This window comes from Indicator indicator, chromosome 20 (genome assembly GCF_027791375.1).
Source record: "Indicator indicator isolate 239-I01 chromosome 20, UM_Iind_1.1, whole genome shotgun sequence".
Lineage (NCBI taxonomy): Eukaryota > Metazoa > Chordata > Aves > Piciformes > Indicatoridae > Indicator > Indicator indicator.
Window position 1 is genome coordinate 18,802,008 of NC_072029.1, and position 288,358 is coordinate 19,090,365.

General features: G+C 43.6%; 1 protein-coding gene across 2 annotated transcripts; it reads right to left on the reverse strand.

Moving 5' to 3' along the window:
• Nucleotides 1-33,029: 33,029 nt before the first annotated feature.
• Nucleotides 33,030-180,007, reverse strand: CRHR2 (corticotropin releasing hormone receptor 2). 2 transcript variants are annotated; one of them, XM_054390035.1, is made up of 13 exons: nucleotides 179,942-180,007; nucleotides 170,720-170,813; nucleotides 135,239-135,358; nucleotides 99,172-99,257; nucleotides 92,652-92,758; nucleotides 75,025-75,142; nucleotides 70,201-70,354; nucleotides 68,980-69,040; nucleotides 61,176-61,248; nucleotides 48,529-48,614; nucleotides 46,917-47,052; nucleotides 45,184-45,225; nucleotides 33,030-33,170 (listed from the first exon to the last, which is right to left on the reverse strand). In XM_054390035.1, the coding sequence occupies exons 1-13, from the start codon at nucleotides 180,005-180,007 to the stop codon at nucleotides 33,030-33,032; spliced, it is 1,284 nt and encodes a 427-aa protein (XP_054246010.1). The 2 variants fall into 2 exon arrangements, with proteins under 2 accessions (XP_054246010.1, XP_054246011.1); XM_054390036.1 differs by lacking the exons at nucleotides 170,720-170,813; nucleotides 179,942-180,007 and adding an exon at nucleotides 135,501-135,618.
• Nucleotides 180,008-288,358: the final 108,351 nt, after the last annotated feature.

The window sequence follows — 288,358 nt, forward strand, 5'->3', positions numbered from 1 at the left end:
AAAGATATTGAACAGGATGGGGCCCAGCATTGATCCCTGGGGGGCACCACTAGTGACAGGCTGCCAGCTGGATGTGGCACCATTCACCACCACTCTCTGGGCTCGGCCCTCCAGCCAGTTCCTAACCCAGCACAGAGTGCTGCTGTCCAAGCCACAGGCTGACAGCTTGGCCAGGAGTTTGCTGTGGGGGACAGTGTCAAAGGCCTTGCTGAAGTCCAGGTAGACTACATCCACAGCCTTTCCCACGTCCACCAGGCGGTCACCTGATCATAGAAGGAGATCAGGTTGGTGAGGCAGGACCTGCCCTTCCTAAATCCATGTTGGCTGGGCCTGATTCCTTGGCTATCCTTCAGGTATGCAGTGATTGCCCCCAAGACAATCTGCTCCATGATTTTCCCTGGCACTGAGGTCAGGCTGACAGGCCTGGAGTTCCCAGGTTCTTCTGTCTGTCCCTTCTTGTGGATGAGTGTCACATTGGCCAGTTTCCAGTCTTCTGGGACCTCTCCAGTGAGCCAGGACTGGTGGAAAATGATGGACAGAGGCTTGGCCAGCTCATCTGCCAGCTCTTTCAGCACCCTAGGATGAATCCCATCAGGTCCCATGGACTTGTGAATATCCAAGTGACTCAACAAGTCTCGAACTAATTCCACATGGATTTCAGGAGTACAGCACTGCTCCTTGACCCCATCTACCAGTTCAGGAGGCCAGTTATCCTGAAGTCCTCCTGCCTTACTGTTGAAAATGGAGGCAAAGAAAGTATTTAGAATCTCAGCCTTCTCCTCATCCTTAGTCACAATGTTACCCTCCACGTCCAATAAAGAGTGGAGGCTCCTCCTGCCCCTCTTTTTAGCATTAATATATTTATAAAAATGCTTTTTGTTGTCTTTCACAGAAGCGGCCAGTTTAATTTCTAACTGTGCTTTTGCCTCTCTAATTTTTCTTCTACATGATCTAACAACATCCTTAAACATATCACTAGTTGCCTCCCCCCCTTTCCAAAGGCGATAAACCCTCTTTTTTTCCCTTAAATCCTTCAGGAGCTCCTTGCTCATCCTGGCTGGTCGTCTTCCCCGCCGGCTCGTCTTACGGCATGTGGGAACTGCCAGTTCCTGTGCCTTTAGGAGCTCCTGTTTGAAGTAGGTCCAACCATCCTGGACCCCTTTGTTCTTAAGGGCTGTTACCCAGGGAACTTTCTGAATAAGTTGCCTGAACAACCTGAAGTTTGCCCTCCGAAAGTCCAAAGTGAGGGTTCTGTTACTGCTCCTCCCTATTTCCCTGCATATTGAAAACTCCACTATCTCATGGTCGCTGCACCCTAGACAGCCTCCAACCATCACATCTCCCACCAGCCCTTCTCTATTTGAGAACAGCAGATCAAGCAGAGCCTTGCCCCTGGTAGGTTCACCTAAGAGCTGCATCAGGAAGTTGTCATCCATGCACTCTAGGAACCTTCTGGACTGTCTCCTCTCTGCTGAATTAAGTTCCCAGCAGATGTCTGGTAGGTTAAAGTCCCCCACAAGGACAAGGTCTGATGATCTTGAGACAGCTTCCAGCTGCTTATAGAATATCTCATCAGCCTCCTCGTCCTGGTTGGGTGGTCTATAACAGACTCCAACCAGGATGTCAGTTTTGTGTGGCCTCCCTCTGATTTTAACCCATAAGCATTCAATCCTTTCATCTGCAACTTCAAGTTCTGAGGCATCAAAAGATTCCCTAATATACAGGGCCACCCCTCCTCCTCTTCTCCCTTGCCTGTCTCTCCTAAAGAGCTTATAACCCCCCAGTGCAGTACTCCAATTGTGAGAATTGTCCCACCACGTTTCTGTAATGGCAACTACATCATAGTTCTCCTGGTGAACCAAGAGTTCCAGTTCCTCTTGTTTGTTGCCCATACTGCGTGCATTGGTGTACATGTACTTCAGCTGGGCTGCTGATTTCACCAGTTTGTGTGGTCCTCCCTCCTTTCCAGGGAGACTGGTTTCCACACCCACCCCCTTCAGACCTAGTTTAAAGCCCTCCCAATGAGTCCTGCCAACCCCAGTGCCAGCACCCTCTTACCCTTTCTAGATAAATTCAACCCATCTTGGTCCAGCAGGTCAGGTGCAGTAAGAGTTGCCCTGTGATCAAAGAAGCCAAAATTCCTCTGCTGGCACCATCTCCTAAGCCAGCTGTTGATGGTGTGGGTTTTCCTGTTCCTCTCAGTATACACCACTGCTGCTGAGGGAACTGAGCAGAACACCACTTGAGCTCCTGCCCCGTCAATTGATTTCCCAAGGGCCTTAATTTCCTTTTTAATCTTCCTGGTGCTGCTCTTTTCAATTTCTTCACTTCCAGCCTGGATTACCAGCAATGGGTAATAGAGGGCTGGATTAGTTTAGGTAACCTCTGGGTGATGTCCTTCACCCGGGCCCCAGGTAGGCAGCACACCTCCCTATGGGATGGGTCAGGACGGCATATGGGTCCCTCTGTTCCCCTCAAGAGAGAGTCTCCAATAACTATAGCCTTTCTCTTTTTCTTTGTAGCACTGGTCCTTAAGGTTTGGGGGGGCTGCTTCGTCTTTGGTATCTCCTTGATCGGTTCCTCTACAATACTCTCATCCACATTGCCCTCAGCCTGCAGAGTCTCATAGTTATTGCTCAAGGGCAGCGGGGGAGGGGAAGAGGGTCGGGGTGCATTCCCTTTGCTTCCTCTGACAGGGACCCGTATCCACCCTCCACTGCTCCCCTCAACTGGAGAGGGTTTCAAAGCCTGTTCCCACATATCCAACTCCATTTCACATTCTCATATGGTCCTGAGCCTTGCTACCTCTGCTTTCAGCTCAGCCACTTCATCCTTCAGCTCAGCTACCAAACTTAAGAGACAATTCACCTGGTCACACCTGACACAGGTGTCTCCTTCACCCTCCACACCAAGTGCCAGGCTTGAACACTCACTGCAGCCAGAAGCCTGAACACCAGCATGCTTGTAGAGAGACTCAGTCTGAGAACCTACTGCATGTTTAACACCCTTTGTCCGCGTTGCTACCATGGTAGGTACCTGCAGACAAGAGATCTTAAGATCAGAGATTTTATTGAGGGTTTTTTTTGTTTTGTTTTTTGTTTTTTTGGTTTTTTTTTCCCTCTGCCCTGTCAGCTGACCTGGCACGTGCAAGCAGGCAAGAAGCCTATAGCTCACCAGCCAAAATGGCGTCGGGCGCTCAGCCCCGCCGGGTTTTAAACATTCCCGCGGCTGACGTCACAATCCCGAGCAGGCACGCGAGAGGACGACCGCTGGTTGTCGCTCTCTGCCAGGGTCCTTCCGACCCGCAAACCCCGAAAAGAAACGAAAAGAGAGAGATCCCAAAGCAGGCACAGCGGACCCGATGTCGATCCCGATCAGCTCACCAGCCAAAATGGCTGTTTCTCCAGGGCTTCTTCTGTGCGGTGGGAGAAGTCCTCTCCCTGCCTGTGTAGGTGAACTACCATGATTAGGAAGAAGCACTTTACTATGACGGTGGTAGAACCCTGGAGACATTCAAAGTCAGGCTTGATGGGACTCTGAGCAGCCTGATCCAGTTGGGGATGTTCCTACTTACTGCAGGGTGGTTGGACTGGGTGACATCTACAGGTCCCTTCCAACCCAGTGCATTCTATGATTCTAAACAAGGATTGTGTCCCTGGAGAGCAAAATGCTGTTGGCAAGTCTGTGGATGGCTCCCTTGATGAAGGCAATGGATGGTGCTTACTAACAGGATAAGCATCATAAAAGAAACCTTTGAAGAGACAGAGCTTAGTTGTTCTGCTGTTGAATTCAATGAGATCTGGCTTCTGCTGGAGTGTAGCTAGGCTCTCCCCATTGATCTTGGAGTACATATTGAGACAGGAGACAGACTCTGATCTTCCATTTCCCTAAATCTGCTTAGATCAGAGCTCTTCTGCCATGGTAATTTCTGTGGGTGTCTGTGTTGTGCTTCAAGCATAGCCTCCATTTCCACAAGTGTCTGCCCTGCAAAGCACCAATTCCATTCTGAGTTCTGTGCCCAGCATGGTACCAGGAGCTTATGGGGCATCCTTCTTGGGTAAGAGTCTATCCAGTTCCAGCAATACAGACATTTTTCTTCCCACCTGAACCAGGGACAAACTCCTGGATGCAGCACAGCCTGAGCTGAACCTGTTTGTGGTTGTGCCGTCCTTGCAATGGGAGCTGGTTCAGTACCAATTTGATTGATCAGCTCATACATGACAGCAGCCCTGGAGGGCAAGATCCTGCTGTGATACAAACCAGAGCTGTTGCACGTGGAGGAGCCCTTGGGCATCCCAGTAGTGTGCATATTACTGGAGTCTGGAAAAGCATCCCTATGGGTTTGCCTTCTTCGCAGTCTTCCTTAGGCAGCTTTATAGGCAGTACTAAAGTGGTGGTGCTACAAACCACTGCAGTCTTCAGCTAGCTTTGAATCCTCTTTGAGCCCTTGCTGGGATGCCCTACTCTTGCTGCTCCCTAGCAGAGGACTAGGTAGTGAACACCAGTTTCACCAGTGAGGAAACCAAAGCCTAGAACATTTTTCTCCATGTTCTAAAACACTAACACACTGCTGGAAATGAAACCCAACCTTCCATCCACATTTACAGGAGTATGTAGGGGGGAGGACAGGACACCTCGGCCTGTAGTGCTGTGATTCCCTCTAAGAATGATTTTGAAAGAGTTAGCTTATGTTGCTGCTGGTGACCAACTCTTTCTGAAAGGCTAAACAGAAATCAGTGACTCATTCTGGCCAGGAGCATCCCTCCTGGGTTAACTCTTGTGTTACCTTGGCATAATCCTGCCCAGGAAACATTGCCACTACATTTCTTTTGACTCCAGGTTTTTGCATGAAGATGGCTTTACAGAAATGAGCCAAACTATTTAAATCTTTCTTGTATGAAATAAATTGCTGTCATTATTCTGGTTGTCTGACACCTGCTTACAAACCTCCAGTGATGGAGAAGCTCCAACCTCCTCAGTCAATAAATCTCAGTGCTTCTTTCAGGAGGAAGCAGAATTTGTCCTACAGTCTTTCCAAGGCCATCTCAGCCTGTCCACTGAAGGAGGCTTCTTTCAAAATGAATCCTGTACTTCTGGTGCCATGGTGTGGTTAGCCATGCAGTGCAGCCCTTTTTGGTTTTTTTTGGTTATTGTTCCTGATGAGTACAACCTCACCAGCCTCTGGAGCACCTCATGGTGTGTGATTTTAGTTTGGAGGGGTTGGAAGCATCACAATGGGTAGTGTTCTTTGCACAAAGCAGTTGGTCACCAATGGATCAGGGGCTGGGCAATGAAAGTCAATTACAAAGCAAGCAGGCTGCAGTCAGGTACCAGAGAATTTGCTTGGTAATGAGCTCCTGAAGTCTCTCTTTGTGAGGGCTGCTGGGCTGTGTGTGCTTAGCAGAGCGTGTTGCAGTGTGCTTTTGCAGAGTGGAAACACAATGTCTCTGAAACAAATGTGGCTGTTTATCCAACAACAATCCACAGAGGTGGCACAATCCCAGCTTGTAAACTACTTCCAAGTTTTGCCTCCGTGTTTCCCCTTGCTGCCTTAGCTCCTCCTTCCAGGTCTGCTGCATCTTGCTTCAGAGCAGATCTTGATAACTTTGCTCATGCTGAACAGAACATTGCAGCAGAGATCATCTGAGCCAACCTCAGACTTTTGAGGCAGTCTTACTGCCTAGAGGAATCACACACAGTAGTAAAATAAAGCAAATATATAGGGAGCAAGTGTCCATCCTAGCAAAGCTGAGTTAATCACTGTAGACTCCTTTGTCATCAGTGTTCATTTGGTCTATTTTGGTTCACATCTGAACTGTGCCTCAGGACCCACTGACAAAACTGTCTAGATTTCTGCTGACTTCAGAAGGTCTGAAGATAGTTAACTCAGATGGAGACAGCTTCGTGCCAGATACTTAATTCTGACAGTATATTCCCCCCCCTCCAGCTATCCCAGCCTTTGTGCACTGGACATTCTGGACAGAAGCCTCACAGGTCTTCCACTTTCAACTTTTTCAAGTCACATTTAGCCATGTTTGCAACAACTGCCTCATTTCTTATCTGACCCACAGTAATTGTGGGAGTGTGGGAGGAGGGTATGATCTTGCCAGCTCTTTTCCTGCACTGCTTCGGACTGCATTCATGTATCAACACTCTGCACAAAAGCCATGTCCCATGTAATGAATAGTTTTGCAAGCTGACAGGGAGAAAAATGCTAACAATTAGTAGGCTGGCAATAGAGGGAGGGATGTAAGGTGCTAATCTTTTCAGAGGAGCTATTCTGATGATCTGCATTTGTTTGGTGATGACCAAGAAATGTAAAGCTTTACCACATCCTTTTCTTTGTCTGTCTGTCAGGAGGATGTGTAATCAACAAGGAGACCTTAATAGCAAATGGCCTTGCGAAACACATTTCCACAGTACTAGAGATAATAAATTCAGAAGCTCCTCAGTATGTGACATCTCAGCTCTTCTGAGTTGTTTCACTCCATCACAGAATCACAGAATGCAACAAGTTGGAAGGCACCCTCCTAGGTCATCCTGTCCAACCCCCCTGCAGTCAGCAGGGACATCTCCAGCTAGATCAGGTGGCTCAGTTGAAGGTGACAAGGGGCATCCCCAGAACTGCTGAGCACCCTGCCCAGCAGCCAGGCCCAGCTGTGCAGTGGTGTGGGAAGACTGAAGTGCTGGGTCCTAATTGCCAGAGAGTGAGCAAGCAGTGGGGCCAGGTACACACAGTGTCTCATAGTAAACACAAACAGGCTGCTCCAGGTCCAGCAGCCTTCTCTCTGAATTATGCTCTGATACTCTTCACTCTTAGCTTTATTCAGCAATGCAGAGAACAAAGTCACTTGATCAGTGTCGACACCAGAGTGTAGCCAGCAGGAATCCATTATTTTCTTTGCCACTGATTGGAGATTAGCATTAATTGATGGTCATTAGCTGAGAAGTGCCTCTAATCAGTCAGCTTTTTATCAAACCATTAACCATCCATTCTAGAAATTACAGTCACTCACTCTGCCTTGCCATCACCCAGGGCAGTTGCATACACCAGAGAAAGAAGTGACCTTCAGTCCATCTCAAACCCATGCTTTTAGCCATCCTTTTTTCTCTAACCCTCCACTGGACTCCACGGGCTCAGTGTCAGGAGTTCATGTAAGGATGTGACAAAAGCCTCCTTTGGAATTGTCTCCTTGGAATACCTAAGAGTGATGCTTAAATTCAACAATTAATCATCTGAAAATTTAGCAGATGGATTCATAACTAGCATTAGGAAATTACAGTATGAGTTCCATATAAATACCCCCAAAGTGGACCTTTCCCAAGGGGCCTCTCTCCCAGGGGCCTCCTCCCCCAGATCCCCCTGGCAGAAAGCAGAGAGTTAAGAAGCAGAGAGGCTGTTAACTTAGCTTGCCAAGGTCAGTGTGTTATCTTCAGCCAGAAGAGAAGAAGAAGCAGCAGCCAGACAGCCCAGCAAGGAAGCCAAGAGCTCAGATCCCGACTGCCCCAACTTTGTTTTGAGTAGTGGTTCTTAAACATTTCTATCTATCCAATGGAAGTGTTTAGAACAATCATCATTTTGCTGTCTCACACCCAATAGTGACTTATTTACATTCTTTAGCTTTCCCTGCTTGAACTTTGAGAAGAAAAATTGAAAAGACAGTTTCAAACCATCACAACAGAAAACTGCTCACTTTGACAGGTTTTGTCTGCAGCATCCCCAGAGACTGAACACAGCAGGAGCCAATTGACAGCTGCAGTAGGTTGCTAGATTGTGTCTACCCTGAAAGTGATGTGTGCAGAGAAGGTCAATCATTCCAGCTCACAAGCATACAGAAAGAGTTGAAGGATTGAATGCATGTGGATTATGAAGATAGTGTTGTAGGCAGGTTGTAAGAGTCTCCAATTCCAAGTGTATGTGCTGTTCCCCTCAGAAAACAGTCCCATTTATAATTAATATTAGAAGACATTACTTGATACATTTGTTAGTTCATTTGGGAAACAATTTTCTTTGATGCAAAACAAAAACAAAACCAAAGCCAATGGTAGAGAGTATAATTTTACAATTAACTGCTTACAGGGAATGTTAAGCTAACATGTAGGAGGATGACAAAACATTAATCATCTGCTTTCAGGGGAAATTCTCATGTTTTGCCTAATAAGATCATCCTCATTTCAAGGGGTGAATCACTGGAAAATAAAAATGGAGGGCTTAGGTGCTTAATTTAGGGGGAAGGAGCAGTGTTTCAGACATGCTTTGCCTGTTCCTGTGTGATCTGATTTAAGTGTACCTGTGGGCTTGATGATCTCCAGAGGTCCCTTCCAGGCCCCACTATGCTGTAGGTCTGCAGTTCAGTCATTGTTGTGCTAATCCCAGTAACAGTAACTAAAATTAAGCAATGAAGGTAAAATTCAGCAGGTTTCACACACACATCTTTAGTGAGCACGGGCTGAATGTCTCCCAGCATACCATTTCATCTGAAGAAAGGTCTCCTGGTTGTTTCTTCTTTGTTCCCTCCTCAGCAACCCACCTTTGAAATCTCACTCTGTCTTGTCAGCCTGCTCCCCTCCTGGGCTTTTGTGCAGCTGGTCATAGCAGAAGAGTAAAGCTTAATTACTTTGACATTGGCAAAAGTAGGAATGCACAGGAGGAAAGAGGAGGATAAAGGAACCATGCTCTTCAGTTGTTAATGACAATTCATAGTAGTTGAAATGAAATGAGTAGTATGATTATACTTAAAAAGAGGTTTCTTTTTCATAATCTCCCTCAATTGAAGCCTAAAAGGAATATTTGTTTTGCTTTTTCTTCCCTTTTTTTTTCCCATAAGTGGCACAATAGAGATTCATTCTTTTCCTTCCCAAACAAAAAGTCTTCTTGTACAAAATCCTTCCTAGAAAACACCTCCTGTTCTGTGGCATTGCAGGTGCTGTTTTATGATCACAGTTCTTGAAGTTTAAAAGATACATCTTAATTGGAAAAAAAAGTATCAAAATCCTAACTTCACTCTTTCCTGAGACAAAGATCTTCCATGTTTCTGATAAAAGGGATTAACATCATCTCCTTGAAGCACCCTGTTCACATGCCTGGCATGGATGGATATTTTGTTGTTTCTGTTGATGCTCAGCCAGAGGTTTGCTCTCTCAAGCACTAATGTGCGCTGCTGCAATAGCAGGGATTTGTGAGAAAATTCTGTGAGTTACTTCTTATGGTTCAGCTGTACTAGAACTACACAGGCATCACTTTGCATCTGCTGCTATCCTCTGGCACTTTGTGCACTTCATGATAAACCTTTACTTTCAGTTAGAGCTCCTGTTGGAGACAATGTCCCCAAGAGCTGGATTATCAAAGAACAAAGTCCACTTCTCTAAGTGCTGAGAAAATCATCCCATTAGCTGTTTAACTTTCTAGTTCATAAACTAGCCAGCAATTTGGGGTGTACTCTTTCCTTATATCCACTCCCCAGACCTTCTCACCAGCTTCTGAACTTTACCCTTTGTGGGAAGACACTGATCTAGTCTAACTGATGGTCTAGTCTAGTTCACAGTTGGACTGGATGATCTTAGAGGTCTTTTCCCAAGTGCATTGTGCCCTTGGGAGAGGTGAACTGCCCCCTCTGGGAGCTGGACACAAACATTTATGGACTTACCAATACAACTTTATTTTTTTCTTTGTGTGTGTATTGGTTTTCTTTGGGTTTTGTTTTTGGGTTTTTGGGTTTTGTTGTTGTTTTGCTTTGTTTTGTTTGCTTTGTTTTGTTTTGTTTTTTTCCCCTTGAGAAATTTTATATACTCCAGTGTTGTGTCTTTATAACTTTCCCACTCCATCTCATTTATCCACCTACTGCACTGCACCTTTTTCAGATCCTAACTTGTGATCTCTCTGCCTGTGGGCACTTCTTGTTGTACTTTGTGGCGTGATGCTTATCACAGCACAGCTCTGGGCACAGCATCCTCTGAAGGTTCCCTAGAAACAAATAAATCCATTGCACCATTTGGAGCCTCTCCAGTCCTGAGTTGCCTTGGCCATGTGTGTTGCTCTCACATGCTTTCACATCAGAGGTAGACACAACGTAAATGAGCAGCTAGAAGAGCTCCATGCAGAGTCACAGCTCTGGAAAGCTTCACCTAGATGACTGAACACTGTAGGTTGTATTGGCTTCACTGGAATCAAGTCACTTGAAACAATAAGCTTGTGAGAAGAAGTGCAACTGCATTTTTAATGCAGATATCACTAACTGCCATCTAGAAATGTGTTCCCTTCACTGGAGACTAATCCCTCTCTCTGTCTGATTAAGATGAAGCCTGGTAAATGGAAGTGGAACTGGGAGGTCTGACCCAGGTAGTGATAAGCATGATTTAGCCTAATTGCAGAAGAAGCGATTAATTCAAGAACCACACTAGAGATTAAATTTTACCCTTGGACTTTTTCTTGCCTGCCAAGGAGATGTCCCCAGGCCTTGTACAGGAAAGTGAACAGGTTTGGGTTTTTTTCCTCTGGGGCCTCCTGGGAGCAGAAAGCTGTTGCAGTCTGCAGGGTGACAGAACAGTCCTGAAAACTTTGTATTTCCAGAGACAAAGAGACCAGCTAGGTCTGAATAAGCAAGCTCAAGACACAGGGCTGATACGGACTCAGCACTTCCCAGGGTGATTTATCTTCCTCCAGGGCTCCAGTCTGGAGCTGGGGTACACAGATGTTTTGAAGCAAAGGGGGGTGTCAGTCTGCATGGATCTCAGTGTAATAAATGAAGGTCTTCTCAGGACCCTATGTGAGGTCTCAAAGGGATCAGTATTGGGCCTAACATTGTATCTTCATAAGTGATCTGGGTGATGGGGTCAAGGATACCCTGAGGATACCAAACTGAGTGGGGCAGTGGACACTTTGGAAGGGAGACTCAGCCTGCAGAAAGACCTGGATGAGCTGTAGGAATGGGCTAAGAAGAACCTTGAGAAGTTCACCAAAGAAAATTATAAGGTCTTTCACCTGGGAAAACATAATCCAAGAGTGCAGCACAGGCTAGAAACTACCTGGCTGAGAAGTAGCTATGTGGAAAGGGACCTGGGGGACCTGGTAGGGAATTTATAGTGAAATGAAGTTCAGTCTAAGAATGTCTTCTGTCTAAGACTGAAATAGTTCCTGTAGGTTTCAATAAACCTTCCCTGGGGTTTTAACTTCAAACCTTAGGTACTGCAAGCTGTGAGATTCTCAGCCTCATGCTGGCTTGCAGGTAAGGGGCCAAGGCCACTGAGCCCTCACAACCTCTGGATGACTGGTGAGGCCAAGGAGCATGCCAGCTTCCCCCAGCACCTACAGACACAGGCAATTCCAGGCCACCAGAAACCCTGATTAGTTTTTGTTTGTTTGCCTGAGTTTCTATTTACTTCCTTCTGAGTCAACACTGACCCCAGATAAAAATAAACATGAAACATTTTGCTTTCTCCTTGTCACTCCAACACATCACACTCACAGACATGCATACTCTCTTCCCTGGCAAGCATCCTGAATTTCATATGAACTTGGGAAAACAAGGAAGCCCTGAGGGTTTTTTTTTCTGCCAGATTTAGCCAGTGGGTACAATCTGTGCCATTGCTCAAAATCATGTTGAGTTTTGGAGGCTGAGTAGCAGGTTGAAGGCATCTGCTCGGGGAATATGCAGCCTGTGTACCCAACAGCTTGTCTGCTTTCTCTGGATGCAAGAGTTAGTTTAATAAAAGATATTATTTCTGCTTAGAACTTTTCTCTGCCTGTGAACTTCATTCATGACAGTTTTTCCGTGGTTCCCAGTGCTAATATTAGATGATATTTTTCTGGGAAGTACAAGCTCTCCTACCAGAGGGTCATCCTAGTTCAGGGACCCCTTTAGAGTATCTAAAGGCCAATCTAGGGTTTGTGGGAAGCTTGAAACCTGTACTACCAGCTTACAGTCTAGGCAATGTGACTTAGACACACTTCTTAGCTCAGCAGGTGTTTGAAAGTTTTTTTTGGCCAAGGAGATTTGTTCCTAGATTTTCTCACCTGTGGCTCCTGGCTTTGCACTGGGGATAACAAAAGAAGGATAGGGTGCAGAGATGCTTGGTTTCCCCTAAAGGAGTTTGCTTAGGCTTTGTGCACTGATCAAAAGAAGCAGTTCTGAACCTGTTGCTGAAGCAGGTTTGTGCAATGTAATGGATAGAGAGGAAGGAAAAGCAGAGGCAGGTGGGAGTGGAAGGAGGAGGAATTTTATTACCTGGTATGATCATCAAGATGGAAATGGCTTCAGGAAGGCAGAGTTTTTGTGGTCTGGTAAGGGGAAAATCCTTGGGGTTTCTTGTAGACTCAGGTATTCTCAGCAATACAGACAGGATGCCAAGAGGCTGCTCACAATCCTGGATGCTGTGCATCAGCAATGGAGGCAGGGGGGCAACAGAGCAGATGCTGGCACCAAGCTGTGGAGCTCACTCAAGGACAAGCAAAGCTGCTGCCCTGAGTGGTTTGGGTATGGGTTGCACAGCTGGCCATGGAGGCGTTCTTCAGTGAAGCCATGGCAGATGCAACAATTCGTGCCTCACCATAGGGATGCTGGGCTGGAATTGTCTCAATGACAGCTTTAAGAGTCTCTCCTGTGCAGCTGAATGACATGAGTTTCCCCCAGATACCAGGTATGGAATTCTGGGGACAGCTCTTATTACAGGTGAGTGAGCTTCTGCTTTTCCCCAGGACACTTGGCATTTGGAAGGGACTGGGGACCTGGGTGGCAGAGCTGCCATTTCCTAACATCCCATTCTTCCAGGATGCAAATACAGATGGACACCTGTTCTTCAGCAGGCATGCTATTGTACTGGCATTGTGATAACATTGGAAATATATCTAGAGAACAGGAAGATGAATACAGCACTGCTAAGAGAGCTCACTACCTCCAGACTGCAAAATTTGGCTTTTCGTGTGGCCTCCTCTATTATCAGGGTGACTCCAAGCCACAGATCTCTTTTGACTGCACATCTCAAGGACATTGTATTTTTATCTGTGAGACCAGCATGGATCTCACACTCAACTAAGGACTGTCAGTGCAAGGCTGTGCCCTATGGGTCTTGCTCAGATATGTGACAACAGAATGATTCTTGGATAAGAACCAGGGTTGCTAAAGAGTCAGAAATGTGCTGGCAGCCAGGGAGGTGAGACATATGGTCCCCCTTTCCTTCTTGTCTTCTCCAGAGCCAATCAGCTTCCCTGCTTACCACGAAAGACTCATTGCAATTACAAGGTTGGGGATGAGCTTCTTTTCAGCCTCCCTTCCTCTCCTGACACCATCTTTGTGTTCAAGGCATTCTGTGCTGAAACTCCATGGAAGGAGAGCTGCAGTTCTAAGTGGCATTTGTTTTGGCATGGAGTTTCTCAGTAATGCTGCTGCTGGAACGGTGCAATGGGTGAGAAAGCAATAGCCTGGCAGGAGGTGCAAACTGCTGTTGATTTCAGCTGGGTAGGTGTGAGGTATCACTTTGCTACCAACAGCCATCAGGCCCTGGAGACTGAAAATACAAGTTTAAAAATGTTACTTCATTGCTGCTGAATTGATTGTTTATCTTTATAGGGCAAACTGTGCTGATGCTGAAAGCATCTGAAAAAAAAAAAACAACAACTTGCTGAAAAGAGTTGTGAACAACTAAAGATTGTGTAAAGCGATGAGGTATTTCTGAGCATCCTTTTCTGAGATGGTTTGACTTTTTTAGTGGGGAAGCTGGCTTCTGATCAGACAAGATGTGGGTGAAAGCTACTGCAAGGATGAGATAATACATTGCACAGCTTGTCCAGTTCCCTGCTAATGCCTGTTTTGAATCAGGATGGGGGGGAGCATGGGGATGAGTGTTTGGCTGGGCTTGTTTGCAAACACCTACTTGTGTGCTCTGCACTGCAACAAGAAAGAGTTGAAGGAGTTTTGGGAGGCTGAGAATCCACTGAGCAGCTTCATGTTTCTGAAACAGAGTGGTGGGAAATTACTCCTAGGGACATGGTGGCGCCTGTGTGCTCATTCTTGGGAAAGCTGCAGATAACTGATTTATGAGGGTGTTTTGACATTGCAAACTCCTTGGAGAGCTCCTCAGGAGGCCTTAGAGGACATGAAGAAGGAAATAGTTCACTAGAAAGGGGAAAAGCTGGAGCCAGCTTGACCTGCTGAGGGTCTAAGGTTGAGAGGAGGGCTTGCAAATGCAGTGAGAGATGCCAGGGTTCAGGGGCCCTGGAGCAGGGACAGTCAGCAGAGACATTGCAAACATGCTGGAAGTAGATCAGGGATCACACACTGAGTTAGAGGAGAGACAGGCTGTCCCTCCCCAGAACCACCAGCTGCAGTTTCTACACCACACAGCAAATTTCCCATGAGCTGCTCATGAAGCTATCTGTTCTGCATAAAGGATAACTGCCCCTGGGAACTGTGGATTTTTTGTCTTTCTTAGTGATCTGGACCCTTAGGTCCTTCCAAAGGCTTTTTAAAGGTGTTTTGAAGAGATACCAAATAGGATTATCCTTAAGGAAGCCTTGCAGCTGTATTTTTGAACAGGCTGAAAGGGAAGATGTGGAATGGATCAGGAAAAGAAAGACTACAGCCTGCTTGAACTAGATTGCAGAACCTTGGCTTCCGTGCCCACAAGTAAATGGGGAAAGAACAGAAGACTCCAGACCCCAGACCCCAGAAGTCCAATGCAGCTGATGGCCCCTTGAGCATGCATGCTGCAGTATGTCCAATTCTGCAAACCCTGCAAGGATTTCACACTCAGTGGTAGCAAACAAGTGGCTTCTCAAAGCTTTCATGCTGTGAACCTACTCTATTCAAGATAGATCTTCTCTCAGCTTTGCATTCCTAGCTTCTTACATCAGGTTACTGTCTCCCAAAAGATATAAGCAGAGGACCAGGAGGAAACAAAACTGTAGTAGTATTTTGGGATGAAACCAGGCTGACCCTGGAATCCGTCCTGCTTTGCTCTGGGATTTCATGGGGCCAATAAACAGCTCCTGGATGGGAAGGAGTCAAGAGTGTGACAAGGCAAGCTTTGAAGGGAATGTTTATAGAGATTGTCCTACTGTCACAGAGGCGTTTCTGATGGGACAGAGGAGTGCAGAAGCATGGCTGGTTCCTTTACCTGTCTGCTTTTAGCTTTTAGCATTTTGCAGCTTTCACTTGGTGCTTTAGCAGTTACATGCCTTATTTTCTGTCCTTTGACCTTGATTCCTTTTAGAGACTCACCAGGCTAATTTATGTTCCATTCTGATGTTTTAGTACTTGCTCCAGACAGCTAAATAGGTGATGTGTCAATTTGTTGCCTGTATGAACCAGAGAGGAAGCCTTTCTCTTCTCAAACTTCCCTTGTCTCTTAATAACTAAGTATCAAGAAAATCTCAGTCCTTACCCTGAGTGGGTGACTTCCTTATTTCCCTGATTTCTAATTGCTTTTCTTGGGATAGACTTTTGGACATCTGTGAGGAAGCTGAGTGTAAATATGTCTGAATATTCCTGCAAGAAGAATCTTGATCCATCCTGCCCTTGCAGTCTACAGGAAATCATGCTCTTGCCATAGCTTCAGAGTCAGGCTAGTTGGTGTCCCAACCACAGCTGTCCAAAGGACTAAACAACAGCACAAATCTCCTTGCATGGTCTCTGTAGCTACACACTGTATTATTATACAGCAGAACAAGATGTTGGAGTAAGCAGTTTCTCCTCTGTTGTGTTTGAGCTAGTTGCAAGCTGCTCAAGCTTCACTCCAAAGATGAACTCACAACTCGGGCAGTGATGGACCACACTGAGTGGGGAGCAAGTGTTGATTTTGTCAGGTTCTGGTTATTCACTTAGTGAAACCAAAATATCAGAGTAGACGATGTCTAAGGTCCCTTCAAACCTAAGCCATTCTGTGGTTAGACCAATGTCTGTCACAGAGCACAGGAGCACAGATCCAAGAACAGACTCCTGCATGACTGCTCCCCTGTTCCTTTGTCTGTAAATGGCCAGTGGACAGGAAGGTTGTTAAAGATCTGAACTAGGGAAATTTCTCTTGCTTTGACTGAACTAACAATGTGATATTAAATTCAGGATGGCAATTTGAACATGGATCAAAGCATTATGATCAGCTACCAGCCTTTGATATAAAACGGTTGTTGGAAAAAGTGATGGAAGAGGCACAGCTCAGTGGATAATGGCTTTTAAATTGCACTTACTGTCACATCCAAAGAGGCTGGGATTTTTGCTGAGAACTCTTGCTCTCTTCCTTTAGACCACAGTGTGTTGGTGTTCCAGGGAAAAGGGATTTTCAGGACCATTTTCCCTTCTGCACTGAAGTCCCGTTGAACTGAAAATATTTAACAAGACATTGAACTGATAAAAAGAACCTTTCAAGACTATTTTCCCCCCCTTTTGGTGTGAATTCAGCAAAGCATCCCAATGCAAGTAACTTGCTGCTGCTCACAGCTCTCTGGCATGCAGAGTGTGTGTGTGTCACAGCTCTGGGGTTTGGGGTCAGGCTGTGTTGTTGTGGTGATTTGCTCAGTGAGTGTCTTGGATCCTCAGCTGTGTGTGGAACAGATCTCATGCAGGCTGTGCACAACCACATCAAAAGGCAGATCAGGCATGATTCATCTGACAGCTGAGCCAGTCCCTCTCAGCTCCCTTTATTGCCAACAGAGAGAAACACACACAGACCTAAACGTCTCGTTCAGATGCCTCTTTTAAGATGAGAAAGGTCATGCTCTGAACTCTTGGTGATGTTAACCAGCTCTCTGTTGACCAGAGCAGGAGCACAGGTCAATTAACCAAGAGACATTTCTACCTAAGGGAGGTGCCTGGAGCTGGATGCTGTGCAGGCTCGTGCAGCATTTCATTGCCAAAGGTAACTTGTGTCCACTGTGGTAGAACTGACTAACCTCTGACAGAAGCAGGTTTTTCAGTTAAACCACTCAAGCAATACTTGATCATCCAAAAAGCCCTGTTGCCAGCAACTCAGCTCTAGCTGTTACACAAGCCCATGCAGAGCAGGCAGGGCATAGCTGTCTGTTGGCTATGATTGCAGGGTTAAAAGTGACAATCCAGCAGCAAGGTTCAGCTGAGAAAAGGTAACCTGGGGGCTCTTACTCTTAACCCACCTGCCCTGCAAGTGACAATCTGAGTTTGACCAGGCTGACACTTTGTGGGAAAGAGAGGTGAGGCCAGGAGTGACAGCTCTGCTGATTTGTGAGTGACCAGAATGGAAACTGTGAAACCATGATCCCATCTTCTGCTCCCTGTGGTTTGACCTGTCTGATCTTTAGGACTGGCTCATCTCAGAGGTGGTTACTTTTTTATGTGTGTGTTTGTTTGCGTTTTTGTTTGGTGGGGGGTTTTTTTGTTTGTTTGGTGGGGTTTTTTGAAGGGCTTGTTTGGGTTTTTTGAAGGGATCCTTTGGGTTTTTTGAAGGGTTTGTTTGGGTTTTTTTTGAAGGAGTTGTTTCTTTGTTTGGGTTTTGTTGTTGTTTTATCCCATTTTAATTTCATTTTTATTTTCCCTTTTCTTTCTGTTTCTGGTTTGCTCCCACTCAGTACTGCCATGTTTTCTCCAGATAATGAGGGTTTCAGTGTCACCTCATCTCTCCTATATTCTTCACACACAGAAAATAATTTCTCTCTGGGAGGGCAGTGATTGGTAAGTGAAGTAGTTGCAGTGTGGGAGACAACCCTAAGATGCTTAATCACAGTTATAAATTGCATGGGCAAAAAATACAGTGGAAAATTTGGAGGGAAAAAAATGACTCTGCACATGATGAGCATTGCTCAAATTTGTATTTCAGTGTTGCCAGACCAACTGCCCTCCATCCTCCTGGAACACAGTTTCTCTCTAAGTGGAGAGGTCATGGTCTTTGTGATGTATACAGCATCTCTGGTGCTAGGATCCTTTCAGCTAGGATGAGGTGGATCCAGTTATACAGAGGGTGTTTTGGTATTAGCTATAAGGAAGAAAGTCTTCCCTGTGAGGATGGTGAGGTGTGATGGTTTGAAACTGTCTTTTTAATTTTTCCTTGCAAAGTTCAGAACAGAGAAAGTGAAAGAATGTAAATAAGTCACTATTGGGTGTAAGAAAGCAAAATACTGATTGTTCTAAACACTTCCATTGGATAGATAGAAATGTTTAAGAACTATTACCCAAAACAAAGTAGGCACTCTGCACATTCTGTGTTCTGCAGTGGGGGCAGTTGCTGGGCTGTCTGGCTGCTGTTTCTTCTTCTCTTCTGGCTGAAGATAACACGTACTGACCTTGGCAGCGAAGTTAACAACTTTCTGCTTAACTAACTCTGCTTCTCTGTCCAGGGGGGTCTAGGGGGAAGCTCCTGGGAGAGAGAGAGGCCCCTCTGGGAGGGTCCCCTTGGGGGGAAGCAAAGGGAGATCAGTTGTGCTTTTCTGTTGGTTGTATATATTTGTGAATGTTGTGAATTTTGTATATTTGTACATATTCATTGCATTTCATTGTAGATTTTAGACTCTGCTTGTAAATACAGCTTTTCATTTGCTTCCAGACTGAGCTAGCCTGGTTATTGTTGGTGGGGGGGAATTTCAGCTCACACCGACACATGAGGGTACCCAGAGAAGTTGTGGATGCCCCATCCCTGGAAGTGTTCAAGGCCAGGTTAGATGAGACTTTGAGCAACCTGCCCTAGTGGAAGTTGTCCCTGCCCATGGCAAGGGGGCTGGAACTAGATGATCTTTTAGGTCCCTTCCGATCCAAACCATGCTGCAATTGTATGATATACAAAGTAGTCAGCACCCTGATGTGGATCTCTGGCATCTCCCAGAGCCAAAAGTGTTTTGCAGCATCTGTGCACAGCATTTTGAGCAGGGTTCTCCTTTACACATGTCTGCAGGGCCAACTCATGATGTCTTCTAGGATTGGCCTCTCATGCAGGGCACCTGTACAGTAACATGCACGTGGATCATCCTCTCTGCTGGGATGTCATGATGATGAGGGCAGTCTCATAGCCACATGGGAGGATGGGCTCCAAGGCAGGGAAGTCCTCTGAAGTGGCATGGCCCTTTGGCATAGCCCTGCTGAGGAACTACCTGAGCTTACAAGAGGGAAACTTCCATCTTCTTTAGATTCTTCCATGTTCCTTAAGTTCTACAACCAAATTCCCCTGTGATTCACACCAGTGTGATTTGGAAATAATCTTGTGGGTGTTCAGGTAATGTCTTGATGTAAATCAGAGCAGGATGATTCATTGGGATTACAATGGAGTAAAACTCCATTGTGGAGTGACATTTGCTTCTAGTGGGGACTTCCAGCTCCCTTTGTAGTCTGTGCAGATCTATTTCACACTATGAATGGCACCAAATGTCCAACTAGAAAGGCTTCAGTTGCTTACCAGCATGTATGCGTCTCCTGCCATTTAAGACCTCTTGAGGTACTCCTCATGGCCTCTGGCTGCTTCTCCTGAAATTTCACATACAAGGCCCATGCCATATTGGTCAGCCAAGAGCAGGGCTCTGATGCTTTAGGATATCTCTCCTGGCAGGAGACACCCATATTTTGGCAAGAAGAGACAGAGAGAAGTGTGTATTTACAGGAAAGAATAGCATTCCCGCTGTCAGCTTTTTGTAAAGATGGAATGAAAAAGATACAGTAAATAATGAATTTTTTTAATATCTTGTATTTACCTATAGATTTCATAGTTAAAAGCTATTTTTCTCTTGCACTTGAGGATAAGTTTTAAAAATATCTTTCTTTTTCTGTGTGCTTCTGTCTGTGTAAAACTTCAGTAATGCAACTGGTAGCAAACTCCCTCCCCCACCTCCATATTTCACTGTTCAACTCTTCAAAATAAATCTGCAGTGACAGTATGATTCAGGAGATGTTTTTCTCTGAAAGGATAATGATATCATCAGTAGTTTTCTCCTCTGGATCAAAAAGAGCTCCATATTAAACAACAGAGATGATTCATCATAGAAGTAATGGGATGCACCAAAGAAATAATCCTGGTTGGACTTCAGCAGGTTCAGGATGTGGGTCCCTTCTGTGCTGAGATGTCAGAAACAGTGTCATGCCTCTGTGTAGAGACAGGGAAGTTTTCTCAAGCATGCACTCATGTCTAAAGATGCAAATAGACCATCCTGGGCCAGATGGACCTTTGTTCAACCCAGTATGGCACTCAACATTTTTGTGTCCTCTTTTTACTTACAGCCACGGGGTCCTGCAACACTGGAAAATGATTTTGGTGTCTGCAGGTAGAAATATGCTATGGTCACATCCCTGCCTCCAGCTTTCCAGACTCCTCCTGTTCCCTGAAGACTCCCCCACAGAAATATTTCAGAGCACCAAAGATAGGCTGGTGCTGCATAATACCCCCTGAAACAGCCACATTTGCTAGCAGCTCCCTAAGGATCATAACAGACACCCATGTCTTCTGGCTTGGCTGAGCATTATACATTTATTTGGGTCAATGTTAACCATATTCTTCAGGCAAAACCTTGCATGAAGAAAGGGCTAAACTGCACAGCAAGACACATCAAACTCCTTCCCCACAGAAGACTGGTGGGATCTAGGCTCACCCAAGAAAGAATGCCTGTGATGTCCATGCTGATTTCCCCAAAGGAGGCTTTAGGTAACCTGTTCTATTTGCAGATGTCCCTGCTCACTGCAGGGGGGTTGAACCAGCTGACCCTTAAATGTCCATTCCAACCCAAACCAGTCTGTGATTTGTGCAAGATCCTCTTGTTTCCCAGGCTGGGCTAATCGGAGCCATGTCCCCACCTGCACATGGCTTGAACTGACAGAGGTGACATGCCCTAGAACTGCTGGAGGTTGCATCATTGGCTCCTCCTGTCTCCATCACCACAGGAGACACTGCTTTCTAAGTTGCCTGCTGGGCATTGTGCCTGCCCCAGAGGTTAGGACACATCCCAGCCTGAAAGCTGGGTGAGAAAAGGCTCAGTTGCTTTGGACAAGGTCTTCTTCCTTCAGCTCTCCAGCCAAAGCCAGTGGTTTGACAATCGAAAACTGCACTGTGACTTTGGAATGTTTTCCTTGGCATTGTATATGAGTTATAACCATTTTATGTTTCTAATATTCTTTTCCCCTCTATTTTTTATTTCCATTTGAGCTTAATCAGAGCAGAGTGCATAGAAAGTAAGCAGGGAAAAAAAAAGCAAACAACAAAACAACAAACCCCCACTCCAGTCCTCAGCACCCTCTGGCTCTCTTTAAAGAAACACAAATATTATCTTCCAATCCTGACACATAATTTGATGATGGTGAACCCCAGGCAGTGCCATTTTCTGTTATCCTTTCAATCACTGCTTAAGGCTGAGATGCTGGTGTGTGACACCTGCTTGTGCTGCAAAAACCATGACAGCAAGCTCCAATTTGTCCATCCCTTCCTTGCCTCACTGTGCTTTGCTGCTGTCTCCTCTCCTTATACAGCCACCCTGTGAGGTAAAGCTGAAGCCAGTTTGTCTCATTGCAGCACCAGTCCTACATCTTCCTTGGGTTGTGAGTGTGCTGGTCTCTGTGTCACAGCAGAAAGAGACATTACCTTCAGGGCTTTCTCTCTCTCTTTCCTAGTGCTGTCCAGTGCTGAGATGAAAGCACAAAATAAATAAAAGTTTTCATTTAGGAGAAAAGTGGGAGACTAATGTAGGATAATGAGAGCATTTTGGCTGCAAATGAAGAGCAGGAGGCACAGGAGAGGTTAACTAAATACAAAACAGTTTTCTTTGGCTTGATATAAAATGATAATGTGATGTGCTACTTGTGATGCAGAAGATGCTCCCCCTCAGCTGATTCATCTACTCAGGTCTGGCATCTTTGGAGCCCTGCCTGGACCTTGGTTTCTCACCCTGGCATCCCATGTGTGTCTCAGACACCCCAGGCCATTTCAGGTGGCATTTAGCAGGTATGTCTAGACAAGTTAGTCATCCAGTGCAACAGTATGAGAGCTGAAATCCCCCCCACCAACAATAACCAGGCTAGCTCAGTCTGGAAGCAAATGCAAGCTGTATTTACAAGCAAATCTACAATCTCTGATGAAATGCAATGAATCTGTACAAATAGACACTATTCACAACATTTACAAATATATACAATCAACAGAAAAGCACAACCAAGCTCCCTTTGCTTCCCCCAAAGAGGGGACCTCCCAAAGGGCCTCCCCCCCAACCAGAAGGAATCCCCAGACCCCCCTGGCAGAAGGCAGAGGGTTAAGAAGCAGAGAGGTTGTTAGACTTAGCTTGTCAAGGTCAGTGTGGTATCTTCAGCCAGAAAAGAAGCAGCAGCCAGACAGAAACCGAGCAAGCTGAGACTGCCCAACTCCCCAAACACTGTTTTGAGTAGTGGTTCTTAAACATTTCTCTCTCTCCAATGGAAGTGTTTAGAACAATCATTATTTTGCTTTCTCACACCCAATAGTGACTTATTTACATTCCTTCACCTCTTTTTGAAATTTGTGAAGAAAAATTAAAAAGACAGTTTCAAACCATCACATCCAGCTTCTGAGATTTAGTTGTGGAGATTCCTCTTTTTAACCCACAGGTGCCTGAGCCTCCAAGCTCCTCTTATAACCTGTGGGAACACTGTTAATGCAGGAAGCTGATGGGGTCACCCACAAGCAAACACCTGTGTGTGGACAGGGTCAACAACTCTCTGGTTTGTGCTCACTTCATGGATGAGACCTACACTGTCTGTCTAGAGGATGAAGATACAGCTCCTCAGATACACCTGCATGTTGGCACCTCCACTTAGGAGTCCTTCTCAGCAAGGAGAATCCTGATATAGAAGCCTGAGTTTGACCTGCCCTTGGAAACAGGCAGGAGCTGTGATGCTCAATACACTGCTCCTACAGGGGATTTGGGATATCTCCTTAGGCTGGGACATAGGGGAGCCAGGAATCCTTCCCTCCTTAGGCTGGCACACAGGGGAGCCAGGAAGCCTTCCCTCCTTAGGCTGGGACACAGGGGAGCCAGGAAGCTGCTATGTTGTCCTACAGCAGCATGACACCTGGGACACTGCTACCTTTTCCAAAGCCCATTTTGAATCCCTTGCAGTGAATGCCCCATGTGGTAACAGCTACACACCTTCAGCATGATCCCTGCAGGGCACAAGGTGATTCTTTCACAGGACTGGCTGCAGGTGCTGAGACTGCCCTGGCAAACACAAGATTCTCCTTTCAGCGTGGGCACAGATGGGATATGTTTAGCTTACACAAGGGGTATGCAGACACTGTGATGCCAATAAAATAATCTGTAAACAGTCAAACAGCTGAGACAGTCTGGGCTGTTGTTTCAGATAGGAACAGCTAATAAATAACACCATTCAAAATGCTGATGGTGAGTAACTGATGATAGGGAAAAGCATGTGATCCCTCCTTGCTGAAAGAGGGGCCAGGAGGACTGATGTATTTGGCTTTTAGTTGACTTTGACTGCAGAGCCTCCCCAGCTCTCTGCTGCAGATGGGACTGCTTGTAGTCATTTCGCAAGGAGCCTGTCCCCAGTGAATCATAAATTACTTGTGGCCAGAAGCTAATATCATTTCAGAAGGTGTGGGAAGGGCTGGTTTATTGAAGAAGTCACACAATGAGTTTTGGGTCTCCAGCAGCTTCAGGGTTTCCTTTCAATCTTTGGGTGCACAGCAAGTTGGAGGGGGTGGTAGATTGAATCTGTTTTATTTTCCACCTCTGCCTTTATGAGTTCAGCAGGAAAGGGAAATACATACTCCTAGAAGATTTATGTTGTTGGTAACTCTGATAAAACATTTGTATGCAATTTTTTTTTCTCTCTATTGCTTTGCAAGCAACTTCCCAATACTTGTGAGTGCTGACCAAAGCAAAAATGCTTTGAAAGTCTTTGTGCACCAAACAGGGGGAAACTATCAGGGTGAGTGAGTCAGTTGCTGTTAATGAGGTGAAGGTGAGCCTGGGGCACACCACAAGAGTGGAGATGTTGCTAGTCACAGATTTCTAACCATGAGTGTGTAAAACATGCAAAGTGTACAACTAATACAAAGAGAAAATGCAAACCAGCAAAGCTGGAGCAAAACCTTCAAGCAGCCTTATTGGTTACAGCATTGGATGCTTGTGGTGGTGTTGTGTGCTAATTCTCCTAGGTAATGAGCTTTGCATGCACAGGATGGAGTTCAGGACCTGAGCAAGAACACCACTTTCTTGCTCCAACCCCAGGACTGAGTGTTTTCCCTGCAGACCCCAATGCCTTCAAACCATTTAGTCTTTACAGCACATGCCAATGGTAGAGGGACATCCACATCGTTTCTGCCCTTGTTCAGCCCTTGGTTTGCTCTCAGCAAGCCTTTCTTCAGATCCACCATCTCTCCCCTCCTCTGGGCAGGTTGTTTACTAACTCATCTGCCCCAGCTGGCTGGTTCCTGCTGCTCCAGCTGTGAACTGCCTGCCCCTTGGAAACCCCTACAAGTTCAACCACTGCTTTCCTGCAGTGCCTCTCTCTGGCACTCAGTCTTTTCACATCCCTGAAGACCAGCCTGCTGTCAGGATCATAGCCAGTTGGGTTTGTGTTCTCTGCATTCCCACTAACAACAGGCAGTGTCCTTAGTAGAAAGCTGTGCAAGCCAGGCAAACATCTTTATGCCAATATGCCCAAATCTGATGCAGGTTTTAGTGCTTTAAATAAGTCTGTGTTGTGTTACATTCTGGCTGGCCAAGCTGGAGGGGAAACATAAGAACCATGCTCACTGAACTCACAGGTGGAAATTTGCTTCGTGGGCTGCCAGTCTCACTTAAGGAAGTGTCCTGTTGGGACGTGTCACCATGTGACACTCAAATCATAGAATGATAGAATTGGTTTTGTTGGAAGAGACCTTTAAGATCATCACGTCCAACTGTTAGCACTGCCAAGCCCATCACTAACCCATGTCCCTTGGCACCACACCTACATGGGTTTCAAGTACCTCCAGGGATGGTGACTCCATCATTCCCTGGGCAGCCTGTTCCAGGGTTTGATGACCCTGAAGTGAAGAAATGTTTCTTACTATCCAACCTAAAGCTCCCCTGGCACAACTCGAGGCCATTTCTTCCTGTTCTATCACTTGTTACTTCAGAAAAGACACCAACACCCACCTCACTACGACCTGCTTTCAAGAGACCTGTAGAGGGTGAGAAGACCTCCCCTCAGTTTCTCCAGGCTAAACAACCCCAGTTCCCTCAGCCACTCCTCAGAAGATCTGAGCTCTAGATGCTTCACCAGCTTTATTGCCCTTCTCTGCACATGTTCCAGCAGCTCAATTTCCTTCTTGTAGTGAGAGGCTCAAAAATGAGCACAGTATTTGAGGTGCAGTGAGACTGATTGGGTGTTAAGCAGCTCTCCTTGTGATGTCTCAGGGACAAAAGAAGAACCAGTAAGAAGTCCATCTTTATGAGGTGTTTATGATGGGGCATTTGCAGAAGTAATCTCAGCCTCCTCTGCTGACCCACAAATGCTGGAGAAATTGGGAAAAACAGAAGGAAGGTCTGGGTAAAGATCTTCCTGTCATTTGACAGAAGTTACTTTAAATATATATATTTGCTTTAAAAAATATTTTCTTAATTCTGGTCAAAATTAAAATAAGAATAACAAAGATTTTTTTTTATTTTTAAGATGTGAAATGCATCTCTTAGCTCTCAGTAGCAGCATGTTGAACACTTGTTTTCCTTAAGTCAAAATTATCATCTCATTTAACCTAGCTTTGCAAATAGCTTCAGTTCCTGTGAAATTCCCTTTTTGGGAGAGAGAGATGAATTTGCTGTCTATTGAAAAAAAAAAAAGTGCATGTTGTTCTGGTTCAGTGACCCAAACTCCTTTGGTGAGGGAGCTGGGTATATAAATGGTACTACTTGCACATATGCAGCCCTGCAAAATGGAAACACTGCCTACAGAAAAATCTGCAGGGGGGGAAAAAAAAAAACAAAACAACAAACCAAACCAAACCAAGCCCACTCACCTACATTAAAAAGAGCAAGTGAAAAATTACAGAGATTTTTTCTCTTTGTATTTTCATGTACCTCACCATCAAAGGAATACAAAATGGCTCCAGGAAACAAGAGCAATGCTGTTCCTCCCACTTGCTCTTTTCCCAAGGTAGATGATATTGGGTTCAGAAGCTTGTTCTTCAAAGTTCTCAGTGGGCCACATTTAAATCATCAAAGCAGAAAAGAAAGCAATTGCTGGCTGTAATTAACTCTTGTGCATCAATGAAGCTATAGAGCAGCATGTGGGATTTGGCACCATGGTTGCACTCAGCAGCTGGGCTCAGCTGGTTGTTGTGGCTGGTTTTGTTCACTGGGACACAGATGTGTCCATCCAAAGCCTGCTGAAGTCTAGAAGAGTCTTCTCATCCAGTTCAAGGGATATTGAGTTGGAAGGGACATTTAAAGGTCATGATCTAGCCCACCCCTCCCCGTAGTAAACAGGGACGTCCCCAACTAGATCTGGTTGCTCAGAGACCCATCAAACCTACCCTTGAATGTCTCCAGGCATGGGGTTTCCTCCCTGGGCAACCTGTTGCAGTTTTCCACCCTCATAGTAAAGAACTTTTTGCTAATGTCCAATCTAGATCTACCCTTCTCTAGTTTCTTGGTCTCCAAATCACTCTATAGCCATAAGACATCTCTCAAGTAAATAGAAGGATCAGACTGCCATGAGTGCTCATACACATACATGCAAATGAGTTGGAAGCTAGTACAAGCCATCAGTAGATATCCAAACTGAACCCCATCTTTCATTTGAGTCTTATTGTGGCAAACCAGCACAGGATGACTGGGTTTGTGTTTGCTGGGGATCTTTTTCCCCCATGTGTATGCAGTCCTTTTGTTAAGGAAAGGCTGCTCTAGACTTGGTGACTCTTCCTAATACCTGCACACAGATGCCTGCTCAGGGCTCTGAGTAGCTTGATCCAGTTGATGATGTTTCTGCTCCCTGCAGAGGGGTTCAAGTAAATGAACTCTCTTCCAACCCAAACTATTCTATGATTCAATGATTTTATGATTTACAGAACTGGGGCCAATCCCTGTCTGCTTGCTGGGCAAGGAGGCTTGCAGGGTTACTTGGGAGATGTACATGATCATGTACATGACATGACAATCACCAGATCTCACAAACAAGCAGTTGGGCTGACCTTGTGGCCTGAAATACTTTGGTTGCATGCTGCTCCTGGATTGGCTTAGCTCTTGTACTAGGAAGAAGCAATCTCTGTTTCAGACATTGGAGGGGATCAGCTAATGTGCCAGGACCCACTAGTGGACACAGCAGATGATAATTTAGCCTCTGGCTGAACTGCTGAGCTGTAAATCAGCAATCAGTGAGCATCCCTAAGGTCAGAATGAGTCAACTACTAAATCACAGGCAAGCCAGCTGAAGGATATTCAGAATTTCTCCTGTCTAAATGTGCTTTCAGGGTAGATGTGGCTGCCCAGGGTTGGGCTGACCTAGGCTAACCACTATTCCCTACTCGGCCCCGACAGGTCAGCTCATTAGCCACAGTACCAATAGTCAACACAATATTGCTGGACCCTGAGGAAAGCATCCCTGCAGGGTGCTGGTGCTGTTTCTTATGACCTTAGCAGCATCTTTATAATTTGTTATTTTTTCCACCTCAGAAGACTGAGTCACTCATTTGACATAGGCCAATATCCAGAACGTAGTTAATTGGTTCAGCCTTTGACACGACCCCTTGCAGCTTGGGACTGCAAAGGAAAGACATGTCAAAAGGGTTGGAGGGTTCATTTCACAGCCTTTGGAGACTGCTGAGCACAGACAGGCTTCATGGAAGCTGGCCTGCTTGTTAGCATCTGAGAAAATAAAGTTTTATGAGGGCTATTTTAAAGCTTTGACTTCTTATAGCTTAAGGTTGCTATAGGACTGTTCTAGGGTAATTACACTACTCAGAAATATTTTCTTTCTATTACACTAATTAGCAAGTAAAGAAACTAAAAAAACCCCAAACCAATCTAGAATCCAACAGATGATGCATGGTTTTAACTATGCATTCTGACATTAGTTCACAAGTTACAGATATGCTCTATTTGTTTCCCTCAAGTTTCTCCCGAGATGCTTGTGTTATCTTCCAGCTCTACAGCATTAAAGGAGAAAGGGAATGAAGTGAACTTGTCTATGAATATTTGAAGGATTTGTCTGAAACCTTCATGCTCATGAAGCTCCAATCTCCTTTCCACATACAACTGTTTAGGTTGGGAAAAAACCTTTAAGATGCACTTGTCATAGAAGGAGGTCAGGTGAATCAAGCAGGACCTGCCTTTCATAACCCTGTGCTGACTGGGACTGATCACCTGGTTGTCCTGTGTGTGCTGTGTGATGGCACTCAAACCCAGTCCCTCAGCTTATAGAACTGCAGTGCAGCACTGCTGACTCCCACAGGGAAGAGTCAGGATAAAGCAATGCTTTGCCTCCACTGCATGTGGGGGCTGGGGATTTATTGCAAAGGAAAAGGGTGAAAGGATTTAAATAGTGTCAGAAGGAAGCAATTAGTGCAGATCCAGAGTAAGTTTACATTTGCTCTTGGATGCCAGTTGGCACATACATTATCTGCAACACACAGCACTGGGAATGTTTTCATGGAAGAGCTTTTATAAATTCTGTTTGAAGTGCTTAGCTGTCCATGCATGTTCATTTCCATAATGATTCACTGAATACAAGAAGTTTTGGACAATAGAGATTTGAGGACAAGTATACGGATTACACCACAGTCCTTCAAAAAACCTTGGTTGTCCAATTCATAGTGCCTAGATAAGACTGATTTCTCTTTGCAGCCACACCAAGGGACTAGAAAGAAGCATGGGTGTCAGCAGTTTGCTCTGGGTTTCCTGATATAACCTAGACTCTGTCTTTGTTTCTCAGATCCTGGCCTTCATGACCTTCCCAGGTAGGCTGTGTTCAGTTACACCCCTACCTACCTCCATCATGCTCCCCACCCTGCACTCTCTGAGAACATAAAAAAATCCACCCTCAAAAGAATTCGTATTGCTCTTCCAGGGATGGGCTGAATTCTTGCTTTTAGAAGGCTGATGGAAGGAATTCAAGTCTGATGTTCATCACAGTGCTCTAGAGAAAATGGGCTGTGGCTGTCAGTATGGGGGCATGACAGACTTCAGAAAGCTTCCGTGGCAAAAGAAGCAGTGTACATGTTGGCATGGCAATCACTTCAAAATTAGCATAACCAACATCCTGTTCATGCTCTAGGTCCACCACGCTGGCCTGGAACAGGGTCCAGTGCTGGAAGGACTGAAAAATCTCTGCTTTGGACAAATACTAATTGGAAGAAGGATTTAGAATTTTGTGTGTTGAAAATATACTTCTGGCAGCAACAACAACCTGCCATTTCTGGCAGTATCTGCTGCATTGCAAATCCTTTTTTTTTTCCACCCCAGACTGGCTCAGAGACAGAACAAACACAGAGGTACTTAGTGCACATATTTCTACCCTGTAGATATCTGTCCCTTCAAACAGAAAATGTCAGGAGCTGTTCATCGCTATTGTGATGCATGTGATGAACAAAAGTCCTCTCTCATCACTTTTGTTTCCCAGCTACCATGAAGATGGTTTGCATCACTTTGTAGAACTCAGTGAGCGGCATAGGCAGGCACATTTCCAGTCTCATTTGTATCTCTGCTGCACTGGGATCTATCATGCTAGTTGGCATGCCACATGCAAGGCTATGTGAGGACTCTTCCCTGCTCCTCCTCTTCGGCAAAGACAAACTAGACAGAATCTCTAATCTCTCTTCTTCCTCCCCCCTCAGTTATCTCACTGAGGCAGCACATGGATCCAAACGAAAGGAGGGAGAAAAGTTACAAATTTAAATTAGTTAACTTAAATTTCATGTGTATTGCCAATCAGGTCAAAGTCAAATGTGATCGAGCTGTTAGGGTAAGTTGCCTCCAAAAGCAGGGGATTAACATCACTGTCTGCCAAGACATTTTCCAGCCCTGTGTAGCCCTGAAAAATAGAGAGAGATCAATTTAAATCTGGAGATTTAAATCCAGCTTGTGCTGGGAAGTTTTTATGGTGATTAGGCATGGATAATGATTATTATTAATTATGAATTATTAAATACGAATTGTGAAAAATATTATTTATTATTGAAATAATGAATAACCAATTAATCACCTTATATATATTGATTCTGATGCACGGTTGTAAAAATACAGTCTATAACTGGTTTAGTATATACAATTTGATCCAATTACAATGTTTACAGAGTCGATTTCTAGTTAAGGGAACGAAGGGTGCAGTTCCGCCGCTTGTCCACTAGATGGAGACTCGACAAGACGCTTGGGGGCTTGCAACTATGTACAGAGATATTTATAATGTTACCACGAGGCGAGGTGATTCAAGCTAGAAATATCACGCAGCTACGCACGGGCGCTTTGAATAGAATGTTACTGAATGTTATACACATGAAGAGATACATTTGTCTTTGTTTGTAGTGAGGTAGGGTGCTGGGTCACGCTGGCTACTCACTGCTGCCGGCTGGCTGTCGGCTGCCGGCTGGCTGTCGGCTGCCGTCAGCCCGGGGCTGGTCCGTTCGGGCGATGCCTTGCTTTCTCCTTCCGCCTCGGCGGGTGGGGTGACTTTCCTTCTCCTCCCGCGGAAGGAGTGACTTGCTTTCTCCTCCCGCGGCTGCGGAGGGGCGAGGCTTTCCGCCGATCGGCAGTTTCCTTTAGCAGGGTTGGCCCAGCAGGGCCGGTCTGGGGAGTGGTCCTTTGCGGCAGGGCCGGGTCCTTCGGCCCCCACGATCGAGATGATGGTTCCCAGTAGGCAGGGTCAGCCGTCTCCGATCCCAGAGACAGGTTTTGGGGGAGGGGTGCGGTGAACCGGCGCTTCCCCCTCAGCTCGGCTCGAAGTGAGCTGACAATGCCGATTCTCGACGACTGCTCCCATTTAAGGTGACAATGCAGTCTTTAGCTTGATCTCAAAGGAGAGGATGTTTGTCTCTCTCTCTTTCTCTCGGGAAGTCCCGGGTGCTTTTGCCCTGATGGCACAGGGCTGCGGAGCGGCTACGGTGGGCGGTTCCTTTATCTCCTGCAAATGGTGGGGGTCACGCAAGATGTGTTGCTGTTTGATTAGCTGCTTGATTAGCTTGCAGCAGATCTGGCTTGGGCAAGTCCCTCCCTTTTTGGGCTAAAGCTTACTTACTCTGGGTTTTCCTCAGTCCTCTTGACTGGGCTTACAACACTGGCTTCCTGTAGCTCAGCGAAGGGATCTCGTTTGCTGGTTCCTTGAGCAGTTTGGGGAGCTGGCTTCTTTCCATGTTGCAGAGGCCTCTAGTATGCTTGCACGTGGGAGTGAGAAGACTTAGGGGTTATGAGCTTCCGTAGCTCAACCAAAGCAAGAGAAAGCAAAAGGAGAGAGCAAGTTGGTAAACAAGTGGGGAATACTTATAGATTTCTTGAGGCTGGATCTGGCCAATGGGCACACTTGTCAACAACCTGCTTCAACCTATAGAAAGGGTGAAGCTAGAATTATGCCCTAAGATGGAAAGAGCATGAGCATGCCATGCAATAGGTGCATGCAGTTGTTTACCCCTTAGGAGACAGGTTGGCACCTGAGCCTTTGTCCTCCTCTCCTGAAAGGAGGGTGGAAAGGGGGGTGCTTACCAAAACATGTTGGGACAAGTTTGCTGGTGTTTGGGGGCATAATTCTGGGCATGTGGTGCCTTCAACACAGTTTTCTAATATATAATGAAAATTCAGAATAAACAGGCTAAAATGGGAAGAGAAAATTACTCCAGCACTGGTGAAATGCACATAGGGGAGAAAGTATCACTCAGCTTGTTTTTTCCTCTCTGTGGTTGCAAAGCCCAGTGGAGAGAAGGGATCCAGTGTAATCATGACCTGAGAAGGAAGATGATTAACCTTTCACTTAAATGCCACCTTGCTCAGATTTCATCATGAGTTTGTTCTTCTTGGTTCATTATCAAAACAGATTTCTTTCCCTGATCTTAGACACAAAAACACTCTCAAGATAGATAGACTCTTCCTTTCCAGAGTAAAGGAAATGATGACTGATTTTATTGAAACCAACCCAGAGTAGTATTTATTATTGAAAATATACAGTATTTTTGAACATCACATAAAAAGCCTGGTAGATACATCTGCTCTAGTTCAAAATGCTCAACAGATAATCTTTGTGCAGCATGTAGCACTACCCTCATAACGCAAACATCCTCTTCTCATCGGTGCTTTTACAGTGCTTCCCTTTTAAACCCAGAAAACATTTCCTGCTGTCCTTCCCCACCCCAGTCCTCTTAGCTGAAAAAAACTCAGAGACTGTCCAATGGCTACTTACATTGTGCCAAAAGCGTGGGGCTAAGAGGAATAAGGATAACCTAAAGAGCTATCTAGAGATATTGCTGTCCTTCTCAGAGTTTTGTGTGTGATCAGGGCATGGCTCCTCCAAAGCAAAGTGCCCTGTCTTAAACAGTCCAATGATGATCTGGCTAATTCCCCATGTATCAGAGGGAGAAATGGGGAAGGTAGATTAAATCCAGATTTTCCACACCACCTTTCAGATGTTCTTCTTCCTGCTGCCACGTGTTCTCAAATGACAGTTCTGCAGAGAACATTGTACAAAGAAACAAGAAAGAGAGGGGCTGTCTATACACCAAAGTGTTGAAATCATTAGGAATCGATGCACAGGGTGAGACAGGCAGTATGTTAAGAATAGTCTTTGTTCACCACATTACAGAAAAAAGGAAAAAAGTTTAAAAAAAGGAGAAAAAAAATTGATTGTTCCTGCCAGTCTGCTGGTTTAGACATTGTATTGTGAACTTCCACAAGGTGCAGTCAGTTGTTGAATCTCTTTCTTCTTCGAATCTGTTTTGCCACCACCTACTCCAAGAGGCTTTTCCCTGGTTGCCTTCAAGCAGCATCAGGAATAGGGGAGATGAGAGTCCACAAAAAGAGGGCGGGCGCCGCCTTGCAGAAGAGAGCAGTGCAAAGTAAAGGAAGAAAGTCTGAAGAAAGGGGCTTGGGAAGAGTGAAGAAAGAAGAACCCTGAAGGCCAGCACGTGGTGCGTGTGTGTGGGGCGTGTCACACGGCCGCGGTCTGTTTGATGCTATGGAAGCTGATCCGTGTGGGCGAGGTGGGGATGGACATGGCACGTGCCACACGCACCCGCAGGGAGTGGTGGTCCTGCCAGCGGTGCCATCGTTTCCTGGCAGCAGAACGGACCTGGTGGAAAAGCAAAGGAAAGGTCCTGAATGCTCCGAACGCTCTGGTTTCCTCTTTGCAGAGGATGCTAGGCAGCACTGCGAGAAGGGATGTGTCAAGGCACTGAAACATGCAGGGCTTGGCTCAGCTGCCTGAACAGGGGACCTGGTTTGATTGACAGTCTCCTGAGTACTGCACACTGGGGAAGGCAGGGGTTTCACGTACCTCATGGCTCATACTGCGTGTCTTAAATGCCCCAGAGAAATTCAAATGGCAATAAATGCCTCAGCTTCTGCAACTGAATGAAGCCCTCAAGATGGATGCACCTGTTGGAGTTTTTAGAGGTGCCTCTGCTTCCCTTGTGTATGAAAATCACCTAATTAAATATTGGTGTCTACAACACAGACAGACCTGACCCGATCCTTGAAACATTCTTGTATAGGCAATGCAGAGCTAATCTACAGTCAACAGAAGGTCATCCTTCAAACAGATACTTACATAGGACAGATGAATTTTGAACTCTGAGCTGATTTATTTTTTGTCAGGGACCTAAGAGAGACCTCAGGATCTCTACCTCAAACTTATATATGTATAAGAGAAACACAGGTAATAGGAACCCAAGCCTCAAACACAACAGGAGGGAAATACTCATAAGACAGACTGTAATCAATTCCTGCCAAATCACTGCCATAGGAGACTCCAAATTAGAACCCTAAATGAAACTTTTAGACCAATTTTGAGATGTTCTTGTTGATCTCTGCTCACTGTAGAGACAAGAGCTCTTCAGTCCTCTAACTTAAGCAGCTCGATAAGCCTACAAAATCAAGAGAGATGGAAGCTGGGCCCAACTTCTTGGAGGGTCAGTGAGAAATTGTACTCATGTCACAGGGAAAGGATGTTGACATTTTGCTGCTTATTTGAAGGAAGAGCATTTTTACATTCAACACCTACATCAGGCCAGGGCCTCCTTTGCCAAAGGCACATTCGTTTAGAGGTGGGGTTATAAATAATGTAATGTAGACAGTACACCTCAGCTACCAACTCATAGCTCTCTTCTTGACAAGCAAGAATCAAAGGGTATGATTCATCTTCTCCTAAAGCAGAAGTGCAAAGTAGGCCAGACACTGTGGTCAGATGAAAAATACTTATTTCCTTTCAAAAGTTACAAGGTGAGTCTAGACAACAAGCTCTGCTTTAGAGGATTATAAATGTAGCTGAATTTAGGCAGTATCTTACCCTGAATGTTTTTCAATCTTTAATGTACTTATCTTCACTGCATCCCACAAAAGTAAGGAGTGCTCTTATCCCCATTTTATCACCAGCAGGCTAAAGCTTGGGTGTTAACAGCAGTGATGTTGTTGTAGAGCAGACCTCAACAGGGATGAGCTACCATGGCCACAGCAGAAGGCCCAGGATGAGATGCTGACACAGCTTCTCACCTATCAGCACCTGAGGTAGATCAAAGCCATCCTGTGTTGAAACCCACTGAGACTGCAGGGAAAGTGTTGTTGAAGCACATAGTCCAAAAGTGCACTGACAGTGCTCCTTTTAAAACTTGGGGCCTGTCTTCAGGTGCAGGGTGATGTCTACTCAAAACATGGAAAATATACACTCCCTAGTCCCACCTCAGACTGCTGTTTAACAGGTGCTCAAATGGAGTGATGAACTCTACTAGCAGAGGTATTTCCCACCCAAACCACACACTGTCATGTATTAGGTGTCCTAGTTGAACAGGGATGATGCCTCCCATTTCTTGGTGGACCTTCAGGAACTTAGACCCACAATCTGTAGCTCTACTACTTAGAAACTCTGTAGTGATGTGGTCTGGCACCTCACAATCCCTTCTCATCACCAGCTTTATCCATGAAAGAAACCCCATTTCAGCTTTGTGAGTACCAACTTGGAAAACAGCTTTGCAGTTGCCCTCTTTGGTGCCTTGTCAGGGGAATCCTGAAGCTGGAATCTGGCTTTTCTATCAGAGTGCTTCTAGAGGGTGAAGATCAGGTAAAATGGACCTGAGGGTCTCTTTCATTTTATGTTTTTTTCTGGACTGTGTCTGACCTGTGCTTCTTGATCTGACACTTAAGACATGTAAATGCAGATCTAGTATATAGTAAGATGATCCCTTTATAGTAAGATGATATATATATGATAGTATATAGTAAGATGATACCTTTATAGTAAGATCAGAAGAGTGCCACACTGCATTTCTTTCTATTTGGAATCTACTGCTTGCATGGCTAAGAGGAAGAATGAACATCTAACTGGAAGAAGAACTGAAGTTATAAGATATCATTGCCAGGAGGAGCACAAGCATCATGGATGAATTTTTTATGAGAACAAGAAGAATGTGTTTAGCCAACAGTGTGGGGGATTTCTGGAAGAGATTCTCGTTACTGAGTAGTAGGTACAACACAACTCCATGAGTTTCAAGATGGAGTTTGGTCAAAAGGAGTTACATGGGATAGTTACATAAGATAGCCAGTCAGGGTGGACTGACTCAGCCATATACTACTATACAGCTTGGACTGCTGACTTCACTGTCATCAAACTGCTTTCACTGTCTCTCTGAGCTCTCCTGCTCAGAAGCAGTAGAAAGCTGTGTCATGGTGTTGCACTTTCCTGGATGCCCCGGTGTGCAAACCTACTGCAGTTCTACCTGGAGTGGCCAAGGGGTGGTTATTTCTGACTTTGGAATTAAGGGAGGATATGAAATACACCTGAAGGTAAATATGTGTATCAGAGTACATACAAGCTGGGATAGATCTCATCTGAAAGCTTGATACCTAATCCTGGCTAATTATTTTTGCTTTCAATATAGACAACATAGAAAGAGAGACAAACCCCTTGAGAAGGTGGCTGAAATATGAGGAACAAGTCCTTGCTCTGTCTTGTTCCTCTGAGTACAAAACCAGCTTAGCTAAATATTGGGTACCTAAGGCAAGTGGTGTAAGTGCCATGTCAAGTGTCAGAGGGATAATGAGTGTCATGGCAAATGTCCCATGAGAATATGTGACAAGACCTGCAGAGGGATGTTGCCTCTCAAATGTTCCAATGCCAAGATATTGTTAGAAAAAGATTTTCTCCTTTCTGCTGGCATGGAATTTGCCCTTGTACAGGGAACGTGTGGTCTACTTAAGTCCTTCAAAGAGGTGAATTTTCTTCACCTTTGGTGCACAAGCAGAGAGTAAATCTCTGTGTAGAGCACAGTCTGGCTGAGGATGTTAATACCAGACCAGGAAACCTCTGAGTTTGTGTACCCAGGTACTCCTGCAGCAGTATTGCATGGTGTCAGGAAAAGGGGAGGAGGCCTGATGGACTTTTTGTGTTTCTGAGCAATTTGTGTGAAGAGATACTTCCTCAGCCAGTGAAGCCAGATTAGATTTATCCTTTGTGCTTCAAACCAATCAGGTCATAAAGAATGACCTGGAGGTAAAGACGTGAGTCCAAACAAGCTTTAAGGAAGGATAAAAAGTCACAGCAAAAATGCTGCCTTCCTGTACAGCTGGAGCCATTCCTAATGGACTGGGCACATGGAAATAGATTCTGCACTTACAGGGGTGAGTGCAAATCATTTCTTAATGACAGAATAATTCACTGTGATTAGGATGTGACAAGAGCACAAGCAGAAAAGGTTAAGCTCAAATTTATCTCTTAACAACTGAACTCAGTAACAAATGCTAGCTTAACTTTAGGTCAGGAAAGAGAAAAGCAAACTAGCTGTGATTGCTATAATAACATGCTTTCAAAGGCACGAAAAAAGCTATTACACAGGGAAAGAGCAATAGAAAAAGACAAAGCAAAATAGCAACTTCAAAGGTGGTCGTTAATCCCCGTGAGAGCATCCACACCTAGTTAAGCCATTTGAAGAGTCAATATGAGGTCTCAATACCAGGAGTCAGCATTAGTGCATCTATGACCTGAAATCAACAGCACTTGTCTGTAATAGCCCAAAGATGCCTGCAGGCTATCCTCAGTGGTTAGAGCTTAACAAAGACTCTTAGGAATACAAATGATCAGCTTCACCTCTATGTAACTTCAGTGGCTTGAGATGACAAAGTATCCATGCTCCTGAGCAGAGAGTTCAATTCTCTCTCTCGACCCTTGGTCTGCCTTTTTCTTCCAAAGAGTTAATATCTTGGAATGACTCTTTTCAGGTCTGCACTTTGCCTACTGTGACTAATCACAGTTTCTTTCTGAACACATGGTGAAAACAGATTTACCAACAGATTTGTGCCTACAGGGTGTGGACACTGCTCTCACCAGGAGTGCTTTAGAAGAGTCAAGAGAAATTAATACAGGTGATGGGATGAAGAGAAGTCACTGGGTGATAGGATGAACAGAAGTCACTGGGTGATAGTTTTGATTGGATCACCAAAGTGAGGACTTCTCAAACTTTCAGACCATATCTGAAAATCACTAAAACCACATCCTATTATAAAAATTCTTTAAAAACTCTCTTCAGAATAACAACAACAACAACAATAAAAAAAAAAGAATGAAAAAATGTGGAGAGAAGGATGAAAACATGCAGAGAAGGGTTGCTTTTAAAAAACTAGACACCAGTTTTGTACTGCTATTACTTATGCTAGATCCTGGTGCTGGCCAGTTTCTTGCAACCATCAATTAGAAATGAAGAAAGAGGCTTTAGCAACATTAAACACCAGATTTTGGAAGAAATGTCATGTTTTATTAGCAGAGAGGAAGAAAGCTTGATCCATTTACACAGTGCTTAGAACAAAGGGCCACACTCACTTGGGACTTCTTGATGTGATGGTAAAATATAACAGCAGTGACGTGGGTTAAAAGGAAGGTTTGGATAAGGAGAGTAGGATTCAATGAGCTGCCATGGTGATGGAAGCTGGAAGTAAGACTACTGGGATGCCATCATACTCTGTCCCCAGAGAACATCTCTCACACCAAAATGGTAACAAGTGAGGGGCAGAGAGACAACAGGTGCTCTCTGACTACAGAATAATCATGTTGTTCAGTAGTCTGTGACTACTAATTACACTAATTAAATTCTTCCTTTGCTCAATTCTTCTGTTTTATTCCCAGAAAACACGACCCAAAGGTAAATGAAATAAATTAAGGTTTATATAGATCTCAATGGGCTTTGATCTCAATTGTTGCTCCGTGAAAGCAGGTCTCAGTAAGGAATTAACGAAGTTCCACCTACACTTAGGCACCTTTGTGACATGTTTAAAATCCTTTTGCTGCAGCTGCAGGTAATTAGATAATAACTTTGGACTTTATAAACATCTTTGGTCATAAATGGTGGTGCAAATTGTGGAAAAGTTGATGGAGATTGAATAAATCTTATTGTAAACTACAGGTGAACAGGAGGGACTTCCAAGCAATGTCCAGATGAGCAAAAGAGACCTGGCAATACAGAATTTCGATTTTAAGACATTGGTCTCACTGTGTCTGACTCTGCAGTGTAATCCCATTTCCATGAATTTTCTGAAGCCCTTGTCTATGACTGAATCCAGTAGAGACATAGAAGGCCTTGGTAACAGTTCATCAAGACAAGAATGAAATAGGTCAATTGAAATCTACTCTCATTTGGGTGAATCATTGCCTACAAATGAAGATGAGGGTGGTCATAACCACACGTGTATCTGTGAGATGTCTAATGTTAGGGGGATAAATCCCATCCATTAGGTAACAGAACTTTAACATAAGATGATGCCTTACATGATACCTTGAACATTTTTCACAGGGTTAGAGTGTCCCTCAGGGAAGAAGGACAGCAAATGCTGTGAAGAAGCCTATGGGTCAAGCCTCTCTAGATCCTTGGAAGGATTAAGTGCAGTCCTGAATGGCAGCAAAGAAGCAGAACAGACTAATCACAGAGAGCACTGGACTGACAGGTCTGGGGGTCTGCAGATGAGGAAAGCCAACACTCAGAGAGACAGAGGTACTGTTAATAAAGCATTGGACTGACAGGTCTGGGGGTCTGCAGATGAGGAATGCTAACACTCAGAGAGACAGGGGTACTGTAAATAAAGCACTGGAGTGACAGGTCTGGGGGTCTGCAGATGAGGAATGCTAACACTCAGAGAGACAGGGGTAATGTAAATAAAGCATTGGACTGACAGCTCTGTGGGTCTGCAGATGAGGAATGCTAACACTCAGAGAGACAGAGGTACTGTAAACAAAGCACATCACCCAGCAACTATAGGTGTGTGTCCAACAGCCACCTCTCATCCTACTGGCATGGCTTTACAAGGCTCCCTGCAGAGCCAGCCTCTCAGGCCAAAGATGGTCATGTGACCATTAGACAAACAATCATCTATAAAGATGTCATTATCTGTGTTTAATCCTCATAAGTTATGGAAGTGATGTAGTCGAAACAATCTGACAGGCTCAAAGGAAACAAAAATGAACCTCAGGTGGAGCTTTTCTTTTTCCTCCCAAATAGCTTACGTCACACCATTATTTTATGTAACGTTGTTCAGTTTATTTTTCTCCCTAAAAAAAAATTAGCCTGGTTAATGGGTCTGAAATTCATTTTTTTGCTGGTCTTTGGCAACAATTCCTGGCAACCTGGTGGCAGCAGAATAGTTTTGCAGCACATCCTAGACTGGGACATTGAAGTTTTATTCCTAAGACCAGAACAGTGCAATTTTGTTATCATATATAACTGTTCATGAAGTTCTGCCTAGGTATAAAGATCTGCTCCACATTTTGTGATGGAAGCAAATGTGGCTCTTTTCTCTGGCCACAAGGGACCAGAACTAGCCACTAGAGAGGGAGGCTATGAATGCAGTCAGTTCACCTTGAGCCTATGTGATTTTGTTGTGGAGTGCTCTGGAGTCACACACACAACAGAAGTGGTGCAGTGAAAAGGAAGATGGGGTAAGGAAGGACCCTCAGACCTGTTGCTACCTTTCACCATGCCTGGACTTCACATTTTTCTCTCTCTGGCAAGACCTCAGTCTGAAGAGACCTACCAGAGTCACAACAATGGAGGCAATATTCTACCAGAACACACCTGGGTGTGGAAGAGAAGATCACAGCCCTGTAATGAACTGCTGCCTGCTGGTCCCAACGGGAAGGTCTGATCCCTTCAGTTGACTCTATACTGACTAGTCATGCTCAGAGGCACTTAGGAGTAGTACTCATGCATGCACTGTTGGGCACCTTTGCTCAGAAAGCAATTATGGGAGATGAAGTTAAACTTTAGGTGTCTGGTCCACCCCCATATTTATGTTTATTCAGTGATTTGAAGGAATGCTTAATGCATGTCCCTTTGAGGTCAGAATGATGCATGTGAAGTCTGCTTAGATTGATGGGCAGGTGGATGACTAACCATTAAGGTGGTGATTCATAGATGGCAATTTTAATGAATAGCCTCCGAAGATGATCAGACCAAAGTAAGCCACTTTGAGCTTAACAGATTTTGAGAGACAGATGGTGCCTGGGTAAAGAGTCAACACACAAAAAATTAAATATTCTTGCCTTGCACCTTGTTGGGAGAATAATTTATAGTGCCATCTAACAAGTAACCTGCTCTATTCCTCTCTGGTTATGCTTTCTCTCTGACAGTTAATTGCTTTCCATTTTGTATGTTAATTCCTAGCTGATCATTGCTCTTGACCAGATGATACTAGAATCTGAGGCCTGCTTGAGCTAAGAATCCATGCTTTCACTCAGCCTTTTTTCAATTTTGAGTCCATGCCTTCACTGAGCCTTTTTTTCAGTTTCAAATCCATGCCTTCACTGAGCCTTTTTTCAGTTTCAGGTCTGGCTGTGACCTGCATAGGGTAGTGACATTTTTGTCCAACGTTCCATTCTCAAGATCATTGTCAGAAAAACCAGAAGTACCATGTGAGATGAATCCCACACCAAGCACCCTTTTGAAAGACAGGCTTTAATGAAACACATGCTCTCAAGCTCACTTACTAGACTGAATTCATCAGCTTGCACTAGAGAGGCTGCAGAGATGATTTAGTGGTTTCTGTGGATCTATACTCTCATCCAGACTTACATCAGGAGCAGATGCCATGAAAGCACATCCCTGACTACACATTATTATCTTGTTATAAGCAAACTGACCTAGGTAGAAAAAGTTTCATCAGCTAAAGAAACCTGGAGACTTTTCAGTGCCCAACACTGAAAAAAACATGGTTTTGGTGTTTTGTGGTTGTTGTTGTTGTTTTGTTTTTTTTTTTTTAATGCATCCCCTTCAGCACACTTTCAAGCCATTGAATCTATCCTTGTTCCAGAACACTCCATAATAAATTTCTTTTTTCTTTTTTTTTTTTTAATCCAATGTTATGTGAAATCAAATTCAGTCTTGTGATCTGTGACAGTTGATAGAAAAAGTTTGAGGAGCATCTTGATTACTGCAGTCATAAAAAAAAAAGAAGTTCCCAGCCCCCATTCATTCTTTTCTGAATTCTGAACTGCATCCAGTTCTGGAGCCCCTATTACAAGAGGGATATGGACATGCTGAAGGGGCTACAAGAAAGCTGTGGAGGGACTTTTTAGGCTATCAGGTAGTGTTAGGACTAGGGCGAATGGAATAAAGCTGGAAGTGGGGAGATTCAGACTGGAGGTGAGGAAGAAGTTCTTCCCCATGAGAGCCTGGAATGGGTTGTCCAGGGAGGTGGTTGGGGCCCCATCCCTGGAGGTGTTTAAGGCCAGGCTGGATGAGGCTGTGGCCAGCCTGATCTAGTGTGAGGAGCCCCTGCCCATGGCAGGGGGTTGGAACCAGATGATCCTTGTGGTCCTTCCAACCCTGACTGATTCTATGATTCTATTCTATGATTCTATGATTTTAAAGTGGCATTTACCATAAATGCAAAGGTATTTTGCATTATATCTTGAATTCTCAGAAACCTCTCATCCTTAATTTTCTTGCAAGTCCAGAGATGGTCCTCACCACTTAAATTAAATTTAATTTCCATATTTTTGTCTTCTACTGCTGGCAGATTTTCTGTGTCCAAAAAAAAAAGCAACTTTTTTTCCATAAAGTTTCTGGATAAATTAATGAGAGTCAAGTGCTGATGGCATCTCATGCCCTTCTATTAAGAGGAGTGTGTCCAGCAGATGGAGGGAGGTTCTCCTCCTCCTCTACTTTGCCCTTGTGAGGCCACACCTGGAATATTGCATCCAGTTTTGGGTTCCCCAGTTCAAGAGGGACAGGGAACTACTCGAGAGAGTCCAACAGAGAGCTATCAGGATGCTGAAGGGACTGGAGCACTGCCTGATGAGGAGAGGCTGAGCCCTGGGGCTTTTGAGTCTGGAGAAGAGAAGACTGAGAGGGGATTTAATAAACATTTATAAATATCTGAGGGCTGGGTGTCAAGAGGGAAGGGACAGGCTCTGCTCAGTTACACCCTGGGATAGGACAAGGGGCAATGGATATAAACTACAGCACAGGAGGATCCTCACCTTGAAGAGGAAGTTTTTCACTGTGAGGGTGACAGAGCACTGGAACAGGCTCCCCTGAGGGGTTGTGGAGTCTCCTTCTCTGGAGACTTTCAAGACCCATCTGGATGTGTTCCTGTGTCACCTGTGCTAGATTCTATGATCCTGCTCTGGCAGGGGGTTTGGACTCGATGATCTCTTTGGGTCCTTTCCAACCCCTAACATCTGTGATCCTGTGATCCACAGTGCACATACTTTGTTCAAAACACCTTTAGAACTTTCCAGAAGCAATAAAACATAAAAATTTGCCAACTTTGTAGTTAAACTGTCTCTTCTTCCTATGTTCACAGGAAGATCTTGTGTATAATGTGTTGGCTTGGAAAGCCATTCCTATTCAAAATCTGAAAGATCCTAGCTCCAGCAGAGGGGTCCAAATGACACACAATCTCTCAAGACATGGCCCACTGTCTTAATTGTCACTGCAGCCAAAAAAAACCTGGTCCAAGATCTGTGTTGAAATGTTGTGTGTTGTGGAAATGAAGGAAAAAGATGTTTGTATTCCCAGGTCAAATGCCTGCTACAAAGCATAAGGGAATCAACTCGTCCCATTTGAAATTCTTTGTGTGGACTGCAATTCAACAGCTTCACTTTTTCCCTTCAGTGATCTCACTGCTGAAATGTCAGACCAAATCACTGCAAAACCGAGACCAAGCCCTTTTATGGTGATGTCCTGCATTACCAAAGTGCTGTCCTCAGATAAAGTGCTGGAGGTGCTGCCTTCTCCACTAGCACATCAGATCTGTTTGAGCAGCACAGTGTGTAACTCCTCTGACTTGCAGTAAAAGAACTCAGGGTCATAAAACACTCTAAGTCATAAGGATGTGTTTGTTTAAATTAAGGGAAGCTACAAGATGTTACAGAGAAAAAAATCTTTTTTTTTTTGTTTTGTTTTGTTTGCCAAACTTCACAGCTAAAAGAGTGGCAAAAAGACAGAAATTTTGATAACTTTCATCTTGACCAATATTGTTCAAGCTCTACTCCAATGAGTTACTGGAGGCTTTAAAGTATCTAGTTACAAGCTGTGTCAAGTATGGAATGGTAGAGAAGCAGCTGAGATTACAGCATCATTAAAGCTTTAAATTAATGGCTTCTGTGGCCTTTTTGCTTGTCCCACACAGGCCTGGCACTGTGTGGGATTAATAACTTGTTAAAGACTATTACATGCATTTAAAGAATGCAGCTCTCTCATAAGTGGCAAACCTTAAGTATTTAAAAGGTTCTGAGCTAGCCAGTCCTCAGTTTATCCATCACAGAGACAGGAATATTGGTCTCACTGCAGAGACAAGAATTCAGCAAGCCTTCAGTGATGTTTATGAAGACTTCAGGCTACTGAAAGGCTACCACTCAGAGGCTCCTTTCCTCTTTTAGAACAAAACCTGCTGTGGATCTCACTAAAAGAGCTGGTGCCTCACAAGAATTGAGTGGCATTACCTTCATCACCACTTCTAGCAGGGACACCTCTCTGAGAGAATGCAAAAGAGATTTTGGTACTTCTCTACTTCTGATGTGATGCTGTTCACACAGACTAAGAAAGAAAGGCTTCTTTATAGCAGATAATTGTAAGAGCAGAGCATTGGGTGCAGAGGAACCTAATGAAGCTCAACAAGGGCAAGTGTAGGATCCTGCACCAGGGAATAACCCTGTACACCAGTAGAGGTTAGAGCTGACCTGCTGGTCAGTGAGGAAGAGAGGAAATGAAGAAAAGCCAATACTTCATTGGCTGCAGTACAGAAAACATTGCAGAGCAGCTGGGTGAGCAGGCATGTCCTTGGGGTTGGACTAGATGATCTCTCAAGGTCCCTTCCAGGGCCTATCATTCTGTGATTCCTTTCCATAGCCCACAAGGAAGTTAAGAAGGAGCACAAGCAAAATGTATCCAAATACAGCAGGAATAACTAAGACATGGAATTAATTTCTGCAGAGACACAAATTCTACCTGGACAAAGATGACACATCTAAATGCAGGTAAAGGAGACACTGGCAATGGAAGTTGGGGAAAGGATATAAATCTCTTAACACTTTGGGGTGTAAGTCACACCCTGAGAGATATTAGTGAAACATTTCTTGCTTGAGTAGAAGTATCTAAAATTAATTCTGAGGAAGACCCTGTCCCCAGGGTCTTTCGTGAAAGCAACAGGCAATGATCACTCAGAGATACCCAGAGAGGAAAACTAATTCACTCGACTCAGCATGGCAATCCCAGGCAATCCCATTATAAAAACAGGTCACCTGCAGCATATCCTTAACAAGAGCAGAGCTCAGAAGTAACACTTATGTATGCCCAGAAATCTTACTTGCAATTAATGAGAAACTTCAAAGAAGTCTTAAAATGAAGAATAAAAATGTCATAATCTGAGAAGATTTCTTTTCCTCTGCCCTCCCAGGTAATAATCTGAATTTGCTAAGGCTTTGTGCACAAAGACTATCTACAAAGAGGGCTGGGAAATTCAGATGCACATTAACAGGGATTTCTGCAAGCACAGCTGACAAAATGGGACTATGACCCCATGTAAAAGCATCTCATGTTTCTACAATCATTCAAGCAACTTCCACCTCTTGAGAATTAATTATACTGACAGCAGGAGACATTGCTTACCTCACCATTCAAGAAGCAGTAAAATACTGACACGAAGAAACCCTGGAAAGAATAGAAAGCAGACAGTTATTACATGAGTATTTCAACACACAAAATCAGGGACTCAGCTTTATCCTGGGATCATGCTGAGCAGAAGCACAATCTTGCTGAGATCACCCACTTCTAGACAGATGACATCTTTACAACTTCTTGAGAAAACACTAAGTGTCTTGCAGCTCACAGGTGAGACATGAGGGCTAGCATCTTGGCAGGACTTCCCCTGAGAGAGGGCACTGCCACTTTAGGTGTGCTAAAGCATATCCAGAGCTTCCAGTTTGCTCCCTAAAAGGGCACAGACCCTTCACATGTACTGCATCACACCTGCAGCTCTATGTGGTTGTCTCAGACACTTACAAGGGGCTGTCAAGCGGCCTTAGATGGTTTTGTGCAGGCAAGGGTATCATCAGGTTGCTTACATTCATCTGAGCTGAACTGCTCTGTGGAATCTACTGACAGCAGTGACTAGACCCCTGCCACAGCTGCAGTGCAATGACTCTAATGGAAGCTCAGGTGAAAACATGAAGACACTTTCATTTCTCAACCTCTGAGTGGAATCCTACCCATTTTGCTTTCATCACTGGACTGTAATTGTTGTCACCATAAAGGAGAAGTTCCCTGTGCTTGCTTTCTTACATATGTCTTCACAACACTAACATGAAAATAAGCAGTGCAGCATTTGTTGAGACACTGAGCATCAGAAGATAGAAAATACAACTAATTTTAGGGAGTGAAAAGCATGGATTAGTTCACTGGTAAAGACTAAAGGTTCTTTGTTCATAGATTAAAAGGGACATTTTTCACTTTGGATGTTGAGTTGTGATTTCTGTTGGGATGCTGTGTGTTTTAAAACTCGACAGTAAAAACAGTAATTCAAAGCTCAAAACTTTTGTCATCCATAACCCTGAATCTGGCTTGACAGGATGTGTGCTGTGTATTTGTATGGATATTGTGGGTATCAGAATGCTTGCCCCTGCATATATCAGAGGCAAAACCTTAATGTGAGATGTAGTTCCCCCTAGCTCAAGAAGGTCTTTAAGCAGAGGTGAAGCAGTAGGACACATCTATGCAGTAATGGCTGTCTAAATACCATTCAAGGTCTTCAATAACTTCTGGGTTTGTGCCAAATACAAGAAGCTGAGGTGATTACTCATGTTCCACTGCCTTCTACATCCTGACAGAACTCCTCTTAAAGTCAGGGAATGAAGAAGATAGGGTGTGAATTCTCAGTTGCAAGAGAGATGGAGGGGGAGGCTAGGCAATATAGCTAATGTCTTAATTAAGTAAGCCCAAGAGGTAGGAATTGTTTCCCTTTTGTTGTAGCAACAAGTCTAAGTCTCAGCTCACTGTGTGTTCCGTGCAGAGAGGAGTACCTTGGGAGGGTGATTCATCATTCTCTCTCAGGCAGACTAAACCAGAATGAAAAATAGTCTCTTTCTCCACTGACTTTAAATGGGAGCCCAGGTGAGAAGCTGTAGCTAGACTGTGCTGAATTTAAGGGAGATTAATCACTCCAGTACACACCTGAGAGGAGATTTCCACTCCATAGGAAATGCTCAAGTATCTGTTTTGTAAGCCTGAGAGCCATTTGCAGCTTACATTCCTATCATCAGCTTCAGTGCCTTAAGTTTGTGGCTGCAAAGCACCGAGGATCCTTTCAGAAGCAGCTGAGACCAGCTGTAATCTTGCTTTCTTACCTGAAAAGACTGCAGGAAGGAATTGAAATAGATGAAGACAATCTGGGAAATGTCATCTTCACCAGGGTTGACAAAGAAAAGCATATAGGTGATGCCTAGCAGAGGCAGAAGAACTAAGGTTGCCTTGACTGCCTTCCTGTGGGTAAGAGACAGAGAATGCAAGTGAGCACAGGAAACAAGCTCATTGCCCTTTGTCCTCTCACTGGCCACCACTGAGAAGAGCCCATCCCATGCATCGAGGAGTCTTCTCTTTCCCAGGCTAAATAGCCCCAGGTCTCTCCTCACAAGAGAGTCCTCTTAGCATTCTGCATGCACTCCACTGGGCTCTCTCCAGTACTTCCCCATCCTTCTTCAACCGGGGAGCCCAGAAGTGGACACAATAGATGCAGCCTCACCAGGGCTCCCTGACCTGCTGGCCACACTCTTCTAAATGCACTCCATCTTTTGCTTCTGCCCAGAGTACAAAGGCTTGCTCACTGTGCAGCACCTACACACCCAACACAACTGCCTAGGGCTGCCTTATAACTAATAAATAGGCAGAGGGTGCACAATGAAGGACAAGTGATTATTAACACAATTATTAGGGGCTAGCCTTTATTATTGGTGCTGTAATAGCATTCTGGGATGTCAGCTGCAGAACAGCACTCATTGTGCTAGATTCTCTGCAAACACAGAAGGCTGCAATTTGGCTAAGTCTGTCTAAATTTCTGTATAAAGCTATAACAGGTAGATAAAGGCAGGCAGGCAGGTAGGCAGGCAGGGGAGCACAAAAACCTTGCCAGTGTCAGGACAGAGTGACAGCCTTAAAGTAGCTGCCACATTGCCTAGTACTTGCTTCATGAATGTTTGGATTACTCATCTTTAACCAAGCAAGGCTTGCCCCAACCTTTCCTGGAATTGTTCAGGGTTTCTGTGTCAGCTGTGAGAAAGAAGATTCCCTCACAGAGCTCATAGTGAGGATAAGATCACCATCATCTGTTCAACAATGAAAGCAGTTACTTCAGATTGCCTCAGAATCTAGTATCTCTAACAGTCCCTGCAAACTGTGGCAGGGAGAAATTTGAATCAGGGCTTTTTTAATCCTAGTTTTAGCTTTATGGCATGAGATTAGGGCACGAAAAAGGGGTGGATTTCCCCTTCATTTCAGAGGAAACCTGCAGAGTAGAGTCTGAACAAGAAAGTCACATCATTGCATGTCCCATTGTGTTGGGGCATGAGCAAGCCTGAAGGAGGTAAAGAGGCTGGTGGCTGGTGTCTGTATGTCTGTGAGCCCAGGCTGTTTGCATTGTTTGGGCATTGGTCTAGCAGTAGCTGCAGGATTGTGAGCTCTAGGCAAGCAGTTGATTGAGATGATCTCAAAGGTCTCTTCCAGCCCTGATAATTCTGTAATTCTATGACACTGAAATAGAGTGGACAGAAAAAAATGCAAGCACACTTTTAAGCTAGTCTGTAAAAATAAACACTGTGTACCTAACTCTGCGAGCTCAAGGGGCAAAAAAGACACTCTCTGAGGTCAACAGTGACATCTGGAAAGACAGTGATGGGGCAGGGATGGGGCAAGCAAGGCAGTTCTTTGCTAAGAAGAGACAGCAAGAAGTACCAGCTGACTTACCTGTACTGTATTGTTTCTGAAGTAGTTGAAGCTCTCAGCTTTGTCATTAAAATCCTAACTATGTTAAACAGAAATACAAAATTTATCTGGAAAAGAAAGGAGAGGGGAAAAAATAAGACCAATGAGTCCATTAATGGCTTTAGAAGGCACATGCTGAAGTTCCTATCTGATGGAAAACCACCTCTCTGTTTTACCACTGATTGCAACAGACTCAGAAGTTTATTAGAAGTATCAGATTATACAGCAAATATCCAACAGCTACTAATGCTTTCCAAACAGCAAGGAAAACGGAGCACAAAATTTGTGGTCCCAGATGTCACAAGGAACAAAGGGTTTGAAGTCTTTAGCTGGTTACATCTGTCCCTGGCTGAGCCCATTGAAGACTCCCTGCACAGAGTATTTGGCAGCCCTGTGCTGTGTGGCTATGGCAGGTGTTTGGAACCACTTGCCCATTCTGCAGCAGGCTCTAATGGTTGGGTAGAGCTCCTGAGACCCAGAGTGCAAAGCTGCATTGCAGAGATCTGAATGAGTGAGTCATGCTGGCCTCCCTTTGTATTTGGTGGAGGCTTATACATTGCACTCCAAGAGTGGATGAATCATACCTCAAAAATGCAATTTCTTTTTTTCATTGCCTTTAAAGGTGAGATGATGGATTTACTGCTTCCCTTTTTACTCTGCTGAGCTAGGTAATTACTATTTCTGTTACCATCTCATCAGTGAGAACTGAGATTTGCTTTAATTACTGTTGTTGTAGCATCTGCTACTGAGTTTCCTCTCAGTGTAAACAGGAAAGAAAAAAAAAAACCACAAACACCACCACCTGAAATGAAGACTCGGATTTGTAAACTATGATCAGCAGAAGGACTTGGCACATACAAGCAAGTTTTGGGTGGCTTTCAATACATCAGAGATGGAAGCTTACAACATACTGATCTGCCTCAAAATTGTTGATGATATACATGGTCAGAACTACACAACTGTTATCTCAGGACTGCTTGAGGTCACAACCTAAGCTTGGAGGAGATATTTATCTCACTTGCATTTCCAGAGTCCCAGGGTTCCTGGCATTTTGCAGTCTGTGAATGAAACAATTCTGTGATTGACTTCTGACTATTTATGAATGCTGCAGCAGAGCTGGCAACTGAAAGGTGCTCTCAAAATGTGCCCCTGTTGTTATTTTTTATTGTGCAGTGTGGCATATTTCAATGATTACAGTATCTTGGCATCCACCCTGCCTTTCCCTGTGGTTACTGTAACTTTGTTTATAACAAATGGTTCAATAAGCACCTGAATAAACACTGGGAGACTGGCAGCACTGGGAACCACGTACATTAAACGCTTATTATGTGAGTTACAAAAGTGCAGCTCCAGGAGCTAACAAGTGACATTTTTGAAATTACTTTCTTAGCAGAGCAGGGCCTTAGGGAGTATAATAAATAAATAAAGCAGTGCAGTTTGTGTGTTTGTTCCTGCTGGAATTGTCTTTGTTACACTTAAGAATTGAAGTAAAGTGGTTCTCCCTTTATTTATCAGAGACAAAAACAGCTTGATGTCACTGGTTTGACATGAATCTTAAAACTCCTCACACTGGTGACTGCACAATACCTCAGTAACACAAAGAAATAGTCAGAGTGAAATACTGAGGTGGAGGGGGATGGACGTGTCCTTCACCCACAGAAAGAAAACTCCTGCCTCTAAAATTCTGCTACCTAAGCTTGAGGCTCCCCATCAGCTCAGAGCAAGGTTTGGAATATTTATATTAAGGATACAACAAAAGGCAGAAATCCCAAACTTGCCACTTCTGCAATTGTAATGGCAGGTGCCAGATGGAATTATAGCCTGTTAAGAAAGTGCCAGTTCCAAATATTAGTAAGACTAATCACATGGGATTAACATGATGAAATGGACTGGAGAAAGCATGTCAAGTTTCATGAGTCCTACTTTGATGTGACAGCAGGGAACTGGAAGTTCCAATTGCCACAGGCTGCATCAGAAAAATTAAGGATTTTGATCTCCTCTGCAACTGAATTGCAGAAGTGTGATTCATCAGTCCAGAAGGAGGATTTCTAGCTGGTTCTATGCACCTATGTTTAGGCAAAAAGGTCTGTCCTTTGAGTTGGATTAAATAAATCCTACCTTGATATTCTTAACATTTCCCAGTGGAACAGCTGTGAATACAAAGTCACACTGACTTCTGGAAAAGCTTAACAGAACAGAAGACTTCTTTGGTTAATGGTTGGCTGCCTTGATCCATTTGGCACTGGGATATGACAGTAATAACTCTTTTACAGAAAATCTGTCCCAGTGCTCAACCAAGGCTCCAGAAACACTGAGCCTAAACTCCACCTTACCTAACTGCAGAAATAAACTCAGGCTTTGGACTTTTATTTCCTCTTCTGATCCTCATAAATGACTACTCTGTAAATGGCAACCTGGATCCAAACTCCTCTGGATTTTTAGGGAGTCTCCCAAGTTTAAACTGGGCCTAACTCCACATCTCACACAGTTACACTTTGATAACATTTAATCACAGAATCATAGAATTTCTTCCATTGGAAAAGACCTTTAAGACCATCGAGTCCAACCATCAACTTAATGCCACCATGGCCATTAAACCATGTTCTGGAGTGCCATGTCTCTTTATTTATTAATAAATAAAGTTAAATTGCCCATCAAAGCCCTGCTAGACACCAGAGGACAAATGTCAGACCTGTCACCCAGTTGTCCAATCACCAGGCATAACCTGATGTGGAAAGAAAGTTTGGGAGAACAAACACTTAATGAGACTGCCCAAGTCCAGAGTCCTAGCTTGCAGCAATGGATAGATCTGAGGACTTTCTGAGACAGGCATTAGAGACTCATCTCTGCCTCAATGAGATTTCCCTCCCTGAATGGATCTAATCCATTACCTCCATTTCATCTTGGTTTCGTCTTTACACCACCAAGTGTCAGTGAGTACTACACTTTAGCAGCTCATGAAGAGGAAGGAAGCAAGCCTGAAAAGCAAAGAAACTTGCTTGAAAAGCAAAAAGAAACTTGCTCCAAGAGAATGAGGGTGGGAAAAGTCACATGAGAATTTGGTCTGTCTTTCCCTCTGCAAACCAGAGTCTTGTTTTTTGAAAAGGGGTGGTGAATGGGACAGGGATAAGGTAGAGCATTCTGGGCTAGCTGGATGGTACTGGAAAAATGCGTCAGGTGTATTAGGCCAAGAGATGATGCCTGGAATGCAAAAGGGATAATCAAGTCAGGAGAATCCTATAGTCTTTTTTTTTTATGAATAAAGTAAGGTTAGAAACCCCACATCTTCTGGCTTTAGAATCTGTGAATATTGCATGCAGCCCTTTCAAGGCTTGGTCTTCATTTCCACAGGAAAAGACACAAATGCTGCCTTTGCCTTGTTATGCACAAAGCTCCTCTTACTGCCTTCACCCCACAAGCTTCTTCAGGAAAAAAGAATAACTAATTCTTCCCCATGCTGGATTAGCTACCTATGAGAGAAAAGTCAAGTGCCTTGGCCTTGCCTGTAAGTGACTCCATGATTCAGTGAAGATAAAGCTCTAAACAGCTGAGGTGGATTGGTATAATTTAATTTCAGATTACTTCTAGGTAGCTTCTGATGATGGTGGTTGAGTCACCATCCCTGGAGGTGTTCAAGAGGGGATTGGACGTGGCACTTGGTGCCATGGTTTAGTAGTCATGAGGTCTTGGGTGACAAGTTGAGCTTGATGATCCTTGAGGTCTTTTCCAACCTTATTGATTCTGTGATTCTGTGATTCATTCCAGCCTCTATTTCTATTTAGCAGAGAGAAGTTTAAACTTGGGAGACTCCCTAAAAATCCAGAGGAGTTTGAATCCAGGTTGCCATTTACAGAGCAGTCATTTATGAGGATCAGAAGAGGAAACAAAATTCCAAAGCCTGAGTTTATTTCTGCAGTTAGGTAAGGTGGAGTTTGGGATCAAAGAAACACTGATCCTAAACCAATCATCCAATGATCTTCAGACAATCTGAAGATCATTGGATGATTGGTTTAGGATCAGTGTTTCACTACATGAAAGCTTAAAAAACATTTTGAGGCACTGACCTCAAGGGTCCCCTTTTGTCTCTATTACAGTTCCTCTGCGAGATCTTTAAGATGTGAGTAAGTCAACCTCTCAAAGGCAGAACTTAGCATGGCAAAAGATGCAAATGTGGTAACAACACCAAGATACTTTCTGGCTTTGCCTAATAGAAAGACATTTCAGTGTGTTCAGTTTTAATGGCTTCTTTTAAAAGAACACTCCTTTCAGAAGAACATTTGCCTCAGTAAGACTTGTTAGTAGCACTCAAAGAGTTGTAATCTGAAGATCAATTTTCATGGCACAATCAGATGAATTGTTACTGTCCATTTGTACACGCTGGGCCTGGTACCACAGCTCAGAGAGATGATAGCTTAGAGTTCATTCAGGAGAGAAGACACAATCTGGGAAACAAAGAGAAAATTGGCTGCTGCACACAGCCTGCAAAAGCTGAGGCTCTTGAAAGGAAAATGGAGCTATTTTTTTTTTCAGCTGGAGAGAATCCATACAGCTCTAGTGATGACCAGATTGATTCTGATTTACAAGCAAAGAAGATGAAGCCTCTGGTGTTTAATCCATATATATCTCTAGTTGCATTTCAAAGGAAGCTCTAGCTACTGCAAAGTGAGTTTTCCAAGAAAAGAGTCTTTGCACTGTGGCTAGAAAAGTACACAATTATTTGTCAAGGACTTTCTTGTTATTATCAGAGCTGTGTGTCAACAAATTAATTTGTCTCAGAACTGGACAGCTCTAACAAAACCCACACAGCAGTTCCATAAATGGAGAGTGATGAATGGACATTAAAGGGAAGTAATGATGGCAGGTAGTCCATCCTTCTTACACATGGTATTTTTAGTCATTTCTCTTTATAGTTGTTTTCTGCTTCACATCAGAAGATAGAACTAAGTATTTTCCCTTTGATATTTATTGGTCTATAAAATGAATCCCAAGGTAAGGTCTTGAAGACAGAATAAAACAGCTTATATAATATCCTTCTTGCTGGAAGAAGACCCTCTCCAACTACAGATGGGAAAGAAGTAGTTTTCTTAGCTTGCCAGGGCTTTGGAACTTTAGTGTTTCCATTTCTAAATTGAGATGAAAAGTCAGAGCCCCAAAATGGAGTTATAAAGCCAGTGATCCAAAAAGCATTTGGACCATCTGTTTTGGCACTTATCAATGACAATCTGAACACAAAAACCCAGAAGCTCTCTCGAACCAAATGAAACTTTTTAGTGAAAGACTGTAGTCATAAAAATATTCTGTCATAAAAAACCAAACTCCATTTCAGATGAAATTTACATCTCTTAGCAAGGTGAAAGAGCCAAAACATTCCAAGATGCACAAAAGAGGGAATGTTTGGACTGTGGAGGCTTCTTTGCAGTTTTCCTTAAGCTTAGGCATCTGAATGGGAAGACAAAAAGCTCCTCCAGGGTTTAATGGGCAACTAGGATTCATGTTGTTAATTTCTGCCAGGCTTCCTATTTTATGGTTCACAGAAGGCTCATGCTTCCGTGCTTCCTAGAATGTTTGCTGCTCTTCATTCCCAGGAAATATAAATGTTATGCTGTTTAGACTTGGCATTGTTATGCAATGTGGTAAAATCCACTCCAAGATTAAGTAACCCAGATTGGCATCAGATCAGTCATTTTAGATTGAGCATTATAGACTGTCATTCTGCCCTCAAATCATAGAATCACAGAGTCATAGAATCAGTCAGGGTTGGAAGGGACCACAAGGATCATCCAGTTCCAACCCCCTGCCATGGCCAGGGACACCTCACACTACATCAGGCTGGCCAAAGCCTCATCCAGCCTGGCCTTAAACACCTCCAGGGATGGGGCCTCAACCACCTTCCTGGACAACCCATTCCAGGCTCTCATCACTCTCATGGGGAAGAACTTCTTCCTCACCTCCAGCCTGAATCTCCCCACTTCCAGCTTTCTTCCATTCCCCCTAGTCCTATCACTACCTGAGAGCCTAAAAAGTCCCTCCCCAGCTTTCTTGTAGCCCCCTTCAGATACTGGAAGGCACAAGAAGGTCACCTCAGAGCCTTCTCTTCTCCAGACTGAACAGCCCCAACTCTCTCAGTCTGTTCTCATAGGAGAGGTGCTCCAGCCCTCTGATCCTGTCACAATACTCAGGGCCTTTTGTCACAAAAGTTTCCCTTTCAAAGGTCACAGACACCACAATAATTCCCTTTGGCATGCAGCAAGTTGCTGGAAAACACTACCTGATCAGGAATGATGAGATGTGATTATGCAGAGTGAGGCATAATGTGGTGGATGCTCACAATCAGGAACGACTGTGAAAGAGACTCCTTAAAACCAGAAGTGAAAGATCAGCTCTTCAGGTAAGCAGAGCAGGACTACACACATCATGAAGATTCTCTGGGATACAGTTGCATTTTGGTGAGGAAGGGAGGGTGGCAAATGTACAGACACCTTCCTTTCCTGTCTGTCTTACACATCAACACACCAACCCTTGCCTTTGCCCATGGTGTTACCTAAACCCAAGTCTAAACAGACCTGCAGCCCTAGTTGGGATCACACTGTTTCCTCATTAGAGCCCTGCATCATGCATTAACATGTCCACAGATTCCTTTCCAAGCTCATAGCCCCATCTGTGAGCCTCTTCCTACTGTGCTGGCCCTTCTGCCTCTCCTGAAACATTTGGTATTCAAAAATCTTTGTTAAATAAACACACTGCAGGCCATTCCCCAGTCAAGTCAAGCACCATGAGGGTCTTTGGTCACATGTGACTAAACAGGGCTTTCCTCCAACTGTTCCACCTGACAGACCAGGGAGAGTGAATGCTGCAACACCAGTAAATACATACTCTTGTAAAAATAACAATGGGACAGAGACCTCTTTCCTGGAGGGAATGATAGCCCCTTGACAACCGACCCATCACACCAACACACTGAAAATGGCCAAGCTGACATGATCACCCAAACCATGGACAAAGTGCTGCTGTGAACGGTTCACCTGGCAGCTCCCCAGGCTGGGCAGGTTCCAGTTGCCACATGTTGACAGCAAGAAACACAACAAAAGACTCAAGAGAGTCTTCCTCAAGAGGGAAATAATCTAGCAACTTGCTGATGAGATGTGATTTCCTATCTGAAAAGCTCTGTGAATAAGACTTGACAGCATGAATTACACGGAAAGTTTTCTGGGCAACTACTGCTGGCCAGATAAGTTTCTTACTGGCTGCAGAATCACCGTCTTGGTTTTGAAAACTTAAACAACCCAGATATTTACTGAAGCTTTCTCCAGGGCATGGTTTTCCAGAACACCAGACAGTGATTGCTCTATCTAAGATACTGCCATACCCCATAGCCTCCAGCTGAGCTGCAGCTGGACAATACTTTGCATAGTGAAGGGAAGCCATTGTAGAAAGAAGGTGTAAAGGGGAAGAATGAAATGGTTTGTGAAGCCCTCTGAAAGAGTCAGCATGAGGATCAGGGAAATGCAGGGAGTAGTCTATTCCGGTTTCTGGAATGAATTCCAATTTGTTTCTCCAAAGGCTCCTATAAGAAATCTGCTTGTGAAGAGGTTTACACAGAAATACAAGAAAGAACAGGTAGGAATGTGGATCTACAATCTGTTTGCTCCATGGAGAGAGGCTACTGGTAGATCTGTACTGTTTTGCATAGATCTGAGTGATCTATAAAAGGGACTGAAGAGCAGGTTGACAGGTTTTTTAGTGACACTAAGCTGCTCAGGATAACAAAAAAAAAGAGGCTGACTGCAGAGAGCCTTACGGGGACTCCCAATAGTAAGTCACCAGACCAGAACAGGGCACAAGAAATCACATGATACAGAGTAACACAATGGGGAAAGAAAATAATCTTAGCTGTACAGGAAGAGTTATGAGCTGTGTGTACTTCCATTGACAAAAGCAATGTTGGACTTGGGAGGTTCTCCTCCTGCTCTACTCTGCCCTGCTGAGACCTCATCTTGAGTACTGTGTTCAGGTTGGGGCTCCCCAGTTTAAGAGGGATCAGGGATCTGCTGGAGAGGGTCCAGCGGAGGGCTACGAGGATGATTAGGGGACTGCAGCACTGCCTGGTGAGGAGAGGCTGAGGGACTTGGGGCTTTTGAGTCTGGAAAAGAGAAGACTGAGAGGGGATTTAATAAATGTTTATAAATATATGAGGGCTGGGGGTCAGGAGGGAGGGGACAGGCTCTGCTCACTTGCTCCCTGTGATAGGACAAGGAGCAATGGATGTAAGCTGCAGCACAGGAGGTTCCACCTCAGCACAAGGGGGAAATTCTTTACTGTAAGGGTCACAGAGCACTTGAACAGGCTGCCCAGAGAGGTTGTGGAGTCTCCTTCTCTGGAGACTTTAAAGGCCCATAAGGATGAGTTTCTCTGTGACCTGAGCTAGATTGTATGGTCCTGCTCTGGCAGGGTGGTTGGACTCGATGATCTCTTTGGGTCCCTTCCAAATCCTGCCATCCTATGATCCTGTGAATTACACTAGGTAGCTCCCTGAAAACTTCAGTGTGGTTTGACCTTGCCACCACAAAAATGCTAAGCTGTTAGTGATTATCACATCATAAAGACCAGCCTGGTACATGTGGTACTGCAGTAAGGATGAGCACATCTTCTTAAGGACACTTAAGCTCTTCTACAGCTCTTGTCAGCCAGGCATCTCAAGGCATTTTACAACAGAAGATAAGTGTCATTAAGCTGGGGAAACTGAGCTGGGGAAACTGAGATCTAGAGCAGCAATCTAACTTGTTCAAAACTAAATAGCTGATGAAGGTAGAGACAGAAGTGAACTCCAGGTCTTCCTACCAGCCTTAAACCCCACTTATGCCAGCAGTTAATTGATTGTGATGAATTATTTTCAATGAGATACAAAAAGAGAAGAGGTTAGAAAACTGTTCCATTCTCAAAAGCAAGGGGGAAAAAATCTGTTGAAGTTGAATGTGAGGCCTGAAAGAACCTAAATATTTGATCTGATAGTTTGAAAAAAAAAAAAAAAAAGAAAATTTAATATAGTTTTAGCTCTGAGAAATATTGCTGAGCACTTCATATTTGGAGTCAGTTCACCACAGTAGCTATTGAGGAAAAAAGGCAGCTCAATTAATGGTCTCCAGTGCCTTTTTTTGAGACTGGTCCTCTGATCTTGCTATGTTTCACCAGATCTTTTACAGGGATTACATTTAAAAGAGCACATAAGAAAAGTTTTGGGTTTGGTTTTTTTTTTTTTTTTTCTTAATAAAATTCATTTCCCTAGCATGTATTTCCAACCCTTTACCCTTCTTTACCTCCAGACAGGGATGTATGATTAAAACCTACTTATGTCACTCTGAGGCTAGGTAGCAGAATTTCAAACCCTGCTCTTTTGAAGAGAAAATACCAGCTAGAGTGTTATTTTTCTAATGTTATCAGAAATGACATTTCAAAGCATCCAATGCACTGAATGGTTAGATCTTTCCTGGGATATGTCTAACCCAAAACCCCTTCAGGATTGAAACACAGATGGATTAGCTCTCTATATTTTCCTCCTCACAATTTTTTTTCACAGTAAAAATGCAAACTTCTCACCCACTGTTCAGGGTCAGCATTTATACCCAGGTTCCTTTGCCTCTGAAATGATTTCCCTGCTTTCAGCCCAAGCCAATGTTCAAGTTTCTTCTAAAGACAAGTAGGAAAGCAATCAAATAAATCACTCTCTCCCACATGTTCAAAGTTTTTGTACCCTGAGATATAACAGAATATAATACAATTTAAAGACAGAGTTGAGGACATTCTTGGCCCTTAGCTAATTAGAGTGGGTGAAACTAATTTCAACTGCCACAGGCTGAGTGCTCACATGTGGACAAAAACTGTAACCTGATGGACTGTTCAGACTTTTGGCTTTCAGTGTGAGCCCTCTTTTGGAACTACCATTCATTTCTTTTAGTAAGATTCATGCCACTTGATCTTTCCAGCAGCACACTGGGATAGTTCTCTCACAGAATTGTTCTGTATGTTCTTTCATAAAATGTGAACTTCAGCTGAACATTTAAATTCTTTGTCAGTTCAAAACCAACTCATTAGCTGTGACTGAAAGAGGTCAGAGAGCTCTACTATTTTTGATATCCTTGTGTCTTCCTTTTCTGGTGACTGCTGTTCACTGGAGGGAAGAGGAAAGCAGGATTTTGTCCCCATCTATGTTAAGGCAGAAGGGTGTTGATATACTGGGAGGGTGATATTTGACTGTGTGGCTTGGAGCACATGGCAGATAGCAAACTTCAGTGCTCTTAATCCATCATTTCTTGCAACACTCTTGAAATTGTCAGGAACTCAAACAATCACAGAATCACAGAATCTTAGGTGTTGGAAGGGACCTCCAGAGACCACCGAGTCCAGCCCCCATGCCAGAGCAGGAACATGTCCAGGTGGGTTTTGAAAGTCTCCAGAGGAGGAAACTCCACAACCTCTCTGGGCAGCCTGTTCCAGTCCTCTGCCACCCTCACCACAAAGAAGCGTCTCCTCGTGTTTAGGTGCAACCTCCTGTGTTCCAGCTTGTTCCTTTTGTTCCCTGTCCTATCACTGGGCACCACTGAAAAGAGCCTGGCACCTGCAGCTGGACACCCACCCCTCAGATATTTATAGACATTGATGAGATCCCCTCCCAGCCTTCTCTTCTCAAGGCAATTTGAGTTTCTTTGCATAAGGATCAAAAAATGAGCCTGTTCAGCTGCCTTAGCACACTGTGGAGCTGTGTATTTTCAATATAAACACGAAGCAACTGTCAGCTGAGTCAAGAGGGGGAGGGGATGTTTTAGCAATCAGGGGTGTATTGTAAGAGGAGTTGTCATCTTCACATTTTAGATTGTATCTCCAGAAAGCTCTTTTCCTCACCCAGCCATGCTTTCTGATAGGAGAGGGAAGGGTGGGCTTGCCCTCATGTTTCTTCTCTTAATTGTATTAGATGCTTTCCACCCTGCAGTGCAATCACTGTTGTTAACTGATTAGTGTCTTAATTAGAGCTCAAGTGCAAACCAATGTAGAAAGGTTCAATAAGCAACATCAGTTCAGTATAGCTATTGGCTCATTTTACAGGGGCTCTCAAAGTTGCTCTAAATCAGATGCAGATATATATAATGACCTGTACATAACAAGGCACTGTACCTCCACTTTCTGTGCCTCTTTGGGATCTTTAAGTATGACATATTAAAAAGGAAGTGCTGTTCTGGGGAGAACAAAGATATTTTCATGACTCCAAGCTACCTCTGCTATCTGCCAGAGATGCCACCTAAAGATTTTACAGACCTTGATGACTAAAGGGGTAGGAAAACAAAATGCTCCAAGTATTGCAAAGCTGTTACCTTGTGTTGTGTAAACAGCATTTGTTTGTGAGTTAGTCTAGTTAATTTACTGTGAGGCTGTTTGTGGTTTTGGGGATGGCTCCCTTGGTGACTCACAATTACATTGTGTGTATCACATCAATTCTGTTTCTCTCCTTAAAACATAAAGAAAAGAATTCTTACATAAACCCAGACTTCTACTGTATCTTTTTTTCTCTTTTCAGCCATCTTAACAATTAACACAGAAATTAACTCTCCTGATTTCAGGTTATGGAACATTCACATTAGTAGCTGGCTTCCTAGGCAACAGAAAAGCTTTTTTTTTTTTTGGTGATGAATCACATGAAAGGTGAGAGCAAATAGCTTCTTGTCTTTGAGAAAGCTTGCAGCAAATGCCTGCTCTAGAGCATTTGCACCTTTTTCCATGGGGTTGGAGGTGTAAGGGACAGCTGTACTGAGTCTTGGTTTCCTAAGAGAGGAGACCCCACTGAGCCCTGTGAATTCTCTGTTAGGACATCTGCCTTCTTCCTAGGTGGCCTAGGAATGAAAAGAATGAAAGAGCAGAATCAGCATTGTCCTTTCTAAAAGCCTCATCTTTTCCATCCACACCCAGTTATTTTCTGGGAAAGCATCCCTCGACATCAGCTGAAGGCTCAAAATAGTTTATGAATGAGCTTCCTTCTTCTTCTGCCTACTGTTGGTTGGCACAGGAGACAGAGTGTTGGGTAAACACATAAACAGCCTGTTAACTGTAGGCAGCACTGAAAAGGAAGCTATACAACAAGAAAGCCAACAAACAAATACACAGCAGTGATGAGGATGTAGAAGATGTAGGTCAATGTACCAGTTCCTTACCTTGTAGATGCAGAGGAATGCATCAGTTCCTTAACTTGCTTACTGCATTTTTCTAATCAATGTGCATGATGGAATCACCCTAGCTCTCAAAAGCCTCAAGTGGATGAGCAGATATTGTAACCTCCTGTTTTAGAACATTTTTCCTTCACACAGCTGAAAACATTGCACAAAGGAACACAAACAGCATTACAGAGGCAGGAGGAAAGAATGGCCTAAGGTCAAGGAAACAGCAAAAAACAGATCACTGCAATTTTGACTTGTAGTGTTAGCTATCATGGCACAAACAAGGTCAACTTCAGAGAACAACTGAAGAGGTTTGACCTTGTTTGTGTCTTATTTAACATAAAAGTAGATGTGGAACATCACAAGAGTCTATCAAATTATCCCTCAATGGGAGATGGCAGTGTCTTTCTGCACCACATACACACCCACCAGAAGAACAAGAATCACTGGTCCTTGATATATGTAGTCAATGTATTTCCCTGGCTCCTTTCCAAACCAGCACCTGTAAGAAAAAACACAAATAAGACAATAATTCATAAAGGAGAATGCACTTCTTTTAGATTGTGATCTCAAGGACACCATAGTGAGATGTTCCCTTATTCCCTGAGTTGTTTAATCACACACATGATCTACAAGTGAAGAAGTTTTCTGCTACTAAGTCACCTTTGTCCACAGATCTAAGCCCCATTTCCCCCTCCAATTAGACATTTTGTGTTCCCACTACGCTTATGGCTATTGCCCATGTGTAGTATTTCTAAGAAATGTGAGAACCTGCTATAAAGGGGATGCAGATGATGTGTCCTTCTAAGTCTGAAAAGGGATGAAAGTAAAATAAAAAATTCTGTTTTTTATTGCAGTGCCCAGAGACACTTAAATTCCATGAAGTAAGGGCTGTAACTTTGAACAAGTATATCTCAAGCTGTAAGGAAATGCTGTCTAAATACTCTACTGGATGAGTAAGGAGCTGATCCCATGGTCTCTGAACCAAATTGGTGACCACCGAGTCCAGCATACAGCACAGAATTAATCTGAAGCTTGCAAATAACTGATCCAACATCACCAAAAGGAAATCAACTCAGGTTAAGAGCAATCAAAGGTAAACTGAAGGGCCTGGAACTAGCAGAGCCTGGATGTGTCATGTGTGATGAATTGCTGTCTGGATTTCCACCAATTACAAGTGTTCTTCTCCCTGCTGTGTTATATGATGGACTAAGGCTGTGATTCCACAGCAATCCATACTGGCATTCACTCCATTCTCTTAACTGAGAGTAATAAATCAGTTTTATTTATGTCAGTAAATTAATCTGTAACCAGGCTCAGGTCTGGACTCAATCACACCCTTACATTTTCCTTGATGCAGTTTTGGCCCAGGCTAAACAACAGCCAGCTTGAAACTATTCCTGGGGAACAAATCTGGAGCTAGCAAGAGCCAGAGGACGTTCCCAATAGCCTACAAACTGCAGCTACCCTGATTTGGATGCCAAAAGGGTTTAAAAATATGGATGTGAACGACTTCATGCTATTTTGACTCCAGCCCTAGGAATGATTCCAGGCCCAGCTAAATTAATATTGCAGATACAGCCACATGGTCTGGAACCTGGTTCCACCAAGCAGATACAACCTTACTATCACAATGACTTGAGGTTTTGGTCAGTGGAGCTCCAGACCCCTTAGGGAGTAGACTCTGGAGTTCAAGGCTCTGGGAGTTAATTTTTTTCCTTTTGTGGGCACCACATAACAACTCTACACAGCAAAACTTACGCCTTCTTGTGACAAGACATAAGCTTAGTGCCACTGGAGACATGAAAACAAGGATAATTCCTGAGCCAGGGAGAGCATGGAGACAGGTGCCGATTTACAAGCATGCAAGAAATAATATTTGTGGCCTCAAAGTGGTTGCAGTCTGCAGGACATGACCTCATGAGCTGAAGGCAAATAAACCAAGATTAAGGAAAGCTATGGTTCAGATGAAATTATTTTGAATCACATAATGCTGCCCAAGCCTATCTCCAAAGAGTGTTGATTGCTAAACCAGAAGGAGCTGTTTGCCCACTGCAAAATGCACTCTCTGAACTCACTCTACAGAATGCTGAGCAGCAGGTATCTGGGAACACACTCAGTATCACACAATTGTTTGCTTTTACTTGATTCAATTTCTACATCTTTTAAGTCCCAAGTGAATGAAAGAGCTTTAAATGTTTCATAAATACAAACCATTCCCTGGTGCACTGGCTGCAAATTACTGTACACTGCTAATTTTTACAAGTAATCTTCCAGAATCTGGTGATGAGAGCAAGACTTGGAATGAGATACTTCCTCCAGCTAAGTTATTATCCAAGAAAAATCCCCAGGGCAGTCTTAAATGAATGAAATTGATTTTTTTGTTTATGTTTTTTTATTTGTGGTGATGGAAAGATACAAAAAATAAAAGTAGAAAATATGCCAAGGCAGGAAACACGACTCTCTAGAACTTGCAAGACCTACATTTGAGAGAGATTTTTTGAAAGGCATTTTGGGAGACCTATTAGATATTGCCTGAAGCACAGACAACCAGGTGCTATTAGCAGAGGAGTTTCTGGGAAGCTGGCTGTTTGAGCAGAGGAATCTAACAGAGGGACTAATAAGAAACAGACTGAGGCATGTTGCAGAAATTAGTGGGCTAGGAAAAGTCAGCAGAGAATTTGGAATAGAGCTGGTAAGGCACAACTGAGGTTCCAGTGCAAAGGCTGCTCATTGCTCTTTGGAATTTAAATATTGCTTAACTGTTAAGACCATCCTGAAGAGCAAATTGCTGCCATTAATTGCCTTGAGCTCAGCATTAAACCAAGGTTGCACTAAGTGAAGCATTGTGTGTGTTACACACACTTCCACACAATCCAAGAAACAATCCTATCCAGAGAAGGCTCTGAGGTGACCTTCTTGTGACCTTCCAGTATCTGAAGGGGGCTACAAGAAAGCTGGGGAGGGACTTTTTAGGCTATCAGGGAGTGACAGGACTAGGGGGAATGGAATAAAGCTGGAAGTGGGGAGATTCAGACTGGAGGTGAGGAAGAAGTTCTTCACCATGGGAGTGGTGAGAGCCTGGAATGGGTTGTCCAGGGAGCTGGTTGAGGCCCCATCCCTGGAGGTGTTTAAGGCCAGGCTGGATGAGGCTTTGGCCAGCCTGATGTAGTGTGAGGTGTCCCTGCCCATGGCAGGGGGGTTGGAACTGGATGATCCTTGTGGTCCCTTCCAACCCTGACTGATTCTGTGATTCTACAATTCTAAGGTTGTGGCCAAAAGGAGACTTCCACACTACGGGCATCTACAGGGGAGCCTGATGCTCCAGGTTCCTTTTGTAGCTGTAGAAAAACAAAGCAGCTTTCCTAGGATGGCGTTCATCTCATTAGGCTACAGAATAGAACTGTCACATTGCTACCAAAAATTTCTACTACATCCATTAAATTGGGACAGTAAGTGGGAGAGGACAGATACTTGCCAGTGATATCAAAAACGTCTGCATTTGATTAGCTCTACTTCACATTTACAGTCTAAGCGTTCAACCTGGGACCTTACCTGAGAAACTGCAAACATTTCTGTCTGTCATAGAATCATAGAATCAGTCAGGGTTGGAAGGGACCACAGGGATCATCTAATTCCAACTCCCCTGTCATCTTAACTCTTACTTTAAACCCAACATAAACTGTTATTTTGGCAAGAAAATCATAGAATCAACCAGGTTGGAAGAGACCTCCAAGATCATCCAGTCCAACCTATCACCCAGCCCCATCCAATCAACCAGACCATGGCACTAAGTGCCTCATCCAGGCTTCACTTGAACATCTCCAGGGAGAGTGACTCCACCACCTCCCTGGGCAGCACATCCCAATGGCAAACCTCTCTGTGACGAACTTCCTCCTAACACCCAGCCTAGACCTCCCCTGGCACAGCTTGAGACTGTGTCCCCTTCTTCTGCTGCTGGTTGCCTGGGAGAAGATCCCAACCCCCACCTGGCTACAACCTCCCTTCAGGTAGTTGTAGACAGCAATGAGGTCTCCCCTGAGCCTCCTCTTCTCCAGGCTAAACACCCCCAGCTCCCTCAGCCTCTCCTCATAGGGTTTGTGTTCCAGACCCCTCCCCAGCTTCATTGCCCTTCTCTGGACACATTCCAGTACCTCAACATCTCTCTTGAATTGAGGAGCCCAGAACTGGACACAGGACTCAAGGTGTGGCCTGACCAGAGCTGAGTACAGGGGAAAAATAACCTCCCTTGTCCTGCTGGCTACACTATTCCTGATCCAGGCCAGGATGCCATTGGCTCTCCTGGCTCCTGGGCACACTGCTGGCTCATGTTCAGCCTACTATCAACCAGCACCCCCAGGTCCCTCTCTGCCTGGCTGCTCTCAGCCACTCTGTCCCCAGCCTGTAGCACTGCTTGGGGTTGTTGTGTCCAAAGTGTAGAACTCTGCACTTAGCATTGTTAAATTTCAGCCCATTGGCCTCTGCCCACCCAGCCAGCACTGTGTATTTCTTTAATATCAAAAAAGCAAAACGTAAGCCACTGAAAATTACTTGGTGCATGAGAATTTTAATTCTATTAGTGTTAAATAAAAGCTGCTTTTTTTTTTTTTTTTTTTTTTTTTCACCTCTGAAAGGATAAACAAACACTCCCTGAATATTGAAGATGACAGTTTAGGAAGACAGATCTGATGAGTCTCAGAGCTGTAAACATTCTTCTATTGAACAGCACTAATTAATGTTCTTCATAGTTCTCTCATAGTTCTTTACATAACAAAAACCACCATGGTTTTATCATGATTGTTAATTAGACCTTACTAATGTTCTCCCCTTTAACCAACTGTCCATCAAGGAAATTACTACAATAATTCTTAATCAGTTGTGTGTGTGGTTTTTTCCTTTTATTGAGACTTAGCAGCAGTGATTTTCAGAGCTGTCAGATTTTGCTGAAGAACTGCTAAACCCCAGACAGGATATTTGCCACAGTACCAATTATGTTTGACTCACTGTGCAGAACATGGTCTCTAGGTACAAAAATGAAAAAAATTAGGAGTTGGTTAAGGCATTTTCTTAGCATTCTTCCTGTGTGCTATTACGAGCTATGTAACCCGAATCCCAGTTCCTGTAACCTCAGGTTACAGCTGAGATGCATACCCAGATGAAGGAGTTTCCCATTTCTTCCTGAATTTTGGGCTGTCCATGGAGATACCCAAACAGTCTTAGGAGCTGTTATTTCCCATGTGTCCAGTTTGCCAGGTCTGGCCTCATGAAGGAATAGCATCATTTCCCCAGGGGTCAAGAAAACTTGAGCATAACAGCTAGGCCAGCTGTGGAGTGCAGCCTGTTTGCACAGAACAGCCAAGGTTGGCAGGGACCTCTGGAGACTATGTCCATCCCTCTGCCCCAGGCAAAGTCAGCTGAAGCAGTGCAGCTGAAAGCTGTGCCTAGCTGGCTTTTGAAAGGACAAAGAGTCCACAGTTTCCCTGGGGAGCATCCTTCATCCTCGCAGTAAAAAGGTATTTTCTGTGTTTCACTTTGAGCCACTGCATATTTCCCTATCACGGGGCAATGAGAAGTGTCTGGATCCACCTTCTTCATACCCTTCATACCCTTCATAAGCACTGATAAAGATCCCCTTGAGCCTTCTCTTGACTCCTGGCTAAACACTCTCAACCCTTCCAGCCTCTCCTCATATGAGAGATACTCCAATATCCTGGCAGCAATTATTTCTCCAAGCCAGGGATTAGTTTTATCTCATCTGTCTACATTTGCAGGCAGAATTCAAATGCAAAGCATGATTTCTCTGTCATCCCAGCACAGTGAAAGGATTTTGTAAATGCCAGGAAATTTAGTCCAAACTGTCCCAGGGGCTGGCAGACTGGAGACAAGAACAGACCATAACTACGTTAAACACACACACGTGCACATCTCACTCACAGGTACTCATCCTGTGCTTCAGCTGGACTGCTTAGCACAATCTGCTCCCTTCCTCAGCCTGGGAGGCAGTGAGCAGGGGCTCACCTGAAGTACCACACACATTAATCCTTGAGATGAGTGAGTATTTATGGCAATTGACAGGCCCTTGGGAAGTTATTTATCTCCTTTTACTTTGGTTCATTTATTTGACCGAGTCTCCTCTCCGTGTGACATTGCTACATATGCAAAAAGCATATTTCATTTAACAGCCTTTGCCTTACAGCTTTAATGTCCTTATCAGCTCTTCATTTACAAGAGCTCTGCCTGCCTGGGTGTATGTGCTGGATCAAAGGACTGGCACTCCTGAAGCATCCAGCTTCCATTTCTGAAGCAGAGTAAATCACTTAAATCCTGGCCCCAGAACTGGCAGTAAGTGAATGCAACACTGAGGCTCCAGGCCATCACACCTCACGCTGTGGTGGGCAGAAACCAAATTCTGCACTTTCACAATGCACAACACATTTGGGGTGATGGTGAAAGGAAGCAGTGATACAGATGATGCAGTGGTTTCTCCATCTATCCATCTTGTGTGCAGTGCCATAGCTGTTTTTGTAGTGTGTTTCTATCAGGGGCCCTACTTTTCCTTATTTCTTTTGGGAGTGCTGAGCAATCTTCCCAAATGTGGTGTTCAATCCTCAGTGTTGAACTTACACAGAGCAAGAACGTTTCATGTGCATCAGCATGGATAAAGGAACTGGTGTTTTGCCTCTCCAGGTTTCAAGACACAAGTTTGGGTTATTTTGTTTGGTGATGTTTAAAGGTGACCATTTCATCACCTCCAGGGTCACCATTAGAGCTACAGAAGAGAGACTGGTCAAGGTTTCTGTAACAGTGTGAGAGCTGAAATCCCCGTCCCACACTGACAATGACCAGGCTAGCTCAGTCTGGAAGCAAATGCAAGCTGTATTTACAAGCAAATCTACAATCTCTGATGAAATGCAATGAATATGTTCAAATAGACACAATTCACAACATTTGCAAATATATACAATCAACAGAAAAGCAAAACCAAGCCCCCTTTGCTTCCCCCAAGGGATCTACCCCCACAACCAGAAGGAATCCCCCCAGACTCCCATGGCAGAAGGCAGAGAGTCAAGAAGCAGAGAGGCTGTTAGACTTAGCTTGTCAAGGTCATGTGTTATCTTCAGCCAGAAAAGAAGAAACAGCAGACAGACAGAAGCCCAGCAAGCAGAGAACTGCCCAACTCCCCAACCTTGTTTTGAGTAGAGATTCTTAAGCATTTCTCTCTCTCCAATGGAAGTGTTTAGAACAATCGTTATTTTGCTTTCTTACACCCAATAGTGACTTAGTTACATTCTTTCACTTTCTCTGCTTGAACTTTGTGAAGAAAAATTAAAAAGACAGTCTTAAAACCATCACAGTTTCAAAAGTTTGTAGGGAGAAAAGGAATTTAGTCCATTACAGAATTTCTCCCCATCCAATCCATATAGCTTCCAGTCAGGAAAACCAGTGCATGTAAGTCTAATTTATCCAACCTGCTTTAGACATCTCCATCCAGATGAAATGCACCCCAGACTGCATTTACTGTTTTGACTGATCACTGCTGATCATGAGACCACAGATTAGTGTAGATGCAGACACCTACAAGGTACACATACTTAATCAGATATACTACAGAGAGACAAACAATGTGGTCACATGTTAAGCAGATTTGTGGAGAAAAGAATCCTTTTAGGGCTATGTAACAGATAACAGACACTGATCCAAACAGTACAGGTGGTAAGTACAAGCTGATCTATATCAATGTTTGGGGGGAAATTTCCCCAACCACTGATGCCTCTTTATCTCCCATATTTTTCAATTTCATGCAGTAACTGCTTCCAACTGGAAAAGCCAGAAACAGAAATGCAAAAATTCCAGTCATAAGACTATTCTTGGCAGCCTGTCAACTGAATTCTGCACATCCAGAAGGTTAAATCCTTTAGCACTCAGCTGTAGTTTTTACCAAGGTCTTGCTCAAGCAAAATTCCCATTGAAGGAGATTACCCTGCCTGTAAATCATGTATAAAGCTATCAAATGAGAGCTTCAGGCCTTGGCCAGTGGTATTTGGGAAAGGTATTTCCAGGAGATGACTCAAGTGGTGCTCTGAAATTTGAGATGGTTTGGATTTGGATGGAGGTGGTGTGACCTTTCCTCTTTCCTATCAATCAGCCTTATTTCTAAATTACAAGTTCAGCCTGCAGGCATTCCTTAATTAATTTAGAGAGCCACAGAAACAGAAATCTTAACATTACTTACTGTTCATTCTCATAATACAGTTTGCCAATGGCCCAGGCAATGATGATTGGGCAAGGAATACCTGCAACAGCAAAAAAACCCAGGAGTTAATCACAACCCATCTAGATGGATGCTACAGATGTAGACTCAGATTTGTGTGAAAAGAGCCTTGGGTAATGAACTGGAAGGCTCTGAATCAAGTGGTCTTATCTTCCTATACTTCAGACATGGCAACTGTGAAGACCTCTTCATGTATGTCTTTTACCATCTTCATGATGAGAGGGCACTGATGGCTTACACTGAGCCTGCATCCACTGCAAGCCCTACCTCCTTTTCAGCAGGACTGCTACTCTGACAGATGGCTCCAAGCCTGTACTGATGGACCAGCTTCTGCTGATGCAGCTTGGGAAAAGAAGCAGCCTTTGCTCTTGCCCAGGATGACACAGCAGAAGTGATACAACAGGGCATGCAATGAACTGTTTTTCTGTCTGAGTAGCCACAAGCATAGTACAAAGATGACATTACTCTTTGTTTAAGCCTGTTTTCTTGGAAGAAATGCCTCAGCAGGCCAAAAGATAGCTGTAAGCTTAGACTGGCAGATAATTAGGCTTCTCTTCTAGTCAGCTCCTTGCTCAGAAGTGTCTCTTGAGGCTGAGTGGTCCACACAGCATAGACAGTGCCTTTTCTGTTTCATGTCAAAGGGATGTTGTATGAACTGCTGCATTGCCAAAATGCTGAGCCTGGGAGTTCTCTTTCTCTTTAGCTGAGGAGGTAAATGAAGAAGATAGCTCCAGCAATAATCCATTAGCTTTATCTCATCACCACAATGAAGAACTAAGCCTGACCTCACACTGTTCTGATGAAGTTAGGATAGAATGTCAGATTTCACCACAGTGGGATTTTTATACTTTGTTCATCAAATCATATCATGGAACAGCTTGAGCTGAAAGGGACCTTAAAGATAATATAGTTCCAATTCCCCTGCCATGGGCAGGACATCTCCTACTAGACCAGGCTGCTCAAAGGCTCATCCAGCCCAATCTTAAACAATTTGAGGGATGAAACATCCACAACTTCTTTAGGTGACCTGTTCCAGTGCCTCACCACCCTCTGGAATGGGCTGCCCAGAGAAGTTGTGGACACCTCATCCCTGGAAGCATTTAAGTGTTCTTGCTGCTCTTGTCTATATCATTTTAAAGCCAGGTACCATGTGACATCATTTTAAACACCCAAGCCACTTACACCATCCTATGAAGAGGAAGACCCATTTCCTCAGCTTGTCTGTGGAGTAAGTCATCACTATAGCAGTGTGTAAGTAGCAGCCTTCCACAAACATCCAGAAGAAATTGGTCACCACAAAATAATTGTAGACAGTGGTAATACATCGACACCAAGGCTGGAAAGGAACCAGAAGAGAGTATGTTTAATTCATGGTGAGAACATTTAATAGCTTCTATGTTGTTATTCCCTTAAAAATCAATGATATAATTCATTCATGAGATGCAGAATTATACCTGGGACTTGGAATCACAATATCTTAGGAACTCATTGCTATGCTTGTGACTTTCTGCTGAGGCTTGGCTTCGACCACAATGTGCAGGATCTCCTGTACCTGAGCAAGTCTGGAAAGTTAGCATGCCATAAGTTATGTCCACATCTGCAAGCAATTTAAGAAGCAGCCATGTGGAATGAAGACATGAAGAGCCAGGTCATTTGACTACAGATGATCTCTCAGGGAGGTACAGCCATAGCCTAGATGGCTGTAGCCAAACATGACATAAGAGTGTAAGCATCATAGCCCACCTGCTGAACACCTCAAAGAAAATACAAGGTAAAAGTTAAGGTCACAGTTTTGCTTCATTTCCAATGAAGAGAGGAAATACTGCTGTGATTTAGGAAAAAAAAAAAGAGGTATTTTACTTTAAAAATATGCTTTTATTTTACTTTCATCAGCCTCTTCATCCTCTCTACTCCTGCCTTTAATGCTTCAGTTTGTAAGTCACATCACTGCCCACATCTGAGGCATTTAGTGCCATGGTCTAGTTGATTAGATAGGGTTGGGTGATCGGTTAGACTTGATGATCTTGGAGGATCTTGGTACCTGGTTGATTCTGTGATTCTGTAAGCTCAACAGGAATTTTTTGGTCAGGCTGACTGTTGAGTAAAAATATCTGCAGTCAGAGCACAGCTGTGGAATACAGAGTTAGCTATAGGGAGGCAGATGGTAATATCATATCAATAAATCACAAGTAACTGCTGATGCTAATTTCCACAGAGCTACACCCAGAGGTCTGGGAAAATTCCTTTCTGTGCAAGCAGGCATTCAGCATATTCCCTGAAGCATGACATTAATTACCTGTGCTAGCTGGTATCACTGATGTCATTTTGGTCTCACCATTTTCCAACCTTTTAATTAACTCTGCCTAAATATTTGAAACTTTGACCCCCAGTTAATTTTAATTCAGATTTCATATGCTGTACACACAGATGATCTCCAGGCAGCCAACAGCACAGCAGATGCACCATTAAATGCAGCAAATGCTGTGGATTAAGAATTTGTTGGATAAGAAATGGAGTTACAAAATGATAGCCTGTTCATAAGTTGCCATCACTTTTGTTTATTGAGCTGAAATAAAAGGAAGAAATCTTTGGGGTGTGTTAAAACTTTCAGGTCTCTATTATTTCATTAAGATTTGAAATCTGGGTTGGCTTTGTCTGTAACAGAGGATTAAAACCGAACACAATTCAAAAGAGGATGAAGGATTCTGTATATGTCAAAGCTTTGTTTAAGCAAAATTAAATTTGCTCTCCTCCCCCTCCCTACTTCTTTTGGCTTGAGCAAAGGAACATAAAGCCACAAACAAATCCAAATCCTAATTCTGGCTAACATCACACAAAGATTTTGATTCCGTTCCTGACTGATCCCCACACTAGCAAGAGTAAGTTCCCAGAGCCTCTGATTCTCACATTCTATTTTTGAATGGATGAGCATGAATTCAGTCTTTCCCTGTGGCCTCAATCTCATGTAAATTCCCTGGTATAAAGTCTAGACTCTTGTTCCCATCTTTCCCTCAGCTGCAACACTTACACAATTTTTTTGTCCTCTCCACAGCTACTTGTTTTCACAAAAACTGTACAAAATAATGATACCTGAGCCTGTTGTCCCTGTGTCAGAACTGAGTGGAATTGGCCAGCAGGCTGGGAATATACTGGGCCAGATACAGACAAATACACCTAATAGTAGTGAGATCTCCCTCTGCACTGTTTCCATAGGAAACCAGAATAAAATGAATTTGGAGCAATTCCTTTTGGAATTATGGATTTATTATCATCAAATAACAAACCCAATTAGCTTAACTCATTAATCTATACCTTTACATTTAATTGACCAAGGATCTTTGACCCCCACATGTATTCACCATCAGGCTCCAGGTATCTTCAGCAAATCCCCTTATTAACATCCACATTAGAACTTCATGCAAAATGTTTCCATGCTGAGTCCTTGATGCTTCTGTAATTGCATTATTTCATCTCCAGTGATCAGCACAGGAGAGATCACATAAGGAACTAGCACCAGTGACATTGGTCCCATTGATTTTGGTGGTGTTATTTTGACTGAATTATACCACAGTAAGACCATAAAGTTATCACCAAGCTTGTACAAAGCACCTTCCCCAAAAGACCTCTGTGTTTTGCAAAGAAGATGAGTTAATGGAAACTGAGGCATGTGAGGATCTATCCCTGTATTTACAGGTTTATTTTTTCTCTTGGCACGTTGTGGTCGTCTTTTAAAAGGCACTTAAAAACCTGACTCCAACTGATAATTCCCAAAGGATAGCAAAAATCTGTATTAGTAACTGCAGTATTGTCATGAGACTAAATCAGGCAGCATGAAACTGTCTACAATGATGCTGATGCACCACCAGCTTCTGTAGTCTGAAAACATCAGAAATACAGATGAATTAAACAGTGAATCAATAGAACCTACATCTTCTGAAAGGAGCACCTGACTGAATAACAGCGCAGAGTTATCCATGGACTTCTTCTTTATCTAGGTACTAATGACTTTTTATTTGTTTTCCCAGAGTGTGGGAATAAAGTTCAGGTGTCAAATCTTACATTTGAAAGGTTAGCCAAGGATGATGAGTGCACAGCTGACATTAAACTGAAAGGATATCCAGGTTCCTGGGGTGGTATTTAATTTCTACAGGACCATTTCCTTTTATAGAAGCTTTCACAGCATTGTTTCAGTTGGAAAAGCCTTAATGTCATTGATTCAGTCCCAAGTTGTGCCAGGGGAGGTATAGGCTGGATATTAGGAGGAAGTTCTTCACAGAGAGACTGATTGCCCATTGGAATGGGCTGCCCAGGGAGGTGGTGGAGTCACTCTCCCTGGAGATGTTCAAGTGAAGCCTGGATGAGGCACTTAGTGCCATGGTCTGGTTGATTGGATAGGGCTGGGTGATAGGTTGGACTGGAGGATCTTGGAGGTCTCTTCCAACCTGGTTGATTCTATGATTCCAACCATCAACTAATTTCTATCAAGTCTCATGCTAAACCAACATCAGTGGAGCCACACAGACTAATACTAGCTATAGAACCAGCTCATAATCTATAGGCACTTCAGTCCAAACCCTTTTCAAAGAGAGAAAGTAAGAAAGGGATCTGTATGTATCTGTGTGCATGTTTGTTTGCAGCACACAGTTTTTGATTGATTATGGAGGTAAATATCAGGGCACAGCCCTAAGAGAAGAATATTCCACTATGAGGATATTTTAAGGGAAAGAGAATAGTAAAAAACTCTTGCCAAGGGACTGTGAGAATGGACTACTTGCTAAAGAAATGTAGAATCATTCCCCAAGAAAATAAAGAAGAATTCTTCTTTTGGAGTGGATTCTTTTAATCCACTCTGAAACCCTCATACTACTGGGGCTGCTGGGTGACTAAACAGGGGGAGGCATTAGAGTGCTTACCTAGGGACTGATTCAATGTCCTCACTCAGTCAAGCATCTGCAGTTGGGAGTTACTTCAGTGAACAATAACATGGAGAGTAAGAGAAGTAAGAGCATGGTGGCATGCTGCATTTCTCAGGAGTGCTCAATGCCATGCAAAGAAGACGGCCTACATCTTGACCCCTTTCACCTTCTCATTTTTTATTCTGTGGATTTCTCTGGTCCTTTGAACCGTCTCTGACTCCTGGGTACTCATCAGAAAGCTAACTTAGATAACTATGGCAGCAGAAAACTCCTCCTTGCTTTTTTGTGGCTAGGTTAGTTCTCCCACAGTTTAGTGAGGTCAGTCCCAAGGGTTGAGTCCTCTCCAAGGGATCCAGAAAAGGAACAAAGCTAGTGTAAAAAGAAGCAGCACGAGCTGAAGTGAAGTGTTTGGGTCTGTGAAGGGACAAGAAGATATTCCTTTCAAAACCAGGGAGCTGCTGCTGCATGCTGCCCATATCACAGAAATTCATCCTCAAACCTGGCCTGGTGAAGAAGAGGTCAGTGGCAAAATGGAATTTTTCTAAAAAACAGCCACAAAGATCTCAACAAGCAAAAACTGTAATTTCAGGCCCTATTTCTTATTGTTTTGAAGATCTCACTGACTACAGGCAGCCTACTGTCATCAGGCAAAGTAGCTGACTCAGAGCCTTAACAGATAAAACTTTTTTTTCTGTTCTCTCTTCATGGAGACATTGCCCTCTGCAGTGAATGCTTGTCCTCACAGGTGCACATCAAGATGCTCTGACAAAAATGTTCCAGACCTACTAAATGCAGTGTCTTGCACAACACTCTCTCACAGTCTACAAATTTGGAAATTATCTATGGGTCAATGAACACAGAGAGAAACTTCTGGGCAGGATTTTTACTTTACTTTGATATTCATCAACGAGGAAATAAATGAAAATGTAGCAAATCTGAGCTCATTTTATTCCTCTTTTTGAAATGAGATGAAAGTCACTCTTGAGCACATGAAGAGGTGTCCTTTGTAATATTTCTGTCAGCTGAACAAATTCAGCATCCCTACCTGCTCCCAGGCTACATGGCAGTCATGCTACCTCCAAGCACTTACTTCATTGCTTTCATGTATGTTGTGATCTATCATCTGAAGCAGAAACCACATCACATTCCTCAGGATGAAGGTGGTGATCAGGTTCCAGTGGATGATGTTCCGCAGGCATCTGATACTCCTAAACAGGGAAAAAATACATTCAAATCATCATTATATAGTGAATGTATACACAGACATATTCATGACTCTATAAAACCAAACAAGCTAATTCTGCTCACTTGCAAATTTCCTCATGGTTTATCTCCCTCTGTTACCTCTCCTACACTATGAAACTGGAGGTTTGTCTGTCCAATGGGTCAGCAGTAACAGTCTATGAGGTTGTCTGTAGCTTCTAGCATTACCAGGAAGCATATCTGGGTCTGGTCCCATTCTCTGGACCTCAGGATTTTGCAGTGTAGTCACAACAAACATGAAAGACAAAAATACAAAACAGCAATAGGAGGATGGCAAAGTCTGTGCTGCTTTTCCTTGCTGTGTAGCTTTTCTCCAGAAACCAGAGCAGAATTTCTGCAAAGCCATGTACAACAATTTGTCTCCTTTTGACCAGAATCAGTTCAGCAAGTGAAGCAGTTTCTACTGGAAAGACTCAAATATTCAAGCAACCATTTCATCCTTGGTCATTATTTTTGCTCCTCTCTGCTCTATCTCTAGAACAACCAAAAGTGACAAGTGCTTAACAACCAGGCTGCACTGGAGTCTATTGCATGTTCACAGAAGGAGATTTGGTGACAAATATCTGTGCTGGAGTGACAAAGCTGGAATAGTTTACATGTGGTTAGTCTCTTGAACAGGCTTGCCAGTGGGAAGTACAAAGTTTTCAGACCCATTAATACAAGAGGAGAGCATGGACTGCCTGGTCTTCTGGCTGAAGGAAGCTCACTTGAACAATGTAGAGCTACCTATTCTCCTTCACAAGCAAATAGAATAGAATAGAATAGAATAGAATAGAATAGAATAGAATCAAGAAGGCTGGAAGAGACCTCAAAGATCATCGAGTCCAACCTGTCACCCTACACCTCATGACTATCTAAACCATGGCACCAAGTGCCACGTCCAATCCCCTCTTGAACACCTCCAGGGATGGTGACTCCACCACCTCCCTGGGCAGCACATTCCAATGGCCAACCACTCTCTCTGTGAAGAACTTTCTCCTCACCTCCAGCCTAAACCTCCCCTGGCGCAGCTTGAGACTGTGTCCTCTTGTTCTGGTGCTGGGTGCCTGGGAGAAGAGACCAACCCCCTCCTGGCTACAACCTCCCTTCAGGTAGTTGTAGACAGCAATGAGGTCTCCCCTCAGCCTCCTCTTCTCCAGGCTAAACAGTCCCAGCTCCCTCAGCCTCTCCTCATAGGACTTGTGCTCAAGGCCTCTCCCCAGCCTCGTTGCCCTTCTCTGGACATGCTCCAGCAATTCAACATCTTTCCTAAACTGAGGGGCCCAGAACTGGACACAGGACTCAAGGTGTGGCCTAACCAGTGCTGTGTACAGGGGTACAATGACCTCCCTGCTCCTGCTGGCCACACTATGCCTGATGCAGGCCAGGATGCCATTGGCTCTCTTGGCTACCTGGGCACACTGCAGGCTCATGTTCAGGTGCCTGTCAACCAGTACCCCCAGGTCCCTTTCCACCTGGCTGCTCTCCAGCCACTCTGACCCCAGCCTGTAGCTAGCTCTGCATGGGGTTGTTGTGGCCGAAGAGCAGCACCTGGCACTTGGATTTGTTGAATGCCATCCTGTTGGACTCTGCCCATCTGTCCAGCCTGTCAAGGTCCCTCTGCAGAGCCCTTCTACCTTCTAACAGATCAACACCTGCTCCCAGCTTGGTGTCATCTGCAAATTTACTGATGATGGACTCAATCCCCTCATCCAGATCATCAATAAAGATATTGAACAGGATGGGGCCCAGCACTGATCCCTGGGGGACACCACTAGTGACAGGCTGCCAGCTGGATGTGGCACCATTCACCACCACTCTCTGGGCTCGGCCCTCCAGCCAGTTCCTAACCCAGCGCAGAGTGCTGCTGTCCAAGCCACAGGCTGACAGCTTGGCCAGGAGTTTGCTGTGGGGGACAGTGTCAAAGGCCTTGCTGAAGTCCAGGTAGACTACATCCACAGCCTTTCCTACGTCCACCAGGCGGGTCACCTGATCATAGAAGGAGATCAGGTTGGTGAGGCAGGACCTGCCCTTCCTAAATCCATGTTGGCTGGGCCTGATTCCTTGGCTATCCTTCAGGTGCGCAGTGATTGCCCCCAAGACAATCTGCTCCATGATTTTCCCTGGCGCTGAGGTCAGGCTGACAGGCCTGTAGTTCCCAGGTTCTTCTGTCCATCCCTTCTTGTGGATGGGCATCACATTGGCCAGTTTCCAGTCTTCTGGGACCTCTCCAGTGAGCCAGGACTGGTGGAAAATGATGGACAGAGGCTTGGTCAGCTCATCTGCCAGCTCTTTCAGCACCCTAGGATGAATCCCATCAGGTCCCATGGACTTGTGAATATCCAAGTGACTCAACAAGTCTCGAACTAATTCCACATGGATTTCAGGAGTACAGCACTGCTCCTTGGCCCCATCAACCAGCTCAGGAGGCCAGTTATCCTGAAGTCCTCCTGCCTTACTGTTGAAAATGGAGGCAAAGAAGGTATTTAGAATCTCAGTCTTCTCCTCATCCTTAGTCACAATGTTACCCTCCACATCCAATAAAGAGTGGAGGCTCCTCCTGCCCCTCTTTTTAGCATTAATATATTTATAAAAATGCTTTTTGTTATCCTTCACAGAAGCGGCCAGTTTAATTTCTAACTGTGCTTTTGCCTCTCTAATTTTTCTTCTACATGATCTAGCAACATCCTTAAACATATCAGTAGTTGCCTCCCCCCCTTTCCAAAGGCGATAAACCCTCTTTTTTTCCCTTAAATCCTTCAGGAGCTCCTTGCTCATCCTGGCTGGTCGTCTTCCCCGCCGGCTCGTCTTACGGCATGTGGGAACTGCCAGTTCCTGTGCCTTTAGGAGCTCCTGTTTGAAGTAGGTCCAACCATCCTGGACCCCTTTGTTCTTAAGGGCTGTTACCCAGGGAACTTTCTGAATAAGTTGCCTGAACAACCTGAAGTTTGCCCTCCGAAAGTCCAAAGTGAGGGTTCTGTTACTGCTCCTCCCTATTTCCCTGCATATTGAAAACTCCACTATCTCATGGTCGCTGCACCCTAGACAGCCTCCAACCATCACATCTCCCACCAGCCCTTCTCTATTTGAGAACAGCAGATCAAGCAGAGCCTTGCCCCTGGTAGGTTCACCTAAGAGCTGCATCAGGAAGTTGTCATCCATGCACTCTAGGAACCTTCTGGACTGTCTCCTCTCTGCTGAATTAAGTTCCCAGCAGATGTCTGGTAGGTTAAAGTCCCCCACAAGGACAAGGTCTGATGATCTTGAGACAGCTTCCAGCTGCTTATAGAATATCTCATCGGCCTCCTCGTCCTGGTTGGGTGGTCTATAACAGACTCCAACCAGGATGTCAGTTTTGTGTGGCCTCCCTCTGATTTTAACCCATAAGCATTCAACCCTTTCTTCTGCAACCTCAAGTTCTGAGGTATCAAAGGATTCCCTAATATACAGGGCCACCCCTCCTCCTCTTCTCCCTTGCCTGTCTCTCCTAAAGAGCTTATAACCCTCAGTGCGGTACTCCAACTGTGAGAATCGTCCCACCATGTTTCTGTGATGGCAATAGTTATTTCTGTGATGGCCATAGTTATTTCTGTTTTCAGCTCTTCTCCAGCCCTTACTCAAGATGTAAGATTTGAGCATAATGTAAAATATGAGCTACAGTAAGTTGGGACACAGTACCATGAAACAAAAGAAGGGACATCTTAAGTAGTGCTTGCTGCTGAAAATGGCTCCAGGAGGCAGCCAGTGCATGATGCTGATGCAGCAACTGAAGTATCACTGAAGCTATACAGCAAGTATAGCTGAGCATTGCAGACTCAGTTTTCTAACACAAGACCATTTGTCCTCTCATTCTTTGTGAAACAGGAAAGTAAGACAAGTGCCAAGTTGTAGGGTTGCACCTGCAGAGTATTCGATTAAATGTTTTCTTAGCTAAATGCAAAACACTTCAGTTATTAACACTTCCATTGGGGTTCAAGTAACTGCTGCATTTCCTGGGATCACTGGGTTAGGATTCTGCATCTGAGATAGCAATCTCCCTGCTTGCAAAGGAAGTTGTCAAACAACATGGGACAAACACAGAAAGTGGTGTTCTCAAACCTGCTCACCTGTAACTAACTGTAGCTCATCCCAATGCCAGCAGAAAGAGAGGGCACAACTCAGTAACCAACTTTACTGTTGCCTCAGGTCTTTTCCATGACATACAAGCCAGCCTTCTTACAACAAACACCATTTTTGTTATCATAAAACACTTACTGCACTTTTCCTAGGACTCAGTTAGTCAGTCTTAGGCCTTAAAGCAATTCTCTGAAGGACTTCACATCAATCCAGCAGAAGAGCAAACAGAAGACCACCCGTGTATGAGACACTGCAGATTACAGAAAGCTACTCAGTGGTATAACCCTAGCAAGTCAATGTTAAAACAGCTTCAGGTATGAAACTGGTATTTGATTTTGAGAGCCTTAGTGACTCATGACTGGAGTCAGTTTGGAAAACAAATCCCCAGCTGCTCAGATCCATTCACTTTTACTTAGCCTACAAACCCCCAAAGCTCTGCTCTCAGTGTAACCAGTGCTAGCAGGGAACATCTCAGAGACTTGTCTCACTGAAAATTTCAGTTCTAACAGACGGCAAAGGTTCATGGTTAGGTGTTCAATTAAACTAGGCAACCAACACCTACTGCTTTTCATGCTGAACCCCCGGAACCTATCTGGGTCTGGACAGACTTTGAAACTCTCTGTTAAGGTCTGATCTCTGTTGATCATTCTACAGCTGCTGCTCATCTAGATGATTCATGCCCTGCCTTTAAGTTAAGGATTAGCAAATTAAGGAAGGAGTTTGAAACACTGCTTCTAGTGAGAAAAGGAGGCAGGGCACTAGATACTGAGGAAATTCAGGTCATACTGGAGAGTTACTGACATCAAATAAATTGCTTTTGAGAGCTCTAACAACGAAACAAGTCCAGCACGTTTGCTACCTGAATGTCTTTCTTGTCAAGGAGAAGATAAAGGAGTGGGAAAAGAGTCCTTGCTGTATGTCTCCATTTAGATGCTATTTAATCATCCCATACACTGGAACATCACTAAATCTGGCTGGAAGAAACATACCCACAAGTTTTAGAGCAGGACATTAGACTGGCCACAGAGGCAACCAGGATCAGACAAATACTTGCAGACTTTTTGGTTCAGTTCATAAAAAGAGCTTTTCCCCCTAGTACGATCCTGCTCATCATAAGCACATTCTATTCTGTGTCTTGGAATACAAAGACAAACTCAGCATTCATTGGCTGCTTGATGTTTTCCCTCTTTACTACCTCATGCTGTTTTGTCTTCTGTGCCCATCAGTCTGCCCCTAGCCATTGGCTGCTGTTTGGATTGCAAGATGCTTGGGACAGAAGCAAATTTCTAAGGATATCTGTTCAGCACCCACAAAAAGAGTGTCTGGTCTGTGCTGGGAACTGCCAGGCACTACAGGCAATGACGATCAAAACTCTCCTTGTTTTCAAAATGCCATATGTGCTGAGGGAAGATGTGTTCCTGGTGTAAAATTAAGTAATGTATGGAAGCGTCCAGCTGCTGGAATTTAGCAAAATGAAGCCTGAAGCTTTGTCAAATAATTCTTTGGACATGGAACAGGGAGACTTGGCTCCTATGTCCCACTGCCTCTAGCAAAAGACATACTATGGGTGTCAGCAACCTTCTCCCATAGCCTCATTTCCTTTCTGAAACACTCTGTGCATGGCACAGATGGTAAGTAGATGCTTTCCTCCTAAAAATCTTAATGTCTTTGGGGCTAAGAAAGCAATGAAGAGTCTGTAGAGCAAGGGGGTTGCTTTTCTAGCCGCAGTTCTCCCCAGTCACATTCTCCATCACATTGCTGCCTTGGCAAAGCAGCAAAAACAAGTGAGGGGCATGATTTGCTTCTGTGATGTCTGGACCGCTACTCTGCAGCTAGGGTTTTAATGGAAACACCAGAACAGTCAGGCTGAGAAACACATATCTGAAAGCACCACAGAATTTCTCAGTGGCAATGACGAGACCCCAAGCACAGAATGGTTTTAACCTTTCCCCTTTTTCACGTTTTTCCCTTTCCTTTTTTTTTTTTTTTTTTTAGTAAGAGTTCTAACTAGGGACTGAAAATTGTTGTTTACAGAGATCTCAGAGCACATGGTTTCTGTTTGTTTCTGTCTCCTGACAATTACTAGCACAGAAACACAGTGGCAGTAATGCAATTCATAGCTAGGGGCAGGCAAAGCTTGAGAACCAACTCATAGTGGGAAGGGAGAAATAGCAGGGAGAAACATAGAGTGTGTGCAGGCTGCAGGGCACAGTAGTGGAGGACTGCAGCTAAATCAACTGAAGTAGCAAGGTAAGATCTTATGCCAGCCATCTGAAAAAGCTGTCTTCATTTACAGGCACTGCTGCTCAATGTTCTTATTGTAATGTAGTATGGGGGCTGTGCCCTAGAGGGGCACTGACCAAAAGGAGGCTCCTCTCATTTCAGGCATTATTCACATGAGACTGTTTTGCTGGGCTCAGGAGCTTATCCTGTGCATAAAGTTTACCTGTGTAGCCAGACTGGAGTCTGAGGTGGATAGTGAATAAAGGACATGTCCCAAAATTGGCAACAAAGAGAAGGAGTAATAGGAGACCTGCAGCACTGCTAATGTTTGGTGGAAGGACAAAGCCAACCTTGTCATACTCACTCATCTCAAAGCCTGAGGAAGAAACTCATAATACTCAGTGGGATAATTTGTCCTCCAAAGGTTTGTTCCTGGTTCTTGGTAGATGGAACTAGCTTAAATTTATAAGGCTTAATTTAAATTTGAATAGTCCTGTTATTCATGAAAATGACCTGTCCCTTTTTGAATTGCTTGCTAAACAGTCAAAGCAGTCTTCTGTGACACTGAGCTCCACAGCTCCTTTCTCCGTGATTAATTACTCCACTTTGTGGACTGAAAAGCAAGCCTGTGCTCCAGGAGTAGCAATAACTGCCCTCACAGGCAGCACTGAAAAGGTATTCACATCACACTGTAACTGGCAGGAGGTGGAACTGGAAACATAGTGAGCTGAATTATAAATTAGTGGATTGAGATTTCCCAGAGTTACAGTGATTGGCATGAATGCACTCCCTCTCAACTCAGAAACTAAGAATTTTTTGGCTATTTTTACCTCAGTAGGGAGTTATCACAATTTGGAGAGCATGACAGTAATGACATCAGGAAAATGAGAGCACAGAACGCAGAGAGCCACCTTATCAAGACAGCAAAGACTCCTGTGAGACGGGAGAAATGGGAGTTCAGGGGACTGGGTGCTGCTGAACTGCTGCTTCAGACGCAATTACAGAATACCTAGGAAGAAATTGTGAGGTACAGAGCCATTTAAAGTTCCCTAGCCTAAGAGATTAGATGACAGAAGGTTTCATATTCATCTTAATGTCAAGAAACATCGTTAGTGCCGTTTCCACTCATTTTACAACCTTTGACATGGATTGAATGGTAGAAGTGCAGCTCAGCTTCTAAGAACAGCAGCACATGCTGCCATCCCAGAGAGCCTGAAGGCTGGAACATCACAAGACACCATGGGGCAAGACTACAAGCCTCCATTAAAAAAGCTTTTGCCTTTATTTCCTTCCTGTTCTCATCCTTTTCAGAAAATACAAAAAGTGTTGGTAAAGGCCTTGGATGAACTCTTCTACTGACTCTTCCCCAGTGCATGGGTCCCAGGATGGAAGGAATAAGAAAAGAAGTTGTATTAATTCAGCTAGAGCAGACTGAAAGGTTGAGGCCACAACATAAAGACAGAAGAAGTTCCATATTCAGTCAGACCAATGAGCCATTGTGACTGAGTCCCTGCAGCAGTGACCTGTAAAAGACCAGAGGCAGGCTCTTAGTTTTCTCTTGCTCTTACCACCATGCTTCTGACAGTCAGAGGTTTTAAGATATTCCTGATTTGAAGACCACATTTAGCCACACTAAATCACCCTGTTGGTGACCCCAGGTTCTCACAGCAGTCACCCAACTTTATGTTCACTGGGGTCAGGCCATGGCTTATTCTACTAACATGATGAAATGAAGAATTCAGAAGCTGTTATTCATGGTAAAACATGTTTGTCTGTGTTGGTTCCTTTTCTCTGCTAGCCTGTCCCCTGCCAAGGGCTGGATGAGGAGGAATTTCCTCACAGCTGCATTCCCTTGTGTCCTCTGGGAGTTGCAGGAAGAAGGGACAGGAGATTGGAACTAGACAGCATGAAACTGCTGGTCCCTTGGGCTGTGGAAGTAAGCTGGGAGAAGCAGTTGGTGGTGCACCTCTAATACATGCTCCTGAAGGTGTACAGTTGATGTGCCTCTCAGTAGATTCTGGACCTGAAATATCTCCCTGAAACACAGCAGACTGTGTCAGGCAGGCACATGCAAGCAGTGTGTGTTACACAGAGCAAAGCAGAAGAAAGGGGGTTGCCTCACAAAAGAGAAAAAAAGGACTTGCAGCTTCTGACTTGGAGGGAGAGGAGATGCTGGAAGTACCTTGGTTCTGTAAGTGAAAGGATTTATTGGATCCTCACACTTTGCTGTCTATTGAGTCATCTCCAGATGACTCCAGATGACATCTTCTGACCATGTAAGTCTCTGCTGAGGGCCAGTCACACCAGAGTCCTGATGCTGTCTGGGAAGAGGTGTCCTCACATCAGGCAGGCAGGTAGGACTTTTTGCCAGGACTCCTTGTTGAGAATACAGCCACTTGCCTCAAGGCTGATGATGTGAGGCTTTGGAGAGAAGACCATAGCAAGTGCAGCATGTTTTCATGGGAGGCTGAGCTAGGAAGTACTGTGTTTAATATTTATAAGAATGTGGGGACAATGGCACAGAAAAATGTCTGTGTTCCAGTGAGGCAATCCAAGAATATATGTCTGGCTGTGCTGGCCAAAACCAGATAAAATTATTTGGGAGCAGAAGCCTCTAAATCACTGCACACACACACACACATAGCCCCATAAAAGCATTAGCTCCAGCTCTGCAGCAGGTTAGACACAAAGAAGCAATTAAGGTGAAAACAACTACAGTTCTCTTTGGCCTTCCTAATTAGAAACCAGAAACCCAGGTGTATGGTGGGAAATTGCACATAATGACCTTCTTATCTGATTTGAGAACAGGCCATGTTTCAAGCCCAGATGTCATTCCCTGACCTGCTATCAAATCATGGGCATTCTGAGCTGCTTGGTGTGCAAGGGGTCATAACTGGGCTTCCACCTCAGGAGCAATAGCAGCAAATTAACAAAAAGGCAAAATTCTCCAGCAGCTGACTGCAGCCTGTGTCAGAGGTGAGCAGGAAGAGTTTCTGGTCATTGATAGAAAAAAAGCACATGGTGCTAATGATTTCTGTCAAAAGACCTTAATTGTATGGTTGGATATTGAAAGCAGAGAATTAAAAAAGACATTATTTTGACTTAGGAAATACTGAGATTGGAAAAGGCAGAAAAATCTGCTCAAGCTTTGAAGAGGTGGCCTGACTTGATTTGGAAATGGAGACAAGGATTTCTAAAACAGCACTGGTCACAGAATCACAGAATCAATAGGATTGGAAAAGACCTCAAGGATCATCAAAGTCCAAGCTAAACTCCAAGTTTTGGCCTTTCTGTGATTCATGGGTTTGGTTTTTTTTTTTTTTTTTAATCACTCTATTCACACAGTGGATTTCCTCTGGGATATGCAGAGTTACTATTTTCTGATTCAAAGCATGACACAAACAATTAACATTAGCAATCCTAATGCCGTGCCAGCGTGGTCAAAAGCTAGCTGAATTAGTTGAATCATCTGCATGGAAATAATTGCAAACGAGAACTTTATTAAAGAGGCCTGAAAACCTTATATTAATTCATGTAGTATTCCATTAATAAAGATGTTCAATTAAGACAGCTGTCCCAATATCTGTCTGAAAATGGTTGGCAAGAGAAATCTGAGAGCACTTTGCTGGAGTCCTTCCAATTCCATGACTGTTGAACAAGCTGGAAGAAGAATCAGGGACAATACTGGGAAATAAAAAAAAAAAAAAAGTTTTTCTCTTTTAGCTTTTTTCTAGGGCAGGCAAAGCTCATGGACAAACCATAAATGGCATGGAGTGGGAAGAATATCTGTCAGCAACTTATTTCCCAGGCTCGGTGGCTGTCACGGCCCATTTGCTTCCATCCACATGGAAGACTCCCCTGAGATCCTCATGGTTTTCCCTGTGTGCTCATGTTCATTCAGCGCATATATTCTGGTACTCCTAAAACCTACAGATGGGAAAAAGCAGCTGGAGAGGTTGGCAGGGAAAAAGAGCTTCTTGGTGGCAGCTGCCTGAGGGAATATAAATATTCTCACAGGAAATGCAAGGGGCAGTGGCAAGTGAGGAATGAAAGCCTGGAAGAAAATGAGAGGTTTATCATGAGGACAAGGGTGAAACACTCAGGTGAAGAGGGAAAACAGCATTTTCCATTCGTGTTTAGGGTGAGCATGGACCCTAAAAATAAACCCATTGTGGAACCACCTGTGCTTTTTCTAAAACTGCTTTCTCCTGCCTTCAAGTGAATTTTTAGTCACAGGACATAGGGCATTCTGCCTGCTTCAGTCAGAAAAGCTTAAAGCATTGATGCTTCTAGGCTTGGAAAGATGCAGCCAAGACAACACAGCAGAGGACCACAGGCAGTAAAGCCATGGGGCAGGACCAGATTGGTGGTGTTCACCATCAGTCTTAGTGCCCAATACTGTCTGGCTGTGTAACATGGTGAACTGGGGTCCAAAATGGCCCTCTGCAAACTACCCCTGAGAATGCTGACAAGGAAGTGTGGATAACTGCAGGACACTCCATCAGCCTGTGCTTCGTTCCTGGTCAGTGTACAAAGCAAGCAGTCACCCCTGCGAACTACATGGTTAAATGCAGGCTGAAACCCAGGCATTGGATACCCCAGTCTGAGAATATGGGTCCAATCCTGTCTGTGCAATCAAGTCTTCCAACTAGAGAACACTCCTCAGTTATTTCCACAGGGATGATAAAGTCAGACACAGATGACTTGATTTAGTGCATGTGGTTTAGCTGGTTGAAAAATGATTTAGCAATCTGTTCTGATTTGCTTTGCTAAATGGAGGTCAGATGTCAGTCATTTTTAAACCAGGCAGGAAATGGCTCTGCAAAGTTATTTTTTCATTTAGCAGAAGCTACCTTGCAGATTAGAGTTTAGTACCCCATAATAAACTAGCTTTAGAGTGAAAGGGTACAGTACATACTACAGCCCCCTGGGATTTATCTCAGACACTGTCTTGTTGACACAGGTTGTAGTTATCAGTCCAGGCTGCAGAAGGGTGAAAGTTTTCTATGAAGAGTGACCATTGCAGCTGGATTGCAAATTAGGCATTCAGAAGGCAGACCCTGAGAGCTGATAGTGGTGGATGTGGCTTACAGCTACTGTTTGGGAGATGTAGGAGTGCACAGCATGTCCTCATTCATACTTCCCTTCTGGTATTACACAAAAAAAAAAATTGGAAAGAAAATTATTTTCAGCTAGGGAATTCAGGGTTACATTTTTGGGGTCCTTGAACACCTGCAGGTGCATTTGTAGTGGGCAACTCTAAATGTTAAGTCTTGAAAACATCTTCTCTCAATCTCCTTCCTAGTGATGACTCAGATATGTTCTTTTTTGAAGTAAATTGAACTCCTGAGCACGATTCATATCTAAAGGCCAAACTTTGTTCTCCTTCATCTGAAACCTAGTAAAAATTGTAAGGCTTGCTCCACAGTTCCCCAAACTATTCCACCATCACCAATGGGAGAAGAGAGCACAGACAAGGCACCATAGATCTAATTTTGCACAGAACAGCAGTATTGCTATAGAATCATAGAATCAGTCAGGGTTGGAAGGGACCACAAGGATCATCCAGTTCCAACTCCCCTGCCATGGGCAGGGACACCTCACACTACATCAGGCTGGCCAGAGCCTCATCCAGCCTGGCCTTAAACACCTCCAGGGATGGGGCCTCAACCACCTCCCTGGACAACCCATTCCAGGCTCTCACCACTCTCATTGGGAACAACTTCTTCCTCACCTCCAGCCTGAATCTCCCCACTTCCAGCTTTATTCCATTCCTCCCCAGTCCTATCACTACCTGATAGCCTAAAAAGTCCCTCCCCAGCTTTCTTGTAGCTCCCTTCAGATACTGGAAGGCCACAAGAAGGTCACCTCAGAGCCTTCTCTTCCCCAGACTGAACAGCCCCAACTCTTTCAGTCTGTCCTCATAGGAGAGCAGCTCCAGCCAGAAATTAAACAAGTTAGTGTCCATCTCCAAAAACACTTCCTGATGGCTAAAACCTTGTTATTGACAGAATATACAACTAGGAACATATTCAAGCACAGGACAGAATCATAGATTTGCCTTAAGATTATCAAGTCCAACCACAACCTTCCTGTACACAACTGCTAAACCACGTCCCCATGCACCTCAGCCAAATGTCTTTTAAACACCTCCAGGGATGGTGACTCCACAAGGAAGGAAGTGGCCTCTTGATCCTCCAGATCTCCACTCAAGAAAGCCATTAAGTAAAAGTCCTTCATAAAGTTTATCTGCAAGTTGCATTTTTCCTCCATCACATTGCTGCTGGACCCCTCTGCTCTGTGGGCTGGAAATCATCCTCTAATATCCACTCACATTCCATCTGTAGAGCATCTATATCCATTTCTTCTTGCACTGACATTGTCCCTGATTGTAAGTAGCTCTTTGGCTCCTGATGTTTATCCAACAGTGATGTATTTATAGGCAGCAGTAATACTCCTTGCCAGCCTTCGTATCATTAGGCTACCACTATTTCAGATGCAGCTTACAAAACCTTCCACATTTAAAGAATATAGCTCTCTGGGCATGCTTTTAATGACTGGTATTAATCCAGGACTTCATGAGGGCTCTGCTCTCCTCTGTGGTTTTCAAACTAGCTTGGGTCTATACAAAGAGTCTAATGAACAGGTCATACAGATATATGAAAGGGTGTGAAGCAAAGACATTGGCCTAAGGCTAACCAATAGGAAATGTGTTTCTGTCCTTTGTTTGAGTTTGGGAGATGAGACACTTCAGCACAGGCACTGCAGATGTTTTGCATTCAAAGACCATTTCATTCCGTATGTGCTTATTGACAGAGCTCTGGTGTTTTCTTTCCTGCCTTGCTTTGAGAACTTTACTATGGTCTAGCACAGGGTGAGACACAGAGAGCTAGCTCCAAACCTACAGCCATTGCATCCACTGAATGCATGCTCTGCAATTACTGGTATTGATGACGAGGCTGAAAAAATGCCATATGCCTGAATTCTTATTTAAGGCTTTGCTATTCCAAGTGGCAGATAGAACAGATTTAACTAGGCTAGGTGGAAAGCCAGGAGATGAAGAGGAAAATGGAGCACTGACATGAACTCATGAATTCAGCTAGCTGATGCCCTGTCCTGGGACTTGCTCTTCTTTCCCTTGCTCAGTGATGGAAAGGTAGACATGGGAGGACTGTGCCTTAGATCTGGTCTAACCACATTGGATACCACATGACTTAGAAGTGCAAACCAGAACTACACACTTGATATCTCCTCAGTAATTAGGCTCTAGTAGAGGTCAGATCACTTGGCTCTATGAAATCTGCCCTGCCTGGATGCTGAATGCTTGCTCTGAAAGGTTGCTCTTGCTAACAGAGCCTGCAGTAGCAGTCTCACCAACTGCACACCAGACTGAAGATCAAGAGACATTTCAAAAGAGCTTAGAACAATGGAAGGTAGAGGAAAGCAGATCTTCCTCTCCTAAGTTCTGGGAGAGGGGTAGTTAAAAAAAGAGAGATTTAGGAAATCTGACTGTAACTGTAAGCACAAGGAAGAACAGGGACACTGACTCAGGCTTATGAGAAAAAAAAATCAGATGTTTCAAGGGGGAAGTAGCAAGAAGTAAATTTAGAGACAACAGGAAAGCAAAGTTTCCCTCCAAACCCCAATTTGCTTTCATTATCATCACACTAGTGACAAAAGATATTGTACCAATGTTTGTGGGTTTGGGCTGTTCTGTTTTTTTTCAGAGCTGCCTTTATGCAACAACCTGAGCAGAAGGAAATATCATTTCAAATCTTCAGCCTTTTTTCCTTTCAGCATCATCCCTCTTTATTCGGTTCAACACTCAGGACAGACTTAAGTGTTTTCCGGATCAAATACCTGTCTGCCCATGCTTCTACTTCTGCATAAATAAAGCAGGTTCTGACTGACTCCAGTCAAGTCACTGGTGGCCATTGCAACACAGTATTTAATAACAAGACAGGAGGTGGACAAAGGACTCTTCTTCCACTCAGAGGCTGGTCTACCAGCACACTAACAAGGAAAAACCCAGGCTAGAACAATTTGGGATTCTGCATTATCAGCAGTAGTAAAGGAAAAATATTATTCAAAAGAACAAAATAAGTGGTTGAATCCTTTTGCTTTGTGTTTTGTTTGTTTGTTTGGTTGGTTGGTTGGTTTGGTTTGTTGCTGTTGGATTGGGAGTTTAGGGTGTTTTTTGTTTGATTGGTGATTTTTTCCCCCCTTTCAGCTTGATTGGTATTACTGATAGCAGGATAATTCCTATGGAAAACTTCTGCTTTATTAGTGTGAGAATGTGATTAATTGGGATGACAAGAACTATGTCAGCAGGAGATGCCTGTGTGCACCTGAGGGATGGATCAGTCCTTTACAGTTAATGAGAACACACAGACTAGGAGATGATTGATTCACAGTGGTGCAGCTACATTTAACAAGGCCCTGTGAAGCGCCCTGAGCAAATCTCTCCAGCTCCTGCGCTGGAGATCAATGCATCTCTGCAGCACAATTGGATTCCTCATTTCTCCTTCTCAGCATATTTCTTTTTGTTTGTGTGCTTGTTTTGTTTTGCTTTGCACAGACAGCATACTTCTTGCACTTTTAAGACCACCTACATTTGGACCTTCAGGAACTATCCTTGATTTAGATCTTTAGGAGCTATCTCAATGACTCATTGCCACTCGGTCAGCGTGCCAACAAAAATGAAGCCCTCTCCCCATAAGCTGAGCTTCTCCTTTAATTATTTAGGTGCTAAAAAAAAAAAATATCTCTACTGGTTTATTGTTCATCTCACAGCCAGGAAAGACTAATTTATGTGTGACAGAACTGCAGAAAGCAAGGCTAGAGCAGCTCTTCACAGTAAAAATGAGTCCCTGGCTGGGTTGTTCTTCTCCCTTCCCAGTTGTGTTGGGGGGTCTCCTGGCAACACAAACACAGATGCCAGATGAGTTCATTATTTTCTGCTATGTCTGAGATTTCTGACCCTCCAAATACCTTCTTGTACGTGGTTGCTTAGAGTTTAGGGCAGTAGAACATTTCTAATGGTATGGGACTCCATCTGCAATGACAGAGCAAAGGGAAATCAAGCCAGTGATGAGTGAGAAGCTTAAAAACAGGGTGCAGGTTTAGCACTTGAGCCTTCCCAGAGGTTAATGCTGGCTGGACACTAGATATCATAGAATGATAGGGGTTGGAAGGTTCCTCTGGAGATCACCTAGTCCAACCCTCCTGCTAAGTATCCCTAGATCAGGTTGCACAGGAATGTGTCCAGGCAGGCTTTGATAGTCTCCAGAGAAGAAGACTCCACAGCCTCTCTGGGCAGCCTGTTCTGGTGCATTGTCATCTGCAAAGTAAAGAAGTTTTTCCTTAAGTTCAAGTGAAACCTTCTGTGTTCTAGCTTGTCCCCCTTGCCAATCACTGGACACCTTGCCCTATCACCAGACACCACTGAAAAGAGTCCAAGCCCCATCCTCATGGCCTCTACCCTGTAGATATTTCTATGCATTGATAAGATCCCCTTGTTCCAGACTGAGGATTTTTTGCACTTCACAGTAGGAATTTGAAAAGATGGACTTAATTCCCAGCATGTTCAGGGAAGCACTTCACTGTTGCAGTAATTTTTAATGCTGAAGCTGACTGCAGAACTTAAATCTCACAGTCAAACTTTAGAGAACAATTTAAAAAGAGATCAGCTAGGCAACTTCTGTGTTAGAAGCTGGACACATTTATAGCCTATTATCAAATTGTCTTCGCATTATTTACCCAAACATTTGTAAAAGATTCAACATCAAAGCAGGGAACATAGCTACGATGAATAATTTGCATTCTTTATTCAGTGTAAACTAATTCAGGTCTCCAAGCACTATGGGCATTAGCTTTGTATGTGCAGTAAAGAGGTTGCAATGGAAGTTTAAACTGATGCACCATAAATGTTCCCTTTGAATATTTTATGCTGTTGTTGTTTTTTTTTTTCTTATCTTTAGCATGAATTACTCTGTTTATAGATGCTGAGGTGAAAGAAGGTTCCTGTTGCTAATAAGAAAGACCCTCTTGTTAGGAATGCTCAAGAGGAAGACTGCACAAGACTTTGTAGGGATGCTCCACATAAGGAAAGCAGAAATTCTTTCACTTAAGTCCCTGTCTAGCATCATGTTTCAGTCCTGGGGAGGTCCCTCTACCAGTTTCTCCTCTGATACTAGTATAAGGTTTTTCTCATGAATTACCATTGCACAGCACTTAGTGAAGCTGGTTGTAAACTCAGGTGGAACCCTGTTATACAATAGAGCACAAGCAGTACAGAAATACCAGTCAGGTAATCCAACAAAACCAGAGGCAGCCAACCTGCTTCTGGGACTCAGTCTGGGTGCGTACAATACATATCATGACTGACAACATTTACCTATTGCTTTCCACTGGGCTTCCTTCCCTCCTGTCCTTTCTCTCTCTGTAGCCCTAACTCTTCTTCACAGACTTTCTTTCACTGACCTGACAAACTCCCTTCTGTACCCCTGCCTCCAGGTAGGGAAGTGTTTCTGTGATTCATCATTTCATATGGACTGGTGGGGATAAAGCTCTTCCAAAAATATTTCACTTGTTATTTAAGTAAACTTCAAAGTTCTTTAATGGGAGAAAACTTGAAATTAACCCAAAGCAATATGGAAAGATTTTTCTCTCTTTTTTGGTCCAGATCTGGGTGTTACCTGTCAACGAATGCAAAATGCCCTGTGTCACCATGCACTGCCTTACAAAAAAAAAAAAAAAAAAAAAAAGAAAGAAAAAAAAAGAAAGAAAAAGAAAAAGAAAAAAGAAAATTTGCCCCCAAACTTGCAGCGTGACACCCTCAAATCCCAGTTTCCCTTAATGAAGCACTCTGTGCTCACTGCATTTTTTGCTGCATCAATAAATCATGAACAGTTCTCTTCCTGAATACGAATAAGCTTCAGGTCCTATGCACAGAAGCCACCATTACAGCTCATGCAATGCCTCAGTCAAGGAATCCATCTACACGCTTGGGGCTGTAAAAGCCACGACCATTTTTCAAGACCATACACAACTTGGACAGTGTTATTTGAGGGCTTGAGTAACCCAGTAAGTGTTACACAACCAACCAAGTTAGAAGCATGCAAACCGATTACTCACCTCAAGCACAAGAAAAGCATAAAGGCAACTATAAGGGCCCCTACTGATATACAGTGCCCCAGGTAGTTTATGATGAGAGCAATCTTGTAATGGAGCGCATACTTCCTCTGGAGGTAAAGAGATAACAGGATTAAATCAGCATGACTCTCTAAGCACTGACATTAAGGAATAGTTAATCAGCTTTAGGAAACAGTAATTACTTTTCTCAACTTTAAAATTATATAATAGGCCCAGGGCTGATGTCCATCTACAAGCCAAACATGCTGCCCAGGCACAGAAGTACAGGCTTAGTTTCATTTCAGTTTGGGATTTGTCCACAGTACTTACAAAAAGTTTGTTTTGTTTTGTTTTGTTTTTTTTCTTCCTTCTTTTTTCCCTGTAATTTCCCCAGGATTTCTTATTTTCAGTATCGTGCTATTTTAAAACTTTTTGTTGGCTTAGGGTGACAAAGCTACCAAAGACACATGTTCGAAAGTTAAAAAAACATTATTTTGTTAGGAAATGCTGTGGTCTTAATGAGCCAGGTTGTGTTACTTTCCTACTCAAATGGTTTGTTTTTCAGTCAAAAATCAATCAGCTGTCAGTAAAAATAAATGGTAAGCCCTCTGCATACAGGCAGATGTTTCTCTGAAGTGTATTTTTTGCAAGCTACTATCATCATTCAAATTGAGGGCAGAACCAATCCAATGCAGTCTGAAAGAGCTGGAATCTGGTGGTGTCCTTTCAGTTTTGTGAGAGCCTGATGAGCCAGAGAACCTGCTGGGTTTAGCAAGGTCCCAAATATGAGGTCTTGGGTGACACGTTGGACTTTGATGATCCCTGAGGTCTTTTCCAACCTTATTGATTCTGTGATTCTGTGAAACTGAAGGGATTAGTGTCCATTTCCTAGGGTGCCAGGGAGAGCATTGGTAGGTTCTCAATCACGTAAACAAAAAACAAAGTACAAAATTGCTCCCACCTAAATCAGTGAATTTAGTGATGTGACCAAAATTTGACCTTGAAGTGACTGGAACATTCTTTATTGGTGGGCTGCTGCTGACTTCAGAGAAAAGAGAAGCATCTCCTCCCTTGCCTGATGGATAGGAAGAATCAGAAAAACACTGTTCAGGTAAATACTGAAGATAATTAACAACTGAGATTTGCTGGCTAAAAACTAGAGGTTTGCTAATTAAAGAATAAACCCCCCTGAGTTTATTTGTTTGGGTATTTGTTTCTTTTCAGGTGAAACAGATCTTTCTCCACTTGAGGCTGTTGTCCTCCTTCAGAAGAAAGGGCTTCTTGTAACCTAAGCACCTAAATTTCCTCCCTTGTGATAAAAACATAAAAGTAAAATCCTACAAATAGCATCACTTTTCCAATTTTGGTTGAACTTCCTCGTTCCAAGGTTTTTCCCCCCTAACAATTTCCCTTAATATTTTATCCCAGTCAAAGGAATTTGTCAGTGAATAAATGTTTGGATGAAGCTACAACCAGCAGCTGTAGTTAATCTGTTCCATTGTTTTGTGAAGATAGCATCTTCCAGCTCTTTGCCAGAGAGCTCTTGGAATCATTTTTGTGATGAAACCATGAAACTTGCCTATATCTTCAGCACATGGAGTAGTGTGTGCTGTTTCTGGACAGAACTCAACCATGCAAGGTATTTTTAAGCCTATTATAAAATCCCCTAAAATAAACTTCGCCCTCTGCAGGCCTATTCTCTGTCTAGTCTTGAGGAGAGAAAAAAAAAAAAAACAAACAGAACAATACAAACCTACGAGATCTGAATTCCACACTGGGTTTTATTTGTCTTTAAGCCACAGGGACATCTAAAGGGGAAGAAAACACACTTGACCTGATGTGCCTACCTGAAATGAGATGGTGACACTGTTCAGGTAGTGCCCTGGCAAACTGCCCTCGCTATTCACTTCCTGCTTAATTCACAGAATCAGAGAATATCTCAAGTTGGAAGGGACCCATAAAGATCATTGAGTCCAACTCCCTGCTCCTCTCAGGACTACCTCAAATTAAACCACATGACTATGAGTGTCATCCAGAACTGCTCATGTAGTGCCAGAAATCTTCTGGAAGATGGCAATGTTTCTCCCAAACCAAGGATCCTGCTCTTGGAATCTGACTTCAGCTCCCTCCTTTGGGTCTCAAGAACTAATTTAACTGCATTTGAGTTTTGAGAAGGTATGGTTGAAAACATGAGAAAATTAATTAGGAAAAAATATAATTAAGCTCCTGTTGGATGCACTGATGCTGAAGGAAAAACAGGCACAACTTTTATTTTTTCTATTGCTGACACTACCAAGGTTTCCTGCATGCAAATTCAAACACCGTGGAAACATGAACTGCCTCAGTGCCTATGAAAACTAAGCTGACAGGGTGGCAAGATCACTTTCCACCAGCCTACATGCAATCTGCATCTCTGGTAGAACTGGAGACAACACCTCCAGCGCTGAAAAACACGTGCCCAGAATCAGTCATATGTTGGCCAAAGCTCAGCTCATGTAACATACTTGCATAACTCTTCTCTGTCTCACTCTCTCGAAGACCGGTACATTTAAAACGGTAACAACCTTCTACTGCCACCCAATGCTCCTCTGCTTCCAGGAAGATGTTCCACTGCACCAAGACACAGCTTCAAATCGTGTTCAGGCTTAGGGGGAGAGTTGTTACATGGGAAAGGAAATAGAAAAGGGGACGCTCTGGGCACTGTGACCACAGCAAGTCGCATCACTGGACTCCTCTTCCATGCCATACCTCATGCATGACAACCATGTCACATCAGACACTGCAGAACTATCTTGCAGCCAGCTCCTCCCAGCTAAGTGGAGGAAGCACAGCTTCATGTCTTTACCTGCACCAGCTTTGCAAACCCAAGGCACACTGGGCTCCCTGCAGCCAGGTTTCAGGCTAACGACTGTCTAGAGGACTTCTTTCAGTTAGCTCCAACGTGTCTGCTAATCTGTCCAAACCAAATCAGCTAATGAGTTGAACTAATGACCACCTAATGAGCATTCTTAGATCTCCAGAAGACAAGCATCTTTCTCCCTCTCACAGAACTTCCTGACAAGTCCTGCCAATGGTTATGGCCCATGTCCTCCTGCAAGGCTCTGTACTCCATTCCTAATTCAGTCACTTTAGATTTCTTCCTGTTGCCAGGGAGATCTCATCACCAGCACAGTTTAAAGACACCATACCTCCTCTCCAAAGACTTTCAGAAGCAACTGGGAAGTATCTTTGTCATCCAAAGCACCTCTGAGTTGACTGCTTTCCAGTTCTGAGCCAGCTGGAAGATGCGTAGCTGTGGCTAATGTGACTGTGCTCCTAAGCAGGATATATTAACTTAAGCACAGCATGATGCTAACTCAGCTACACAGCTTGAAGCCACCTCAAAACATTATCAGAACCAGATTCATATCCAGCTGCCACAGGCCCCATAGACAAGACCAAATCTTCTAATGGGTAGCTCTTTTTGGAGGCTAAGATAGATAGATAGATAGATATAGATATAAATATAGATACATATATATAGATATAGATATACATATATATATATAATTTTTTTTTCTGCCCGAGACTCTCATTTGCCTTTTAGGAGCAAGGATTTGTGCCAGATGCAGCAAAGGTCGCTTTGACACAGGAGCTTGCAGGCTCAGTAGGAGCTTTCTTTTTGTCACACATTATACCATGAAAGAGGCAGTTCAGAGGTTCAGTGCCTGTTCAGAGGTTGTTCAGAGGATGGGATTCAGTCTGATGTTAGGAAACTACATTTGGGTATCTGCTTAACATCTGAGCCAACATCTGAAGCAAGGGCTATTAACAGTTATGCACATGCTGGCATCCAGAGCCCATTGAGGTGCACTCAGGAGACTATTCTTCCTAGTTGGTCCTGGTGACTGATCTCCAGCTGTTGCTCCTGAAGGACAAAGGTATTCCAGAAGGCCTGTGTCACACCTGCCAGACACATGGAGCCACACTGAAGCATTTTAACCTACACCACATAACGACATGAAGGCAACTAGATCCCAGCCAAAGTGGGAATCTAGGAGCAGAGCAGTCCCTGGGCAGTTTTATCAGCTACTGGCACAGGTCTTGACCCCAAGGCAAAGCAGCGATGTATTGATGCAATCTAGTCAATGTGTGGTACAGGAGCTTATGCCCCCTACAACTGACCCACAGCTGAGAAAACCTAAGATGTCCCTTGCTACGTTACCAACACTCCATCATAAAACAAGTGGCACTGGACATGGGGCTGGTATTGGAAGGTCCTATATCGATGACTGCAATCAAACCAGACAATTCTTTAGCACTCTGGCTGTGAGTGGCCAAGCTCCAAACTAGTTGTGTTCTCTATTAAAAACAAACACAAAGCACAGGGTGTACCTCCTGGCTGCTGCTGCTCAGCATCTGCTAGGATCAGTCCATAAACAGCAACAGCCCCACATGTGCTTGCATCTCATCTTTAATCAAAATGAAGGATTATGGGGATTTCCTCCCCCCCTCTTTTTCAGATCACAAACCAATCCAAGTATTCATCTGCAACAGTGAGCATTATGTAGAGATTTCAGAAATATTCACAAATATTAATATTTGCAAAGCTTGTTGCAAATCTTTGAAGATCTCATAAATGAGTTTTTAAGCTTTTGCAAACAAGGTTGGGGGAACATCTGCACTTTCATCTGTTTAAGGAACATGCTATTTAAGAGGTTTTAAGCTATTGCCATAGCTGCAAAGTCTTTAAAAGCAAAAACAGAGCAAAGGAAATAATCCCGTCCTCTAGTCACAATGCTCTCCAGCCTCTTCGGACAAAACTCTTCTGTATTTGCTTGTGCAGGGATAGCAACTGTTCAAGTTGTGAAGACAAACACATACAGAGTGTCATTAAAATGCAGCAGTGTTTTCCTGAGCTGGTGCAGCAGAAGACTGCTCCATCAACTCACATTTCCCATAGCAGCTAAACCACAACAAAGATTTTCCAGTCTTCACTCAGCTCTTTTACCCTGTTCTCTAAATCAGCACTGGCTGCCACAAGAATCTCCTCTTGATCCTTTTTAAGAAGGTGGCTTCACAGCAGTGCAAATCCATCTCGGTGAGAGATGATCTGTTACCATGGTCTGCTGTTCCCCCTCAAGCCCAGCCATGCTTCAGTCCCCTTGCCTGTCCTGGCCCCAGCACTCCCAAAATAACACAAGACATTTCAGGGAACTGATGCATCTGAAAAATGACCCAAGAGAAAGATACTTTTTCATTTTAAGTGGGAAAGAAATGAAAGGCAGGGCTGCACTGGTGTGGTCCCAACATGTGTCATCTTAAATTGCCATGGGAGCCTCTCCACTGTGCTAGACCACATTGAATGTGCCCTCTCTATGGCAGTGACAGACTGGTACATTTTTCTTACTTTCTAGAAACCCCTAGCAAAGGAGAGTGTGTGGGACTGGGCTACCACTGAACTACCCAGTCAGAGGGTAGGAGTAGGCACTTCTTACCAGCTGGTGTGTACTTATCTGTTTTCTGATTCACTTGCCAGAGCTCACATTCAACAACAACATGGCTCTTACAAAGATGGATGCTGAACCACAGCCAAAGCACATCTTGATTGCTGGAGGTGCTGGACTAGTCCAGATCGTTCCCAAGTACTAAATCTGTATTAGCTGTGCAAGCAGCCCTCAGGAGGTGAGACCTCTTCTTCCTCCTCTCCATTTTTAAATGGCATAACACAATTCCAATGACAGGATGAGTGGAATGAACCCCAAACCAGAAACAGGCCTGAGATGCTGGGCTCTGCCCTTGTTCTCAGGGTGCAAAGCCATCCCCAGGCAGAGAGACAGCATGTGAGCCTGTGCACCTGTGTCCCACCAAAGCACTCAAACCAGGAGGAAGAGAACAAACACGGTGTGAATGGCTTGAAGGCTTAAAGCCTGTGAGGATGAATATCTATGATGCCTCCAAGAAAAGGTCTTTGCATAATTGCTTGCAGCCTCTGAAGGAGTTTAACTCCTTGTACTCATTTCATTCTGTAAACTCTTATATAACGCAAGACCAGCTGAACCTTTTAAAGGCAGCTGAAATCTGAGACTGTATTTTTTTGTTGTTGCTGCCCTTTTACATAGTTGATGAAGGAAAAATGACATCAACATCTGGAAAGGCCAGTTGTCAATGAGGGCTCAGAACTGACAGGTATAGGCTGGAATCAGCTGGTGAAAGCTTATTTTTCACTGCCAAAGAAGCTTTTGGTCTTATTGTTATTATTACTAACGTTTAGGGTAGCAGCTGTAGGCTCTGAACAAAGCTAGGAAGGATCTGCATAAACATACATCATCAGGAGCAGAGGGTAATAAAGCATCCCTTTGTAAAAACCATCTGAGTAGTGGGGATATTGAGAGAGGATTGCCCGAATTCACAGGGAGAATTTTTTGCAGAGACAGAAATGTAATCCATCTCAGCAGCTCCAAATTTTAACCTTAAGCTTAGCTTTGCATTCATGTTCACTGAGAAATATCATTGAGGCAAAAATGAGGGCAAAAATACAGACCTTGTCATCCAGAATAGGCTCACACTGAGAGTAGTTTATCTTGGAAGCCCATGTCCCATTGCCCAGGCATTCTCTGTAGGCATTTCCTGGTAGGGACCGAAATAAAAGAGAGATGAACACTGTGCTAGACAGTATGGACATTTCATAGAGTTGAAGAAAGGTTAACAGAACAAATTCACAAGCCAGATCAAATCATCCCATCTCTGAAAAGAATATTCCTCCTTCTGAGGACAGAAGAGTAGAAATCCAGGACATCAACACATGTAGAGACAACAACTATAGATACTTATCAAGAATGTTTTCTTACAGCATATAGGTTCAGAAGACAGCAAAGGTACCAGAAGAATGTTGCAAGAGAAAACTTAAAGCTTTTAAAAAGCTGCTACATGATGCATTAAATGGGCAGAAAAGTTTAGGTCCTTAGTGCTCCATTTAGGAGAATGTTACGAGTCTGGCAAACTTACTGCTTTACTCCCTTCCCATTTATCCCACTGTGAACTAGAAAAGACACTCCTGGAGATACTGATTTTCTACAGACTTCCTATGCTACAACATTATTGGTAAAACTTATGCAAAGAACTCAGAAAAGGAGCAAAATAACCACATCTACCAGCCCTGAGGCAGGCATGCTGGACACAACAGTGTCTCTGGAAATGTGAACACCTGGGTTAGGATGAGTTCACCCCTCCTCTGTGAAAATGAAACCACTTCTGACCTTTTCCAAGCTTTCTCAGACAGAAAATTGTGCAGTTTTGCTGTACAAATTGCTTTCCTTCACCCATCAAAAGCACAACCAATCCCAAGCAATAGATTCTTTCCATGCTTACTTTGAACTGTGTCTTAGAAACAGAAGAATTAAAACAAAACAGGAAATTCAGTAAGATTCCCAAAGGACACATACAGACAACTTCCTATGATCTCTTCATGATGTTCTTGCTGCCCTTTACCCAATTTCTTCTTGGGCATTTGCCATGGTCATTCAGTGCTATTTCAGCACCCTGCCATCAAGAAAATAAGATGCCAAATAGAAGCATCAGATTGAACATTTCTAAAAGTGCTGTTGACCACAGCTATTGGGAAAAAAAAAGTAGAATGACATTTGAAAGGTGTTTTTTTCCTACAAAGAAGGGAAGTCCATATGAAAAGCAAAAAGAAACAGTTCATCTAGATGATGCTTCAGATTGCACCATATCCACACAGACTGCTGAATTTCATGTTGTTATTGTCTGGCTGTGCTTTTTTGCTGTTTCTTCTTGGAGTGACAAGGACAAAATAAAACAAAATAAAGCTTAAAAAACTTCTGCTACAGGTCAAGGACCTCACTGTCACAAGTATACAGATAATTTCACACTTCCCTCTCTTTTTTACTAGAGAATCAGGTATAGACTGCCATTTTCTCTGCATTTTTTTTGGATGTAATTTTCCACTGAAGGCTAAACAAGTGCTTAGACTTCTTTCCTCACTGCTCTGACAATTACTATTCAACATCCCAAGCTATACAAGCCTCCTGGCATCTTTTCTCCCCTTCCTCTCAGAATGCAATTCAGGTTGTTGGATCCAAGTTACATCCCTGAAAGCCCTTGTATTTGGCTCTTCCTTGGGGCCAGCTCTTTGTGCAGAATGGTTGCTGATTTTGAGTCTCTGCAGAAAATGTCTGACTCTCCAAACACTGAGATGGATGCTCTGATGCTTAGTTGAATGTTGAATCCTGCTTCCAGGACATTCCTCATAGAAAACAGTTGTTTTATTCATTCTGGCTCTTCTTTTCTCTTGCGGTATCTCTCCAACTCAGGTGTGGAGAGCACAAACACAATCAACCTTATGAGACACTTAGAACATCCAACTGGGTCTGAGAGGGGAAAGTGCATTTGAATCAAGGAGTTACTTATCCATGAAAAAGAAAAAACACTCTTCCTTTTCTGACTGCCTTCTGGATAAGAAATTAACAGAAACCGAACAGTTGAGTGAAAGAGAGGAAGTCAAAAGTAGGGAAAGAAAACCCCTTTGACCTCAAGGGACCTTTCAAAGATCTGTCTTAGTTGGAAAAAGAAAACAAATATTAGGAGTGCTCATCCATTCCACACTAACTTCCTTCTTTGCTCTTCTCATGGTTATTTCCATGTTACAGGCAGAGAAATAGAAGCAAAACGTGTGTACATGACTTGCTGAAGATGACCTGGCAGGAATGTGGCAGAGATGTGAATCATCACAAACCATGTATTCTGCCTTATCAGGTCACCACACCTCTGTCTCCTGCACTACATCTTCCCTGCTCATTAAAACTCACTTTTCAGAAGAAAAGAATAAATGTTTCTTGTCCAAAAGAGTTATTAGAGACCAGATCATGAAGAGCAAATCAAGATCCAGTGTAATGAAGCCATTCATTTCCTCTTCCATTTGGATTCCTCCATTCCACTTACAATCTCAGAATCATTTCAGTTGGAACAGACCTTTAAGATCAAGTCCAACCATCAACCTAATACCACCATGCCCACTAAGCAATGTCCTGAAATGCCATGTCCACATGTTCTTTGAACACCTTCACCACCTCCTTGGGCAGTACTTAGAATATTAGGAGCTATAAAATGTGCCTCTGAGCAATCTTTCAGTGCTAACTCAGGAATCCTATACAAAACCCACGTGAAAGTAGCTTTTTGAGAAACAGTTATCTGGGTTTATCAGCTGTCACACAGGACTCCTACATGGTGAGCAGCTGAACAAGTAGAGGATAAAAATCAAACTCTGAATGTCTCCAGCCCAGAATCTCCTCCAGCATCAGCCACTTCTTGGAAGCAAAAGTAGCAAGTGGGTCTGACTTCTGGGAATGCATCATTCCAAACTCCAGTAGTCATAATTTATACTCCAAAGCAAAGGTCTTTGTTTCTTCCAAATGCCTAATGGCATTAGTTCTAATAGCCACATGGAAACAAAGTTCCCCACCACACTGAACGTATTTTGATACATCCATTTCAGTGATATAACACAGACCTTTCACACAGTGCTTTCAAGAGAAGTATCTGAGTGAGGTAACAGCAGAGAGTAAGAGCCTCACTGCAGGTATCTGGAAGGAGCAGCTCTTGTTCCTGCAGAGATGAATCCCATGCCATGTAGTAAGTGAGTCTAGGATTCCTTGGGGCCAATGGTACATGCAGGGGACAGAAGCTCACTGCGTTCACAGACTCAGTCACGTCTGGCATGTGCTGAACTTTCTGTGGGCACTTGTACATCTCTGCACAGGAGGCCTTGGAGAAAATAACAGCACCTTCAAATAAACATCTTAGTCTTTTCCACAGCAGCAAACAGCAGCTTCATAGTATCCCTGCTTACTACCAAAAACAGCATGGAGAAGAAATAACAGACACTGGGTTTGATGACAGGCTGAGTCACTGAGACATGCTGAGCTGTAGCAGTGTCTGAAGAAGCAGAGATGCCAAAAAGATGACAGATACATTGGTTCTATGAAAGACAGCAACAGAAGGTACGTGTTCCTCAGCTTCAGAATATGTAAAGGGGGAGAAGAGGGAGGCCAATAGTCAAGGATCTTACCAAGAGACTCCTATGATCTCTTTGGAGAGTGAACGTGCTGAGGAATATTCCTTCTCGCCTGGTTTTTCAATGAGAACTGGGAATGATGTGCTTTGTGCTAGAAGCATTCCTGCCCTTTGCTTTAAAGCATTGTGTACAAAAGAGACTGGATTAAATTCAGCTCTTCCTAGCGATTGTAGTGAAAAATAAAGAGAAAAGGGAAGAGTCGCAATGGAGAACTCCATTGTAGAAACAAACAGTGAACAGCCAGGAAGAAAAGAACAGTTACATGATCTATGGCAACAATAGCTAATAAGAGCAATTAACACTAATTCTTTTATTCCCACTTAAGCGCAAAATTGTGGCAGCATTCATTTTCTTAGACAAATGACATGTTGAAGAACTCAGTATACTTTCTCTCTTTGTAATTTCTCCTTCCTGAGTGATTTATTCAAAGGACCATTAAAATAAAGAGATTTTTGGTGATTATAACTTGTAGCTGTGTGCTCTGAGTGCATTTGCACTCATACAATTGGATAAGCAGATTTAATCTTCATGCAGATGAATAATGGGGAGTGGATGACTCACAGTGACACAGGCAACACCCCACCATTACACAGAGAGTTTTGGACGCATTATCCAATATTCATTTCTCCACTTCAGTCTGTGGCCTATTCTTTGAGTATGTTGATTTCCTCTTTGCCTTTGTAGATTAACAACATTTGTGACACTTGATTGCTTGAGCTTAACCACCACCAGGTGACAGGGGAGGAGGTAAAAGGGAACTCTCTGCATACAAAAATATTTAGATAGGGCTCAGAATGTCATTCAGGTTACTGGCTTCCAGAAAATGTATTTCATCCCCTCCAGGCCAGCCAGCACAACACACACATTTTCATATTTCCTCTAAGGGCTGATACAGTCATGCTGCTTATAGTCATATTCTGTCACTAAAGTCAGTGACAGCAATGGCAGTATTCTCAAACACGGCAACTATTGCCCCCCAGACAGAATACTGCAAAACTTTCCACTGCGGCTCCTGCTCCATAGTGGTGGCTGTTTAGACAGCCCAGTGCCACACCCTAATTCCACACACCAGCCAGCATTTGAGCTCCACACACTATATAGATACACACACACACACAGAGTAGAGGTACCAACATTTGCAGTCTGTGAGGGTGAAGGAGCACCAGCACAGGGTGCCCAGGGAGGCTGTGGGATCTCCATCCCTGGAGATACTCAAAAGCTGCTGCTCTAGATGGCCCTGCTTGAGCAGGAGGGTTAGAACAGTAGCACCTTCCAACCTCAACCAATCATGTGGTTAACAGGATGCTATTACCCTCTGGAAAAAAAAAAACAGTTTAAAACACAGTTTAGGTTCAGTGTTTTACATCAGTTTGAGAGGTAAACCCTTGACCCTAATTTGATTTCTAACAGCAGATGATGTTGCATTTCTGTCTGGAATATGCAAAGAGAACCATTTCTTGAGTGGGTTTTTTTTTTTTTTGTGGTTGTTGTTTGATTTTTTTCTTTAATGCTATTTTTATTGATCCTGTTGAAGAACATAAAGTCTTTTAGGTAATGGTAACTCAGTCCTTTTAGATTAGCCTGGTCACAGGCTTGTATTTAGTCACTAAAAATCGTCAAAAGCATGAACCAAACAAGGGACAGGAGCACAGAGCAAAGGTAGACTGGATGTAATTCTTGGCAGGAAGTTAATTACGTCCTTCCAGTCATTAGCAGGTGAAAGACAATTCCAGACACTGCATGCAAGCACTGCTGTAATGGATCTTGTCCTTGACAACTGGAACTAAGCTGGCTTTGAAAAAGGTTTTAGTCATGTTTCTGTGTCTCATGAAGATGACTTCCTGACAAGGTTTACATTTCCAGTCATCATTAAAATGGAAATTTGCCTCCTTTAACTATTTTTGCCTTTTGCCTTAGATCCCACACACGCAGAGTGCCCCCATAATCATGGGACAAGGGAAAAAAACAGACAAATGAATAAATAAATAAAACAGTTTGTTAAGTTCTGATCAGCTAAGGATCTCAGATTGCTTTGACAGGTTGCTGATCCCTGTCAGCTGTCAGAAAACCAGAACACCCCAGTGAACAAACTCGTTCGAAAGTACAACGTTTTGGACAGGAGAGTTAGCAGAGACTGTGGCAGTCAGAGAATCACAGAGGCAGCAAACCACAGAAAGAGCAGAGTCGGTCATGTCATCCATGTCCCTACCAGCAGGGTTTGTTCAGTACAGATTAAAAATACTAAACTTCAAGAATGTCTAGTTAATTGCTTTGTAAAACTATTTCAGACAGTCTGTTAAATCTCTCCACTGGAGGTGTGGTTTGTTTGGTTTGGTTTGTTTTCTGATAACAGTAACTCAAGCTGGTTTTTTGTGTCTGTGTTGTGCCCTGATCACCACTGAATGTTTTGCCTTCCTTTTTGGGGGTGGGTTGAACCTGCATATTAATGACAGGCAGAGTTCAACCTTGTAATTCCAGAATATTTGCAACTACCCTTGTCCAGCACATCTTACCAGTCCCTTTCTACACTGTCTTCAGGGCATGATAACTGTGCATAACCAAGGGAGTTATTTATGCAAAGTTTGCCAGTGGAAAGTAAGCACAAATAAGTGAGGTTTTTCCTGAGGTTTGCAACACTAAAATAGCTTCTCTGAAACACTGCTGAAGAGATAGTGGAGAAGCCAGAGCCAGGCTTAAAGCTGGCTGATATTTTCTGAGCCAAATAGGTGGTTTTTAAACACATGGGTTTGGGGCAACCAGAATCACTTAAGGCTAGTAAATGGGACCTAGATACCCAACACTAAAAATTTTAGAGAAATTCTGAGTAAAGCAAAACATCCCAGTGCTGAACATCATAGCCCAGAAGTTACTCACAACATGGAGTGCTTTGACTCTGTTGGATTTCAAGAGGAATTTGAACACAGCCCAATGGATTCCTTCCTTTCAGAGTGTCCTAATTGCTGGGATATAGTAAAATTCTTCCAGCATGTTCTCCAAATAATTTTTGTTCATTTAATGATCAAAATAAGACACTTTGCTAGGTACTAAGCACAATTTTTTCTGTTGGGTACTTATCCACAATGACCCCCAGTAAACACAACAGGAACTGCTTGACATCAATTCCTTTGATTGTCTGCTCAGATTTCATAGGATTCAGGTCAAATGAGACTGAAAAAGCCCTGTGTTGCATAAAGGATACATCACTTCATATGTATACTATTCTTAGCCTTTTTTTTCAGTCTCAGAAAAGCAGCAAGCCTCTAAAAATAGATAGGGGCTGAATCATAGGCCTATAAATTATTTATTCAAGTGGCATCCTTCCTCTTTTGTGGGTTTCTTCTGATTGTTGCAGTGACAAGCCAGAGACAGGTAGGATTCACGATGCATGAGGACACTGCTTACTATTTCTAGAAATCGTAAGTGACAGCAGTACAATTCTAACAGTGATCAGGCATCCAGGAGATTGAAAGGAAAAAAAAAAAGCTCTCTCCACATACTTTATTTGTGAATGAGGGATATTCAGACCAAAGCAAGGAGAGGAAAGAACAGTTATCCAACCAATGCTTATTACTTTGTACATTAGCCAACATAATCCTTAAAGCCAAAAGCCAACATAATCCTTAAAGCCTTGTGCAAAAAGGCTTCCTTCAATGTCATAGTTGAGGTGGTTTGTTTTTTTTTTGACATGCAGGTGGAATTATAATGCACTTATAGGAAAGACTTGGGAGGCAGATAAATAATAACTTAGGTAAGACATGTTTCCCTAGAAAAATATTTCTGCCCCTAGCTCACCAATCTGTTTCTTCAGGCTTTCAACAATGTAAGAAACTTTTCTCAGCTTTCTATTGTTTTCCTTTGCCAAAAAGACCTAAAATGTTTTATGAGAAGCTGGAGCAGTCTAATTATGCTCCCTTTCTGTATTGATTTCCTATCTGCTAAAAAGCTCATATGATTCACCCAGGTCATAAGAGATGTCAAAAGCAAAGGCAGGTACAGAACCTTTTAGAAATTTGGAAGTCTTCATACTACTTCAGTTTAGAGAAACATTGTGCTGGATTTCTAGCCCAAGGCACACTCTATTAGCCATTGTGATACAGATTACAGGCTTGACCACACCTTTGTGCCCACTCCTACCCAGACTCACTTTTGTATGCAGCACTTAGGAGCACAGCTTCCCTCAGACATGCTGACCAGGTTTACTGCTTGCTAGACTACAGGACTATGAACAGGCATTTTAGGCACACAGTTCTATTTCTCTGTAGTTCATTCTCCTCCTGATTTTCACCTAAGTGTTGAGGTCCAAAAAACAGCCATTATTAAATCCTCTCTAGGCAACCCCTGGCTGCCTCCTAGACAGACTGGCTAGAAAAGTTGGTGTGTTGCCCTGTTTACCACAAACCCTACTGAGAACTGGATCTCACATATATTTTCCTGGGCTGGTTAGTTCCCTTGCTTTTCATTTCTGAGATGTGCCTCAGTGCTGAGCTAAGGCTAAGATCCTAGGCTATGCTTTCACTTTTTTTACAGCTCATTCCAGGACCCACATCCTGGTTTCTGTGCCCCTACTTCTTTTCTCCACATTTCCATGGCTTACTTAAGCAGGTACCAATCCAGAGTCCCTGATCCTGATGTATCTCCTCTGTGCTCAGCAGGTAACTCTTGGCCTGGCAGCCAGCACTGTCATTTTAGCACCTCCAGACAGCTCCCATAGAATGACCTCTCCAAAGCTGTCAGAAAAGTGGTTCTTTTTAACTTTGTTCAATGAAATACTTGTTAAACTATACACAAAGGAAAGTACATGCTTTCTGACTTTCCAGTCCCTTGCAAGTCAACCCCACACAGTTCACCTCAGGAAATGCAAACACAGCTTCACTCCTTTCATTCCTCCAGGGTTAACAAAAAATGCTCCATAAAATACATCTGTTAGAGAGAATCACAGAATCACAGAATCAATAAGGTTGGAAAAGACCTCAAGGATCATCAAAGTCCAACCTGTCACCCAAGACCTCATGACTACAAACCATGGCACCAAGTGCCACATCAAGTGCCCTCTTGAACACCTCCAGGGATGGTGACTCCACCACCTCCCTGGGCAGCACATTCCAAAAGTTAACAACTCTCTCCATGAAGAACTTTCTCCTCACCTCCAGTCTAAAGCTCCCCTGGCACAGCTTGAGACTGTGTCCTCTTGTTCGGGTGCTGGTTGCCTGGGAGAAGAGACCAACCCCCTCCTGGCTACAACTTCCCTTCAGGTAGTTGTGGAGAGCAATGAGGTCTCCCCTGAGCTTCCTCTTCTCCAGGCTAAACAGTCCCAGCTCCCTCAGGCCCTCCTTGTAGGGTTTGTGTTCGAGGCCTCTTAATGGCCTCATTGCCCTTCTCTGGACACATTCATAGGGCACATTCTGTTTGGTTACAGCCTCATTTTGAACTGTTCCAGAATTGAGGTGTGGACAGTGGCAGGCAATCCCCAGACGGTTGACCTTTCCCAATCACTCCTTAAAAGGATGATAGGGGAATTGCTCTGGAAGCTTTCTATGTCATAGCTCCTTACAGATCCTGTTGTAACCCTTCTTTTAATCATTTAATCAACCAGAATAATTAATTTATATAATTATCATCCCTACATACTATTCATTTCCTTAGGAAATTATTTCATGGCTTGTGATTAAGAAAATGCTTGTTCTGAAAAGCCAGGACCATGTTGTTAGAGAAATAACTGAGGGAACACCAAGAAGACAGAGCGAGCCACAAGTGAAAAGGCTCACTACCATTTGATGAGTGCTCAGTGAATCCTGCCTCCATAAACATGCAAGTGCCATCCAAACAGTGCTACATTCTCAAGTTTAAGTGAATTGACCCCTAAGTATTGCAGCCAGCATGGTCTAGACAGATTCAGCTGATCAGTGGCTATTAACTTTATGGAACTGAATTGTTCTTCCATTGTGATTACATCTCTAAATCCCCCCCTATTGGCAAGAATCATCGAGTTCACACATAAGCCACTTCATACAGAAAACTAAATTTAGGTGTCTGGGCTGAACTTTGAAGTGGAACAATCTCTCCTATGTCTTTTTAAAGACTTCCCTCACCTGAGCCTGACTGCTGTAACTGATTTAAGAAACAGAGGCTATCATCCAACTCATGTTTGCATGGCTCATGCACAAACTACTAGGAAGAATTCCAGAATGTGTGGGAACATTCACCCACCTGAAAACATCAGCAAGAAAGGCATAGTCTAAGAACAGGTTCTCACTGGTGGTTAGTCCAACAGGTCTTTAATTCTCCCATTGTTCTGCAGTAGCAGTGAGCTTCTGAGAAACACTAACACTGGAGGAGGAAAGTCATTACCTCCTGGGTAATCTCCTAGGGTTGCACAACCCTACAGACTAGGAGAGCACAGAGCTAAGCAACTCCCTGCCTAATCCCCTTCTCAGAGGCTGTCAGAGCACAGGCTGATAATGATGTTTCATCTTTACAGTAATTGTGTCTTAGCTGAAATTCAGAATTCAATTAGTCACTTGCCATAATTGCTGAACACACAGAGAGCTGGCAATGACAACGAGAGGTGTAACTGTACTTTATTACCCACAGTAAAGCACTGTGGAATTGAGAAGCATTATGAGCTGATTAGCACAATAGGAAGAGAGAGGGGAAAGGAGCCCAAGCCTGGAGTTCTCTTAGAACAGATGATTCAACACAAGTTGTACAGCCTGGTGAGGTAAATGAGTCCCAGCGTGCAGCCTCCCTCTATGGGAATTGCTGCTAAGGTAAGTGGGAACGTGGGAAACCATGTTCCTCTCACAGCACCTTCACTGCTTGGAAATTATTCAGGAATTTGGTGACCTGATGAAATCTGAATTGCAATCACATAGCAAAGCACCAGCAGTTCTATGAATGTTTCATGATGGAGCATAGAGTCAATAATCACCAGGAATTCTAACCTGGTCCCAGAGCTCTGCAAAACTAATGAGGAAAGTGGCTGAGAAAAGAAGGAGGTGATTGGAGATGGGACTGGATTCCAAAATGTGCTCATTCCTGTGATATTTACCTGGTAAGGTATAAGAATTGAGATGAAACCTCCAGTGCAACAATAGAGACTATGAGAGGAAAGCAGCCCAGAGGAGACAAGGGCCCTCAGAAAACAGCACAAGATATCACACATGACACAGGGAATGAGTCATGCTAAAAGGTCAAGAGAGTCTGAAAACCTGATTAGCCTGGAATCAGTATTAGGCTTTTATCTATACCACAATAATGACCATCAGGAACCAGAACATTCATTCAGACTCACAGAGATTATTATTAATCTTTTGGTTTTGTTTTTTTTCCTCTTCCTCTCATGTGAGCTGTTGTCCAGATCAAAGATCCAGCATTTTAGAAAAAATGCTGCCTTTTAGAATAAAATTACAGTCTTACAAGATGACTCAGACAGATCCTGTCACACTTGCATGTCTGAGGACGTCTGGGCAAAACCGCAACATACGCTACTGTCAGCTTGTGCTGTGCTCCGTTACCAGAGCACCGTTTCTTCCCTAAGCCTCAGTATCCATCATGGAAGAAACAGACTGTCAACAAGACAGGAAAAAAAGGACAAGACTGCAAGCACTAGACAGATGACCATTTGCCATAGTCATGCCTGCCAGCTTTCACGACTAAACCTCATATAAGAGCATAAAAATTCCAGATGCATCTTGGCAGATGGGAGCTACAATTCTCTTTCTAAAAATATAAACTTCAAAAAGGGGATAAGAATGGGCAAGTGCTCCCAATTTCTGTGAAGTCATTTTGATTCCTAATACAAAATTCCCCCACTAGCCATACTATTTTACAGGATGAATAAAATATTCAGCCACAGCAAAAGCCTGATTTTTGATTGTGGAGATGACTGTTGATGTGACAGGTTATCAACAGTTTCTTTAGGTCATCAGATTAGCTTTGTTTGAGATGAGAAAATAAAAAGTCCTTGCAGATAAAGGGAAGTGTAACAGCAATTCTCAGTCTTGAGGTCCTGTTACAGTCAATGACAGTGCTACACTTCCTCTTCCCTCTCCCCACAAATATCCTCACTCTCCCACTAAGAATCATAGAATCGGTCAGGGTTGGAAGGGACCACAAGGATCATCCAGTTCCAAACCCCCTGCCATGGGCAGGGACACCTCACACTACAGCAGGCTGGCCAGAGCCTCATCCAGCCTGGCCTTAAACACCTCCAGGGATGGGGCCTCAACCACCTCCCTGGACAACCCATTCCAGGCTCTCACCACTCTCATGGGGAAGAACTTCTTCCTCACCTCCAGCCTGAATCTCCCCACTTCCAGCTTTATTCCATTCCCCCTAGTCCTGTCACTACCTGATAGCCTAAAAAGTCCCTCCCCAGCTTTCTTGTAGCTCCCTTCAGATACTGGAAGGCCGCAAGAAGGTCACCTCAGAGACTTCTCTTCTCTAGACTAAACAGCCCCAACTCTCTCAGTCTGTTCTCATAGAAGAGGTGCTCCAGCCCTCTGATCATCCTCATGGCCCTTCTCTGGACACCTTCCAGCATGTCCATATCCCTCTTGTAATAGAGGCTCCAGAACTGGATGCAGTACTCCAGGTGGGGTCTCACCAGAGCTGAGCAGAGGGGGAGAATCACCTCCCTTGACCTGCTGGCCACGCTTCTCCTGATGCAGCCCAGGCTCTGGTTGGCTTTCTGGGCTGCAAGTGCTCACTGCTGGCTCCTGCTGAGCTTCTCATCCACCAGCACCCCCAAGTCCCTCTCCTCAGGGCTGCTCTCCAGCCAGTCCCTGCCCAGCCTGTACTTGTGCTTGGGATTGCCTCAACCCAGATGCAGGACCTTGCACTTGGTCTTGTTGAACCTCCTGAGGTTGGCTTGTGCCCAGCTCTGCAGCCTGTCCAGGTCCCTCTGGATGGATCCCTTCCCTCCAGTGTGTCTGTCTCCAGTGACACCACACAGCTTGGTGTCATCAGCAAACTTGTTGAGGGTGCACTCAATGCCTCTGTCCATGGCACCAACAAAGATACTGAACAAGACTTGTCCCAGGACTGAGCCCTGAGGGTCTCCACTTGTCCCCGGCCTCCACTGGGACATGGAGCCATTGACAGCCACTCTTTGGGTGCAGCCATCAAGCCAGTTCTTTATCCATCTCATGGTCCACCCATCAAACCCATGTGTCACCAGCTTGGAGACCAGGATGTGGTGTGGGACAGTGTGGAAGGCTTTGCTCAGGTCCAGGTCAATGCCATCAGTCGCTCTCCCCTCATCTATTAATGTTGTCACCTGGTCATAGAAGGCCACCAGGTTTGTCAGGCAGGATTTGCCCTTGGTGAAGCCATGCTGACTGTACCCAATCACCTCTTCACTATTCCTCTGTCTCAGTAGTGCCTCCAGGAGGATCTGCTCCATGATCTTACCAGGCACAAAGGTGAGACTGCCTGGCCTGTAGTTCCCTGGTTCTTCCTTCTTCCCCTTTTTGAAAATGGGAGTAATGTTTCCCCTTTTCCAGTCAGCAGGTTAACATTTAAAAACAGCTGCATGAAAACATTTGCCAGCCCAAAAGCAACACCCAGCTGAGATCTTCCTTCTCACACAGTCACAATGAGGAACAGCAAACATTCATTAAAGAAATTACCTTAAAGAGCATTGGGGTTGAGCATGTTTTGCCTCCCTGTCAATGAAGTTTACACTTCATTAGTGTCAAAAGATTACTGAATAAATAACATAAACCAAACACAGCACTTCTATGGAGAACACTGTGTCCAAAGATGTTTTATCTGGTAAAAAGGGGAGCAGGCATTAGCTGACTTTGAAGATTATCAGTGTAGCACATAGCATATGCACCTACTTGTGAAAGCCCAAATTTGAAAGTCCACCAGATGCTTCAACCATGAAGGCTGCCCCTTTCTGTGCTTTATAATACTGCTGCGATTGCTGTAAACACTGCTGCATTTGCATGCTTTCCAAAAAGTAGTGTGAAACACGAGTCATGTTCCAAACCTTTCCTCTAGGACAGCATGAGTCAAAACTTTAAGTGAGCTCAGTAACCCGAGAGAAATAACATTTAGTTTAATATATGCTAGTACTGGACAGATACCAGGAAATTTGATTTGCTAGTGATATATAAAAAAGGAAGTGAAAAAGCATGAGATTAATTTTGAGAGGGAACTGTGAAGGACCATGTTGTTCTGTAAGGGTTGTTTTGATGCACACATTACTTTATGAATCAGAAAAGACAGATCAGAGATATGCATTTGTCACTCTGAGTGCAAGACAGGACTGTCTCCTTTGTCTCTGTCTCAGTCCTGCTTCCCAAGACATCCCCTAGCCCTCAGAAGAAAGCCCCTGTGTGCACAAGGAGTTGAAGGATCATGTTGACCAGGCAGACCATGAAAAATCTGCAAAAGCTCAGGCCAAAGGAACTGAGGAACAGAGGCTTTTCCCTTGACATAACCTAATTCACCCAAGGCATTGCTCATTTGGAAAGCCTGCTGTTAGGTGGGAAGGTGCTTTCTTAGCACCTGGTAATTACTGTCTCTTTGGGGGCTTGAAATGGCATGGGAGGGATGAAAGGGGATTTTAAAATCTCTTCTAATTTTATGGCATATAATGGGTGCTGTCAGCACATGCTGTGTCAGTCTAAGAAAAGCATTTCACCAGCTTTATTTCTTGGCTGTGCTCTCTGAAGAATCTGAAGAGCATGAGCTCATTTCCACTCAGCACGATGAGTAGGCCATCTCTGAACCATGGTTTCACACACATGTAGCCTGGCACACATGAAGTGACAGCTTCAACATCTTCTCACACATGTTTTTAAGACCCATATGCATTCTATCTCATTGCTGCCTGTAACACACCCTATAAAGCCCTAAGCATCAGTATTTCAAACCAGGCCAAGAGCCATCCTTGTAATAGTATAGTGCAGTCAATCCCCTTCTGGTGGAAGCCTCAGGGAGAGACCACGGCTACACCATAAAGTAGATCACAGAATGGTTTGGGTTGGAAAGGACCTTTATACATCATCTAGTCCAACCCTCATGCAGTGAGCAAGAGATATCTTCAACTAGATCAGGCTGTTCCAAGTCCCATCCAGTCTAGCCTTGAACACTTCCAGGGATGTGGCATCCATAAGCTCTCTGGGCAACCTGTTCCAGTGTCTCATCAACCTCACAGTAAAGAATTTATAAACTAAGTCTTCCTATTTTCAGTTTAAAGCTGTTACCTCTTGTCCTGTCACTATGTGGCATCACACCAAACATCCCTACACTTCCTGATAAAAGAGTTCTTCCTCCTGTAGGCCCCCTTTAAATACTGGAAGGTTGCTATAAGGTCTGCTTGGAACTTTCTCCAGGTTGAACATCCCCAGCTCTCTCATCCTTGTCCTCACAGGTGAGATGCTCCAGCTCTCTGGATATGATCCATTTGGTGATGCATCAGCAGATCTATGGTTTAATACAGACAACTGCACAAAGGACCATCAGGCAGGATGCTGCAGAAAGCTTCTGTAGCTGAATTTGTTTGCTTTTTAAACAACTGCAGACTTTCTGTCATGGAATGCCCATGGAATAATGGGCATTAAGAGTGGTTGTTTACAGTGAGAATGCAGGAAAAAAGAAGGAAAAAAACCCTCGATTTAAAAAGATTTAGCAATAAGACCAGGTAAAATATGTTTCAGTGTTCATTCACCTAGAAGTGTTTAGTGCTCATCATTTGCTTCCATTTAGGTGAGACTCTCCCATATAGATACTTATTACCTTCGTTGGTAATAGATTTTCTTTTATGAAAAGCATAACTGAGAACTCATACATTGCATTTCTTACACTGAGGCTGACTTCTCCATTTCCATTTCAACCACAGAATGGATGCCTCAAGCATGCACTATTTAACCATTGGGTATTCAAGTGGGGACTGCTTACTTCATGTTCTGCTTGGCACCAAACCATACAATCTTAAATCCTAAAGTTTGTCATGAACAATTGTGTTGCAAAAGAAAAAAACACCAAACCAACCAACCCCCTGCTCCCTTCCCCCCCAAAATACCGCAAACAAAAAACCCAAACAAAACCAACCATAAAAAAAGAACAACCCCCCCAAACCAAACCAACAAACAAACAAAACCCCCAAAACCCCAAACCCAACCAACAACACCAAACCAACCAATCCCCTGCTCCCTCCCCCCAAAAAAATACCACAAACCCACAAACAAAAAACCCAAACAAAACCAATCAACCAGAAAAAAAGAACAAACCCCTCAAAACCCCCAAACCAACAAACATAAAAACACCCCAAACCCCAAAACCCAACCAACAACAAAAAACCCCCCCAAAACTCCAAAAAAAGCCCCAAACAACAACAACAACAACAAAAAACCCCAAACCACAAAACAAAACAAAGAAAGAGGTGTGTGAATAGGCAGGAAAATGGCACTGGTCTTCAAAGAATTCAAAGAGCATGAAAAGGTGTCTTCAGTTTCTAATGCTTCAAGTTTCTAATGCAAGGTCAGTTCAGTTTCTAATGCAAAGCACCACAGCTTTGACTTAATTTGCTAAATAACAAATGTGAAGAAGGTGGCATTAGGCTTTTCTATGACAGACCACAGAATGATAGAGGTTGGAAGGGACCTCCAGAGATTATCAAGTCCAACCCCCTTGCCAGAGCAGTGTCACCCAAGGCAGGGCACACAGGAACACATCCAGGTGGGTTTTGAAAGTCTCCAGAGAAGGAGACTCCACAACCTCCCTGGGGAGCCTGCTCCAGTGCTCCGTCACCCTCACTGTAAGGAAGTTTCTCCTCATGTTGAGGTAAAACCTTGTATGTCCAAGTTTGTATCCATTGTTCCTTGGCTTATTACTGTGAACCACCAAAAAGAGCCTGGTCCACTCCACTTGACCCCCACCCCTCAGATATTGATAGACATTGATCAGATCCACTCTCAGCTTTCTCTTCTCCAGACCAAACAGCCCCAGGGCTCTTGGTCTCTCTTCACAGGGGAGATGCTCAAGTCCTCTAATCATCCTCGTGGCTCACCAGCAGATCCCTGTTTCTCTTGAGTTGGGGAGCCCAAAACTGGACACAATACTCCAGATATGGTTTCACCAGGGCACAGCAGAGGGGGAGAAAAACCTCCCTAGACCTGCTGGATACACTTTTTTGGACACACCCTATTAAAAGACAACTCTTTTTACCTTTTTTTTTTTTTTGTCATTGTTAGTTTGTTTGTTTTTTAAATTCAAATTAAAAGTGAAACATTGATTGCTTTCCCAGAACAGTGTATTACATTTTATGGCAATACAATCTTCATGTGCATGCTATGACTGAAAAGCTGCATAATATTGTTGAAAATTATGTTAGCTTGACAATTTGGACCTACTTTTAATTTAATGTGAACACAAAAATATCTGCAGTGCAACAATAAACCTCTGCATCCAAATCCTGAAGCTTCTTCTATAAGAAAAATAAGCAATTTCCACTGGAAATGTTCTTTTTGGCCCAGTGCCTTAAGAGACTAAGTAAGTGCTGTTCTATTAAGCTCTAATACTGCTTCAATTTTTACTCTATGCATTTGATTTTAAGATATTGCAATAGGCAGACCCAGCCTATCTGTAAAGGCTCTATCATCTCCCTTTTACAGAGTAATGCAAAATGGCAAAGACCTTCTGGAAGACCTGCAGTTTTTGCTTCAGTAATGCATTTGCCACCTCTTAAGGTATATAATTACATATATGTGGATCAGATCTTACCTCTAGACAAGATAGGATAGGAATAAAGAAAAGGAATAATGTTTTTTAAAGAAGCAACAAAATGTGATACAAAGATCCACAGTGTTAAGTTATAATTAGCTGCCCCAGTATCTCAGCCTGCCTGGCTAGGCTAATTATCTGTCCCATATTATGCTTAAAAAATTCTATGAGGTCTTTATTTTGCTTGCATTGCAAAGATGTCTCTCAAAGCCCATTCAAGCAGCCTGCCCCTCTTCAAGCCAAGGTAAAACAGGTTTTCCTCATGTACTTGCTTTTAGGCATAGAAGCAGTAGAGATGTGGAAGCTCCTTGGGTCACTGCTAAAGACTTGGATGTTCAGAGGGTGATTTGGTTTATGCATCTTTCTCCACTGGCCAAAAATGGAATTGTGAAGACAGGCTGAGATTAGGCACCATTCAGAGATGGCTAAAACTCAGCGAGGTGAACTCCACCTTGTGCATATGGTTCTAACAAGATTTTGGATCTTAAGATTCAGCAAATACAATGCTACGGTTTTCTAGCAGTGGGCTGAGAAGAATTTTAGAGTAATAATACCTAAACAGAATTGTCTGGGGTGCATACAGACCATGCAGCAAGACATAGCTACGGAGGAGTGATAAAAATTGCTTGAATTTGGATTTTTATCCTCATGTGGTTTTAGCAGGGCTAGTGATGGATTCATACACACAAAAGAACATTTTGGATCCTTTGAATTAGATACTTTCTTCTCAGGTGGCATCTGGAGATTTTGTACAGGAGAAAAGGCTCAGAGAGCCTGGCCCTCATGGTGCTGTTGAGATGTCCTCACACAAAATTGAAAACAGCACTTTTTCCTAAATTGCTGTTAGCTGAGGTTATGAGGATACAGTGTAAGAAGACCACACTGGAAGTGGGGTGCAGGATCCAAGCCAGACACTGAGAAGACTGCAAACAGCATAAGGAAAACCCCAGTCGGAGATCACAGCTAAGAAGGAACACAGTTGTTTCAGGACAGAGTTGCCATTAGCCTCCACCGAACCCACAGAGCACTGAACAAAACTGCATTCCAGAGGAAGCAACAATCACAGCAAACACACCAAGGGAAGGATGGCCTTAAGGTACGTGGTCCTGACATTCATATAAAAGCCAGGCTCAATTCACCCATAACACAAAACCACAGATGAGGAAGTTCACAGCTGAACCTTCATTTCACCTGCTCTAACTTAGAGAGAGATTTGCTGTGCAACACTTCCCAAATGAAACATTGGTGAGAAAAGGAAAACTACTGCCACTTACAGAGTTCCCATTAGAGATTTTTTTTTTAATGAAATAATTACAAATTTTTGTTTTTTTCCTTCTTCTCAGATATCTGATCTTAATTATGTCATGTAAAAATGAGATCATTCCATCCACTGCCTCCTTAACTCTTCTCTTAAAATAGAATCTAAATCCTTATATATAGAAGAACATTTTGGTAATTACACATGAAGTGCTTAGGATAAAATGTCTTTTCCCTTCCTGTGCACAAGACTTTATCTTTGGATCAGTCAATAGGAGGTGGTTAGGAGTCTTTCTAATGACAGTGAAAGGTTAACTCAAATTTGTTCTCATTATTTTTGAAACCTGAAGGAGATGCAATACACATCAGGTAACAGTTTTTTTCTGGTCATCATCTGTGAAATTCAGTTAATCACTATAGTTAGTTGATACATGATTGTACATCCAGGATAGGATAGGAAGAAACATTTATAACTTCAGAGAATTACCCAGGATTTAGTTCAGTCTAAGAGAAGAATAGAGCTCATTACCTCTGTTTAAATAGATGTACAATGCAGTGCACATACACCAATTACTTCAAGTGACTCTGATACCTTAGTATTGAAAATCAGTTATGCAAACTATTCACAGGATGCTGTAGACTGCAGAGAATGCTATTTAATTACATGTGATCACAGTCCATTTACAAATCCTCCTTTAAATCCTTCTACCTTCTCTTTTACCACTTTCCACTTTTTTTTTTCCCAGAGATGCTGTGCTCTTGCTCAAAGGAACAGACCTCAGAACTAAAACACTAAGCTAGAAGAATGTTGTGAGCCTTACAGCAGCACTAACACATCCTCAACTGCTAAAGCTTTCAAAACTTCTTCATTTTGTGAGCAGAGGAACCATTTGATCAACACAAGTAAGCAGTTCACACAGTTCTGTCAGTGCTAGTTCCTTTAGTGACATTCAGAGTGCCTTTAGCAGAGTCCTACTTCATTAAAGGGAAAAGAAATCTGGAACAGCAAGAGCTTCACTCCCTGCTCTTTCCAATATCCTGTGAAACAGAAGTGTAAAAAAGACACCTTCCCTTGTGATAAGTGTGAGGGAAATGGACTCTCAAATGATGCTGAAACTGTGGGAATGGCAGTTCCTCAACATCTGCTGAATGGAGAGCAGTTAGTGAAGGAAAGCCCAGAGGAGTCATGGTGCAGTTTGACAATCAGCTGATGGCACCAGACTGAGTCAAAACTGAGAGCCTCATCTCTGGAGGTAAATTAGAGAAAGTAGAAACAGACTTCAGCTTTCACAGCCATGTGGAATTTTAAGGACAATGTTAAACTGGACATGACAACAGAAAACTGCAGGAAAGTCTACAAACGTTTGCAGGGAATCAATGACTAGGAATTGGTGAGTTTGTGTCAACAAAAGGTCATTTTTAAAATCCTCTGAAGTAAAACAATCAACCTAGAATTCCAGATAAAAACAAGAAGTCAGTTTAAGCTGGTGTCTCTATTTTGGGAAAGGAGGCAGAGAGAACTTCTTCATATGACTGCATTAAGCTGTTACGAGGCAAAAATGTCTTTGAGTCAGCACACTGAATCCCAATTGTTTCCTGAGATTGAAAACCAGGTATTGTATTTAGCTATAGACCATGTGTTGAATTTAAAAGATTTACACTTAGCTTAAAATAGAGTCAGAGATCACTACTGAAACAGCTACATGAGAACCATGACTGTATAGAGTATGCTCAGAAGTGATAGAATCATAGAATTGTTTTAGCTGGAAGACACTTTCAAGATCATCACCACTAAACCATGTTCTTCAGCACCACATGTACAAGCCTTCTAAACACCTCCAGGGATGGTGACTCCACCACTTCTGTGGGCAGCCTGTTCCAATGCTTGGCTACCCCTTGGTGAAGAAACTTTTCCTGTGCACAAGACTTTATCTTTGGATCAGTCAATAGGAGGTGGTTAGTATTTCTAATGAGAGTACAAGGATAACTCAAATTTGTTCTCATTACTTTTGAAACCTGAAGGAGATGTAATACACATCAGGTAACAGTTTTTTTCTGGTCACCACCATCTGTGAAATTCAGTTAATCACTATAATTAGTTGATACATGATTGTACATCCAGAATAGGATAGGAAGAAACATTTATAGCTTCAGAGAGTTACCCAGTCTAAACCTCACTTGGTGCAATTTGAGCCTGTTTTCTCTTGTGCTGTCTCTTAGGGATGACAGGAACATAACCAAGCTGGGCTGGGCAGCAAGACCTAAGCATTGACACCTCTGCCTTTTAGTCCTACTTGGGCTAGAGCATCAGAAACTGATGGTCATACTGTTACAGTTGTGATGTTAGTACTAAATTAAGCTACATTAGGTGCACCTGTACCAGTCAGCAACTTAAATCACACAGAATCACAGAATCAATAAGGTTGGAAAAGACCTCAAGGATCATCGAAGTCCAACCTGTCATCCAAGACCTCATGACTACTAAACCATGGCACCAAGTGCCACGTCCAATCCCCTCTTGAACATCTCCAGGGATGGTGACTCCACCACCTCCCTGGGCAGCACATTCCAACAGCTAACAACTCTCTCTGTGAAGAACTTTCTCCTCACTTCAAGCCTAAACTTCCCCTGGCGCAGCTTGAGACTGTGTCCTCTTGTTCTGGTGCTGGTTGCCTGGGAGAAGAGACCAAACCCTTCCTGGCTACAACCTCGCTTCAGGTAGTTGTGGAGAGCAATGAGGTCTCCCCTGAGCCTCTTCTTCTCCAGGCTAAACAATCCCAGCTCCCTCAGCCTCTCCTCGTTGGGCTTGTGTTGGAGGCCTCTCCCCAGCCTCTGGCTGCAGGGCAGACCTATGCCTTTCTGTGGAGGAATAACTGAGCTCCTTCCCAAAATTAAGTCAGCTTTAACAGACTGCATAGAAATTCTGCAAATTTCAGAAATTCAGTCTGCAAATTCCATTAAAATTCCCAGTTGCTGTTTCTGGAAGCCTTTCTCTAGGACAACAGCCTGTGCTCTGTAGCATTCAGTTTCATAACCATATTGCCAAGCCTTAAGAACTTTGAAAAACCTGTCAGAATGGATTTTACATTATCCATTTCCTATTCTCCTGTGGTGGGTAGACCTTGGCTAGCTGCCAGGTGCCCACCAGACCTCTGCTTTTTGCCTCTCCTCATCAGGATGAGGGGACAAAATAAGATGAAAATCTCATGGGTTAAGATGAAGAGGTTAATTTAAAAAGAGTTGAAATTGACTCTGCCCAAAATGGGGGCAGCCCATGGCCTCCTCTCAAAGAAGTCACTCCTGCAACCCCCTTGCTATCAAAACCTTGTCATGTAAACTCATTTGCCTCCTCCTTTTCCTCTCTCATTTTCTGGCCTTCCAGAGCCTCTTAGTATTTTCCTAGGGCAGCACATATTTCCAGAGTTTGTTCAGAGCCCACCAAAAGCCAGCACTGGTCCCCAGGCATCACAATGTAAGCAAAATGAAGGTAAATTTATTGTCAATAACCATCCATGATCTGGTTCATCCAGGAAGAAGGAAACAAGAAAACACTGCCACAAACACCATGCCATGACAACAAATCACAATATCACAACAACAACAATGAAAAAAGTCTCTTACCTGATCTTGCAGAAAAATGAAATAAATTGTTCTAAAGATGCAAAGCATGATTGAGGAGATCCATCGAACCACTCAGGACATTGCTAACAGTGGAGCTCAAATCTACTTATCAAAAAACCTTTTTTGAGGACATATTAGCACTTCCTAAGGAACATAGAGATGTCTCAAGATCTTCCTTCCCATCAGCGAGCTGACTCTTACTTAACTCTTCCAGGCAAAGTTTATTTTGCAAAGCTTCCTTCAGACCCTTGTACTCAAAGGCAGGTTCATGTGAACTGTTAGTACATAGCACTACTCCTTCATTACTAAATTATATGTATTATGTACAGCAAATTGCATAATCTGTGCAATTAGCTCATCTCAGTCATCACTGCAATGGAAATAGCTGTGAAGGTTGAACAGAGGGGAAAGTTAATGACATCCACTCTCCAATAAGGATTGCAACTGCAAAACTGGCTGGCTCTAGCTGTCTGTCTTGTCCCAGAGCACAAAGCTGAGCTGACCATTAAACTGCAAGCACTCAAAAGGCCATGATTTATAGCAAATACCTGCTGTGAGCTGCAGCAAACCAGAAGCTGGCTCATAAACAAATTACTATCTGTGAGGTGGGGCATGGGATGAAAGGTACAGACAGTAGTATCCTCAGCATCTGTGCTGAGCTACATCAGACCCACTCATGCATCAAAGCCCCATGATGCACAGTAAAAAACAATAAATCCTCCCCCTGCCTAGATTTCTTTACTCTTCCCCCCCTCCCCCCCTTTTCCTGGTAATAGCTTTGTTTCTCCTTCAGTTACTTACTCACTCAAGTATATAGTTGTGATTCTGGATTTTCTGCTTGATCAGTCAGACTTTGTCCTTAATTCTCTAGGGGCTGGTTGCTGCTTCTCACCTCTGCACAACCTGCCATGCTACACTGCCAGCTCTTACTCTTGCACAGTGGCGTTTTTACAGTTTAAAACAATTCACCCATTCACTAAAGTCTTTTGCAGGAACTCTCCCTTCGCCCATTCCCGCAGTGACTCATAACTCATATTCTTCTTCAGGCACAAGGTCTCTATCTCTCTGCCCACTTTCACCTTGACCAGTAACCTTCCTTTCCATTCCTAGTCTGCTTGATTGATTGATGCTCTGCTCTTCCTCTATCCTTTTTTCCTCAGACTTCCATTATTCCTGCAACCTTTTGTAATTGCAGAAGAGAAATCAATTAGCACTGGAAGCTAGTCAGTCTTAGTGAGATGAAAAATATTTTAATTCTTAGAAGTTCTACATATTTCCCAGATGGTCTCAGAAAGTATCAGCTTTCAGGTGTAGCAGAACTTCTGATTTAGACATTTAGCTCATCACTTGGATGCAAGCTCCAGGCATGTCAGCGGAACATCTGAACCAAGTCATTGGTGCTCTCTTCTGAGAGCTGAACAGAAACTTTATTTCACTTACCCTGAGGCAGAACAGGATGTGGATACCAAAGTTGGAGTTCAAGTTGCCAGCAAGCAGAATGCAACACTCAGGACCCAGATATTGGAAACTTCCAGTACTTAAACTGCTTAATTTCATCTCGAGGAAGCTATTTTGATCCCATCCTACCTTGAGCAGACAGCTTTTCTGAATGAATCATCAATATTTCAGGATTCAATCAAAGCAATTAGCCCTGCCTTTTCCAGCAGTTTTTTATTAAGGTAACATGGCAACTAGACAAAGGTCAGTGTCCTGTGAGCTTCATTTGATTTCCCTAAAAGCAAGCAATGAATGAACTAAACCAAGTAACATGGTGCAGAAAAATTACACATGACACATCAACAGATACATGGAATCAAAACAAAACACAGAGATGACTCTCACTCTGTTACACATCATATAATACAAATTCTTTATATTCTCCTTATAGCTCCAGTGTCCTAGAAACTAAACCCCACCACCACGAAGTGTCATGTCACAGCTGGCCATGAAGAAGGAAAGAATGGTGATTAAGGACACTGAAGGATCCATTTGAAATCTGTAAGGATATCACAAAACCACAGCAATGATGGTTAGAAGGGGCAGTAGAGTTCATCTGGTCCAGCTTGCAGTATGCCCTGTTGCCACTCCATGTTTATTTTACCCAAGCAAAGCCAGGACTTCCTGAGTTCAGTGTTGAAAATCACTAGAAGATACTGGTAAAATCAGAATAAAGTCTTCAAAGCCACCCATGATCCCAAAGACTTGGACACACATCTGACTTAGCAGAATGAAATCAATTTCTTACCCTGAGATTTCAGAAGGTGAACTTTAGCTCAGGTTTACCAGAAGCACACACAGTACACACAGTACAACCTGGTCTAATTGAGAATGTCTCTGCTGACTGCAGGGAGGTCAGACTAGATGACCATTGGAGGTCCCTTCCAGCCTGCACCATTCCATGATTCCATGATTTCCATAAGATCCCAGAGCATGAGTGACCCATTCATGTGTCTACCTCATTTATGGTACTTTCTGTGCTTAGCAAAGTTAATGTAGGGAATGGGAAAATGGGGCTGGAGTTTTGAGAGTGAGCCTGGAAGAGGTAATGGACTGAAGGCAGGCAGGAGGCAGGCACTTATCTGATCAGTCAAAGAAGTCATGAAAAACCGACAAGAATTCTCCTGAGGCCCTGTAATCAGAACAAGCATGGTCAAGGTATTCCACCTCTGTTCATCTGCTGATGTGATTCTCCCCCTCTACTCCACTCTGGTGAGACCCCACCTGGAGTACTGAGTCCAGTTCTGGAGCCCATATTACAAGAGGGATATGGATGTGCTGGAAGGTGCCCAGAGAAGGGCCATAAGGATGATCAGAAGGCTGGAGCTGCTCTCCTATGAGGAGAGACTGAAAGAGTTGGGGCTGTTCAACTTCTTGTGCCTTCCAGTATCTGAAGGGGGCTACAAGAAAGCTGGGGAGACTACCCATCAGGTAGTGATGGGACTAGGGGGAATGGAATAAAGCTGGAAGTGGGGAGATTCAGACTGCAGGTGAGGAAGAAGTTCTTCCCCATGAGAGTGATGAGAGCCTGGAATGGGTTGTCCAGGAAGGTGGTTGAGGCCCCATCCCTGGAGGTGTTTAAGGCCAGGCTGGATGAGGCTCTGGCCAGCCTGATCTAGTGTGAGGTGTCCCTGCCCATGGCAGGGGGGTTGGAACTGGATGATCCTTGTGGTCCCTTCCAGCCCTGACTGATTCTATGAGTCTATGATTCTATGTAAACACAGTAACTCCGCCATGGATCTGCAATGAGATCTAACAGAAAAGCAGGAATCTCTAGGAAACACTTTGTACTCATTTTCTGAAAAATCCAACTACTATTCATCACATTTCTAGTGAAATGAGAGCACTTTGCATACTCCCAATACACCATGACTTGAGACAGACTGCTATGACACCTTGCTATTCTCACACACTCACCTCTCCAGTTCAGCTCAGAGACCCTTCTATTCCCCTTGGCATTCACCAAAGGAATAAAGCAGAGTGCTTGTTTGGGGCTAAAACTGCTATTATAATGGTTGCTGGAATTTATTTCACAGGAGTAACGTGCAGCAAATGTAGGAAAGATGAGGGAGCTAAGGATATATTTGGATGAAAAAGACAAGGCCAGGCTGAGAATGGGTTTGTAGATGGATAAGGATGACTTACAACATCACAAAACCTTTGTGGTGATCTTTTAGCCCTCTCTCAAGAAAGAGTAAGCTCAGCAGCATAACTCAGTATTCATAGTACTACAGCCTCTCTCCCTGGGACTGGGCAATGCAATGCACCATCATAGGTGGACTTGGATTCATCCCTGTCATTTTTGAGACTTAGGCTCTGAAGCAGGAAACAAATCCAAACAGAACTTTGTTCCCTCACTTCTCAAACAAAACAATCTGAGAGCCTTATTTTAGTGCTGTAAAGAAGGCTTCCTTAGTGACAGTCATCTTTGGCACAGTGCTGGCAGCTGACAGGTGAAAATGTTCATTTTTAGAGAGGCCTAATGAGAGGGAGATACTGACGCAGTATCAGGGCAAGTGAGTTTATACATGAGGTTTACATGAAGTGGGAAATTCAGAAGATGAGATTAGATGGCTAAAATGAACTACAAGTAGATCTCTAGGATCCTGGCTTTCTTCAGTACAGTGTGGTGGTAAGGAAGATTGAAAAGAATTCATTCTACAGTGGACTTTCCTTCTTTCTTTTTCTTTCTTTCTCTTTCTTTTTCTTTCTTTCTTTTTTTTTTCTTTTTCTTTCTTTTTCTTTCTTTCTTTCTTTTTATTTCTTTCTTTTTCTTTCTTTCTTTTTCTTTCTTTTTCTTTCTTTCTTTTTTTTCTTTCTTTCTTTTTCTTTCTTTCTTCCTTTCTTTTTCTTTCTTTCTTTCTTTTTCTTTCTTTCTTTTTTTTCTTTCTTTCTTTTTCTTTCTTTCTTCCTTTCTTTTTCTTTCTTTCTTTCTTTTTCTTTCTTTTTCTTTCTTTCTCTTTCTTTCTCTCTTTCTTTCTTTCTTCCTTTCTTTCTTTCTTTTTCTTTCTTCCTTTCTTTTTCTTTCTTTCTTTCTTTCTCTTTCTTTTTCTTTCTTTCTTTTTTTTTTCTTTTTCTTTCTTTTTCTTTCTTTCTTTCTTTTTATTTCTTTCTTTTTCTTTCTTTCTTTTTCTTTCTTTTTCTTTCTTTATTTTTTTTCTTTCTTTCTTTTTCTTTCTTTCTTCCTTTCTTTTTCTTCTTTCTTTCTTTTTCTTTCTTTTTCTTTCTTTCTCTTTCTTTCTCTCTCTCTTTCTTTCTTCCTTTCTTTCTTTCTTTTTCTTTCTTACTTTCTTTTTCTTTCTTTCTTTCTTTTTCTTTCTTTTTCTTTCTTTCTCTTTCTTTCTCTCTTTCTTTCTTTCTTCCTTTCTTTCTTTCTTTTTCTTTCTTCCTTTCTTTTTCTTTCTTTCTTTTTCTTTCTTTTTCTTTCTTTCTCTTTCTTTCTCTCTTTCTTTCTTTCTTCCTTTCTTTCTTCCTTTCTTCCTTTTTTCTTCCTTTCTTTCTTCCTTTCTCACTGAGAGTTTCTGTTCCTAAAATTTGCTTCACTGTATTTCTTCTCACTTCTCAAGTCTCATATGGAGCAGCATCTAGCCCTCTGTTACTCCCAGCACAGTATAAAGCAATCCAAGTTTTATTGATTTTATCAATTTGTCCCAAGAGCTACTAGTTACAAACTCCATGAATAACATCTGAGGGGCATGAAACTGCACTGAGAAAGGAAAATATCTATTAAAAAATGCATTCCCTTCCAATTTCCATGGGAAATCATATTTCTCACTGCCTTCTCAAGCTAAGAATGGCTATTCTAATCTGGATGTCAAGTCATAAGTAATGTTAGGGTCCAAAACTGAGTAAGAGTTTCCCTTTCATAGGACAGCAGACTTTTAGAGTCTGAGAACTTTACTCAGAGCAGAACACAGATTAAAGTACTGTTCTTCCAAGCCACAGAAGTCACAAAGATTTATCATTACATGATCGGCAAAGATACTTCCATGTCACTGAAGAACATAGAGGAAAATACAAAGAATCCACATCAAATCAGTGGACTTAGTGATCTGCAAAAGACTCTTCCCATGAGCAACGTGCAAGTACAACAGCCACAGCTGAGGAACACATTGTCCCACAGTTAACATACCTCTTTGTTGTTCTTGTTACATGAGGGCACATAGAGCCTCTGTCAAGTACCCTGCCAGGGAACAGCACTCAGGAGTGTTCAGGTTAATGCAAAAGAAGCAGGACAGCAATGAAGGTGGTATGTACGGCAGGGAGGAACCCCTGCACCACCCACATGCAGGTTCTTGTTGACTGCTTAAGAGTTGCTTCAGCCCTGACTGCCTATATTGTGCTTCCCATAGCTTCCATTTCTTCTTCTAACATAACACACACCTGCTTGGGTCAAAGGGTAGCACTTCCCATCACCCAGCCTTTCAGAGCAGCCCTGGTGAAACCACCACCAACCACCTAACTTCAGCCATTGACTGTCTCTCAAGCAAGTGCTCCACAACGGCAGTGTCAGACAGTAGGGTTTCTTCCAGAACATCTTCCACCTCCTCCACCCCCAAGTCATTGTCCCCACTTCAGTGAATCTCTTTTACCCTCCAGCAAGAGAAGGAAGCTGCAGAGGCAGCACTGTCGGTAACAAGAGCAGGACAAAGTTCAAGACTGCTGCTCACACCAGTTTTCTGCCACCCCATCCATCATCTCCACCCCCAAGTGATTCAGAGCAGCTGCCGCTGGACATTTAGTTTACCTACACTTTAAGTGACACCCTGTGGCTGAGCAGAGGAATTACGGGTGACCATTCAGGGACACAGACTGTCCCTGAGGTTCTGTGGCAACAAACACAGCAGCTGAAACGCAGGGAGTCGCAGTCTCAGGTGTACAGCGACTGGAGACAACATCCTGATTCCACCTTCCTCACCACGCTTCCAGAACTCATCCTCCCACAGCTTGGTTGGGCAGACAATGGGTTATAAAGCAGAATAAAATGAGAAATCCCACATCCACAGGAGAGTCCCCACACTGGATGTAGCTGGGATTTTTCCCCTTTCATTTTGATATAGTGAGGATTTCCTGCTTCTTCTCCCTTCATGATGTGTTTAATTTTGTCCCTTCCCCATAATGTTCCTGCACCATTCCTTCTTCTACTCCTCCCTTGGCCCCAGAAGCACAGGATTTTGCAAGTATCGTCTAATTCCTAACTGGTGGGAAGAAACTGAACCTCACTCCATCTGTTTGCCAGCTGGTAGTTGCTGTCAGCTTAGACAACAGCTCATTATCTCATGCAAGTGACAGAGGAGTAGATGGGGCAGCTTCCTTAAAGAGAGGGTCATGGAAGCCTCCCAAAATGTGGGCAACCCTGTTTGCTGACCCTCCTGAAAGCCACAAGGTTCAGATACTTCTCAGGCTGACATTTGTCATTGCCCTCTTGCTGTGACAAGCCTCTCTCCCTAACAATCCTGGGTGGTGATCCCTCTGCCACAATTCAGGGTTGCCACCCTGAAGGGCAAAGCAAGGGACTGGGCCTCCTGCTAGTGCTGCCAGATCTGAATGACTTCAGCAGATGATCAGATGGTGCAGAACAGAAGCAGCAGTTCCTGACTCTGGGAAATATGTGAAGTCTGCCTCAAAAGCCAAGTCTAAACTTAAGAGAATCCAAATCAGACAATAGGATTGCAGCAAAGCCACCCCATAACTTACCAGTGAAGAACATAATTAGTAATCAGTGCTTAATTAGCTGGAGAAAACGTCTCTGAACACAAATGAAGTAACATCAACAATCCTTGTATTTTACTACATGCAATTAACTCAGTGAAGTCCCATTTCACAGGATGATAGCAGTGGAAGAAAGAAAGATGGGTTGTGGCATTCCTCCTTTCCAATATTGTTTTCAACATTCTTCTTCTCAACTGCAAAATCAGAGTGATCTCATACCTTAAATTATGCTCACAATTAAAAGAAAGATAAAAAATAATTTAGGGGAAAAAAGTAAAGCCTCTCCCATCTGTACATGAGCTGAAATCAAGAACCTCCCACTGCTGTACCTGTGGAAGAATTCAGCCTAAACCAGCAGGAGGAAACAAACAAAGGAGGTTGAAATCTTAATCTGGGTACAGTGCTATCGGAGCCAAGCTGACCTAATCAACTGCAGATTTGATCTCCTCAGAGAGAAGCTTCACAAGCTTAAAAAATATGTTTTATTCCCTGCCTCAGAACTCCAACTCCAACCTGCTTTTTCCTCTGTCATGTTTGTTTGGTTTCTCATCTGTCTGCTTGCTTGAACTTTCATGTACTCTTGACTCCCTAGCTGACAAATATTGTGTTGGTCACCTCAAGATGGCTTAAACAGGACTACTGGAAGACTGCAGACTTTTTTTTTTTACAGCTTTTTTTTAGTAAGTCCACAATTAAAATTGGCTTCTTCTCACCCCTAATCTCCTTCTGTATTTCTGGATATCTTACAAAGTTACAGAAGCAGGACGAGGTGGGAGTAGTTTTAGGGATTTGTAGTATTTTTCTGAACCTGGAAACCTAGAGCGTTGCCTAGCAAAAGGAGAAAGTTGTACATTTGGTCTTTGAAACTCTTCTTTCAGAAATGTGTTTTAAATATACAAAGAGCCCTTCAACCCAGATGACAGTGCACCAGAACTGCTTAGTATCTGCTGACCCTCAGGCTGGGAGGCTTCCTTTCACCTTGGTCCTTTTGTCCAGCCCACATCTCAGCTGCATCTCCTCACTGCATCCAGGTGTACCTCCACTCACACTGATGAGGGTGTGTTGATGAGCATTTTGTTTCTCTGTCTCCAAGAAAGATGAAAAGCCACCGGAGCCTAAAGGGTCTCTGTCTTTTACAAAGGGGTTTAGCTTTAAAAAAATCCCCAAATCAAGCCAGAATAACCTCTGGGGGCAAAGTCATGTGAATGTGATCTACGGAAGTGCTCAAGACACTACAACACACAAGAGAAAAGACAAGTGAAAATGTTAATTGAGCCTCCAGGCTAGCCACTTGGAAAAGTGCACATTTCTGTAATTATCAGGACAGGTCTCACCCATAGAGTATGAACAGGATTCTGTGAACAATGATGTCCAAGAAAGGTTCAGATTTTATATGCAAGCTGAAGCTGCCACTCCAGAACAGCTTTGAACAATAATTAATCAGAAAAGCAGCAGAGGTTAGATCTTGATATGAGTGGCTCTTTAATCTGTGAAAATTAACTCTTTTGCTCTTTTGAAAACTAAATCACCTCTTTAACTTCTCCCCCCCCTTCAAGAGGAGGGATGCAAAGCAGAAGATCTATTAATTCGCTTCTTCACCCTTTCCTCAGCACACATAAAGATTATTTGCCTCTGTGCACGATGAGTCAACAAAGAACTGCTGCCATTTTACTTCCAGTGTGGTGTAACAGGTACAACTGTGATACTTGTGCCAATGGCTCCTTCTCCCATGTCCATACACGTGAAGGACAGCCTAGTTGCTAAGTTGCCAACCCTCTCCAAGTCATTGTCAACAAGGCAGCTGGTTAGAGGGCCACCAAGGAGAAGGTGGTGCACACACCTTCAGAACAAGGAGTAGGCAAGGAAGAACCAAATCCCTATCAGTGCAAGGTTAGCAGTGCTTATATGCCTGTTTTCAGTAGCAGAGTCCTTGGAGAAGATAAGGATGCTGTTTGCAATACCCAAAACACTCATCTGAGTGGCTATCTCTTTCAAAGAACTTTCCTGCATTGAGAGAAAGGGAAGATGATTTGCAGAGAGGGTTAGAGCTACAGAGACCTTTTGTTCATGTGGATCAAAAAAGCAGTCTGACCTCCTACTGTCAATCCCCAGGTGTGGGTTCCATTCAACTCAACAGACACCCAGGGATGAATTTAGCTGTTTAAACAGAGGCATCATATCATCTTAGAGTATCTGCAACTTCTATGTGGCCTGAAAGATAAAACAAGAATCTACACTCAGCCTAGATCCTCTAAAAGAGGAATTAGACACAAAGCAAGATACTCCTCGACAAACCAAGTGGTAGTAGCAACTGTTTTGTGGGCTAATGAACTGATCTGAGCATTTAAGTTGAGCTGAGTAACCGTCTAGGCTTCCTCCTCTATTGGAAATAGAGCTTCATTAACTTGTATTGAAGCTTAGATAGGTAAATTAGCTGTTGATATCTACATGGCAATAGCTTAATCTGTACGATGGAGGCCTTGAAATGCTTTCACCTCCTGGCTGAAACCTGCACAAACGAAGCTGAGCAGCCCTGAGGGAAAGGTCTTACCACAAAAAACCCGTCTGCTGCACTGCCTGTTGTAGACAAAGTCAAACCAGGCAGCTAGGACATGAGAGTCAGCATTTCTTATGCACCAGATGAACATCTAATCCTGGGTTTCCTCATTGCACAGGACAATTTGTAGGGTAAGGAAAGAGCTAAATTAGACATACTTTACCCTGTAACACACTGTAAGTACTTACATGTAAGACCATTTTTGCAGGCAGCGAAAAGGGAGTCTCATTACTGCCAATTTGCTGAATTAATCATGCTTCAGGATATCCTAATAAGCAAATTAATCTGTTTCCTAAAACAAGAATAAAAGCTACACACTGTCAAAGCATAAACACATCCAGAGGGCAGCAATGATATTGTCATCTTTAGCTAAATATAGATCCTGAGCAGAGACAAGTGCACAGCCACCCACAGCACCAACATCTATTCCCCTTTTTAATTTTTCTTTGAGAATAATGCATCAGCTTTACTATGAAACTGTAAAGTTGGAAGTGGAAGCCATCACCTTCAGATCCTTGGTCAAAGAACACTTTGCCTCTATTTACAAATCACACTCCAGCCTAACCAGATCCTGATTTCTCAGCATGACTTTACTTCCCAAATAAAGAGGGAGGAAAAATAAAGTAAAAAAAATTAAACTATGCACACCAAAATAAGGCAGTGTCAGAGATGAAAAATACTCACAGGCTGACAGACTTTGTTTCACAAATCCATCTGAAACTTATCTGAGTCACTCAGCAGTTCCCAAGAGACACAGAAACACAGAGACAGGCACAAAATCACCACGGGAATTTTCTGCTGTTAGAATGGAAATATTTTATACAAACAGTTTATTCTGTAGTGGCAAACAAGAGGCGATGGTTTTCTTTTTTTTAATGTATCAGCTCTTCTTAATTTCTTTGACTCAGATACTCTACCACTGAATTTTGCCAGTGTGTTGCAAGGTTTGATAGCATCCCTCACCCAAGCACTCAGGGATTCCAAGTTTAGAGCAACTATCACAGGATCACAGGATGTTAGGGGTTGGAAAGGACCTCCGAAGATCATTGAGTCCATCCCCCCTGCCAGAGCAGGACCATAGAATCTAGCACAGGTTGCACAGGAACACATCCAGATGGGTCTTGAAAGTCTCCAGAGAAGGAGACTCCACAACATCTCTGGGCAGTCTGTTCCAGTGCAAAGCATGACAGTTGGCAAGATGGATACCAACCCAAGGTAGGTCCATCCAAAGCCTTTGATGTGGTGATGCAACCTACTCATCACAGTTTGTCTTGAATCCTGTACACTACACGCAGACACTACAATAAGGCACAGAAATAGCCCATCCAGAGCCTGAACTTGGGCAGCCTGGTTCGCCAGGGACCAGCACCCTGTGCTTGACTGAGCCTCGTCTGTGTTTTTTATACAGTTTGGGCAGTTTCGAGTCTGGATTTTCTAGTGTCAACAATACAAAAGCTTCCATTTATGGGGAATGCTAACTGGGTTCACTCCCTCCAGCTAATTAATTACTTTAATCAAACCGTTAGGAACTTGGCACCTTTGAGAGCTTCATTTTTCTAAAAACAAACCAAACAAACAAATAAACAAGCATCATCAAAATGGATCAAAAGATTCTACACAGCTCTGAATGAGAAATATGCTCACAGCTGTACAAAATCCAACTAAAGATACGCCATAGCTCCTAAGAGGTGGTGAACACGAGATTGCATGACAGTACAAAAAGCAGCTGAGTTGTGACCTTCAAGTGCATCATCCCTTAGCAGAAGAAAGACACTGCACAATGCTTTTACTAAACTTGGCTGATTTCACTCTCAGACCCAGTTCAGGACAGTGTTACATACCATCATCTCTCCCTCTGCCTCACCAAAATGCACACCAGGACAAAACTACACTCCACATCCTAGGCAGAAATCTTATGTGGATCCAAGTTACTTCCTGATGAAACCCTCACTCTGCAGCTGGATTATTCACCTCTGAAATTCGTAAGGTCCATTCCCAGGGTTTTATCAGTTTTCTGAACTTATTTTATTATTCACCTGAGGTGCACAGTCAAAGTTCGAAGCACATTGAGTCTTGTCACAATTGGTTCTCTAGTCAGCCCACAAACTAGCTTGGTCAAATCATGCAAGTAGAAGCAGTCACAGCCAGACCGTGTCTGGAATGATATTTGGCCTTCCCAAACTGTGGACATGTTCTGCATGCGCTAATTGCCACGTCTTGCAGATCACAACAGATTTGCACCTCTGTACTTGGATCTTAACCTGCTGTCCTGCTGCTTTCCCAAGCCTTAATCACCAACTACTGTCACCCAAGAAGCTATGGATTTTACAGGTTGACTCAAATCTCTGTATAGTCCTTCCCTTCCTTTTCTGTGCCACAGCTTGGAGGAGCTACACAGATAGAAGAGCCTAACATCAACTGAAAGCCACTCACAGTGTCTTCAGTGTCTCTATAGCAAGCTGCATACATTACTACAACTGGGCACCAGTATGCCCCACCAGTCAGTCCTGCAGACACTCATCTTCTTACCGTGACTACTCCCATTTTATGTTGAAAGGAGAAAAATATTCACTTCTCTAGACAGTGACAAAATAATACTTCAGTGTCTCAATAATATATTTCCATCAGTCTTTAATATAACTAGCACAGCATTGTTTTAAGAGCAATGAATTTACAAAAATCTATGAGCACTCTAATATAAGCACTGAGAAGGAGGGGAGCAGGGAAGTACTTTAAATAAAGTCATTGATGAACTACTGAAAGCATTAATAGAGTTTATCAAAATAAAATGAGGTATTCAAGATATTTTTCTTCCATGCACAGGAAAAGCATTTAAATTCTCCCCAGTGTGCTTATGATATAAATAAAGACTCATCCATAACTAATTTTGTTTTTTGGTGGACTGCATGTCCCACTTATTTCCTTATGCTCTTTGCAATAGAGCAATGAGAATACAGGGTTTGAGGATGATCTTGCAGTTCTGAGGTAACCTTATTCTCTTCCACATCAAGGATGACAGAAGCTGGTCCACAAGAACGAATCTGGAAGAGGGCTTTGTTTTACATAGCAAACACACAGAACTCCTATCTAGTTACCTGACCCTTAATACCCAGAGCTGGGGAACAAGTAAGTTCACTTTCAGCAAGTTGAAGTTAAGGTCTGTGATGACAGAGGCATTCTTTTATGGGACTTAATGAGAATGCTAGCCCCACATAATTAATACTACCTGAAGATGAGACTAACACCCAAGAAACAATTCAGAGTGAAACATGGCGTGAAACCTCCCCAGTCAAAAGTGCTCTGAAAAGCTGAGTGACAAAGGAGTGGCTACACATATTTGGGACTAATATGTTAAATCTCCTAATGAAAGGTTCAAACAATATTGACAGATAAGGGAGAGGAAATGAGTACCTGGGTCCAACAGCCTGAATAATACATTTTTAGTGAGTCATCAGGATTGTTTACCTCTAAGACTAAAGCATCAGTTCCAAGAGATTTTTAAGGAGCCCCCCATGCTCCCTTGCTTTGAATATTATTTGCCTTTTAACATCCTCATACTGTTTCCCTTGCAGTAATGATGCAGCCACTCCAGCCTCATAAACCAACCACTGATGAAGTTACCAAACAGATTCCAGACCTCAGCCTTCTGTTGTTAGGTACAACTTCCAGCCCAGTTTGTCCTTGTTTACACATAGAGCCTCCCAAAGGGACAGTCCCTTCAAAATACAGTTCTGAGGTGCTAAGTACCTCACAAGCCAAAGGATCTTTAATTATCCCAAGAGCTGAAGCCCTGCTGCAAATACATTCAGTTATACATATCTACAGAGAAGCAAACACACAAAGCACAATACACCCTCCTTACATTGCAGTAAGTATTTTTTCCCCAGTCTACCTAAATACATTTAATTACACAGGAATCAATGTCCAAAAGTCTGTGCTTTTAAGAAGTCTGCATCATTCCTGGCAGGAATTTTGAATATACAGGCTGGAATGTCGAGGAAATAGTGATTCCCAGGGAAACACTTTTTTCACCCCCTTTCATTATTAATTTTTTTAAGTGGAAAATATATTTTTGGGTCTCCTCAGATGCCTTCTCAACATCAGATCTGCATGAGAAGGTAAGGAGTTTGTACTTACTGGTGGTGTTGTATTTGATCCCGTTGAAGAACTCCGGGCAGGGTCTCTCTACTAATTCCCCCGCAGAGGTTCTGGGCCAGCAGGTCCCGATCTGATCGGTGGTGGCATTGCAGTACGGACCTTTGGCGTTCAAATAGGAGACAGAAAGAGAAAAAGAAGCAGTTGAGAAAGCACAAAAGCCACACGCTTTGCATCACAAAGCAAACGGAATCTTAGCACTTCTAAAGCTTTTCCGAGCCCTGCTCTAGGTAATGTTTCCTACCATCAAAGCCCAGGAAAGGGATAGAGGAACTCTCTAAAAAAGTCTCTTGTAAACGATCCAGGAGGCTGCAGTTGACATCAAATTCTTCTAAGATGAACTGAGGTATGGTCACATCCATTATTCTCCCCAGGACTGCAGGACTGGATCAGGCTCCTTCCCCCTTTTCTGCGGGTTTGGGATTTTTTGTCCCCTCTGCTTTCTTCCTCTCTGGACAGAAATGAACATCAAGCTGCGGCCACCCTGCAATCTCGTGTGTGTGAGTCTCTCCTCCTCCCAGCGTGCTGACAACTTGGCTGAGAGTCTGCGTCTGGCTGTGCAGTTCAATCCTCCAAGCTCTTCTTTGCTTTAAACCAGCAGCTGAGGAACCAATGGGATCTCGCTGAGCCCAGAGTAAGGGGCTTGCGTCTCTTCACCAGCTTCCCTGGTCTAGCAGCTCTCCAGTGCCGCCTCACATTGCCAGACTGTTGTACTGCTTCATCTCCCTCCCTCTCCTCTCTCTCTCTTTCTCTCTCTCTCACTCACAGACACACAGGCAGGGGATGGGCACTTTTGCAAAAATACTCGCTGCAAATTGGAGCCAGGGAGAAAAGGAAAAGCCATCAGACAAATAGAACTCCTCTGCCTTTCTGTGAAGCAAAGCAATTCCTGCCTTTACTGTGCAGAACTGAGGATGAGCAGAGATGTTTAGACAGGGCAGGGGACAAAAAGATCAAGACCGGTAGCTGCAGTATTGGATCCTGAGCAGGCCTTGAGAAAGGAGAGAAGTAATAAAGGCTGGTATGAGGAGATGCTCTGATTGAAGGGAGGCACCAGAACAAAGGAATCTGGAGTAAGGATGCACAGGAGAAGCAGAGTGGGGAGAGTGAGAGGAGCTGGACCCCAGCCCAGGAGAAGCAAGGCACAGTGGCAAGACATCTTTCAGCCCCTCATGCAGATGGGATGGGACGGACAGTAGAGCAGAGCAACGCACAAACTGCAGAGGAGAGTTTTGGAGCAAAGAATGGATCACTCAGGGGACAGGGAAGAAAAGAAAAGACAAGCCATTCTCTAATTTTCCAGTGGTAGGAAGAAGCAAGCATTTCAGAAAGGATAAGCTTCCACACTGACCCAGGAAGCAAGGAAACAGTGATGTGGGGACAAAGAGAGAAGCAAAGGGCTTGACAAACTGAGATTATTAAGGAACAGGATGAGAAGGGGCTGGGGAAGGGGAAAGATGAGAAAAGTTTGGAGTAGATGCCCAGATGGTTCCTCATCTTTTGCGAAATCAAAGCTCAGTGCTATGGGAACCAAATGAAGTTCTGCACTCTGGAACATCCTGCAGAACAGCCTAGACATAACCAGCCTTCCTGACTTGCTATGTCAGGATAGAAGAAAAAACTTTTACCAAAAAAAAGTGTCAAGAACTAAGGAGGATCATTTAGGATCACAGATTCAGACAGATTTTAGGAAGCAAATAGAAAACTGACTTGTAAGGCAGAAAAGCAAGATAAGCATATATGCTGGTAGCAGAGGTGAATGCAGAAAGAGAAGGCAAGAACAATAAAGACGCTCTGACAAGAAAGAAAGAGATCAAGAATTACAGTCTGTGTTCAAAGCTTACACTGAGTTCAAAGCAGTGGTATAGAACCTCCTATAACATCTGTCAACCACCCTGCACAGCCTAGACTTCCCTTTACTCATATTTAAGGTTGAAGGACTTTATTCTTTACTCTTGAAGGACCAAAAGAATTGTGTTATACAAGAGGAAGGAAAAAAAATAATAAAACCCACTGGGTTAGGGCACCAAATAAATTAACAACATGCACTGGTGAGAGAACTAGCCAGGACACTGTTTTGACATCTGGGAATCTGGAGATTTTAAAACATTTTCAAATTGCAATGAGAGGAGAGGGGAGAAGTGCCATTGTGGTTTTGGGATAAGCATTTTTGGTTTAAATATGCAAAATCTCACAAAAATAATAAGTGTCTTAACTCTCTAGGTAGCATGATATTCTGAGGCAAATGAATGCATCTCTGGTTCCCTCTCTCTGGAGCCTTCTCAAGTGAATGTTCCCCAAATTGCAAACCACCTTGAGAATTCTGCATCTCAACAACCTGACTCATCTACACCACCAGATCTCTCTGTCCCATGCAACTCTAATTCCACAAAGCAGGATATGGGTAAAGTGTGCTCTAGCCCTCTAAACAATTCACAGACATCTACCTCTCAAAGTATCTTCAGCTCTACACCTCACATTTATTTTCTGCTTCCTGACAGTGCAGTAGAGTTCAGAAAATTACTTTTTGCTCCTCAGGCAGAGGATCCCAGTGGTGGCTATGAGATCTCAATACCTCTCCATGTCCCATAGCATCCCTGAGCTCAGTGGCCATTTCAGCTGAGGCAGCCCTGATCAGTGAGTAAGGCACTTGTCCAGAATGCTAATAAGAGGTTATTTATTTTATTTCTGCTGGTTGTCTGCAGGGTAATGATAATGATAATAACAATAATGGTAATAACAACAAAAACAACAACAACAACAATAATAATAATAATACACAGACTGACCAGAAAGCTGTTTCTCACCTACCTTCTGCCTTGTCTATTTTTTTTCACACTGTGTGTGCAGCACTTACCACAACGGAATCAAAACCTTGGCTAGAGGCTTTGAGCGCTGGAGTTTCCTGAATTTTGAGGGGAATGTATCACTTAATAAATTACAAAAGAAAGACAGTTTCAAAAAAAAAAAATTGAACTGCTTTTAAATTTGGTAAATGTTTCACATTCCTAAATGCTGCCCCATGTTTTCCAGCATAACCACTTGTAGAGTTTTTTGAAGAGTTCCAATATTAAACACCAAGCTGGATTTAATTTCTTTACACTGGTTCACACTCAAAACAATGGCAAATTATTTTTTCAGGGTTAAGAGAATGATCTCTTCATTTAAGTGAGAAGGGATGGAACCTCTTCAGCCTAAACTGATTCTTCCCTCCACCTTCTCAGTTCAGCTAAATTTAGGGAACCAGCAGCAGCACATCACACAGATAATACTATGGAATTTCTATTACATTCCACGATTTAAGAGCCAAAAAAACACGTCCCAAAAATTGAAATAGAGGTGATGATCAAATTGTCTAGGAGCAAGTCTGGCTGAAGAAAACAATTGATTGTCCCTTAGACCACAAATCAGCACCATTCTTTCACAATCCCTTCCCACTTCTACTTTAGCCTCTTGATGAAAAGAGACTTTTACAACTTTCCCTGGGTAAAATTAACTACTTACTGAGAGGTTCCCTCTGGGTGGATCTAGTCAAATCCTCACCATGTCAGTTGGACTCATTTGATGTGAAAATGTTGCTCTTTATACGATAAGCCAATGCAATTAAATGAAAGATTGGCAGAAACACTGTAGCTGCTGACACTGCTGATGCAGTATCCCTTTAGGATCCATTTGATACAAATAACTGTTAGATCTTGCCAGGCAGAAATCTGCCTTGACAATTACTGAGGAACCCAAGAAGGCTGGTGATGGCACTTGGTAGAAAAACTTGGTCAACTTGTATGTTAATGCTTTTCAATATCTAAAGGAAAAAAGTCAAAAGGGTAGGGCCAGATTTTTTTCAGTGATGCCCAGCAACAGGACAAGGAGCAACAAGCATGAACTGGAGTACAGCAAGTTCTGTCTGAACATGAGGAAAAGCATCCTTTGAGGGTGATGGAGCACTGGGACAAGCTGCCCGGAGAGGTTGTAGTGTCTCCTTGAGACTTTCAATACCTGCCTGAACATGATGCTGTGCAACCTGATCTAGGTGAACTTGCTGTATCAAGGAGGGTGGACAAGATGATGCCCAGAGGTCCCCTCCTGGCCCTGCCATGCTGTGATTCTGTGAACTCAAAAGCAAGCTTGTTCCTATGTGGTAATATTCATTGCTTTGCTTGGTGCACATGCAAGATGTGCACAACCCATCTGTGTAAGGCCATCTGAATATGCACAGGAATGGAAGTGAACAAGAACAGACACAGGAGCATGTAAACAGGTGCACAGCTCAATAAGCCTCTTGCTTGGAAGAGATACTGGAAAGTGATCTACAGCTCTTCCAGTAAAGGAACGAGCTCTGCTCATAAATGGGATACAGCATTCCCTGATAATGGAAATATTTGTATGCCAGCCCTTGCACCACTGTTACACAATGGTTTCTCAATCTCTGCTCCAACCCACAGTTAGTAAAAGTAGCTAGAGGACAGCTTTTAGTTTACCCCCCTAACAGGGACTGACAAGGATGATACTGTCCTGCTTAACCACAACACTAGAACTCAGCTCACTAACCTTTAATTCTTGCAATGGCCTTTTAGCATCTGACTTTAAAGTTAGTGGGACTCCTCAGCTAGGTAAGGAATGCAAGACTATATACTCCAAAGAAGGTACTCAGTTACCAGAGTGGCTTCTGAACAATAATCCTGAAGGCCCTCCTGCTCAACACTCACTGCAAACTGATCTGACTGCACTTTGAAGTGCCTGGACAATATGACCATGACCTGGTGAAATATTAATCTTTCATTCTCATTGCAGGTATGCCACCAATGAATGTCAATGCAGTTTTCAGAGTGGGAACAAGACAGCCTCATACCATATGGACCAAGAAAATTCAAGCAGCAAGAGACTGATGACAGCTTGAAGATCCTCACAGGCAACAGACCTCTAGAACCAGCATCAGAATGTCATACAAGGCCATCTTCTCTGCCACACTATGCTACAGCTTCTCAGCATGAATTATACTCTGCTACAAGAGCAGATTTAAAGACAGCCACTTCTCAAATTGAGTGCCACATTTCTAATCAAAATCTGATCCTTGCTGCATGTACTTGTGAATTATGCAGAACCTGCAGAGTTGCAAACTGTTGTATGTGGAGGATGAGTAAATGCAGATCTTTGTTTCAGCTGATTGACTCATTTGTTAGAAAGTGAAGACATCACTGCTAGCAATGAAATATGACTGTAGGGAGCAAAGACAATATTAAAAACCACAGGTCTGTGGTGATGAATCTTTGCAGCTACATTGATGTTAGAAAATATTTACTGTGGGTGTAAGAAGATTCAACAGCATTAATAATAAACGGCTTGTAGCTAAACATTAATATATTTCTTTCAGCACATTAATATACTTGTCATTCTCTACAGCTTTAAAACCTGTAGAAATGAATCATTTTACATGAGAGAAATGATGAGACATTGCAGGGAGACAAGAACACACAAAAGAACCAACCTTGACACACTCAAACTGTCGGTGTTATTTTTTTTTCAGACGAGGTGTTTTGGATGAATGTGCAGAACATCTACCACATGAGAGGACAGAAACATTCATTCCACAATACATTCAATTTTATGCATGGGCAAATTCATGGTCAGTGCTTCACAGTCACACAAAGGAACACAAAAGACCTAATTTATATATTTACTTATGTCTGGCAATGGTCTGGTCCTCTATTTACAGCATATTTTTTTTTTAGGGAGTTAAGTTATATCTGAACAAATGACTACCATGACAATGTGTCTTATTAGTTCCACTTTCTTTCTGTTACATTCAATGGAATCACTGCCAATGGTATGTATAGAATCAGGGGTCTTGCCCTCCTCTCCTCCTTGTAACATATTAGACACAGCAAGATTCCTTGCAGCTTCATTCCTAACACACCAGTCAAACTTTTGCAGTGTTAATACAATTAATGTCAGCTATTGTAATCACCTGTGTTAGGATGAGATTGATTTTGCCCTCATCTCCATCCAATACCCTGAGCAGATCTCTGCTGTCTGTCAAAGGAACGTATAACAACTTGGAGTGATAAGAAAGTCAGCATTTAAGTGAAGTGAATCCCACTCCAGATGCCTAGAACAAGAGGTTTGCTGAGATCTCTCCCACTGACCTGCAGTGTCTTGTCTCCCTAGAGTATATGGCAACTGTAATCCCATGAGTTTGAGCCCATCATTTCATGGGTGAGCAAACAAATATTTTAAATTAAACACAATAAAAATAAAGATGACAATGAAAATGTCCTGCCTGACAGGACTACAGTGATGCTAGCAACATATGTTCAAGGAGTCCAGGTCTGAAATTTAACATAATTATTTACAAGAGGAAACCAATACAAATGCAAACACCACCTAATAGATTTTTATCTCTGGGCTAGCCAGCTAATTAGGATCAGGACTCCAAGAGGGTTAGCAATCACCATCAAAAAAGCCTGGAAATTAAGTGGAAGAAATCACAAGCTGTCATACCAACAAAGAAGGGAGAGGGTAGTTCTCAAGAGCATTATTCTGTAGCATACTGAGGTAGGGTCCAGTCACACGAAACAGAAGCTGGAATGATTAGGCATGAAAATGCATTATCATGATTAGGGCCATGATAACCAAGATAGAAGAACATAATGATCCCTGATTTGTGATTTGTAAAGTGCATTCAAACCGCCACCACGTGAGACTGCAGCCCCAGGAGAACAGAATGGATACAAGGACATGATCTCTGTAGCACCAGTTTGTGCCTGTGTCTGCAGTCAGTAACCCTTGCTAGCTACACAATTTTGGATAGCTCCTTAGATATTAAGTCCATCTATCTCCCTTCAGATTTCTTCTCTAGCTTGACTCACCACTCTTTAACCTTTTTATTACCAGGGTACTACAGAGTACCTCAGGTCTTGCATAGGTTCAGGCTGGATATTTGAGAGGTCCATAAGAGCAGAGGGATTAATCTGACCTAATTTCAGACATCTAAAATTTGGGTATCTAGGCTCTCTGACAGTCTCCAGGGAAACGGCTACTATCTGAGAATGATGATTGATTTAATTTGAAGACAAATGCCTTCTTCAAATTCATAACTCTTAGATACTCTACTTAGTAGGATGTAATTCAGCCCACGAGATGGTTAGATACATTTGCAGTTTAGAGAGGCCTCTCTCCTGACAGCACATCACATCTGAGACAGATATTGGAGCTGCAGGTATATGCCATGGCATAAACTGAAGAGGACAAAACACACAGTGCAGCACAGTTCTGAAGCAGAGACACAGATGTCTACTTTAGTTTTCCTTAACAAGATAAATTATCTTAAGTACTGTCCATAGAGATGGTTTGTGGGGAAGAATTCCACTGAAGGCAGAGAAACACCTCCATCTGACTGTGTACTCTGAATTGTGTTGGGAGCTCACTGTACACAGACACACACTGATGCCCACATACAGCAGTTTCTGGAAAAGGCAGTCAGTGTCATCATACTCACTTGTTGCACACAGTTACAGAAAACTGCTTTAACATCATTCAGGTCACACAGCTTGAAATCTGGCAAAGTAAAAATGCCTTGCTCACATTACAAGGACCCTATAAAATACTGAAAAAAATATGTACTAGGCTTATCACTTTTGGGCTCCCCAGTTCAAGAGAGACAGAGACCTGCTGGAGAGAATCCAACAGAGAGCCACGAGGATGATTTGGGGACTTGAGCATCTCCCCTGTGAAGAGAGATTGAGAGCCCTGGGGCTGTTTAGTCTGGAGAAGAGAAGACTGAGAGGGGATCTGATCAATGTCTATCAATATCTGAGGGGTGGGTGCCAAGTGGAGTGGGCCAAGCTCTTTTGGGTGGTTCACAGTGATAAGACAAGGAACAATGGGTTCAAACTAGAACACAAGATTTCAGCTCAACATGAGGAGAAGTTTCTTTACAGTGAGGGTGACAGAGCCCTGGAACAGGCTGCCCAGGGGGGTTGTGGAGTCTCCTTCTCTGGAGACTTTCCAAACCCAGCTGGATTCATTCCTGTGCAGACTACCTTAAGTGATCCTGCTCTGGCAGGGGAGTTGGACCTGATGATCTCTTGGGGTCCCTTCCAACCTCTGATACACTGTGAGACTGTGAGACTGTGATATCGTTACTTTTGCTGGTTGGTTCCTAGGCATGCCCATTGTTGGGGGAAATGCTTTGGTTAAAGTTGTTTTCTTTTTCAAAGTTGGTTTTGTTGATGCTTTCTTTAGTACTTAAACATTGCTTGGCTTTAAGTCCAACTTAACTCTGATTGACTTCAGGAATTAGGCATGAGTTTGAGTGACTCGGTAATTTGCTGAAACAGGACTTCAGTGCTTCTTTGGTTGAAGCATTTTTTCCTATTTTTCATTTACCTTGAGTCTTCTTGGTCTTGTCTAAAGCTTATAGGGTCTTGTTATTCTGAATCATATATGTTGAGCCACCTGTAAGCTGATGGTAAACATTTTATGATCAAGAATTTTTATAGCAAGAATAAACCTTGGAAAAGAGTTTAGAGCCTCAAACCCAATGTTTTTCTGTTCTTATCAAGTGTTTAGATAGGGCAAGTCCAATCTATAACTGGTTACAGTGGATTTTGCAAAAAAGCCATGGATCGGTCCAAGAATTCAATGTGAAACAGTTGAAGACTCAAAGAAGCAGGGACAATAAAATATTTATTTCAGCATAGATGGAAAACACATGTAACTGTCAAGCAAAACAAAACAGTTGATATTTTCATAGGTATTTTAATAACAGGTGCAGCAAAAAAAAAAAAGAAAAAAAAGAATCCTGGGAAGTGTGACACTTCCAATCTACTTGACAGCAGAACTGGGTTTCTTTTCCTGTGGTGTCTTCATCTGTTTCATATTTGCTCCACTGCACACCTCACCCCACTGAGTAGTAAAGAAAGTTTTGGGAGAACATCATTAAATATTTTGTCATTCATATGCTCTCAAATGCAAAGAGAAGTTAACTTAGTGGTAAGCAAGTGCTGCTTTTCTTGTGGACTCTTCAGATCTCCTTCCTCCACTCAAGAGGAGCCGTTCACGCTGTGGCTAACTGGCAGTTACCATCAGCAGATGTCAAACTCCGCAGACTGATTCCTGGAAATTATATTCTTCTTCAGCACTTCTTCACTTCTCCAGCTAGTAAAAATCATCAGAATCATCACTTACAGTAACATTGCCTGAAACAAACACCTGGTCATCACAGCTTTGCCTTTGGAAGTTTTTGGGGTTTTTTTTGGTGAAAAAATTTTTCCTCCGTTATTACAGTCCAAAAGCTAAGAATTACTTCAGTGAGGACCAAGTCATCTTCATTTTAATTTCCTGCTATTTCCTTGTTGTTATATTTCTCATTTCTTTCTTTCCAGAAAGTTACTAAATGTAGAACCTATTAGTTTATCCCTAAAGTATTTCCCCCTTCATGCAAATAGCCTTTCCCAGACAGAAATGACAAATGAATAAAACACACGCAGAGTTTCATTCAGGGATAGACAGATTTGTCAAGTGCTGTGGAATTCCTCTGGATCGAAGGACCAATGGAAGCAGGATATAAGTCATCCCTTACAGGGCTGGAAGTTACTATCTTTGAAGAATGTAGCAAATATTTTTCCTCCTCCTTTCTAGACTTGTTTGGCTCGCTGCCAGAGCAATGTTGATTTCTTTTGTTTGGCCACTGGAGGGCTCTCCTAATTCTCTGTTACTGCAGAAGAACTATTTGGTCGAATTTAAAAACATTATAAAAGAAAACCTGCTTTTAGTTACCTTAATTTAAAAAAAAAAAAATAAAAACCCTCAAACACAAAAACCCCAAAACAAAACAAAAACCCCAACAACAAATCCGAACAACACAGGAGAGTTCCTGGGTTCATACAAAGGTCTGCCCGTGGACAAGGTACATTTTACTGCCCCTCCTTTAACAGGGATGTCACTGCACTAAGAGATGGCTATCACGACAGAAAAATTTCCTTTAACAAACGAGATTATTAACTGCACAAGAGATTACAGGTGTGTGATGGACAGGCAAGCCTGTCCCCATCACCCATTCCTCCCCATATTGTTTCAGTCCGGAATTACTGCACAACTCAATTCATTTTAATGTGACCTGTGTCATCTGATTTCTGACTTACTTCCCAGCCTCAAGACAAGTTCCCCTGCCTGGTTCAACTAACTCTTGAGAAAAACACTGATAGAGCAATCACCTGATTCTTTTCACATTAATACTGCTCCTGTGGAAAGAGGAGATCATGTAAGGCTTCCCATTCCCCTCTGGGGAGAGGCACCCCATGTCAATACTGCACAGACCATTGCCCATTGAGAACTTCTGACAGTGTGTCTCTTTTTTTCCTGTTTTACCCTTTTTGTGTTGTTGTTTTTGTTTGCTTCTGTGTTTGTTTGGTGGTTTTGTTTGCATCTTTTTTTCCTGGGGGTGTGTAGGGGGGGTTATTTGTGTTCTGGTGTTTGGGGGAGATTGTTGTTGTTTGGGCTTTTGTTGTTGTTTATTTGTTGTTTGCTCGTTGTTGGTTTTGCAGGATTTTTAATCAAAAGGGCTAAATTAGTTAAAACTAAATTGTCTTGTGGAAACAGATCAGTTTGCAAATTCTTTTCTTAGGCAGTATTTCCACTGCCAAAATGAGTCAAGTAGCTTTGAATGTACATCATCCTAGAATAATAATTTCTACATCATTTAAAGAATCACTGTGAAAGATATTAGCAACAGCTACTTTAATATGAATTTGTAAAAATGTGACTTGAATTTGATAGCAAGGGTCACTATTACTTACTACACAGAAGCAGCATGCAAAGGATTGTGCCAGTTTGTCAAGGAATGAGTGGTTATGGATCCCACACAACTGAGCAGCAATTTAAGATCTGTTAGCCTTATTACAGTAAATTGCAAGATTAAGTTATATGATGTTTAACAATACTTAATCAGCAGCCAGTTATCAGAGTGATTTAATATGATTTACTATAATCAATGTAGCTACTTGGTTAGATTTGAGAATGAAAGAAATTCACACAAGGTACGTGGTAGTTTCCTAAATCAATTCACACAGAGATCAAATCACATAGACAAATGCAGATAGACACACAAAGATGAAATTTAGATCATACACACACATACAGAGATTAATTTATAGCCAAGACATTTCTCCTGCTACACTTGCAGTAAATCATACAGCATTATTCACTTTTCTCTGGCACTGGCCAGCAGACAACTCTTAATACCTCCGAAAATCTGCCTAGAGTGGTGTCTCCACTCTGGGAGAGATCATTGGCCTCAACCTGATGCCATCCTAGAGAGCTCAAAGGGGGCTGGCTTATGCTGTCATGTTCACAGGATAAAGTGGTTGACTTCTTGTCAAATCGTGTGTAATGGAAAGGTGGGCATGAGACTCCTTGTACCCACAGCTGGTTTTGTTCCTCAGTAAATGAGTTTTGGAAAAGCCACCTGTTATTTATACATTCATTGCACAATCAGTGTTCCAAACTCAGCTGTGCTGATGTTTCCCCACAGAAACTGATGTTTCTGATGTTTCAGAACAGATAGAAGCTGCAAGAGCTTTTGGTCCAGCTGTGGCTCAGTCCTCTGACTCCTCCAGAGCCGGCAGTAACCACTGTCAATCTGGTCAAGCACTCCCATCACACTTAGTTATGGTTTCTCTTACAATCACTTTTTTTAGGACTGCAAGATGATTGACTTTGGTCTTCTTGTCTGTGTTTGGACATGAGGGCCACCAGGATGATCAGAGGGCTGGAGCACCTCTCCTACAAGGACAGACTGAAAGAGTTGGGACAGAATTCTATGATTCTATGTTCAGTCTGTAGAAGAGAAGGCTCCAAGGTGACCTTCTTGTGGTGTTCCAGTATCTGAAGGGGGCTACAAGAAAGCTGGGAAGGGACTTTTTAGGCTCTCAGGTAGTGATAGGGCTAGGGGGAATGGAATAAAGCTGGAGATTCAGACTGGATGTGAGGAAGAAGTTCTTCCCCATGAGAGTGGTGAGAGCCTGGAATGGGTTGTCCAGGGAAGTGGTTGAGGCCCCATCCCTGGAGGTGTTTAAGGCCAGGCTGGATGAGGCTGACTGATTCTATGGTTCTATGATTTTGTCAGGTATTCCTGGCTCCTTCCAGAGCAGGCTGAAATCAAGGCAACGGGAGTTTCAGGCATGGTTAGGGATTGCCTAACCATCCCAATTCATTGTACAGCACCCAGGACAAGAAAGGAGCAGATGTCAAAGCTCCCTGCATTTGCAACCAAAGCCCGTGGCTGGCCTATGATTCTGTCTCAGCAAAAGTAGGACACCTCCTTATAAGAAACTTCAGAGAATAAGAAGCAATTTGAATTTAGTGGAATAAAACATGAATTCTCTTCAGAAGACTTTTACTAGTTCTTATGGATTATGCTCCCTAAAAGTCTTGGCTTCCAGCCAAATCTGCAGAAAGCATGAACCAACTAATCCATAAAAGAATTGATAGATGGGCATCACTCAGGCCAGTTCTCCGCTGAGCTGCAGATGATGCAGATGCAACGAGATCATTTGTCTCAGTTTAAGAGTCTATAGAGGAGCTGTCAGTGGCAGAGAAATCTCCAGCCTCCTTTAAAAGTCAAGAGGGATCTAGTCAGTGCAGTCAGTGGACTCTAGGCAATGATTTCTGTCACCATAAAGAAGATACTTAAATTGGGTCAGATAAATTGTCTGCTGAAAGTCTCTCTCTCTTACCATTAACTCCAAAGGCAACCTGAGCTGACCTGCTCACTGGGACATGTCTGTACTACCAATGTCTACACTTAGGGACATGAATCCCATCTGTAGGGAAAACTTACCCCCCAAAAAAATAAAAAAATCAAAAAGAAATCAAGCTTAAAATAGCTTTCCTGCAAAACTAGCTGTAATTTGTGGAGAGCTGAACACTTCCACTGGGGTTTTGCTTTTGCTTTCATTTCTGCACAATTTTTCATTATGATCTTTATTGTGGTTTCATAGGAGTCCTGTTGTTAATCACAGTGTCTTCATTCAATGAATGACTGGTCTTCACCAATCAATAGCAGCACTAAAAGAAAAGGGAACAATGCATTGGAAATAACTTCTACATAATTCAAACAACATGACTGTCTTTCTTTTCTTCTCTAAAACTAGCCATTGTCAAGTGTGAGGGCTCCTGAGGGCCAAAGGTTGACAAGCCAGGCAACAGAACCAGCATTGTTCCAAGAGATCAAGTGCAGGTTTTGGTTTCATTGGTGTGTGTACCTGCTCTCCAAAATAACTCCCAGGGTCTTCAAAGTAGGAAGTGCTGATGAAGATAATTATTTATGTTGCAGAAGAATTAGTGTTCCTTGTAGAAAATTACAGAGACCAAACTAAAATGATGTAACCCAAGTGACAGCTTGCCCAGCTCTGGGCACAGACAGAATGAAAATGTGTATTGAAGGCACTTTTAACATGTTCAGAGCCTGCAGCACTGAGTTAGAGCAGGCTGCACACCATTCCTGTGTGACTGAGCTTCCTGTGACTTGCTTTAATTCTAAGATACATTGAAATGGCAGAGGGGTTGGAACTAGGTGATCATTAAGGTCCCTTCTAACCCAAAACATTCTATGAATCTATGAATTTGGAAGCCAAGCTGCCTCATGGTACAACCCAGCCTAGTAAAACATGGTGTGGGAAAGCTGAAGCAATAGTGGTCATCTTTACACACAGGGCTAAACCCAAGGCACCTGCACCTACACTGCATCTTTCTACACTGTGAGCTAAATGGCCATAACTGCACTCCCTGGCTTCACAAATCTATGGTCTGCGACCAAGCATCACAGAGGTTGTAACAAACTAACCAGCTGAAAATGGCACCAAATCTTCTATACCAAAAGGGTTCTCAAAGACTGGAACAGGCTGCCCAGGGAAGTGGTTGAATTGCCATCCCTGGATGTATCTAAAAGCCATCTGGGGCGGTGCTCAAGTATAGGGTGTAGTAGTGGCCCTAGTTGAGTTAGATAATGGTTGGACTTGATGATCTTAGAGATCTTTTCCAAGCATGGTGATCCTGTGTGAAACAACCTATTTTGCCCCATTTTCTGAACCCAGTAGGAGCCAAACTGCTCAGGAATTATAACTTGGCATCACTGGAGAAAATCCTGAATTCATACAGAGCACTTAAAAAAATATCCAACTGCTGAAAAGTGCTGAGCTTGGGGATTTTCTGCTGAATAGATTCCATTTGCATAGAAAATAGATTTCTGTTTTTTAGGGTTGAAGCTTCTACTGTTAATACAGCCCATCATTTGGGACTGATATAATTTTAAGAGCTGTAGCTAAGAGCAGAAAATCTCATTGAAGCTCATGCTTTCCAGAATAAACACAAAGGGAAGGAAGAAAGCATACAAGAAACTATAAACTCTTACTGTTTAAAGGATAAAAAAACTCTTCCTTTCTGTGCATGTTGAGATCTGCACTGTGTTTATCCCAAGAGACATGCTGAACTGATTTAGCTTCCAGATACTATCATAATGAGAAAATGAATAATAACAAAAACAATATGATTTATAACCACAGGACAGACACAGTTTTCACTGCTGAGATTTGAGGTGCCCCAGAAAATGGGAGCTCATTGGTCTCCTAAGAGCTATAATGGGCTGAAAAAGAGGGAAATAAAGGAAAAACAGTAACTCCAGAAAGCAGCTGGGATGGTAGTCTACATACAGAGTGTACATGGATTTGCAGAGAGCAAGGTACAGAAAATTCAGATTTTCAAGACAGAACTGGCAACCTTCCATTTATGTCCAGCAGAGGAATACAGATCAGTTAACTTTATGCTATTATTTGCTCCTAATAGCAACTCTCCCTCTGGAGGTGGAACTTTCTGTATACTGACTGCACCAGTGGTCTGGGAAGACTGGTGACTAGTTCATAGGTAGACAGACACTTGGGTGACCTGTTTGTCTACAGGAAAGCAAAGTGTTTTGAGCAAGACCCCAAAAGGCCAGAAACAGACCCTGCACTTTTTCCTGTTCTTGTTCGACGACCTGCAGGCCATTCCCTTGCCTTCCAAGTGTCCTCCTCTCTCAGCTTCAGTGACATAACCAGACCCCCATGTGTTTGTAATGTGACTGATGTTGTCCTTTTCTCTACTGACCAAAGAAGGATTTTGCAATGTTTTCAAAGAAGTCTCTCTGCACTTTAACAGTTTCAATCCTCAGAAGCCAAAAGCCTGAGTAGCCTTTACCTTTGTGACTCTGAGAGGCAGTAAGTTTCTGAGCTACATAATTGAGTCTGCAGTGTGCTGATGACAAGAACAATGGCATCTTTCCAGTATTAGACTCCTACATTATGAAACACTGAAAATTATCTCCACTGGTACATAAATTGTGGAAGCAGGGCAGAATCCCAAAGCAACGGAAAAGAAATGTTACACACCAAAGAGCAAGCGAGAGGACAAGAAGAAATAGCCTCAAGTTGTGCCGGGGGGGGTTAGTTTGGGTACTGGGGAAAATTTCCTCCCCAAAAGGGTTATCAAGCCCTGGAACAGGCTGCCCAGGGAAGTGGTAGAGTCACCATCCCTGGAAGTGTTTAAAAGATGTGTAGATGTTGTGCTGGGGGACATGCTTTAATGGTGGAATTGGCAATGCTGGATGTAAAGCCTCATGATGGTCTTAAAGATATTTTCCAAGTGAAATGATTCTATGATCAGCTTTGGAAATGAATTTGCTTCTTTCCTCATTGAAGCCTGTGGTACTTCAGAACAGCATTTTCCTTGGATAATTACTGTTCAGTTTATGAGAGGAACACAAAAAAATTGCAGGCCAATGGCTACAAAAAGAAAATATTTATGATACCTTAATAGCACTGAACTCAGTGTGAGCAGAGAAAAGTCCTGAGTGTACAAACCAGCAGGCTAGAATTAATCTCACTTAATTTCAGGCATTCACAGTGGTGGGGGAGTTTTATCCAACTTATTTTAAAGCATGGAAATCCCTGAATTTACTCAGACAAGCCTCTCCCTTCATTATCTGATTAGCTATAACTTAAAGAAATTGACTTGAAGGAGGTTTGCTTCATTTATGGATTCAACATGATTTTTTTAATACATGGTTTTTCCAAACATGTCAAAGTTTCAACCTTGTCAAAATAAAATATTTACATTTAAGTAAATCCAATTTCCCCCCCACCCCCCCCACAACCCGGCAGTAATTGTTGAAAATTAAGCACATTTCTCAAGTCAAAACCTGCACGATTTGAAAGTAAAAGGAATATTGAAGGAAAACATTCACCTTGTTCTAAATTATTTTGGCCATCAACAAGTGAGCTACCAAGAAGAGAGCATAGAAGGTGAAGGAAACCACTGATTCAGACTGCCTTGAAATGAAGAGAAATAAAAGACCTTAAGAATGTCCCACTTCTGATGCTTATTAACAGACACTCTGAGCAATTCTAGGAAGAAAAGTTCTGTATATTCCAAATGCTGCCATGGAAACAAGGCTAACAGCATTTTTATCTCATGTTAAATTCTATAATTGCACATGCTGAGGTGTTTGGCAACATGTCTCTCTGAGGCAAATCCCATAGCTGACTGCCTCCTGGGCTTTGTGCCAGAATATCCTGCCACGGTTCACTGGGGTCCTTCAGGAACAGAGTGACTTTCTTTAAGTCAGGTCATTTGGCCTGTGTTTCAGTTTTCTTCCTGCCAGGGGCGTTTTACCTGTTTGAGAATTTCCAGCTGCTGTCCAAAGCCAACAATGCAGACCAGTTGAAAGACAGACATTACCTGGTAGGACTTCTGTAGTTGTTAGCTTGCCTGCATCATGATTCTCTTCCATGACAGTCTTACCTACACTGATCATTATTTAGTTAGGCTAATATATTTATCCCATAAACACCAACAACCCTGACAATACAGAGCATCCAGCAGCAGCATTTATGTGTCATGGAACAGATAAAGGCGACAGGCCTTTTTGTTATGCTGCTGACCTCACCCTTGCTACAGACAGACACAAACCAATGCCATCAGGTCTTTTGCAGGCAAGTATGGCATGAAGGCTTGTAAGATGCCAGCTGCTGTCAGTGTCATGCCAACACCTACATACCATGGTTTCTTTGCACCAAAATATGCAGGTGCCACATTTCATAAGTGAAGAGAAAGTTATTAGAGCATGGGTGTAACAGTGTGAAAGCTGAAATACCCCCACACCAATAATAACCAGGCTAGCTCAGTCTGGAAGCAAATGCAAGCTGTATTTACAAGCAAATCTACAATCTCTGATGAAATGCAATGAATCTGTACAAATAGACACTATTCACAACATTTACAAATATATACAATCAACAGAAAAGCAAAACCAAGCTCCCTTTGCTTCCCCCAAAGGGTCTTCCCCAAGGGACCTCTCCCCCAGACTGGAAGGAATCCCCCCAGACTCCCCTGGCAGAAGGCAGAGAGTCAAGAAGCAGAGAGGCTGTTAGAGTTAGCTTGTCAAGGTCAGTGTGGTATCTTCAGCCAGAAAAGAAGAAGAAGCAGCCAGACAGCCCAGCAAGCAAGCTGAGTCAGACTCAGACCGCCCCAACTTTGTTTGGAGTAGTAATTCTCAAACATTGCTCTCTCTCCAATGGAAGTGTTTAGAACAATCATTATTTTGCTTTCTTACACCCAACAGTGACTTATTTACATTCCTTCACTTTCTCTGCTTGAACTGAAATGCAAGGAAAAATTAAAAAGACAGTTTTAAACCATCACAACGGGCAGAGAGACAAGAAATCCAGATCTAGCTAACACTGTGATCTTGGGCAAATTATATCCCTTGCCCTTACTTGTGTTTCCCATAGGCACTGAATAATTATTCATTGTGAACACCACAGCACTCCTTTCCCCAAAATCATTATTTCTATTCCCTAGAACATCACACCAGCTATCAAAATTCAAAATTGTTTTTCCACTGAGTTATATCTGTGAGCTTCACCTATGGGCCTCCAAGATTTCTGAAGAAGATGAGATGAAAAGATGAACACCTGAGAGCTGCAGCTAAAAGCAAGAGCACTGCAGTCAATTAGAAAGTTCTCATGTTGCATGAGGGCTTGCGCAGCTACCATGGAAGAGTTAAAATTTTTACAAAGCAAAAACATCAGCTGCTTACTTTTAATTGCTGTGGTTTTAGAACCAACCAAATACTTCAGGCAGGCTGCAGAGAGAGAATGTATATCAAGTTCTAATATTCCTCCAGTTCCTGGTTTTGCATTCTTGGCAAATCATTGAATTTTTCATCATATATCAAAGAGAGATAAAAATATCTACTCCTCAACCTCCACGGATTCTGTACCAATGTTTCTGCTATTCATTTTTTCAAACTGTGGGAAGCTAATCAGAACAAAATACTCCTGTTTTTTGCAACATTGGAAATGGGAAGTAAGTTAAAGTAAAATTATCCATAATTTCAGGCCTCCTGAAATGAGATGAAGAGAGAAAAAGTGCTCTGAAATCTGCAATGCAGATTAAGACTCAGGTATTTCTTGCTTCTTTGATCTGTGGACGCTGGGACTGCAGAAAAGCAAAGTAACAGATGCTGTGTAATGCTATGTACATTTTTCCTCAGCTGTATGGTTTCTGAAATAAGATGGACACAGTTTTTTTTCATGCTCTTATGGATGCTGATGAAATTCTAATGATTATAATGCAAAAAATGGAAGACTGCCCCTGAGCTCTGTGTCTCCCTGTTGAAAATGGCTGTATAATCTTTTCCTCCAGGTTAGGGAAATAGTAGCCAAATCTTTAATAACATCTTTAGCTATATCTATTTTGATTGCCACCTTCTAAAAAAACACCATTGCTCCTGGGTGAATTTCTGTATCACTTCTCCGAGAGGTTTCATAGAATCAGTCAGAGTTGGAAGGGACCACAAGGTTCATCTAGTTCCAAACCCCCTGCCATGGGCAGGGACACCTCACACTACATCAGGCTGGCCAGAGCCTCATCCAGCCTGGCCTTAAACACCTCCAGGGATGGGGCCTCAACCACCTTCCTGGACAACCCATTCCAGGCTCTCACCACTCTCATGGGGAAGAACTTCTTCCTCACCTCCAGTCTGAATCTCCCCACTTCCAGCTTTATTCCATTCCCCCCAGTCCTGTCACTACCTGATAGCCTAAAAAGTCCCTCCCCAGCTTTCTTGTAGCCCCCTTCAGATACTGGAAGGTTTGTATTCTCACTAGCAAAACAAGCTATTTTATAGCAACCCAGAAAACTATTTCTGCTAATAAGAGTTTTCTGTTTGGATCTAAGGTGGCTTCGTAAGAAATTAAGTAAAAGAAGAACAGTAATCAATCAAAACAGGAGAGAGCAGCAGCCTAGTGTGAGCCATGGGGCATTTCCTCCCAAACAGGAATGACAAGCACTTTTGGTGCCAATTGTGTCATTTAAAGCAGCATTTCCCTTCCCTCAAATCCAAGAGGTTTTAAAACATCGAGGAGGAAAAGAATTTATGCATCCTGCATAAATCATCATTTCGTTATCCATGACGAAAACCTAGATTTGGGTGAAGTTTCAAATTAAGGCAAACAAAATATACAGGATATATTTTTCTGGAAAGATAAGTGCAAAAAAAATATTCATGACACTCCAAAATCCTAGAACACAGAGGTTTCCCCTACACTAGCCAGTTTTAAGATTCAGCTTGGCAGGGTGCGGGGCCACTTCCTTTAAACTACACTATCACTTAGAAGGGTTGGATTATTCCTGGGGACTCCTCCAATCTGGCATTCTGTGATTCAAAGTTCACCCAGTGGCTACTGGAAGAAGGAGAATTTCACAGTCTCACAGTCTCACAGTTTATCAGAGGCTGGAAGGGATCTCAAGAGATCATCAGGTCCAACTCCCCTGCCAGAGCAAGATCACCTAGGGTATGGAATGCACAGGAATGCATCCAGGTGGGTTTGGAAAGTCTCCAGAGAAGGAGACTCCACAACCCCCCTGGGCAGCCTGTTCCAGGGCTCTGTCACCTTCACTGTAAAGAAGTTTCTCCTCATGTTGAGGTGAAATCTTCCATGTTCTAGTTTGAACTCATTGTTCCTTGTCTTATCACTGTGAACCACCCAAAAGAGCCTGGGCCCCTCTGCTTGACAGCCACCTCTCAGATATTTATAAACATTAAACAGATCCCCTCTCAGTCTTCTCTTCTCCAGACTAAACAGCCCCAGGGCTCTCAGTCTCTCTTCACAGGGGAGATGCTCAAGTCCCCAAATCATCCTTGTGGCTCTCCATTGGATTCTCTCCAGCAGGTCTCTGTCTCTCTTGAACTGGGGAGCCCAAAACTGGACACAGTATTCCAGGTATGGTCTCAGCAGGGCAGAGTAGAGAGGCAGAAGAACTTCCCTAGCCCTGCTGGACACCTTTCTTGATACATCCCAGGATCCCATTGGCTCTCTTGGCCACAAAGCACAACGGTGTTCCATGGAGAACTTGCTGCCCACCAGCACTCCAAGGTCTTTCTCTGTGGAGCTGCTTTCCAGCAGGGCAGTCTCTAACCTGTCCTGGTGCCTGTTGTTATTTCTCCCCAGATGTAGGGGATGCACTTGTCCTTATTAAACTTCATGTTTAATAACATATAACTTTCAGTATAATTCTGCTTTTCATTCTTAAAATAATCAGCTATTTATATATGCTCATACCTATATGTATGCATTTTTATAGAGAGATGTATATAAAAAATACCACAAGAAACCATTCAGGTAAGAAGCTGCCCATCTTAGCCAGAAATCTTGGCTTGAACTGGAAATACAAATTTCAAAGGCCTGATGCCCACTGAGGTTTGGCTACACATTTGAGGATTCATCTAAAATTCCATACCTGCATTCACAGTGATGGACTCACAAGCAGTCTTTTTGAGGAGATAAGTAATGAAATTGCAACTCTATCTCCCTTCTGATATTTACTCTTTCCCCTTTATTTACACAGAAGGCAAGAAGTTAATAGCCTTCCACATGCTGCTAAATTAACCCAGGGATACTTGCAAAGAAAGAGAAGGTTCTTAAGAGTACACTTAATTTCCTGTAACTCCAGATAATTTTAAGTAGAACTCTGCAGCTGAGTGGGCCTTAGGGTGCCTCTATACCAAATAAAACATAGGCTTGTTTAAAAATGCCAGAACAGTCCTATTGGCTCTGATTAAAGATCCACCACACCATCCTGCCTCCAACAGTAGCCATATGAGAATGCTTAGGGAATTATAAAGGAAGAGGAGACACATAAACAGTCTCACAGTTGCCTTATTCATCTCAGAGGATGCCCTGAACAAGGTTTCTCTGGTATAGTAAATCTCTGTGCATCTATGATTTAAGAGTATTAGTAATTAAGAGATCAGCTTCTAAATGCTTGGCCTTATGTAGCAGGGACATCAAGAAGGAGTTTCAAGAGGATGAAGAAGAGAGCCTTGCAATGGTACAGTTGCCTTTGGTGTTCTTTAGGGAGGATAAACAAACCCACAGGCAGGCTAGCAGGTTTTTTGCAGCAGTGCTAATTAAGAGTCATGAAATCCAATTCCTGTAGCTCTTCAATGGAGCTAAGATACCACACAGTATTCCCACCTTTGGAATCTGTTTCTCATGTGTCTCTTTCTCTTAGCTATGGGTATGTGCACTCAAAATACTTGCAGTCATAAACAAACCTTTTTTCTAACATGTTTATGCACATGAATTAACATTTCCCAGTAGAGTTTATCACTTGAGTGAATGAATCTTCTCAAGCAAAAATATACACAAGGTGAAGTGGTTGAACAGTTCAAGTCCTAAAGGCTTACATAAAGTGCTTAACGTTTTCCATTATCTTTTTCTTATACAGCCAGCTCCCACACTTTGACAGTTTAATGAGTACAATGAAAGCCTGAAGAAAAACAAATTACATAGTTCTTATTTTATAGTATAAAAAGTTGATCTAAAACTGGGGCTTTGCATTGTGTCTAGCTTTAGTACTTAACTATTTTTGCACTATATGTCCCCACCTCAGGGATGGAAGCCAAGGCAAATCAGTTTCAGGAATAACAGCTTATTCAGAAAAGGTCGACCAAGTGGGGCAGTTGAGAACTAAACAAAGAAGGAGGAGCTGTCAGCTGCAACTTTACAATAGGTGACTTCTGCAGGCTCAACCTCTGATCCATTGTTTGTTTTCATGTTCTAGCCCATGGCAGGCCATGACAGAAGCTCTAAGAATGAAGCACTTGACACTTTTGATACTGTAAAATTCACCTATTCAAGAAATCCTCCAAGAGTCCAGATTTAAGTTTTAGAAGGTAGACATTTTTATAAAGTTTCATGAGTCTGGATGCAAGGAGACTCATGTCTCAGATCTTGCATATCCACATGCATATACATTAGACTTCCCAGAACTAATTACCATGTTTGCATATCATAGAATCATAAAATCAGTCAGGGTTGGAAGGGACCACAAGGATCATCCAGTTCCAACCCCCCTGCTATGGGCAGGGACACCTCACACTACATCAGGCTGGCCAGAGCCTCATCCAGCCTGGCCTTAAACACCTCCAGGGATGGGGCCTCAACCACCTCCCTGGACAACCCATTCCAGGCTCTCACCACTCTCACGGGGAAGAACTTCTTCCTTATGACCAGCCTGAATCTCCCCACTTCCAGCTTTGTTCCATTCCCCCTAGTCCTGTCACTACCTGATAGCCTAAAAAGTCCCTCCCCAGCTTTCTTGTAGCCCCCTTCAGATATTGAAAGGCCACAAGAAGGTCACCTCAGAGACTTCTCCAGACTGAACAGCCCCAACTCTTTCAGTCTGTCCTCATAGGAGAGCAGCTCCAGCCCTCTGCTCATCCTGGTGGCCCTTCTCTGGACACCTTCCAGCATGTCCATATCCCCCTTGTAGTAGGGGCTCCAGAACTGGACACAGAGCTTCAGGTGTAGTCTCACCAGAGCAGAGCAGAGGGGGAGAATCACCTCCCTTGACCTGCTGGCCACACTTCTCCTGATGCAGCCCAGGCTCTGGTTGGCTTTCTGGGCTGCAAGTGCACATTGACAGCTCCTGTTGAGCTTCTTGTCCACCAGCACCCCCAAGTCCCTCTCCTCAGGGCTGCTCTCCAGACAGTCACTGCCCATATCTATTGCCCACACCCCGTGCATCTCTCTGGTGGTCATGGAGACCCCTGCCAGAATGTCTACAGTTGTCCTCTGGATGTTTCTTCCTTATTTGGTAATTTCTGTTCTCATTTACCAAGCTTTGAGCACCCCAGGAGAGGAGTCCCTTTGTCACTCAAGCGTTACATCCTGTGGGATCTTATCTATGAAGGCCTCATTGGCCTGAAGATTCTTCTTTATGTAATCTCCCCTTTGACTTAGTGCAACTGGTTCTGCTAGAGGTGTACTATCTTAAAACAATCACACAATTACCTGAAGACACAAGACCTTCTAGTATCACTGTGCTAGCAGGTAGGATTTCATACACAGAAGCCTAAGGCACTCAGGGTTGATGATTATACCTTCACAAAAAAACAGACAGAGCCCACTCTCACCTTGGTCTCTCTATAGGGTGAATCTGGCTTTGAGAGTGGCTCAGAGGCACTCCTCCAAAGGAAGCATGGAAACATTCATTTGCTCAAAAACTGGCAACAATTGGCAAGACAACTACCTCATATCAACAGGAGGACATCTAGAGGCTCCTTCTTTAACTGGAGCACCAGCTGACTCATGGAGTCATGAGGTCTTGAGTATTTTATTGAAACCAGAAACAGCAACAACAATATTTCTCATTCCAGCCCATATCTCCCATTTCCTAATAACAATTATCTTCCAGCACTACATATTTTGGATATCCTCTTGAACCACCCATCCTTCCAAACAGTTGGCAGTATCCCTGTTGCTGTGTGGGTTTACTCTCTAGATTGGCCATAGCCTCATTTGTCTGTTCAAAGGGCTCATCAACCCACAAACCCAGAGAGGAATGTTGATTTAAAGGACAGGAGGTGTTTTCACTCAAGCCCAGATTCACTGACATGATTCCATATGAACAGAAAAGGCACTCCATCTGTTTAGTACAACCTGACAAATTAGAGGTTCTGCAGGCTATATTTTTATCTGCCACATGTACAAAAAAAATTTGATATCTAATTTAGAAACCACATTAAGCAAATGGTATTTATTGTACCAACTGCTTAAATTCGGAGATTTAAGTATATTTGATGAAGTGTGGCATTGTAACAGTCATTACTGAGAGTCTGCTGAGAACATACCACACAGATCCAGCACTGAGGTGTGCCATTCTTCTGAAATATGAAACAAAACTCAGTGGCATGTTCCCATTTTACAATGCTTTTGTTTATGAGCTATGCTTGTTTTACAGGTGTCCTTCCTGAAATTTTTCTCTGTTCACTTTTCCCTTTCCTTATTCTTCACAGCATCCCAGGCTGGCAGGATGGAACCACCACAGCAATACCATCAAGCTGATTGCTGCTATTATCTAACAGGATCATGGGATCTGCCCTTCCTTCCTACTATCACCAACCCTGGTCTTCAGTCCTCCCTCAGGACCTAACATCTTACCGACTCCAGATGGGTGTGCCATGGATTTTCAGTCAGTTCAGAACTGATGCCATTGAGAGACTGTTTTGATGAAGATGGTCAGAGGGTTGCTAACTTTCTGTAGAATGTAAAGTACGAGGAAAGTGATTACTGATATGAAAGGAGCTGATATTTCATCCTAAATCACTTGCAGCACTCCTGGTATAATTAGCCCCTCTTCTAAGCCACCATGACTTCCTTTGGTAGTTTCCTGAGGTTCTGCAAAAGCAGCCATTCATAGGATCATGGCACTGGAGCAACTAACACATGTTTCAGATGCAAAATCACAACACATGGCCAGACCAGAAACAATAGCTACTCATGAAAAAAAAACCCACAAACACTCCCCAAACTTCAAAGCTCTCTGTGTGGCTCTCATCACTACAGTAGCTGAGCACTTTGGAGCCTCATTTACACAGCTTAGAGATTTTTTGAAGAACCTGTCAGCCTCTGGACATCTAAGTTAAATGTGGGAGCTGTGCATATGTTTATACTTCATCCATAAATCATTTACCAAAAAAAACCCCAACAAAACCAAACCAGAACAAAACCAACCAACCAAAACCAGTCAAAAACCCCCAAACCTCAAACCACCATAAATATTTATGTGCACAAACATACAAAGCAGACATGATGCTGAGAGAGGTAGTTTAGGGGTGGATTTTCTAGGGTTAATGGTTTCACTTGGTCTGAAAGGTCTTTTCCAACCCAAAATATATTATTTTTCAACCCAAATGATTCTCTTTTTCTAAATAATCCTCCCTTCTGGACCACAGAACTTGTTAGACTGTCTGTATAGTTTCTTAACAGGTAAGAACTTTTCCATATCCTCATATGGGAAATGGAATAGATTTCAGAAATGTGGCTTTTTACATTCTGAGGACCAGTGGCAGCAATACAAATTGTGCAACAACACACAACACTGTCAGCTTTATTTTGGGAACTACAAGCAAGCACTGCTGGACTGCCTGGTATGTCATTTGAGGCAATGGGAAAGTAAACCAACATCATCACCTCTATTTAAATAGTGTTATAGCAGCATCTGAAAATAGGAAGCCCTGGGAAGATTGCTTGTGTCTAGCTCCAGCTTTGATCATGCAAACGCTGATGCTCCTCCAGGTTAACTTTATGCCTTGGAGCAGTAACTGGGTTGTGTGGATGTGATGAAAGCACATAGCTAAGTGCCCCAGAGGCAGCTGCAGGAGCAGGCTGACGCCAAGAGAGTGAAAAGCACACCTTAAAATGAATAGCTTTCCCAAGGATCATTACACATGGAAATGCTTGTTGATGTGACCTGCTGGGGAAGGCAGAAGGGAAACTGTGAGAATCGCTGCCATGCCATTACTGTGGGGGGATATTTAGAGATGCAACAAGGCCAAATCTTCTGTTTCCAAGAAACAGAATAGGGCAATGTACAGAAATAACTAACCCCTGAGCACTCAGTGCCTCACCTTTGCAGTCCTTGATGGAAAGCAAGTAATCAGATATGCTTGTCTGTCAGGAAACTTTCATCTACTAAAAGAATGATTGATTGATTGAAATTGACTACTAAAAATTCAGAACAGTCAGCCAAGCACAATCTACAGCCTGGGCAGCAAGGCAAAGCACTCATGACTCATTTTTTTGGTGGCTGAAGCATCTGTGATTAAGTCACCTTGTCAGAGAAAATTCCATACATGTATTTGAGCTATAAGCAGGGATTTAACTTGCAGACTACACCTTCTATGGTGTTAATTTTGAAGATTCCTATAAGACTGTGTGAGAAGGGCAATGTAGGGATGCATGGACTGAGCTGAATATCTAAGTGAACTCATCTAGTTCATCTAGTGCAGTCACTGGAGATCTAAGGGAGGATTCAGATGGCTGTATGTAGACACCTAGTACCACTAGTGCCTTGAGATATCCCTCCAGACAGCATCAGCTACTCCAGAGGGCACAAGTCTCTTGGAGATTGTGTCATACCTGTCAGCCCTGTAGGTCTTCATTACTGTGGGAACTGATTAGTTGAATTATGTGCTTTGGTTAACATTAGTAGTTAACTTGATCAGCATAAGTAGCTAGACTGTTGAAGCCTTAGGCCACAAGCTGTAACCCTGACATTGATGAACTCAGACTGATCTCTTTCTTAGTCACAAGAATGACCCTGAGTAGTTTTGTCTAACTCTGATATATTGTAACTAAGGTAAGGTAATGAGATTGCATAAGCAATAGTAATACAGATTGTGTGCTTAGCAATACGAATTAGAGTGACTGTTATGATTAGAGGAAAAGGAACAATGATTCATGGAAATGAAGTGAAAGTCCATTCCACCTGGACTCAGCAAAAGAAGATGGAGATCCAGGTGCAGGTGGAACCAAGATTGTGAGACTGTGTTAAGGAAGTCGTCATCTATGCTAAAACTCCAGTCACTGGAGAGAACAAGTAACCGTTAACTATTTGCTTGGATAAAAGACACACTTGTCACATCAACAGCTGAGGCAACCAAGTGTGGGGCTTTAGAAAGCACAAGGAAATAACTGAGGGGTCCTTCTCCAGACATACCCAGCTCAAACTGCCCCTGCTCCTGCTCCATTCTATTAAATTATTTATTTTTATGAGATTAGATGGCTGAGATTCTGCTTTGGGAAACCCAGGGTGTGGACTGTGCTTCTTCTAAGGTAGAATTCTAGAATTGTCAGGGCTGGAAGGGACCACAAGTATCATCCAGTTCCAACCCCCCTGCCATGGGCAGGGACACCTCACACTAGATCAGGTAGCTCAGAACCCCATCCAGCCTGGCCTTAAAAACTTTCAGGGATGGGGCTCCTACCACCTCCCTGAAGTTACTCTAAGTATTTTGATGGACACTCATGTGAGGGCGACTAAATCCCATTCCAGTGGCAATAACTGGAACTCACATTTACATATAAATACAAATATTCAGGTGTGCAATCTGTGAATCCATGTGACACCCCCCCCCCCCAATAACAGTGCAATGGCTCCTAAGCACTTCTAATTTCCACTAATTAGCTTTTGCTCTGAAACTTCAGGCTCAGTCCCACATGCCTGCTTCACAGAGGCAACCTGCCATTTCAACCAATTATTCTTACATATGAAAGCAGAGCAGTAAGTAATTAAAATTCTTCCTCAGGTCCATAAATAAACACATGCATTCCCATCAAGCTCAAAAGCTGCACCTCAGCAATTACAAAGGTCTTATCCAGGTATTTTTTCAGGAAACAAGGCCCAAAAGAGAGAGCGAGTTACATTCTTCCACCTCTGAAAAAGCATGGCATGGTGTAAATCACTTCAGACTGAAATTACAATGTCACTGACTCTGCAGTTAAGTGCAATTACACACACATGAAATTCTCAAAAGCATTTTATGCCATCTGTTTGGGATACTAAGTGTGAACATATTTAGGAGGTGAATTTAGTAATTATAGGGGGAGGAAATTAACATATTGGACTAATTAACAGCATCTCTTTGGAAAAGAGGGAAGATAACCAATTACAAAACTTTAATGTTTACTGTTCTCCCAGCTATAAATAAAGATTGTTCAATATGGATCTCTTTCAGGGGGTTGCTGATTTTATGCCTTTCTAAAAGATGTTCTCTGCACTGTGTCAAAGAACCTGAGTCAGAGAAGAGACTCAAACCTCAGACTCCGTGATCCAGTTCTATACAGCCATGCTGCTGACAAGAGCACACCAATGTTTCAGTGTGTCAGATCCTTAGTAATATGAGAGTTCAAAATGAAGGATGCACACAGCTCATCTAATTTTGGACATCCACAAATTAGAGTAGACTTTGTTACAGGAGGTCGTAATCCTTGGATCCTTTTAATTAAAAAGCATTTGCATTTTTGCTCCATTTTAGGTCCTAGTTAGGATGAAATCACACTTTGGACATTAATTCTCTAAACTAGAATCTTCCTGACTATGAAGACCAGATCCCTCTATTACAGCTCTCCATTTTGAATGAGAAAAGACAGAGCTGAAGAGCCCAGATATTTCTGAAGATCTGTCAGTTGTCATGGAACACAAAAGGGTTATGTAGTAGTTAGAAGCACCATGCTGATGATCCACCACATTGACAAAAGTGCATTTAATAATAGAATCATAGAATCAAGAAGGTTGGAAGAGACCTCAAAGATCATCGAGTCCAACCTGTCACCCTAAACCTCATGACTATCTAAACCATGGCACCAAGTGCCACGTCCAATCCCCTCTTGAACACCTCCAGGGATGGGGACTCCACCACCTCCCTTGGCTGCACATTCCAATGGGCAACCACTCTGTGAAGAACTTTCTCCCTACCTCCAGCCTAAACCTCCCCTGGCGCAGCTTGAGACTGTGTCCTCTTGTTCTGGTGCTGGTTGCCTGGGAGAAGAGACCAACCCCCTCCTGGCTACAACCTCCCTTCAGGTAGTTGTAGACAGCAATGAGGTCACCCCTGAGCATTCTCTTCTCCAGGCTAAACAGTCCCAGCTCCCTCAGCCTCTCCTCATAGGGCTGTGCTCAAGGCCTCTCCCCAGCCTCGTTGCCCTTCTCTGGACATGCTCCAGCAATTCAACATCTTTCCTAAACTGAGGGGCCCAGAACTGGACACAGGACTCAAGGTGTGGCCTAACCAGTGCTGTGTACAGGGGTACAATGACCTCCCTGCTCCTGCTGGCCACACTATGCCTGATGCAGGCCAGGATGCCATTGGCTCTCTTGGCTACCTGGGCACACTGCTGGCTCAACCAGTACCCCCAGGTCCCTTTCCACCTGGCTGCTCTCCAGCCACTCTGACCCCAGCCTGTAGCTCTGCATGGGGTTGTTGTGGCCAAAGTGCAGCACCTGACACTTGGATTTGTTGAATGCCATCATGTTGGACTCTGCCCATCTGTCCAGCCTGTCAAGGTCCCTCTGCAGAGCCCTTCTACCTTCTAACAGATCAACACCTGCTCCCAGCTTGGTGTCATCTGCAAATTTACTGATGATGGACTCAATCCCCTCATCCAGATCATCAATAAAGATATTGAACAGGATGGGGCCCAGCATTGATCCCTGGGGGGCACCACTAGTGACAGGCTGCCAGCTGGATGTGGCACCATTCACCACCACTCTCTGGGCTCGGCCCTCCAGCCAGTTCCTAACCCAGCACAGAGTGCTGCTGTCCAAGCCACAGGCTGACAGCTTGGCCAGGAGTTTGCTGTGGGGGACAGTGTCAAAGGCCTTGCTGAAGTCCAGGTAGACTACATCCACAGCCTTTCCCACGTCCACCAGGCGGGTCACCTGATCATAGAAGGAGATCAGGTTGGTCAGGCAGGACCTGCCCTTCCTAAATCCATGTTGGCTGGGCCTGATTCCTTGGCTATCCTTCAGGTATGCAGTGATTGCCCCCAAGACAATCTGCTCCATGATTTTCCCTGGCACTGAGGTCAGGCTGACAGGCCTGGAGTTCCCAGGTTCTTCTGCTCGTCCCTTCTTGTGGATGGCTGTCACATTGGCCAGTTTCCAGTCTTCTGGGACCTCTCCAGTGAGCCAGGACTGGTGGAAAATGATGGACAGAGGCTTGGCCAGCTCATCTGCCAGCTCTTTCAGCACCCTAGGATGAATCCCATCAGGTCCCATGGACTTGTGAATATCCAAGTGACTCAACAAGTCTCGAACTAATTCCACATGGATTTCAGGAGTACAACACTGCTCCTTGACCCCATCAACCAGTTCAGGAGGCCAGTTATCCTGAAGTCCTCCTGCCTTACTGTTGAAAATGGAGGCAAAGAAGGTATTTAGAATCTCAGCCTTCTCCTCATCCTTAGTCACAATGTTACCCTCCACGTCCAATAAAGAGTGGAGGCTCCTCTTGCCCCTCTTTTTAGCATTAATATATTTATAAAAATGGTTTTTGTTGTCCTTCACGGAAGCAGCCAGTTTAATTTCTAACTGTGCTTTTGCCTCTCTAATTTTTCTTCTACATGATCTAACAACATCCTTAAACATATCACTAGTTGCCTCCCCCCCTTTCCAAAGGCGATAAACCCTCTTTTTTTCCCTTAAATCCTTCAGGAGCTCCTTGCTCATCCAGGCCGGTCATCTTCCCCACCGGCTCGTCTTACGGCATGTGGGAACTGCCAGTTCCTGTGCCTTTAGGAGCTCCTGTTTGAAGTAGGTCCAACCATCCTGGACCCCTTTGTTCTTAAGGGCTGTTACCCAGGGAACTTTCTGAATAAGTTGCCTGAACAACCTGAAGTTTGCCCTCCGAAAGTCCAAAGTGAGGGTTCTGTTACTGCTCCTCCCTATTTCCCTGCATATTGAAAACTCCACTATCTCATGGTCACTGCACCCTAGACAGCCTCCAACCATCACATCTCCCACCAGCCCTTCTCTATTTGAGAACAGCAGATCAAGCAGAGCCTTGTCCCTGGTAGGTTCACCTAAGAGCTGCATCAGGAAGTTGTCATCCATGCACTCTAGGAACCTTCTGGACTGTCTCCTCTCTGCTGAATTAAGTTCCCAGCAGATGTCTGGTAGGTTAAAGTCCCCCACAAGGACAAGGTCTGATGATCTTGAGACAGCTTCCAGCTGCTTATAGAATATCTCATCGGCCTCCTCGTCCTGGTTGGGTGGTCTATAACAGGCTCCAACCAGGATGTCAGTTTTGTGCGGCCTCCCTCTGATTTTAACCCATAAGCATTCAATCCTTTCATCTGCAACCTCGAGTTCAAAGGATTCCCTAATATACAGGGCCACCCCTCCTCCTCTTCTCCCTTGCCTGTCTCTCCTAAAGAGCTTATAACCCCCCAGTGCAGTACGCCAATTGTGAGAATCGTCCCACCACGTTTCTGTAATGGCAACTACATCATAGTCTTCCTGGTGAACCAAGAGTTCCAGTTCCTCTTGTTTGTTGCCCATACTGCGTGCATTGGTGTACATGCACTTCAGCTGGGCTGCTGATTTCACCAGTTTGTGTGGTCCTCCCTCCTTTCCAGGGAGACTGGTTTCCTCACCCACCCCCTTCAGACCTAGTTTAAAGCCCTCCCAATGAGTCCTGCCAACCCCAGTGCCAGCACCCTCTTACCCTTTCTAGATAAATTCAACCCAACTTTGTCCAGCAGGTCAGGTGCAGTAAGAGTTGCCCCGTGATCAAAGAAGCCAAAATTCCGCTGCTGGCACCATCTCCTAAGCCAACTGTTGATGGTGTGGGTTTTCCTGTTCCTCTCAGTGTACACCACAGCTGCTGAGGCAACTGAGCAGAACACCACTTGAGCTCCTGCCCCGTCAATTGATTTCCCAAGGGCCTTAATTTCCTTTTTAATCTTCCTGGTGCTGCTCTTTTCAATTTCTTCACTTCCAGCCTGGATTACCAGCAATGGGTAATAGAGGGCTGGATTAGTTTAGGTAACCTTTGGGTGATGTCCTTCACCCAGGCCCCAGGTAGGCAGCACACCTCCCTATGGGATGGGTCGGGACGACATATGGGTCCCTCTGTTCCCCTCAAGAGAGAGTCTCCAATAACTATAGCCTTTCTCTTTTTCTTTGTAGCACTGTCCTTAAGGTTTGGGGGGGCTGCTTCGTCTTTGGTATCTCCTTGATCTGTTCCTCTACAATACTCTCATCCACATTGCCCTCAGCCTGCAGAGTCTCATAGTTATTGCTCAAGGGCAACGGGGGAGGGGAAGAGGGTCGGGGTGTATTCCCTTTGCTTCCCCTGACAGGGACCTGTATCCACCCTCCACTGCTCCCCTCAACTGGAGAGGGTTTCAAAGCCTGTTCCCACATATCCAACTCCCTTTCACATTCTCGTATGGTCCTGAGCCTTGCTACTTCTGCTTTCAGCTCAGCCACTTCATCCTTCAGCTCAGCTACCAAATTTATGAGAAAATTCACCTGGTCACACCTGACACAGGTGTCTCCTTCACCCTTCACACCAAGTGCCAGGCTCGAACACTCACTGCAGCCAGAAGCCTGAACACCAGCATGCTTGTAGAGAGACTCAGTCTGGGAACCTACTGCATGTTTAACACCCTTTGTCCGAGTTGTTACCATGGTAGGTACCTGCAGACAAGAGATCTTAAGATCGGAGATTTTATTGAGAGTTTTTTTGTTTGGTTGGTTGGTTGGTTGGTTTTTTTGTTTTTGTTGTTTTGTGGTTTTTTTTTCCTTTCCCCTCTGCCCTGTCAGCTGACCTGGCACGTGCAAGCAGGCAAGAAGCCTATAGCTCACCAGCCAAAACGGCGTCGGGCGCTCAGCCCCGCCGGGTTTTAAACATTCCCGCGGCTGACGTCACAATCCCGAGCAGGCACGCGAGAGGACGACCGCTGGTTGTCGCTCTCTGCCAGGGTCCTTCTGCCCCGCAAACCCCGGAAAGAAACGAAAAGAGAGAGATCCCAAAGCAGGCACAGCGGACCCGATGTCGATCCCGATCAGCTCACCAGCCAAAATGGTGTCGCGCGCTCAGCCCCGCCCCCACTGAGCAAAAAAGTGACCTTCTGTCCCTAGTACATCCCAAAATTCACTCATGCTGATGCCAGAGTCTGCCCTTATGTCCAACTGATGAGAAGATGAAGCAGCTTAGGGTTTCCCTATCTGTACAAGCCCATGCTCACAGCAGGTGCACAGACATTTAGTCATGCTGCAAAAGGGTCACAAGCATTACAGAATCATAGGGCCACAGAATGTTTTGGGTTGGAAGGAACCTTTAAAGGTCATCTAGTCCAACCCCTCTGCAGTAAGCAGGGACATTCCCAACTACAACTACCTGAAGGGAGGTTGTAGCCAAGTGGGGGTTGGTCTCTTCTCCCAGGCAACCAGCACCAGAACAAGAGGACACAGTCTCAAGCTGTGCCAGGGGAGGTTTAGGCTGGAGGTGAGGAGAAAGTTCTTCACAGAGAGAGTTGTTAGCTGTTGGAACGTGCTGCCCAGGGAGGTGGTGGAGTCACCATCCCTGGAGGTGTTCAAGAGGGGATTGGACGTGGCACTTGGTGCCATGGTTTAGTAGTCATGAGGTCTTGGGTGACAGGTTGGACTTTGATGATCCTTGAGGTCTTTTCCAACCTGGTTGATTCTGTGATAGATCAGGTTATGCAGAGCCCCATCAAGCCTGACCTTAATGGGAAGGTATGTTCTAGAGAAGTTGCATGGTGGATTATCTCTATATAACAATCAGGTTCCATTCATGTCAGAGTGCTTTACCTTTCTGTTCAGCGATATCTTACAATGATAGTGCAACTAAAGAAAGGCTTCTCTGACTTCTCTCTTCCCTTCTCACATTAAAACACTACTACAGCAGCTGCATTCAGCCTGAAAAGTTTCTTTGTGTTTGTGCAACATGTGTATAGGCCAGAAAATTATTTTTTTTGTCAACAACTGAGAAGTAAATCGTTTGCCAACTTCTAAAATAGCCTGGTGTGGAATTTGGGTTTTTTGCTATAGAAGCTCTGGACAAGAGAAAAATACTTTGTGAATTAATGGCAAGTTTTACATCAATATTTACAAAAATATTGAAAAGGGAAAAGAACACCTGAAAGAAAGGTTCAAAATTATGGAAGGTTTTACAGAACCTCATCTAGTTTTCTCCTGTTTCCAGCTACAGAATGGAACAGATGGAATAGATTAAAATTTATACAAGCAAGTATGGCACAGGAGGCAGAGTTGCTCCCTGGAACACAATGGCAGAAGTGACAGAGCTCAGGCTCCATTCATAATACAGGTCAACACACCCATTTAAATGCAAATTAAGAGGCACTTAAGGCAACACAACTTTCAGACTCTGATCAGCTTATCTAGATCAGCTTATTGGCCTTAAGGAGTTGACACATTCAGATCTGATATATTATACAGAAAGATTTATTTCATTTTTTTAACTTAAGCTTCATTTCTTTTGTCATTACTTAGGCCCTGGACGACAATACCTACATTATTACAACACACTTTAAACTCCTCCCTCCACGAAGATTTATCAGGAGGAAAGAAACAAATTTACTTTTCCCTGCAGTAGCATCACTCATTGAAGCACACACACCCAGCCATATCACAGAGGAGTGGCTTTGTGTGCTTCTCCCATTTCCGAAGCAAAGCTGGATCCAGTTTTGCATATCTTACAGTACCATTTTTGTGCTGGTGCATTTTAGCCAGGGATCAAGCACAAGAATTGTTGCTTTCAAAACTGGACTGTGGAAAGTGAAGGCACCATATTGCCCCCACTGCTTCCTGCTGTTCACCCTTAGCCTTCTGGAGAGTATGTGACATTCTCTTTACTCCCCTGCCAGTGCTCCTAAGTGTCCCTGCCATGCCTCTCTGTCAGAAAAGCCTCCTGTCCTTATCTAAAAAGTTTTGGAGACTTGATGATGGGATCAGGACACAGAAATGATCATGGTTTGCAGTGAAAGGTATATATCAGGTTCTGATTTGAAGAGCTGATGTTTCTCATAGTAAATAATCCATTGAAATGGTTCATCCCCAGCTTACATGAGCTGTCAGTCTGGTCAGAGCACCCCAGTTTCTACAGAGAATGCCACCCAAGGGTTGGATTTTACTAGCACACCCACCTGCCTTCTCCTCCCCAGCCTAGATATCCCATGCTGCACTCAGAAAAATGCAGACAGCCTTTGGGAACACATCTGTACCTGTCTGGATACAGACACTTTAACTGTCCTAACCTTCAGCTCTACTCTCAGTCAGTGGGTAGAGTCAGTGTAGCAGATTCAGCTATGACAAAGGGCTGTTATTATCAGTTCACCTGAAGCTCTTCCCAAGCCTGCAGAATTCACCGTTTTCTTTTCACGTCACGCTGCTGTACACTGCTGCCAATGAAAAGCCCAGGCAGGAGGCACTATGTTTATCTCAGCAGGAAAAGATCTTCCTAGAGCAAGGACATTTTGAAAACAGATCCTACAGTAACAAGAAGCCAGCAAGACACGGAGAAATAAATACCTGTGACATTGGTGCGGGCTGACAAAGCTTCACAGTACTTTTCCAGCAGAACAGACAAGGGCAGGTTCACAGAAGATTCACAGTGGAGAACTATCTGGAAAAACAGACAGAAGCAAAGTGAAACAAGCAATAAAGCAGCAGCACAGAATAGATTTTCTCATTCATGAGTACAATAGTCCAGAGCACTTTCACAGCAGTTCCCATTCATACTTGGTCCCCTTGTGACAGTGAAGATTTACAGTTGTACTTGCCTAGCTCCTTGACATCAAGTGACATTCCTCTGACTAAATGGAGGGATCTACAAATGAATCCTCTGTTCTGGACCTCCTCTTGTTGAAGCTAGTCAATAGCATTAATGAAGCTCAGGACACAATTTCTTTCACCTAAAAGTATATGCCTAATAAGATGAATCATGCTCCACTGAAGATCCCGTGTGGGATTTTCTCCAGCTAACTTTAAATGGTTGCTTGGCTGCTAAAGGTCCTTGCACATTGAAGACAGAAAGCAATGGACAAATGGCAATTCAGAAGGCTTGAAGAAAGAGCTTCCATTGATTGTATAGGAAAAGTGGACATTCCTGTGAAATGATCCATGGCTCTTTTTTGCTAGGAAAAAGGGATGAGTTTCTGGCCCCCAGAATTCAGAACACTGAGCCCTCCACTGAGGGCACGTGCTAGTGGGAAAGAGCAGGAATATCAACATGGGTGCTTCCAGTAAGCTGGAAGTTTAGCACAGTGTATCCCCAATTAAATGCTAGGAAATGTATATTTAGAGTTGAATCCAAGGAATATGTTGTCATTTGCACACTCAGAAATGAAATTACTGAAGTATCAACTGCAGACAGAGAAGCCCTCAGAACTGTACATACCAACATACAGCTGGGTTGAGATACTGCTTGGAGCAAGAGAAGCTGTTGACAAACCCTCTAAAAAAGGCAGAACTAAAGGTGGTGAGAAAATTCAGGAGCAAATCAATGACAGAAACTCCAATTTTCAAACTATGAACAAAACCTTCCTGCCTGTTTCTGAGGGGATATAAGGCTGTGCTAACAACAAAATATTTTTGCTTTTCTATTTACCCAGAATGACTCTAATGTAATACAGGCAGCTCTTACTCAGGGAGATGACTATAGTTCTTGAATGTTGTCATTACATTTCAGTGCTGTAAGGTGTGTTAAGGGATTGAAGAACCATTTCTATGTCACTGGATTCCTTGTCACATGGTAAGAAGTGGAGTACATGATCACGGCAATAGAATTCATCAGTAACGCTGGTCTCTAAAGAACAACTCTTCTTTGTGCACCCCCATTTTGATCTATTTCTCACTTTGCAGTTATTTTACAAAATAGGAAGCCTTGAAATACAAACAAAAATCTTTCTCAAACTTTGTTCTTTTCAAATAAAACACCGTGAAGCTTCTGCTTCTCCTCCCGGCAGACTCAAGTTCCTGCTTTCCATAGCAGAGCCTTCCAGGATACTGACCATGCATGGGCAGCTCAGGAAGACAGAGAAAGGCAGTGGCTCTGTTCTGCAGCCAGGGCAGATGTGGTCTTACAAGGCACAAAACTCACTCTGTAGTGGTCATGTCTCATGTCAGACCCAGTCGTGTGAGTTTGGACATAGCAGACGCATTTCTTCCCTTCTGTCCTTCCCCACTGCTACCTCACAGGCCAAAGCACTGTCTCACTTCAAAGAAGAAACTCAAGCCATCCCCATGTACTGTAAATACACTGCATGTTCAGCTGTCCACTTCATGAGATGATGGGAAAGAACAGACAGACAGAGGTCAGGTTTAGCACAGCATGTGTAGAACTAGAAAGGTTAAATGTCACATTTGCTTTAGGGTCAGCTTAGGTTCATTTGGCTCCTGGGAAAAGTGTCTTCCACATATTATGTTACTTTTGCTTTCATTTTCTCTCCACTGCCCACAGTGAACAGCTTTCTTGTATTTGCCTTGCAACACAAACACATTCATTGGAGAAATACTCCTGGCTTACAGCTAACCTTACTAAGTCAAGCTCTCCAAATGTATGGCTTCTGCCACAATACCCTGTGTTCCCCTGAATGTTTGGGAAGGACTGCCTCAGAGCAGCAGCCTAATTAAATGAAAAACCTGATAGTTTATGCCCCTAGAAGCTCATTTTAGGGCAATACATGCATCTGACTTCACTGTGAAAACATAAATAATGAAAGAGCTCAATGCAGCAAAACCAAAGCAAATCCCACACTTCCCTGACAAAGCTCATACTCTGTTCCAATACAGCTAAGGAGCTGCCAGGGCAGGTGGGCACCTGGCAAGGTTTACAGGCATTCCTGCCATCACCAGCATAAAACAGCAGAAAACAGGTGTTTTGGGAAAAACATCAGGTATTCAGGGGAAGGCACTCACAACAAATGCAACATTCATCTGAGCAACTCTTTCTCCCTAACAAGAGATGGCAATACATGGGATAGAAGGAGGAGAGCCAGAACACTTGCTGACTACTAATCACCTGAAGGAACACGTACAAACAGGAGAGTGAAGAATGTTAATTAAGGTCAAAACCAGAGAAAAGCCTGGGGGAAGAGGGAAGGGTAATCTCTTCTGTGGTCAGGGTGGATTTACATTCACTGTAGTGTGGTTACTTCGTAGCCAAGATGTATGCAACAGAGATACTTATTAAAGGACAGTGCTAAGAGGGCCAGCACGGTGGGAATACTTTGCTTGCTGAAGAACCAAAAAGGTCAGTCCTCTGCTTCGAGATAACTTTGGCCTTTCTGAGCTCAGTAACAACCTTGCTAGTGCAGCAGCATTTGGCAGTATATAATCATTTGGCTGTATACAATCATTTGGCTCTGCTTCACCAGAAAAATAATTTCCATAAGTGACAGAAGGTCTAAATACAAATTTTCACAGAATCTGCAACCTGAAACCTGAGCCAGCTAAGGTTACAGTAAAAGGAAAGTCTCTTAGGACAGTTCAAGAAAAAGCATCTCCTTTTCAAGTCAACCTTAACCTCTTTCAACTTCCTGCCATTACTTGTCTCCAAGTTAATCCAAGAGGCTAGATAAAACAGTGCTACTAGCTAGTGAAGCCCAAATGATCCAGGAGACATTGTTCTATGATCTTGGAGACCAGCACATGCTCTGCAGCTCTTCCAGGAAGTCTGGAGAAAGAGAATCTAAGTCTACATGGAATGGGAAGTAGGGCCTCAGTTCAATAAAGCAACTAAACACATGCTCTGTTTAAGCATGAAATTAACTTCATCTTTATTCAGAATTAAAAAAAAAAAACAAAAAAACAAAAACTCAAGCATCTGCTACATTGAGCCAATCACTTCAGATGTCTTTGAAACTGAAGGGGAATTACAGAGGAGTCAGACTCCTCTGAGAAGCTGACAGCAAAACAACATTCACACACTGCAGCAAGGGAAAATTTCACAGGACATCACAACAATGACTAGGCATGAGAAAAGAGGTTCAGAGGCGTGGAAAGAGGTTCAGAGATGTGAAATCTCCACCTTTGCAGATTTTTACAGCTGAACTGGATGAGGGCCCTGAGCAACATGATCTGGTTTTGCAGCAGCTCCCCCTGATTTGAGAAAATCTTGTTAGGTGCTGTGAGACATCAGTTTTATCATCCACAGGGATAACCCTGGCCTTCCCCTCTGTGTTGAGAAAGTCAATGAAGGAGCAGATTCGTGCCTGGATGTCCTTGCCTCCAAAATGAGGAAACAACAGGAGCATAGCACTGCTTTATGTATCCCTGCGGAGTGGAACTGAGAAAGCAGAAAGGTTAATCCTTGGGCACACTACAAAGTAAGCTATTGGTGCTGGCTCATGGACCATCTCTCTGCTTGTGCTGGCATGAGCCTCCTGAAACCCAAGCTATGTCTGGGCTGTGGGAGTCTGCTACTGCCACTCAAAGGGAATCGATACTTCAGGCCATGCACTGAGATGCCAGCTAGCAGAGCCTGTCTGGCAGCCCTGCAGGCAACCTGTTCAGACTCATCAGCACACTTCCTTGTATTCACTCTCACCTTCTTTCCTCCTTCCTCTCCTCTGGAGAAGCCACCCCTGCTAGCGGACAGCACTCCCAAAACTAATGCAGAACACAGCTAACAGCACTCAGAAAGCCTCCCATGTCCCAGGAACTGGGGTAACAGCAAGAGATCACCCTACAGCTCTCAGAGGCAAGTGGCTCCTTTCCAGTTCTATGACACTTTAGCTGCTATTACCAGGACAAGTTAGCATTGCAGTGAGGACAGCTAATGTATTTTAAACTCCATCTGCATTGCTCACTACTTACTTTCCAGGCACACACAACCCAGAGTGGAGAGTTATTCAGCCCGGATTATACAGACGTTTGCAGAGCTTTAATTAATTTCACTTGCAGCTCTGCTGAAGCCCTTTTCAGCTTTTGAAACACTAACTGGATTTCCTTTCTTTTTTAGTGAAAACAAGCCACGTTTCTGTATAAACACATGCCATTTAATTGATCATTACCAGAGGACATCTCCAAGTTCTCCACCCAGTTAGCTCCACAATAGAGCTGCTAATCTGGGGAACAAGCAGCATGTTCCCAGCACTTGACTCCCAATGTGGGCTCACTTGCACAGCAATGAGGTAGTCGTGAGCCAGAGGTCAGGACAGGATGTCAAAACTCATCTCTGTGAACTGGCTTTCTCTGAACACCACTGTCCCTGTCACAGTACTTGCTACACAGCACAACCTTTGTCAAGGAGCTGGCAGGACTTCTGCTTGTGAGACACAACTCAAATGATCCCAGATCCAGGGAATGGCTCAGTATTTATGAAAGCACAACATGCTGTATGTCAAAGAGGTATCTGCAGGATATGTGTCTTCTCTTCTAATAAGGGCCAGAGCAAAATTTACCTGACTTTTCAGAGAAAAAAAGCATAAACCACATAAAACTCTTTACCCAACACTCACTAGCTCAAATCAAGTAACAGCTACTTTCAAAGCTATTGAGATTTAAAAAAAAAAAAAATCAGTAAACGAAAGTAATTCTCTACAAAGAAATAGTTTGATAAAGGAAAGCAGCAGGAAGTGTTCAGTTGTTGAGGCTGGTACAATTAGAAAGATAAGGGAGAAAAGACAATGTTTATGCAGTGCTATGATACAACTCAGCATGTATCCACAGGAGGCAAGGAGGTGCCATGAGGCTCGCTGGACAGCTCCAGGTTGACATCCAAGAATTAATGTTTGCACTTCGAGGCAGAACAGACTGGGATTGCCTTTGGGATTGAAACTGGTGTGGTTTAAAAGAAAGAAGCATATATACATGATCAAGAATTGGTCTCCCTGTTTCAGTTTATAGACAGAGTGGAAAAGTAAATTCCTGCAGAAATCTCATTTACTGGGTAACATCTTAATCTAAAGTAAATGAGCCTTTCCCCAAAGCCTCCCTCTCATTTTTGCAGTGCTGTAAACCTGAAAGTGACATAAGCTAAAAAGGACCAGATTCAGCAGTGTGTGTAACCTGGTTTTATCACCCACATTTCCTCATCTGCTCCTCCTCCCCTAAAAATAAAATCTGCAGAGCTGCTAAAAAAAAAAAATCTGGAGAAGAACAAATGTTTGTTCAAATATTTTAAAAATATTTCATTTACTAATACATTGAGCAAAATGAATATAAAAAGAGAACAGAAACACACTTCCTTAAAAAGTCAGTATTATCATCCACTGCCCTGTTTTTCTCATTGTGGTTCTTGCAGATCATCACATCACCAGCAGGATCCCACAGTAATCTCTAACACAGAGGAAGCTGATCGCTGGACTCAAAGCAATCAAGACTTAGTTTGCCTGAGATGAAAATGCCTCCCTCTGGCACTTGTTGAGAGTGGCACTGAGCAAGGGGAGTATCACATGCTTCATCTAAGCTAATAAATCAAAGAGTGCAAAGGTCTGTTTTAAGTACTTCATCATTCATACTGTTAAATTTTTAGAATGATTCCTGGCCACATTTTTGCCCGAGGCAATCCAACAGTATCTGAAACAGTTCCCGGGAATGATCTGGAGTTAGGCTGCACCATGGCCCATTCTCAGTGTGGGCAGTTGGTACACCATCTACCCATTACAGAAGGAGCTTAATAGCATGGCCACAAGTCATTCTCTGGCATTTGGCCTGAAGAACTGTCCTGGCAATCATAATTTATAAGTAGATATAACCTGTGAGGCTGAAACTAAACAACTTTGCACCTGAAAGCACAGTGAGCAGAGTCTTCTTCCACCAGCTTCAGCAGAGGCACACGAGAAGCAGGGCAGGCACAACTGCACTCTGGATTGAAATACGAAGGTCACAGAGTTTAGAGGACTTCATTATTTCTCCTTTACTCTTGGCAAATAATATGTAAGCAGATGCCTTATATGAACAAAAGCTACAGGCTGCTTTCTTTCTAGCTAAGGGCAGCTATGAATACCACTGAAATGTTTCATGGCAAAACTACCAGCCAGCCAACATCAGTCCTTCCTCCCTGCATACAGCTGCCTCCTTCAAAACATCCAATAATTACCACAAGATGGCTACAGATTTAAACCCTGCCAGAGATTTGCACCAGAAAGGCTTCCCATGATGAGAAGTTTATGCTGAATTAATTGACAGTAGGGCTGAATTTTGGCAGTCTCTGGCCAGAAATATTATTTAATTTGTCACCACTGCCTGCTTTGGTTGATTTAACAGCTTCAAGAGAGCATATGAACTATACAGTTTTTGATAAATAACTGCCCTTTCCTCCTCCAAATTAGGTGAACTCAGCAAAGACTCTCTATCAAGATGTCAAGAGATTCGTTTGTCTTTGTTTTATGGTTTATTTGTATTTCATATTCAAGCAACTGCATTTTCCAGTGTATCGTATGTACAGAAACCCTCTAAGAACATAAATCTCACAGCCTGCTGTGCAAGTCTTCAGCCTTTCCCTGACTGGCCCTGTGAAATCTGACAGGTCATTTGCACCAGCATTTTCATATGGTGGATCTAATTCCATACTAGAAAGTTGCCTCATTCCAGAAGCGTTGCAAGCCTGCGGTTCCCATAAGCCACAATTGCTCAGCTGCTGTGAAAACTTCAGCTTCCCTAATTGCACAAGCAGCTCTGCCTTTTCTCAAATGCAGAAATGTGAATAGAGCCATTACCTTCGACTCATCTTTCAAGTTAAACAGGAACTTAAGAGCTTTGGATTGAAGCCAAAGTTTTAAAACATTGCTCTTAAGCTTCTTGGTCCAAAGTTTCATCCAGCTGTAAAGCAGAGGTAAAGACTTACCAACAACATCCATGGATGAGAATGCATCCCAAAAGAACAGTAAAAGCTCTGCTTTTGCTGCAGCTGGAGCAACATGAGCTGATCTATCCATGGGGCTGAACATTATCTTCCAATACATTATTATCACATACTGCACTGGCATACACACGAGACTATCAGACACAAGTATGTTACATCCAAACAAGCTGCTCTGGATATGCCTGTTTGTTCAAGTTCACATTTCTCTCAGATTAAACATACTTTATGGAAACTTGACATTTTGATTCTTAATGTGCACTACTTTTTCTTTCTTTCAATGCTGCTGTTTTGTTTTTAAAGCAGCAACATAACTATCAAAATTCACAGAAACAATCCAAATGCAAAGTTACAGGAGAACAGGAAAACCATCCACAGATTACCATCTGCAGGGGAAGCACACATTTTTTGATTCATTGAAAAAGAATTGGTCTGGCAGCTCTCACTACCTGGGTACTTCTGATAACCTCACTGGTGAGAAGAATCCCTCTCTAAACATTAAACTGAAATATCAATACAGGAAAACATAGCCTGGAAGAAGGACTAAGAAACAAAGATTAAGCAGAACTGGTTTGTGATTGAAAACACCAAGCACGTAGATCCATATCACTCTGATCCCATGTGTACTGGTCTCTGAGGAGGGGGGGGGAGGGGGGGGGGGAAGAAAAAAGAGACATTGGTGGAGCTGGGGAAATGTTCTCTGTCTTCTAAGAAAATTACTGTAAAGCTTTTAAGATTAAATTGTTTCTTGTCTTTGGAGCCTGTTGCTTTTCCTGATCTGGCTTCCCTCTGTCCCTCCTTGTAAATTAGATAGAGAGGGGGGGAAATAAAATAAATACAGAACATAAGGAAATAGAACAGATTTTATTTCTTTATCTAAGGAAATGTTAAAGAAGGATCAACTCCACAACAGACCACATGGATTGCTGCCCCTTTTTAATGCTGTAGGAACAGCCTTTACAAATTCTGTGCAAGATCAATACACCTTCTGCTTAATCTCCCACATTTGTTCTGCAAGTATGATTTACCACACTTAAAACTATCCTTAAAACAAACAAGTCGCCAAAGAAGTCAGGCTGGTTTAGGAGCGTGGGCTGGCAATTCTGTTTTAAGTGCACTCTGACACAGGCTAATCCTATCTCCACCTCATCCCAGCATCACCTGGGGTAAGCTTGGGGTGAAGAAGGACCACAGGAAAAGTTTCACACTTTCTCTCAAGAGAAACTCGGACCAAACCTTTGGATGGATGCACGGGCTGAGCCCTGCCCTTTGCCACCACTGTCTGCTGATCCCCGTGCTGAAACTGACCAACGTTGAGCTCATGCCGCAAGGAGAAGCAGCAGGGCGAGAGGCTGGGGACAACGGGCACCATCAGGGCCACCCACTGCCCTGCTGAACTGGACAGTGGCAGGAAAACTTGCCTCTGGGGCAGTGAGTTGTGACTCCAGCTGGATGCCTGTGCAGGACCTTTTCTGGCAAGGAAAGGGGACAGGGATGCGTCAATTCCACGGAGAAGGGGTCATCAAGAAGGGCCGTGCTTCAGCCCAGGGGTTCTAAAGAGACCGAGGTGAGCGGCCAGGCGGAGAGCATGTTTTAGTGCCTGGGGACAGGAAGGACCTGTGAGGGTACAGGGTCTCTCAGAGCCCGGGAGCGGGCGGAATCTGTGAAGGAGCGAGTAACGGTCCCTGGACGGAGACTCGGTGCTGGGGGCCGGACTGAAGCTGGAGGGTAATGGTCTCCGGACAGAGCGTCTCAGAGCCTGGGGCACAGCATCTGTGAGGCAGCGAGTAACAGCCGCCGGCACGAAGCTCTCCACACCCGCAGGCGGGCGGGACCAGTGAGGGCAGAGGTCCCTTACAGACCGAGCTGGCTCCCCGCGGTCGTGAGGCGTCCCCCGCCCTCCCTCCTTGCGCCCTCTCCACCCCTTCCCCGACCTCGGCACTTACGGGCAAGAGCAGGAGCACGGCGGCCGCCGACGCCGGGAGGCTGCGCTGCGGCGCCCGCCCCGCCATGGGGCCGGCGGGGCTGGGGCTGGGGCTGGGGCTGCAGGGGGGCTCCCTGGGGCTGGCGTTTTCCGCTCAGCCGGAACCTCCGCGCTGCCCCGGTGCTGGCATCCCCCCGCTCCTGCTGCTGCCCTTGACCCCTGCCCGCCGCCCAGGAGCCAGCCCCAGCGCCGCCGGCGCGTCCCAGGGCAAACCCCCGCGAGGGAGGGAAGGAGGGAGCCGGGCGGGGGAGCCAATCCCGCCCTCCGCCCAGGATGCCTCGGGGATGGAGGCGGCTGGGGGAGCTTCGGGGCAGCGCGACCCTCAAAGCCTCCGGCAGCAACGGGAACTTGCCCCCTACACTAAATGCAAGAAAGATTTCTCGCCCTCCACCAAGCTCTGAGGGCAATAGGAACTTCACTGCCCACAATATTCCAAGCAATGGTGTAACCCCCTCCCCAAACACCAAGTGCAATGAAATCATAGAATCGTTTTGCTTAGAAGAGACCTTTAAGATCGTCAAGTCTGACCTTTAACCCAGCACTGCCAGGTCACCACTAAACCAGGTCCCTGAACATTATGTCTACACAGCTTTTAAATCCCTCCAGGGACTGTGACTCCCCTGCTGCCCTGGGCAGCCTGTTCCAGGTCTTGTCAACGCTTTCAGTGAAGAAATTTTTCCTAATGTCCAACCTAAACATCCCCTGCCAAAACCTGAGGGCACTTGCTCTTCTTTGCTTGTCACCATAGAGAAGAGACTGACTGACCCCTACCTCATTCCAATCTCCTTTTAGGGAGTTGTAGAAAGCAGTAAGGTCTCCCCTCGGCCTCCTTTTCTCCAGGCTAAACAACCCCAGTTCTCTCAGCTGCTCCTCATAAGACTTGAGCTCTAGACCCTTCACCAGCTTCGTTGCCTGTCTTTGTGCATGATCCAGCATCTCAACATCCTTCTTGCAATTGAGGGGCCAAATGGAGATCCCTTTCGCTAAGTTCTGAGTGCAATGGGGACACCTTCCACACAAGCTTCCAGAAATACCAGGGATCCTCCTCTACCCACCATGTATTAGGTCTCCACTGGCTCAAAATTTCAAGGGACAAGAGGCTTCCCCCTGTCCAGGCTCCAGGTGCAATGGGTACTCCTTTCCAAAATTAGGTACAGTGCAGACATCCCCACAGTCCTCTGGGAACAATAGGATCCCTTCACCACCAATTCCTCCTATCAGCCATTAGGAGCAATGTTAGCTCCATTGTCCTTAAACTTTCAGGAGCAACAGGTTTTCCAGTGCTCAGGCACAAATCCCCTACAAACCTTGTGAATCCCTTACAAACCTTAAGAAATAAGGGAGATATGTGCAACTATACCACCTTCCAGTCCTTTGGGAGTAAGGGAAAACATCCCAATCCTTACATGCAACATCACTAAGTACAACGAGGATCTCCACCTCCAAGATAATGAAGACAAAGTATCCAGGCTTCCTGGATATCCTGAAGCAAAAGGGCTCCAGCCACCAAATTTGTCAGCACATCATCCCCAAAATCTCCAAGCCCATGGGACATCCCCTTTGCTGTTCTGCAGCTGCAATGGGAAGCCATTTCTTCTCTAGCACCAAGTCTTATAAGACTCCCCAGCAGCATGTCTCAACTGGGAATGGGCACTCTCCTACCAGGGCAACCCAAAAGTAGCCTGTGTGCCTGTTGTTTGTGCACTTGGACTCTGAAACAAGAGACATTTGTCCTGCTCTTCTCATCTATGGATCCTTGCCAGACTAGACCCCTAAGCAAGCAAAGGGAAAACAAGGTCAGCCTACCTCTTCATGCCACATTCACACTTGCCAAAGGAGCTTCTGGTCCTCTGCTCTATGACCCTGTGGTGACTGGTGGTGGTGTCTTACAGATTTGGATGTTCAATTTTTGGGGGCCCATACATTCCAGGTCTTATCAGAGACCCTCTGCCTTCTGCATCCAGCTAGTCCTCTCCATACAACGGATGTGTTTGTAGTATTGTTAGACTGTGGGCATCAGGCCAAGCCTTGGTCTTCCCAGTGCCAGCAGTGAGGCTAATAACATTTTTCTTCTCATCTGCTCCATCCCATCTGCCCAGAGGACAGCCAGCTGTGTTGTGAATCACAGTTGGTACCTGCCTTCAGCTGCAGCTGGGGCTGTCCCCAAAAGCCCAGCCATGTCCTGAGGCACAAAAGCCCCAGTCACAACTCTGGAGCCGGAATGGACATGACCTGATCCTTCCCAGCCCAGCTGCTGGATTCCCACAAGCACAAGTGCCATACACTGTCCTTCATCTCTGATGGGCAAAGAGTGCCCTAAGCACCAGTTACTAACAGTCTCCTTTCAGGGAGGTAGAGGCTTGTTCTCCCTGAAACATTGCCCTTCCACCACCCTCCTTGTTTCTTATTTTTAATTCAAATGAATTGACATAAAGGTCATGGTAGCACAGAGGAAAATGTTCCAACAGATCTCAGGGTTTGAGAAAACTTATCAAGCCTTGCTCAGAAGCAGAAGTACCTGGACATCTTACTGAGTTATAACTGAGTTGTGGGGTTTTTTTTAGTGTTTGCTGAGAAATGCATAACACAACAGCTTCTCATCCTTTCTAAACCACCTAGATGGAGGCTTACATCCCCAATCCCATGCAGAAATCCCATGTAATGCAAATTGAATATCACAGCAAGGAGGTGGTCACTAAAGGACCTGAAGTCTTACCTAAAATGCTGGCAGAGCTTTTCACAAAACAGCACTATTTTCTCTTTTCCACTAGTTATTCAACAGGTTGAATACATTTAAATGTTAAAGCTTGCCTGGTTTTGCCTCCCCTGTCAGTTGCACATCAATATTTGTTTCCTTTCTTTATTAAAAGAAAACAAAACTATAACCCAAAGTTGCTTCCAATTAATATGAAACGTTTCATGGGAATGCAAAAGGAGCAATAAATCCAGCACAAATTTTTATTGCGTTTAAACATCTACCTCAGGAGTGGAAACTCACACGCAACAGGATTATGTGAACTCATGAGAACTGGCAAAGGAAGCCTGGAGCTGCATGTGAACAACATTGGTCAAGTGCCCTGAAACCAGAAGGGTTTCCCAATGTGCTGCTCCATGGCTTTCTGTTATCATTTGTCTGTGTTTACTGTGCTGTCCAGGACCAGAGTCTCTTAATGTTCAAAGCTCAACTGAAACAGAACACACCCCAAATTGTGACTATCTAAGGATTAAACAAATTGGTCCCTCAGTTTTGTTTCCAGGCCTTTTCCCCTTATAGCTGATTGTGAAACCCAACCAAAGCTTTTTGTTCACTGGGTTTTATTGAAAGGTCACTCCCCTTCAAATCCCCTTGTGTTCTTTAAGGGCTGAGCTCATGCTGCAGCTTTTTCTTTGGTCCTGGTGTGCCTGGAGACTTTTCTCCCAGTCGTCTCCTTTCATAAAACTTTTAGGCTCATTCATCATACTACCTGGCTTTATGGGTGAAGTTGGTCAAAGAGTTAAAATGGAGACAGAGAGACATATATAGACAAAGATATACACACACATTGTGCATAGAATCAGAGAATTGTTAGGGTTGGAAGGGACCTCAAGGATTATCTAGTTCCAACCCCTCTGCCATGGGCAGGGACACCTCACACTAGCTCAGGTTGCTCAGAACCACATCCAGCCTGGCCTTAAAAACCTCCAGGGATGAGGCTTCCACCACCTCCCTGGGCTGTGGATATGACACCTGAAACATAAGCCTTGTTCTTTTAGGAAACAGACTAAGACCCATGAGATCAATAAGCAGAGATTCAGGAATGTGGGAGAAGAATGTGATGATTCTGATCAGTTGGATGGAGCAAGTCTCCATATGGGATCATGGCATGGATCCATTTGTTCAGTTCTTGCCCAAATGACTTAAAGATACTGCTTACAACCATGCCCATACAAGGATACTCCCTCTTGCTTGTTTGGGGGTGGAGTTTTTGTTCTGCTTTGTTCTGTTTTGTTTTTTCTTTTTAAATCTCCTGAAAGGACTTAGGCACATCTCCAACTCTAAGACTGCAAATATTCTCACTGCTCTCAGGAGTGAAACTGCACAGAAAGCATCCTCACTGGAGGAAGGGCATGGGCAGCTCTCAGTATAACATCTGACACTGTAAAGTCCTTGTTGTGTCTGAAACCCTGGGGAGTTTCTACAATACAACAAAGTAAGTTGATAAACAGTTGTATTAAAAAGCACAAACCTCACACTGGACATAAGTACCCAAAGGGTGGAAATGGACTGAATCAGGTGACAGCTTTATCTCTTATATTGGATGACCTTTCAGAGGGATGATATGTCTTTAAGTTACCCTAAAAGGAACCAACAACAAATATCAAATATGTCCATCCAGCTGAGTTCCAGAGCTCTCTTACAGATGCAATGCCAGCAGAGTGATGGCAGGGATGAGATGAATGGACTGCTCACCTATGAAGTGGAATGCCTTGGATCCTAAGCCATAGGTTGGTTTATTTGGGTTCAGTTCCACCTGCTGCATCTGCCCCATGAGTATCTGTAATGAACACATTCTCTATCTCCTCTTGAAATTGAGCCTGGACTGAAAAACTCTGGGATAAGGGAGAGGTAAGTATGTGGTGATCACAGGCATATAGTAGAACATGGACTGGTGCCTCCACTTTCTACTAGATCTTCAGTGGATCAAAACACCCAAAACACCTGGATTTGGTTTCTGACCCTAGTCTCAGTTCCTAACTTAGCCATCTCTATACTCAGTGCAAAATGCAGGTTTTTATTCCTATTGTTAGCAATCAATTGCTGCAGGCTTCTGGGGAAGGTGGACAGATGAGGTCCCCATTTGGGACCTCAGGTAATTTTTAGGATCTGAATGGATCCAATTTTAAGTATGTATGGGATGCTTTATTCATCTCCTAAGCTAATAAAGATAAGCTCCTTTAGAGATGCACAGCTCAGAAGAGCTACAAATCTCTGACAGTTGTACTCCCCTATCCTCTTCTGACTGCATCAGTTTCAGCTGTTTCAAAGAGGCAGGTGGATTGATCTAGGTAAGCCAGATCTGAAAAAGGTCAGGCTGGAGAAAATCATAGGGTGACATTTAAAACTAGAATAATGTCTGCCAAGTTGAAAAGTTAGCTGGAGGGCTCTTATTAATAATGAATGTAATAGTTTCCTGAAATAATGGTGGGCAGAGCTGGTAACAAATGCAGCTCAGGATAACTGAATTCACTCTGACAAAGAAAAGGCTCATAGTTTCTTCCTCTTCAGTAAGGCAGTATTTGCAATTACACTTGAATGAGGAATGTAAGTAGGATGGAGGAGAAAATGGGGATATTTAAAGAAATTTCCATTGTTTGAAATGGTTCCTAATAGAGACTCTCTGGGGTGTAGTATAAACCTTGGGACTTGAGGGAGTGGAAGAAAATGAGGTGAAAGCATCACCCTTTAGGCATAAAATAGATTTTCTGGCTTTCTTTGCCATGGAACTCATGTGGATGCAGTATTCTCATGGAAGAACATGGAGCTTTTCCTTGTGACAGAGCCCCCAGCTTAGTGCTTTGCACATCATCTTGCCAAGGCAATGCAATCAGCTCATTGCTTCCCTAGAGCCCCACAAACCTAAGATAGCACCAAGCCCATATGGGCTGGATGAATTGTTCTGGTGGCTGCAGGCCCTGCAGAGGTTCCTCTTTCTCTAGCTGGCTGGGGGACTGCAAAACTGCCACATCAGGGGATGCAGATCTGGGTGCCTTGCAGTCAGACTTTGGGGTGCCTTGTTCTAACTGACAGGCAGGCTGTGAAGGATAACTAACACCCTAGACACACTATTGCTCTGAGGGGAACCTGAAATCCCCTGGCAAAGCAATTTCAGAGACAAATTTCCTGTCTAAGCAAACAGGTATGGATCCTTCTCTCAGCCCAGGGCCCTCCTGGAAGTAAAATAAAGGCACTACATCCCAGCAAAGTTTAAGATCAGGTATCCACCTTTGAGGCAAGGGCAAGAAGATCCTATCACAGAGCACAGCTGTCCTTAAATCATCACTGTTAGTAGTGCTCTTCGGTCCTTGCCCTGCGGAAGAGACTGTAGACATCAGTGCCTGGCAGACAGCTCATGCAAAAACCTGAGGGTACTGACTGCAGGACAACACTTTTTCCTTCATCTTTCTCTAGGTGAAAAATTACCTAGGTCAGTGCACTCCATGCTGGTCCTTATCATATGTGATGGAAGGGTAGCTGGACTTGTCAGGAAGAGGCTATACTACTGCAGAGAGATGATTACCAGGACAGGGCAAACTCAGAGGTCTGTGGCACATGCTTGCTGATACAGCTACCTCTTCACTGATTTCCCTACATTTCAGGCTGTCATTTCTAATAAGCTTCATCACTGCCTTTGAAAGCTTCCTTCCTGAAGTGCGGTTTCACCAGCTGAATTTTGGAGAGGATCTGTCCCTTGAGCAGGCTGCTCTGAATTCTTTGAGGTCTCATTTATTTTAGTAGCTGAGTTGTCAGCAAATTCTTGCCCCAGAACTGCCAAATCACTTTGGGATTTCCTTGTAGAGGGTTATCACAGCACCACATTCTGCAAGTCAGGAATTCCCTTGGAAAAAAATTTTTGTCACCACAGCATTTGTTTTCTTTTTTTCCCCCCATCATCTGACAGTGATGCTTGTTTGGCTTTTATAGTGAAATATTTAAAAATCACCTCTTGGTTTGGTTTGGTTTGGTTTTGGGCTTTGGTTTGGGCTTTGTTTTTGGTTTGGTTTTTATTCCTTTGCTTGTCATGTTTCTTGGTTTGCTTTGGGTTTTGTTTGTTTGCTTTTTGTGGTTTTTGGTTTGGTTTGGTTTTTGTTAATTTGCTTTTCGTGCTTCTTGGTTTGCTTTGGTTTTTGTTTGTTTGCTTTGTGTGTTTTTTGGTTTGGTTTGGGTTTTGTTTGTTTGATTTTTGTGGAGTTTTGGTTTTTGTTGTTGTTGTTTGTTTTGTTTTATTTTGTTCTTTTCTTTTTCCCTAAGAACTGTTTGCAAGCTCTCTGGGAGCTCTCAGCATAGCAAACAAACAAAGAAGCAAAAAACCTTTATGACATTTCTTCATATAGTTTCATATTCCTTCACTGTCAGCTTTAGTGAAGGAGACTTTAAAATCTGACTCAGCAGTTAGCAGGTAAGTGAATCAAAAGCAGTTTTTAAAATATTTGTCACTCACATGATTTTACACTTTATAGCCATGTGGATTTCAGTGAAGTAATCCAGAGGTACACATTGGAAAATCAGAGGGTAGAAGAATTCATAAAATGGGGATATTCCCTATCCACTTGCCTAGAGTTTGGCTGTCAACACAATTTATCTCTTTTCATCTCTAGCCTAATAGCACTGTGTCATCCCTGAAGGAAAGAATCACTCTTTTCCCAGGAATAACTGCCTTCTATTTTGGATTGTGCTTGCTGCATGTTTTCCATTCTGGGCACCTAAAATTAGCCACTTGAAGCCATATTAGGTATATAAGCACAGGCATTTGTGTCTGAGTACCAACCTTACCTCAGTAAGCTAAGAGTCCACACAAAATAAATTACAATAAGGTATCCCTCTGAGTCAGGACTCTCAGCCTGGGCCCATAGTTATAGAACTTTCCCTGAAGTTACTGAATGTGACTGTATTTAGTTTAGCAACATTTCACAGGATAACAGAATGATGAGGGTTGGAAGAGAGCATTGGAGATCATCTAGTCCAACCTCCCTGCTAAGGGTAGGTTCATCTAGAACAGATTGCCTAGAATCAATCACATCCAGACAGGTTTTGAATCTCTCCAGAGAAGGAGATTCCACAACCTCTCCAGCAGCCTGGTCCAGTGCTCTCTCACCCCCACAGTAATTAAGTTTTTCCTTATGTTTAGGAGGAACTTTCAGGTTTCTAGTTTGTGTCCGTTGCCCCTTGTTCTGTCGCTGGGCACCACTGAAAAGAGTCTGGCCCCATCCTCTTGACCCCCTTTAGATACTGATTAGCACTGAAAATTTATATAGTTATAATAGCTTGACAAAATCTTACTGCCAAGAAACTGACAGTCAAACAAATGACTTACTTGTTAGGCAAGAGAAACAAGGGACTTGCAGATGACATTTTGTTTTACTGCTTGCCCTTCAGTCATCTCAGTTTCACCAGTTACTAGTCAGCAGCAGCACAATAATGCATTTGGTAAAAAATAGGTCTAGAAATGATGGTGATAAATAGAAAGAAATGAAGGCAGACAGGCTGCATACAAAACAGAGGTTCTTGTTAGTATTTCAGTCTCTGCATAAGACATTTGTAATATGTCCAGTACAGAACACTGAACTTTTAATAACGGGCATAGGAAATGAGACTTCAGTTCCTGGGACATCTTCTGGCATGACAAACTGCCCTCCTAGGTAGGACTGGGCTGAACAAAAGTCATTATTTATAATGTACCTACAGATGATCTGGTTTCTCCCTTTATAGTCAGTAGATATCTAATCAATAGTCAGCTTCACTTCACAACACCCTAAACTTGATGTCTACAGCCAGTCTGTGGACTCACATCCCATTGTCTGTTTCTTCCCCTGACTATGAAAGTAGCTGAGAGCAGAGAGTTCAGATGGGAACAGCTGCATTGTAGATAACCTAAGATAGATGAGATGAATCCCATCCAATCTTTCATGCGAGAAAAAAATTACACTGCAACTTTTATTACTTGCCGTATACTTAGCTGTTCTTCATTGCCACAGTATTATGACAGTTTACAGCAACTGAAGATCTAGTCCAACATGCTTCAGTCCTTACTGAGAGGCATCATCTTTAGGCATGAGAGTATTTAATTTCTGACACCCATCCTGTTCACAGCAATTAATTAGTGCCACCTTTGGCAAGATTTCTCTGTGATGAACAGCTGTCTCCCAGAATCTGAAAGCTTCATGTGTTGCCTTATTTGTATATGAGAGCTTGTACAGGCAGGAGAGCTGTAGGACCTTTTAGTCATGCATGTTAATTCGCTCCTCAATATTGCAGCAATCCACTACAGCAGTTTCAAACTTGATAGCTTTGGGTATGAAATTGTGCAGAGCAATGCTTCATCCACTCAGTCAGTATCTAATTAATATCCATGCTGGCAGGCTCACTGTGGCTCAGCCAAGATTGCCTGTGTTCATTTCCTTTTAGCCCTTCTGAGGATCAGTCATAATCCCTTTCCACAGGAGCTCTTTGCATCAGATGTCCAACAGCTCCATTTGCACCGAGTCATTTCTGTGTGGGGCTGACAGCTTATTTTACAAAGAAATAGTGTCCTTACATATGATACCTTAGATTAGAATGGTTCAACCTTTTCCAGGCTAGGTATGTCAGCATTGAAACCTCCTACCTGAAGGACTGGATGAAGTTAGCAGTGGGTCCTCCAAAGGATAAGGCTGTGCACATTAGGAATAAAATAGATGTGACTTTTGGCATCCACATGCTTTGGTTTTAGTTCTGCTCTGATGTTTCCATGGACACTGTAGAAAAGGTGGCAAAGTGGGTGGACTCAGCCTGAGGATTCCTAAGGGAAACAGCTCATAAAAATGTAAAGGTATTTCTGTAAAATTCTAACACTTTATTCATCTTAGCAGAGATGAAGATGGCCATGCACTCACAGAAGTTTCCTTCCAGCTCTTTAAGGGAAAGATTTTTATGCTGGTTGCTCACCACTCTGCAGTTCTTAACCATCTTTTCTTCCACATAATCTTCCTGATTCTCTAATCCAGCCAGTCCTGAGCTGCTGCCTCATCTCAAAACTATCCTTTGCCCAGCAGTGCTTTTTATTCTAGACAATTTTTAGGGAAAATCTGACCTATCCAAGCCTAGATTCTGCAGATCTCAGACTGAAAAGCTCTGGAAGATAAGGAATATCACTCCCTCTACAGCCACTTCTCGCCTTCCCTGATCCTTTTACCTAGCTTCTGTAAAGTTACCAATGGACTCAGATGTGGATCCTTGGACTTTAAGCATCCTATCTCAGACCAAGGAGCAGCTGTGTTGGTAAGTAATAACAAACAGCAGTTATCTCATCAGATGCTTGAAAGCAGGGTTGCAAACAGTTGGAAAATGAATTGTCTATGGGGAAAGTGGTAGAGCATTCAATGATTACAAACAAATGATACTTCAGAGCACATCACCAGCTGGTACTGGAAATTGTTCATCAGGTCTTGTTGCATGCTCAGAGACCCACCCACTCTCACCATTCCCAGAACTGTCATTCTCTACTACATAGACCACAATGTAAGAAAGACAGTGAGTGATCTTGTCAAAGTGGAGTATTGAGTTATCACAAGTTCCTATCAATGACTTTATCCTTTCTTAAAAAAAAGAAATCACAAGTTGAGGAAAATCATGTACCATCTTATCTGGCAATGGAAGGCGAACCCTGTCCTTCTTTATTCTAAGTGGAGCATTAAATGTACTCAGGTTCTCATCTTCCCACCCAATGTGAGGGTGAAGAACCAGCTCCACTGGAAAAACCTTCATGAAAGGAAGATTTCCACTTGAAATCTTGCCGTGAAAGCAGCTAATTCTACTGCTGAGATATGAAAGAGTTAGTTATGATAGCAGAAAAAGGATGCATTGTTTCATGCTTATTTATCAGAGAATCAGTAATAAGCAATTTATATTCGCTCATAAATTGAGTTCTTTGGGTATGTGGGTTTTTTTTGCCAAAAAATGCTGCATTACCTACTAAGGTATGAAAAAGAAAGGAAAAAAATTATAGTTGAGGCTAATGCAGTTTACACTCTAATGAAAACAGTGGTAGAGAGATTGAGCTAAAGGCACCTGCAGCAGAAATGCTTAAGGGTATGTTAACTTCTGTCTTGTTTGTTTTCTTTTTAGGGTGGAAAGCAATCAACACATTCTTTTTTCCAAATAAACTGATGAGAACCATTGACTGAATTTTGTGCTTCTTCTCAGGAAAAAAACCCAAGTTCTACTCTGGGAAACACTGACATTTTATGTATAAAATGGTTTGACTTCTTCTCAGCTCCAAGAAGAGATACAGAGTGTGTTTGACAGACTTAAGAAAGGCTTTGTCATTCTAATTTGACATCCTAGAAACAGCTGTGTGGAGCATGTAAGGATGGGTAGAATAATATTCCCCAAGTACCTGCAGCTGTCAATAATACTGACTGAATGACAGACAAACCCCACAGACCATTCTTTCACTCCACAGGAAAGAATTCAGGAGGCTGGTGACACATACGTATAAAAAGGTGTCCTGAAAAGAAGAGTTCCTGCATCTTAGCCTGTCAGTCACTGACAGGTATGATGATAAAATATGATAAAATATGATTTTGCAGCTGGACTGCAAAACCACATCATCCATGTAAGGCCTGAATTAAAATTTAAGCATGAGTGCAGGTGCTCCATGGGAATTCTAAGTTTCACAGTGACCTACTGAATGTCAAAGCACCTCATAAAAATTAAAACTCTAAAATTTCCCTAGAAGGAGGTAGAAAGCAAGCAGCAGGAATCAATGCGACTAACATTGTCTTGTAACATGCTAGCACCTCTGTCTTTGGGGCATGGTTTAATGGCCATGGAGCTGTTAGGTCAATGGTTGGACTCAATGATCTCAGAATTCTTTTCCAGCCAAAACAATTCTATGAAATTAGAAAGAACTCCAATATGTTCTGCATTATTTAAGGAAACAAGATTCAATGAGTTTCAACCAGTGCCACAGGGAAACTAATCTATTTTAAGAAGAAGCTTGGGGATTTTCCACACATCACTGGACAAGTCCCTGAGCCTGACTTTCAAGTCAGTCCTTCTTTGAGCAGCAGTTAGAGTAGACATCCCCAAGAGTTTCCTTCTAAGCCAAGCTTTTCTAAAAATCTCTATCTTGCTGCTATACATTTGATGTATAGAGGCAGCATTTTTCCATTGGGAGAAGCAAGGGAGCAGAACTGGAGAGATGTGGACATTCCGCTGGTCAGTCAGGACAGGGTTAGAGATCTCTTCTACCATCTGAAGACACACAAATCCATGGGCCCTGATGGGATGCATCCATGAGTGTTGAGAGAACTGGCTGATGGTTGAAACTCTCTCCATCATCTTTGAAAAGTCATGGAGGAGAGGTGCCTGGGGACTGGAGGAAAGCAAATGTCATTCCAGTCTTCGAAAAAGGTAAGAAGGAGGACCCAGGCAACTACAGATCAGTCAGCTTCACCTCTATCCCTTGAAAGATGATGGAGCAGCTCACCCTGGAGGTCTTCTCTAACCACATGGAAGACAAGAAGGTTATCAGGAGTAGCCAACATGGATTTACCAAGGGGAGATCCTGTCTGACTAACCTGATAGCCTTCTATGAAGTTATGACCAAGTGGGTAGATACAGGAAGTGCAGTGGATATCATATGTCTTGACTTCAATAAAGCTTTTGATACAGTCTCCCATAACATCCTCACAGAAAAGCTCAGGAGATGTGGCATAGATGGCTGTCAGTGAGGTGGATTGCAAACTGGCTCCACAACAGAGTTCAGAGGGTTGTCATCAATGGCAGAGAGTCAACTTGGAGGCCTGTGGCCAGTGGTGTCCCCCAGAGATCAGTACTGGGTCCAGTTTTGTTCAATATCTTTGTCAATGACCTAGCTGAGGGGATTGAGAGTACCCTCAGGAAATTCTGATGATACAAAACTGGGGGGGTGGCTGACACCCCTCAGGCTGTGCTGCCATCCAACATGACCTGGACAGGCTGAGAGCTGACTGCAGGCAAACCTCATGGAGTTTAATAAGGACAAGTATAGGGTCCTACATCTGGGGAGGAATAACAACAGGCACCAGGACAGGTTAGAGACTGCCCTGCTGGAGTGCAGCTCCACAGAGAAAGACCTTGGAGTGCTGGTGGGCAACAAGTTCTCCATGGAACAACAATGTGCTTTGTGGCCAAGAGAGCCAATGGGATCCTCGGGTGCATCAAGAAAGGTGTCCATCAGGGCTAGGGAAGTTCTTCTACCTCTCTACTCTGCCCTGCTGAGACCACTCCTGCAATCGTGTATGCAGTTTTGGGCTCCCCAGTTCAAGAGAGACAGAGACCTGCTGGAGAGAATCCAACGGAGAGCCACAAGGATGATTTGGGGACTTGAACATCTCCTCTGTGAAGAGAGACTGAGACCCCTGGGGTTGTTTAGTCTGGAGAAGAGAACACTGAGAGGGGATCTGTTTAATGTTTATAAATATCTGAGGGGTGGCTGTCAAGCAGAGGGGCCCAGGCTCCTTTGGGTGGTTCACAGTCATAAGACAAGGAACAATGGGTTCAAACAAGGACAATGGGTTCATTCTCACAATTGGAGTACTGCACTGGGGGGTTATAAGCTCTTTAGGAGAGACAGGCAAGGGAGAAGAGGAGGAGGGGTGGCCCTGTATATTAGGGAATCTTTTGATGCCTCAGAACTCGAGGTTGCAGATGAAAGGATTGAATGCTTATGGGTTAAAATCAGAGGGAGGCCACACAAAACTGACATCCTGGTTGGAGTCTGTTATAGACCACCCAACCAGGACGAGGAGGCCGATGAGATATTCTATAAGCAGCTGGAAGCTGTCTCAAGATCATCAGACCTTGTCCTTGTGGGGGACTTTAACCTACCAGACATCTGCTGGGAACTTAATTCAGCAGAGAGGAGACAGTCCAGAAGGTTCCTAGAGTGCATGGATGACAACTTCCTGATGCAGCTCTTAGGTGAACCTACCAGGGACAAGGCTCTGCTTGATCTGCTGTTCTCAAATAGAGAAGGGCTGGTGGGAGATGTGATGGTTGGAGGCTGTCTAGGGTGCAGTGACCATGAGATAGTGGAGTTTTCAATATGCAGGGAAATAGGGAGGAGCAGTAACAGAACCCTCACTTTGGACTTTCGGAGGGCAAACTTCAGGTTGTTCAGGCAACTTATTCAGAAAGTTCCCTGGGTAACAGCCCTTAAGAACAAAGGGGTCCAGGATGGTTGGACCTACTTCAAACAGGAGCTCTTAAAGGCACAGGAACTGGCAGTTCCCACATGCCGTAAGACGAGCCGGCGGGGAAGACGACCGGCCTGGATGAGCAAGGAGCTCCTGAAGGATTTAAGGGAAAAAAAGAGGGTTTATCGCCTTTGGAAAGGGGGGGAGGCAACTAGTGATATGTTTAAGGATGTTGCTAGATCATGTAGAAGAAAAATTAGAGAGGCAAAAGCACAGTTAGAAATTAAACTGGCTGCTTCCGTGAAGGACAACAAAAACCATTTTTATAAATATATTAATGCTAAAAAGAGGGGCAAGAGGAGCCTCCACTCTTTATTGGACGTGGAGGGTAACATTGTGACTAAGGATGAGGAGAAGGCTGAGATTCTAAATACCTTCTTTGCCTCCATTTTCAACAGTAAGGCAGGAGGACTTCAGGATAACTGGCCTCCTGAGCTGGTCGATGGGGTCAAGGAGCAGTGCTGTACTCCTGAAATCCATGTGGAATTAGTTCGAGACTTGTTGAGTCACTTGGATATTCACAAGTCCATGGGACCTGATGGGATTCATCCTAGGGTGCTGAAAGAGCTGGCAGATGAGCTGGCCAAGCCTCTCTCCATCATTTTCCACCAGTCCTGGCTCACTGGAGAGGTCCCAGAAGACTGGAAACTGGCCAATGTGACAGCCATCCACAAGAAGGGACGAGCAGAAGAACCTGGGAACTCCAGGCCTGTCAGCCTGACCTCAGTGCCAGGGAAAATCATGGAGCAGATTGTCTTGGGGGCAATCACTGCGCACCTGAAGGATAGCCAAGGAATCAGGCCCAGCCAACATGGATTTAGGAAGGGCAGGTCCTGCCTGACCAACCTGATCTCCTTCTATGATCAGGTGACCCGCCTGGTGGACGTGGGAAAGGCTGTGGATGTAGTCTACCTGGACTTCAGCAAGGCCTTTGACACTGTTCCCCACAGCAAACTCCTGGCCAAGCTGTCAGCCCATGGCTTGGACAGCAGCACTCTGCGCTGGGTTAGGAACTGGCTGGAGGGCCGAGCCCAGAGAGTGGTGGTGAATGGTGCCACATCCAGCTGGCAGCCTGTCACTAGTGGTGTCCCCCAGGGATCAGTGCTGGGCCCCATCCTGTTCAATATCTTTATTGATGATCTGGATGAGGGGATTGAGTCCATCATCAGTAGATTTGCAGATGACACCAAGCTGGGAGCAGGTGTTGATCTGTTAGAAGGTAGAAGGGCTCTGCAGAGGGACCTTGACAGGCTGGACAGATGGGCAGAGCCCAACAGGATGGCATTCAACAAATCCAAGTGCCAGGTGCTGCTCTTCGGCCACAACAACCCCATGCAGAGCTACAGGCTGGGGTCAGAGTGGCTGGAGAGCAGCCAGGTGGAAAGGGACCTGGGGGTACTGGTTGACAGGCGCCTGAACATGAGCCAGCAGTTGCCCAGGTGGCCAAGAGAGCCAATGGCATCCTGGCCTGCATCAGGCATAGTGTGGCCAGCAGGAGCAGGGAGGTCATTGTACCCCTGTACACAGCACTGGTTAGGCCACACCTTGAGTACTGTGTCCAGTTCTGGGCCCCTCAGTTTAGGAAAGATGTTGAATTGCTGGAGCATGTCCAGAGAAGGGCAACGAGGCTGGTGAGAGGCCTTGAGCACAAGCCCTATGAGGAGAGGCTGAGGGAGCTGGGACTGTTTAGCCTGGAGAAGAGAAGGCTCAGGGGAGACCTCATTGCTGTCTACAACTACCTGAAGGGAGGTTGTAGCCAGGAGGGGGTTGGTCTCTTCTCCCAGGCAACCAGCACCAGAACAAGAGGACACAGTCTCAAGCTGCACCAGGGGAGGTTTAGGCTGGAGGTGAGGAGAAAGTTCTTCACAGAGAGAGTGGTTGGCCATTGGGATGTGCTGCCCAGGGGGGTGGTGGAGTCCCCATCCCTGGAGGTGTTCAAGAGGGGATTGGACGTGGCACTTGGTGCCATGGTTTAGATAGGCATGAGGTGTAGGGTGACAGGTTGGACTGGATGATCCTTGAGGTCTCTTCCAACCTTCTTGATTCTTGATTCTTGATTCTTGAAACTTGAACATAGAAGATTTCAGCTCAACATGAGGAGAAACTTCTCTACAGTGAGGGTGACAGAGCCCTGGAACAGGCTGCCCAGGGGGTTTGTGGAGTCTCCTTCTCTGGAGACTTTCCAAACCCAGCTGGATTCATTCCTGTGCAGACTACCCTTAGTGATGCTGCATTTGGCAGGGGGGTTGGACCTGATGATCTCTTGAGGTCCCTTCCAACCTCTGATACACTGTGAGACTGTGAAATCTTTGTAGAATTCCGGAGAGGGAAAGCAGTGAAGTTTAGTTAACAGTATCAGGTTGTGGTCATTGTCAGGTTAAGCTCTACCTGTGTGATTTACACTGGGAGCCAGCTGTTGCACAGATGTGCTTCACATCCTGTTGCCTCAAATACCTGGACTTGCTTTTCATATGCCTGCCTGCCAAGGGTGATGTCAGCCAAGTGGAATCAGGAGAAAGCTGAGTGAGTTGACAGTCTGATGTGGCTGATGGGGCCACAGAATGAAACACAGACACAAATACCTTTACTGAAAGAAAGGAAAAGGCATTTATGGCACAGGGAGTTTCCCACAGCTGAGTGAGTCTCCACAGGGCACTGCCTGCTTTAGAGGCTTACCCCTTTTTCTGGCACAGGAGCATACCTGCCATGTAAATAACTTTTGCAACAGAGGGAAGCAAAACCCAACTGATTCCTTGACTGTTCTATCCAGAGGAATCAGATTTGTCTCCTTTAAGCCATAATCAGGATTAAAAACAAGACAGCAGGCTTTAGTTTAGTGAGCCCAGTGGGGAAGTCCTGTACAGAATAAGACTCTAGGTTAGAGAAATAAAGCTTAAAACAGGAAAAGACAACCTTAAATACACCTGACATCTGCCTCTGGTTAATCTGCCACTGAGGTGGTGAGTGCAGCAGCAGAGCCCATCTCAGCAGTACCACTCGCTCCTGTGTGGTGCTATCATCAGGAAGGGCTTGCTTTTGGCAGCACATCTCCTCACTGATACCCAGGGGGACTCAGAGCAATGTTTGGGAATGGCCATGTCTCCCTCCTCTATTCAGTAAAGGAGACTCACCAACTTAAGCCTATGATGGGTGACTCTTAGAATGCAAATGGTAGGTTATCTCAAATTTGCCAAGTGTTAGGGTCTAGTACTGCTCATTCTCACACTCTACCAGTCTTTCTCTGTAGGAATCCCACTGGTTTTCAGCCTCCTCTATCTTCTCTCTTTCCACACATCCATACTTACACCGTGAGGTTTTCCATGACATGTAGCTCTCATAATAATCAGAAACCAACCACATATTAGATGTCTTGATTCTTGGATTCAGAAATAAAACACCCAAAATGTAAAATGGGGGAAAGGCCACAAAATTTCACATGTTCCACTGCTGAGATGTTGTGTTTTAAGTCCAGTCTCTTCTTTGCTTTGCCTGGCTGTAAAGCTGGGAATCAAGTGGTTTTGTGTTTACTATAAAATGCAGCATCAGTAGGCAGAGCATGGAGCATGTGGTGTTCATATCAGCAAAAACTATTTTTGTGTTGGATGGCAGGGATAAAGCTCCCCTCCATTGCTTGGGGGGTGCACTGATTACTGAATTAAAGACAACTCTTTTATGTATCTCAGCTACATAATAATTTAATGCTGAAGGGACAGGATGTTGGCTCCCAACTTCATCTGACCTGTGGACAGTATTATGAAATGAAGAGAGCCATGGGGACAGTTTCTTGCTATGCTCTTTCTTTCTTCTTCTTTGCCTCACTTTTGAATTTGTCATTTCCTGGATTTTTATGGCTGATATGTTACAATAACCAGTGTAAGTCTGGATCACTGGCATAATGCCACCAGGATTAATATAACCAAGTAATCCAATCTTAATGAGGTATAAAAAGGAGCTTGACAGTAGTTCAGAAGCACTTATTAGATGTATGGCTTGTCTGTGATTACTGAAACATGCAAAGAATGTTATTAATAGGTCTGCAGTCAGGTGAATAGGTCTGCAGTCTTTGGATTAATTTCATGGAGCAACAGGCAGTGGTGGTGTAAGTAAGTGGAAACTTCAGTGGCAAACAAGTCGATAAGCTTTCCAAGAGCTTGAGGAAACACAGCAATGGAAAATGGATAAGGATAAATGTGTTGAGCAAACATTTGTGTCTCAGCTTCATCCTTCAACCACGTTTGCTCCACTCACCTCAATCTCACAAAAGTCCAGAGGTAAACACACACTCTCCAGAACTGAAGTCTGAAATTGTGCACCTGGCTTCTCAACTGTGAGAAGACACAAGTAATTATGAGAAAAAATCCCCTGCCTGCAATGAGTAGAAAATGCAAATGGTGCTGATTCCTGGTCTGTGTGAGCACAGCAGTGACCCCCAGGCTAAAGAAGGAATAGCCTCCTTGAAACTGAAATATTGTAAACCCACCACAGGCTACGTAAACTGCATAACTATAGCTGTTCCTAGGCAAACAAAGGACTCTCTGTCTCCATTTCATGGGCTAGGACTTTATGACTACTATGAAATTGGAACAGGCGGATAGTGCTTTCCTGGACCATTGACCCAGCCCCTGACAATCTCTGTCCCAGCAATTTGCTAGGTCAGGAGGTATGCCTTTGCATTTAAAAACTATTAATAGCTTTTAAAAAATAACTTTCTTATGAATTTGTCAAATCCACATACCTCCCATATTGTGTATTTATTTCTATATATGCCCATTATTTTGCATTCATGGAGCTCTTACCTTTCACAATGTGCTGTGCCAAGGAATTTCACAGTTTATAGAATCAAAGAATCACAGAATTGTTTAGGCTGGAAAAGACCTTTAAGATCATCAAGTCCAACCATTAACCCAACACTGCCAAGTCTTCTGTTAAACCATGTCCCTCAGCACCACATCTACATATCTTTTAAGTATCTCCAGGGATGACGACTCCACCACTGCCCTGGGCAGCCTGTTCCAGGGCTTGGAAACCCTGTCAATTAAAATATTTTTCCTAATGAGGAACCTAAACCTCTGTGGCCCAGCCTGAGGCCATTTCCTCTTGTCCCCTGTCACTTGTTAGTTGGGAGAAGAGAGACCAACCCATACCTCTCTCCAACCTCCTTTCAGGTAGTTGTAGAGTGAGAAGGTCTCAGACCCCTCAACTAAAGAAGCCCATGCAGTGTGAAGAACCATTTTCCACCACTGGTTTTCAAAACTCTTCAATTCTTGAATTGAAAAGCAGTTAAAAAAAAAAATCTCTAGCCACCTTCTGCTGGCTACAAATCTTTCAGACCCCATGGTGTTTGCAGGATAGTCCATTGGCAATTCATGGAATACAGCTATGAAAGGAAATTAGGATGAAGGCTCCGAGGTGACCTTATTGTAGCCTTCCAGTATCTGAAGGGGGCTACAAGAAATCTGGGGAGGGACTTTTTAGGCTATCAGGTAGTGACAAGACTAAGGGGGATGGAATAAAACTGGAAGTGGAGAGATTCAGGCTGGACATGAGGAAGAAGCTCTTCCCCATGAGAGTGGTGAGAGCCTGGATTGGGTTGGGGCCCCATCCCTGGAGGTGTTTAAGGCCAGGCTGGATGAGGCTCTGGCCAGCCTGATGCAGTGTGAGGTGTCCCTGCCCATGGCAGGGGGGTTGGAACTGGCTGATCCTTGTGGTCCCTTCCAACCCTGACTGATTCTATGATTCTATGATAATGTAGTAAATAACTATTTGTTGTGCTCCTTTGTAGCATACAGGCTAACAATCTCTCCTGTTCTTTGACAGCTCCAGATCTAAGATCAGTAATTCTACTAATCTCAGAACAGAGGACATCATGATTTCCAGGTCCATACCTTTAAGTAAAAAGTTCAATGTCTAAATATGAGTTCTCAGTACAAGCAATAGCACAAAGAAGCAGTCCTTTTGTAGAGGACAAAAAGGTGCACACAAGTTTGGGATTTTGGCTTGGGTTTTTTTTGTAAATAACAAAAAACCACAGACCTTTGTGAGAACATCATCTGAGGCAGGAAAGACATAATCTGCTATTGCTAGAGCAAGTCAGTTTTGCTGAAATTGTTCTGCTTTCATGCTAGAACCAGTGACAAAACAGCTTCATAGTTTTAAAATAGTCTGACTGCTGTTCCAGATCTTGCCATCATTACATGCAGCAATCTTTATCAGTCTCAGTGGGGATCTTTGCTTAAAAGCTGAGTCCCAATCCTCCTCATTCGTTTTCAAGAAATAAATGTCTTTCAGTAAGTGTACTGTTCCCTAACAGTAAATTCAGTCTGCTGAGGTTCTGAGCAACTATTTAAATATGGAAACACCAGATATTAGCAGGGAAATGGTTATTAAAAGTCAAGACATCAAGTCTCACTTTAAGGATTTTTCTACAGGGATGGTATTCACATTATAAAGAGGCATCAGGTCACCTGCTTCATTAAGCTCTAGCATTTGTTTATGCAGAGCACAAAATGCACTGATCTGTCTGCTTCCAAACACCCACAAGGAATTATTATAACTCTTTTCAGCATCCCCACAAGTTGTTACTTTTACTTTAGGAGCTACAGATCAGCTGAAAGAACCCATCAGAAACATTCCTAGGGAATGTTTTCCCTCTGGGAAATGCCAAACTGTCAAACGAGAAATCATGGAAATACATCAAGTTGGATAAAACACTGCACTGAAAATCAGAACAGAGTATATCCATAGAAACATTCCCTTGTCAGTCTTTCAGGAGCAGCAGGGTTTGCTCTCCATTTTACAACAGCTTCTTCTTTTGCTTTATTTCTCATAAAACAATGAGGGCAGAAATCATAATGCAGCATTTTTAATACCTCCAAACAAGCAGCATGGGATGATCTATTATTGATTTCACTTGATGGGGTAATTTGTTTCTCTGTTAGCCATTCATTTCAAATTGAATTTCAATTTTTTAATTTTTTTTTCACTTGTTGGAATTTGAAGTGGAAAAGAAAGTCTGTTTCCTTCTCCAGTTTTAATTAAGCCATGTGTTTCCCAAAGATTTAATCAGAAGTGGAATGGTTAAAATCCTGTGGGCATTATTAAATTGGGAGAAACAGGTACTGTGAAGCTGTGGTAGGGATATAGAGCCAGAAAGGAGGGGGAAAAAAAAACCCAGAGGACAAATAGTCTAAATGAGGATGACAGCATTGCCCCCATAAATTGTGCCTTTGGGTTCACATACCTCCAGATCATTTTCCCATGTGGATTTTATCCATAAGCGCACAGTGGTGTAATTGCTATGATTTAGATTACCATGCATCTCTGTGTCTGGCTGTGTAGCCTCCTGAAGGCAGGAACTGGTTACACTATTTTGAGTTCCCTGGAGCAGACAACTCCTTATCTGCACTTCAGCATCTACAGTTAAGGTCAAAAATAAGACTGATTTAAAAATAGTGTGTGTGTGCTCAGGAACCACATAACATTGCCTTGACCTAAAACCTCCAGGTATTTTCCTGCTCCCACTCATAGAAGTGTTGAGGACAGTGTGTTGTTGTGCAAGAGATTCTTATCTAAGGAAAGAGGCAGACAAATCATGTTCTCCTTCCCCCTTAATGTGGGGAGAATGGATAGAAGTGTATTTTCCTCTGTGGTGGTAGGACCATGACACATGGCCCAGTACAAATCCAGACAGGCCTCAAGATGTCTAGACAGGTCCTTTCTTTCCCCTCCTTCCTGCCACAACAACAGGGCAAGGCAGGAAAAGGAACAAAGGGGCCAGGCCCTTGCCTGTCTGGTAAACAAGATGCCTGCTGGGGTCAGAGCAAAGCTTCCCCAGATACGAGGTCCTGGTCTCTGCCTTTGATGGTCATAGCCTGGCAGAAGGCTTCCCATTGGGCAGCTCCATGTTAGCTTTAGTGCCCCATTGGCCCAAGTGACCTCTGGCATTTTGTATATATATACGAGTGGCTGAGTCTAGGGGCCTTACTCATGCTTGTTGAAGATGTGCTCCAAGCCTTGCTCAGATCTGCTGAAGCCTTGCTTCAAGCCCTGCCCTGCCTTGAGTGTCTGGTCCAGAGCCTGGGATAAAGCCACGAGCCATACACATGCAAGCCGGAGAAGCCAGAGCCTAGACAGCCAGAGTGGCCGAGCCTGCTTTCCCCTTGCCACCAGCCTTGTGCCGTGCCTCAGTTTCCCCAGGAACCATGCAAGTGCCCCTCGCCAAGAGTGTCGTTAGCTGCCTGCTGCCCGCTGCAGCCAGCCCAGCCTGGGACTGCGCAGTAAACCTTTCCTGCTGGCAATCAGCTGTGCTGCGCCTACGAGAGCGCCCCTAAAGCCAATGCAGCAGCAGCATCCCTTATGTGGGTGAAAATAGCTGTGAGTAACTCATTGACTGCCCTTTGGGTATAACGATTCTTATCGAGCCTCCTCCCCGCTGTGACTGAGCACAAACTGCTCTCGGGGACCTTCTCTTTCCGAGTTGTTGCATAGAATAGTTTTGTATTTGCCCTGACTGGGATTGCATAATTCCCTCTGTAAATATATCTTCCAACTGTAGAAACCACCCTTTAACGAGTTTTGGCACATTTCATAATAAAGGGTTACTGGTTTTATTAATACCCATTGCCACATCGTTTTATTAATTATTGATGAGAGGGTCATTAGTAAATAAGCCTCCCCTTGCCTGCAATATCCTCATAATCACACACTCCCAGGAAGGGAAATGTCAAAACCACAGAAACACAGAGAACGAGTAAGGAATATTGGAGTATCTATTGAAATAGATTGGGACAATTCATAGAATAAAACATTATTAAGGGGTTTTAAACATAAAGACACACCATCTGACCATGGAAATCTGGCTGACTGCACAGAAATCTTCATGGTCATGAACACCTTAATCTTAACAGGTAGCAGTGCTCACTCCAGTGTGACAATCAGCCTAAATGTTTGCTGATCCTAGCAATGAAGCAAGAATCTCTGTGTAATTTGTCATGTGTTACTTCTTCTGAGCTTGTTTCACCCATGGGTCTGCCATCGTTGGCTCCTAATGTGTGCTCTCCTTCCTCTGGGAAGCTCTGGATGACAGTCATGGGAACTCATTGTGTCACATGCCATATCCCTTTCAAAATGGAACTATGATGGGTCAACTAGAAAGGCTAATTTATCTGAGTGTAACATCCTACTAACCCAGCAATATGGTTTCCATGTCCAGAATTAGCTCAGTTGGGACTAGACTGAATGCCTCAGCCTTGGCAGCACACTGCAGACTGTAGATATTTCCCAGGAGACATACCCATAATATCTCTGCTTTGGAGGCAGATGCTGTCAGCTATCACAAGAATATGTTCTTGCTTTCAATCTACAATCAAGAGTGATGGCAGCATTATACAGGTTTTCTGTCATTCCTCCTTCTTACAGTCAGGATACATTTAAAGCTACAATGTTTTTTGACTCAGTTGCTTTAGCTTCTGGTGGTGACAGAAAGTGTGGGAGAATTTCAGAATGGAAGAGATCTTCTCCAAGACTGGTGTGTTGAAATCTTTGCTGAAGAAAACCATGAAATGGAGCTGCTTCAAATTCTTGAGGAGATTGTCCCATAGGCAGATATCAGTGGAACGTAGCAGTCTGTTGTAGGTTTTTGCATACCTTAGTTTGAGAACCACTGAACTGAGAGAGCCACGGTGTGATGGTTTGAAATTGCCTTTTTAATTTTTCCTTGCAAAGTTCAGAACAGAGAAAGTGAAAGAATGTAAACAAGTCACTATTGGGTGTAAGAAAGCAAAATAACGATTGTTCTAAACACTTCCATTGGATAGATAGAAATGTTTAAGAACTATTACCCAAAACAACGTAGGCACTCTGCACATTCTGCGTTCTGCAGTGGGGGCAGTTGCTGGGCTGTCTGGCTGCTGTTTCTTCTTCTCTTCTGGCTGAAGATAACACGTACTGACCTTGGCAGCTAAGTTAACAACTTTCTGCTTAACTAACTCTGCTTCTCTGTGCAGGGGCGTCTGGGGGGAAGCTCCTGGGAGAGAGAGAGGCCCCTTTGGGAGGGTCCCCTTGGGGGGAAGCAAAGGGAGATCAGTTGTGCTTTTATGTTGATTGTATATGTTTGTGAATGTTGTGAATTTTGTATATTTGTACATATTCATTGCATTTCATTGTAGATTTTAGACTCTGCTTGTAAATACAGCCTTCATTTGCTTCCAGACTGAGCTAGCCTGGTTATTGTTGGTGGGGGGGGAGTTTCAGCTCACACCGACACACTTTTTATTTTTGGCGCCCAATGTGGGGCTCGATTGCTTGTATGATTTATTTCTGCTCAGGTTAGGAAGCAAAATTAAGCTGTTTTGGATTCTGAGTCATTCTATTTCATCTATTATCAGTGTGATTGTCTACAGATGGGCTGTTTCCTGCATGATAGACAAGATTGTGAGATATGTGTCATATAAGTAATTTCTTTGGGTTAAGAACAAGTTACTGAATGTTGGTGAATTCTGTTGTGGTCTTATTGGGCTAAGAAGCTATGGTAACTCAACTATGGATCTGCTAGCAGACACATTTGAGTTTGTTACTCCTCTTACAACTATAGAGGGTCTTTGGAACCAGTGGTACCCTAGATATCTTGTGCTAGCCTTAATCTTACTTTTGTTGCTTCTTGGAATAATCATATGGCTACTGATAGCACTGTGTCAAGAAAGACATAAGGCTACTTGCTCTTCCAACTCTGCTGTGAATGTGAAAACCAAGCCAGTAATTTTGGTGGCCACTGTAAACAGAAAGCGTAAAGGAGATGCAGATGCTGCAGGAGATGGTGCAGATGGAGATGAGGGTCCTTCTACTCAGGGTCCCTCCGTTAAGAAAGATCCTTCTGATGAGGAAGAGAGGGTTAGCCTTAAAACTCTGGTAGACCTCTTGAGACCCCACATGGATGATGGAGATGTAGGTCAGGATGTAGACCCTGGTAGATTAGCAACTGCTGGCAGAGCCTCTGAACTCAAGGAAATTCAACGGAGGATTACAACAGGATTATGGGGACAGCAACCTCAGGATGATGATGATGAGGAGGAGGAGGAGGAGGATGACATACAGTCAGCTAATGCACCCAGACAGGAAATTAGACATGTGAGGAAGGATTACATCAGAGGAGACAATGAGCCAGTCCTGTCTTGGCTAGCCAGGTGTTTTGATATGGGAGCCCCAGCATTGGTGGTAGGTGACAAGTCGGCCTCTCAGTTGGGGATGCTCTCAAAGGATACAGGCATAGACAGGCACCTAGGCAAGTGCATTGGTAAAGTTTCTCTGTGGGCACGCCTACTACTGGCAGTCTCGCTGAGGTACCCCAGCAGAGATGATTTACCATGGAACCCTAAGCCTTGGACCACAATAGCTGAGGGAATCAAGCGTCTGAGAGAATTTGCTGTGAGAGAAGTAATGTATGGAGATCATAAGACTCTGAATCCTGATGAAATTCCTGTTGGAACAGGCCTTGCCAAAAAGCTCCTCCTAATTATGCTACTATTCTGGCAAGCAGGATTGTGGCAAGGAATTATGGTGAAGTGCCTCCTACTGTTGGCCATTTCACTGACCAAATGAGGCAATTGGAGGATAGTCTCGCACGTACTTCTTTGGTTTCAGCCATTGAAACTTTGTCTGGAGAAATGAAGAATTGCATGAAAGAGCTGAAGGAGGAACTTAAAACCTCCATATCAAACTTGATGAAGGGGGATGATTCTGATTCCTCTTCCTCCAGATGGATACAAGTTTCAGCTGTTAGAAACAGACGTGCTCCAAGAAGGCCATTCCAAAACAGGCCAAACCAAAACAGACAGCAGAGGCAATCATGTGGCAGTATCTGGATAACTCTGCGTGATCAGTTTGGTGAGAACATGAACAGATGGGATGGCCAACCAACTTCTGATCTTTTCAAGAGGTTACGGGAGCTGCAGAGGGGCAGATCCCGAGGTAGCAATACCAGGAGGGTAGCTGTCGCTTCCTCAGTTTCCCAGAACAACTCTGATAGCTCCAACAGTGATCCTAATTCTGGTGCTGGACGTTGTGCCAGCTGTACATGTGGAGGTAATCCCCACCATTAGGGGTGCCCTGCCTTCCGCCAGGGGGAGGTAAGAGAGAATGGAGATAACAGAATCTATTGGGATGTGTACATCCAGTGGCCTGGCACTTCAAAATTTCAGAAGTACAGGGCCTTGGTTGACACAGGAGCTCAGTGCACCATCATACCATCAAATTATCAAGGGGGAGAATCTATAACTATTCAGGGAGTCACTGGTGGATCTCAAGAGTTGTTTAAGATAGAGGTTGACATAAGTTTAACTGGGAAGCAGTGGAAGAAACATACTATTGTAACAGGTCCTAATGCACCTTGTATTTTGGGAATTGACTTTCTGAGAGAAGGGCGTTTTAAAGACCCTAAGGGTTACAAATGGGCTTTTGGAATAGCAACTGTAGAAATTGATGGAGGAAAATTGAAGTTGTCCATTAGACCTGAGCTTTCAGATGAATCTGCAGTTGTGGGACAACATGAGATAGAGGATGTAAAGCTGCCGGTTGCTTCTCAAACTGTGCATCACAGACAATACAGAACCAACCGTGACTCTTTGGTGCCCATTCAAAACCTGATTCATCAGTTGGAGTGTCAGAAGGTCATCAGCAAAACTCATTCACCTTTCAACAGTCCAATTTGGCCTGTGAGAAAGCAGAATGGAGAGTGGCGTCTGACAGTTGATTTCCGTGCCTTGAATGAAGTAACTCCACCCATGAGTGCAGCTGTACCAGACATGATGGAACTCCAATATGAGCTGGAATCCAAGCAGGCCAAATGGTATGCTACCATAGACATTGCTAAGGCTTTCTTCTCTATTCCCATAGCAGAGGAATGCAGGCCTCAGTTTGCTTTCACCTGGAGAGGCATTCAGTACACATTCAATCGTTTGCCCCAGGGGTGGATTCACAGTTCAACCATCTGCCATGCAGTGATCCATGATGCTTTGGAGAAAGGTGGAGCTCCAGAACACATTCAGTTCATCGATGACATCATCGTCTGGGGTGAGACTGCTGAAGAAGTCTTCGAGAAAGGTAACAAAATCCTTGACATTCTCTTGCAAGCTGGTTTCGCTATCAAGCGAGACAAGGTGAAAGGACCTGCCAGAGAAATCCAGTTTCTGGGAGTGCGGTGGCAAGATGGTCGCCGTCACATCCCAATGGATGTGATAAACAGAGTCTCCACCATGGCAAATCCCATCAACAAGAAAGAAACTCTGCGTTTCTTAGGCATAGTGGGATTTTGGAGACTGCACATTCCTGGATACAGTCAGATTGTGAAACCTCTCTATGATGTGACTCGAAAGAGAAACAGTTTCCAATGGGGTCCTGAGCAACAAGCAGCCTTTGACCAGATCAAGCGAGAGGTAGTCCAAGCGATGGGTCTGGGACCTGTCCAAACTGGTCCAGACATTAAGAACATTCTGTACACGGCCACGAGTGACAATGGTCCAACCTGGTGCTTATGGCAAAGAGCTCCAGGGGAGACACGAGGACGTCCTCTTGGTTTCTGGGGTCGTGGCTACAGAGGCTCAGAGGCAAACTACACTCCAACAGAGAAAGAGATTTTAGCTGCTTATGAAGGAGTGAAAGCTGCTTCTGAAGTGATCGGAACTGAGTCACAACTTCTTCTAGCTCCTAGATTGCCAGTTCTGAATTGGATGTTCAAAGGCAAAGGTTCTTCACCACATCATGCAACAGATGCTACCTGGTCTAAGTGGATGGCTCTGATAACACAGCGAGCTCGAATGGGAAATCTCAAAAGGCCTGGTTTGGTGGAGGTGATCACAAACTGGCCAGAAGGCACAAGCTGTGCAAAACCTCCAGAGGAGAGAGTAACTCGTGCTGAGGAAGCTCCTCCTTACAGTGATCTGTCTGATGATGAAAAGAGATATGCTTTGTTCACAGACGGTTCCTGTCGTCTTGTTGGGAACAAGCGGAGATGGAAATCTGCAGTGTGGAGTCCAACGCGCAGAGTTGCAGAAGCAAGAGATGGAGAAGGAGAATCCAGTCAATTTGCAGAGGTAAAAGCTGTCCAGCTAGCTCTTAACGTAGCTGAACGTGAGAGATGGCCAAAGCTTTATCTCTACACCGACTCATGGATGGTAGCCGATGCTTTGTGGGGTTGGCTGAAAGACTGGAAGAAGAATGGCTGGCAGAGGAAAGGAAAGCCTATGTGGGCTGCAGATCTGTGGCAAGACATTGCTGCTCGCATTGAGAGAATCCCAGTGAAAGTGAGACACATCGATGCTCACATTCCTAAGAGCAAAGCTACTGAGGAACAACACCACAACCATCAGGCAGATCTAGCTGCAAGAGTTTCCCAGGTGGACACAAACTCTGATCCTGATCCTGATCTTGACTGGAAACACCGAGGTGAGCTGTTCTTAGCTCGGTGGGCCCATGACTCGTCAGGACATCAAGGCAGAGATGCAACCTACCGATGGGCTCGTGACAGATCCATTGACATTTCCATGGATGCTATCACACAAGTCATCCATGACTGTGACATTTGTGCTGCTATTAAGCAGGCAAAGCGGATCAAGCCCTTGTGGTACGGTGACCGATGGTCCAAGTACAAGTATGGTGAAGCCTGGCAGATTGACTACATCACTCTACCTCGTTCTCCATCTGGTAAGCAGTATGTGCTGACTATGGTAGAGGCAAGCACTGGATGGCTGGAAACTTATCCAGTTCCTCATGCAACTGCACGTAACACCATTCTTGGTCTGGAAAGACAAATCCTGTGGAGACACAGAACTCCAGAGAGGATTGAGTCGGACAATGGAACTCACTTCAAGAACAATCTTGTAAAAAACTGGGCCAAAGAGCACGGCACTGAGTGGATATTCCACATTCCCTACTATGCACCAGCTGCAGGGAAGATCGAACGCTACAACGGTTTGCTGAAAACCACTCTCAAAGCCATGGGGGGTGGATCTTTGAAAAACTGGGAGAAACATTTAGCACAAGCAACCTGGTTGGTGAATAGTAGAGGTTCAGTGAATCGAGCTGGACCTGCCCAATCAGATTTGTTGCGAAAGGAAGAAGGTGATAGAGTTCCTGTTATCAGAGAAAAGAATCTCTTAGGCAAAACTGTTTGGGTATTTTCTCCTTCAGGAGAGGCCAAACCTGTCCGAGGGGTGGTTTCTGCTGAAGGTCCTGGTCACACCTATTGGGTAATGCAAGAAAATGGTGAAGTTCAGTGTATTCCAGAAAGAAATCTAACTTTGGCTGAGAGAGGTTAAATTCAGAGTGTTGCGCAGATACAGCATCGTGCCCAAGAGGAGAGTCCATGAGATCTACAGTGCACGAACCCTGAGAGCCCTGAGTCACCTGAGAGTCCCTGTTCCTTCCTTCACTCCATCTGCGAGGAAACAAGCTGTTTGCTGTTTTTCCTGTGATTTGACTCTTTTGAATCATCTACATCTGAAATAGCCGGAATGGACTATGGTCTTTATTCACCTATTGTTGTAGATATTATTTTAGATTAGATAAATGATAGTAGCAGCCAATGGAATTGTTTAGAAGGGGTGGACTGTGATGGTTTGAAACTGTCTTTTTAATTTTTCCTTGCAAAGTTCAGAACAGAGAAAGTGAAAGAACGTAAACAAGTCACTATTGGGTGTAAGAAATCAAAATACTGATTGTTCTAAACACTTCCATTGGATAGATAGAAATGTTTAAGAACTATTACCCAAAACAAAGTAGGCATTCGGGACATTCTGCGTTCTGCAGTGGGGGCAGTTGCTGGGCTGTCTGGCTGCTGTTTCTTCTTCTCTTCTGGCTGAAGATAACACGTACTGACCTTGGCAGCTAAGTTAACAACTTTCTGCTTAACTAACTCTGCTTCTCTGTCCAGGGGGGTCTGGGGGGAAGCTCTTGGGAGAGAGAGAGGCCCCTTTGGGAGGGTCCCCTTGGGGGGAAGCAAAGGGAGATCGGTTGTGCTTTTCTGTTGATTGTATATATTTGTGAATGTTGTGAATTCTGTATATTTGTACATATTCATTGCATTTCATTGTAGATTTTAGACTCTGCTTGTAAATACAGCCTTCATTTGCTTCCAGACTGAGCTAGCCTGGTTATTGTTGGGGGGGGGGGGGAGGAATTTCAGCTCACACCGAAACACATGGGCATAGAAATAGTTGTGTCCTGTACTAGATGATGTCCAGATAATGAGTGAGTCAACACAGCATAGCCTGAAGGTGATAAATATGGGATTACAGAAGTTTACCAAGAGAAAGAAAAAAGATGGCAATTATCAGTATGAAGTGGCACAGTAAGGAAATCTGGAGACTGAGGAGTCAAACTGTGCTGGAAGGCTTCATACAGACTTCACAAACAAGGCCTGTTTTACTTTCCAGGGAGACAGCTTCTTGTTCTACACTGCTTCTAGCATTTCAGTAGCATCAAGTTGTATTTCTTGAGGCTCAACTTGCTTCCTGCCCTTCAGGCAAGAGCAAGCTGACCTTAAGAGATATGGAGGCATTGCCTGATTTGGTTACTCTCTTGTGCATACAAAAACCAGTGTATTCCTCTCATGGAAACTACCTAATGCTCATTAAATTAAATTGCAATTTTCAAAAGTGCTCCCCTTCTAACTGGGATGAGAAGTTCCCAGTGAAGCAGGGCTTCATTGTAGGCTACACTCCACCAGAAACCAAGACAGACCCAGGAAAACTCAGATGTTAGATCTGGTGTGAGATTCATCTGATCTCTTGTTGTCTCTTTTCCTTTTATAATCAGTGGACAGAAACAAGCTGCCAGGGTCCTGAGAACACTGATGGGTCTTATCAACCCTGACAAATCTCTCCTGAGGCCTCTGTGCACACCCTCTGCTCCTGGGCTCCATTTGAGTTCAGTCACAGCCTTGTTGTTGGAATATTTATCTTGTGCACAGCCAAGCTTCTGTTTGGAAATGACCACCACTGATCCAGACTCTGACATGCAGGCTGACTTCCCAACTGACCTTGGTCCAGGCTGGCCTTGGACATACCTTGTCACCATGGACCTGGATGGCAATACCAGGAGTATGTCTGACTGGTTATGCTTGCTAAGTCTTATCCTAACTTTGACTTTCTGGTTTAACCTTGGGCTTACCTCATCACCACAAACTTGCCTGATGATTTGGACTTCTGGTTGAACCTTGGTGCCCCTCTGGATTTGCTGCATTTTGGGATGCTCTGAGGCAGTACTGTGGTCAGTGATGTCCTGGCTCTGCTGGCTGGTGTATCACTCTTAGTTCCTGGCTGCCTGCACAAAGGCATTTTAGAGCTTTTGCTGTTGTCTAACTGCTGTCTACTACAACCTGGAACAGCACCAGCTCTTCAAACAGACTGCCAAAACCTCCCCAAGGTGGTGAGCAATTTTTCAGTCCTTGAGATGTGGCTTAATTAGCAGCCATGTTGAAAAGCCCATAGCACCAAAGCCCTAAGACAACCATACCCACCACAAACAAAACCTCTTCTGGGGGGAGAGAGTGAGAAACCTTTATAAATGAAGGAAAGAAAAATTATCTTGTGCTGCTGCTGAATAGCAGTGAGAAGACAATCGTGGAAGAGGAGGATGTGTTCATCTGTTCTCTCCTGTGAAGCACTTATGCCTGTACACTTGTAAGAGATACTGATAAGCTTTTGATGTTTAAGCCAAGCATGACTCTCTGAGTAGGCTAAAAGGGAAGTTTAATGCCTAGATACTCATTAACAACTATTTTCCCCCTCTCTTGCTTCGACCAGGAGATAAGGAGAATGAACCCAGGCTGAGGAGGTGTGGATGTATTTCTATATTCAGCAAAAAGTGAGATTGAGAAGGGACTGTAATTCCCTTAGTCCAAGAAGCAGCTGTTTAGTCCTGTAAGAAGATGAATGAAGCTTGGATTGCTTAGAACTTAGTGGTAGAAGAACTCATGGTCTCTAACTTCATGGGTTTTTTTTCCTTCAAAGGCTGAGCTGGTGATGTTTGCAAAATCATCCCAAACCATGGCAATAGTATTTTCCAAATGAAACCACAAAGCATTTAGAATTTAAGGTCAAAAAAGACATTTGTATCATCTTCCTGAAAGACAGTGCACATGAAGAGCTTTTAGGTAGCATTTTGACATGCAAAATGGCAGAAATAGTCAGTAAAAGCATTTACCTCTGGTGCTTTTTTCTCACCCCAGCTGATTTAGCGATCTGACTTGCAACTTGGCTCAGAGAGAGTTATGACAGCTCAGGGACGGTGTGAGTGAACTGGCATAAAGATGGAAGTGCAAAGTCAGGGACCGTGAACTATCTTTGCTTCTGCAGAAAGTGCCATATGGAACCACAACTTCTGCTTGGATGTAACTTTCACACTTCTGAAATACTGGCCATAGAGAGGGTTGACGGATACCCAGCAGTAAGCTTTCCAAAAAAGAAAAGTAATTTCCTCTCCCCCACCCCCGCACCCCATTCTTCCATTGTGCTCATTTCCAGGTATTTCCCATTACTTAGAGGGCATTCTTTGCACCAAGCATTCAAATTCTCCTCATAAGTAGTCAAGGCAGAAAAATTTCTGAAAGCTCTATAGCCCTTCACAAATTTCTTTTCCAAATGCTTTGATGCAGAAGCTGGAGAAGTAAGTGAAGTGTGAGCTATTAGGATGCTCACAGTGAAGGGTGTGAGTTGGCAGCACAGAATTGTGGAGTGGTATGAAATTAATGTGCTCTTCCAGGTTGGTGGGTAGCACAGAGTTACCAAAGAATTTGTGTGACAAATCACAAGTCACTGCTGGCTTTCTAGCGTGTGCCAGCCAAGGAGAGGCAGAAAGCTTTTTTGATCAGGTTTTCAGAGTTTGTAATGAAGTATAATAGCCACTAAAATCTGGGGAGACTTAGGGTTATTTCTTGCATCCAGGCTATTTGTGCACTGACCTGATACTGCATCCCATCAGTGCTTTCTAGCCTGATGTACTGGGTCAGTTCCACTGCCCTTCCATTTCAGACATTCACAAATACAGTAATTAATGCACTCTTTCTGCTCACCCAGTTAGCAGGACACACATGCATGCTTCCTGTTTGAAACTGCAACACAAAGTCCTCCTGAAGCAGAAGACAACTCTCCTTTAAAAACAGCAGTGTGTGTTTGGGAGCACTGCCAGCCTGTCCCTGCCATGGGACACTCACCATTGCATCTCCCTGTTGTGTCATCACCAGGCTTCGGATCTTGAAGGTGGAGTCAGACTTGCAAACTCAACTGAAATCCAGCAGCTGCATGGATTTTCACTCACCTGGTGGTGAGTGCTTTAGTCTATTTTCAGAAAGATTGCTTTCATGACTCTATGTCTGTCCTTCTTTGCCCAGCAGTAACTCAAGGTAAAGTCTGAGGAACAGAAGTTGCAAATACTGAAGCAGTTGGTGCAGCAGCAGATCCAAGCATCACGATTCCTTTCCAGCTCAAGGGTTTTACCATTGCTCCTGATTTATTACAGATAACATTTCACAGCTGTGGTGACAGACAGTAGCACAAAATAAAACTCAGCAGATAAATTACATCTCATTGAAAACCGAGGTCACTTGGTCTAGAAATCTGGGAAGAGTTGGTTGTGTGATTCCTCTACTCATGCAGGTGCTCTAAAGTAATTTGTCTAACACATTAGCAATGCTTGTGAGTAATGACCTCCTGGGAGTGTTACACAAAGCTGAGCATGATATGGCAGGTAAGCAGGGAGCTCCCTGCCACTCAGCTAGTGCCTTTGGTTTTGGGATACCTCTGGTTGTGATTTCAAAACTGCATTGCATCAGAGAAACAAAGTCCTAGCAGGCATCTCTATCCAGAAGTGAAACAGATTCCCTGGCCCTGGGGGACAGCCAATGTAGAACATCCCACACCTATTGTATTTAACAAGTGACCCAGCCTGTTGGGCAGAGATGCTGGCCTGTTAATAACTGACCTGCCCAGGAGATCGTTGTTGGCTCAGGCCTCAGCTGTGCCCAGAAGCAGACTCTCCCTTGTCAGAAGGGAACATTATATTTCAGAAATTGTCCTTGAGATGCTTTAATTTCTCAATGCAGGAGAAATTAAAGGGAGTAAGGATGCAGCACTGAAGGTCAGTCCATTGCATTGGCTTCATCAGGAGTAGTGTCAGAGTGCTTTCATCTGAACATCAGGAAAGAGCCTAAAGACAAGGAATGAATCCTCTGAGAAACTGAAGCAAAGTGGGGAACACTCGGCGTGGTTCAGTCAGGCATGCAGCTCTGCCCCAGGTGTTGGTTAAATTGTCTTACATGCCAACCACTGTGCAGTGCTTGGGCTGGAAACCTTAAGAGACCTTGAAGGCAGTGGATGTTTTTTGCCCCCTCAATATTTAATGCAAATCCTAGAAACAGTCCAAGGAAATACTCTTCTGCCTCCCTTTGCCATGTGAGATTCAGACATCTGTCCCTAGTGGTCCCTTGGGCTTTGAATCCTATTTTTGTGGCAGTACTACCTACAGTCAGAAGTACCTGAATCAAGAGAAGTGTTTCTAATGTGTACTCTTCAGCATTTCATACTGGCCAGTGACTGGTGCCCAAGTCAGTATGGGAAGTTTGAATAATCTCAATGTCCCAACACTTGTCTCACACTTGGATCTGTCCCCTTTGCCACTAAAGTATGCTGTGTACAAGTGAGTTGACCTTTTAAATTAAATAATCTTCCCAGTCCTATGGATTCAAAAACAGGTGGCATCTTTCTAGTTCCTTTCATAGCTTCATAACAATCCTTCAGCTCTAAATGGAGGCAGATTAAATTTCCATGTTAGTTTATACTTGCTAAACCCCAAATCTTACAGTCAGCTTTGAATGCTCAGTTTAAAACTCTAATCAAGGCTGACATTTTCACAAGGCACTTCACACAACATTCTTGGGAGGGTGCTCCTCCATCCAGTGGATTACTGAATTAATTGTCGATAGCAATACCATTGCTGTGTGTAGATGGGAAAAGGAAAGCAAAACAGCTCACTGACTTGGAATGGAGACAGTCCCCTCAGGATATTAATGTCACCAAGGCCATAAAGGATTATATGGTTCAGTAAAAATAGAAACAAAGTCAATGCTGTGTTTAAAAAGACAAAGAAGGTCAGCCATAACTTGATCAGGGCAATTCAGGGAAAGTGAGCACAAAGGGAATTGTAGCACTTCATGAAGAATGAACAAATAACCTTAAATGAATGATTTGTTCTCCTGTTTCTGCCCCCGTCCAACAGTTATTACTCCTTTCCCTTCCCAGAAATTCCTATCAAAAGATGTCAGGAAGTAACCAATGCTCTCTAGCCTGCTCACAAAAAGTTTATTGCCAGAACACAATATGTGACATTGAAGAATCAGCTTGTTTGAACAGGTTGTGGTAGGTTTCTGTGCCTTCCTTGGAAGGAGCTAACTCTCCAGATGACTTATCCTTGCTTGCTAAGAGCCATGTTTATGAATCTGAAAGGGCCAATTAGCAGTAAAGAGTCTCTGTGGGTGATGAGCTTTTATGCTCCTAAGAACTAGGCTTAATTGAAGAACAAGCAGTTGCTTTGTCCTCCAAGCCGCTGGAGCCTGCTGAGGACTTTTGTGGTATGTTTTGTCAGTGCTTGTGTAAGGTCTCCTGTCAGCTGTGTTGCCTTGGGTAATACTAATCATGAGGGGCTTTTGTTGTAGGGATTGTTTCACAATATTCATTCAAAATGAGCTGTTCCAACCCTTCATATGGTTAGTAATCCTGCTATGGACATCAGTCAGGGGGGAAAACAGACCTGTTCAGACACCTTTAGATAACTCTTCTCTCTGATACAGCAGGGTTTGGAAGGACTCCAGAGGTGTCAGCAGAATGTGGCTGTGGCGGCACATAACTCCATAACTCCATAACTCCTTTGGATGCTGCAGCATCCAAAGGAGAACCAGAAGCTACTAATGGGACCTCCACGAGTGCTGAGCTATGCTGGGTGAAGGATCTGAATCAGCAGTGATCACAAGCTGTCGACACCAGACATGGGATTGTGCTCTGCTGAAGCAAATCCTTCTCCTGCTTTTGTGGAGAGCAAATGCTTGCTCACAGCACTGTCCTGAGCAGGTGCAGCTCCCCTTCTGCAATGGTTTTCCTTGCATTCAGAAAGGCAGGAATGCTATGCAGTTCAGAGAGTTGGCAGTTTTTGGTCTTGTGGGACAGGCTAGAGTGACTGGTAATCAAAACTGACCATCACTCAAGCAGTATTATTGCAGCCTATCTCCTGACAAATCTCCCTCCAGGGTACCAAGAGGGCCCAACAGTGATAACACTGAGAGCAGCAGCTCATTTATATATGACTGCCTTTGGCACTCTGATTCTGCTTCTTCCCAGAGAGCTTTCCTGTATTGTTTACAAAGCCAGGATGGTTTTTTCTCTGTATTTCTAAGAACTGTGACTTATTGGGTAAAAAGCTGTCATTTCTCTGTTATTGCAAGCCTGCTCAGACACACACATACCCACACAGTGCTCTCTCCTGGGCAATGGTACAGCTGTTCTTTTAGTCCTGATAATTGTTTTATTATTGTTATTCAGCTAACTTGAAAACAGGATGGTTAAAAATAAGCAGAAAGCTAAAGCAGCTAGTGTCTACAGGACAACGAATGGATCAGAGGAAAAAAAGAATTATTATGCTAAAGTGCTCTTAGATGGTACTGACTGATTGAAGATTAAAACTTACAGTCAGCACCAGCACCCCTCAGTGATACAGGGTTCTGAGTGTCAGTCTCTGTTCTATGTCTGACAAGAGAGATATTTGAATTGCAGTCTCAAAGCTCCTGGAATAAACAGTGAACAGTTCCTTTAGTCAGACCCTTCCTTGACCAGATGTTACAACCCTGTTGAGATGCTATGTTCATTTCCATAAGGTCCTGGTTTTGGCTGGGATAATTTCCTTCCTAGTAGCTGGTATAGTGTTGTGGTTTGGATTTAGTATGAGAAAAATTTGATAACACACTGATGTGCTCAAGGACTTTTCAGCTTCTCACAGCCTGCCAGCTAGAAATCTGGAGGGGCACAAGAAGTTAGGAGAGGACAGCTGACCCCAACTGGCCAAGGGATGGTCCATACCATGTGATGTCATGCCCAGTATGTAATTGGGATAAGCTGGCAGGGGGAGATGAATCACTAGTCAGAAACTGGCTGGGCATTGACCAGTGTGTTGTAAGCAATTGCCCTGTCTTTTTTTTTTATTATTTCTCTCTGTGTTTGTTATCTTCCTTTTCAGTACAATTATTATTATAACTTTTATTTTTCCCACCAATTATTAAACTGCTCTTATGTCATCCCAGACATTTTACTTGTTCTCAATTCTCTTTCTCAACTCACTGAGGCCATGGAAGGAGTAAGCAAATTGCTGTGTGGTGCTTAGCTGCTAGCTGGGGTTAGACTATGACACATAAAAAGCTGATACTTTAAGAGGGGGAAAAAAACCCCACAACACAATTGCCAGGAATTTCTTGATCAAACCCTCTTAGGATCTCATTAGCCTCTATCAGAGTCATCTCTTCTGTAGGCCCTTTCCTCAATCTAATTTTTTTGCTGGTGTTAGTTAACAATTGGGAAGGTTCTGATATGATTTGATCCTACATGTAAGCATTAGCAAAGCTGCAGCCCAAACCAGAGTTCTGCAAATAGATACTTAAATGTACCAGAAGTTGCTTGTTTCCTACAGTCAGGAGGTAATTTTCTTACACAATCCATCACTCTTTCCTCACTCAGCTTTCTACTGACAAGCTAATGAAACTTCTGTGACACCATGAAATCCAGGATGAAGAAACTAATCTGTAATCATAAGGCTGGTGTGTCCATAAGTGTAGAGAGGTATGTGGTGTGATACCAGGGTGCTGGGCACTACCAAAGAACCCAAAAGCATTTACTCACCCCCAACAAAAATACACAAGAAGCCATAGGAGAAAAAATATGATCAAAGTGAATGTAAAGTTGTTGGTCCTCTATTGTGTGTGCAGCCAATGGCCTGTAGCATGAAGAGTATAATCTTGTATTTAAGGCTCTTGTACAGGAGGCTCTTCTGGTTATTGAATTACAGTGTTTCTGGCAGTGTGCAAAAGTAAGGTTACTCATCATTCTCTTCCATAACCCAGTGCTGACACCTGAAAAGGAGGCTTTCAGCAAAACCCCCAGATTAAGGCAATCCAGCGTCCTGGGCACTCATTCACCAGCTACAAAGCTGCAGAAAAGATCCACATCACATGCCCTAAACTCCTGTTAAGCAGGAGCCATCATATGGATTTGTAGGTTCTCCAACCCTGTTAGAGTTGTTTTCCTCCCTGTTCATCATTTTAAAAAGTGGATGTGGGAGACAACTGGCTCAGATTCCACACCCACCCACAAAAGTAGCATTTTGCTGCCTCAGTGTCAACAGCTGACAAGCCTAAATTGTGAAGTGCTTCAGGAACAGCTAAAAAGTGGAAACTGTTGTGCCAAGAAAACCTTTATTCCCCTGCAAGAATGGTGCATAAGTCAAAGGTTGGAATGATTTTATTTCAGGGTGCATCTAGCTATCGATGTGACTGTAATGTAAATCATGTGTTTAAAGCAGTACCAAATATGCAGCAGATTTGTTAATATGAAGAATCTCTGACCAGCAGAGCAGACTGAGTATGTGTACTTTTCAGTCATCTGAACTATGAGTATTCAAGAGATGTTCAGCAAATACTTGCTCCTGGTTTAAAACAAAATTTGGCTTATCCTAATATTCCCACCATGTTTGCTTTATGGCACAGCCCAGAAAAATAATATATTTGTCAGAGTATTCTTGGTCTGCACTTTCTTTACAAGCATTCATTACATGGGTCTAAACACAAGAATTCGAAGTTCAGGAGGTGTTGGGAATCTGCTGTGCATTTTGGTTTCCTGCATAGCACTACTAGAATCACATTTCTTCAGGGAATAATTCTGTTTACAAATCTCAGATATGCTGTCTGCAAATATACTTGAGTACTAACCTCAATTGTTCTGTTCCCACAAGCACAGCAGATGATTTTATCTTTTTCTTTGCCATTGGACTGCTCATTTAGCCTCTTGTTTTCACAGCTACACTGCATTATTTCACCAGCCTTTTGTAGGGGATAGATACAGAAGAAATAGTTTATTACCTGGCATCTTCTCTAAGAGACAAGCCATAGGAAATATTTCAGGTCAGTAATCCAGACTACTCATCTTAAGGTCAATCAAATCAAATTCCAATTTACCCCATGCAGAAAACTCAGTATAAACTTCAGTGCAAGCTAGGTTTCCTGCACCCCAAGCACTCCATGCTTCAAACAAACCTTCATCACAGCTGACTTTGCCTCTGTACACCACTGCCACTTTGGACAATAAATCACCTTTGCTTACAAAAAAAGCCCCTAGATCTGGACTTAAAAGAAAGAAAGAAAAGAAGTTGCCTGGTAGCAAGCATTGGGAGACTTCTCTACTGACTGGCAAAACAGTCAGCAGGATTCTTTGAAGATTTCAGTTGTCTAAGTTGACAGACTGAAAGAGTTGGGGCTGTTCAGTCTGGAGAAGAAAAGGCTCCAAGGAGACCTTATTGTGGCCTTGCAGTATCTGAAGGGGGCTACAAGAAAGCTGGGGAGGGACTTCTTAGGGTGTCAGGGAGTGATAGGACTGGGGGGAATGGAGCAAAACTAGAAATGGGGAGATTCAGATTGGATGTTAGGAAGAAATTCTTCCCCATGAGGGTGGTGAGACACTGGAATGGGTTGCCCAAGGAGGTGGTGGAAGCCTCATCCCTGGAGGTTTTTAAGGCCAGGCTGGATGTGGCTCTGGGCAACCTGATGTAGTGTGAGGTGTCCCTGCCTATAGCAGGAGGGTTGGAACTGGATGATCCTTGAGGACCCTTCCAATCCTAACAATTCAATGATTCTATGATTCTAAGGGTATTTGAACAGCATTAGGACCAACACAAATTCCTGAAAAGCTCTACAAAGGTCCTGTAAATAATAGTGATTCCTTCCTGACAGACACTTCCAAGTTCTGCCATTTCACATGTTCTTCATTTGTGAGATCTGTCCTGTGCCAGTTTGTTCAGTCAGAACGTCATGCAGTGTCATCTCAGCACCCTGAAATATGTGTCAGATATATCATATAGCTGTATTTAAGAAACCAGACTCAGAATATTAACTTGATAATGAAACCATTCAGGTTGTCTGCCCAGTCCTTGCTGATGTATTAACTCTTAGCAGTACTTGTGTCACCTCTTTTTCTCCTCTTTCATCCCAAGCTTAGGTGTCAGACACACAATTAAGATGACTTGAAAAATGACATTGAGTGGGATTCACAAAGGTGGATACAGACGACCACAGTGCCACATCTGAGCTTTTGCCTAGATTCTCTGTAGATAATGGGAAGGAACAGGCTCTTCATGGGTAATCCTCATCTTACAGACTTGTCAACATGACAGGTGAGATGTACCCTAAAATGTCCTGTATCTCTGCACTGACAAATGACACACCACGTAATGTGCTTGTCTGTAGATTTCTACAGCTTCATCTGTGTGGTAATGGTCACACTTACAGCCTGCAGGAAGTAATTTATTTTGCTGCACAGTTGTCAGTAGGGAGCGTTGTCAGTGGGGAGTGTGAAATAATTTCTATTGTCTGCCATTTGCCCTGGGCTATGAACAAGTGCACAGACAGCTCAGCTGAGTTTGGTAACCTATTAGACCTTGGTAAATTGATGGCATGTTTAAGTCCTCAGGTTAGTCAGAAGAGAGGAAGACAAGCAAAGATGGTGTGTTGTGCATTCTCTTCAGCAAGACTCACACCTCTGTATGAGCTGTGCTGAAGCAAAGACAACAGCAGTACAGTGTCAGCCAGCAAGATAACACAAGAAATTTGCAGCTGATTTTTCTTGTCCACAAGCACATCATCTGAAGAACACACTTGACCTTGCTCCAAGAAAAAAAATAACATCCCACCTCAATAATTCTGACTAAAGAGACATGTTAATGCATGCTGGAGGTAAAAGATAATCATAGCAACAGCTCTGTGGGCTGTTGCTGTGGGCCATGTGTGACTTCATGAGCTGAGGGCTGAGTTCCATCACCGAAGCTGCTGGTTCCAAAGGAGGCATGTGGCAGGCAGTGAGGAATCTGTTAATGTCTCTGTTCTCTTCTTCAGGTTGTCAGGAAACTATGCTTGCAATAAACAAGAGAAGAGATTTGGAGAATTTTGTAATGAGAGTGTCAGGTTGAAACTATGGACAGAGAAATGTATACAATTTCCTGCTGCCTTATGTCTGTCTTCCCTGGGTGGAAGAAGTCTCCATATGCCTCCAGTTTGACCTCCTACTTGAAGCAGGACAATCACAAACAGTAGTGTAAGTCAGATGTGGTTTTTTATAGGCAACTCTTGGGTGGTGAGTCAAGGATGGAAATCCAGCATCTTCTCTGAGCAACCTCTTCCACTGCTACCCTTATCCGATAATGGAAATGTCATAATCAGTGTCCAGCCTCAGCAGCCCAAGCTGCACTCAGTGGTTGTCACCCTTCATTATCTTCACTGCTGGTGCTGAGAAAAGCTTGACTTTCACATCTCCACATGTCACTTTCAGTGTCAGGTTTCTACTCCTCGGTTTTGCGGCCAGCCATGGTATCTCAAGGTCCTTCCATACTCCTCCACCAAGGATATCTGGCACACTGTGATGCTACTGAAGACAGTGATTCTGTGCTGACAGCAAACCTACATATGGGGTTGAAGCTAATGGATCTCATCACTCCCCACACTCCATCTCTCAAACTGGTGTTTAATAGACTGCTGCATGAGACATTCCTTAACAACCCTCTGAATTCTGGCATCCTTGCTGCAGTGCTAAGTTTCACTTCTGACTTTTCTGCTAAATGAGAGGCTTGGCATAGAGAATACATTAAATAGAAAGAACTTCTATATAGATTGTAATGTACATTAACATGATCTTCTCTTTCTGGTCAACCAAGCCTTTCCTGTTTCAGCTAGATCTAGCCCAGGTGTTCTGAGAAAAGGACCCATTTTTACCCACAGGCATTGACTGAGTGTGATTGGTAGATAAGTTTGACATGAAACCTGTAGTACCATTTAATGTGGCTCTTCAGGTCAGTCCATTTATGGAATGACTTCATGATCCAGATATTCCCACTCCTTTCTTCCCAGGAGTCACTAAGCAGGACCAGACTTTGCAAATGGCATTGCAAATGGCTTGTTCTACTTTGCTAGGCATAGCTGCCACCTGGCTCCAGTGTGAAGATTGGAGGCTTGTTTGCCAAGTTAAACAGCAACCATTGACATTCAGTTTCCTTGACTGACCCTGACCTTGCACAGCTTTTCTCCACATTTCCATACCTGGAAAACCAGCCAGACAGTCACTTTTGAAGCACAAGATTGTACTTCAGAGACCATGTCTATATAATCCCCGAAGCTGAGGCAACCTGACTACATAACACACTGTTTTGATGCAGGGCTAGAGAGGAGTCCTCTGCCCTAAACAAGACCAAGAAGCACAAAGGATTCTCTGGAGCTAAAGGATAAACAGAGGCTGGTGAAGACAAGTGAGTCAGCTGGAAGATTATGGTGTCTGTAACATAAATGCTGCTGAGAACAGAAGATTACTGAATGCTAAACACTTGCAAATTCATCTGCAGTTTAATGCTGATAAGCATAGTGATGCTCACTTGACAACCCAGGTATTTCCACTGAACATGCAAGGTGAGATCATTGCTTGCTATACGGTAATTACTAGGGACATAAATCACTTTTCTCATTAAAGCTTATTTCTGAGGTCTATTTATCTGCTGGCTTCTGACTCCAGAGTTTTGTTCCTCCTTTGAAGCACAGACTTTGTCACCTGGGCAAACTAGGAAGCCAAGATCTTTTTGCTCTTGATTTTAATGACTAATGAGACCTTCCAAAAGAACGCACTTAACACTGACCTTCAGTGAAAGAATAGTCCATTAAAATCTCAGATCTTTGCTTGTGAATGAGAAACACCCCAATACCAATTAAAGGAGCAGTAGGAAAGAAGTAAAGGGTAGGGTCATTGTTCCTTTTTGCATCTGCATCTTGACTGGATGTCACAGGCTTCATGGATATTTTCTTGCAGCAAGTAATTTGAGACTAGGAAACATGCTCCATTTATATTTCTCCTTACTATTCAAAAAGACATCACCAACATCCACAACATTCATCTCTAACACTGTCATGAGGTGAGGGCCCAGCCCTCCTCTCAAATCTTTAAACCCACAGCAGATTTTTCCACAGCATTAAAACCAAAGCCCAAGGATAGAGAGTGCATTATCATGAAGATTTGCTTCCTGAAGTCTCACATTCCTTACCTCATTGCTATTTGTTCTTCAGGAGGGATGAAGGGCTGTGGAGAGGCACTCAGAGCCTTTCTCTAGCATTACATGAATTTTTAGGAAGATGCAGCAAGCTTCTGAGACAAAACAGACAAAGCAAAGAGCAAAGTAGGCAGGCAAGGGGCACGGAAATATTCCTAGTGAATAAGAGATTTTCTTCAGTGCCCACACTAAGGACTGAAGTGTCTGAGTCTCTTAAGTTTCTAAAGCAGTTTTCTGCACCTCTATTTCATATGGACCTACGGCCCTCTCCTCATTCCTAGTGTTTTCATGTTTATCTTCAAGCAGAAACAGAGCTTTATAAAGGGAAGAGAAAATAAATAATTCCTGGAGAGGTCTGTGCTTTCTTACAGACTTTTGCAGCCCAGCGTGGAAGAACTTTAACAGAACACATTTTATTTGGAGATGGGGATGAGCCATGGCTTTCATTGGAAAATGTTTACACTCTCTTCCCTAATTCCAGACCAAGAATCAGAGAAAGGAAGATATAAATAATCCGTAGCAATTTACTAGAAGTTGTAAATTGACTGTCAGCATTTTGACTCTCGGGTTCCTGCCCCAATCTGCAGACATTTCCCATATAAAAGATACATAACCATCTAAATCCAACACAGTAAAGCACTGAAAGAAGTGCTCAAACCCTTTGTTGAATCAGAAATAATAGTCTGAACACTATACATACAATATTCTGCCTGCACTGGTTTAATAAAGAAATGGATCCTGTCTCATTGTGTGGAATTTGGACTTACCCACCAGTCAGTTAGGCTTAATTTTTGATAAGAAACTGAAAATCATGACAGAAAAGCTCAGTAATGCACTGTGAAATAATAACTGGTTTGACTTCATAAAAGAAAAAAAAAAGAAAAAAATGAGCAAACCATAGTGATATTAAATTCTTCATTTGAAAGACCCATACCCAGACAACAAAGAGCATTATCTTTCAGGAATGAAATTAGACAGAGACAGCCAGATGAGTATCTTAAACTGTGCCTGCCTCCAAATCTCAAAACAGTCCTTAAAAATTGCAGATGGATATTCAGAGTTCTGAACAGCAATCTGGCATTTAGATTGGCTGTTTATAACTCTCTGTGGATCAAACAAGCTGTGGCAAACAGTTTTTGGAGGACAGGGCTAAGCTAACAAATAGGAAATAATCTAGTAAGGACTGGTGTCACTGGTGTGATACTTGGGAGTGGACTCTCACTGTGGGGTGGGAGAAGACAAAGCATTGGTTGTTTAGATAATTCTAGGAAACTGAATGATGATGGATTTCAGTCTGAAAAGAGACCATGAGGTGATGGCAATTGGAGAAGAAAATCAGGAAAACAGCAGTCATTCCAGCACATGAAACATTTCCATGAGCAAAATGACTCCTGTATCCATCCATCCATCCACCCAACATGGATCCTTCCAGTACCTGGCCTTAGACACTGCCTACCCTGTAGCTGGTCCTTGGATCCTCTCAGAGTCCAAGGCTCACACAACATGCACACACTCTGATCTTTCTGGTTACTGGCACCACAGACACAGGTTCTCCAGCCCACGGTGTGACTCCAGGGCCTCCAGACTCCTGTGCACAAGCACACTTGTGGGGTGGGTGTCACCCCTGGGCCATGGGATTGAGGGTCTCCTCAGGCAGCCCTGGGACCAGTGGGCTCTGGGGACTGTTCATCTTTGTAGGTTATTGAGGTCTGACACCTCTCAATATTTCTCTGTGCTCTTTTGTGTGCAGGGTAAAAGCCATTAAGCATAGAACCTAACAAGGCTCCTTAAAATGGATGGTTTGCTTATCTACCCTCAGTTACTTGAAATAATAGTCCTGGCTCTTCAGCTTTGTGAGGATTTTCAACATCACACTTTCTGTGTGTCTCTCCCTCCCATTTTATTGACTGACAGAGGAACACATTAAATCCAGTTCATTTTCACATGAAGACTTAGATGCTTGAGATATCTATATTGCAGATCGCCTGAGAGCTGATTCAAAATAACCCAAACCCCAGCCCCCCTACAAGGCCCCAGGTACCAAACACTGCAGACCTCCTGCTCTCAGAAACATTATTTTCTACATGGTCTGCAGACAAACACCTCAGAGCTGTTGTATTCTTTCATGTAGTCCTCCATGTCTACAGAAAGAGTAACTTCCGATGAGGCTTTAAATTATTTTCTTTTCTTCAGCACATGCATTTTTGTTGTCTTGGTTTTTACATGCACCAGCAATGCCCCCAGTCACTCCCTGAAGAAAGAGACATCTCCTGGTTGTCAGCGCAGTGATTCCTTTTTAGCTTGTGACAGCCCCAGACCTGCTTCCCCCTTGGCCCTAAGTAACCACTTGTTCTTGCACATGCTGTTGCCAGTGGGAGAGGCTGGGACATGTATGATTAATGCAGCTATCTCACTTCCCACACAGAAAGTCAAGATGGTGGTGTTGCTTCCTACAGCCCTTTCTGGTAGAGTCTGGGACTCTGGAAACAAGCAAATAAAGTAGATGGCCAAGGCCACATGCAGAAGTGGCTGGGAGTGACCACGACATACTGGGAAGGTCAGACACAGTCAAGGTCAAATTTCCGAGGAAATCCTTGACCCTTTCTTCCTGAAAGAAGGCAGCTCTTGGAGTGATCTTGGAAAAAAGACGGCGCATCTACAACTTGCAGGACTTGAGGCTGAGTATAAGCTTTGGGTAAAATAAGTTCTGACCAAGCTTTGAACACTGTTTTATGCTCTGTCTTTCATTTAAAACCCTTTATCTAAGGGTTAGCCACTTGGTGACATAATTTTAAACTTTCAGCCAGTGTAGGATAACTTAGGCCATTGCAAGAACAGAAGAGACACAGCCCGATAAGCATCAGTTTAGCTAAATTCCCCTTAGATGCTTTCTGCCCCTGAGCCCCAAAGCAATTCTAAAATAACCTAACCAGGAATCAGTGGATCAGGAAATGAAAGCCAATTCTATTTTTAACTTGATAATTGAAATAAGAGACCTCAGGTGGTTTGAAGTTTTTTGACAAGGTTCCTCATGCTTCTTACCCACAGCTCCATAGTCTCACCAGCAACCAGAGAGATGAACTTGTGGTAACAGACTGTAATCTCTGGGCTGGTTTTGTATCAACCAGCTGGACTGATATGGGGAATTATAAATAGATATAACCCGACTGCTAGGATTTAACATGATTCTGATTAAGCTTTGAGCCTTTTCTCACTTAATTCCTGCCAAATTGTTAAAAATGTGGACTGAGCACCTGGCACCAAAGACAAGTCCTTACTTTCGCTGAAGGGAAACTAAAGTAGAGGGAAGTAGGTGGAAGGAAGGAAGAGAGTAGGCATCCCCTTACTGTTAGGCAACTTGCTGGTGGCCATCAACTGTGAAACTGTGACTGTTTTAAACTGATATATCTCAGTGGGGTCCAATTGCTAATAGAGGGATGGAGCTGCGTCCCCCTGCACAGAGTCATCCACCAACCCAGAATCTGCAGCAGGGACAAAATCCTGACAGAGTGTTGTGGTTTTACTCTTTTCAGGACTGAAGTGAAAATAGCTACTTACTGCCTGTCAAATGTAACCAAACCCCAAATGCCTTTGATTCCAGAGGATGCAAACAGCCAGGGTTTATTGTGTTTTCACTATGTAGCCAGCACATCCCCATTGCCTTCGTCTTGCTCTCCTTTCTGGACTTCTTGCCTTGTTCACTTTGCTGTTGACATTGTGCTTGACTAACGCAAATGTGATTTGATTTTATTACTTCCAAATGTACCAGACCAGCCTGACCCAGCACTGAAATCAAGTTGGGTTCAGCTCATGGCTCTGCTCTTGACTTGCTGTGCAAGTTTGACAGATCTCTGAGCTTTTCTGTGAGACTTTCCCTTTATCAGCTCTGCTGGCCATGTTTACAAGGCCTGTAAGACAGGAGCCACCTCTCTCTGCATTTCAGCATCACATGGGATCATGACCCATGACAAGAAACTTGACCAACTCCTGTAGTGCACAAAATAATTTTTCTACAACGAGTGCTAGTAGCTGGAAGCCTGAGGGTGCAGAGGTTGAATAACTCAAGTAATTTTGAGTAATTTATCTCTTTTGGAGATAAAATTGCACAGGTCAGGAAGTGAAAAATCACTTTAGATTTCTTCTGACAGAGAGGAGGATTTGAAAGGGATCTTGGACCTTTTTCCTCACACATTCTCTGAAGGAAATATGAGTGTCCTTCATTTTCCATGGGACCACAGGTGCCCTGAGATTAGGATTGTCAAGAGAGTCTATAGGAGTCATACACTCACTGAATTTGCAGTATTGTTAGCCCTTTTGATGTTAGGGAACTGACTCAGTGGGGTTGGAAAGACTTTGGTTTGAAAGTGAGAGCTGACACTATTCACAAGGGAGGACATCAACTTCCTACCCACGAGACTGAACTCTTCAGTTTTCTTGGCTAGACCTCTGTGTTTAGCTAAAACCTGATTTTAGGTTGCATAATTTATGAGGTTTGTCTCTTTCAAGTAGTGACACGGGAAACCTGAGGATGAAGACTGGGCAAAGTCATGAAGCAGAGAAGAGTGCAAGCCAGGTCACAGCAGTGCTTCTTTTGCTATAAATGCAACAAAGCCAAAGAGATCATAATGTCCAAATAATGAGGCAATACAAAACTGCAGCTCTTAGCAAGGATGTAGATTCTTACAGCTTCATTGAGCTGCAAATGGACACTAGCCTAAGGTGAGCTGCTCTTTTCCATTAAAATATCAAGCCTGTACTCTACATTCCCTCTTTGTTACAAAGTCAGATTCGCATTTCCTTTACCATTCTGTGTTACATTTACCACTGCATGTCCAAGATATCTGGGATCACTGTGGATTGTGGATCATTGTGGATGTGCCTGTGCATGCAGATATATGTAGGGTTTGGGTAGATCCATAATGTTCAGCTCTATCAGTCTGCAAACCTTAAAATGATGTACATTTCTCATTCCTTAATGTGCATGATAACTTGCTGTCTTATGTATTTTAGTAAAAATTGTTTCCAAATCATTGAAAATTGACTAACCACCACACTGCTTGTGCTTTGTAAATCACCTCAACCTATAACTGGAGATGTGGCTTTTAAAGCAGGCTTTAGCCTCAGTACTGGTTTACCTGATTAGCTCATCTCCTGTGTTTGTTCAGAGGAACTTCTAGAATGATGGGGATTTAGGTTTGTACCCATCCCAGCTAAAGGAAACCTTCCAAACTCAAGATATCCTGTGTGCCTGGACACAGGGAGGGAGGACCACCCAGACAAGCTCCATACAGTATGCTCTGCAAGGCAATGCTCAAAGGGAGTCTGGATCAGGCAGACCTGACCATGTGTACCCCAGGGACTGCTTTTCAGGGTGACAGTAAGATGATCAAAAAGAATCTCTTTCTCCTACACGTGGGTGCAGATGAAGCCTGTGTAGAAAGGTAAAATGTTTTCTCCTACTCTGGCAGGCTGAGCAAATCTTTTCTCAGGGATCTTTAAATTCCTCTTTGTAGAGAGCTGCTGGGGATTAATAGCTTTATTGTAAATCTCCCCTGCCTCCTGCTCCAATAGCTTAATAATCCTCTTTCACTGGAAGTTGACACCACAGGGCTATAAAAGATAAATATTGATTTTAAAACTAACCCACCTTTCATGTGGCGTGAGGAAGGGCTATGCCTTGCACTCTTAGTGCTGATGTTACCACTCAGACCACTGCTCTGAAGTCCCCTCATAATGAGACTTGCTCTTGTCCCTGTATTTTTTTTGACATGCCTCCTGTCTTCCAGTTTCAGGACACATGCCAACATAAGAAGATAATGCAAGCAAGAGTTGTTTAAGAGAATACCACATTCCAGACATTGCAGGAAAAGACACCCTCCTGCAGGAATAATGTTGTGCTAAGCAGATGCAGTTTAGAAATATGGCCTTATTAGACAGGATCACAGCTATTACTTGCACAGTTTAACAGCCACATTTGTCTTGACCCTGCATTTTGCATTTAATTCACACAGTCCTGAGAATTCACAGAAAGAGTGAGAGCAGGGAAGAAATCCCTGTACGTGTTCACAGTTCATTATACATTCAAACTTCCTTTGAAAGTCTCATTCACTGAATAATAAATTGTTAAGCTTTCCCAGTGCTCCCTGCCTCTGAGGCCAGAGTACAAGTAGTTGCTCAGTAATTATGGAAAAAAAAAATTCAAGAAAGAAATTATAGCAACTTTAAAAAGTTGGCCCTTTAAGCCAACACAGCACATCTGAGGCATGGGGTAATGAGAGAGTAGGCAGATTACCTGACACCTGCTTACCCAGGACAGCCTTTGGGCTCTACTCATAAAACAACTTTGAGAAAGGCTTCTGGAGCTGGGGATAACAGCTCACAGGTCAATCTACTTGGTTCCTTCTTTTTCTCTTGGAGCAGCCAAGGCAGAACTTGCCTCCCCTCCATGCTCACCTTGATGCCAAGGGCCTTCATGTAGCTAAGTAGTAGCAGGAAGTCTTCACACACCCCCAATAACTGAGAGGGCTCTTTGAATCCTGTGGCATTTCTGGGTTTTGTTTGCTGGGGCTACAGCAGTGCCTAACTGAACCCTAAGAGTTCACTTTGAGGTTAATCAGGGTGATTTGGCTTAGAGGATCCTATCTCAGCCACAACCTGAAATTGCTCATTTAGGTTAAAAATCAAACTCAGTAGCAGAAGACAATTCAAAGGGAGGAAAATATTAATCTGTAAACTGTACCCTTCACAGTGCCTGGTGCCTTGCAAAACAGCCTGCTAGAGGAGTTGAGCCTGAGAGAGCAGTTGGGGCAAGTCAATCTGTCATAGCAGGAGATGCCTAGGCTGGCAGTACTAGACCAGAAATTCCTACATCGGCCTTGAATTCATCAAAAAAAGCTTTGTGCTCCCTCTGCCCATCACACCTATTGGTAGAGCATGAAAGTCAGGGCAGAAGTTATGTCAAAGTATGGGCTACCAGACAGCAAACAGAACATCCAGCAGGGATGCAGCAGGGTGCAGCAGAGTGACTCAGTACCCTCCTGCTTTTCCAGGCAACTTGCACATCTAATATTCCACCTTCTCTGTTTCCCCCACCATCTCATTTTGAGCTTTTATGTATGACATGCTTTCTGGTGATTGATTTGAGCTATTCTTATCAAATTAAAGAAGACAGAAAATACAACTGGAATTAACCATCACTCCTTGTGAAAAGCTAAAAGAAACTTCCTTTAGAAACTATTAAAAACAAGTGTATTAAGCCACTAAAATGGGGCATCCAGGCATGAGACGTGCTGATTGACAAGGGACTTTGATTCTCCTCAGTACAACAAAGCTTTTCATTTTTTGAGCATAAAATAGTCAAATATCTCACAAACGTCAGCAATGATAAGTTAATCTTTTGTTGTTTCCTTTCTCTTTGTAGCTGATGTCTTTTTCAGGTAGTGTCCTTGACATTTATTTTCGGCTAACCAAAGACACTGTTCTGTCAGGAACTAAGGAACAAACAGGGATGGTCCAATGCTGCTAAACTCAATCAGAGATTGCATGGATGACTAAAATGCCCTTCAGCAAAATAATCTGGAAGATCCACAACCCCTAAAATCAAACAGGCTATAGGGTGAAGAGGGATTTCTTCTTCCATTAAATAGGTCAATTTACAACAATACATGCCAGAAATGTAGATTAAAAAAAAAGAAATGCAAACAAAACCAGGAGCATCAGCTATTGAGGAAGGCCCTGAGCCAGAGGAGGGTGCATCAGATGCATGTGTTCAACATTAGGCAGACAGCACCACAATGGACAGAGTCAAAAAGCCAAAGGAAAGGACACTTCAAATGGTAAAGTCCTCCTTTCCCCAACAGCAGGATGATAAGCACAGGTGGCTCTTCCTTTTCCCAGCTTTTAAAGAGAACAGGTTAAGAGTCACCATGGATGAGGCCACTACATCTTGGAAAAAAGGGGCAGGGCAGAAGTTAGAACAAAAAATCCACGCCAAACCATTTGTCTTCAAGGAGAAAGAACAATTCTTGGTTCTGCTAAAGTTACTAACAAGGCAAAGTCTTGGCATAGACAAGATGTACTTTGAGTGGGCATGCCCTTTTCAGTCAGATGGAAAATGGTCCTTATAGAGCCTCCCTTGACAAAGTTCATAGCAGCTCCTGGGGAAGATTTTCTCCAACGACTGCGAGGGAATTCACACTTCTCATTTTGAGGATCTTTTTTTCAAGCCTTTTGACACCTTTCCAGCACCTAAAGGAGGAAGTTTTGAACTATTCAAACATGGAATATGCAGGGGGACTAGATGTTTCTCTGTGGCAGAAGAGCAACTCATGGCCTTCATGCTCGTTTGATAGCACCAATTATTTTTCCCCTTTGTGCTGGCCCTGTATTATACAGCAAATTGCTTCAGAATACCTGGCTGCTACATTTTTTTTTCTGGAAATCTTACAAGTAAGTCTCATTTTGTTGAAAGTCAGACAGGCATTTGAGAATCTTAATATCAAAAGGGTATGAGACTCTCAAAGCACTTCAGCACATATTAATGCTTAAGCTTAAAGCCATAGTTTATGGCCTTAATTCTACCACTTAGATTCCTGGAGTTATATTTTACTCTGGGAGTGTTCACAGCAAGACCCAGTTGTTACAGAGGCAGAGAAGGATTATTCGGTATGGATAAATGCTACAGAACTGGACTGCATGGGTGCTGATTCATGTGTTTTTCTAAAAATATGAGTTGCGTACAGACACCAAAGCATTACAGAAATAATCAGGCATAGCAGGAAACCCAACAATCACAGCTTGAGTGCAAAGATCCCTAACCAGCAAATCATGTACAAATCATATTATGATATTATTTAAACAATGTAATACCAGAGTGAAAAAAAACAGAGCAAAAGCATCTTGACCTTTGTCATATGCTGCAGTAAGAGTTCAAGGTAAATTTCACTCCCCCTTGGTGAGGGGAATCAAAATGCCAGCCAATAACTTGGTAAAGCATACTTTCAGGGAGATGTTTTAATAGAATAAATAATTTTTTTTTCAAAGTAGAAGGAACTTCAGCTGTAAGAAAACCATTTCCATTAGTTCTAATTTAGTGATGAAGAAGCTTTGCTGTTATGATGCATCCCCAAGGTGCTGAGTGCCTTAACAGCACTTAATTATCTGAAGTTTAGTCTGCATCTGGTTCATAAAAATAAATCAGCTATCCAGTAATGACAAGCTGACAGGTGAGACCTGAGCAGAGCTAACAATAGGACCTACATTTTCTAAAATTCAGGGCTTTGATTGAGGCTGTGGACAAGCATAGAGCAACCATAAAGAATGAGCTCCCTCCACAGCTACTGTTAGCCATCTAAATGTTACCCACTTACTCATGTGCCTACTCATTCCCTTTGCAGCCATCTTAACCCATGTAAGATACCTTCAGGAGGTATCTGTCTGTCTCTAGTTGGCCACAAAGAGCCTTGAGGCAAGTAAGACCATGGTCCTGAAATTACAGGCTATTAGCCCAGTTTATAGAAGCACGTGGAACATTCTAAGCCACAGGGGTTTATGCAGAGCTGCAGGAGTGGGGATGTTTCAGCTCAGGAGCTGAGCACAGAGAAACAGGATGGGTTTTTTTTGTTTGTTTGTTTTGGGTTTTTTTTTTGTTTTTTTGAGCTCATTTTGAATAATATTTTTAAAACTGAAATTCAACCTTCCACAAATTTAAAGGGATTAAGGCAATTATTTTTTCAGGTTAATTTTCAGTTCTCAAAATGAAATAGGCAAATGTTTGTTTCAGCAAATCTGAGTGAAGCACTTTGCTGTTCATGTAATTTGCAACATTTTTCAAGCCAAAGATATTTGCCAAGTTTGGCCAAGAGCCAGACATAGATTTAGTGTCTCTAAACATTATTTTCCAATAAATCCATTGCATTGTTTACTGAAATATGTGCAAGACCTAAAGCCATGAGTCTCTATACTGATGCTTATAATAATTATAATTGTAAAGAGGGTTACAAAAGCACTAAAAAAACTGCTTATGAAGACATAAATCAGCTGTAAATTCACTGGAGCTAATGTCCTGAGATAAGTGGAAAAAAAACGCAACACCAAAATGACTCTGTGTTAATGCTCAGCATTCACTGATGAACATTAACTTAGAAGCAATATGCTGGATCTCAGTGTTTCTTCAGGCAGAAAGTGTGAGCAGATCTTTTTTTGCATCCAGACTTCATTTTCTCAAGGGCTAAAAATATTGCAATTTATCTCCAGAATAAACCTAATCTCTGAAAAAAATGATTTCTTATTCACCTCTTCATACAAGGTATTAACACTTCTTACCAGCTGTCACCTTCAGCCAGCTGAGCAATCAATAATTATTGCTCTCTTTACAGATTCAACAATGAGCATCTCTAATGAATGGCAGTAGCAAAGGTTGCTATCATTTGAGAACTCCCTGTAGAATTGGGTTTAAATATCATAATTCCATCTGCTCCTTCTCCTTATGCATTGCAGAGGAGTGTTTCTGTGGCTCATGGTGAAGTGCTGGAATCCAAGTCTTTCTTGTCATTGATGAGAACAATCACAAAGAGACAAAATGTATACCATTTCATGTCTGTAATACTTTAATGAACACCAGTGCAGGCAATGGGAAGAGGCTGCCCCAGTGTTTTCATCAGGGCATAAAAGGAAATAGAAATGGTGCCTAAATTAGACAATTTGCCCATGGAGGTTTTCCTAATTAAAATCAGTGATTTGTTCTGAATCAGCTAATGCAGTAATTGCCAGCACATCTGTAAAGCCAAAGGGATTACTGGTGGCTGAAAAACACATAGGTGATTTGAAAATCTCAGTGAGGTTTGAGTCATTCCTCCTCTCACTGAAATCAAAACTTTCTACAGAAAGAAGGGCATCATCCTGAAGTTCAGAGTCCAGAGAAGATTTAATGACATCCGTCTCTCTGTTTCATCAGCGAGGACTGTGCATGGACTTGATCTGAAGAAGATACCTGACAGTGAATGGCATTTTGTGCCATTACAGATTTCCTGATGCCAAGTGAAAACAGACAAATTCAATCATTAAATATAAAACCAGTTCACAATGATAGGGCAATTAATAATGCTGCATGAAGTCACTCTGCAATGGTGTTTCCTAACTGGGAACTGTGTTTAGCAATATCACATTGTTCTCAGTGACATTTGCACTGACTGCTTTACAGGAGAAATGCACATCTCACTTTATTTTCTCCTTTGTTCAGCACTGCTTGTCACCTTCTTTGCTCCAATAAAAACCTTCAGACACCTGTCTCACACACACAGCCCTGTGTTAGGCTTGACAATCCAAAAGTATACAGGGCTTCCTCCAAACCGTGGGGGAAAGGTCTTGTCTTTGCCTTAAAAGCACCACATACCCCTGTCCTTCATGTCAGATGCAAATGATTCTAAATTAAACTTCTGAAGGGAGTGGAGGAAGAAAGCTTGTGTGTGTCATCAGAGAGTAGCACAATAAAATATAAGTGTTCTGGCCTTAGAAAGGGTGAAGCTGTATTGAACTTCACCTTCTCTGGGTCGAAACCACATCTACCTGCAGTGAGACCACAGTTTTGGGAAAGAAGCAACACCCTTTGCAGATAAGGTAAAGTGGTAAAAAAGTAATCAAAACCATCCAGCAAATGACATGATGGTGGAAATGGGCATTTTGGTTTTGAACAATGCAACATTTCTCTCGTCAAAACAACATTTTGAATATGCCTGTAGAGTGATGTACCCAGTAGGTAAGGGCCCTGTAATAAGATAAGATAAGGTAATACATCAGGATAATAAAATGAGGCTAAAGAGGGCAGGATGAGGATCAAAATAAGAGCTCTTCCAAGGTGTTCTTCCACCCCAGACACTGGCACTTTGCCATTTCAAACCACATCACTGCCATGGAGTCAATAGCACTGCTTGTAAAGTAGCACCAGCATAGAAACAAGGTGGTGGGGACAAAACATCTGACTGGCATAAGGATGACTGAGTGAGGTCCTGTGGGTCAGCCAAACTTCCACCAAAATGATTTAATAAGAGCTGAAATCCTCAGTATTGCCTTTTGGTAAGAGTTGCAAACACTGTACTCAGGAGCATGCACCACTTTTAAGTGTGGCTGCACTAAAATAAGCCTGGGTAAGGAATTTAAAAGACACATTTTGCTCACCCAGTTGAAGTTGAATACATTTACACTTTCTGAATTAAACAATTCTCATTTCTCACCTGTTTTAGCATGTTTTCTGTAGTGAATTTATGGCTGTGAGATTGCCTTTAGCTACGAAGCACTGGAAGTGAAAAGTAAAGCTTTCTATCCAGCTAGCAACATGAAAAATATGTGCATGTACTCTCACATATCCCCATGTGTGCTGTTGTCATTTCTGGACATTTTGAGATTTATGAAATGTAAAATGCAATCCATAAATGCTGGCAATTCTCACTAAGAATAAGATTCAAGAGTGAAAAATGTATGTCAGTGTCAGAGAAAGATCTTTATCAGGGAACATGTTGAGGAAACCTAAGTCACTCACCTCTTAGTCCATTTTAGGAGACTAGCATCTTAGAATCACTAAGAATCACAGAATCATCAACACTGGAAAAGACCTTCAAGATCATTGAGTTCAACCATGTCTTCACTCATAAGTTGTCTCTTTTTTTCCTGGTAAGAAGAGAGAACATACACAATCATAGGAGTCCTTTAAAGGAGGACTTCAAACAACAGCAACAATAACAACAGCAACAACAACCAACCAAACACACACACACACAAAACACCAAATAAGAACCCCACACCATAGAATAAGATTTTCCCAACATCTGTGACACCCAGTAACTACCCATCACTACACCAATCCTTTTGGGGAGCTGAAGTGATACAACATGCCTAACCACACATGTTGCAAAAGGCTTCTTGGCCACAATTATTGTTCTTAATATACTCATTTTATAACTAGCAGTAACACATATCTCAGAATCAAAGAGCTTCAGTGGGAGCTAAGATGCACTGAGAACTCATTTTGAAAAAAGCAGCTCAAAAAGCTTCCTTGGGAGAGGGAAGTACAGAGCAGAGACATTCAGTGAAACTGCTGGTATCAGAGGTGGTTCAAAGAGTGGCACTTCCACAGACATAATCTGTAACCTCAGACAAATAATTGGATTTCTATGTATGTTACAAATAGATAAATGTTTAACCCAACTGCTGTCTGTCTAGACATCTATGAACAGAGTAGTTTTCAAACTGTGAAGGAGAGTAGGGACCATTCCTATTTTCCACCCAGTTTGTCTTGGACACAAAGAAAACCCAGAAAAAGCTCAACATGAGCTGTCAATGTGCACTTGCAGCCCAGAAAGCCAACCAGAGCCTGGGCTGCATCAGGAGAAGTGTGGCCAGCAGGTCAAGGGAGGTGATTCTCCCCCTCTGCTCAGCTCTGGTGAGACCACACCTGGAGTACTGCATCCAGTTCTGGATCCCCTATTACAAGAGGGATCTGGACATGCTGGAAGGTGTCCAGAGAAGGGCCATGAGGATGATCAGAGGGCTGGAGCTGCTCTCCTGTGAGGACAGACTGAGAGAGTTGGGGCTGTTCAGTCTGGAGAAAAGAAGGCTCCGAGGTGACCTTCTTGCGGCCTTCCAGGATCTGAAGGGGGCTACAAGAAAGCTGGGGAGGGACTTTTTAGGCTATCAGGGAGTGATAGGACTAGGGGGAATGGAATAAAGCTGGAAGTGGGGAGATTCAGACTGGATGTGAGAAAGAAGTTCTTCCCCATGAGAGTGGTGAGACACTGGAATGGGTTGTCCAGGGAAGTGGTTGAGGTCCCATCCCTGGAGGTGTTTAAGGCCAGGCTGGATGAGGCTCTGGCCAGCCTGATCCAGTGTGAGGTGTCCCTGCCCATGGCAGGGGGGTTGGAACTGGATGATCCTTGTGGTCCCTTCCAACCCTGACTGATTCTATGATTCTAACAAGCATTCAGAGTCTCAGCTGCTTGTTAGGACTGAGTAAGTATCTAACTATCTGCAAGGCTGAGGTTTGAGGCTCCAGTCATCTAAGGCATAATGGGGCTCTTATTCCATCAATCTGCACTTAGGATCTAGTTGTTGGCCAAGGACACTACCACAGTATGAACAAATCCGACAGGAATTGGATTGTTTCTTTTCTAGATTTCATCTGTCTGTGCCAGTACATAATACCATTGCATAAAGAGACCATGACTCAGTCTGTAGAAGCAGGATGCTATGGGAAAATCAGATAGGAAATACCAAGGATGATATCCAAGGAGAAGCCATGCTGGGATAAATCAAGGTTACAACTCTCAGCTATTCAAAGCTGGGTCACATCTCAGTGTCTGACTGGAGACATATAATACAACCATTTTTGTCTGTTTAAATCAACAACCTTCAAGCTTCTTTTTACAAGAGTGCAAGAGTGTTCAAATCTCCTTGGAGAAACAACCAAAAGCTGTAAACATGATATATTTTCAGCAATTTTTGGTGAGGACATCAGTTAAGGCAGGATAGTGTTATTATAATATTTACCAATAAATCCTAGCACAAACATGATTCCACTCAATCATAGCTGACTTTCAAAAACATATGCTTGCTACTATATAGAATCTGTTCTCTTCAAAGATCTCATGAATAAACCATGCACAGCACCAGATATTGGCCTGAACTTTGGGACAAATCCTCAATCTTTGAGTTCCTAAAATTAAGTGGATGATGTAAAAACTAAATATTTGAGTGGCCACTCATTTTCGTTGGCGCTTGAGGCAGAGGATGGAACATGGCAGCTTTTGCAAGTAGGAGAAAGTTATACACCAAAATGGAAATAAATGCCTTAGTGGTGGCCCTCCTTCCATCTCCTACCTCTCAGCACTCCATTCTCCTTAAGTCCTTCATCGTTACACCATCATGGATTTCCCATCTTTGATCAACTTTCCTAAATAATTAGAAAGACTTCTTTTGCAATAGGAAGGTGTCAAGAGTTAATCTCTCATTCTAGATACCTTCTTCCCAGCAGGTCAATACTTCTGAAATAACTGCATCCTCCAAGGAAAGCAAGTGATTGGCCAGATGGCCATAAAGAAGATTTCACACTGCAGCTCCAGCTCCTGGCCTGTCAGCTCTCTGAATCAATGATGCTTGCTAATCTGCCCATATCAATACTTCATATTCCTAGTAAAACCTATCACCCTTTAAGCCTCAAAATAGCTTGACCCAATTAAGTGAAACAAGTCTAAAGAGGATTTCAATGTTTCTTTCAATTTGCTGGATTTTTTTGCTTTAGCTGGTCCAGCATTTTACGAGAGAGGGGCAGGATACTTGTTCATTAGCAAGTAGATTCCCATGTTAGTTTCTTTTTGTGAATAAAAGATCTCTCTTTGGAGCTATTCATATCTTCTGTTTGCCCAGACACACTTTTCACTGTGCTGAACAAAACCTTTGAGAAGAACATATTTTTTGTTCAGTACTTTCAAAAGTACATTAAGGGAAGGAAGCCTTATTCTGCAGGTTCCTCTGTGAACTGCTAATACGTATTTAAACCCTACTTTTCGTAATGGACTGCAACCTCTAGTGGCAGATATACTGTGAACTGCTTCATGTGTGGGACATCCTTTGCATTCACTAATTAGAAACACTACTACTTTAACTTCTTCCAAGGAACCAAAATAGCCAGAAACACTCCAGACTAAAAATAAAGGATTATTTAACTACCAGACCCTCAAGGGCAGTACAAGGGACTCCAGGAAAATCATACAGGTGATTGGAGGATGTCCTCCACAGGTTTGAGCTCTGGCATTTGGAGATTGCTTCCTCAATTGAAAGAAGATACTAAATTAATTCCTTGTTCATGCTTAGGGAATGAGTGGACAGCAGATGTGGTCCTGCACCAAAATCTCCTCAGCAAACAGGGAAGGGCTCCAGAGGAGCAGCTAACACGAGCTTCAGGTTGGGCAAGCATTGGGCTTGGACGGAAAGAAGCAGAGTTTGCTAGAAATTGAGATGAGAGCACTTGGGGACCATGTGGGCTCTCAGTTGTGTAACCCTCAGCAAAAGGAGAACCCCACACTGTGGAGCTGAGCTCAGCCCAGCAGCATCCTTGGCCCCATATAATCAGGGGAATAAAAAGACCACGATTTTTTAGTATTGTCCAAAAATCACATAGTTTTGACCATAAACCTTCCAACCAGCCTCATGAATGCTATAGAGAATGATTTGCAGCCTTGTAAATTTAGCAGAGAGGTGATCTTTAGCTATAGGAGCGGTGGCGGCAGGGGGGACACTAGTGAGAAAGGGAGAACAATGGTGGCTAGGCTGGGTCTTGCTCAGAAAGGCAGCAGTTTCAGGCTGCTTTGTGTGAACAAATCTACATGTACAAATAATTTAGCAGCAGCCCTGCCTGCAAATCCAGTTCAGAAGTTTTACCTGAAATGGAAATGAACAATTCCACATTGTCATTTTACACTAATGCTCAACTTCTGCTGCTGCCAGTGGACTCAACTGGTAAGAACACAAGGTCAAAATGAAAGGTGTGGGCATATTGCTCCAAGCCAGTGTCAAACACACTAACCTCCAGAGAATAGAACTGAGAAGCCTTGACAAAAGAGACTGAAATAGAAGGAGCAGGTTGCAGATAAATTACACTTTTCAAATGCAAAGAAATTTCACTACTACTCCGGTAAAACAAAGAAAATACCCAAGTGCAGATCTGTATTTCTCACCTGACAGAAAATTTTTTCCTCTTAATTGTCCCCTTATGATCCTAATTAATGTAAAATACTCTGCAGACAGATGTAGGTGAACAGCAAAAAGGGCCTGGGTTCAATTCTCAGGCGTCACTAACAAAAAAACCCCATCTTGGATTCCCACCATGAGCCATCTGGATACTGGTTTAAGTGAAGTTCCCACTTACAAATAGTAAATCAAGTGCATAAACAAAACAATGCTGTACTGAGAGAAGAAAAGGTCAAGAGTACATCAAGCAGGTAAATAGATGACAACCACCAAGCATTTCCTGCAGTACAGTGGTACTGCTTTCAAGCAGTGAGGCAACTGCCAGCTCACTGGCCACTGGCCTCCTCTTGTAGAAACACAATGTAGAAACACTTGGCAAGTCCCCATCTCTGATCCAATCAACCCTGCTAGACAGAGCTTCAGTGAAGATACAGCTGACATCATAGCATCAGGTGCCCGTTGTCAATACCATCAAGACCCTCCACTACCTTTTTCCACTGTTTCCTTGCTTCTGTGCTAAAGAGGCCATACAATGAGAAAATATAGCCCACACTACCCAGTGAGTATCATGTTTTTCAAGTCCTGCTTATTCTACAGCCTTAGCTGGATTGCCCATGGCCTGGTCTCATTTCTGCCTAGTCAGTTCTCCAAACTTTACATGTTGCTTTACTACATCTGCCTTTTGTGATTCAGCTTGTCTACTTTTTGTAAGAAACACTCCTCAAATACAGTAAGAGATAACCCACACACTCAGTATGTCTTGGGGTCTTCCCCTCAGGTCCTTCTCTATGACAAGTCAAAATTCTCCTGCTCAGGATTCCCATCCACCTGAAGCTCTCTTTCAAGGTCTGGTCTCATCACTCAGGACAACACTGGACCACTGTGCTCTAGTTCAGAGATGCTGCACAGGATGTGCTCTAAGAGCTCCCCTTCCCCTCTCTTCCAGCTGTTTTCTCATGTATAATCCATTACGCTGCAAAATGACTTTGAATTTGGATTTAAATACTCTTCATAATTTGATGACCTTTATCAGCCCTTCCCTTGAAAAATTCCTTGAAATTTTCATTCTTTTCTGTCCACCAAGAGCTGCTTTCATGATGCTTAATATGAAGCCATCTTCCAGTCAGACCACATGGACTCTTAGCTTCTTGTCAGATTCAATGAAAAGACTCCAAACCTTGTCCAGAAAGGGCTTAATTATCCTGCTCCACTCATGAGTCTCTCTTGCAGACTTTTAGAAAATATCACAGATGCCTTTTGGCTCTTGGGATGTTTGTTTTTATCAAGGCAAATGATAGTAGCAAATGATTCAGAAATGCAGCCTTTTTTTTTTTTTTAAGACAATCCCCAAAATGAACTTTACTGCTAACGTTCCAGTTTGTCATGTGCATTAGCAGCAAATTATTTCCTCTCACTGCACAACAGCCCTTCACTCTCTTAACTACACTTTCTGCCTTCTTTTATCTCACTCTGGTAATGCAGAGGAAGTACTGATACAGGACAGCCTGACAAGCTGTCAGGATTTTAATTCATACTTAAAAGTGGTAAGAGGAGGCTGAAAGTATTATTTTTACAGGCTGAAAGAATGGAACAGAAATAAACCTATGCCAATAAACTTTCTGCTGGAAACAATCCAAAGAAAGATTATTTTAAACCAAATACTGAGCTTGACCTTCGGCTTGGCAAACTGAATCAGCCTTTCCCCTCCAGCATCAGTTTCTCTGTATCACTTGCCGAAGGATGTGCATTTTAAAGTGTTCAAAGTGTCCTCACATCACTGTCAGGGGAGTCTGCCAAACCTCTGCCTGCTGTCTTCTCAGAAACTTGAGCAGTCCCAGGGTGCAAAGGAGCTGCTTCTGCCTCCTGAAATCACAAGAACTATTTCCAAATGTTGCCAATGTTGTTTCTCTGCTTTTCAAAGCAGATTTGCTCCTCCAGCAACCATGTGCCTTTCTGACAGGCAGTTCTGATAATGAAAATCAAGAAGCCCAAGTTCCTTCATATTTGCAGCTTGTTTCACTTACAGCACCCCACCACAACCCAGCACAATAAAGCCAGCTCCCCCAGTCTTCCCCATCAGCCCCAAGACTGCAAGTACTCTAGTCAACCCCGTGGCACACCTCACAGAATCACAAAATGATAGGGGCTGGAAGAGACCTCTAAAGGTCATCTAGTCCAACCCCCACCTGCTAGAGTCATGCCAACTGGGAAGCCACGGTCACTGACAATAATGTATAAAGCTGAGCATGCCCTGGGTTTTTTCTTCATTTAGGTTTCTCACTCTGATGGTTGAAAGAAATCCTCTGTTAAATTTCAAAACGCTCCCTCAGACTTGGTTTCTTTGGCTAGTCTGTTGGTGTGCTCAGCCCTGTTAGGTGGCAGGCAGCTGGGACCTAAGACAGTGGATAATGGTGTTACTTCTGCTCAAGGTGGCAGGCTCAGCAAGGAAGAGGTGCTTCCACCTCCCAGCAGCTGGCTGCACAGCTGGTGGTGTCAGTGAGGACTGGCTTGGGAGACAGTATGGGACTTGCCCTGCTGAAGAGCCAAGTCTTTTGATGTGTGAGTCCCATCAGTAATTTCAGACATTTTCTGCTCTATGCAAGTTAGGAATGTCCTGGGGTAAGGCTGTTACTGCTCTGAAAAGGTGAAAGTGGTTGTTTGGCATTTATCTGCCTGACACAATGTCACCAACACAACAAACTCCCCAGGGCCACTGGGAGAGCTTCCTTGACATGTGTCTCAAAAGCTAGACACCAGCCATGTCGCTGATCTACTTTCTGTCCTAGACATGCAACAAGACCAAGCTCCTTCCACACTCATGCTGGCAGGACTCTGAGCAGCTTGCAGGATGGACACCTTGAATTTGTAGTCCTGCATATATCCCTGTGGGAAGGCCCTGCAGACCAGCTGTTATGCAACAAGACATACTGCCATTTGCCCACCCTTTGCTTCCATGAAAGAAGCACTACCGTAAGGGCCAGCAGCAACGTACTGTAGATATTCCTCAATCATTTGTCAGTTGCAAGGTTGCCAGAAACACCTCTGCTGCTCCATCTGTCACTTAATGGCACTTTAAGAATGTGACTGTATCGCTTATCCTGAGAAGGATATTGGAGAGGAAAATGGCCTCTGAGGTATAAAGGTTTTAAAGGCTGTATTTTAAACAGACACTGAAGAGCATTTGTCTTGCTCCTTATACCAAAGACAGACACAAAAAGTACATCCAGCTGAGAACTCCATGGCTGGCTTTCTGCTTGAAAGCAGCCCTCTCTGGTAGGGACTCAGTTTCACATTGCCTGTTCTCCATGTCTGATGTCTAGCAGAGTTCTTCAAAACAGCCTGTGCACCAGGATTTCATTAATCCTCAGTTTCCTTGCTGTGCCAGTTGCTGACAGTTCATTAAAAAGAACAAGCCCATGGAGAGGACAAGGCTTTTCAAGAAGCCACAGAGGTACCTTTTATAATGAACCCACAGCATGGGAGATGCAAATTTCTTGCCCAGACAGCACATGCTTGTAGAGCCCCTGTCATTGTGTTGTATTAGAGTTCCTCAGCATCTTCTACATGTCTCTTCTTGAAACTTGGAAACAGTGAAAAAATGCTTAAATTCTGTGTCAGCAGTCACACAGATGGTCTCTGTCAGCCACAGGCTACCTGCAGTGTGTTTCCCTCTCACCTGTTATGTGGCAGCGAGACAGCAAAGACAAAGCTATAAGGCAGCTCTTGCTTTCCATTCAGTGTAACATATGAGCTCAGCCTCCTCACTGAACACAGGACAGATGGAGAAGGCTGTGCAACATTCCTGCTCTAAAGGGTGTTTCTAGTCTGAGGACAGCATCCTAAACACAAACAAGCCACTACAAATTCCCTGGGAGAAGCTAACAGGTTTTCTAGTCAGTAAAGAAAAATAAATGACTGAAACCATCTATCATGGTCATGTCCAACCAGGCCACAACATCAGGCAGAGTTTTTTTCAGGGCATCCTCTTGCAGCATGGTTTGCTGCTGGTCATAACAAGTATTATTCACTACTTCCCACTTTAAGACTTCTTCTGTAGAGAGAGCAAACCAAAGACAGCCAAACCCAAGATATGCTGTGCATGGCTCAGGAACCTGGGACAGCACATATGACTGCACACACTGCTGTCACAGCTCAGTCCTTTCCCCTCTACATATCCAGTCCTGAATATGGGGATAATTAAGGTAGTTGCACATCTTTTTGGTAAATATTTTTATTTTAGAGGACCTGAGTGTGGATCCCAACAACTACCTCACTATGCCCCTTCTCTCTGATAATGTCAGCTGCAGAGCCTCATTATACTCCCATCATGTTAAATCGTGTGATGAACCACACACACATTACACACAGTGGAGATGTGTGCAGATCCAAGTACCAAAACCCTCTCACAAAGCTGCTGAGATTTCTCATGTTAGGGGAACTGAACTAGTGTAAGCTCAGAGCAAGCAGTCTAATCACTTTATAGGCTGAAGTTGGAGTCCCTTGATCACTAGATATTTTCTAACTGTGGATAAGGTAGGGGAAAAAACAACAGCCACTGAGTATGGATGGGAGTGTGCAGAGGACACATGGGCTACAGAATCATAAGCTGAAACACAGTTGGGTTTACACAGATCTCAAAGCCTGGAGTTTAGGGCCAGAGCCCTAAACTTCAGGCTTTGAGATCTGTGTAAAGCCAAGTGAAAAAGGAGCAAAGAGCTCCAGAGAAAGTAAGCAAAGCAGACAGGACTGGGAGGACATAAGGTCTGTCTGGGTTTGGTGCAAAATTAGGGCTTGAGTAAGGCACAACACACTAACTGCTCACTTCAGAGAAGGCCACCAATAGATGACTTTGGCATTACTACCACCTCTGGACAAATGAGCAATCTAAGCACACTGCTGAAAGTGAAGCAGACTATGGTGATCTACCCCTTGCTTCCAACGGTCTTACCTCTGGCTATAAATGTTTAAGACTCTAGGGAGCAAGTAATACAGGCAAAAAAAATGGTTCCAGTAGAGAAACAGAGGCATCTGTCACTGTCATTTTCACCACTCTTTGGTGTTAAGTCACACTAAAGGACTTCATACTCCTTGCATGAATCCCTCCAGCCCCACTGAAACAGCTGCCTCTTGGGAGGAACAGCACTGGGGATTTCAAAGACCTCAGCACACATGAAGCAGGGATTAACCCACATTTGTTGGGAACAATATGTCATGAGTACAATTCTGTGATGGTAGCTTTGCCAGTCACTTCTCCTCCCACATCACTGGTGTGTGCCATCCCAAGCCCCACCGCAGCCAGAGAAAGATTCATTCCTGTACCTTGGCACTGGTCCAGAGAGAAGGCAAACACTGGGAGGGAGGCAAGCACACTGCTCATGTGAGCTGGGACAGCTATCAGCTCTATTTTGACACCAACACTCTGCTGCTCAGTGACAAGACATTTAGCTGAGGTAATTTTTCCACAGCCATGCAGATGCACCATCCAAAGGCAAATCCTTGCTTGAGTATCTTACAGAGCTGCTTGAACCTGCAATTACAGTGAGCCTGAAATGACATCAAGAAAACACCATTGTCCTTAAGAATATAATCCAATCTCACTCATACAAAAGGCAATGCAGCAAGCTGTCTTCCTTTCTTACCCCTTGGACACTTGTGCACTCTCATAATTTCACATTTATTACCTCTCAAGAAAAGAAGGTGCCTGCTGAGAAGGCTGGTCCTAAAATCAGCAGGCTATGGGAAAAATATTTTGCCCATGCTGTCAGCACCTAAAATAGTCCAGACTGGATTTTACACAATGGCATCAGCAGCTTAAAAATGTGTATGTCTAGTCACACACAGCATATGAATGTTCACCACACACAACATGGTACCTTCAGGATACACATAGATTGATAAAGTACTCAGAAAGCCTGGTCAGTCTTAGTTTTAGTTTTCTTACACACAACTGGGGGCCACAGGAAGCGGTGTCCTAAAGGTTGAGAAGATGTGTGTCATCTCCAGAAGCTGCTGTAAATCTGGCATACAACCTGGATTTACAGGATACCCTGCAATAAGTAGTAGGGAGCAGAGGTGCAAGCTAGATTCAGTATCAGTTATTGCCATGGGTTGATCAAGGGAGGTCCATGTCAGTGGATGATAAGCTAGGCAAGGACTCCCGGGCTCAGAGCCCACACCTTGCTCACCTGGGTCCTCTGCCCCAGATGCCTCTTACTGGGATTGTAGAGCAAGCTCAGTAAAACCCATTGAGACCTACAAATGAGAAATGTCCTATGAGTGGAATTTTCTTGGAGTGGCTTGGGAATCATTACACCTATTCCATGGTTTATTTCTTCTTTATTCAGATTTGGGAAGCAAAATTGCAAATTTCCCTCTGAAATGAAGGAAAGACATGCCTTGATACCACTGTAACGACTGCCTTTGAAATGCCTTTCTTTTGTATCTCTTCCATCATGCTAAATCCCTGCTCCAGTCTGTGTTTGGTGTTTGATGTTTAAGACCTGTGACTCCTCTCCCTGGATTCTTTCAAGTGCCAGTGAAGGAAGAGAAGTTCCCCTAAGAGGTAGTTCCATGCTGGTACCCCACAGGAGCTGCCTCCTGATCCACTGACTACAGAGGTAGGTTAAGGAGATGGACTTTCTGGACTACACAATAAGCTACCACCCACCCCTCACGTGGTGCTATCTCACACTGTGATATTGGCATCAGAATATCACCAGTGTAGTTAAACAGCTCAGCTCTACTGCTGCAGCACATCTGAATTTAAAGACAGATGTATTTTTGCAAGAAAACTCTTTTTTTTTCTTTTTTTTTTTTCTTTTTTTTTTTTGGAACTTGCATGTTCTAAATATTTTTTATTTCATCATATCTCAGCAAGCTTCAGTTTACTTGCCTTTTGGGACTAATATTTTTGAAAAAAAAAAAAAACAAAACACTTTAAAAGTAGCTAAATCTCTTGCAGTTAGCTTTGAGACTGAAAGAAAAAAGCAGTAACTTCAAGTCAACTTTAGATTTGGACAACTTTAAAAGTGAGCCATCACTAGAGATAAGACAGGATTTGGGAACTCAGAAAATACTTAACTGTTTTTTCCTTCAGTATATCAAACCTTCAGTGACACTTTTATGACTTGATATTTGCTGAAAGACAATAAACTGACACAGTTCCATGTATTCCAAAGAGTCTTGTTAGAGTCCATTCATTCTCTACACAGTTTTAATGAGGCTATACTCATGGTATCTATCTGCTTATATCCATGCAATCCAGCTTATGACATCAGGAAGCCCACTGAGGTTTTTTTGTTGAAATCCCTCCTGCTTAATGGGATGGGCAGCAAGAAAAAGCTGACAAGGAGAAAGACTGGAAGCAACCAGACTTTTCAGAGAGGCTACCACCATGAAATCCAGGGTAGGATATCAGTTGTCTCCATCCCCTTCCAATAAGACTACTGTCTGTGGCTGACCCTACTGCTGTGAAGTGGGAGATCATCATGAAAACAAACTTTCTTGCAAAATTCCTGCTCACATTATCCTAAATGGGCACATGCTGATGGAACAGCAGGGGGAAAAGCCTGAGTACACACAAAACACTTGGCTTCAATCATCTCATTGAACTACACCAAATACTACACTACTACAGAGTAGTACAGAGAACTATAGAGAACTGCTGGGTTCTCTGTCTAGACCACAGGGAGAACCTGTCAAACTGCCTCAAGCAGTCAGGTCCAGTGTCTCCCCTTACCCAGCTTTTGTCTTCACACAGATATGACAGAACCACAGCTCTGAGCATGGCTGACTTCTTAGAAAGTAAGATATACGTGGCTCTCCCACTAGCTACTCATGCATGAGTTTTTCCAAGGACACTAGAGCCTATAGAAGAAACCTGGACCTTCCCTGTCTGAAGACACTTTGTATACTAACAGTCATAGGGACATGGTTTCATGGTCATGGTGGTCTTAGGTTGACAGTTGGACTCAAAGATCTCAGAGGTGTCCTCCAATTGAAACAATACTATGGTTCTATGACAGGATCTGAGATAGCCTCCCCCAGTTCTCCAAGTGAATAAGGTCGTGCTGGCTTTTATTTGCTGCTGTAATTGTTTGTATAAGGACATTTGCTGGGTTAAGGGAGATGTGGACACTGCTGTTCAAATTCTTGGCAACTGTTTTGGAGACCTCTCTACTCTGCCCTGCTGAGACCACTCCTGCAATACTGTGTCCAGTTTTGGGCTTCCCAGATCAAGAGGGACAGAGACCTGCTGGAGAGAATACAACAGAGAGCCACGAGGATGATTTGGGGACTTGAGCACCTCCCCTATGAAGACAGACTGAGAACCCTGGGGCTTTTTAGTCTGGAGAAGAGAAGACTGTGAGCTGAAATTCCCCCCCCCCCCCCCCCCCCCACCGACAATAACCAGGCTAGCCCAGTCTGGAAGCAAATGAAGGCTGTATTTACAAGCAGAGTCTAAACTCTACAATGAAATGCAATGAATATGTACAAATATACAAAATCCACAACATTCACAAATATATACAATCAACAGAAAAGCACAACCGATCTCCCTTTGCTTCCCCGCAAAGGGGACCCTCCCAAAGGGGCCTCTCTCTCTCCCAAGAGCTTACCCCTCAGACCCCCCTGGACAGAAGCAGAGTTAGTTAAGCAGAAAATCGTTAACTTATTTGCCAAGGTCAGTACGTGTTATCTTCAGCCAGAAGAGAAGAAGAAACAGCAGCCAGACAGGCCAGCAACTGCCCCCACTGCAGAACACAGAATGTGCAGAGTGCCTACTTTGTTTTGGGTAATAGTTCTTAAACATTTCTATCTATCCAATGGAAGTCTTTAGAACAATCAGTATTCTGCTTTCTTACACCCAATAGTGACTTATTTACATTCTTTCACTTTCTCTGTTCTGAACTTTGCAAGGAAAAATTAAAAAGACAGTTTCAAACCACCACAGTCCACCCCTTCTAAACAATTCCATTGGCTGCTACTATCATTTATCTAATCTAAAATAATATCTACAACAATAGGTGAATAAAGACCATAGTCCATTCCAGCTATCTCAGATGTAGATGATTCAAAAGAGTCAAATCACAGGAAAAACAGCAAACAGCTTGTTTCCTCGCAGATGGAGTGAAGGAAGGAACAGGGACTCTCAGGTGACTCAGGGCTCTCAGGGTTCGTGCACTGTAGATCTCATGAACTCTCCTCTTGGGCGCGATGCTGTATCTGCGCAACACTCTGAATTTAACCTCTCTCAGCCAAAGTTAGATTTCTTTCTGGAATACACTGAACTTCACCATTTTCTTGCATTACCCAATAGGTGTGACCAGGACCTTCTTCAGCAGAAACCACCCCTCGGACAGGTTTGGCCTCTCCTGAAGGAGAAAATACCCAAACAGTTTTGCCTAACAGATACTTTTCTCTGATAACAGGAACTCTATCACCTTCTTCCTTTCGCAACAAATCTGATTGGGCAGGTCCAGCTCGATTCACTGAACCTCTACTATTCACCAACCAGGTTGCTTGTGCTAAATGTTTCTCCCAGTTTTTCAAAGATCCACCCCCCATGGCTTTGAGAGTGGTTTTCAGCAAACCGTTGTAGCGTTCGATCTTCCCTGCAGCTGGTGCATAGTAGGGAATGTGGAATATCCACTCAGTGCCGTGCTCTTTGGCCCAGTTTTTTACAAGATTGTTCTTGAAGTGAGTTCCATTGTCCGACTCAATCCTCTCTGGAGTTCCATGTCTCCACAGGATTTGTCTTTCCAGACCAAGAATGGTGTTACGTGCAGTTGCATGAGGAACTGGATAAGTTTCCAGCCATCCAGTGCTTGCCTCTACCATAGTCAGCACATACTGCTTACCAGATGGAGAACGAGGTAGAGTGATGTAGTCAATCTGCCAGGCTTCACCATACTTGTACTTGGACCATCGGTCACCGTACCACAAGGGCTTGATCCGCTTTGCCTGCTTAATAGCAGCACAAATGTCACAGTCATGGATGACTTGTGTGATAGCATCCATGGAAATGTCAATGGATCTGTCACGAGCCCATCGGTAGGTTGCATCTCTGCCTTGATGTCCTGACGAGTCATGGGCCCACCGAGCTAAGAACAGCTCACCTCCGTGTTTCCAGTCAAGATCAGGATCAGGATCAGAGTTTGTGTCCACCTGGGAAACTCTTGCAGCTAGATCTGCCTGATAGTTGTGTTGTTGTTCCTCTGTAGCTTTGCTCTTAGGAATGTGAGCATCGATGTGTCTCACTTTCACTGGGATTCTCTCAATGCGAGCAGCAATGTCTTGCCACAGATCTGCAGCCCAGATTGGCTTTCCTTTCCTCTGCCAGCCATTCTTTGTCCAGTCTTTCAGCCAACACCACAAGGCATTGGCTACCATCCATGAGTCGGTATAGAGATAAAGCTTTGGCCATTTCTCACGTTCAGCTACGTTAAGAGCTAGCTGGACAGCTTTTACCTCTGCAAATTGACTGGATTCTCCTTCTCCATCTCTCGCTTCTGCAACTCTGCGCGTTGGACTCCACACTGCAGATTTCCATCTCCGCTTGTTCCCAACAAGACGACCGGAACCGTCTGTGAACAAAGCATATCTCTTTTCATCATCAGACAGATCACTGTAAGGAGGAGCTTCCTCTGCACGAGTTACTCTCTCCTCTGGAGGTTTTGCACAGCTTGTGCCTTCTGGCCAGTTTGTGATCACCTCCACCAAACCAGGCCTTTTGAGATTTCCCATTCGAGCTCTCTGTATTATTAGAGCCATCCACTTAGACCAGGTAGCATCTGTTGCATGATGTGGTGAAGAACCTTTGCCTTTGAACATCCAATTCAGAACTGGCAATCTAGGAGCTAGAAGAAGTTGTGACTCAGTTCCGATCACTTCAGAAGCAGCTTTCACTCCTTCATAAGCAGCTAAAATCTCTTTCTCTGTTGGAGTGTAGTTTGCCTCTGAGCCTCTGTAGCCACGACCCCAGAAACCAAGAGGACGTCCTCGTGTCTCCCCTGGAGCTCTTTGCCATAAGCACCAGGTTGGACCATTGTCACTCGTGGCCGTGTACAGAATGTTCTTAATGTCTGGACCAGTTTGGACAGGTCCCAGACCCATCGCTTGGACTACCTCTCGCTTGATCTGGTCAAAGGCTGCTTGTTGCTCAGGACCCCATTGGAAACTGTTTCTCTTTCGAGTCACATCATAGAGAGGTTTCACAATCTGACTGTATCCAGGAATGTGCAGTCTCCAAAATCCCACTATGCCTAAGAAACGCAGAGTTTCTTTCTTGTTGATGGGATTTGCCATGGTGGAGACTCTGTTTATCACATCCATTGGGATGTGACGGCGACCATCTTGCCACCGCACTCCCAGAAACTGGATTTCTCTGGCAGGTCCTTTCACCTTGTCTCGCTTGATAGCGAAACCAGCTTGCAAGAGAATGTCAAGGATTTTATTACCTTTCTCGAAGACTTCTTCAGCAGTCTCACCCCAGACGATGATGTCATCGATGAACTGAATGTGTTCTGGAGCTCCACCTTTCTCCAAAGCATCATGGATCACTGCATGGCAGATGGTTGAACTGTGAATCCACCCCTGGGGCAAACGATTGAATGTGTACTGAATGCCTCTCCAGGTGAAAGCAAACTGAGGCCTGCATTCCTCTGCTATGGGAATAGAGAAGAAAGCCTTAGCAATGTCTATGGTAGCATACCATTTGGCCTGCTTGGATTCCAGCTCATATTGGAGTTCCATCATGTCTGGTACAGCTGCACTCATGGGTGGAGTTACTTCATTCAAGGCACGGAAATCAACTGTCAGACGCCACTCTCCATTCTGCTTTCTCACAGGCCAAATTGGACTGTTGAAAGGTGAATGAGTTTTGCTGATGACCTTCTGACTCTCCAGCTGACGAATCAAGTTTTGAATGGGCACCAAAGAGTCACGGTTGGTTCTGTATTGTCTGTGATGCACAGTTTGAGAAGCAACCGGCAGCTTTACATCCTCTATCTCATGTTGTCCCACAACTGCAGATTCATCTGAAAGCTCAGGTCTAATGGACAACTTCAATTTTCCTCCATCAATTTCTACAGTTGCTATTCCAAAAGCCCATTTGTAACCCTTAGGGTCTTTAAAACGCCCTTCTCTCAGAAAGTCAATTCCCAAAATACAAGGTGCATTAGGACCTGTTACAATAGTATGTTTCTTCCACTGCTTCCCAGTTAAACTTATGTCAACCTCTATCTTAAACAACTCTTGAGATCCACCAGTGACTCCCTGAATAGTTATAGATTCTCCCCCTTGATAATTTGATGGTATGATGGTGCACTGAGCTCCTGTGTCAACCAAGGCCCTGTACTTCTGAAATTTTGAAGTGCCAGGCCACTGGATGTACACATCCCAATAGATTCTGTTATCTCCATTATCCCTTACCTCCCCCTGGCGGAAGGCAGGGCACCCCTAATGGTGGGGATTACCTCCACATGTACAGCTGGCACAACGTCCAGCACCAGAATTAGGATCACTGTTGGAGCTATCAGAGTTGTTCTGGGAAACTGAGGAAGCGACAGCTACCCTCCTGGTATTGCTACCTCGGGATCTGCCCCTCTGCAGCTCCCGTAACCTCTTGAAAAGATCAGAAGTTGGTTGACCATCCCATCTGTTCATGTTCTCACCAAACTGATCACGCAGAGTTATCCAGATACTGCCACATGATTGCCTCTGCTGTCTGTTTTGGTTTGACCTGTTCTGGAATGGCCTTCTTGGAGCACGTCTGTTTCTAACAGCTGAAACTTGTATCCATCTGGAGGAAGAGGAATCAGAATCATCCCCCTTCATCAAGTTGGATATGGAGGTTTTAAGTTCCTCCTTCAGCTCTTTCATGCAATTCTTCATTTCTCCAGACAAAGTTTCAATGGCTGAAACCAAAGAAGTACGTGCACGACTATCCTCCAACTGCCTCATTTGGTCAGTGAAATGGCCAACAGTAGGAGGCACTCCACCATAATTTCTTGCCACAATCCTGCTTGCCAGAATAGTAGCATAATTAGGAGGAGCAAGCTTAATGAGCTTTTTGGCAAGGCCTGTTCCAACAGGAATTTCATCAGGATTCAGAGTCTTATGATCTCCATACATTACTTCTCTCACAGCAAACTCTCTCAGATGCTTGATTCCCTCAGCTATTGTGGTCCAAGGCTTAGGGTTCCATGGTAAATCATCTCTGCTGGGGTACCTCAGCGAGACTGCCAGTAGTAGGCGTGCCCAAAGAGAAACTTTACCAATGCACTTGCCTAGGTGCCTGTCTATGCCTGTATCCTTTGAGAGCATCCCCAACTGGGAGGCTGACTTGTCACCTACCACCAATGCTGGGGCTCCCATATCAAAACACCTGGCTAGCCAAGACAGGACTGGCTCATTATCTCCTCTGATGTAATCCTTCCTCACATGTCTAAGTTCCTGTCTGGGTGCATTAGCTGACTGTATGTCATCCTCATCATCATCATCATCATCCTGAGGTTGCTGTCCCCATAATCCTGTTGTAATCCTCCGTTGAATTTCCTTGAGTTCAGAGGCTCTGCCAGCAGTTGCTAATCTACCAGGGTCTACATCCTGACCTACATCTCCATCATCCATGTGGGGTCTCAAGAGGTCTACCAGAGTTTTAAGGCTAACCCTCTCTTCCTCATCAGAAGGATCTTTCTTAACAGAGGGACCCTGAGTAGAAGGACCCTCATCTCCATCTGCACCATCTCGTGCAGCATCTGCATCTCCTCCTGCAGCTCCTTTGCGCTTTCTGCTTACAGTGGCCACCAAATTTACTGGCTTGGTTTTCACATTCACAGCAGAGTTGGAAGAGCAAATAGCATTATGTCTTTCTTGACACAGTGCTATCAGCAGCCATATGATTATTCCAAGAAGCAACAAAATTAAGATTAAGGCTAGCACAAGATATCTAGGGTACCACTGGTTCCAAAGACCCTTTGTAGTTGTAAGAGGAGTAACAAACTCAAATGTGTCTGCTAGCACATCCATAGTTGAGTTACCATAGCTTCTTAGCCCAATAAGACCACAACAGAATTCACCAACATTCAGTAACTTGTTCTTAACCCAAAGAAATTACTTATATGCCACATATCTCACAATCTTGTCTATCATGCAAGAAATGGCCACAGACAAACACAACACCTTCATTTCACTGAATGGCTTTTTAATACCGCTAACTACAAAAAAAATTAATTTCACCAGATGTCATCCCTCATTGTCAGCTCAGCAGTGGATTATCCCAACTTGGCTTTAAGCCTCCAGGGCCTAAGTGTGGCTATGTGATAATGACCAGATGGTTTACCTAAACAATAGAGCTTTACTAGAATAAAAGAGGAGAATTACATTTCTGTGTGTTGTGTTTTCAGTTATCTGCAGGACTGAGGACTCTTTTTCACAGCATCCATCACTGACAGGCAGTAGAGAGCTGCAAATTAAGCATACAGTAATAATAATCATGGCATAATGGCCTCCTGGCTGGGCTGAGCATCTGTTTTGCTTTCAGCTCCACTAGTGATAACTCTCTGCTCTTAAACAGAAACTCATCTGACTAAATATAGGCATCTCTAGGGGAACAGTGCCTCAGAGCTAGTCCTCCTGGGCTTCTCAAACAGCAGAGCCTAGGAGCTGGTCACAAATCTCCATGTCCAGGGACTTTGGCTGCCTCTCCTTTGGCATGTTCCCAGGTCTCCCAGCAGCTTCCTCTTGGTGATACAGCTTCTGGCCTGGCCCCAAGTGGGATGGTCAGGGAATTCCCTGGACTCCTATCCCGATCCAGATGTCACAGTGACGTGGCTGTGCTCTCTGGTATCCCCTATGTGCCTGTAGGCAAATCTTTCTCTATAGCAGAGCTCATGCTGTGATTGAACAGACCCAGAATAGTCAGGGTATGGCTGGAAACTTCAGTTTAAGGAGTAACCCCAAAGCCCTAGGAAGCCCTGCTCAGCCTTGCTGCAGATAGTCTGCTTGTTCTCCAACCAACTCATACTGTAGATACTCTGCTCTTTCCCAGATCAATGCACCCATCCATTCCTTTTTACCCTAGTTTTCCCTCAGAATTTCTCTTTATTCTCTGCAGTCCTCATCTCAGGTGGGTCGTGTCCCAGTAGGAAAATGAGCTGCGATCTGCCACCACATGGGTAGATTACATCCCAAGTGAGCAAGGTGCTCCTAAAGGATTGTTTACCAAAAAGACTGCAGTGTGGCACAAACCCAGGCTGATATAAAAAGTGCCCAGCCTTGTGGTACCTCTGATGGGCACTTGTATTGGTGTGGTTGATTGCTGCTCCTGTGAGGCCACAGCCTGGGAGGGTGGAAGATTTGTGGCCATTCGGCCATTGGGCTGAGTCAAGCTGAATCTCAGAAACTGAGGAAGTTCAAGGACATCTGGAATGCTCCTTCAAGAAGGTAGAGGAAGACTGTACTGAGAGTGGCTTTTGGGTCTCTGGGTTTGGAAAAGCTGCTTTTGAATCACATCAGCAAGTTGTCAAATGGGATCCCACAGAGGAAAGGTCTATCTGATGAGCTAGGTAAGGGAAGCCCTGGGAGATGGATAGAGGTGATCTCTGAGTGCAGATCTGGCAGCGTCCGGGCTTCAGGTTTCCTTCCTGGAAGATGTGCAAGAAATCATCAGACTAGACTGTGAGAGAGTTTGCTCCATGTGACAGTCACCTACTCCCTGTCCCAGATTCTGACTGCTGAACTAAGCTGGGAGTCATTCTATCCCCTGGTATAATATCCTCTAAAAGATGGAAGGAAATTGGGGAAGATACTTTAAAGGGGACACAATAAAGGCAGTGTGAGAGTAGTAACAGCTAGCATCTGATGGAGATGGCCACTGTCAGAACACTTAGTGTAATTTTGGGTAGATGTATCACTAAAGTGAGGATTTTCCTTAAAGAAACCCAAACTGATGTATGCACAAAAAAAAAAAAAAAAAAAAAGCAGATCTGAAGAGAGATGAAGAGTGCAAATGAAAAGAGATCTCAGGACAAGTAATACTAGAAGAGAACCAGGGATGTAAGTGGGAGCAAAAGAGATGGCTACCAAAACCACCACGAACATGAAGATATCTCAAAGCATGAAACCAGTGCCTGTTCTCTGTCTCACTGCCCGTATGATGCTCTGTCCTGAGCAACTGGGTCTATGCATGAGGGCATGCCCAACATGAGAGCATCAGAAACTCACAAGCAGAGGCAAAAAGATCTAAATCTGTACAGCTTGGCTGTGCCACTGCTGCCATCAAAGCATGACATTACCCAGGACACAACAGGAGTGCTTAACCCAATGGCAGAGAAAGAAATTAGTCTGATGGTCTCAGGTCAGAGAATAAAATTCAGAAAAGTGATTCAGTGCTGAATATCAAGAAACAAAGTATGGGACTTTGTTGCAGCAGACCTGCATAAGCCTGGTGGATGAGACTAGCATGAGTGCAAGGACCCCAAGGTCCATCCCCAAAGCCAGAACATCAAACCTTTTTGGCATCTGGTGGAGGAAAGGTGAACTAAGTGGAAGGGCTTAGTTGACAGCTCTGAGACTGGTTTTCTGCATGTGTTGTGTGAAAAGCTCATTTTTGCAAAAAGCAGTTTAAAATGGAGAAAATTGAGGGATAGCAAGAGACAACAATCCGGAGTCCTAACCACAGGCATTGCCTTCCCACACTGGAATGTCAAATTAAGGGCATGGGAGAGAAATGAGAAAACTGGAGTATGAAAAGGTTCCTGTGAGAACTGGGTGAAGGTGTTAGGAGATCATCTGTGAGTTAAAAGGAAGGTCCTTGGAAGACAGGAGTATCAGAAGTCCGTAAGGAGAACTTCATGAAGACCTTGCAGTCATCCCTAGAAGGCTTGGACAGAGCACCATCATGGTTCAGGTGGGAGGACATGCTTCTGTTGCTGTATGAATGCAAGAAGAAGTAAAGCAGATCCCCTGCAACAGGAGTCCATCTTTATTTGTGACTCTAAGTGTGGTTTGCTAAAGGAAATGACCAGTTTCCTGACAGGAAAGGCTGTGGCTAGGAGGTTGACTGTTTGCCTGTATCACATTTTGTATAGACATACCTATGGGCAAGGCATTCAACAAAGAAATATAGTCAGCTCCCCAAAAGGTTATGAGTAGTATTCTCATGGGGAAGCAGAACTATCTAATGACTCATGAGCTTGAGTTTGAAAATAGTTTGGATAAAGGCAACAGAGCAGTTGTCAGGGGAAAAAAAAAAAGTGCTTCTTAGACTACGATAGAGAACCCAAACTGAACATAACATTACTGTGAAATTAAACACCTTGGAGATGAGTACAAGTGGAAGGTGCTGAGGACTCTGACTTCAGAGTTGACCATCAGTCTATAGGAAAGAGGAAGATATTCTGCCTACACCCAAATGCCAAAAGATCTGTTACAGAGAGGTGTAGGTAGAAGAGCAGCAGATGCCTCTGGACTACATGAGACTGGCACAAGCCTGAAGAGGAATTCTCTATGGTGGAGCAGGCACCTCATTAAAGGTATTGGGGGTGAAAGATGGGGGAGGCTAGAAAGAACCTCAACAGCCTGTAGACAAAACTGTGCACAGCTTGTGCTAGGGAAGACAATGCACACTCTCAGACACCACAGATCTACCCTAAAGAGACTAGTTCTTTTCCTTCTCTAACAGGAAGGCAATTCTGTCTCCTTCACACACTTTTTGCTGATACCTGTCTGAGGCTCGCCTACAATTAAAATCACAGTCATGTGCCAAAACATCCTCTCAGTATTGCCTTTAGCAGAAAAGCATTATGTGCAATTAAAAAAAGAATACAAATATTTCTTATGTATTCCTCTATATAAAAATTAATTTACTTAACAGGAAGATTACAAGCTTCAATAAGAATAAGTTGTTATTAGTCCTGATTCCTGTCTTTCTGATATCTTCTCTTTACACAGCAGATGAAAATGGCTGAAAATTAATCTTCCAAATCTTGTCTGGTTCTTCCCAGTCCAACACATAGCTTTTCATTTTGGTTCCAGGCATGGAGCCAGTATATGATCCTTTTTGAAGGCTGTTTAGTTGAGCTAAGTCATGCTTCCAAGTGGCAATGTTTTCAAATGAAGTTATGTTTTATAAGACCTTAAATCAAACTGATGAATGTGGGTCTGCAACACCAATTGTATGAATGTCCCAGGCCCCCAAAGCCTGATGCTATCAGTTGGAGTCAAGTCCCTGTGAAGATCTGTGTCCTGCAAGCATTGATATTGATATTTCAGGGGCTTTGACCCACCAGCAAAATGTTGCACTCAGCTGCTCTGCAGTAGTTTATGTGGTTGGGCACAGCACTGGCTGGTAAAAGGAAGGAAGCTTATTCCTTATGAAAGATAGAGATTCAAATTACCTCCTGTTTACTACTGCTGTCTTCTGAAAGGTAAAAGCAAACACAGTATTGAGCAGCTGTGGAAAGACTGCATTTGCACAGAAGCCTTCAGACTTGGCGGAAATGTATCAGTTTCAAAGAATTTATTCAGTAGTTTGCCATTTTGATTACTCCTGGGTGAAAAGTCCCTAGCTCTGGTTTGAGCTGGCTTCAGCTAGAAATGGCTACTCAGCTTTTGCAGTGAGCAGGAAAGGCAGCCACACACTGTGCTAACCCTGGGACCTCCTTTTCTTCAGGAATGGTGCCTTTTGACCACATGAGGCCAGTGGGCTTGGGTAGTTGTTCAGCTTCATGGGGACTAAATTCCTACTAAATCTCTGTGCTCATTGGAATCGTAACTTCTTGAGCTGCATGCATAGATGCTGGAGTCACCAGTCAGCAAGAATTTGCATCTATCACTGTTAAAGATGTTCAGTGAATCAGGCAGAAGCAGGTAACTCAGCTTTGTGGCCTAGGTAATCCGTGATGAGGCCTAAATATTATTGCTGCTCTGTGCAATCTATCAGACTGCTGAGAATATAAGGATGCTGCCTTAGCCCTACAGCCACACCAAATTATAAGGAGGATGCTTTATGCCAGGATAGCTCTTCATACTCCTGTGCAGGGATTCTGGGCTAACTGGGTATGCAATTTTCCCAGATATGAGAGACTGCCTTAGTTTAGTGCTTCATATTTTTGTTTTAATTCCAGAAATATGAGGTAGAACGACTTCCATCTTAATAACTAGTGGAGGTGTTGGAAGAAACATGCAGCAGTAGGGAATAAGCTTGTGTAATGCAGTACCAGAAGGCTCAACAGCAGCCCTTCATCTTCCTGCTAGGGCTGCAAAGCCCCTTGCAGATTTGAGCACAAGGGCCCATCAGCACTCAAGTGGTTTAGGTATTAATGTGCAGTGTCCAACATAGTAGCATAATTCAGTTGTTTGAGCAACCAGTTAGCAGCATCAGGCATCCCAGATCTGAGATGCCCTGACAACAGCTTCTACATACAGATTCCTAGAGGTCCTGGTTTACATCTGCTCACTGCAAATGTTCCAGATGTCTCAAATACTAGGTGCTTTTTCTGATCTTCATCTAGAACCCTGGTTTCATGTTCATGAAGAACAATGGTGGGTGACTTCTGAAAAATGTTAAATACATAGGACACTCTGAGATATTAGTGATGTAAGCCTTGAAGGCAGCAACAGAGACAGACCATGTGCCTGTCAGCCTGTGCAGAAAACTCTGGAGGACAGAAAAAAGCCACACTCTCTTTTTTACCTTTGTTGAATGTTTTGCATTTATTCTCATAAAGTAAGACACAGGCTTTATAAACTTTCTCTTTTGTCGTGCCAGTACTTGCAAAACAGAGATCAATTCTACACTAGGAATTGCAATTTTGATTCTATGGGATGAAAAATAAAGACATGCCCCTCTGCACACCTTCTTTCACACATCTATCAGATCTACTGGCTGAAAGAACAGCACTTTTTAATATTTTTTAGGTTTGTTTGTTCTTGCCTCAAATCTTGAGTGCTTTGAGAAAAGCAAATGAAACATTTTTATCAAGGCAGGGAGTGGAAAAACCCCACCACTCCCGGTCCCCTTTAAACCCACAAAGAATTCACACACCCAAAGCTGAACATTCTGTTTGTTTGTTTGCTTTTACCTAAAAAGGAAAAGGCAGAGAGTCTCTGAGGTCCAATAAAAACTTTTACAAGGAGCAGATGAGAGCTGGAGTGCAGCGATGCAGTGGAAGCTAGAAAGATTAGCTGAGCAGCTGGTAGCACACTAACACCTCTGGTGACTGGCGAGAAAATGCAAATCTGATTGCTCTAATCCTTGACTTTCTAAGAGATGGGCAGGCAGTGTGACTTTCTGCATTAACTAGAAGACTCAAAGACTTACTCTTTTCTAGATCATCACAGTTGAGGCTTAATGCTCCCAAGGCAGTACTGGCTTTGTGATTTACTGCTCGAGATGACACTTGCCAGGTTGGGAAAACAGATTTTTCCAAATCTCTGTGTGACTCCAGTTTTATAGAGCTGAAATAAAGTTGCTCCAGCTTCAGTTGCTTTGTGTTTTAGTTATCATTGGGTTTTATGACTGCAGAATGTTTTCCCATTTATTAGCTGCTCAGCCTGGAATGCAGCATTGGGTGATTTATTGTGGGCACACGACACCTCCCCTGCAACTGGTGACGTGGTGTTTGTCCAGTGATGAAGGACTGTGAGTGAGTGAGCTGAACAGGGTCCAGCTGTGTTCCTGGATCCAAACCAGCCTTTGGAGGGGTAATTTTCTTTCCTAGAGTGTGAAGAACAACAGCAATTTCTATCTGAGAGCTGACCACTGCACTTTTTTCTCAGATTTGGAATAACTGCCCATTTCATTACTCAGCTCTTGGAAGCCAGCTAACAGGGTGACAGCTGAAGCCCCCCCCTCCCCCCATATAGTCTGAAGCTCTCAGAAGATTCATCTTTGCATTTCCAGCTCCACGTTGAGCAATGCACATCTTGAATCATCTGTGTCATGAGCTTCTCAAAGCAACATTTTGGCATTACTTCCAAAATCCAATTCATTCAGCCTGATCCTGTGGTACCTTTACCCTTATGATCAAGGGATGGCTCCTCCATGGCTGTACCCAGAGCTGACACCGACTAGCACTGGGATCTACAGCTGACAGAAGACATTTTCCTGGGAGCAAGGCAGGATGACTCCTGCTGCTGTATGTAAGCTGGAACTCAAGTGAGACCAAACTTTCCTTTCAAGAAAAGGGCATTGTTCTAACCCAATCCCACTGAACATATTAATTTCTAAAAACTAGATGATGCTCAACTGCTTTTTCAAGCAACCCTTTCCCGTTGATTTATAACAGCACATGCACAGCCTTTGCTGCTGAATTGTTCAGGGTGTTTTTGTTTCCCCTCTAATTGGCCTACCTAGGGCTTGAATAATCTATCACTTTGTATTTCCTCTGTTCAAATTGCTCTGGGGGTGGTGGGCAACCATTTTACAATTCTCACTGTGGGAACTGCTGTGATGATTTTGAAGGCCTGTAAGCACCCTGGGGAGCCAGCTCACCTTACACTAAGGCAAAGAAATAGCAGCTCTCTCCGATTGAAGCTGCAGGCAGAAATTATAAATGAATTCAGAAGATGGGAAGCATGCAAAAGACTCCATAGAGCTCACAGAAAACTCTTTTCAAAAGGAGTAGTTTGGTGAAAGAATATCATGTCTCTTCAGTGCTAAAGAGATTGCACAGCTTAGGGTTTGTAGGTCCTTTGGGACAAACCCCACTTTATAACTGGGATAAAATAGCATGGCACATAACAGGCTTCTGGTCTGTGAATGCTGCATGAGAAGTGATTAACAAGTTCTCTCCACACCCGATTCCAGCATGCCCTCTTCTTGTACACACGTGGTGAGAAGGAATTGGAAAGATACATTGCCTTCTTATGGGATGGGAATCTGCCCAAGCAACACTTGGACACAGCTGAGCCTGATGTCATTTTACTGACCTTCAGAGGTGCAGGAGCAATCTGGGCTTTTCACAGCCACCAATTCACCTACTGGAAAATAAAGGCATTACTCAGGAGTAATGACTTTTGTTATGATAAACACAGCTCCTGGAATAGAGGTTGTTGGTTTTTCCATGCTTTTTTTTCCCAACAGTGTAAGATACAATCATCTCCCAGTGCACAAATGTCCCTGAGTCCCTACAGAGCAGAGTCTTACAGTCTTATTTCTTGGCATAGCTGTGTTTCTGCTGCCAGCTCTGTTGGGACCATGCTCCACTCTGAGGTGAGCTGGCTACCAGTGGCCCTTCAAGCACCTGGACATAAGCAAAAGCCATAGTTTTAAAGAAGCTGATTGTGATATCAATGCTCCTTTAGGAGGAAATTAGAACAGTTATCTCCCTTGGAAATTATATGTGTCTACAAGCATCTCCTAAGATTTTGAGGGCACATATACAGCACAGCCAAGTGTTAGTATATACCTAGGAACTCAGAAACACAAATAAAATGAACTGAGTCTCCATTTCAAATTCCACCTGAATGCTGTCCTGTACAATCTGCTATAACTGAACTCTCTCTGGCAGGAGGGTTGGACTATGATCTCCAGAGGTCCTTTCCAACCCCTATCATTCTGTGACTCTGCAGTGCCAACAGTGTGCAGAACCTCTGCTGAGAGATTCCTGACCTCTCTAGCCAGTTGTTGCCTATTCAGATGACATCTCTGGTGAACAAAGTTTAGATGGATGATATAAGCATATTCTGGATTCCCATACACCGCAAAATTGCCCTGTCTTTGGTCCACTGACATCTAATATGAAATTAAACCTACTGAAATGCAGCATTTGCTCACTGTCCCCAGCAGCAGCTCTGAGAAACCATCAAGGTTGACTACATAGTATTTAAAAGACATGTAGATGTGATGCTGAGGGACATGATTTAGTGGTGACCCAGCAGTGTTGGGTTAGTGGTTGTACTTTATGATCTCAAAGGTCTCTTACAACCAAAATAATCCTACAATTCCAGGATTCTCATGGCCAACTGCCACTCAGGACAGCTCAATCTCTTAGTCTCTGCCTCTCTCATCATATATAGATTAGGATTCTGTTAACCACACATAGAAAATTAATGCAAGGTTCCAGAGACTAACTGCTACAGCTGTTGCTGTACCTGCAGTCTCAAGGCATGCTGCAAGGGTAGCACTTAAGAGCAACAGACCAAGAATTGTGCTGCCTTGTTATCACAAGGTTGCAGAGGGAAATTGTTTGCCTTTAAGCAGTGTGAAATCAGGTTTCCTGAATTATGTTTCATACCCAGTATAGTGTCCCACAAATGGCAGGTCTGCATCTCTCAAGGTAGATACAAACTGTGACTTCTTGTCTCATGAAGTTTGCCTGGTGATTCTGCTGCTCTCTTAATCTATGCCAAGGGAAACTGAAGTCAGGGATGCAATACACTTACCCTTTCTGCAACTGCTGAGCAATAAATATTTTATCTGCTGGAGGAGAAAAAAAAAGGTAGGAAGAAAACTTTGGAATTCCCCTATTCCCACCAGTTAGCACTCAGGCTTCTCATGTTCTTTGTAAGAATTCTGGATACCTACTTTGAACAGACTCTCTTCGTGAGCTCAGATACAGAAAGGGGCTGAACGTGTTTGTAGGTATTTCTCATTTGACAGACACAAAATGTCTTACACACCACCTCTGGGCAAGGTTCCCGGAGAACATCATGGTGCCATGAAAAAAACTAAACCTCTTAATTTACTTTGTGCTCTGAAGCAGATGCTGGGGGAAAAAAAGAAAAAAAGAGTATGTAAATTAATGCATAATTTCTCTGATTGAGTATCTGTAGGTTCCCAGTAATGGAGCAGCGAAGTGATGAGTTCTCAAATAGGTAAGGTTTTCACATGCTGAAGAAATTTAGAAGCCTTTTACTGAAAAGAAAAACTTAATCATGAGCTAATTCTTTCCAGAAGCTTGAGGACCAAGTGGAAAGAGATTCCCCCTGGTAAGAAATCATGGAAGTTCACCATCATTAAAGGATCTGCACTGGTAGAACAGAGGATGTGGGTCTCCTATAAATAGGAGAGGATGTAGGACTGAACTTGCCATTTCCTGCAGTGGAAAAACAGTTCTTTCTCAATACACCACTGAGAATGGCTCAGCCCATTAACTTAATCAGAAGGGGAATTACAGGCAATATTTGGTCTAACATGAAATCCTGGTCCCACTGTAGTCAGTGAGAATTTTGCCACTAATTGCATAGAGATTTTGCTCCATGCCTTTGTACAGGGGTGCTGGGAAAGGGAAAGGCAGCAGAGAAACTTAGTGAAGTCTTTTTGGGCTTTATATGAACTTAGCTTGCTGACTGAGCCCGAGTGAGAAGGATCTGGGGACAGCTCTCAAACTCTGGAGATGAGCTCTCACAGCCCAGACAGTGGGCTCTTTGCCCTGACTTACCTCCTTAGGGAGGCTCTATCACAACTAAACATAATTCTGTATCCCCTTTTAAACAAAGAGACAACAAGAGGGACAGAGAGAAGATAGGACTGAATTCATCAGTTATTCCACAGTGGTGCTTCAGAAAACCAGTCAGGGCTCTGGAAGTGTTTAGGCCAACAGTAGCCACAACACACTCCTTCATTCCCTGAAAAATAAGATGCTAGTCCTTTTTTGCAAGGAAAACCTTCTTAGCACAGAAGCAGGAGAGGGCTACAGCTAAGCATGGGTGTCCATCCTGGAAGGAGACCCTTCCTTTCTAAGAGTCCCATTTAGCTAATTGTAAAACACAAGCTTAAAACAGATCAAAAGCTTCTTTCTCTCTGTAAGATATAAAAGCACATAGTTTAGCTGTGCATTTCAGAAATATCCTAACTCAAGTGGGATGAACTCTCTCTGTGTTCAGCCTTGCACAGCATTGTGAGAGCCACTTTCTTCATGTTGGGACATCACTACCAGCCTGCCTGGGCTCAGTGGGTTCTTTCCTTCAAGAAAACCTCCCAAAAAACTTCCCTCTGCTCTGGCAGCTGTTCTGCAGAGCAGCATGGATCCCCTTCCCTCTCCAGCAGTGTTGCAAGAGACGTCCTCCTTGGCAGCACCAAACAGCCATCAGGAACAACAATTTCCAAGCAGGAAATTGAGGTGGCTGTTGGGTCTCTGCCCAACTTACAAACACAGCTACTTTAGGTGATTCTGTTCCTCTTGCCAGAACATGGATATCCCACAAGGAAATCAGACAGAATTTTGGACCTGTACAAGGCTCACATCCAGCCCTGACAATAATAGCTTCTGCCTTGAAAGCTTCATGGCCGCAGTCCCATTTACCTCTCGACTTGTCTCCATCAGCAGATGCTCAAGACTGAAAGAACAGGAAACCACATAGCCATATACTCTCCATCATTTTGCAGCTTAAGGATTTTCTATATTAGGGATGTTTTACATTTGAATAGGCCTTGATGGACTTAATTTTTCACCCACCATAAACTTTTCAGTCCTGTTACCAGCCTTTGTATTTTTTTAACATCTACCGTGTCTTGCAGGAAGTCGCTCCATGGCCTATGGAGATATGGTGCATCACTTTGCAAAGAGACCTCACTTAGCACTGAACTAAGCAGCTCTGCACAAAATTAGTGCCAGCATCTCAAGGAAAAGCACAACCTTTCTGTATGCGCCTAGCCTAGGGCGGTCTGCACCTAGCCTAGGGCTGTCTGCAAGTAAAGCTCCACGCTATGGCTACAGCTCATCCCAGTTAAAAAGGGTCTCTATCCCAAGAGAAAACACTCCATGGGTTTGGAGGGAATACACACCTCCAGGAGGGGAACAGATATGTCTGAGCCATAGCTTGCCCTTGGGAGTTGTTTTTCTTCTAAGGGTCATTCTGGTCCTACATATATCAAGAGACTACATAGCACTCCCCTGGCAGAAATTGGTCTAACCGGAGAAGTGAAAGGTTAAATGGTCCCTCAGCCTTCTGTCTGCTCTTCACCATTCCTCCCAAGAGAAACAAATGTCATAAAATGGAATAGCCTTTGTTAATATTTGAGGTCCAGGGAAAATGCTTTTAAACTAAAGTTCTGGCTCCTCTGATCAAACAGCCTTAATTTATGTAAATTCAGTAATGCAGAGAGGGGCACAGAAAGGCTCCCACTGTCAGTGCTGTCTCTGAGCAGACAAGAAACAAGGCTTTCCTTGCAAATATTCTTGTAATACAGCAGATATGAAGATTCTGTTTTTACTTCCCTGCAGGAAAGCTCTGATCTAAATAAATTATGGGTGTACATTAAAAGAAAGAACACCCCCTTCCCTCCTGCACCTACATAAAATTTGCTTAAATAACAAATCTGCATAGAAATAGGAGCTGCTGTCATGCCTGACAGATGATCGTGCAACAGACCAATTGCATTACCAGGAAGACAGTAAACATTTTTGCTCTCCTTTTAAAAGTAAATTATGCCCTGTTCATATTGCTTTGCTGCCATAATAAGGCCGACAATGAAATTACTGGTCCTCCATCAAAAAACATCAAAGCTAAATGTGCTCATTTTCTGTTACAGCTGTTTGATGCACCCAGCTTTTTAAAGAGCATTTCCTGGGACTTGCTGAGAGCCTCTTCGCAGTGAGTCACCAAATGTGATCTTGTTTCCCTTGAGATAACTGCTACAAAGCAGAATTTTCGGGAAGCTATGAAGCTCAGGAAAAATTTCATAGCTTCTTTACAGACCTACTGCTGTTATTCCCCCCAAGCTTCAAAAGAAAGATGCACCACAAAGACCATGAGAAGATGCAGCCAGGAAAACTGTTGTGGCCTCTGTGAACTCAGGATTACCAAAAGTCTTGGAAAATAAGAGTAGTCACAAATTTTAAAGATGCCTTCTGTTAACAGGTCAAATGCCTTGAATTTTTCTGTGTGCAGACCAGCAGTTCAGGGCTGGTGGAGCCTGGTGTTTGGACCCCCTTGCAGTGGAAAAAGTCAGCAGAAGCATCTCGTGTACATGCTGCATCTGGTGACCAAAGAGTGCTTCTGAGGGCATAAAAGCTAATCTATTCCACAACTTCTTTTGAAAACAGTGAATAACGATTCCTCAGACCCAAAAGCACGCAGAGAGACGAGCTTTTGGACAGGTGTCTAGGAGAAGCCAGGAAAAAAACTTGGTGCAACAGGTGATAACAGGTCATTTCATTAATTTTTGTTCCCTTCTCATGGCAGCAGAATGGCAGCTCAGAAATGCAAGCCAAACTTCAGGGATGTAAACCACAACATAATAAAAATACCTTGCAGTCAAAAAGGAACCAAGCACTTCTACAGCAGAGGTATAGGGCTGAACAATTGGAGCTAGCATCTTTATGGTCATCCTGGTCTTCTTCCAGGGGGAAAGCATGCAAACAAAAAGTGGTTTCTGTGGCTGAAGTCATCTCTGGAAAACTACAAAAGAATTTGAAGACTTTTTAACAAAAGGAAAACCGTTGCCAAGCCAGAGTGTCACCAGGACTCATTACTTGCAATAGCTGATCACAACACTTGCAAAAGCCCAGAAGCAACTGCCCTTTGCAACAAACAAACAAATTCTTGAACAGAGAGCCATCCAAAACATGTTCCTATGATAGAGTAAAAGCCTTGAATGCTCAACACTAGAAACACAAAAATAAATCAATTGAAATTTGAGACCTCCAGTCATTCTCCCCTGCCCCACTTTGAATTTGTGTCAAAGAATCACACAGATTCACAGACTGGTTTGAGCTACAGATAACAGCAGTGAACAGCTTCTAGACCTTTCTGCATAGGCTGACTCATGATCATTAAAATATAAGGCCAGTGGAAGATATCACAAGGGCTAGATCTGCAGACAGAAAGAGGTCTTCTGATATTTATGGTTCAGCATATTCCAACATAAAAAATTACTTCCCCAAAGAATCTTTGGTTGGACTGTAACATCACCTCACTGAGGACACAGAGCTGTCCAGGTGTCCCACTTTATGCAGAGCATGCAGGGGTGGTGCAGCTCATTTCCTTCCCACTGAATGCTTTTGGCTGCATTTTATTGCTGTCCCTCCACCTGAAACATTTGCAAAGGCATGAGTGGTTTAGGAAGCTGTCTGCCCTAAGGCAGGTGAACCCATTTCACCCAGGCATCAGGAAGCAATAAGAATGGTTATCTCCAAACTGCCTTGTGAGACATGCACAGCAACATATTTCTTTCAACAGAAAGGCATCAACCCCTCTAGAGAGAGATGTTTTCACTCGCTGGCTTTACTTGGCTTGGCACTCAACCTCAGCTAATAGCCCAGGAAAAGCAATCAGGACAGGGAGCCTTCAGACACAGGGTCAGGTTTTCAGCTGGTGTTTGACACTCGAAGCATGTAGGTAACAATCAAGCTGTGCTGGTTTCCAGCAACTATAGATTTTACCTTAACAAAGTCTTTTTAGGACTGGGGCTTTTTTGTTTTTTTTCTCATACAGACAGGACACTTTACCTGATGCTGCGTGAACAGCAGTTAGGTTTTTGTTGCTTAGAGTTGGTGGGAATTTGGACTGCGCATAATTTAGATCTTGGCTACAGACTGCACAAAGCCACTTCAGAACTTCAAGTCAGAGAAAGACAGTTTGGAAAAATCCTACCAGGCACCTATAACAGTTCAGGACTGTATCTTGTAAGCAACTTCAAGACTAGTTGATAGCCTTCATCCAATAAAACTGCCAGTGATTTCCTTAGCACCAGAATGCTCTCTGTAGACCTTGGGATAGACGCATTGCAACAGGGACCTAAACCTGCAGGAATATGCATGAAGTAGAGCCTCTTTCTCCAGTATTCATTCTATTGCTCACAGTATGAATCCCAAACCTAGCCACTGAAGGAGAAAGGGCAGTCTGCTGATCAGTTTAACACCCACTGGCTATTGAAATTGGTTTCCCACAGCAGAGCTATGGCTAGAGAAATTCAGTTTGCTCGTATGGGGTGATGTGTCTTGGCTGCACAACAACACAACTTCTGTACAACCAGAGGCACAGAAGTGCTGCACCAGACATGGCCACACAGTTTAGCTTGTGTTACTGTGAGATGCAATGGAATATAGATCCAAACATTGTTCTTCTGGGAGAGATTTTTGCCCAGTTTCTACATTTCTGAGATGTCTCTGGGAATAGTCAGAAGCAGAGATGTGAGGACCTGAAGGCAAGCCAGGAGCTGACCCTACCAATCAAGCTACCGGGTGCAGCTGCTGGGCACAGCTTTCAAATGTAACCACCCCTCATGGGTCTGCAACAAATGCCACTGGGGACAAGTCTCCCAGCCTGCCTACACACCTCACAATGATCCCAAGCACATACATCACTTTGGAAATTGAGCCTAGAGTTTTACAAGTGAAAAAGGACAACATTGATCCTGGTATCCAACACTTGACAAGACCTATCCATTAAAGCTGAGATAGGATGTAGGATCAGCCCAGGAAAACTGAGAGAAGTAATAAAAATAATCACTTTTCCTGCCTTATAGCTTTGATGAATTACCTTAACATTGACTCTTGCTTAACCAGGCATAATTAAGAACGGTGTGAATGTTACTTTTGAGGAATGAGGTGAGAACTCAGTGTGTTTAAATTGAAAAAGTCAGCACAGTAATGAGTCTGAGTGCACATACATATGTGGTAATCACATTAGCCACAGTGTCAGACTGTGATGTGCTTTCTGAATTAGCTCTGTGTTTCAGATTAACAACAGGATCCTTTACTCAATTACAGCAATAGTCCTGAGGAGTTTGTTTTTGTGTTTGTTCATTTTCCCTTGACAGTGTGCTTTGGAGAGTGTACATCCATTTTTAATGACTTGAAATTGCCTTTTTATCTGATATGTTATCTTTTCCCCAGATGTTTACACAGGATCAGATTCCATTCTCTGAAGTGAATTCAGCATCTCCCAGTGTTTTGCCACTGACCTATTTTCATCATATGATTTTGGCATGTTACAGAGACTCCTCTCCAGACAAGAACTTCCATGGGGAAGATATTTCTAAGAGGCTTATTCATGCTGCAACATATGAGTTAGGCTTCTTTCAAGCAAAGCAGGTGGTAAAGTGCCTTGGACTGCACTCTCTCACTGACCCCCTGAGAAACCTTGGTCAAATCACTTAAGAGGACATTTCTCTACCCTAAGTTTAGACTCTGGCCTAAGCAAATTTCCCAGGCAGTGGAAATAGACAGCTGTCTCCAGAGAGTGATTCAGTTGATGCAAAAATGGGAAGGGGAGGATTTAATCACCCACTGGAAGAGCCTCTCTGCCTCTAATTAACTACCAAATAAAAGAAATAAGATCAGCTAGCTGGGTGAGCTAGAATATGTGGCAGAACTATCATCTCACTTGCTCTTCAAGAGAGTCATATAGTTATGAGTGAAAACCAGATTGGGGCCAATTTTAACCAAGCTGTACCTTCATTCTAGGGTTTGCTTTGATCCTACTGGTAACTTCAGAAAAACAACCCCAAAAACAACCCCAAAACCCCCTCCCTTCAGTGTAAACTTGCTCTCAAAATTCTTTGGTCCCATCCAGATCTAGCTGCAGACAATGAAAATAAACCTTGCCATTATGGGATGCATAAAGTAAAATTTGGCTGCCCGAGCTCTGCCTGATCACTGCATGAGCACATTAAAAGATGAGATGGGAGGGAAAAGACCTTTTCAAAACCATTTTTAGCTAACGAATGTGGCAAGAACTGAAATGCACAGCCCTATTCTACTCCCAGCTCAGCTGCCTTAACATCTTAGCATCTATTGTCATGTCAGGCACTGTGGGTGTATCCTGCCCAACCTCTAGATCCTCTGCTCCTTCTCATAAATCCTGTAACATCTCTGGCAGCCACCCACAGATACTCATGTAGGATAGTGGCACCAGATGCCTGTGTTCAGGCAACTGAATCCTGTCCTAAAGTTCCCTGGAGCTCATGGAAATCTGCTCTATGAGTTAAATAGGGACTATTTAAGGACTATTTAAGCATTCTGGGGTACTCAGATTTTTCCAAACCATTAGCAAGTTGCACATATCTGTGGGAACAGGGCAAGTACTTTAAGCAGTAGAAGAAAATCATAGTGCCAAAGGAAGAGGGAAGCATCTGGGCCCTGAAGCAGACTGTGAAATTTCACTCAAGAGCTGAGTTAAATCTACCTTTGAGTGCAAATCTTACAACATCTGGGTCTGAAATAATGGAAATAGGTATTGTAAAAGTATCTCTAATTGACACTCTGATAAACTGTTAAACCTTTCCCTAAGCCTGCATGTGTATAGAACGGGCCAGGTGGAATACAGCAAATTAGGTCAAAGCCTCTAATTCCATGTATCACTCTTGCACATTTAAGACACTGATCAGACTCAGCATAGATAAGCCTGTCAGGACTAACAGAAGGTGGACACACTAACACAGCCAGATTCCATTATGGCATTCAAACATATTCACATTCACCAGGTAAACAGAGATTTTGCATGTAGGATTTGCTGCAATATTCTAATTTTCATTAAAGTTATCATTAAAACATGTGAAAGAGGTTGCTCAATATTAGAATTTTCATCCTAAGAAAACCAGTTCCAAATTTCCTCTCAAGCTGCAGTGGTGCCAGATACTTCACTGTGACAAAACTGAATGTTATTGTTTTTGATTTAGCTGTTACTGGGCAGGAAATGTCAATACCAGAGTCAAAGGAAAGCTGTTAATTTAGTTTTGAAGTGCTTCATCACTTAGATGCATTTCTGTTGGATACCAAATTTCACTGAATCAACATATTTACCTTATCCAATATTGTCTCATGTTAAGATCTATGCATTATTGGGTAACAAGCCACTTTCAGAAGAGCAGGCACACTCATCACCACCTCTTGACATCAGCACATTTACTGTGGGTTTGTACACAGGGTGCATCTAAATTGGTCATTTAAACTGCAGCAGACATTCTCCTAGGTGTCATTTTGCCTTGTACCCACATTTGGAGCTGAGCAACAAACATTTATGCCTGATAGGAGTGAGATTAAGTCTTTTTCTCTAAGTGGAAGCAAGGCCAAAGTTGCACACCATAGCACTGGGTAGAGCAGCTCTCTTGCAGTACGGGTGGATGGTACCTCCTTTAGCAGAAAATATGAGGTCTTCCTCATAACAACCTCACTAGAGAGAGGGTGGAGCACTTCTGGAAAGGCCATGCAGTAAGACAGCCACATGCAGAGATCACCTATTAGCCAGCCAATGCTAGGTTCCCAAGAAAAAGCCATCAGTGACATAGAACATAGATGAAATGGCTCTTCTTAAGAGAGAGATGTTCATCATCTCATAATGGCCAGACCCTGGGTTTCAGAAGCTATCTACCTTTTTTCTGCCCAAGCTAGCTGAAGTTTTTTGGATCAGAAGACACACCCAGATGTGCAGCTTGCCTTGACCTCTTCTGTTTTGGTTACAGGTTTAGGTAACTCCAAAGCACCTGTGACCAATGGCCAGAACAACGGATGGCCATGACAGGATCTCTGTAACAAGGACAACACAATTCCAAAGGAATTATGAATTTAGTAGTTTGTGCCAGGATCCACAGTAAATTCACAACACCAACAAAACCAGATCCTGCATTTTTACCCTTCTTTCCCACTGTAATGCACTTGCATCCTTAAAACAGGTAACACACTAGGCAGGGAGTGAGATAGTTTCAAATGCCACTGAAAACTTGCAAGCACAGACCAACATCAATAATCAAAATAGCAATTGTAGTTTTGATGCACCTCCAGTTTTCAGTTGTATTCAAGCTCCATCATCATATATCTGTTGAGTGATTTTTTTCCATTGCAAGCACTTTGGAGTGGTATGTACTTTTTGTAATGCATTTGAAGTTTCTCTTTTCCTGGAATCAACACAAGCCATTTTGTTCAAACACTTGGATCTCATGTTGGGGTTTGCATCTATAAAATGTGACTGCGATAAAGTGACTGAAAAATAAATGTGCAAAGCATGTAAGTTCACAGAGGTCATAAAGCCAGAAGGGATCCATATGTCTTCTCTCTATGTCTATACAGTGCACAGACTCCAAGCATAAAGGCTCCTGGATTAAACCCAGACTTGTGTATCTCTTGGTCAGGTCCCAGAATCACAGAATGGTGGGGATTGGAAGGGACCTCTGGAGATCATCTAGTCTGATTCCCCTGGTAAAGCAGAGTCACCCAGAGCAGGCTACACAGGACTGCAATCAGGCAGGTTTTGAAAGTCCCCAGAGGAGACTCCACAACTTCTTTCCAGAACCTTCACATGGAAGAAGCTTTTCCATATGTTTAAGTGGAACTTCCTGGGTTCCAGTTTATCCCCTTTACCCCTTCTCTTATCACTGGGTATCAAAAAGAGACTGGTTCCTCTGGTCAGTGGAACAAGAAGAGGAGCAGCAAATAGGATCGAGTCACCATTTGTTGTGCTGTGTGTCAGTGCCAGAAAGCCATGGTGGGAGGTTTAGAGTGCCTCCAGCCTCACCTTGGATGCACTACTCCCTCAAGACAACACATTTAAGCTTAAGTGCAAACCTGTTGTTTCTCTGGCATGCAACATAAAATTAAATCATACTTAGCCAGGTGGTAATTTCACTTGCAGTAGGTTCCTGAAAACAACTTGTCTTTTTCCCCCCTAAGTGTGTCTTGCAGAAAAAAATAACATTTGTACTTACACATTTATCTTCATGAACCTCAAAGAAAAGGTCCCTGTCAGGGTGAGCCAAAAGTGAGTAAAAGACTGAAATTCTTTCTGAAGTTCCTTTCACTGGCAGGGAGCACAGCAGTATCACATAGCTCTCTTGAAAATGAAGAGTGCTATAAAACCAGGGTGTTTGGTATGAAGCTATAATTGCCTCAGCTCAAGTAGTGTTTTCTTATTCCTTCCTGAAATATCCTCTGTCCCAAAGGTATACTACACTGTTAAACTGGAGCTCTTGAAGCCTGCCAGATCCAAAAAATCCTGGTATTAAGAGAAATACCAGTTCGTGGTGTAGTAGTCTCTCTCTATTTCCCCATTAACACTGCATCCATAGATGAAAAACTTCCAGTCTTTTCTCTCTGAAAGGACAACAGATTTCTTCCTGGTCCTGTACACTAACCTCTCTCTTACAGTCTCTCAAAAGTTCTTAGTATAAGGGGATTTGCATTTTGACTAATCCTTCCTGTGAGGTGCACTGTGAACAGCAATGACAGACTGAAACCAGCCTGATTATGTGCCACTGTTATCATGGAATCATAGAACAGTTTGGGATGGAATATACCTTAAAGATCACCTAGTTCTAACCCCTTCCACTAGACCAGGTTTCTCAAGGCCCCATACAACCTGGCCTTGAACAAGTCTGGGGAGTGGGCATCCACAGCATCCCTGGGCAACCTGTTCCAGTGTCTCACCACCCTCACTGTAAAGAATTTCTTCCTAATATCCAGTCTAAACTTCCCCTCTTCCACCCTAAAGCCATTCCCTCTCATCCTCTCACTACAAACCCTTGTAAAAATCATTGTTTATACAAGGATGCTAAAAGTTATTAAATGCCACGAGAAAACACACAGTGAGTAAGTCACAGGGCAAGCCTCTGCCTCAGACATATATGACAGCAAAATGCCTCTTTCTTTCTTGGGAAGCTGCTGATCAAGGAGGCATCTGCAGATATCAGGGCTGCACGTCCAAGACCTCACCTCTCCCAGTTCTGCCTCAATCACAAAGTCATTCACTTGTTATTCCAGTAACTGGTGAAAAAATGTCAAGAAACCAACTCAAGAGCACAACAGAAGAAAAAGTGAAAGAGACAGCTTTTAGAGCAGGAACAATAGACCACAAAGCCCCATCACAGCCACTGCTTAGGAAAAAAAAAAAAGAAAGCATTCTAAAAGCTAGAAGGAATGTTATCAGGCATTGTTTAGCTCATTTCTACATCCAGTGCTTTCACAGGGGTTTGGCACACAGGTGCATCAATTTTTGTGTGCAGTGAAGGAGTGCAGGGAGTTTGGGAGCCACAGTACTGTGATGTGTGAAAAATCAAGACATGAATGCAGTTCAGCTGCTCACTGTAACTGCTTAGAAGCTTAAGTTTTCACCTGAGTAAGCAAAGAGCTTTTTTTCCCCCTTTATGTGGAAGGTGACGATGTGTGGAAGGTGACGATGTGTGGAAGGTGACGATGTGTGAGAGCCGGCCCAGAAGCGCTCAAGTTCAGACTTGCATTTACCATGTGCTGACTGTACAACATCTAAAAGGTATTCCTGACCCTCAGATGGTCCTTACTCAGTTTTTAAATCCCAATTTAAGGGGATTTTAGGCATCTATATTAGAGAGAGAGAGGTGTTTGATTCTTTTCCTCTTTACCAGCACTTGACTCCTAAAGATCTTACAGTGCAAAGCAGGTTGCATGAACTTGTGTTTGGGGTCTGGTTGTACTGACTATAATGGAATTGCACTCACTGAAACTTAAGAGACCTTTTCATCTCACCCTAAATTTGATCTTCAAATCTGCTTGGTTGAACTGCTCTCTAGGCTCCAAGGATTGCATTGACTAAATTTCCCTTGACCACAAAACCAGCTCAGAGTCAAACATTCAAATCTTAAACTGAGTCTCCCCTTTAAAATCAACTAGCACAGATCTGGAGCTCAGACTTGCTTTGGTCCCCAAGCAAAGGACATCAACTGAACAGCTGAACTGTGCAACTATTTCTCTAGCATCTACTGGGCTTTGGATTCCACATCACTTGTGGAAGAAGTGGGGAAGTGAGCTGGGTGGCTGGCTCAGCCTGCATTTAAAGCATCTGAGCTGTCCTAAGTTCTTTACAATAAAAGTGATGGAACACATTGCCCAGAGAAGTTGTGGATACTCCCTCCCTGGACATGTTGAAGGCCAGGTTGAATGGGGCTTTGAGCAATCTGATCTAGTGGAAGGTGTCCCTGCCCACAGCAGGGATGCTGGAATGAGATAGTATTTAAGCCACTTCCAACCCAAACCCTTCTGTGATGCTATGATTCTCTGACATCCTTCCCAAAGTTATTAGGGAGTATGGGGCTTGAGTTGAGCCCTGTGATACTGTAGTAAGAAAAGGCTCTGCTGCAGCAATCAGGCTAAGCAGATCACAGGGCAGCACTTATGGAAGGGCCAGAAGCAGAAGGAAGCCATCAGCAGCCGCTTGCTTTGCTTGTCTGAAGTCAAGCCCTGTGCTTTTCTTCTTGCCTGCCAGTCTCTAGGATTGGCTAGAGACAAGTCAGAGCATTGTGTGAGTATATGTGCTGTAAACCCACCACAGAGGACAAGGCTGTTGGCTGTTGCTATTGCATGTGAGAGCTGAACTTTCATCTTGGAGGGAGAACAGTGAGAACCAGGAGAAGCACTGTTTAAAAACACAATACAAAATCAATTAGAGTGTCCAAAACAATCAGTTCTTGAAGTATCTCTGCACTGAGTGCTCTGACAGCTTCAAGCAATTTTAAATTGCAACATCCACTGCTGAAGAACAAAGGAACAATCACAAATAAGATGCCAGAATGTGCCTAATATTGCCTCAGCAGTGATCCTGCATGCCATCTTGCTGCCTTTGCTTTAGCAAGCAAAGACACTCTAGGTTTGATGAGGCCACCATAAATCCCAGGCTTCACTGCAGAAGCCCAGCTTTTCTTCCTGGACTTTTTGACTGAATGGAATCTGAGGTTTTATTACAGTTGTAGGTTTGCTGATGCTCAGTCTGTGTATGCTGCACATCTCCAGGCAAGAATTAAACACTGAAAATGCCAGACTTTGTATATTATACACTCACAACAGACCCAAACATTGGCCTACAAACACCCAACCTGACAACACCCCTCAGTGGATTTAACACACCAGACGTGGGAGTTAACTCTCAGTATATAATGCTGATTTGCTGTGAGACCCCTATTAGACCTTAATTCATCTTTCTTTGTCCTGTATCTTGACAGAGGTAACACCATCTCTGTTGCTTCAACCATCTGCAAACAGTTGTCAACTCTCTGTATTGTCCAGAACACAATTTTCTTGAACTGCTTAATAGATGTGGTGAACCAATAAGTAATAATATAAAATAGCCAGATTTCACTGGACCTTCAAGTTAAAAGCACTAAGTCTGGAACACACAAGGTACTCACCTGGTTTTGATGTTACCACTTTGATTTTTAGCACAAATAAATACTAGAAATTCCTTTAGAGACAGGCTTCCAAAAAGTTGTGTTAATAAGGATTACGAATTTTCTGTTGAGCTTAACTCCAGTTTCTTGCAAACCTGCTGAATAGTTCAGGTTTGTTTCAAATTGGAGGCAGATTTCCTAGGAAAGGTCATGAACCTTGATAATACCTTTATAACCATCCTGGCTTTAGAAAGATTTCTGGGGAAAATTAAGTGCCTAAAGGCTAAGCTGCATCCTGTTTTAGAGCTCCCATGTTAAGGTCATATTTATAGGGTATAAATTAGCTTTGTCTGTTAGTAGCTCTTTGACCTTCAAGCATTCAATGTAAAATCCTGCAGCTCTTGGCTTTAAGTAAATTAAAAACCCACAAGCCAAGTAGTTAAATGGATAAAATGAAACAGCAGCAATGGCACACAGATGTCATTGCTTTCCTGCAAAGACTGTCCCTTGTAACCTCCAAGCTGTCTGTTCTCCTCATTCTCCAAAAACTGTATTAAATTTAACATTCAAGTGAGAGCTTGTAGTGACAGGCATCTTTGCCCATCTGTTTCTCCTCTGAAGTTCTCAGTATTTTAGGAAACCAATAAAAATAACAGAGTGGTAAGAGCCAATATTTTTTTCTGAAGGGACTAGCTCTTTTGGATCTTTTCTAGGAGAATTGGCCTCTTCCCAACAAGGTGTGCATAAAAGTCTACCACATGTTAGCTTATAGCAATACACAGCTTGCCTCTGAGTCTATAGAGCCCATAGAATGCTGGAATGTACTGTGAGGAGCTTGGGGCCAAAGCTTTGCTTAATGTGCATCTCCTAAATGCTCCTCTTTGAAGTCTTTGCATTTGATGCATCTCTAAAACTGCCTTTGGGCCTGATTCACTGAAATCACTCAAAGCTTTTTCCATTTCCTCCATCCTCTTTTTTAGCTGTAAACACATGCCCCAGAAGCTCCTTGGGGGATGGAGGGAATGTTTTGGCATTTTCTGGACTTTTACTGTCCTCTTACCTCTACACCTGAAGGTGTTTGTGACAGTTTGACTGCTAACTAAACCCCTTGAGCATTTCCACTCCATACTGCAACCTCAAATGCTCCCAGATGTGGTCCTTCTTCTTTCTGGCTTCTCCCTAATCTCCTGGTCCTGTCTCTACTGCTGCCCTATCCTTTTCGTTACCTTCTTTCCAACCAAGGCCATGATATCACCACACTGACCTCTTCTGAAGCCTGGCCAAACATATCCTCCAAGCATCACGAGGAAAAAAGTGATGGAGAAAATGGAGGTGATGACAGAGGCCATTTCTGTATTCAGGACTCTCAGGTACCTAAACACAGCATCTGTTGGTGGCATCAGTTGGCTCCCTTGATGCTTCTGTAGAATAACAAGCACCATCAAGAATGCCTGGCTTATTGTCCTGGTGCCCAGGTAAGGGACTTTGTAGGTACAATTCCCAACCTCGTGAGTCCTTCAGACTACTACCTACCTCTGGTCTTTCAGCTGGGTAGTCACGATGCTGCAATGAGAGGCTCACAATCAATTAAAAGAGACTTCAGGACCTTAGGGCAACTGCTAAAGGGATCAGGAGCTCAAGCTCCTCTATCCCTCTAACGTCAGTGATGGACAAGGGAACATTTAGGAAGAGCCAAGAGGTCAATTCATGGCTCTGGGGCTGGTGTCACCAACAGGGCTTTGGGTTCTACAATCACAGCTCGGTTTATAAGGCACCAGAGCTGCAAACAACTAATGGGATGCACTTGTGCCAGAGGGGGAAAAGGATCCTGGGGCAGGACTTGGCAGGGCTCATTGACAGAGCTTTAAACTGGATTTGAAGAGGGGAGGGGTTAATAGTCTCCTGCTGGCCAGTGACAAACAGAGGGGCAGCTCACCAGAGGCAGAGGGATGGAGAGCTAGTGAGGGCTCTCAAGTTGCTGCCCTGAGGCAAGCCACGAATGATGCACCAGGACACTCTGGGGAAATCAAGGGGAGTTGGCACAAGAGGACAACAAGGCCAGCCCAGCTCAAGTGCCTCTGTGCAAATGCACACAGCTTGGACAACAAACAGGATGAATTAAGGGCACTGTGCTGCTGGGATGCCATGACATAGTGGCTATTACTGAAACTTGGTGGGATGCTTCCCATGACTGGAATGTAGGGATAGATGGGTACAAGCTCTTTAGGAAGGATAGACAGGGAAGGAGAGGAGAAGGTGTTGCCCTCTATGTCAGTGAGCAGCTGGAATCAGTGGAGCTCCACCTGGGGAAGGATGATGAGCTGGTTGAGAGTGTATGGGTTAAAATGAAAGGCAAGAGAGGGGAAGGAGATGTTACTGTAGGGGTCTGCTACAGGCCAGCTGACCAGCAGAGCCAAGCAGATGAGGCCCTCCACAGGCCAAGAGAAGTGGCTTCCAGGTCACAAGCCCTGGTCCTCATGGGGGATTTCAACCACCCTGACATCTGCTGGAGGGACAACACAGCAAGGCACCAGCAATCCAGGATGTTCCTGGATTGCAGAGATGACAACTTCCTCCTCCAAATGGTAGAGGAACCAACAAGAAAAGTGCTGTGCTGGACCTTGTTCTCCCCAACAGGGAAGGGCTGGTGACCAATGTGAGGCTCAGAGACAGCCTTGGCTGCAGTGACCATGAAGCAGTTGAATTTAAGATCCTCAGGGCAACCAGAAGGACGTATTCTAAGCTTACGACCCTGGACTTCAGGCGTGCAGACTTTGATGGCTTCAGGGATCTGCTGGCCAAAGGGTCGTGGGACAAAGCCCTAGAGGGAAGAGGGGCCCAGGACAGCTGATAAGTATTCAAGGACCACCTCCTCTGTGTCCAGGAGCAATACCAACAAAGAGGAAAGCAGGGAAGAATGTTAGGAGTTCTGCCTGGATCAGCAAGGAGCTGCTGGACACACTATCACTTAAAAGGAAGCTCTACAAGGAGTGGAGGAAAGGACAGCTGGAATGGGGGCAGGTAAGGAAGCTGCCTGAGCAGCAAGAGACCTGCTTAGGAAAGCCAAAGCACAGCTTGAATTGAATCTAGCCAGGGAGGGCAAAGGGAACACCAAGAATTTCTACAGGTATATGAATGGTAAAAAGAAGCCTAGGGAAGGTGTGGGCCCCTCAGAAAGGAAACAGTGAAATGGTCACAAGGGACCTGGAAAAGGCTGAGGTTCTCAAGGACTTCTTTACCTCAGTCTTCACTGCAAGGGCCTCCAGCCACACTCCTGGAATAGTCATGGAAGCGAATGGCAAGAACCAGAAGGAAGAGCTGCCCATCATAAGTGAAGATCAGGTTGGTGATCACCTGAAGAACCTGAAAGTGCTCAAGTCCATGGGACCCGAGGGGATACACCCACAGGTACTGAGAGAACTGGCAGAGGAGGTTGCTAAACCTCTCTCTATTATATTCCAAAAGTCCTGGCAGGCTGGGGAAGTCCCCACTGACTGGAAAAGGGCAAACATTACTCCCATTTTCAAAAACGGGAAGAAGGAAGAACCAGGGAACTGCAGGCCAGGCAGTCTCACCTCTGTGCCTGGTAAGATCATGGAGCAGATCCTCCTGGAGGCACTACTGAGACAGAGGAATAGTGAAGAGGTGATTGGGTACAGTCAGCATGGCTTCACCAAGGGCAAATCCTGCCTGACAAACCTGGTGGCCTTCTATGACCAGGTGACAACATTAATAGATGAGGGGAGAGCAACTGATGGCATTGACCTGGACCTGAGCAAAGCCTTCCACACTGTCCCACACCACATCCTGGTCTCCAAGCTGGTGACACATGGGTTTGATGGGTGGACCATGAGATGGATAAAGAACTGGCTTGATGGCTGCACCCAAAGAGTGGCTGTCAATGGCTCCATGTCCCAGTGGAGGCCGGGGACAAGTGGAGACCCTCAGGGCTCAGTCCTGGGACCAGGCTTGTTCAACATCTTTGTTGGTGCCATGGACAGAGGCATTGAGTGCACCCTCAGCAAGTTTGCTGATGACACCAAGCTGTGTGGTGTCACTGGAGACAGACACACTGGAGGGAAGGGATCCATCCAGAGGGACCTGGACAGGCTGGAGAGGTGGGCACAAGCCAACCTCATGAGGTTCAACGAGACCAAGTGCAGGGTCCTGCATCTGGGTTGAGGCAATCCCAAGCACAACTACAGGCTGGGCAGGGACTGGCTGGAGAGCAGCCCTGAGGAGAGGGACTTGGGGGTGCTGGTGGATGAGAAGCTCACCAGGAGCTGTCAATGTGCACTTGCAGCCCAGAAAGCCAACCAGAGCCTGGGCTGCATCAGGAGAAGTGTGGCCAGCAGGTCAAGGGAGGTGATTCTCCCCCTCTGCTCAGCTCTGGTGAGACCCCACCTGGAGTACTGCATCCAGTTCTGGAGCCTCTATTACAAGAGGGATATGGACATGCTGGAAGGTGTCCAGAGAAGGGCCACCAGGATGAGCAGAGGGCTGGAGCACCTCTTCTATGAGGACAGCCTGAAAAAGCTTATTGTGGCCTTCCAGTATCTGAAGGGGGCTACAAGAAAGCTGGGGAGGGACTTTTTAGGATCTCAGATAGTGACAGGACTAGGGGGAATGGAATAAAGCTGGAAGTGGGGAGATTCAGACTGGACGTGAGGAGGAAGTTCTTCCCCATGAGAGTGGTGAGACCCTGAATGGGTTGCCCAGGGAAATGGTTGAGGCTCCATCCCTGGAGGTGTTTGCAGCCAGGCTGGATGTGGCTCTGGCCAGCCTGATGTAGTGTGAGGTGTCCCTGCCCATGGCAGGGGGGTTGGAATTGGGTGATCCTTGTGGTCCCTTCCAACTCTGATTGATTCTATGATTGTCCTCCTGCAGATCTGTTTGAGCCCTTGATCCTCACACCTCTTCCCTCTTGTGTCTATAATTTTTTTTTCTCCTATCGCTTTTTCCCAGCACCAAAGTACTTGATGACTGGGTCTCCCCAGCAGGAGAATGACAAAAGAATGTCATTCTTGAGTGACATGAATGTCTTCATGAGAGGAAAAGAACAGTTGGTGCAGCTCACGTGATTTGGGTAGTGACTATAACCAACTCAGTCAGGAAAGGAAAAGGTGAAGGGGAAGAAAAAGGGAAAAGGAAAGCAAAAGGCAAAGAGAAATGGAAAAGGGAAAGAAAGTAAGAGGCTCATATAAAATAAACGTTCCAAACTTCATTAGAAGAAACTGAGTTCTTGGTCTCACTTCTTAATACTCCTCGAGAGATTTTACGTACCACAAGGCCTTTACCAGGGCATTAATTGAGACCAGAACTATTTTTAAACCAGGAATTTTTGTCCTTTTCTAATTAAGAGTGCCTTAGTGATTTTATGAGAGGAGATAGAATTAGAAACCTAGGATTAAGCACAATGCACAGCCTAAAAATATATGGAAAAAGTACTGGAGTGCCAGACAAATAATAGTGACAGGTAGGGGGAACCACCCTCTCCAAGAAAGAGCAACCAGATGTGTCTAACAGCTTTCAGCAGGGACTTACCTCTTTGTTTCCTCTCCATGGGTCACTTGGGTTATTTTCTGATTAAGCTCCCATGGCAATAATGAGTTGTGTTCTGGGTCTTACTAACCATTCAAACACCTGGAAGTTGTTGTAGCCAGTTGGACCTTCATACAAAAGTTCCAACAAACATTGTCTGGTGTAAAGGCAACTTTGCTATTTCCAGCAGAAAAGAGCTGATACTTTAGAGTCCATGACTGGAAGGTGGATACATTTCACAGAGGGAGTCACTGCCAGTGGTCCCTCAGGGGAGCAGAGGTGCACTTGAGGGAATGGTTCCAAACACATGATTTACCTACAGGAGATTAAGACTCAACTGTGGTACAGAAAGCCTTATCCAAAGGCCACTAGAGTCACTAAGACACTAAGTTGTTTGAGTGCTACAGCACTAACGGTTGACTATTCTTGTTTCTGGCTTGCTCCCGTCTTGCTGCTTCCATTAACAGTGTTTTCTTCCCTCCCTTCCCCACTCTTTCCTGTCTTTTAGCATAAAAATGAGTCTGCCAGACAATGTATTCAGAAGTTAACACAGCGCAACAGACTGCGACTACATTAAGAGCAACTAACAGGAAGGTTTTATAACCAAGCTCTAGGGAAAGAGTGATGAAATAGAAGGACAGAGCTCACCACTGCTGTGAAGCTGAACAGCTTCAGCTATAAAAAGATGCCTTTTACAGAGATATATAAAATGAAAGAGTCTGAAAGCCTCTCTGCTTAGAGGGAAGCATTAAGCAGCATGTCAACATCAAATTGATCAGACAGCACCTGTATCGTATATGTCCAAAAGAAAGGTGTTTAAAAGCTAGGTCTGCAGCATATCTCCTAAAACCAGAAGGTTTATTTAGGTATGATGGAGCAAAGGTGGTTTATCTTGGCAAGTGAAGTCCCATGTCTGGCTTGTTCAGTGTGGCCAGGTGCTTCACACAGAGTTTTGCCCATCTGCAATTCTGGAAGCTGCTTTAGGATAGCACAGGATGAAACGTGATTATATAACTCTTCCTGCACTCCTCTAACTAATTTTAATGAACTATGGGAGCTCTTTGCACAGGCTACAGATACAGCAGTGGTGACATTGGACAAAACACCAATGTGTTAGGATACTTGGCCAAGACTTAAAGTAGGGCTTGATGTGCAAAGGCTCTGCAAGTGGGAACACCAGAAAAGATTTGTCATCCATCACTTCTGAGCATCTGTCATGTCACTGTTACCCTGGGTCAAAGCCCAGCAACGTCTGGTAACAGCATCTCTCACAAAGAGTATCTGGAGTTTATTTTGAGATATCTAGAGTTCAATCCCTCATCTCCCTGACTGCAACAAAAATTACTTCTGTTAAAAACAGAGTTGCCTGAGTTTTCCTTTGCCATTCAACATTGGTTCTTGCTATGTTGCTGTTAAACAGCCTTTTCACTACTGTGCCATTTCTTGTGGAGAACGCACTTCTGGGATGCAATCAGGTCACCTCTCAATCATCTTTCTGACAAAGTGAAGAGACTGAGCTCATTAAATCACTTATCAAAAGAGTTTTTTGCAGTCTTCAAATATCTTTTTGTCATGCTTCTCCTCTTTGATTAGTTTATCCATATCCTCACAACAAAAGGCACCAGTGTAGGCCTCTCCGTTTTCCAGCTAAGGTGTTTTTATAACCAAATTTTCCTCTTCCAATACCCCTAAAACGTTGTTCAAATGCAGTGTGATTCCCCCAAAACGCACACACACCATCTAGTCTGTGACTACCAGCACAGACTGAACTTCTCAGCCTCAAGCTCACAAAATCATCTTCAGCGTCAGTGTTTTCAGAACATCTATCATCTATCTGTCTATCTATCTATCTATCTATCTATCTATCTATCTATCTATCTATCTATCTATCTATCATCTATTCTTCAAGATTTACCTGCATTCCTAGAGGCAGCAGATTGCATTTGTCTGTAATAAAAAGACCATTTGCACAGGCCACACTGCCAAGCAGTCAGAATTGCCCTCTCTGAATGCCTTGTCTTCATTATTATTTATAAGCACTTCATCATTCTGACACCCACAGATTTTATCAGCTGTGACTGCATATTTACTTTTGGGCCATTAATAACACTGTTGACTAGTGCTGGGCTCGGTGCCAATCTTGTAAAATGCCAGTAAAGCATCTCAAAAAGTCATTTTGTTAGCTACAGGAATGCTGTTTCCCTTGTTCTTAATCACTTGAAAGTGCTTCCACAGAAAAGCCTATCTACTTATATGATCTATTGCTCATTATTGTTCAAACTATTGCTCGATGCTAATTAAAAGCATTTGAAAGATGCTGTGTTGTATTTAAGCATAAAGCTTTCCAATTTCCCTTGATCAAGTGTCAGACAAGACCTATGTTCAATAAAGCCATGCTGACAAACATTCTAATTGCATTGCTTTCCTCTGTGTCTTCGTTAATCAAATCTCCTATCAGCTTTTCCATAATTCTGCCCAGGGCTGGAAATCCAATAAACTGGCATGTAGTTAACTGGATTATCTGATACTTAAACATCTAAAATTAGTTCCTTGCTGAGTTCTCAAACATGCTATGACACATCCCATTGAATCCAGACAAGATGAAATGCCTGAACACTTCCAATTGTTTGGAAGTTGTTAATCCACTTCAAAAATGCAATGTAGGGATCCAACACAAGGGCTCTGGCAGACTTAGCTGCAGTGAAGCTCACACTCACTCAAGGAGATTGAATTAAAAGGTGCTCTCAACTTCCCAGCCATTCCAGCATCTTAACTCAAACCTAACTTCGTTTAGCCATCTATATGATTTTATGTCCATCACCATAATGACCAAAATACTATACTCTCTGAATAAGATTATGACTTCAGTAACTGCATTTGGAATGAATCTTTCATCTGTGTCTCTGCTTACCTCTGCATTAATCCTCACAGCTACTCACTTCACACTGAAGTTGCAAGCTCAAGTAAGCACAAATGTGTGAACTCATAACCATGAAGAAGACTTCAAGAAATATCTGTATTTATGGATGACTTAGCCTGGTTCTTGCACTGCGAACAGTTTTGTCTCACAGCTTTAGGGAGCTCTGCTCACATGTTAAGACTTTCTCATGAGAGCAGAAACACTTATTGGGAAATTACAAGTATTTGTGTCCTCCTTTCTTTGGTGTTTTGTTGTTGGGATGTTTTTGTGTTTGTTTGGTTTATTTTTTTAGCAGAAAAACGTTTCTGATCTGCAGATAAGGTCTAGATCTAGAGACAGTCAAAAAGAGCTATACCACTAAAACTGAAATCTGTTCTCCCTAAATCCAGGGTTTGTGTTGTGCTTCTTTTAGGGTCCTGAACTCAACTACTATGTGGTCACTACTGCCAAGCTTGTCATACCCCATGTATGCATGACTCAAAACCCAAGGACTGCCTATCTTCACAAGATATTCTCCCAAAACCCCAGATGAAAACAGAGTGGCTAAAAACAAGGCTGAAGAAACCTGCAGAACAGATTGTTTCTAAACTTAAAATTGTTTTAATGTGGCCTCCGGATAACGAAAGAGGAAAGGGTAAAAATCAGGAGATAACTTTTCAGTAACTGTAAAGAATAGCAAACAGTACAAACATCACTGCAGTCACAGCAAGGAAGAGAATCTTTATCCAGAAAAGTCTCAGGGATTACATGCATTTTGGATACTACACTCCTCTCTATCAAGCATTAAGAAACATACTTGCTGTTACAGAAATAGGCAAAACTGAAAATCATCCTCTGAGCTATCCTGCAGCCTATACACAGTTGGCCTACCCATATCTACCATGAACTGAAGACAAATCCTTAGCTGAGCTGAGACAACACTGTACTGTAAATTCTCAGTCAAGGTATTTCATGGTAGGGAGAAAGTATTAGGAATTCAGCTTCTGATCTCTGTAAAATGTGGATAAAGAGACTTACGCAGTGTGTAACAAACCTCAGAGGGTTAGACAAGCTTTGTGCCATGCCCTGAAGACACCATGCTCTATACTCTAAAGCTTATTGTGTATAGCCTTTGATCCTGCTTTAAGAACCATTTCAGCCAGCAGTTATACAAATAATTGTCAAGCTACATGATTTTATAATTCTAGAGAAGAAGAAAATACAAAGACCTTTAGTAAAAGGAACAGATACTTTAAATAAGTTGTATTTGCTTGAGGGCAGTGAAATGCTAAGTCAAAAGACCTTCAAAAGTTGTAATCTGGCCCTAGCAAAAAGGCTGTAAGAAATGAGTTGCACTTGGTGCATAAGCAGGACCCTAGGGAAGCTCTGAAGTGGAAGTGGCTAGGAAACACGTAAGCATGTAATCACGTTTCCCTTAGAGAAAGGGCTTCAGAAGAATGATGGATCCACAAGGTCAGGAGATATAATAAGGTCCTTAAAGATAAGCCATTAAGTTATTTCTTTGCACCAGTCTCTGTGTGTAAGGACACAATGTGCCTTCACCTGGATTCTGACTTCTGGGCAAAGTGCTGGTTCTACAGCCCAGCCCAGTGACCTTCTCTGAAAGGTGGTCTTGGAAAATCAGCAAGTCCTGGAACCAGAAAGCTTTAGAAAAGAGCACATTTTTCTACAGTTCAAAAATCCAGATTGACATCTAGTTTAAAGGCTTGAGTCATATGTTCTGAACCACTGTAACTAGGATCTATAGTTCTGAACACTGTAACTATTGCTCAAATGAGACATCCAGCAACATCGGCCATCTATAGCGCTTTGGTCAGCATAGAGAGACACTGAAGGTACTAATTCTTGAGCTTGGGAAGGGAGTTCCACAATAACTATATTGGGACTCCATTTCTTCCAGTACATGCTTTTCTTCAACAACATCTCTAATCAGTCATTATTACAAGCTACTACATTAAAAGGAGCACTACAAGGGCTGTAGTGGTGTGGAATAACAGGAAAATAAGATAATTACATGGAATAAAGAAATAAAAAGAGGACTATTAGAAGATTCAGGCATAATGCAAGGTCATGTCCATAAGAAATACTCTCAACAAACAGAGGAATAAGATGAGGGCGGGAAGTCAAAACAGCTTAGGAGAGGAGATGACCTTAAGCCATACCACAAGGCTGACTGTTGACATGTGTCAGCATCAAAAACCACTTAATAGCACAAATAAAAAAAACCCATCTTTTAGGTTTTGAACCCTTCAATCTCCATCAGCAGGGCACTTTTCATGTCAGTGTTTCTTTCTGTAATGGAAAAACCCTTCCATATGATGAGTGATACGTATCACGACATGGACAGAGCCACCTTCCTGCCTCATGCCAGAGGGAGCTTGAACTGGAGCTCCTTTCACTGTGAGTGCATTTCAATACCAACACTGACACCCTTCTCCCAGCAGCATTTCCATTCCTATCCAGAGCCTACTGGCTTCTTTCCACCAGCAGCTATTTTCAGATCCACCATTACTGACCAGAGGCAAAATCCTTCTAGCAGCTGACTGCCCATTTCACTCCCATCTGACAGATGGTTAATATCAGAGTAGCTGTCAGCTCAGAAATAGCACACAGCCAATTGATGGTGGTGTGACAAGGCTGGCACAGCACATGGCTCATGGCTGTCCCTCGAACCTGACAGCCACTGCCCACTCCCACAAACCTTGTCCAGACAGACACCTCAGTTGAAAATACTGCCCAGGCAGCTCGAATGCTGTCACCAGCAGTGTTGTTGCATCATGTTTACGATAGTTGAGCCCCTCTTA

What these genes read in the sequence shown, in the direction of transcription:
- CRHR2 (XM_054390035.1), bottom strand. Translation starts at nt 180,007, where the DNA reads ATGGCGGGGCGGGCGCCGCAGCGCAGCCTCCCGGCGTCGGCGGCCGCC. An exon ending in CCTTCCTGCAGTCTTTTCAG is followed by an intron (nt 45,226 to 46,916) that starts GTAAGAAAGCAA and finishes TATTCTTTCCAG; the next exon opens with GGTTTCTTCGTGTCAGTATT. An exon ending in ACTGCTTCTTGAATGGTGAG is followed by an intron (nt 33,171 to 45,183) that starts GTAAGCAATGTC and finishes CTTTTCCACCAG; the next exon opens with GTCCGTTCTGCTGCCAGGAA.